At 52.2% G+C, this 234,805-nt stretch overlaps 1 protein-coding gene across 3 annotated transcripts; it reads right to left on the reverse strand.

Moving 5' to 3' along the window:
- Positions 1-52,551: 52,551 nt before the first annotated feature.
- Sipa1l2 (signal induced proliferation associated 1 like 2) lies at positions 52,552-192,442 on the reverse strand. Of its 3 annotated transcripts, none has more exons than XM_076872964.1 (21): positions 192,324-192,442; positions 129,250-130,973; positions 114,996-115,129; positions 113,905-114,093; positions 109,790-109,964; positions 106,411-106,514; positions 99,959-100,116; positions 97,454-98,030; positions 93,721-93,995; positions 82,313-82,570; positions 80,821-80,904; positions 79,574-79,674; positions 79,086-79,189; positions 77,417-77,805; positions 75,094-75,318; positions 71,805-71,955; positions 69,803-70,022; positions 65,766-65,897; positions 55,711-55,834; positions 54,919-55,000; positions 52,552-53,898 (listed from the first exon to the last, which is right to left on the reverse strand). In XM_076872964.1, the coding sequence occupies exons 2-21, from the start codon at positions 130,733-130,735 to the stop codon at positions 53,752-53,754; spliced, it is 5,115 nt and encodes a 1,704-aa protein (XP_076729079.1). In that variant the 5' UTR covers positions 130,736-130,973; positions 192,324-192,442; the 3' UTR covers positions 52,552-53,751. The 3 variants fall into 3 exon arrangements, with proteins under 3 accessions (XP_076729079.1, XP_076729081.1, XP_076729080.1); XM_076872966.1 differs by lacking the exon at positions 192,324-192,442 and adding an exon at positions 162,039-162,060; XM_076872965.1 differs by lacking the exon at positions 192,324-192,442 and adding an exon at positions 143,832-143,905.
- Between the last annotated feature and the right edge of the window lie 42,363 nt (positions 192,443-234,805).

A 234,805-nucleotide genomic window follows, 5' to 3' on the forward strand; every position in this document is an offset into this window, starting at 1 on the left:
AGCAGTGACCAAGGATGCCACTCATCCAGACAGCAGGGTCTTCAAGTTTTATAATTAACCACGAGGCTAAATGAGCCCCCCGAGTAGCTTCCTGAAAGGGGTAGTTTCCTGTCCCTTTTCTGAAATTTAAAAATAATTTTAAAAAATACCTAAACAAATACACGTAAAATAGTTTAATTCTCTGGCTTCCCCTGAAGTTTAAGGACTCCGGAGTGCTGCTGCCGCCCCCTCTGCCCAGTCCCTTAGGGAGGCTTAATTCATGATCAATGAAGCACATTGATACTTTATTTCATTTAGCTAAAAGGATAATGTGGCTGTCTCATTAATGAGGAAAAATGATAGCAGAGAAAGAGATCGGGTGACCTCACTCTTTCACAGAAGGTCTCCCCTGGGTGGCCCCGGGACAGGCCAGCCCCCCCCTGGCAGCTGGTCACAATGTCCTGAAGCCGAGCAGAGCAGCTGCTAGCAGAACTGTCCATGTGTGCACAACGAGGCTTTGGCCGAATCCTAAGACGGACAGGAAAAGAAAGACCCTGCAGACGGATGAGGAGACACCCACCCACACACCTCCCAGCCTTGTGCTTCCTGAGCAGGCAGGCAAAGCCTGGAGTTGGAAAGGACTCAAGGCAGGACCAAGCCAGGTGCCATGGCCACGCCTGTCATCCCAGCAGCTTGGGAGGCTGAGGCAGGAGGATTGCAAGTTCAAGGCCAGTCTCAGCACTTGGCGAAACCCTGTCTCTAAATAAAAAACAAAAAGGGCTGGGGATGTGACCCGGTGGTTGAGCACCCCCCGGGTTCACTCTCCCGGTATCCCATCCTCCATAAAAAAAGAAGGATCAGGTGACTTTACTGCAATCCCTAGGTCCAAGGACCGGATGGGATTCTGCCCACCACCTGGAACCGCAGGTGCTGGTTAAACTTCGTCCTGCAGACCAGGCAGCCAGGCAGCCAGGCGTGAGGAAGCGGGGCTGGAGGGTAGGGTGTCTGCAGGGGACTGTGGCCAGAGTCCTCTTATAAGCAAAATAATAAAAAATGAAAACAAGAACTTGCCTCCAGTGAGTCAGAGCAGCGCATAGGCACCAGGAGAGCAGTGACCATCCCGCCCATACTGCAGAGCCCGGGTGGCCCATCAGAGGCTCAAGCCCCCTCCCAGCTGGGGGCTGTAGTGTCTGCAGCGTCCTGGAGGAAAGGATGTCCCACTGGCCCCAGAGGGAAAGGGGAGGCTAGAAAACCACTCCCAACCCGCTCCAAGCCTTCGCTGGCCACTCGAGACCGGGCAAGTGCCCATTCCATCCTGCCACCCATCCCTGCAGGGCAGGCACTGAGGGGACCTGGCTGCAGGCTTTAGGAGCCGGCAGCAGACATTCAGCCGAGTCCACACCAAGTGGCGCCCTGAGGACAGAAGGCCCGACTTTTGCCCGTGTCTCACTTAGCTCTGCTAGGCAGGAAAAGCCTGGGTGCCAGAGAGAGGGGAAGGTGCTGGCAGCCAAGGAAATTGTGGACACCACACAGCGGCTGCGGCAGGGCGGAGCAGGAGCCTGGCATGGATGCTCCCTTTGCCCACCCCACGCCCTGCCCACCTGACCGTGCTGGGTGTGGGAAGCCATGCAGTTGGGCTTACGGAGGTGAGAATCCTGCAGCCCTCGCAGTGCCTGGGGTTCCCAGAGGCTAAAGCACAGCGGTCTCTGCCAATGGCACTGCCTGCCTGGCACAGGTCCCGTGGACGGGTGGCGTGGGCAGGGGAGGACACGTGAAGTCAGAAAGGCAACCAACCCAGCGGAAGATCATACCCTCATCATCTGGTTAGGCCGAGGGTGGACCTGTCCAAAGCCACCCTGAACGTCCACAGTTCACCCAGCAAGATGCACCGCTTCTGAAGGAAAGGGGTTTCCAGCAGGGTCCATTGTTTCCCGTGGGGCCCTGCTCTGTGAGTGGCTTCTGTCCAGGGCTCTTGTCCCACCCCCACAGGGCCTTGGCTTTGCAGGCCGTGGGCAGTCCTCCAGGGCTGGGACAGCTGGCTGCCACCCTTGTGGTCAACCTCTTCCATCTGCTTAGAGCTCAGAACGTGTTTTCACGTGACACTTTCTGACCTCTGCGATTATCTTGGAGGGGTCAGACATCATCATGTACTCTCACTACACAGTCCGTGCGCCTTTTTCACGGCGTGACTTAATATTGTTATGATGTCAATTGTACCCAAGAAGAAATCAGAGTTTGGTGAAGGGACGTGACTTTAGGTTCAGGCGTTGGGTCAATGTCATCGTTGGGGCTCCTCAGGTCTTCCAGGTCTGCATCTCTGTATCCCACGGTGATGCGAGCTTCCTTGGCCTTGGCCTCCGGGGAGGTCCAGCCTGAGACCTGCAGGCAGCCGCATGTTCGTCTTTCCTCCTGTGTGTGTGGCCTAAAGGCCAAGGCGCGGTCAGCGGTCTTCACAGATGGGCATCTGGCAGTTGGTCCACGAGGACAAGTGGGACTTGGGCCACTCGTTGCCCCCTGCTCCACTGAGAGCCTGACATCCTTACCTGCCAGCTGGGGGAGGGTGGTCTACCTGGCAGGGACCCACCAAGTGAAACAGTCAGATGCAGTCCTGCCTGGAGCTCTCTCCCGCTTTGTTCTGACATTTCTAATTTAACATCCTCCTCCTCATCATCAAAAGGTTGCTCAACACACAGGCTCTGAGGGAGACCTTCCACCTGGTGGAGGCTGTTGCTTTAAATGTTCAGCTGTCAGAGGGAGCTGGGAACCAGGGCTGAGTTCATAGTTCAGGGCATTGGGAGCCCTGGGAAAGTCACCCAGGCTCGGTTCCCTCGTGTGCAGCGGCACTCGCGATGCCTACTGCACACTGCTCTGTGAGAGTGGCGTGGAAACCCCCCGCAAGGCCCCAGCCAGGCTGAGCTCAATAAACGGTACCTGTTCTTGTGATGCTATTGGGTTCGGAGTCGAGGCCAGGTGCCCTGAGGAGCTAGCCCTGGGTGCAGGGCTGCAGAGCCCGGGGACAACCTCTGGTGGGCCAGCCTACCTGGGCGGGTGGGGGAGCAGAGCCTGCATCTGCGCAGCCCCTGGTATCCCAGTTAGGTCTGCAGGCTTGTCCCCTGGGACGTTCTCCTCAGATCTGGCCCTGGCTCCTTCTCACTGCCAGAGTTGTGCAAGCCTCTCTCAGATGGGCTCTGGGGCCTGCAGCCTGCTCTCCTTGGGCTCTTGGGGATAATTCTTGCTCTCTAAACCTGTGGGTTTAGGTGCCCACCTGTCTGTGGTCGCCCTCCCCCAGCTGTGAGTCTGTGATGGCAAAACCAGACCTGGTTGTGAAATGAAATTATAAAAACATTATGGTAAGAAACCAAGGCCTGGGGAAGGGTCAGTGGCCCTCCCCTCTCTCAGCCTTTCTCCAGGAAGCCTAATTAACCATGGGTCCCTACTTCTGGGTTGTAAATAACTGCCCAGGAGTCTGACCACTCCCTCTTGATAAGTAAACACCTGGGCCTGTGAAAAGAGCCCTTTCTTCCTCTGTTTCTGTGAGCATGCTTCATGTTGGAGACCCTGCACAGGCCTCCAGCCCAGTAGATTAGGGATTTTTTTTTTAAAAGAGGAAGAAAACCCCAATGACAGGATGGGTCTAAGATGACACCAAATACCCTATAAATGTCTTCAGCACCTGTGGATCAGGGCTCAGAATCTGGAGTCTATTCTCCTCGGGGCCTGCTGGTGTCAAATAAGGTTTGGAGTCTCCTCTCCAAGTGCTGCTTGCTGCTTCTTGACCTGTTTCCTGCGACAACACTGGGGCAGGATCCTGTACTCTTTTCTGCTCACCCCTTGGCCACCCAGCAGGGGGCCTGGTATCCCCTCCTTTCCTCCATCATCTTGAGCCAGTTGGGGGGTTGAACCTGAGGCAATGACTGAGGAGCTTGGCTGAGCATATCACACCTAGAGTAATGCAATGGGGGCATGAATTTGTTTGCATGGGGATAAAAGAAGGAGCAGAGAGGTGGTGTGGCAGGGTGTGAAGACCCTGGACTGGGAGCCTGGGCCTGGTTTGAGCCTGGCTCTGCCATTTGCCATCCATGGGATTTGGTGCAAGTCACTACACTCACCTAGGTCTCAGTTTCTTTGTGGCATGCTGGGATTGTTACTGTGATGGAGGGAATTTAAAATACCTGCCATCCGCTATTGAAATGTCTATTTAAATGCATATAGTTTCCCTGGTGGGAATCGAAAGTCCCCTCTATGGGAATGGTGTGGGCAGTATTCCCTCTAGAGCCTGCAGGACCGAGCTGGCTTTCCCACAGGCCTCTTGCTCCTAGCTGGCGCCTCCCAGCTGACTTCCTGCATGCAGGGCAGGTTGGGGGGTCAAAGCAAAGCCCAGCCTCAGCAGGAGGCACTGCCTGCTTTGCTCTCTGCCCTCCTCCTTCAGCAGCTTGTTTTGACTTCTGTTTTGAAATTCTGTCCCTTCTCTTGTCTTGAAAAGTCACTCCCAGGGGATTTTATTTTCAGCCCAGCGGGCTGCCAAGGAGAATTTTATTTATGGGTGTGTATTTTGAGAGTGCTGGGGATTCTCCTGTCTTCAGTCACTGGGGCTGCCTCTTCCCCCACCCTCCCTGGGAGGAGCGGGTTGCAGCACTTGGCTGAGGTCTCACAAACCCCAGGGCTGCCTTCTCTCCTGCAGGACTGGGAGGGCCCAGGGCCTGGCTTCCCTCTCTCCCACCAGGAGTGTGGTCCTCCCTCTGGAGTGGAGGATGTGCCCTGGGGGAGGCCCTTCCTCTCCCTTCGATGCTCCTGGGTGCTGTGTAAACTTGGTCCACTGAAAACAAAAAACACCCTGTGTTTGCTCATGCTCAGCAGCAGGTGTGGGGGGGGTTGGAGGGGGGGAGGGGTCGGTGGGAGGGGGGAGGGGCCTGTGGGCGGGAGTGGGGTCTGAGGGCACTTGGTGGGTGCCTGCTCAGAGAAGTCTCCAGGTACAGGTGAGAAAGCCAGAGGCTGCCTGGGGCCTGGCTGTGGCTGGGCTCAAGCAGGGGCATCCTTGACTGGAGGATCCACAGCTGAGATTTTTAGCAGGGGCCAGGGACAGACCCACAGGCTGGCCCAGAAGAGGGTTTCCCCTAAATAGCTCTGTGGGGCACAAAGGCCAGGGCCAGGCGGCATCTCTGTCCTTGTCCTTGTGCTGTCTCATTGTTTAGAAGCTGGGATCGGGTAAGGTGGCAGGCGTCACTGAAAGTCACGGTCGTGTATGGTTTTTGGCACGACTCAGTGGTTTGCAGTTAATGACTTTGTTCCCTTTTGTCCCTTATCCTCTTAGAGGAAGAGAGAACTTGTTTCCAATTCTCCTGTGTCCAGAGAAGGCAAGCTGCCAGACCTTTCTCCTTTTGCTGAACAAAAGAGCTTGGGAGCTGGAGTTCCCAGGAGATGGGACTGACTCCCCGAGCTGGCCAGGAGAGCTGGCTGGGGTGCTCTCTTACAGGACTGCAGGAGCCACTTCCATCCCGGAGGCTTGTCCTGCTCCTGCAGCCCCTCCTTCCGTCCTTCTGATTCCTCCCTCCTCTCCTCCAGGATCAAGTCCTAAAGACACCACAGCGCCCCAGAGATGCACGACCCACAGAGGAGTGAGCAACTCTGCCCTGTATCCACCTTCCGCCTGTCAGGAGCCAGAGCTGTTTGGTTAGTACAAGGCACAGCGGTTGCCAGAGGACGATGCCCTGGGGAAGAGCCAGTCAAGGCTCTCGTCATTGTTCTCAAATCCAGAGCCAAAGGAATAGCGGCCCTGGAAGTTTCCTGACCGAACAGAATCACAGGAAGACTGTGGCAGAGAAGCCTCTTCTGGAGGAAGTGCGGAGCCGGCTGAGTTTACAGCCAGCGCATTCTTGGGCCTGCTGCAGGAAGCCTGGGCTGGATCGCAGCTTAAGGAGAAGCCAGCCTTCCAGACCTTTCCGAGCACTCCAATTCGGGCCCAGCCTTGCATTTTTGAAAACTATCTCTACTTACACAAGTTGGAAGAAGGCTCTTTTAACCAGTTAGGTTTAGTTAGGATGGTTTCTTGGCAAGCCAAAGGGTAAGCTCTGTGTTAGTAGCTAATTGTTAACAGTAGAAGATTGTTATAAGAGCTGCCTCCTTAGGAAGCCCACAGCCCAACAGAGCCCGAGGCATAGCCCCAGCCTCCTGACTTTGCCAGGAAACCCATCTGTAGGAAGAGGGTCTATTGGCAGGAAGGTGACCTGTGCAGAGGGGCCTGGTGACGAGGGCATAGGCTCAGGGCAACCCCCATGTCACCCGAAGGGGAAACAGGGCTGCAGTTTCCAGCAGAGCCCACATAGCAGGCTGGACCTGCAGGCAGAACCCCAGGGCTGTCCCCGACAGGCGGGACCTGGGAAGATCCCACACTGCGGGCTCCTTCACAGAGGACTGGGGGGTCTCCAGAGGCTGGATCAAGGCCGCTCACCTGTTTTAGGAGGCGAAGCAGCAGCCCTGAGTGCGGCCTCTGGGAACTGAGAGCAAACCCGATCAAACATCAACAAGGAAGGGAAGGCCTCCTGCCTGGGCCCTGAACTGCACAGCTGACAGCTGGGATGGAGCTCCGTGGATCTGGGTTCAGCCCTAGGACCCCAGTAGAGGAGCAGCTGCACTGTGCTTGGCCTTCTACCCATGGACTTTGCCCTGCCCCGGCCCCTCAGTGGCTGCCCTGGGATGGAGACCGTGAGTGCCCTGCAGCCTGTGTGGCTGGAAAGGATGGAGCTAAGAGCCTGCTGCTCCCCTCCCCTCCTGCTCTATTCACGAGGACTGGTGCCCACCCACCATGTTAATCCCCACTTCTCTTTGGAGCCCAAGACCTCCTGGCCTCCTCTGTGATGCCCTCCTTGACTGCTCACACTGAGCAGAGCACTGGACGCTGCCCGGGGAGTGTGGGTCTCAGCTGCACAGTTGCCTTTATCAGGAGGCACTCACCCTTCTTCTCCCCTCCACATGACCAAAGGCTTCCTGAGGGCAGAGCTGGGTCGTTCCTGCTCGCAGTGCCCTTCCCAAGCCAACACACTGAGGAGCACGTAGCACGAGTTTCAGGAGATGCTCGAGGGACGGACGTGAGAGTTACTTATAATGTGTCAAACTAGAATGAGACACCCAAGAGTGGCCCCAAGCCCTCCGTGGTCCCTCATGTCCCAGACATGAGCGCAGAGCCAGGAGCAGGAGCTCCATGGACCTCGAGAGGAAGGCAGGAGTGAGTGTGAGGCCGTGAACATGGTCCTCCCAGCACCCTCCTGTGGACCCTGCTTCTGTCCCTTCATCTGTCTGATGGCATCTCTTTGCATCCCACAGGGACCAAGAAGCACCATGAAGACAGGAGGGGTTGCCGTCCCTGCCACCAGGCATTGTCTGTACAGTGGCCAGGCTCCAGTCACTGACACTTCTTGTGGGACTGTGCCTGCATTCACCAGTCTCTCTGTCATTGTCCTAGGGTGTGACCAAACTTTGCTGGCCTCATGACTGCAGTGGGAAGCACACCGTCCTCCTCTGATCTCTTAGGGTTTTCTTTGCCGGCCAAGTTTCCTCTTTAAGCGCTCCCACATCTCATTGATGGGAACCCCTGGGTGGAGCCTGTGGCTGGACGGGTTTCTGGTGCAAATTTGGAGTCTTCCACACACAGAGCTGCTCAGTATCTCAGCGACTCTTGCATAGATTTCCTTCTCTTATGAGAGGGGTGACTGAGCAAGCCACTGCCCTCTGGTCGGGAGTTTCCCCAGGGGTCTGAAGCCTCTTCCTTCTGAACGTCTCTCCTTGTCTCTGGTAATGGTCCTCATCCTGGAGTCCTTCCCACAGACACACACGGCTGTATGGCTGTTCTTGCCTTTGTGTGTCTGTTATTTACACCAAACATTTGTTTCTATCCCTTTACTTTCAACCTGTTCATCTCTTTTGTAAGAGAGATGATCTACTGCCTCTCATAGCAAAATATGGTCCAATATTGTTTTTAGCCCAGTGTGGCAGTCCCTGCCCATTAGCAGCTGTGGTCAATCCACTTGTACTTAGTGCAATTATATGTATGTTTGGATTAGATCTACATTTTTCTTTTGTTTTCTAATTGTTCCATTTGTATGTGTGTGTTTTCCTGTTCTTCCTTTTTGGCCTTCTTTTAAGATGATATTTTATTGTCACTCATGTGGGCTTTCTACTATACATCCTTTTTTTCTGTTACTGGGGATGACTCAGGACGCTAGCATGTTAGCCAAGCACTCTGCCATGGAGCTATGTCCCTAGTCCTCCTTTTATCATTCTCTACTGATTGTCCCAGGCATCCAAAGTGCACGTTTGACATTGTCCCGCATCACAGGAACTGTGAGACTCATGCAGGGTGCACCGTCATTTAATCCCCTTCCATGCCATCGCTGATATCTATGTCACATCTCTGAGTACCATAAACCCAGGATACAGGGTTAGGATTTTGGTTTAAAACAGGTATGTGCTTTCTAAAAAATACAAATGTAAAAAAAATTATAGTCATTTATTATACCTTTTTATTTTTCTAGAATTTGGTGAATGACCCAGTCCAATAGTTCTCTTGGAAAATAACAATTGTAATAACAATAATAATGATGCCAGATTTGGAGGGCACAGAAGGTCCAGGAAGAAAACAGACGAGAAGGTGGATCCACGTTCTCCACTCCCGCGCAGTAACAGGAGACTCGCTGTCGAGCTGAGGCCCTTGCAGATGGAAAGACGCGTGAGGTGGGAAGGAGCAATGAAAATCAAGGCAACAGGGAGGGAGAGAACGAGGCCCACAGCGGGAAAAATGGGCAGAAAGCACAGACCAGACCTCACTGCTCGGCAGGCCCGCCCCAGGTAGTCATGCCAGGCAGCAGCAATCAGATTCCTGGATTTTTACTTCTCCACAGTATGCAAATGACTCCGCTGAGCTGCTAAACATGCTGTTATGGGATTCTGAGAAATCCCCTTCATAAGATGTCATATTTTTGTGACAATATTGTCAGCAGTGCCAGATTGCTTTTCTATTTTGGTTAAGCTTTTATCTGAGTCTGGTATATGTCATCCACTCCCAGATTCCAAATGATTGCTTTTATGTAATTTTATGTAATGTCATTTCTTGTGTAAGCAAGAAACACCACTGTGCTGCGCAATGTGAGAAAAGTGTCAACCTCCCCGCTGCTTTCCAGTGGCCGGGAGGGCCGGAGGGTGAACCCCGATGGGACTCATGCCTTCTCACCTGCGTGTCTGTCTGCGTTGGCCTCCTGAGCCCAGTACCCGGCTCTGGCCCTGTGTCTTGCTCCTCCCACGTTCAGGAGCCTCTCGCAGGACTGACAGAGATGGGGAGGCTGTGAGAAAAGGTGACACACTCCGCCTGACATATTCCTCCTGGGTCCTCCACTCTCCTGTTTTCCAGAGAGGCTGGGCTCTCTCCTGCTGTTCCCATGCTATCCATCCCCATAGAACCCACGGCTCATGGTCTCCCTACGCCTCGGGGTTTGATGGCTCCGTCCAGGACGGCAGCACTCAGGAGCACCATCCACTCCTTAGGAGTGTGTGGTACGGATGTGGTCAACCCCAGGTGGTGTCACCTTCAGGGTTAATTTTAGGTGTCAACTCAGCAAGGCACAGAATCCAGATGTCTGGCTGATTGTTACCCTAGCTGTTTCTGCAAAGCCACATCTGTGGCGTGATTAACATTGACCCTGTGGACGTGAGTAATGCAAAGTGCCCCCCACAATGTCGTGGACCTCCCCTGATCAGGAGAACGAGCCCTAGTACAGAAAAGACTGCTTCTCCTCCAGGCTACCTCTGGGCTCTGGCTGCAGCATCAGCCTCCCCTGAGCGTCCTATCTACTGGCCCACGGCCCACCCCGTGCATCTGAGACTTGCAGCATCCACAATCATGCAAGCCTATTCCTTAAAACCAATCTCTCCACTCCTCCTTGGCCATGTGTGTAGGTGGACAGGAACACCCAGGTTACTGGCATGCTCTCTGGCATGCTTTCCAAAGGGCACAGGTGGGCAGGCCTGTGACATCAGGGCTGGACGCATCCCATACTGGCTGAGTCCTTGCTAGTATTGAGGTTTGGCCAGGTACTCGAGCAGTAGGTGAAAAAGTCCTTCTCAGACCATTTTCCGGAATCCCAAAGATGGTTCCTTTACCCATCACATCAACAGAGATGTGTTGTTGAGTTGAGGTCCCCAGGGAGAGAAAGCAGGCTCAGGTCCACTGACCCTGCAGGTCTCTTTAGATCTGTGTCCTTCACAGAGTGCCACACCAGGCAAAGCAGGACTTCATGTCCTGCCCTGCAGCAAACCTCCAGAGGACAAGTGGCCGTGGTAAGTCACCCTGCAGGGCCTGACCTCAGTGCTGAGGACAGGTCATCATGACCCCAGGCAAACTTGCTGGCACAGGAGGAGGGGACATGGGCAGAGACAGGTCCACCCCTATGGCCGCAGACACCAAGGGGGAGAAACTTTGCAGGTCCTTGAGTTCAGGCCTCAGAAACCCGCACCTTAGAGCCGGGTACATTCCAGAAGATGCTCTGCCCTTGACAGGGCCCCACTGCCGTGTCCCAGCAGGTGCTGAGCCAGGAGAACTGCGGGATCCTGTCTAACTGTCTCACTTCACGTGAGCACACAGGGCCCCGGTGAGTGGCTCAGGCCCAACACACCGTGGTAACAAGCCCGGCTGAGACACGCTGACCTGTGGCCCCAGAGAAGACCGAGAAGCTGCCTCTCTGTTGCCAACCTAGCACCTCCCAGGTCTTGGGAGATGGATACAGAGAAAGGGCCAAGGCCAGAGACAAGGCGGCCCTTCAAAACCTGCAGAGTGCCCAGGGCTTCCTGGTGGTGGTGAGCGTTCACCATGCTGGAACCTCAAGGTGAGTTCATCAGGACCCTGGTCTCATAGCCTCTGCGGCCTCCATGGCCTCTGCAGCCGGGGCCCCACCTCTCCCACCCCTGGTTCTGGAGGGGGCGGCCCACAACCTCATGGCTGGGCAGGGTGTGGCATGGGGAGCCAGAGCTTGGCTTCTGGGTCTTATGCTTCCAGCCTCCTCTAGGAATGGCGTCTCTCAGGAACGGCGTCTCTCGGGCTGGTCAAGGCTGGGTCAGCACTTAGATCTGGGAAATGTCAGGGGGCTGTGGGGAACCGCCAGGTTAGAGCTGGCAAGAAGAGGCTGAGAGCGTCCCCTGGGGGAAACCCAGCATGGCCAGGCTGCACTGACCCCATGAGGCCCACTGGGCTTTGTCTGCTAGGAGTGTGAGGGCTAGAGGAAGAACCCTGGAAAATGTCCCTCCTGAAGCCCGTGGGAGCTCCTGCTCAGGATGGTGAAGCTGCCCGCCTGAGCCCAACAGGAGAAACGTTCCAGATGCTCTTCCCTTAGCAGAGCACCACTGCCATGTTCCAGCATGTGCAGAGTGGCCCGAATGTGCTGGGTTCCTTGTTCTGTGGCTCTAAAGGGCAAAATCAGGGGCAGATTCCTTTCCCATGTCAATACAAACTTTCTAGCTCGAGCACCTACACAGCAAGAGCAGCTCATGGAGCCGCACGTCTCCCATGCAGGGGAGTCACCCAGGGTGCAGCGGAAGCCCCCACGCCCCCCCCCCCCAGACCCAGGCCTCCAAGCCTCATGTTGCCTTTCCTGTTGTTTCCTGGGTATACAGCAGTTTATCAGGCAGACTCTTTCCTGGGGAAGAGCAGAGGTCCAGGGCTAAGAGCGCAGCCAACGGTACCCATGCACCTGGACAGAGCAGAATCCAGAGGGTGAGCGGCTGTGCAGGGGTGCCCCGTGCCCCCTCGGGATGCGTCTGGCATGCGGCTGGGCCAGCAGGACAAGTGTTTTGGTATGATCTCAACTCCTCATCCCTCCTCTATGACCCAAGGGGGGCTGCTCCTAGGGATGTGAGAGCCCTATTGCCCTCAGGGCAAGTGACAGAGAGGGAGCAGGAGCCACCAACATGTGACACTGCAGACAGCCTTGGGGGGACTCTCCTCTGCCCACACACATTTCATTTCTACTCTCTGTTCACAAGATTTTTAGGTGTGATCTTGAAATAGCAGCACTCTTACAAGACACAGCCTCAAATAACCTCTCTGATGGCTTTGGCAAGAGTTGCTCGAAAACTGAGCTGTGCCAAGCCTGAGTCAAGGCAATCCCCACCTTCTTGAACACAGTGATCAGGGCCAGCTTTTTCACTGCTGTGCCCAAAAGGCCTGACAAGAACGATGAGGGGAGGAAACGTTGGGGCTCACAATCTGAGAGGTGTCAGTCCACAGACTTCGTTCCTTGGGGACAGAATATGTGGCAGAGAAAAGCAGCTGGGAAAGTGGCACCAGGAAGCAGGGAGAGAGTCCCCTCACACAGGCCAAGCGTCTACCCCGGAGACAGGTCACCATCCACCTGCCTCCCCAGCCATGCCCCACCTGCCAGTCACCGCCCAAAACATCCCCATGGGGATCAAGGCACTGCCTGGTCAGGGCTCTCCTACCCCGCCCCTTCGTGTCACTTCTCACGTGAGCTTTTGGGAGACACCTGATGTCTAAACCATAACACAGCCCAAGCCACGCTGGGCCCTGGAGCCAGCGTTCCGGAGGAGCTGTGAGTCCCGTGTGCCCAGAAGTCTTGCAGCCATGGCCACCCTGACAGTGGGCAGGAAAGCCGCGGAGCCCCAGCAGTGAGCCCAGCCTGCCCGTGGCTGTGGAGCCCGAGGACGACAGCAGTCTTACAAGGCTGGATGTTTCAACCTTACACTTTAAACGACGTCCTCGTCCCCTGAGAGGATACAGAGACGGCAGCTCGCAGGGGCCCCAGGTCGGCTGGCGCCATCTGGGGCTCCCTGGCTTCACGCTGCGTGAGTTTCTGTGGTTTAAAAAGCTAAAAGTCAATGAGGAAATGAGAAAGGAAGCCCCGTGAGTCTTCCCGGATCACCTCAGCGGCGGGCAGGACTGAGCTGGGTAGCTCAGTAACCTGGTAGCCTCCCCGGGGGGCTACCCTCTCGCAGGCAGCCTGTGCCCTCTGACAGCCGCTCTCCCCACACTTGACGTTCCCTCTCCGTTGCTTGTTTCCCCTGGAAGTTGGCGACAAGACTTTGGCATCGCCTAGTCTGCACAGCACTGTCCTGTAGAGCTGCTGAGACCTGGGGGCTGCTCCTCGCCAGGACTATGGGAGTGACACCCCATGGACCAGGTGGCTTCAATGACAGATGGCCACCATCTCCCAGTTCTGCAGGCTGGACAGCCAGGGTCAGCTTTGACAGGCTGGCTCCCGATGGGGAGCTCTGCCTGGCTTGAGGTGACTGTCTCCTGTTCACCATCGGGTAGATTGGGGTCACCCTCCTCCAGTGAGACCTTGTCTTAACTAACTACATCTGTAGCCAGCGGTTTCAGAGAAGATCACTTCCCGAAGGCCCTGCTGCTGTTTCAAGTATCTCAAGTGACCCCTGTCATTTTTCCCTTTAAAGCTCGCCTCCACCTCTTCAAACCTCCTCGCTCCCCATGGCACAAACGTCCCCATTGCCTGCTCTGCTGACCTCAGTGGACATCTGTATCCACTGGAGAATCTCCCTGCCTTCCGTACGTGACAGGAAGATCTCCAGCCACGAAGTCCCAACCTTTCTACACACCACCAAGAGAAAGCCAGGGGAGGCCCCAGAACAATAGCAGGGGACTGCCCAAACCCGGCCTTAGTAAGTGGGTGCAAGCCTGGGGGTCCTTTCTCCCCTTTTCTCTCCTTTATGTCCCCGTCCTGCAAGTGCACAGTTGGAGCTCATCAGTGGGTTTATTTATTTATTTATTAAATATTTATTTTTTACTTGTGGATGGACACAATATCTTTAATTCATTTTTATGTGGTGCTGAGGATCGAACCCAGTGCCTCAGGTGTGCTAGGCAAGCTCTGTACCACAGAGCCACCACCCCAGCCCCTTTATTTATTTTTTAATATTTATTTTTTAGTTGTAGTTGGACACAACACCTTTATTTCACTTGTTTATTTTTGTTTGTGGTGCTGAAGATCGAACCCAGGGACTCGCACATGTGAGGCGAGCACTCTACAGCTGAGCCACAACCCCTAGTCCTGGGATTACTTTTTAAAATCACAAGATTCCAGGTGAGAAAAAGGCTCATTTCTTGCTCATAAATGTCAGCCTAATCAGTAGAGTGCAGAAAACCTCTCCCGTCCAGACTGGATGCAGACCGGCTGCTCCAGACCATGCCCGGGCCTGGGAAAAGCTCTCTTCCCTGTGCCTGGGCCAGTAACCTTGCTTTCATCCCTGTGGCCACAAGTAGACCTTGGACTGCTGACTTGAGGAGGTCTAAGCCAGCATCTGACCTGCAAAGACCACTGCTGGCCCTTGGATCCCGGGTGCCATTCTTAAAAGGTGCGTCTGGGGCCTTATACGGGAAAGATCTAGGTCATTCCAAGTGGCAGTGGACACTAGAAGTGATTGCGCTGTCTCAGCTGAATGCATGCTGAAGTACAGCCCAAGTGATCTCTGCCTGTGCTGCCCATGGTCATTTTCCTGGGGGCTCCGGGCCAGCTGCCATTGCCGGGCAGGGGCTCTGCATGGGGGCAGAGGGGCCAGCAGCCTCGCTTGCCTTTCTCCGCCTGCCAGGTTCTGGAAAATTACTCTCCTTCAGAAAATCACTCAAGTGATGTCTTTCTCGGCCTTTCCTAGCATGGCAGCCTGCAGGTGTGGCTCTAGATGTGTAGGTGAGGTCCACGGGTGCTGGATACCTGGCGCTCAGGACTGGAGACCCTCAGGGAGCCCCAAGTGAGGTCAGGTGACGTGTCACCAGGTTTTCTAGTCATCCTGTGGACTTGATTCCTTCCAAGAGCTGCAGAGACAGCCTGCTGCTTCTGTTCACGGTCGGTGGGTTCACGCCGGTGCCCCAGCTGGGGTGGGGGGCCTGGACCTGTCAAAGACATTTGGGCTGCTCCCGTTCCCAGGTCCCATCCAGCCCCTGTAGGCTGGGGGAGGCCTGCCCAGTGCCCGGCCTGCATCCCGCCTGGCTCTGTGAAGGCACCGCTGCCCTTCAAGGTGTGTGCTCAGGTTGGCAGCTTGGCCAGGTGTGGTGTGTCCTCCTTCAGTCACTTTGACAGCTTCTCTAGCCCCTGGAGATGGTGCTGCCATCAATGGCCAACTCTCGTTGACAGCCCTGGGGACGCTCTGCAGGAAGAGTCATCCAGCTGTTCCCAAGCCAGACTTCACGCACCTGCTGACGCTCTGACGGGATATGTCAAACCGTCCCTTCAACGTCGCTTCCTCCGCAGCCAGGGTTGCTGAGGCTAGTGTTCCTCTCTCTGGACACAGAGATACGGCCACTGGGGGATGGGGAGAATCAGGTTATCTGCAGCTGAACCAAGGGGAGAGGTGGCTGGAGGGGGCAGGGGTGAGGCGACACACACACACACTCAGAGGTGCAGAAGGGGAATTGGTCCTGCCAGCGTGAGAGCACGGTGGATTACCTGCCTCCAGTTTTAGAGGTTGAATTTGTTTCCAGAACTACACTGTTTTGAAACTTGCAAAGGGAGCAATCAAGAGAAGATGGTGATTGTATTGAGAGAGGCCAGGATAGGACTTGCCCCTGGCAGCAGGTGGCCAGACAAACACAGGGTGCATTGCAAAATTGGAACTTCAGGTAAACTACCTGTAAGTTCTTTAGGTGACAGTATAAGTATGTCCCATATAATATTTGGGATGTACTTATACTAAAACCATTACTTACCTGAAGGGCAAATTCGACTGAGTGTCCTGTGCTGTTTGTCATTTAGCTGAAAGAGTGATTATAGTAGGTGACTGGGGGACTTGCCCATTTTGCATATCCTTATCCCTGGCTCTGCTTCCATTTGTTCATGCCCAAGAATGGCACAAAGAGTACAGCCAGGTGGCCTTGATCGTGTATGCGCCTGGGATCAGTTTTCAAAGCAATTCAGAGCAAACCAGCCGCCAAGTACACGGTGTAAAGCCTGAGGCCCGTTTTTAAGGAGGAAGTAGTCCAAAGGGGTCCACAGTGATCTCAGTGTCCCGATGGGCCACGTGTGACTCAAGGTGGCAGAGCCTGAGCACTGGGCTGGACAGGCCTCTGTGGCTGAGGGGGAGGAAGTCTCCTCATCCTGCATCCTTCTAGAACTTGCTGAGTCAGCAAGCAGGGGGCTGGCCGGTCCATGTGTGTTGGGGACCGAGGACCTCCAGGCAAAGGGGCTCATGTTAAGGGAATGACTCAGCAGGGAACCTCAGCTTTTGCCCAGGGAAGGTTCTGAGAACAGGGTCTGGCTTCACCCAGCACCTGGCTGAGAGCTGGGCAGGTGGCGCCTCAGGTGTGCCCAGCAGAGGAATGCTGGAGAGCTCTGTTCACACACACCACCCAGCCCTGTGGAGCCCAAGTGGCACTAGATGCACTGTGCTCACGACACAGGAGAGAGTGCCGCCCTGTCACAATGACCTGCCACACAGTGGGTGCCGTGAGGGCTCTGCTGGACCCATGGAGGTTTGTGGGCATCGGCCTGGCTGTCAGGACCTGGGCACCTGACCACGGGGGAGTGTACACCCTCCCAATTCCTGGTGGAGCTGTGGGTCCCAGGGTGCCAGCACCATGGAAGGCTGGGGGTGACAGGCAGTGTCCTCAAGAGCAGAGCAGGCACTGGGCAGGACTGGACCTGGTGCCCACATGCCAAGTGCTGCGGAAGGTTCCCAGCCTGCCTCACATACGGTAGGTGCTCGGTGGTGGGTAGAGGTCTTTGGTTACTGTGCACACACAACAGGCACGAATCCAGCTAAAAGCCGAGCATAACCACGGGCTTGTGAAGGAGGCAGATTTATTTTTCCTGTAATTTCTCAACTGTGGCTTGAGGAAATGTCAGTGTTTGGTTCAGTTCCCATCTGGCACCTTTCTCAGAGGTAAATTGATTTCAGTAGGCTTTTTAAAAAGCCTCATCACGGAGCTTCCATAGTTAGGTATAATTCATCAAGATTTAGAATTAGAACAAATTTCTGTAAATTCTTCTTTATTTTTTCACACAAGGCATCATGATTGTTGGTGTGGAACATCAAGATGCAAATGATGAGGATCGTTACACATTTCCACGTGTGGTACCAGCCGCTGGCAGAGAGCCACCCTTGCCTGGGCATGCTGAGATGGAAGGGAGGGGCCCTAGAGGGGGTGGCGGGTTTGATTTGTGCTGCACTGGCCTGGGGAGAGGAGAAGTGTCCTGCGCCTTTTGGACCTGAGCACCAGAGGACAGGCGCCCCCTGGAAGGTCCCCACCAGCCCGCAAAGTGGAGGCTAGGCAGGTCTCAGATCCGCCCAGACCTTCCCCAGATCCCCTGAGGGCCGATGGCCATCTTCCTCCGCCTTGGAGAGTGGGCGTGAACTCCTAGCAAGTCTGTGTATCTCCTTCTGAGGGAATTGAAAGTGTCCAGACCCTGTACGGAGGCCAGACTCTCCAGGGTGCTCTCCCAGGCGCCCCATCCCAGCATGCAGCCCACCTGCTCCCCCAGCCTGCTCCCCCTCCTCCATGTTTCTTCCAGCAGACCCCTTGACCCCTGCAGCCCTTGGCTACCCAGTCCTCCCACAGAGCTGCCCACACACATGCCCCTGGATCTCAGCTCTGGAGTCCCCCCTGGGAAGGATGTGCTCCTAAGCCTCAGCCCTAGAGATGAGCTGGACTGATAGAGCATTTCCCGGGGGTGGAGCCAGCGGGAACCAGGAGAAGTACCTGGCCTACTCCCTGCCTTGCCCGCAGCCCTGCCCACCAACGCAGGGCAAGCAACAGCAGGGAGGGCAGGCCTGTGTCTGCCCGCGGTCATGATAGCCGCCTGGCACAGTCCTTCCTGGCTTTCCTGTCCTCTCTCCACAGTGAACAGGTGCCCTCCCCTCCTCTGCTAGCTGTTTCTCCTTCAGGTGTCCTAGAGCCAGCCTCTGCATGTCCCCTGCCACGTTCTGGGCGCACAGTCAGGGGCAAAGCCTGGCCAAGCCACAGCCGCAGAGGGAGGGCAGAGAGTGGGGGCCAAGAGTCGGAGCCGCTCAGCCGACTGCCCGGCAGCTGCTGCGGGACGTCCTTCTCCCAGCAAGCCTGGGCGCTGCGGGATTGAGGTGTCCATCCACCAGGCAGAGGGGCTGAGCAGGGAAGGGCAGCAGCTTCCATGGGCCAGAGAAGGTCTGTGCCTCACTTCCGTGGCGACTCGATGGTATTTAAGGAGGTCGTGGGAACAAGTTGACCACTCTGGAACCAATCAGAAGCTCCCTTTACAGCATGACCTCTCGGAAAGCCAAGAAGGGGCTGCAGATCTTTCAGGGCTTCCAAGATGGGAGCGTTTTTTGGAGAGACAGTACAGTTTGCAGCTCCAGGTGTGTCCTTGGGGTGGTGAGGAGCAGAGGTGTGGGGGGAACAGAAGCGGAGTGAGGGAGACAGTGCCCACAGGAGGGCAGAGGACTAAGGAGGCCATCCCTCTTGGCACCACAGGCCGTCTACTAACCTGAGGATTTTGTGAGATGGACTTAGCTGCTGCTGGGTGGCATGGCTGACACCCAGAAGGGCTCGTCTGGAATGTCTTAGAAAAGGGACGAGGAACGGGGACCTGGGAGGAAGAAGATGACACCCCATCATGCCTCTCTTCCCACCGAGTGTTCCCTGCAGTTAGGGGACCCTGCTGTGAGGCTTAGGGTACAGGAGATGGGCTGCAGGTGTGGGGAAAGTACCAGGGAGTAAGGGCAGGAGACGGCCCAGTCCTGCCCTCCTTCCTGGCTGTGCTTCCAAAGAGCCCAGGCTGACCGTGGAAAGGCCTCTCCCCCCGCTGCAGGGCTCATGCCCACCATCACTGTGTCTGTGCCCCGAGTTGGCCCTGCCCAAGGGCCTCAGGATCTCTCCGTGGTGAGGCAGGCAGGTGGCTCTGGAGGACGCACAGAGGTGTCCAGTAGAGAGGGGTGTGCCAGGGCATCCAGCCTGTGCGTAACCACCACAGGTGTCCCTGCATGAGAATCCAGAGAGTGCGGCATCAGGCCAGGCCGTGGAAGGACGAGTTGAATCTTGCCATGATGTGCTTAAGTTACTAAGCCCTAGAAACGCTGGTCTCAGGTCCTGTTTGGAAAACGGCCAGGCACAAGTACATTTCAATAGAGCCAAGGATCCAGCGAAGGGCACAGAGAATCCTTCGAACGTCACAGCCTGTGATGATGGCCCCTGTTGTTGATTTGGGAACAGAAACGTGTCCAGTGAGCAGCCTCGGCTCACCGCAGCCCATGCGTCTCTTGTCCTTGAGCCAGGCCACACTGCACCCAGAGTCCCCACCTCCGCACAGGGAAGTGATGGAGTTGACAGGACCACTGCTGTAGAAGAGCAGCCGCTGCCTCGGTTACAGTGGGAGAGGGGAGGTAAGTGAACTGGCCCCAGAGTTCCACCTCTGCAGCCGGCCAGGGGATATCCACTGGAGACCCAGCCTGCCCAGAGACATAGTCCACACTGGGCACCAGCCTGCAGCACTGGGCCAGTCCCCTGCCCCTGGGTGCTTAGTGCCCAAGGGAGAAGAAAGTGAGAAGCTGAACAGCATCAGCTCTCAGCTCAGTGGACAGACATGGCCTCCTTCAGGAGCATTCCAGCCCAGGACACAGAGCTTATCACACTGAGGGAGTGCTGCCCCTGCTTCAGGAGCACTGTCCGTGGGTAGAAGAATCTGGTCAATTGACCATGGTTAGCAAGTGGGACTCTGCCAACACAGTCTACCAGAAGATGGTGCCCTAGAAACAGGTCTTGCTCCCAAATTTGTTCTCACCTGCCATTCTGTACCCCAAATGATGCCCAGCGTGAAGAAAGCCCCAGCCAAGGCCCAGCCTCAGGAGAATCCACAGGATGAGTGCAGATCCATGTTCTGCTCACGTGCATGTGTGTGTGGAAGGAAGGACACGGTGATGGGGCTGAGAACATCAATATGGAAACATTCGTCCGGTGTTTGCACCACACAGAGATAGGAAATATGAGCTCTCCCCAACACTCACAGATTTTCCCTCACATCTCTAAATCTAAGCTAGAAAATGTGACTCCAATGTCAGCTTGGTGCAGGTTTCTTGGATGCTGCTGTGGATCCTCCTGAGACAAAGGGAGCTTCTGTAAATTTCCCCAGAAACAAATGCACACACTTATCTGAATATTCCCAGGAAGCTGCCTACACCCTCCACAAGCCCAAAAGTGGTTGGCGTTTCCTAAGAAGCTGTCGGGGAACCCACCAACCACCCTGTGGTGACTGAGGCTCCAGAATTCCAGGCCTTGAGGAGTGTGGGTGGGACACACCTCAGCAGAGCATGTCTGGCTCCCACCCCCGGCCTTCCCTGGGGCCAGGGCCTCCCTGCTTCCTCAGTTCTTCACATTGACTTCCTGTTCCTTCCGCCCCTCCCTGCCCCCAGCCCCTGCCCAGGCCACCTGACTGCTCAGGATGCAGCGTGCTCTGGTAGGTGCTCTTTGGCATGCAGCAGGACAGAGGTAGCTCCTGGCTGGGAGGTGTCTTGGGCAACCTGTGGAGCGTTTGAGGACTGCCCATGGGGTCTGGAGCACTCTAAAGCACACAGCTATTCTCGTTAGACCAGGGCCTGCCTGACTCCAGGAGTATGCAGTGGACACGAAGCAGGAAGGCTGGATCAGGGACCAAGCCAGCAGGGTGGCAGCTGGCGTGGGTGGGTGAAGGAAGAATCTAAATTCAAAGTAACCAGGGGCCTTGAGGGAGCAGTGGCTTTGTGTTTAGAAGGTCCATGTGGGCCTTGGCCAGTCAGTGTGTTTGCTGATGGGTTTTTTCACTCTTGTTTTCTTCCAGTTGAAAACCAAGAATTTCTGAGAGGTGTCTTTAAGGGACCAGCTCTTTCTTGCCAAGCTGGAGGGAGCTGGGTTTGTCTCCGTGTCCTGGGCAGGGCAGGTCACTCCGCTACCTGCTCTTCTCTGCAGATATATTTCCAGAGGACTCTGGTCGGGTCAGCTCCTTCCGTGCCAGCCTCCCGTCCCAGCCTCCCTGGCTCACGCAGCAGGCTCCCCGCCAACCCTTCCACACTTGCTCAGTTTCAATCCTATCCCCAGAGGCTTCTCAGGATATTCCTGCTGCTTCCAGCGTGTCTGTCCTTCACCCCTGTCCAAAGCAAGCCCAGCCTTCTCCAAACTCTCCAGCTTCCCTGGCCCACCAGGCTGTCTCAACTCAGTGACCCCCCTGCTGTGGGTGCTGGCTCCAGCCCCCAGTCAGGCTGCCTTGCCGGCCTTGATTGGGTTCCTGTCCATCTACAGCCCGGAAGAGGTGCTGGGCAAGCATCCTCCGAGTTCTGTTTAAGTTAGAGGAAATGGTCTGAGGCCTTGTCCACACAAGTCAGCTGTAGGTGAAGTCAACACCAGAGTCTTACGTTCCTGCAGGTGAGCCTGTCTGCTCCTTTGACACTGCCGGGACATCCATCCTGACCCAGGGTTCAGTTACCTTTGCATGAGGCTCAGGACACGGTGTCACTGACCTCCATGCATAACTGAAACCCAGCCTTGAGACGGCCTCTTCTGTGAAGCAGATACCATCTCTGGTCCCTCTTCTAGTGCCTCCTCTGAAGTGTGGAGGGGAGAAGGGCTCTGGCTTCAGAGTTGCCCAGCAGGCTGCAGACATTCTGCTGGTAAAAGACTTCGGGCAATGCCAGACACAAAGTAGGTGTGCAACCCACTTTATCATCATCATTAGCATCATTATTATTCCTTTTGACCCCGGTCCCTTCATAGGGTGAACTGCCTGCCTCACCCCTCCATTCACTGAGGATGCCTAAGCAGCATCTAAGGGGAGAGAACAGCACGCGCCGTGAGGAATCTGGAACAGTCATTCTCTGAGGCGGAAGTTTCAAGGGCGTGTCGGATCTCTAAGACTGCCAGCTCTGGGAGCACAGAAGGCCCCGGGTCTCTGAGGACACTCAGAACACAGTGCTCTCTGTTCAGAAGGCTCAAGAGCACGGCCCTTTTGTGCTTGGACTTCCTGGAGACCATCTGGGTTGTGAATGGTCTCCTTGCTTCAGACGCTACCATGAAAGGTGGTCCTATCTTCTGGGCTTCCTGTCGTGAGGCAGCAGGGCTCGGTAGCTGGAAGCTGTATTTTGGCACCAGCTGCCTGCTCTGGGTACAGCTAGAGAATAAGGATGTTGCTCTTTGGAGGACAATTACCATTTGTCCAAATACATCCAACCACGTGACTGAGCAGAAAAATACGAGGTTGTGTTCAAAACAGGGAGGGTTGTCTTGCTGTGGGCCTGGGCACGCAGCCTGGACAGCAGACCCCATGAGCGTCTCGTCCTGAGTCATTGACAGTGGGTTCTTTACCAGGGATTGTACTTGAAGAGAGAGATGTGTCTATAAAGGGATAAAGGTCCTTGACCCAGGGACACAATTGCTACCATTGTCTTTCCTCCAAATCCTGGAGCACATTTGTGAGGCAGCTCAGACAGTCAGCACTGCCCCTCTCAAGGTCAAGGTGTTGGACAGCCAGGGAAGCCGGGAGCCCATGGAGGAGAACTCAGAAGACTGCCTACACAGAATTCTTCTTTTCTTCGTTTAACAAAATCTTTTTTTTTTTTTTTTTTTGCTTGTGGTTAGTTCTTGTTTTCTCCATGTAGGATTCAGGAAATGATGAAAAGAATATGTTTAAAGCCCTGATTTTCTCAGCCACACCAGTGCTAATTGTTGGTTACAAAGGGCCCAAAATAGCACAGCTGGCCAGCACCTGCCCAGCTCTGAGCCAGGTTCCCAGCCAGAAAGGGGAAAGTGAGAAGAGACCCAGGGACTGGCCGAGCTCCCTCAGGCCGTGGGTGGCCTTCAGGGCCAGGCTCTGCCACCTGTCCCCAGGGCTTCTCTGATCACTGCAGGGCTATGGGGACAGCACAGTGGAGCCCTGCTTTTCTGGTGCTGCTGTGGCCATGGGGGCCTGCTATGGGTAGGGGACAGGGACAGGGAGGAGCTGACGCCCAGGGCTGTGGCTTCGGCCCTCCCATGATGAGCTCCCAAGGCATCTGGTTTGGACACCAGGTTCAGGCACCTGGGCACAGGAAACCTGGGTCTTTGGAGACCTGGGGAGGATGCAGCCTGGGAAGACGGGACTGATGGACAGCGTGAGACTCACCGGCTTGGTGGGAACGCCGAGATGGTTGATAAGTGGCACAGGGAAGACACCATCTGCGGCTACGCCGATGCGTTGAAACACAAGTGGTAGTGGCAGGACTGATGCTTCTCTCTGCTTGGGGTCTCCTCTCCATCCCTGGGGACTTAATTCCCTCCACACGTCAGAGTCTGCGGTTCCCAACTTCCCTGCTCAACCACTTTGCCAGATCTCAGGGAAGATGTGCCCAACCCAACCCTGGAGGGAGCGGTCAAGGAGGTGGGCAGAACGAGGCGTGGGAAGGTCCCAGAAGGAAAGGACTCAAGGGTGTGGGCAGCCAGGGCTTGTGCCCGGCCGAGGCAAGGAGCCTCATTCAGGGCACTTGCAATGAGAAGGCTCGGCAAAGGAGGCTGGGCAAGCGCTCAGGTGTGGAGATCTGTGTGGTGGCGACCCCCCTCTTTGTGGCCTTAAGGAGGCTGTCTGTCCCCTGCACACTTGGACTCCTGTTCTGAAGCAGCTCCAGGCTTCCGAGATGGCCTCGGCCCAAGGTTAGTGGGAATGGCCTAGGAAAGAGAGGGAAGAACCCTGTGCTCTGAGGCCAACCAGTGTCCAGGGGCTACTCTAAACTGAGTAGAGGCTAGAAATTTGTCTCAAGGGGGAGCAGCATCAACGCGGTCAGAGGATGCACTGCCCAGTGGCCAGAGCAGGACACAGAGGATGCAGTCGGGGCTGTGGGGTAGCAGGACTCCCCTCCACGCTCACAGCCCGCGGCTGCCAACCACACGGGGCTTCACTTGACAGGAAATAAACAGTCGGCTTGCAAATAGAGGGCCCGATGATGGAGCCACTGCCTGCAGGGCAGGCTGGGCCAGCTCTGGACATCGGCCACGCTTGGGACCCCGGGAGCTCGGGCCACTCCTCCCATGGACACTGTGGTCTGCCTTTCTCTTCCTCCTTCCTGCACTGGCAGGAGTGAGCACCCGCTTGGGGCCCGATCCTGAGTGTGAGTCCCCTGAGCCCAGTCCTGCACATGACCAGGCTGCTTCTACCTGTTTGCCCTGCTGGGTGCCCAGCATGCCCTGGAACGAAGCCTCACAACTGAGGGATGGGCAAGGTAGGTGCCATCTGATGTCTGCCTACTAAACCTGAGGAACCGCTACCAAAGACCAGGAGCAGCAGAGTCAGGGTCTGTGGTTGTGCTAGACCAGGACTCACGTCTGTCTAGGAAAGTACAAAGCACAGCTGCGTGCCCTCTGGAGACCCTGACACAGGACGAGCAGCCCTGGGTTCTGAGCTCCATGCTGACGACTCAGCCTGCAGGGAGCTGGTAGCACTTGGCTGCCAGACACCCTTTTCACAGCCTTCTGTGTGCAGAATCACACTGCCCACTGGACTGCTGCCCCTTCAGCCTCAACAGACAACAGGAGATGGGGTTGGTGCCAGGGAGGGGCGAGGTGCTGACGCTGACCCCTGTCTAGTAGGAAGGGGACCGAGGCAGGAATGGAGGATTTCAGGTGCCTGTCATCCACTTGGGGAAAAAGCTGTCCACAGAAGGCCATCTGGACCCCCCTGATCATGTGTGACTGTTGAACATGGGGGACGGGGGCCTGTAGGTGAAGGGGCTGCTGGAGAGCAGCCAGCGAGCCTGGAGGAGGGGACAGCCAGCCTGGCCAGGTGGGTGGCAGCACAAAGGCAGGCCCCGCCCCGGGTTGTGCCCTGGCTTCCCTCACAACCCAGCCACTGTGGACTCCGCCACAGGCCTGACTCTCCTGCCCCTGTCCTGTTCAGGTAGTCACGTCTCTGCCCTGGGACTCAGTCTGCCTCTCTGAAACTCTGATGATGATTCCGCACTTCGTCTGAGGTTCTGAGGTCTCCAGGTGGCAGATGTCCCTGACCACACTGACACTAGACTTACTGCATTTCCCTGCGGTGGGTGCTGGAGAGGAACACATGGCAATCCAGGAAGACTTGTTGAGCACATCTCTCCATCGGGTCGTCCAAAATATCAAGTGTGAATGAGACCAAATATATTTTGTTTTTAAAATTAAAATAGATATTGTGAAACTTGGAAGACACGGTGGAGAGGAGAAATACAACCCAGGCTCAAGCATACGAGGGTGAGGAAATTCTGAGATGGGGGAAAGCGAAGGCAGAATGTGCTAGAACCACATCTCCAGAAAGCAGAGTGAACACTTCCCTTACCTCAGAACTTTGTGGTCAGCAAGATCCACTGTGGGCCCTGCAGGGCTGGGACAAATGGAGGGTCACATGCCACTCACCAACATAGTTATAACTTCCAAGTTGAGCTAACAAACTGAAAAGTAGATAAGTTCTCCCTGCCTTTCCCGACAATTTTTCTTTCTAAATGACCTGAGTTAGAACGCAGGTGTGACCTCATGTCTGGCTGTGGTTCCTCAGATGGGACACCAGAAGCAAAGCAACAAGAACAAAAAGACCAAGTGGACACCTCCAAGATCAGAACTGTCTGTGTGTCAAGTGAAATGACAGCCCACAGGTTGAGAAAGAATATTTGCAAATCACAGACTTGACTAGCACCTAGTATCCAGAACGTGTAAGAACGTCTACCCCCTAAGTGACAGTTAAATGACAACTCAATTTTTTAAAATAGACAAAGGATTGGAATAAGTATTTCTACAAAGACAGTATATGCATGACCTGAAAGCAGATTAAAAGGTGTTCATCACCACTGGTCACTAAGGAAATATAAAGAACACAGTGAGACACCTGTCACACTCAGCAGGTGGGTCCCAAAGAAAGTGACAGACCATGCCCAGTGCTGGCAAGGATGCAGAGAAACTGGAGCCCTCCACTGCAGCGGGGAGTATGAAGTCAGGTGGCCACGCAGGGGAAGAGCGGCAGTTCTTTAGAAGTCACCCTTATGATTATCACGTGACTCAGGACACCTACCTAGGTGTGTACCTAAGAAAAGTGCTCAGAACCCAGGTGTGTCTGCAGCAACGCTATCCGTAACTGCCAAAAGCTGGAGATAGCCCAAAGTCCAGCACCAGGTGGTGGACAGACAGCGGTAGTGCCTTGAGACGCCCTTCAGCAGCACTGGAGCATGGAAGGTGACCACAAGGTGACCCTGGACACAGTGTGCAAGGAGGCACATGGGCACGTCCATTTGTGTGGAGTATCTGGGACAGGCACAACCAGAGAGGTGACTCTGGTGGGGAGGATGAAGTGTTCTGGAACCAGGGACTGTGGTTGGGCCACCTCACGACTCTACTAAGAACCACAGAACCGTGGGCTCCAAGGGTGGATTCGTGGAATGTGAAACCAGCCTAGTTTCACCAATTTTCTCAAAGGTCAGTTCAGGGTTTAGAATCTGCACCCCGCCCTGCAAGCTGCCAACCCTCCTGGGCACCCTGCCACGCACCTGCGTGAACCCCCTGCCCACAGGCCAGACTTTCCACACCCCACCAGCAGTTGTCCCCAGGTGTCCTCAGACCTGGAGGTGAATGCACAGAGCCTGCCCAGGATGACATTGTGGATTTGAGGTCCAGCAGGCTCTGAATGTGGGCTTAGGGACATTTGGGGGTGGGTAGGTTGACCCACAGAAGAGAGTGGCAGAGGGACTGGTCACAGGGTTCAGGTAAGTGGTCCTCTTGCTCCACAGATGTTTTCCCTGTGCAGAGGCACAGCTGGCCAGGAAAAGGGGTGATGGACAATTCTCGAACACTATGGCATGTAGAAGGCAGCATTCTCCCAGTTAGCCCAGAAATGCCAGAGCCAGGGCTACAGATACCTGGGGTAGCTGAAGAAGGCAGTGCGCAGAACACCGGGAAGCAGAGCAGGTGCCCAGACGGCAGGCCCAGGACGGCAGGACACAGTGCGTCTGGTGCTCTGCGACCACGGGAGCCCAGGCTCTGGCTTGGAGTGTGGCCTTGCTGGTCCCAGGGATTGCCGTGCTCTCAGAGGCCCTACCTCCTGCAGGAGGAAAGCCCTCGGTACCCTGGGAACTGCTGGAAAGACTAAGAGGGGTCAGAAGTCACATGACTGCCCAGACAGAGCCACAGAGTAGGCAAGAGGAATAAGCTCGGGAGGGAGCACAGACCTCAGATAGGATGAGGTGAGCGCAATCTGTGTCCCAGGGATCACTTCTTGCCACCCTGCAGAGTCTGAGGGCAGGAGCAGTGAGGCTATAACAGCAGCCTGGGGAACGGCAGAAGTGTTTGCTGGGCCTGGGAGGGGAGGACTCCAGGACAGGGGGAGGATGAGCAGGACGGCCCTCCCTGTGACAGACAGCCCATGCCTCCTGGTGCTTTTCCTATCTGTCCGGCTGACTGGAGGGAGGGCCGCTAAGCCAGGGTGCAGCCGGAGGAGCAGGCTGGACTACTGCACCTTGGGTGTGTGTGCTGCCCGGCTCTTTGTCCTACAGGTGTGGCCTTCCACTGACGCTGGTGACTCAGGATGCACTTGAGCATCAGGCCAGCCTCAGCTTGGATTCCAGCCCAGCCCTGCCACCTGGGTTCGTTCAGCCTGGAAATCAGAGGGGCTGGGTTTAGCTCTGGGGCAGAGCCTTCGCCCAGCGTGTGCTAGGCCCTAGGTTCAAACAAGCAGGCACTTCCAGTGAAATTTGTATGTGAATCTCTGAGCACCATCTCCAGGGCCTGTCAAACACTGGGGGATTGATGGGGAGTTTGGCTGATTGGGAAGCAGAGCCCAGGACTCCCCAAGTCTCACCCGCTGGGGACAGGCTGATCTTCATTATATACTGACAGCAAAGTGGACTTTTCCAAGGAAAACCAGTCCTTCCTTTGATCTAGCACTAACAGCATAGATGAGCCTCCAGGGAGGGGAGGTGGATTTGCAGTGCAACATCTGCTCTGAAGAGTGGCCGCCAAGCGCTTGCTCCCAGCAAAGAGCTGAAATCCTTGGCTCTGTGAGCTCCAGTGGGGAGGGGGTGCACACTCAGTGCCCGGAAAAGCTTTCTTCCCCAGGTGTCTCTGCCCTTAAGACTTTGTTGTCCCTCTGGTCCTCCACCTCCCCGGTCAGCTTGGGAAGAGCTACAGCAGCCCCTGCCACCCTCCATCTGCCCCCAGTGCACATGGCCAGGGGTGACCTGGTGAGATGCTTCAAGCAGGACAGAAATAGAGGAACAGGACAGAGGTGAACCCATGCCCAGCTTCACCACTGACCATCGGAAGAACTCCGCCCTTCAGATCTGCTGCTGGAGACCTTTCTGCATCTGTGTGGGGCAGTGGGGGTGGCAGCAGGTGGACTCTGCCAAAATGCTGGATTTCAGAAGGTTCAGCATCTGCTGTTCTCCTAGGTGGCTCGCTCCATTCAAATTTTGGGCCAAATGCTATTTCTGTAGCAGGAAACCAGAATGATGAATTGTTTGGTGCCAGGGACATAAAATAACGAAGGACAGTATAGGTAAAAATAAGGCTGCTGTGATTTATGGGGCTTCTTTGTACTTTTTTCTCTTCCTCTGATAATCTTCCAAATTTATCCCACTTCTCTCAAAGAATCTTTCTCGTTCCCAGCACCGAGTCTTTCTCTTCACTTTGTTTTTTATGAGAAATAACTTCCTGGGTGGGGATGCCCTTAAAGAGCTGGGGTAATCCATGGAAGGAGTTTCTCAGCACCGCCCACAGGGAGCACTACGGGGATCAAAAGGGAGCCACCCATGGCCCGCCCATGCTTGGGACACTAGATCCCTGGATGGTCTTGCCCAACAGAAGCCAACAGGCACGGGGCAAGCTTGGGTGGGTGTAGGGCCAGATGGCCAGGGCCGGCTGCCCAGCCCAGAAAGTGCCTATGCTGGTGTTGGAAAAGTAGGAGGTGCTTTGGGAACCAGGCTGCAAGGGGCTAAATCCCACCTCTGCCACATGCCATGTGGTGGTGACCTGGGGCAATTTACCTAGCCTCTCTGAACTCTATGTATTGGGAGCGATCACAGCACCTATCTCACAGGACAATTGTGAAAATTATTAGAAAGGCTTAATACGAAGTGCTTGACAAAATCAGCAATGCTATAACACACTAATAACTCGAGCCCACCTAGGGTGACAGCAGGTTACAGATGGCAGTGCAGAACATCCAGTGAGTCAGATCTCAGCCTTTGGCGCAGCGGAGCAAGCACAGCCCAGGGGACCTTGGGTCAGGATTCAGGCCTTGAGTCCATTGCTGTCACTATCACAAATCCCAAGGCTACTTTGCAAGGAAAAGAGGCTTGTGGTGGCTCTGGTGGCTCTGGAGGTGCAAATTGAAGGGCCCCATCTGCCTTCTAGCCAGGGCAGGGCAGGGCATCACTGGGCAGAGGCAGGGAGCATGTGCCCTACCAGCAACTCGTTGGTGCGACTCACTGGATGACCTCCTCTCAGGCTGGTCACCTCCCGAAGGCCTACCTCTAAACACCACGTCGGATGAGCTCCCCCCTTACTGCCTGGCACTGGGGATCAAATGCCCACCCGGGAAACCTCGGGGGACACACATACCGTGTCCAAGCCATCGCACAGGCCACCTGGCTGGGCCATGGTGTGCAGATATGGGAGGGGACTGGGCCCTGGGCAGTGGAGGAAGATGAGCACTGAAGCCAGCCATCCAGGAGGGGGCCGGGCACCAATACATTTGGAAGACAAATCCCACGAACAAAGTCAGTGTCCAGTAGAGCTGCCAGGCCTTCTCCCCTCGAGTCCCCAGTGCACTGGGTCAGTGACCTGGCAGCCCCTCAGGGCAGGTGGTTCCCAGAGTGGCTGCCATCCAAGGTGGTCACAAAGGCGGGGCCTCTCACCAATCATGCGGCCTTGGGCATGATCCTTAGCCTCTGCACTTTCACCCCTTGTCTGTAAATTGGGGGGAACGGCAGCCATGTCATCTTTAAAAGGGTGAAATGTGAGGGCACAGTGCCGGGCCCACCATGTTATTGTTATTAAACCTGATTAAACTCAGGAGGCCTGCGGCACCCTGCAGTCTATCCTCAGTGGACGCTGGCTGGAGAGGACTTCCCAGGCTGTCACCCTCCAGGGCCTGATCAACTGTGCTGGACTCAAGAGGCAAAGCTGGCTTGGGGAGACCCAGGCAGCCCAGGGCAGGTGGCAGCACGTCCTCCCAGTGAAAGGACATCCAGGATGGGTGGTGAAGGTGGAGAAAAGCAGGGACCTGACAGGAAAAGCCTTGCTCTGGGGGGAGGAAGAGCAGCAGCCCCAGGTGGGGTGGGGAGCACTAAAAGAAGTGGCCCACCTGCTGGACCCTCTGGGTGCTGGGAAGCCAGGGGAAGGTTCTCAAGGGAGGTAGGTCTGTACGGGAACAGACCTCAGGGTGCAGACACAGGCCAGGGAGGCCAGCTGGCCACCAGGGCTCAGTGGAAGTAGGAGGGTTGAGGCCCAGCTGGGGCCACAGTGGAGATGGGGCAGGTTCGCTGCAGACATATTCAGAGGAGTCAAGGGAAGCTTGACTCTGTCACCAGTCACACAAACCAGGATTCTGAGCATGGAAAGGGCAAGGCTATGGCTGCCAGGGAACACGGCCATCTTCACAGGGTTCCCTGAGGAAGGAAGGGCAGGTTCTCTGGGCCCCAGGAGGTGGAGTCCAATAATCCTGCATAGGGTATGTAAAGTGTCCGACACTGAAATAGGTGTTGGAATCTCCTGAAAAGGCAGCGTCACACACTCAGAAACGTGGTCTTCAGGAGAGTCTGGAAGTGGAGGGGTGGCCCAGCACAGGACCCGGGCCCTCCCATGCCCTGAGGTTGGAAAGGGAGGGGACCAGGAACCCAGCAGCAGCCCCTGGGAAGCAGGAGGGAGCAGGAGGTGGATGCCCAGATGAGTGCCATCCAGAAAGGAGGGTGCGGGAACCTCACCAGAGGTCCTGGTCGCCTAGAGTGGAGCAGACTGAGACCCAGTCATGGGATTCATCCATGTGCAGACAGGACACCAGAGGGACCAGGACCTCATAATGAGCTCAGAGGAGGTGGGAGGACAGCACACACAGAAGATCTTTCCAAGGAGGTTCAAGGGCAGCCAGGAGAGAGTGCTTTGTAGAGGTGAGCAAGTAGCCTCCGAGGGCTGACAGGGACACGTGTGTGGGCTGGGTGCGGGGAGACTGCAGCTGCTGCGTAAGCCATGAAGAGGGGCGCGTGTGCTCAGGGTGGCCTCCCAAGGCGGGCACGGCGCACTGCCCGAAGAGCAGTGGGCAAGCAGGCCATCCACAGGTTCAGTCGCAGGGCGGGCGCCTGCCTCCCACACCACCATACTGCAGTGACATGGGAAGGAAGGGCTCTGGCTGCGAACAGGAGGGGAAAGATGGGTTTCACCTGAGGAGGGGGCGGATCCCTGGGGGCTAGGGAATGGATGGGGCTGCCTAGGGTCTACATTAACTCTGCGCCAGAGGCTCCGCGACAGATAGGCAGGAGTGTCAGGGTTAGGTGCAGGTGTGTGGGCCATATATGCACAGTCAGAGTGACAGGGTCAGAGTGACGGACCATAGGCTGGGACAAAAGCAAGGAGATGGAGGGGTACAAGGTAGAGGGGCAGCCCGGGTGGGCAGAGAGAAGTGAGCTGGAAGGTGGAGGTTGGCCGGGAAGCCCGCAGCAGGTGTTCTGAGCCGCTGTGGCTAATGGCAGTGGAGAGAGACTTCCAGACTCTCCGTTAGCTGGAGCCAGATAAAGTACAAGGTCACTGGCAGGGATGAGGGTATTGGAGAATATGTTTGTGTGACTTTGAAATCCCCAGGAACAATGAAGGCATGCTGAAGGGGATAGCCAGCTGGTGCCCAAAACCCTTGATGGACGAGGGCAAGAGTCCATAAATGATGGCCACTGGCTAAGTTGGGAGAAGGGGACCACACCTGCCTGGATATGGTGGGAGGCTGTTAGTGACAGCCATGCCAAGACACAGGGGTCTCCAGGAGAGACCAGGACGGCCTTCACAGATGGAGGGGTGTCCCACAGGAGCGGAGGTCAGGCAGGGAGGCCATGGCTACTCTGATTTCCAGAGCACAGAGTGGGTGGAGCACAGGCCTGGGAGCTTGCATCAGGGTGGAGGATGAGCCAGCTCCAGGGGAACAGTGGTCCCAAGGAGGGCAGCCAGAGAAGCTGGGGTTTCCTATGGAAATGGCGGCCGAGCTGTGAGGTGGGTGGGTACCACCATCGTGGTCCTTAGGCGAAGAAGATGCTTGGCCCGCTCCAGTGCTACCTGCTTCTTGATGCTGGTCTCCAGACCAGCAGGGAGGGGACTCCTGGGGATAGGAGAGATGCAGAAAGGACAGGGAGTGTGGTGGCCTTACCAAGAAGGAGATGCTGTGTGACCCCTGGACCACCTGGAGTTTTTAAACCCAGCGGACTTGCTGACCCAGGGCAGGAATGCAAGGGCCAGGACGGCCAAGCTGGGCGAGGCTGGGAACAGCCGGAAGGTTCTGGGGTCCCCTGGAGGAGCCCGCCCCCCGAGCCTCTCTGTAGGCGGAAGGCAGACAGGGCCGTGCCCTCCATAGCACCAGAGACGCTCTCACTCAGGCAACAGAGCTGTGCCCAAATCCCCACCTCCCCACTGCCACTCCCCGGTCTGCGGGTTAAGAACAAAGGTTGACCGGCTGCCGTCTTTATCTACTCTATTCCTTGCAGCCCACAGCGGGCAAATCTACCAAAACCCATATTTAATGGCTCCCAGTAAAACCCAATTTACTCACCTGCCAACCATGAAGAAGTGGATTGGTTGCCGGAGGAGCCCCATTTGTTGTTGACCATGGGAACTGCCCTGGACCTAGAAATACATTTCCCTTCCTCAGATAGAGATGATGCATTGAAAATGAGCCATGAAACAGCCTGGGAGCAATGTGCTGCTGTTGATAATGGTGCTACATTACTTTATTTGTCATACACTCCAGATCTGTCTTACTGGGTACTTGGTCCTTCCTGAGTGTTTAACATGAGCCCTCATAGGCAGCAAGAGGAGGATACACAGGTTCATGGAGGTCAGCTGTCTGTCAACCAAGTCTCTGACCCAGCCTCTGGGGAAGCTAGGATTAGGAGGCACCTTAGCAATGGCATCTGTTCTCATGGGCTCCAGGGCCTTCTGGCTGCTGTCTGCATTGGCAGGGGTGTGGTGGGCATATCTTAGCCCTCCTCACTGCCTCAGCTCCCTGCTGTCTGCTCAGCACCTTCTCCACCTTCGCCCTCTCCCACAGACAGCCCCTTGTCCCCAACACATTCCCGATGCTCTCCAGCTGCTTCCTGGGTGCACTGCACTTGGCACCAGAAGTCTGGACCCGAGAGCAGATCACCAGGGAGCAGGCAAAGGATGCCGCTTGCTGGCTGGTCAGCACTGCTCTCTTGCTTCTTGCCTCTTCCCCTTTGATGTAGAAGCACCGACAGTCCTGGGCAGTTCTGGTCATGTCTCTGTTTCCAACCTGACAGGCACGGTTGGCATGACTTAAAAGTTCCTGTATCTTGTTGATGACAAAGAACTAGAAACTTGGCCCAGGAAACAACCCAGGACCCAGGGCTTCCCTGAGAGGCAACGGCCTTGGGCTGGGCTTGCTCGTGCATGATTGGGGCAAGGCCTGGACTCCTTCCCCAGCTGCCCCGAGTCTCTTTAGGACTTGTTCACAGTCACGAGCAGGAGGGTGTGGGTATGCCTCACTGTTAACAGCAGGAGCCGAGGGTCACTGGATATTTTAACAGTCAGCAGTTCTTGGCAGGTAGTACGAGAGTGCAGTACTCCTCAGGCTAGGCTGAGGGGACGGTTCTCGGAGATCTGAGTGCGTGAGGATGTTATTTTTTTTTTTTTTAATTTGTATTACATTTTTGCCAATAGTATTTAAAATCACCACATGTACATTCTGAGACCATTGGCTGGTAACTACAGCAGGGTTCTGTGTCTGCCTGTGGTTCCTCATATACCAACCCTGATAGGAGTCCTTAACTATATCAGGTGCCAGACCACATATTTTTAGATGCATGTGCTCATTTATCTCCACTGCAAACCTGCAAGATGGCTTCTCCTACCATTGGCATTTTACGGGCAGAAAGTAGGCCCCAGGCATCAGCCGTGGCATGCCCTCTTGCACACAACTAGATGGAGGGGAAGGGACCTGGCTGAGTAGTCTGGCTTCAGAGTTTGTTGGCTTTTAACTTTTTCATTTTTCTTCTCAAACTTGTAATATTTCAATTCCAATAAGGTATTCCTCAAATTGGGCTCCAGTGAAACCAGATTTGTGATGTATAATCAAAAATTAAGGAATTTCATTTTTCTTAAAATAAGTCTGTGCATTCCTTAACTTTTCAAAGGCATAGGCTTTAGAGTGAGACTGTTAGGGGTTCACATCTAGACAAGGCTCTTCCCAGGCAGGGGATGCAGAGGCATTTCTTTCTGGCCTCGGCTGTGATGGGGCATTGCTTTCCCCTGTGGGGTTACTGCCAGAGCTTGGTGAGACTGCTCTGTGAACTGGGCATACCATATTCAGTGAGGCTGCTCCTTCTCCCTCCTGCCCCTCCCTCCTCCTCTTGCCAGCTGGGTACAAAGTCTGCAAGAACCCTGGAGCATCTGGAGCTGCTTGGACAGCAAAGAGGAGCAGAATCATTGGGTTCCAATGACTGCTCTCTGGAAGACAGGCCTCTTGCATAGAGGGGCAGTGCCTGGGTAGCCACTCCAAAGAGACAGTAGTGTGTAGACAGCGGCAAAGATGTGGTGGGGCAAAGATCAGGAGGGAAGTGAAACTGTATTCTTCTGGGGCAAGAGACAATATTTTCACGTTTGATTCTGCTGTGAACTTGTGGTGTCTTCTTGGACTAGTCTGAGCCTCCATTTTTATCTCTAAGGGAATTTTAGAGCGATTTTAAGTTTCTCTTTAGGCACAGAACCCAGGAAAAGTTATTCCCCCTCAAGCAGATTTTCTTCCTGAGGCATGCCAACATGGCCAATTCCCAGTGGCTGACGGGGGCCTAACATGGAGAAGGTGGTTCCACAGTGAGAGTCTGTGGCCAGTCATCGACGCTCCTCGTGCACAGGCCTCCCAGGGAGTGGGCATCCTGCCTGAGAGACAAGTGTGATAAATGTACAAAGAACCTTTCAGGCCAACGGGCAGAGATGGCTGGCCCTGGTTTAACCCTCCAGCAAGCCATCCTGCCACACACCCTGGACTTCCCCCAGCCTCTCTCCATCTCTCTGCCTCTAAATTTTGGAGGTATTACATTAAAAAAACTGTCCCATACTTGAAGATGTATGAAGTTTGAAATTGTCCCAGTCAAGCTCAGCGGGCAAAATGAGGCCAATATCCTTGGCATGGTAATGTTGGGCCCAGCCCCGCGGTGACATGTTTGCCTAAAGCCCCATTTTAATTGGTCAACAAAACATAAATGAGGCTTTCAGCCAGCAGGGTTGGTACCAGTTCACCTCAGCTGACTGGATTGTTCAGTTCTCTCCTGCAGACACCTGGTTCATGTAATTCACCCTCTTGTGGGATATTTTAATGGGCTTTTCACAGTGCTGAAGAGATTTGCCAAACTCAGCAAGCCGAGGCAGCAGAGATTCGTCATTGTGTTCACGAGGTGTTTGGTGGCCACTCGCCTGGGGAATCTCCAGCAGGTGAGGACAGAGCTGTCACCCTAGTCCTGGGAATGGCTCTGTTAGAGCGCCTGCCAGCCCCCCACCTCCCAGGGGCACTCAGAACCCTGCAGGGGCTTCCTACCCAGGGCACAAAACACCTATTTACGAGAACTAGAAAGAGACGAAGGGGAAGGGCACTTGCAGCTCTGCTTAGGTTGCCAGGACCTGCGCTGTGGAGCAGGGAACAGGCCAGTAAGGAAGGCTGCGGCCCAGGGCAGGGTTGATGTGTAGGCTAGAACCCACCTCAGAGAGCCATGCCACCTTCCGTCCATCATGTCTCCCAAAAAACTGGCTCCGCACCTGCTGGAGCACTTGCCTGAGGTCTGTGGGACCGGACGGGTGCACGGACCTCAGGAAGTTACCTGGGACCACGAGACATTAAAGTACAGGAAATAAAGATTCTGATGCAGATGGTGACCCTCCTCCTGCAAACCCCACACCCCAGAGAGCCACTTCACAAAACCAGGAGTCCAGTTCTTATCGGCCCAGCCAAAAGGAGCTATGGAAAGTAGAAATGAGTGAGCGAGCCCAGTCAGCGTTTTGAAACAGCCGGTCACGGGCATTTGCAAAGGTGAAGGGTGGAAACGACCCGCCTCTCACACAGAACTGTTCCAGGATGCGTGAAGGCCCCCACAGCTGGGGTACGGTGCGGTGGCTGAGCAGGTGGGGCTGAGAAGGTGGGGCTGTCGGGGAGGGCCAGTTTCCACGTGGCCCATCTCCAGAGGATGTGGAGGGCCTCATTCACTCACGTAGCACATGAGGAGACGCTGACGCCATTAGCCAGACCCAACTCAAAACACAAGGAAGCTCCCAGCCACAGCCTCTGGGCTGCTGGGTCATGAACAAGACGACAACCAACACGGGTAGGCTGGCGCCGGCAGGCCTGCAGACAGTACTGGTGTGACTGTACAACCTGGGGTAGAAGGCCCAACACAGACCACACAACAGCAAAAACAATTATGTCACAAATGCGTGAACGCTCACCCGCCATTATTCATCAAAGCCCCAGCCTGGAAACAACCCAGGCCTGTCCATGAAGACACAGACACACAGAAGGTCCCAGCTCGTACAAGGCATTCTTTGGCAATAAGTGTCAGCAAAAAGAAAATAAATGAACCATCGTACATGCTGCAGCGTGAATGGACCTTGATGACATTATGCTAAATGAAGGAACCATTCATGAAAGGCCTTGTGTTCTGGGGCTCCGTTTCTATGAGTCGTGCCGAACAGGCAACTCTGCAGAGACGAACGCAGAATCACGGTGTTCTGCATCACTGCCTAGCCCGGGGAGCTCGAGGTGGAGTGTTGCTCCAGGTGCGGTTCCTTCTGGGTGCTGCACACACAGGTGGCTATACTGAAAACTGCTGACCATGCACTTCTGATGGGTGAATTGCATCTCAAGAAAAGTTACATAAGAAAAAGAAATAACTTGGGAAAAAAACCACACCTTTCATAGCCCTATTAGATAAATAGAATAATAGGTCAGTGGGCCAAAGGAGAGGCAAGAACCATTCTTACTCAATATGTAAGAAACTTTGCATTCCAAATCAGTAGAAAAATAAAGAAATTATTACATTAAGTAATTCAGTGAATCAAGGCAGAAGCTGGATTATTCATCTGTGAAAGAAAAAGTTGGATGCTCACAGCACGTGAAAATGAGTTCCAAGTGGGGGGATTGGGGACAGCTGAAGGGCTACAGAGGGGCCAGTCAACCAGAGAGGCCGTGGAGCCCTCTGGATGGACACATGACCAAAGCCAAATCTCCAGGTGATGGTGGTGTTTGATGTGGCCTCGGCTGGCCGTGAGACACTTGGGGCAGCTGTGGCTGTCATAGATGGAAGAATTAAAAGTCAAAGTACCATTTGGAAGGACATCAGACTCTGCTCCGTCTCAGTTTGGTGGGTAATGGGCGTTAGAAGAACCACACACAAGCTAGCCACCATGATGAAGGGTTGCAGAAGACCCTGGGCCACCACACTGAAGAGGGAGACACGTGGCCTGGTGGGGGAAGGACTTGGGAAGTGACAGCCTGCTAGAGGTCAGACATGGACACCTCCCAGGGAAGGCACACCCCGAGAGCCAGTGCGGGTGGGCAGCACAGCTGCCTCACCTGCTGCTCACCTCGGTGGACTCTCTGGTGGGCTCTTGGTGGCCATTCTGTGGCAGTACAGCAGCGCAGGTTTGTAAGCAGGGCCCATCTGGAATCAGGGCGCATGCAAGCATGCTCCGGTAAGGAATAAGGACAACTTAAAAACTGTTGACCAGCAGCCATCTGCCCAGCGCTGCGGTGGACCAACAGCCTACAGCGAGGGGCCATCCTCGAAGGAGCCAGGACGACAGCAGGGAGACCAGAGGTGACAAGCAAACAGCAGCAGGTACTGGGGTGGCCTCCACTTGGAGATTCCCGAGCATCTCAGCTGGGCTCAGGGTCTGAGTCCTTCCTGGCCACTCTGGGAGGAGCCACTACTCAGTGACAGCTGCAGGTCTAGGTTTTCCCATTTGAAATTCAACCAAGAGCCATCTGCCAGCCCAAGAGCCCAGTTTGAGGCCGGCTTCTCACCTGCGTCCGGACACCTGTGCGTGCCTTGGTGCCTCTCTGGTGATAATGGTGGCCGGCTGGGCAGACTCAGGCACTGGACGGGTCACAGACCACTCAGGAAGGCCACATGGGGGTGGGGAGGCAGGTGGCCATGCACACTGGCCCTCTCGAAGTGGCAATGAGATTCCTGAGCTGACTCATTGACCACCACTCTCACCCTCACTCTGATCCCCATGTGACTCCAAGAACAACATGTCTAGGGACATTGACTCACTCTAACCAAACAGAACTGGTATCAGCCATGTACCGGCTCTTCATTTCAGGACGAAATATGCAACCATCAGGCAGACCAGATGGTCACGTTGGCCTGACACCTTCTCTCCCTGCGGGCGAGTTCTGTGGAAAGCAAAATGTGATGAAGTGGCTTGGTGAGGATAGGGCCAGAGCAGGACGTCTGTGTCCACTGTCTATAGCTGTCCCTCCTCCCTGTTTACATGTGACGCGCCACCCTGCGTGACTATCCGCCTATACCTCCATCTCGTGACTTACACAGCCGTATCTTTTTGTACCTACTGTTGCCGGCATTGTGTGTGTGCACACCCTCCATGTATCTCTGTCGACATGTCAACCTTCTTACCAAGTATGGTAGAAGCACAGGCAGGAAGGGACTCTCATAAAAGAAGTTAGTGCTTCTCTAGAGAGGCAGGAAGCGCTGGACTTGGTCAGAGGCAGAGGGAGAGGGGAGTCTAAGCCAGAGCCTCTGTGGACCCCGCAGAAGGTGGCAGGTGAGGAAGGTGAGAATCCCTGGGGGGTCTAGTGTGGGTGGGTTCAGGCCCTGGAGCTGAGAAGCCACTCCTGGTAGTCTAGGACCTGGCCTTAGGGGTCATGCCCACAGCCAGATCCCTTGGAGAAGGCGGGTAAGGACCCTGGATTTGTTGGTCTGGGTTTGAAAGGCGTGCATGCAGGTGAGTTGTCTGTTGTCCCTGTGAGCTGGCCAACCCTGAAGGGGGCAGTCCCCTGGCCCTGGTGCCACCATGTCAACCTGCTTTCTTTGTGTGCCAGCCATTGGTCATTAAAGTCCTTGAGATCCAGGCAGGGAAAGGGCCATCGGCAGCACCTGCCCAGATAGGGATGTGCTGCTTTGCCAGCCCATGTCAGGGCCAGAGTGAAGCGAGGCAGACAGGCCAGGGCTGGGTGGAGGTCAGAGGGAGCCTGTGGATGGCAGTGCTGCATCCAGCAGGAGTATCCACCTTGGAAAGCACTCGCCAGGCCCTGGGCACTCAGGGCCCCGAGGAAGCATTAGCAGAGGTAGCGCCCAATGGAACCCAGCGTGGCAGGCGCCATTGCTATGTTACTGTCCCCACTTTGCAGACACAAGCCTCAGACCAGACAGAGAGTCCTTCGCCCACGGCCATTTAAGGTAGACACAATGGAGCTGGATTCTCTTACCACCCCAGGGAATCCAAGAAGGGAGGTCAGGTCAGGAGTGGGAGATACCAGGAGCATAGGTAAACGCGAGCACGGTGAGTTTGAACGCTGTAGAAATAAACAGTTCCTGATTTTAAACCGCAGGCCCTTTGAGCGGGATGTTGAAATTTCCCTGTCTCATTCCATCTTGCCCAGGATGTGGGTTGCTGTGCTCCCCAGTGTGTCCAACTGTCTGCGCTGCCTAGTGCTCTTTGGTCAATACTACCTTGGCTCTCAGGTCAGCTGTCCTGCAGCTGCAGTGCCAGGCTCAAGGGACCTTATTTCATTTAAGAAGAGCCCAAAGCACAAGAACAAGAGGGAGGGAGGCCCAGGGCGTGAAACACAGGAGGCAGGTTACTGTCGCCCACGGTGGCTCTGCAGGGCCCACAGGAGACATGATCATACAGGGCTGGGGCTTACTGGGTCTCACACATCCTGGGGGAGGTCTTGGAATGAGCCTGTCCCCAAGAACAAGGAGATGATTACAGTTCCTGTGCCAAGGTCCACATGCTCCTGTTTCCCTATGTCACAGTGCTCAGCTTGCAGCAGAACCTCATGTGCATCAGCGATTGCTAGGCATGGTGGGTACATGATAAATATGATCCCTGACCTTACAGTGGTTCTGCTCAAGGATTCAAGCCAAGAACAGCCAAGTGGAAACGATGTACTTATTGGCTCAGGCATGGTGGCCTGGGGGTTCTTTTGCTGACTCTCCTGGGTCCCGAGGGAACACAAGCCAAGCACAGCCCTGACGGACAGGGAGGAGGGTCCTGGTGATCCCTAGGTGGGATCTTGCAGGCAGCAGGCCTGGCTGCCTAAGTGTGGTTTGCTGTTGGCTCCGTTGCCTTGGAGAGATGTCTGGGACACTGGCTCTGTCCTGTGGTGGCTGGGGGAGGGAAGACTGCACAAGGTCTCCCTCCTTCCCATCTCTGCAGTCTCGTCAGGCACTTAGTCAGCCTGCAGGGGAGTGGGGAGGCCCCTGTGGGAGCCCTGGCTTCAGGCAGGTGAGAATCAGCTCCTTCAGGAGCCCCCTCCCCAGAAGGCTGTCCCCTGGGCATCACTGGATGGTCACTTTCCGCAGCCAGGGCCCCTGGGGAGGGCAGGTTTGTGCAGTTGTTCTTCCCACAGGCATTCCCCATTATTCAAAACTGTGCCCAGACAACTGGCTTCCAGAACAAATAGCAACGGCTCTCACTGCACCATTGGGGCAGCAATTGGCCGTCAAGCCACTGGACAGGGCCTGAGGCTCCGGTTGCTAAGTGGCCAGCTGCGGAACTTCACCCTCTCTGAACCACCTCCCTCCAGGAGGGCCATTCTCATGACCCCTGGAGCTCTGCAGAGACCTCGATGACTACGAGTCTGCCCACCAGCCTGGAGCCCAGCGGCAGGCAGCTGACGTGTGCCCAGGGAAACAGCGAGGGGGTTGGCACCTTGGGGTGCCAACCAGGCAGCCCCCTCCCTGTGCCAGCCCAGGCTGACTGCACAGGGAGGCTCCCCCTGCAGCTGGGCTCAGGGCCAGTGGCTGGGAGGTCTGGGGTCCTCTCAGGAGTGGCCACACGTTTGCCCAGGGCCAGCAGGGGTTTGTCTTCAGGCAGATGTGAGGGGCCTAGAGCACGTTCCCAGGAGGAGAGGCTCCTTGCACGGCCAGGTCAGACTGCAGGCGAGCTCAGGCGAGGGACAGGCCAGCCGCAAGGCAGAGAAGCACTGTTCCTCCTTAAGTAGCTCATAACACAGGGGTGGCATGGGGGGCTGAGAGAGGTGGGTGCAGCGGTACTCAGAGGCGAGGCCCGGGACCCAGCAGAGCACAGAACCACGGCCCCGTGGGCACCACAAGTACCAGTGGGTCTAAGCATGCAGTTGGCAGTCACTTTTGCCTCAACCCTGGTCTTGACACGCCCACTTTGGGAGCTCTCCACACTCGGGATTCCTCCCACCTCATCTGGTTGCTGTGCTCCACCTTCCCAGGTGGGGCGACCGCCAGAGGGCACCGTTTCTGGGATCTTGACTGGTACTGGGGGCTGGGGAGGTCGAAAGCACCTCAGCTTCCCCTTCTGTGACACGCCCACTGGGTCACTGATTTCCTACCGCATTCTCCTTTTCCTGTCGTTTGCTGTTGACGCATCTCAACACCAGTCTTCTGTCAGGTGTAGAAAGTGGATGTATTTCCTCCCAGAAAACACGGTCACCCACCTGTGAGCTTAGTATCTGATGCAGTCACTGAACAGAAATCTTGGCTTCCAAATTACTGAACCAATTGCATCTTTCTTTCTGTGTATCTTTTTTGTATTTTTAAAATGAAAGATGACCCCAATCAAAGCTTTTACAAAGATATTTCTCTGTGTCTCCTTCTAGCATTGTACTTTCAATAGCATTAAATCTTTCTTCTGGATGTTTAGCTTTACCTTTTGTAGGTAGGTATTTGATGAATCAGGGGATTTTTAAACTTTAATTGGGTGAAGGGCTGGGTTGGAGTTCTATAATTTTTACACACACACACAAGCACATACCCACACAAGCACACACTCAAACCCATAGCACAACACAATTACACACACGTGCAGAGATAGCACACACCACACATGAGCTGTGTTCCCCCAGGGCTCGGTCTGCAAGGTGAGCCTCTACTCGGTGTCCTCCTGACCCTGAGCCCTGAGGGCTGCCACTGGAGGCTGCTGTGTTCTGTCCTGGTAAGGAGCTGTGGCATCTCTGATGGTTACTGACAAGAGAGCTGGCCGCTTCCTGTGGTTCCACTTGTCCCCTCAGGTAGACCGTGGAAGCTGTGAGCATGGAGAGCTGAACTAACCTGGCCCCGGTGTCCTGGTGGGGAAGTGACACGCACTCTGGGCCTGAGTGGGGGGCTGGCAGCCTGACTCCTTCCCTCCCACCCAAGACATCCACCATCCATCAAGTGCCTGCTACTTGGCAGCAGCGTGCTGAGAAAAAGGGAAACATTTAGTTAAGGATGTGGGGAAGAAGCATGTGCCAAATGGAGACTAGTCCATGAAAATACAACCAGGAGAGTGCGATGGCCAAGTGTGTCAGTCAGCTTCCATCACTGTACTGAAACACCTGAGGCAATGGCCTTACAAAGAGGAAAGGTTTATTTTGGCTCACAGATTTGGAGGTTCCAGTACAAGATGGGGAAGCACATTAAGGGCCTCTGACGAGGCAGGCACACCATGGCAGGAGCGTGTGGCAGAGCAGAACTTCACCTAATCAGCCAGGGAGCCAAGAGCCAGGACAGGGGTCCCTCAGGGCCTCTGGAAGTTCCCCCCACCCAGTGCCCTCAAGATCTCCCAAGAAGTCCTCCTAAAGGCCTCACTAGCTCCCAGCAGCCCTAGGCTGGGGACAGAACCTGAGCACACAGCTTTAGGGGATACTCATCCATATTCACCTCATGGCACCAAGACAACACGTGCTTGGATTGTGGCTGCTCAGCTCCTAGTGCATGCCTGTAGTGCTGGGGCCCAGTGTTGGGGTGCAGTGCTGGGGCACACTGCATGCCTGCAGTGTTGGGGTAGTATTGGGGCACAGTGCATGCCTGCAATGTTGGGGTACAGTGCTGGGGCATAGTGCATGCCTGCAGTGTTAAGATGCAGCACTGGGGCACATTGAATGCCTGCAGTGTAGGGGTGTAGTGCCGGGGTACAGTGCTGGGGTGCAGTGCTTGTCTGTAGTACTGGGGTGCAGTGTTGAGGCATAGTGCTGGGGCACAGTATTGGGGCACAATGCTAGGGTGCATTACATGTCTGTAGTGTTGGGGTGCAGTGCATGTCTGTAGTGTTGGGGTGCAGTGTTGGGGCACAGTGCATATCTGTAGTGTTTGGGCACAGTATTAGAGTGTAGTGCTGGGGCACAGTGTTGGGGGGCAGTGCATGTCTGCAGTGTGCACAGGAAGGGCAAGTGGCTTCCAGGCTGGTGGGGCAGTCGCACTGGCAGCCTCGACTCAGCAGCTGTGTTGGTGCCGGGCTCTTCCCTGTGCACCTCCCCTGGGTGCACTTGAGGTTCTCAGGACAGTGTTACCAAGGAGGGACCATGATCACCCTTCTTTTATAATGGGGACACTGAGCATGGCGAGGCTAAGTGGCTACACGGCTCCTGAGGGTGAGTCTCTGTGGACCCTGGTGATCTGCACCAGGTCCTGACGGGAAGACACGTGCAGAAAGGTGCCCTCCTCGCCAGGCTGCCTACACAGGGCACCGGGACCTCAGTAGGACCTCACCCCACATTCAAGGCTCTGTGACACAGTGTGAACCAGGCACGTGCATCATGCAGCCAGGGTCTGCAGGAGGTGGGCGCTGGCTCCGTCATGCCTGCTGAGGGAAGAACAGAGGGGCAACCATGGTCTCTGGCGTAGACCAGGCAGCTGAGCAGGAGCACTGTGTCCATGCAGCACAGAAAGGGCACTGGGCTGCAGGGGCGGTGGCTAACGGTCCCTGAAGGGGAGGGAGCAGCGCCCAGGGGCAGAGCCGAACCCAGCGAGGACCACAAGCAGAGGCAGGAGAGGATGTGCCATGCTGGCTGCCAGGTAGTGTGTGGTTTAGGGACCTAGTGGACCAGGAGGAGGGAGGTGGGCATAGGAGAGGGTGGCCCTGGAGGGCAGGGAGCTGGGTCAATCTGAGCATTTGTCAGGAGCTCCCAAGGGAGGAGGCCATGTCTTAGCGACTGCTGCCCACAGTGGTGCCCAGGGAAGAGGGGGGTGGGCAGAGTGGAGACCACCAGAATCCATCCCTGCATCCCAGGCAGGGGTGCTGAGGATTTGGCAGAGGAGGCCGGAGGGAGGACTGGCCTCCAGGCAGTGTAGGGACTGCCATCTTCATGACCTCATCCAAACCATTACCTCCCCAAGTGAGAGGTGCCAGGTCACCCAATTAGAGTAAAAGGGAGTCCTCCTGGCCATGGGGCAGGGTGGGACTCCCCTCTTGGCCCTCTCTCCCACTCCAGGGGTGAGAAGAAATCACCCCCCTGGAAGGCTGGAGACCCATCTTGGGACAGGAGGGTCTGGGGCTGCAACTGAGCTGGGGGGAGCAGCTCTGAGGCCTGCTGACCTGTCCGCCCCCCAACAAGCCCAGGGCCAGTCTGTTCCAACTGGGAGTGTGTTAACTGAAACTGAGAGCAAGCTGCACACAGAAGAGCTTCCTGGTCTGGAAACCCTGGGCCTGAAGTGGGACTGTGACAGAGACAGAGGCCCAGTCAAGCAGATGCGCAGTATGGGAAAGAGGCCATGCCAGCTTGTCACCAGAGGGTGATTGGATAGGTGGCTCTAAGACCACAGGAACAGGCAGAGGCAGGCGATGCCCAGAGCAACTGTCAGAGCCAGTGCTTGGCCTGGGTGTGCGAGCAGGGCCCAGCCAGGTCCCCCACCAGCCTTGGGCTTTCCAGGGGCAGCAGGAGGACTGCCTGGAGTCTGCTCTGTGCCTCCCCCAGGGTCAATCTGTCCTACGTGGACCTGAGAGACCCCAGCAAGGATGGACTGTGGTGCCCACCTGTCCAGGAGCTTCTCAATGCTCGGGCTTCTCAGCCTGACCAAGTGTGTGGCTGGCCTTCCCCAGGCTCCTGGGTTCCGCTGCTGCTGCACCATATGCCCCAGCAGATGCACACACAGGTGGAGCTGCAGCCATGCCCGGCGTACGGCTCCACCAGCACCCCGCAAACCAGCAATGGGGCTTCCAAAGGGAGGTTATGAGCCCACTGCTGGGGGGCCCACCACCTAGGTACCTACCACCGGGGTGCCCCTGGGCAGAACAAAGCACCCAAGTCCACAACTGGGTTTGTTCACGTGAGCCTGGCACTCAGGGTGCTCAGTGGTGTCCTGCCGTCCTTTTCCTACCCTGCCTGTCCACTTGGCACCACAGCAGGGATCAGGAGGAAGACCACCAGCCCAGCTCGCCTTTCAGGGCTGGACTTTGTTGTGGCCCCCACTGCCATACACTCCTGAATCCCCCAAGATGGGACAGTCATTACACATGCTGCTGTATCCCTAGAGTCCCTGTGCTGGGCTAAGGGGACACTGCAGTGGGATTTAGTCAGGGAGGGCCAGTCACGGCCAGGGCTCCCATGAGTGCCAACTGCTTGAGAACTGCCTGTCACTGAACTGCTCAAGGGGAAACAGGACCCTCCAGGCAGCCCTGAGCCCAGCCCTGAGGAAGGCCAGGTTCTCTTTGGGTTCTGTGGTACCCGGCAGTGAGTTCTAGGCCCAGCTGCCACCTGAATGGCTTGGGCAGTGCACGCGGCTCCTGACGGCTGCACTGGTGGACGGGGCAGAGGCCATGTGCGATGGTGGCCTTGCTCTTCTTCTCTCCAGGTCCTGTCCCATCTCGCCCTGACAGGTGAGGACAGCAAGAGGAAGCTAGCACAAGGTCAAGGACCTTCCCAGGGGAGCCTGCCAGGTGCCACCACCTCAGGGAGCCACAGGGAGCAGAGCCACAGGTCACCTGAACACGCCTCCTTCCTGCCAACCATCCAGTGGGCAGAAGAGCTGGCCAAGCCTCCACCTGCTCCTGACCCTGGGGCTGCAGCGGGTGGGTCCAGGCCACAGTGGGCTCACGGGACATCCATGCGCAGGCCCCTGCCTTCTTGCTGGTAACTGCATGCGGGGCAGAGCGGAGCTTCCCCTGAGGGCAAGAAGTGGGTGGGCCCAGCCCCTCTGGCTGGTGATGTGCACAGACCTGAATCCCACCTGTCCTGAGGTGTTCAGGGGAAGCCAGGCTGTGGGCAGGGCTGAGTGGGTTAGAGTTCAGGAAGAACTGAAAAATCAAGCTTTCCCCAATAATTTCTCCTTTCAAAGGTATTCAATAATACCTTTAAAACTCATTTTCTTATTTTTACTTGTAGGTCTTGGTTGTCCTAAGTCAATGAAAATTAATAATTCTTTGTTTTGTTTTTGTTTTTGCAGTACTAGGGATTAAACCTAGAGGTGCCTACCACTGAGCTACACTCCCAGCCCTTTTTCTTTTCTATTTTAAGACAGGGTCTCATTAAGCTGTCCAGGCTGGCATTGAATTTGCCATCCGCCTGTCTCAGTCTCCTAAGCCACTGGGATGACAGGTGTGGCCACTGCACTGGCCAATTGATCATTGAGTGCAAAAATGCACTAGGGCGTGTGTTCACTAGCATGCACTCCCTCCATGGCCAAAGGGTGCCTTGGTGCAGCTGTTTGGCTCTGGCCCCCGGGGCCTCTCCTCTCCCCACCGACTCCTGGAATTGGCCCCCTCCTGCTCCAAGGCTCTTCCAGTCAGCACCAGGGCTGCCCACAACAGCTTTCCTTCCCTTGCCTGTTTTAAGCGAGTGCTTCCCCCAGAGTTTCCAGGCGTCCACACCCTCTAGCTCCCGTGGCCAGCATGTTCAACCCCTTCCTGAAGCTGTTTTTCTGCTCAGCCAGCCTTGCCATCCCCCAGGGCTGTGCTTAAGGAGGAGCTACTCTTCTTGTTTGCTTCAACGACGGAGTCAACCAAGTCAGAGATCTTTCCTTGCAGATCCTCCTGCAGGCCCAGGGCAAAGCTTGAAAGCCACTCTCCTCTCTGATAGAAGTACCAGCGCTGAGAAGTCAACTCCTGGGCACAAGAGGACACTTTCGTGGTGTCTCCATTCCCCTCCACTTCTTCCAACAGATCTTTAGTCTTGTGAGGTTTCCATGTGTGTGTCTGCCCAGGTTCCCACCTCTCACCCACTTAGGCCCCATTCCTTAATGTGTATTTTTAATTGTGCAATGAACACAACCTAAGAGTCTACCACTAACCACGCAGGAGTTAGTATTGTTGGGGGATCCCCGCCCCCACAACCTGCCCAGGAGCTGTCTCTGCAGCTGATACTCTGTGACCACCCTGCCCCGCCCCACCTGCCAGTCTGACTGGTACCTGGCGGCCCGGGCAGGTGGAATCATATCATGTTGGTCTGCTGAGACTGGCTTCAGCTGATAACGTCTGGTTTATCCATGCTGGAACAAGGGTCAGGATTTCTTCATTCTTGAGGCTGAATAACATTCATCTACTGATGGCTGTTTGGACTGCATCCATCCTTTGGCTGTTGGGAATGATACTATGAACATGAATGTAGAAATACCTCGTTGAGACCCTGTTTTAGTTCCTGGCGTTTATACTTGGAGTGCAACTGCTGCATCACATGGTAGTTCTGAGTTTGACTTTTAAAGGATCTTGGACTGTTCCCACACCAGCAGCGCCATCTTACTTTCCCACTGGCTGTGCTCCAGAGTTCCCAGGTCCCCATCCTCATCAACGCGTGTCCCATTCCCACCCGTGTCACCAGATACAATTCATCACAAGCCATAACTCGGAGGTGGGGACCAGACAGTGCACAAGGGGCCACAGGTTCCATGTGAACCACGGGTTGGGTCAAACTTTCCAAGCAGAGTATTGGAATGGTCACTGGAGTTGGCAGCTACAGAGTGGATGCTCCCCGCACGAGTGTGAGGCATTCCTCGGGAGAAGTAACTGGGTGCACTGTCGACACAATTCCTTGGACAGCGAGGGCCCGATTTGTACAGCACCTGACGTAGCCGGCTGGTGGATAACACCTAAACAGCTTCTGTTTCAGGAATGGTGCTTAAATGCTACGACAGTGGACAGTCAGGGCAGCCAAGGCCAGGTCAAGTATGTATTGTAGAACGAACCACACAGAGGGCTTTGCTTTTGAAGGACAGAACCTGTTAAATGAGGGAGGAAACCTGATCTAACAACTCCCTTCAACAATAGAAGGATTGGGACCAGTGGCGAGGCCCAGGTAAACCAGTCTCACAACTGGCCGTGACCAGGCTGCCCCTCACACTGCCCTCCCCACAGCCATCAGAAACGAGGTGGTTTTCAGATGGTGGTGGTGGGATAGACTTCACAAGTGACAGAGGAATCAGGCAGGGCACAAGCCAGTAGCCTCCTGTGCCCAGCTGTAAGTGAGCCCGGTCCCTCCCAGCAGTGTTGCCCGGGTTCTCATGTCCTTCATTTCAGGGGCACAGAGTGCCCATGCCTGGGGTTCTGCATTCAGAGGAGAGGTTTGCGGACATAGCTGCTGCCTGTGAAGCCCAGATGGGGCCCCATGAAGTGCTCCAGAGGGCATGCCACTACTGTGTTTAATCATCCCAACTTAGTGGGGTCAGATCTGCTCGGTTTTCCATCAATGATGATGGGCATGGAAAGGGGGCTAGGCCAGATACCCAGGCCCAATTTATTTTATACACGGTGGTAGCAGAGATTCTGCATGAAGCCTCCATTTGCACCTGTGCGTTAGCAGCAGCACTGGCTGGTCCCCTTCTCTCCCTAACACACCTCACTCCGAGTCCCTGGCACACACAGGCCTCCTTGTGAGTTCTGCAGGTTCACAGTGGGGCTGGGAGAGTGGCACCCAAACCTCTACCACCAATGCCTCCAGCTGGATCAATGGGTATCGAGGGCCATGACAATGGAAGTCTGATCCTTAATTGTGTTTTTTAATAATTTGGTGACAGTTTAGCAGCCAAAAGGAATTCGCATGTCAAGGGCCTCATGGTTATTCATTTGCTTTTGTGAAAAACAGCCTACTGAGCACATCTCAGGTCCCGAGCATCAGGCACGGAAGCAGAGTCTGCAGATGTGACCCTGGATAAAGACCGGCAGTATGAGGTCAGTGAGGAACTTAGGGGCTGGCAAGCTAAGATGAACAAGAGGGCTTGCAGAATCCTTATTGTTTTAAAAACAACTGAAAAGTCCCCAGATCTCGTTAGTCAGAATGCACGAATGCGACCCTGAAGTGGTAATGCTCACCAGGCCTTCATAAAACACAGGGGGACTTTGTGCTTCAGTTTCTGCCCAGTTTCTGTTGCTGAGGGTCAGCGGCTCAGCCTCTGGAATAGTTTGGAGTTCTCAGGCCACACTGCCTGGGTTCTACCTTGTGGGTCCTAATCAATAGATAGCTCACCCCCCTCACCTCTACCAGATGATGATTGGAACCCACTCACCTGCACCCAGGCTCTGTTCTTGGAGCCGGGGGCACGCAAACCTGCTGAAACTAGAACTGCAACGGTGGTTTTAAATTTCTAAGCACAAAATCCAGGTGCCGAGGAACCAGGCTGGTTTCCTATGAGCCCAGGACTGTTAGAGCTTCACTGGCTCTTCCAGTCCATGCCAAGCTGGGGATCCAGGGCTTGCCTGTGTAGGCCTCTATCCCTTCTGGAGCCCTCACTCATGGCTCGGCAGCGTGGTTTCGGCCATGGCAGAGCAGCAGACTCTGCCAGACCGTGGCTCCTTTCCAGGCACAAGTTGCCCTCCATCTTCACAGCTTCCCCAACCAGGAAGCCATCTGCGCCATCTGAATTGCCAGAGCGCTCCTAGCCTTTCTTGGGCTGATGTTTCACGCCAGGAACAGAGACTTTCCCATCAAGCACTCTGCTGTGTCTGTAAACTCCCGGTTCAAGCTCTCTGGCTCTGCAGACACGAGGCTGTGGCTCACGTTTCATGGGCCTGAGTAACTCTGCTGGCTAACAACATGCAGCCGACCCTGTGTCTTCCTGATCAGGAGGACCATGACCACTGGCACTTCCAAACAGGAGGAGCAGGCGAGGCAGGGCTGCCCCGCCCTGCTCCACTGTGGCTGCAGCTTTAATATGCCCCCCTGCTGCAGAGAACAGCAGGGATAGACCCTGGACATGCCAATTAACTTCAACTGTCACACATCAGAATGGTCTTGATATACAACAGGGTTCTCCAAGCAGAGAGAAAACACCTGCTTATTCCAAAATAATTCCTAGTGGATACATTCTGACATTTAGATTGTACCAGTCAAGTTATAGCAAGTCAGTGTGGGTAGTCATGCAGGGGCTTTACACAGTGGTAGCAGAGACTCCGCCTGGATCTGCCTGTTGTGGCCAGTGGTGTGCACCTCGATGCCATGCTGCTACCCTAAGAGTGTGTGGAGGTTTTTCTCTGGCCTGATGCCAACTGGAAATGTCCCTTTGAAGAGGTTTAACAGATCAAAATCACTTTGGCCATGTGTTCAGCATGACTTGTGCAGGTCTCGGACTTGAGAGGGGACTGTTCTTTTGCTAGTGCAGAGGACTGTTTTTCCAAAAAATGTTGCTGGCTTTGTCCACAGTGAGCTGGCAGAGGGTGGGCCACCTCAGTGGGGTTCCATCACTGTGTCTGCATCCTCCTGGCTGGCTGCTCTCTGCAGCAGACGCACCCATGTCTGACCAGTGCTGCTGAAGAGCTGTTCCGCTCCTTGCTAGAAGCACACGGTCTGCTAGACTTTCACCAAAGCCAAGAAACACTCATGGTACAACCAGTTCGTTGATTTCAATGGAGTTCAGGGCTCATCCCCAGGTCAAACCTCTCCTGTCTCCAACCCACAAGCAGCTCTGCGGCTCCCTCTGCAAACCCCACTTCACTGCATCTATCTCCTCCTTGGCTGCCCTGAACCTGGGTTTGGCACACTGAGCCATGACACAGCCTTACCAAGCTGAGAGTGGACTCACCATCTTTAAAGGGGAGTGAACACAACTTCAATATGCTACAGAGACAGTATGCCTTATACAGAAAAAGCTTGAGAACTCACATGACCCTTTCTTGCTGAGAGCCATAGGCGAGTCGAAATGGCCCCTGGCATTTCGCCAGAAGTAATGGTTGAGAGGCAAGCCATTAAGATAATGCTGGATCGATTCAATTGAATATTAGAACTTTTGGAGTTTCTTTTGAGGATTGCCTGGGGAGTTCGTGTTGGTTGGGGAAGTTCTGGAAGAGGGAGTTCCAGTTGGTGTGTTGGTGTGTGGAGGAGCCGTGTGGGTGGCGTTAGGGAGAGTTCCCGGGGAGTGTGCATGGAGTGCTGTGGGAGTTCGGAAATAGTTTGTTCCTGCTTGAGTGGCTCATGATTTGTGCCCAGCCAGACTGCGGCACTTTCTCCTTCAGAAGTCAGAATAGCGCACTTAGAGTCCACAGCACGCCATGCTCCTGCATCAGTGGCTTTGACTTAGGACAAGATATAACTGCAGCAGGCCCACGGTGCCTTAGTGGCATGGCTAGGCTGACCCACCCATCCACCCGCCACCTGTCCTCACCACCTGCTCTGCAGGTAGCATGGACACTGGTGGGCCCTGAATATGCTAGGACTCAGGGCCATGGAACCCTGTGTCCCCTTTTCCTGCTCCACGGTCCTGCCTTGGGGCCCCCATCGATGTCCTGCTTCTTCCCCTCTAAGAAGGGCGAGGCCAGGGTACTGCTCCGGGGGCTGCTGTGTAGAGCAGAGGGCTGGCCAGGGCCTGGAGCCTGCAGCACATTCTAGTGTCCACCTGTATGAGCACCGCGCCCCAGGTTAGACTGGACTCCTGTGGGGACAGTGATCTAGAGCCCTGTGGGGTCTTCAGCTCCTGGCACAGTGCCCAGAACACGGTGAGAAGAAGAAAGAGAGGGAGGGAGGACAAGGAGACTGGCCTGGCCTGCGGTGTCCTGTTCCCTGGGAGCACCTGGAAGTGGTGTGAAGCTGTGCTACAGCTGTGGGGGAACTGAGGACACTGCTTAGTGTGCCCTTCACTGTGCCCCTCATAGGCAGCCTAAAAACCGCTTGGCACCTGCTCAGCTCTGCCTGTGGTCTCGTCTCTAGAAGGCCAAGGACTGTGTCCCTTGCAGTGCCCACTTCCCACCAGGTGCCTGTCCATGTCTTTGGCCCTAGCCGGACTGAAATCCAGTGAAATCCTCTTCCTGATGACTCTGGACTAGTTTTATTGTATGTGCTATAAGAACAACATGTTATGTGAATGAGATGATAATAAAGAAGACAACCCGGGTACATTACGTGAGCCCAGCCCCAGTTAACCCCGGCTGTAAAACGGGACGCCATGCCTTACCTACCAAGGACACTGTAGGGATTCAATAATGAGACAAGAAGCACAGATGAGGGTCTGGCACAGAGCAGGTACTAATAAATACTAGTTACTCTTTACTTTAAATCAGCCTGGGATTCTCTAACAAGGCAGCTAAATGGTATTCAGTATACAATAAGATCTTAAATGACCCAAAATAAACCCACAGACTGTTGACAGATCATAAAAGGTCTACATCCACCCGACAAAGCTATTGCTTACGTGGACTTCTTTTGAACATTTATTAAAAAAGCAAAATGTATATTCATCTCAAATATAACAATTAAAAATGGTAAAGCAATACCAACAACTCGCTCCTCGCAGCCTCCAGTCGTGGTCCCCCCCAGTGGCCTCTCTGCCCTGGGCGTGCCCCGTCCTCCCCGAGCTGTCTGCTGCCTCCCTCCTCCTCATAGTGCAGGTAAGACCAAATCTTATAAAATTAACAATTCAAGGTTAAATAAGCTTAAATAAGGGTGTTAAATACAGGACATATCATCAGAGCTTCTGTACAAAGATACACGGATGTGGCACTGCCCACGGGAGCCCCTGGCTCCCAGCACACAGGCAGCTCCAGTGTGAGTGGATCTCTCGTTCCAGCAAAGCAACTATACACAGTGAGCTAAGAGTCGAGTGACTACAGACCACTCGGCGAGCCATTTACAAGGCATAGTATCTTTTTAAAAAAATCAGAACACTGTTAATATTCAGGCACCATTTGTTCCTGCAAATAAATAAGTCTCTACAGTAACTGCATTCGAACTACTGTTAGACAGGCCAGTGCTTCCCCATGAAGCTTTCCAACTACTGACTAAGCCTCCCTCTTTATTGCTATGATAATGTGGCTGTGGAAATAAAGCTACTGTACATCCAAAAAAATAGAGCACCTTTACCATTAAAGTGTACATCTGACTGTTCGTCTCCGTGTCTACTTTACAACACTAACACCCAAAGAAGGCCCTGCTCGGCATTGCCTCAGCGGCTGGCACTAGAAATGGAGCCCGCCTCTGCCTGCCAGGTGAGCCCAGTCAGGCCCCACTTCAGCGCCCGAGGAGGGTCTCAGTGGACGAGGCTCACATCCCCGCCCTGTGAGTTACACTCATCTGCACTTCACTGCTTCCTCTGTGGCTGCCTGGAGGAGCCAGGCCCCATCCTGCTGGGGTGAATGGCACTGCACGGGATGGAACAGCAAACGCTATGCTTGGTGACAGCACACTCAGGACCCTGCTGCAGCTGGGGGGGGGCAGCAGCAGGCCCCGTGGCCCCGTGAGGCGCTGGCTAGGACTTCTTGTCCACAGTGCTGAAGAACCACTCGGTGAACCTGCGCAGCTGGGCAGCGGCCGTCTGGGACTCCTCCTGCAGCCGCAGGTTGTCCTCCCGCAGGTGCTGCACCTCGGCCTGCAGCACGGCCTTGTCCTGCTTCTCCTGCAGGAACACACCAATGTCAGGGGCTGGCCCTTGCTCCCTGGGGGCCCGGGAGTCCCTGCTCTCACTTTTCCTGACCTCTGGGAGGGGGCGTGCTTCCTTCAGGGAGGGGACCTGCCAATGACAAAGGGACGGGTGAGCAGTCCACTGCCTCTCCGCTTACCCCACCACGCTCCTGCTCCTTCATGACCAGGGTGCCCGCCATCTTCCACCCAGAGGGAGATCACAGCGGGCAGCTGGGAGGGAAATCTGATGTGCCTAAGCTTCCCAAGCAGCCTCCCACTACAAAGGACAGAAGCCATGTGCCCCTGGTGTGCTCAGAGACCAGAGGGCCTTTCATTCCCTTACATGCTTTCTGGCTGCATTATATTTCCACACTGATCTTTAAAAATGTGCCACTCAAAACTATGTAAGAATGATTAAAAAGTTCAGAGCAGTTCCACCAGGAGTTTGCAACACACAGTGACAAGAAGTGTAAAGCCCCAGCCCCAGCTCTCCGGGGCTGGGAGACCTTTGCCCCATTGGAGCTTGGCAGCGGCTGCCAGAGGGATCTGACTAGACCACTGGCCCACCAGTGGCCTGCGGTGCTGTGTGGGCATGGCCAAGTGGGGCGTGGCTGACCAGGGCTGTTCCTGCTCTTGGTGCCTCTGGCCCCATCCTCAGGTCCCCCTATTCCTTCCAGGCTCTCCTCTGCGCTGGAAGTTCTGGTCTCAAGAGGTAGCTGAAGTGACTTTCCCCAAGGCTGACGCAGTTTTCCTGGGATCCTGCTCTCCTCAGCTAGACCCCACCTCAGCTCAGATCGCCCCACTGGCCTCAGCAGCCACCTTCCCACTGTCCTTGGGACCCTGCAAACTTGCACTCTGTCAGTAAGGCCAGCACTCAACCTCTGTCGAGGTTCCCTTTGCCTCACTGTCCATCAACAGCTACGCGCCCCACAGTGACAGTGTCTCCTCCTCAACATGGACTCTGGTCCCTGGTTTGAGCACACCTCCTGCATGCCCAGGGTCCTTGTCTCTTTACCTTCCGAAGGTCGGTCTGCAGTTGTCGCAGAATTAATTCCAGCTGATTGACTTTCCCGGTCAAGGTGGATGGAGAGCGCTCCCTAGCAAACAGGTCTAATTAGAATGACTCAGGGGATGTGAGGGAGGACACCCCTGGTAAACCTGGCACTGGGCGTTACTCCTGCGCTGGGAGGCCGGCAAGGGGAGGAGTGATGTCATGTCCTACTGGAGGGAGTCCCCTCACTGCTCAAGACTCACTCCAGACACAGAGGTCAGGAAGAAAGCAAAGAGTGGAGTGTGTGGACAGAGGCCAGCGTGCAGTCCTGGGAACTGCAGGTGGACTCCACTGTCCAGCCTGCCTGTTATGAACGTATCATGAACCTCAAAGGAATTTGCGAGTGAAGGACGGCTCAGTTCACACAGAGGGGAGCACTTCCACTTCCTGGGCTATGTACTCATCAATGCAGGACGGCAACAGGGTCTGAGGCTGGGTCTGGGGCAGGTTCTGGAGGAATCTTGCCTTTGGTGGGAATACAGCATGCATGGCTGGCAGCCCGAAAGCTGCTTGGTGTCACTGCCTGGCACTATCATGATGACTAGACAGCAGAGGTTGACCCTAAGGCCCCTCCTGTCCCTTTCTGCCAGTGAGGCATGCCCCTGTATTAACAGCCTTGGCAGGTGGGACCTGCCTGCACAGAGGAGCAGCCACGTAGCCGAGCACCTTCATCCAGGAAGTCAGGAAGCCCTGCCAGTCCCCTCCGTCCCTCCCCTGGATTCCTGAGGAGGCCCAGTGGGATGGGGGTCCACGTACCCAGCTGAGTCCATGAACTCTTTGCCGCTGCCTGGATCTACGCACAAGGACAGCTCCTGGGCCCCTTCCAAGTCCTGCCTGTGCTGCAGATCCGTCAGGGTGCAGAAGGATGCCACTCTCTGGTCTGGGGCAGGGGAGAAGAACAACAGAAGAGTTAGTATCAGCTCCAGGGCACTTTTTTTTATAGAGATGAATTTAGTACAAAATGAAATCTGTTTCCCCCTCCAAATCAGTTATTTCCCTGTTTGAAATAAAACAAAGAAACAGAAACTCAGGCAAGCTGACAACGAAAGCATGAAGATGGCTGTCCCGCGGGGCTGCGTGGCAGGGACAAGTGACAGATCCTGGATTGCTAGAGCCAATCTGCTCTCTTCTCTCCACAACCTAAGAAATGCCAAGCTGCTGGCTCCGTGCAGAACAAGCTGGATGATAAAGGCTAGGGAGACGGGCCTGCTGGTAAGCTCCCCCAGACCCGCAGAACATTCCTGGACCACCCGGTAAGGCACCCCCAGCACCCCCAGCCCAGAGTGCGAGGAGCCATGCAGACATGCAGACACACAGACACAGAGCAGGCTACAGAGCACCAGGAGGCAGCAGCCAGCTGCAGACAGTCACCTAGAAAGGACGCGTGGTGACAGAGCAGCCCCAGTTCCTCATCTGAGTCAAGACCTGAAATAAGATCCAGAGTTCTCCCATGAGCAGGACACCCTTGTACCCGAGGCTTTCGGGCCTCCCAGGCTCAAGTGACAGGTGGTATGCAGTACAGAGCACAGTGTGGTTGCTCAAGACAGAAACCAGGAGGAGCTGAGTGCCAGACAGCTGAGACCACATGATGGCCAGAGGCAGGGCCGCAGTGGACAACAGAGACACCTGGCGCGCCACGCACGCAGACCCAAGCACAAGCACCAGTGACTCACTCCACACACTGGGAAGGGGAGAGACTGGCAAATCCACCCCCTGGAAGTCGGGCAGGAAGGTCGGGGCACGGTACCTGCAGCTCCAGAGCCCAGGGCTGAGCTGAACGGGTGCTGTTTCTCAGCACAGGCCATGCTGGCCAGAGACACTGAAAGACGCGAGGGAAAGTCCTTCTCTGCACAAGGTGGATGTGGGTCACAATCCACCCAGGACCACTTCCCTCCCCTGGCCCTCACTCCTGGTTTCTGAGAGGCACAGCTTGAGCGTCGGTGCTGTGGCAGCTCTTTTGTGTGGCTGATTAATGGGGGAGAAACTGCACTTAGGTGCACCCTGTTCTTAATTCACCCCACTGTCTCCCTGGCTGTTCAGTAAGCCTCCTAACGAGGCTACCTGCCTGTCTGGCTTATGGAGGGTCACACACTTCCAGTTAATTAAAAAGGAAGGCCACGTGGAGGCTGCCAGGAGCCCAGGAGGAAAGCCAGGGTTGCAGGCGCAGTGCTGGCGGTGGGTGGCCCCAGGCCTGGCGTCCCAGAGTTCGTTGAGCCCGCTCATGACCACCGTGGGGTTCTGTCAGGGGCCCCTTTCTAACATCTGCCATAGCCATCCAGATGTCCTTCAGTGAACCTTCTTGAAAGTCCCATAGGTCTCATCTTCCGAAAAACAAACACTGCAACTCTACAGTTCCAAGACGACAACTCTGTCACTCATTTAGCACAGCACACTGGGACTTCTGCAGAGGATGGGTTTGTGACAACCCCAACAGCTAACGTGGGTGTTGCCCAGATTCACTCAGGGCTCCAGGTGCCCGGCAGAGGTGGGGGCAGAGCCAGGGCAGCCTGGCTGGGGAGGTCCTGCCTGCTGTGGTGTGCCACACAGTCCTGTCTGAAAGGTCCCCAGGGAGAGTGCGTCCCACTCAATGACCAGAGCTGTCATGCTCTTTGGAGAATTTCACTGCTGACAAGAACAATGCCAAGAATGTCACAGAATTAATCTCCTCACTTTCTCAAAGAGCTCTGCTGGCGCCGTCCTCACTATGCGCAACCAAGGGGCGCCTGCTGACACCATCCTCACTGTGCGGTACCAAGGGGCATCTGCTGATGCCGTCCTCACTGTGCACTACCAAGGGGCCATCTTCTGGCGTCATCCTCACTGTGCGCAACCGAGGGGGCGTCTGGTCAGGCTCATATCCCACCTAACACACGTGCTCTAAGGCCCACGTCTATATACCTGGGTGAAAAGGCTTCAGCTGTGCCAACCTTAACTGATAAGACATCCCCAAGACAAGTCTGGCTCTTGGCAGCCACCCAGACGTTCCCTGGGAGAAACGATGTTCTGCTGGTCAGGAGGCAGGCCACCAGGGCCGTGTTGCCACAACCAGGCCTGCACTGAAGCTCCTGTGTAACGTGGCCCATCTTCCCGAGGGTGTCCAGGGGAAACTTCTATGGTGATAAACACTCAATCAAGTGACTGCTGACCTACAACCACACAGCCCAAAGGAAACCACGAAGGCCCGGGAGCCAGGGCTGCGTGAGCACACGGCATGTGCAGCCTCCCTCTCCCTGGCTCCTGTCTGAGCAGGTGGGGCCAGGGGGACATCAGCGTGGCTCAAATGAGACAATCCACCCCTTTATTTAATTTAAACCTTGCTCCTACATTTTAAAAACGTTTAACACATTAACACTAAGAGAGGAGGCAGAGTCAACAGCTACCTGTGTCAACTTCGGGCTGCCGTCAGACAGCTGGCCGAGCGACTCCCAGAGCCCACCTGGCTTTCTGCAGCTCTGAGGGCCTCAGGCCAAGCCTGCAAGGGCGGGCTGGGTTGTGTGGCCAGGTCCTGGCTGCAGGGATGGATCAGGACCACAGTGCACGTGGGAGTGTGGCCACCAGGACCTGGATGTCCCCAGCTGGTGCTTCCCTGGCAGCTGGTGGCCTGCTGGAGGAAGTAGGTCATGGGGGTGAGCTCTGCAGAGGAACACGGGGCACTGGCCCTGTCTCTGTTTCCAGGCTGCCAAGAGGGAAGCAGCTTTGTTCCACCACATGGGTCCAGATGACCAAGTCCCGGAGCCTCTCAAACCACAAGTCAATATAAACCTTTTCTCCTTTTAAGTTGTTTGTCTGACAGTGGTGTAACTTGCTAGAAGCCAGAGGCTAGATCAAGACAGCTCATCTCCACAAGTAGCGCCGTTCCAGCACACCTCTGCTGAAACCACAAGCCAGAGACAATTTGGGGCCTTGCAGGTCCTCTGAAGAACCAGAGGCTCTGGTTGAGGTCTGTGCTCGTCAGGCTGCAGGAAGCAGACTTAACTGACCGCCAGGAAGCAGCATGGGTCTGCACTGGGCTTTCGGCACGAAGTGCTCTGGGCCAGACTATGGCCACTGACTGGAGAACGTAAAAGATTATGGCTGGAATCTCCGCTGAGGAGCAAGTAAGGACAGCCCTGGCCTCTCTCTTGACTCGAGATGCAGCAACTGAAGCAAATTCTAACTTACGCTGGAGACTTAGACTTTGATTTCCTCTATATTGACATTCACCTTGCAGTTTTCTTCTTGTGCAGTCACTTTTCTTTTTTTCTTTCCTCTAATCACGTTACTGTGAGGAGCACCCAACCTGTCACCCACCGTTCCCTTATGCTGGTGCACACACATGTGCACATCACACATCACTAAATTGACGTCATCAGCTTGAAGCTGAAACTTTAGAATTGAAAAAGTTCTCATTACGAAAGTTTATGGTTACCATGGGATCTAAGAAACCGAGGGCCCACAGGGCATAAGCTACAGCACAGAAAGCTGTTTTGGAGAGGATGTTTATGTGGTCATCTTACTCCTGCTGAAGTGCCTGAACTGCCCCGATGGCTTTGGGGACATGGTGGCGGTTGCCAGCCATGGAAAATGTGGAGCGGCGGATCACAGGTCTCCTCGCCTGCGGGTAAGGAATCCGACTCTGACCACCTGCTTGCTATTTCTCCTTTTAAGGCTGCTCCTGGTCACATCTATGCCACAAATGCTCCAAACTACACTTGATATGTGGGAGCTGCTCTCAATCCCAGGGCTTCTAGAGACTCCACTCCCATGCCCCGCCCCCCCAATGGTTGAGTCACAGCCAGCTTTCCCAGTGGATCTGTCCCTGTCTCCAAGCCTGAGGGGGTGGAGACTACAATAGAGCACCCCGTGCTTGGGATGGGGTGACATCCTATAAGCCTGTCCCAAGTTAAGCATACTCTAAGCTGAAAATGTATGTAACACGCTAAGTCCCCCATGTGGCTCAGCAACGCAGCACACAGCCCTGATGGCCCCACTCAGGGTCCCAGGGCTGAGGGAGCTACGAATTGCTGCCCTGCCCAGTGTCAGAGGCTCCTTCTGCATCAAAATCCCAATCCCAGCTTCTGTGGAACGCGCAGTGCTTCCACATCATGGGAAAGTTAACACCTGTTAGAAGAGTGAGCCAGGGCGTCCACACACACGCTCTCGTCCACACCAGGGCCGCTGAGCGCTGTGCTGCCAGGGCTGAAGGGCCTTGCTGCAGGAGGTCAGTGCATCTTACTTGGGAGTTCTGAAGAGCAAAGGGCAGCTCGCCCCACTCAAGAAAGGAACTGCACATATGAAAACAAAGCCTGAACCGTGGCCAGCCAGGTTTTCAGCTTCCCACTGTGGCCTGGGAGGACTGTAGCTGGGCTGACAGCATGTACACTCAGCACCCAATCACCTCCTCCTCTGGACCCAGGAGATGGCTCTACTTTCTCTGACATATGGCTTTTGGGGTGGAATTATTAAGTTTTAATGATGCCACACAGTATTTCTCTACAGAACACCTTTCCACTCTTTTGAATAGTCACTTTTCAGGAATGAGGTGTCTAAGCAGTGGGGTGCAGTCTTCTGGGTGAGCTGTGCATGGTGCTGTGCTTGAGTGGGAAAGGAGCCCTGGTGCTCTGCAGAGCACCTTCTGCTTCCCAGAGCTGCCAGGTCGTTCTCTACCTGCCACAGGTGGAGCTGGTGCTCACCCGCCCTGCCGTGCCCGAGGCTGACGACCGCCTGCTGGCCCTTGTGCTCCATGTGTGGGCTGTCTGTCTGCTGCAGAGGTGCTGTTCTTTTGCCAAGCTCCCAAGTGCAATTTAGACACCCTGCTTTGCCCGTCACAGGTACAGGCAAACCCTAGCGCCCAGCACACCCGCCTCAGATCTTCTCTTGAAGGTGTGTACAAAGTCTGTGAAATACTTATATTTGATCATGCTACCTTTTATATGTTCTCTTGTTATCCAACAACTAAAGATTACCTCCAGATGGTGTTTTTTTTTTTTTTTTTAACTGTTTCTAAAATCAACTTTTCTAGTTCCTAAATCCAAAGGGCATACATAACTCCCTTTGCCATTTAATTATTGAAATATATTCAGATTTCTGTGTGTGCTCTATTTTTCTTCAAAAGGACTTATTCTATTTTTGAATCATTGTAATAGTTTTAATTATTATTTATAATAGATTTTTTTTTTTGGTTGAACATTGTTCCTCTATTTTCTGAGTAGATGCAATTACTTTAACCTACTTTTGGGGGGTTGGGGATGTGGCTCAAGTGGTAGTGCTCGCCTGGCATGCGTGTGGCCTGGGTTCAATCCTCAGCACCACATACAAATAAAGATGTTGTGTCCGCCGAAAATTAAAAATAAATATTAAAATTCTCTTTCTCTAAAAAAGAAAACAAACAACAACCTACTTTTGGATAGCTGAACTGAAATCATTCTAATCTGCAAATTAATTTGAAAAGGATAGTCATTCTTACTTCTGTTAAGAATTTTAGTTACTGAAGTACTTCTTGGAACTACCTCACTGTAATCTAATGGTGGCTTGCTTTCCAAAGAACACAGAATTCCATATTCTGATTCTGCGGCCATCTCAGAAGGAGACTCTGAGCAACCACTGTGGAGAGTCAGCCTTTTGGGAAACACAGGAGAGGTGGAGCCTGCGCCCACCCAGGGCTGCTGGCCTTGAGACTTGCTCTGACCACAGCATGTGGCAGAATGCTATCCTGGGACCTCCAGCACCAGGTCTGACAGTCACAGAGCACCTGCTTCTGCTCTGCAGATTCCTAGCGCTTCCTGTGAAGAGTGCGATCACCCTGCTGGGGGATGGGGTCCCTACCACAGCCTGGAGCTCCACACTGCAAGGGAGTGGAGTCCCTGGGACGTGCAGGTCCCAGCTAGGCTCCAGCCGCATGAGTGACTCTGGGTGACACCATGTGGAACAGAAGAGCCACCCAGCTGAGCCTTGACTAGCCTGCGGCATAGGAAATAATGGAAATCATTGGAAATCATCACAAACATTTTGGAGTGTTTTGTGATGTAAAATAGGTAACTAAAAAAATTAGCAACATTTTGAAATGGTGTATATCAAGTTACTTTGTCTATGTTTATGATCCCTAAAAATTTCTAAATGTCAATGATTCCAGTAAAAGTTAAAGGACATGGTTTCAAAGGGCAAGTTGGCTCCTTTGGATTTAGGGCTCTGCTTGGAAAGATCCCCACAGGTATCATGCAGTTATTTGGAATAAAGTAGACTTTCCAAGGCTTTTGAGATATCTTTCTTTTTTGGACTGGGAATTTAACCTAGGATCACTTTATTACTGAGTCACATCCTCATCTCTTAATTTTGAGACAGGGTCTCACTAAGTTGCTGAGGATGGCCTCAAACTTTTGATCCTCCTTTCTCGGAATCCTGAGTTGCCAAGGTTACAGGTGTGTGCTATTGTGCTCGACTGGAGGTATCTTATCAATCTTTTATTAGAAACTTCAATCTTTTATTCAAAATTTTATTAGAAATAGGTTGTAATTCTGTTATATATACTTTTTTTGGAAAGTGATATGATCAGTTTAATTACTTCAACTACTGTAACTTGTTATAATTAAAGATTTTTTTTTCAATTACACCAGCTAAGCTCTTGCCAGAAACAATGCATAATCTTTTCAATCTATTATTGAAATTTCATTTAAGTTTTTCTATATCAATATTAGACAGTTGTCTAATGGTTCTCTCTTTTTGTGTGTATTTAATCAGGAAAGAATCCTATTATGCAAGAAAGCTGCTTTTAAATTTCAAGAAAATTTTAAACAAGGGCATCATTATTCTCTGAAACTGAAAACAATTAACTGTACACTTACTAGTTTCAAGTGGCATTTGGGATGTGGGGATTTCCAGATGACCTTTACAATGACCCCCACACTCTGGCCTTCAATTATTTCTTATGCCTCCCTCCCCCGCATTAACTGGATTCATTCCTATGTAGTGCCCGACATTCCTAATTCCTCTAAAACCCCCTCCAAGGGCACCAGAGGACGCGTACTGGGAAGCACAGAGCACAGATGCGCATGCTGGGGGGGGGGGGCAGGCAGCATGCTGTTACTTGGCTCAGAGGGAACCAGCCGTGGGCCAAGAGCCACACCAGGATGGAGACAGAAAGTCTCTGTGGGGTCAGGCAGAGCCCCGTGCCCAGGTCTCTATGGTGGGCAGTGTGTGTGCTGTGAGCTGAGGGGTGCTCTAAGCTGGCAGCGCTGGACAGACTCGACACAGGTTTCTTTCAGCCTCTCCAGCTAACTCCTAGGATTGTCCATCTGCACACTGAGTTGACCAGGTGACCCACCTCTTAAGCAAGGGCAGGGTCCTGTCTTGACCATATTAGGAATCTGGGTATGTCTTCTGGAGGGGACGGCAAGGACTCCAACCATGGAGGGGCCCCTACCGTGGCCATACCAGTCACCTGGCCTAGGGTCGGAGGAGCCTGCTTGGGGAGGTGGCACGTGTCCTCTCCCAGGCTAATTTCATCTCCTTTCTAATTTTGTTCATTTATACTATTTATTTTTGGGGTCAAATCTGCTAACGGTTTATCAATATTCAAAGAAAAACTGATCACTGACTTTCCTTATAAAATATTCACTGAAATTTCATTTGCCAGGTTTAGATATATTTCATTTTCTTTCTTTTCTGTAGGGGTTTTTAGTTTTTGTGGAATCTTTCTGAAGTATCGTCTAGTTAGCCAATTTCCACATCTTTTCCACTCCAATGTTCCTTCAGGCCTGACTCTGGCTGAAGTCCAGAGGTTGAACAGGTAGCATCTCTCCCATCATCCTCACACACACATAAAATGCTTCTGTGTACTCCTTCATTCCTCCCAGCACTATCATTATTCCATACTTAAGATCTCTGAAGGTTGTTAGAGCGTCTTGCTGGTGTGCTTCTAAGCTACCTCATGGCCAGTGATGGTCGAGGGGGCTTCCTGAATGCAGTGTGCAGATACCTGGCGACCCACCCGTGGTCACACAGCCTATGTCTGCTCCTCCTACAGTTGAAACAATGCTGTGGCTTGGACACACAGCGTCGCCCAGGAGCTCACGGGGGAGATGATGTGAGGACATTCAGAGGTGAGGTGATCAGGCCATGAGAGCTGTAATCTAATCAGCAGATTGATGGACTGGTGATTAGATTAACAGGGGCGTGCCCCAAGGTTTGTGTCTGTCCCTCTGATTCCTGGCCACCATCCCTGAGCAGCTTTCCTCCACCACAACCCACCATGATGTCCTGCCTCTCCCCAGGCCCAGAGCTACAGGGTCGGCCAACTGTGGACTGAAACCAAGAGCCTGAATAAACACCTCCTCCTCTGAGTTGTTCTTATTGGGTCTTTTGATCACAGATCACAGCAACAAAAGAACTGACTGAAACAGGAAGCCATGCTTGGGCAGATGAATTTGGTGTGTGACCTATTGTTGAATAGTATGGTAAATCTGTAACCTTAAATTTGTGTGTCCAATGTCGACTTTAGCTCTTAGGCAAAAGCGAACATATCACAAGATGAGATGTGTGGCGTGAACGAGGTAGGTGTGGGGAGAAGCCCGCAAAGAGGAATGACACTTTGGGTTCTGTAAAGGTCCTGGGTCTCACTTCCATAGGCAGAAACACTCCATTTCTGAAGGCCTGCTTTCAAAAGCACTGGCTACACTTACATCAAAATATGGACCAGAGGCTGGGGTTATGGCTCAGTGGTAGAGTGCTCACCTAGCATGTGCAAGGCTGTGGGTTCAATTCTCAGCACCACATATAAATAAATAAATAAAATAAAGGTATTGTGTTCAACTACAAAAAATATTAAAAAACAAAAACAAAAACAAAAAAACCATGGGCCTGGGGGACCTGAGTCCCACGAGACCCTCAAACTGCCTTGGAGAGCTCGACAGTGAAAGAGAAAGCCCATGGGCATGTTTCAGACTACTCACGGGAGCATGGCTCTGGGGAGTGGGGACTCCAGACCTTGCTTTGTGCTGTCAGTAGAGCAGGCAGAGCAGGCTCAGGCTGCACCATTCTCCTCTAGGACAACCCCTGTCCCCTAGGACCTGAAGAATGGTCTCAGCTTCTGCCCTACACACAAGGATGCTGCTGGCCAGAGAAGGCCTCTCGAGTGGCCAAAAAGCAAGGCTGCTGGTGGCCTCCTGAGACAGATCCCCCTGTTCCCCGAGGCCTGCTAGGCCACAGGTGTGGTAGAAGGGGTGCGAGAGGCAGAAGCTGCCATCATGACAGTATAGGAGAAGTTCTGAGTCCTGATCCTGGTCCACTGACTCACTGTGCATCACACACAGGCCAGAGGTGACAGGAGCAGGCGTCTTTTCTGTGGCCACCACCATCTACAAGCTGAGTCAGGTGTCCCCCAGGCAGCACTGAGCAATAGACAGCAGGACTGGGGGAAGGCCCACAAGGTGGCTTGTCGCCAGGGTGAGCAGATCATGCCACGTCCACATCTGGGGGATCATATCCTGCCAAACCCGCACTGTGGCCCCTGAAGGGTCCTCCACCTCACCTCACCATGCTTCTAGAAAAGACATGGTATGCACCTACATGATCACTGCTGCTTCTCGGATAAGGAGACAGGGCCAAGAGAAAAAGTGGCTCATCCCATCCAGGCCACAGTGAGGTCTCCACTGGGAACCCATGACCAGCGCTCATTCCATGAGGAAGCTCTTCAGAGCCTGAGCCTTCCTCTCGAGTTCCTTCTCAAGGATGGGTGACACACCCAGCACCTGACCCAGAGGACGATGCACAGGCTCTGCCCCAAGCTGCCAAGAGCTCCCGAGACAGGTGTGAGGCCGGAAGGCTGGAGTGTTTACCTTCAAATGCCCGCGCAGCATCCACCAGGTGGGACCATGCCAACCCCGTGGCTGTGTCTGGGAGGGGCATCAGGCCAGGATCTGCACACTTGGACTTATCCGACAAGGACCCGTCGGAGAACCAGAACTCATCTAAAGAGAAACAAGACCAGGGCGTCAGTCAGCATGGGCACTGCTGTCATCTCACAACCACAGGCACCCATCCCTCCCAAGTGGCGCAGGACACTAAACATATCTTGCTCCCTGCGGAAAGGTCAGCATCAAGCTATGTTAACCAAAGGGCTAGAGAAATGGCAGTCAAAAGAAGCAGTCCAGGAGACCAAGCTGGGTGGCAGGCGCTTGGGCTCAGAGTGGAGACACAGGACCACTCTTTCCCAGCCATCTCCTGAGCACATGAGTCTGGCTGACTGAGGACAGAACCACCTCCTTCCTGACGTTTAAAGGGTTACTGAAGAACAAAACTATTGAGCTGAGCCCCAGAAAATTGAGATGCCTCACAGACCAGCTTATTAAAAAGTGTGGTGAGACCCACTTTGTTCTAATTTTATGATTTTCAGTTTCATAGGATGCAGCAGCATGGTGGGACCTCACATGCCCTGACTGCACACATGGATTTTTTCCCTTTAAACTGCCATCAGGGTCTGGATTCTGTCAGTACTGCACCGGGGGTAAGGACCTGTTATGCACCTGAGGACACTCCAGCGTGCCTTTCTGAACCCGCCGGAGTGCTGTATGCAGCTGCTCATGGACACATCTGCCTAATGAGACCACTCACAATAATCACCACCTGGCTGTCTGAGCCTGCAATTAAGTTAAGTAAGGGACATAATTAACCAAATGCACCTGTAATTCCTGTTCCCACATCCTTTGGGGGAGCTGTGAGATGCTGGCAATTGGACTAAGACAGGGTCTATGCATCTGGCCTCGAAGGATATCAACAATCTTGTCATTCTCCTGACAAGCGCAGTCCTCACAAACCTCTCCCAAAGGCAGGGAGACCCATCTAGCCACGCCCTCTCAAGCTGGGGTGCCACCAACACCACAGTTTTCTCCCAGCCTCCAATCTGAGGAGAACCTGGCAAGAGGTGCTTTGTGCACGTGCTCTGCCCCTCCCATGCCAGAAAGAAGAGTGACTCCCGCATGTTCCAGGTGGAAGCGCTCAGTCCTGGCCAAGGGGCAGGCAGGTAGCCAGGCTGGAGTGGGAGCTGGGCAGGAGGTGAAGGCTGGCTCTAGTTTAAGCAGAGAGGTGAGGGACCCAGGGATCTTTGCTCCTGGGCAGATCATCCCTTCTGCTGTCAAACACGCGTGGGCTGCGCTCCAAGCAGGGTGCTTCGCCAAGTGCAGAGAAGCCCCGGAGTGAGGTGGTAGCAGCCACCCTTGCTGCAGGCTTCTAAGTAGAGAGTCTCAGGAAGCTGAGCAGGCGCCACATCTGGAGGGGTGCAGAGGCAGGCAGGCTGGATGCTGGCCTAGTCCCTCCTTTCTTCCCCAGCAGAGGGGCATGTCCCAGGAAGAAGGGCACACAACAGGACAGAATGCCACTCAGGTGTGCGAGTAGTCCTAGGGCCAGCGCTGCATGAGCCCCATGGTGGGCATCCTCTGCCCTGGAGAGGAGGTCACCTTCCCTCCAGGCCCCAGCACTCTCAAAGGCAGGCACCGACCCAAAACCTGTCTGCAAATGCCTCCTTCCCCTCACCACACTGCTGTACCCTTCCTGGGTCTACTGTACACAGGTAGAGAGACAAAGAGCAAAGGAAGTCAAGGAACAGAGGGACAGTAGCCAGTGCCAACTCAGAAGGGTGCCGCGAGGCGCCATTCCTCACATACTCCGAGGAGCAGCTGCCTGGCGTGTCTTGGACTGAGCAACTAAAGCTATCTCTCTTCCTGGGCACCCTGAGGTTCTAGGACATGTGGCCCTTTCTCTGAGGCTCGTCTTGAGAGTCTAATGTCCAGGAGCGGGTGGGTGAACCTCACTCAGCCAGCCCCTGGCTTCTGCTTCCTGCCCTGGCACAACACTCAGGCAGGAGCCACCACTGAGCAGCACTGGTGACCATAGGGTCTGAGACAGTCTCAGTGCCCCTTCCACAGACCAAGGCAGCCTGGCAGCCCTCGCCTCCTCCACTCTTACAGAGGACCAGGAGCAAAAGGAGGGGACCCTGGGTGACTAGACCTGCAGAACGGGCCAAGGACATCAGTGGCATGGAAGCTGCCCCCCTCTGGCTTGTCAACAGCCCTCCCTATGGTCTGCAGCCCCCCCCTATGGTCTACCCGAGTGGTCCTCAGTGAGCATGCCACCTGCCAGGCAGCTCTGACTGGGTCAGGGAGACATGGCTCAGGCCACAGGGGAGGGCAAGAGGCCACAAGGAAACACACAACAGGACTCAGCCGCGCCAAGCTCCTGCGGAAGGCACGCCCACATCAGGTGCCATGTGGGTGGCACCCACGGTGAGGGGTGCAGAGCAGCGCTGGGAGGACAGCCCTGTGGAGCCTGAACCAGTGCCTCTCCTGGGCAGGAAGAGCCTGGTGCCAGCGGCAGCCCCATCACAGCTCAGAGTGGGGGCTCATCCTGAAAAGCTGGAGCAGCGGCTCCTGAGTTCACACCTGGGCTTCTCTTCTCACCCCAGACTTGAGATCATGGTGACCACAGAAATGATTTCTGAATCAGGGGACATTACTAAACCCTGCCTGCAATGCAAGCCAGCAGCGGCCTTCACACCCCGTCCATTGACGTGCTGCCTCACCACCAATGGTATCTGAACACTATGTGTCCAGTGAGCAGTGATGCAGACCTGCCCTCGAGGAGGAGCCCGGCCCACCCTGGATGCTCACTGTCGGGATCTGACAGGCCGTGGTCAGTGCAGAGTCCGAGGAGGCAGGAGCCACGGCTGGGCTTCACAGACGCCATGGCAGGGGCCAGGTTGTCTCTGGTTTCAGCTTACTGAACAGGCGGCGCCCTTGCCGTGTGTGGGTACCAAAGTCCACTTTTCCAAATCCAGCTCCCCCCAGCCTTGGGCTAGCTCGGAAGCAGACACTGATTTGGGAAATAAAGCAACTGAAAGTCCCAGGGTGGCCCCAGTGCCACTTCACATCTGGAGCGTTTCCTGGGGTTTGAGGGGGAAGCGGCACAGGCAGAGAAGTCACTGCCGGGATCCTCCTGGGAAGCAAGGGCACAGATGTTGCTGCAGAGGACAGAGGAGCGCGGTGCTGCCTCTCTGCTGGTGGCCTCCCTTGGGCCATCTGGAGAGGCTAGGAAGTGGGTCCAGGACCCTCTGCCTAGGCTTGTTCACCAAGCCTAAGATCACGGTAGCCACCAGTGGGGAGCCTGACCTCACTGATGGCTATCTGCCAGTGAGCCTTCCTGACTGCGTTTCCTGGTGGAAACCTGGGGTCTCAGCTATCCTGTCACAGGCACTCCAGGCCAGGATGGGAGGTGTGTGTGGGGGGAGGCGGCGTAAGAGGGTGCCTGCCTCTGGCAGGTCCTTCCACACTGGCTGGGAGTGCTTTGTTGCTGGCCCTTGTTCCCTGACTTAAAAATGGCAAGCACACACCTGGGTCTGTAGTGACTTGTGCTCACCAAGTTATCCCTAAAATACTAGTTCATTTATCCTAACCCCGTGTGTGTGCATGAGTGTGACTGGCAACTGAGCCCAGGGGTGCCCCTCCAGTGAGCTGATCCCAGTCTCTTTATAATAAAGTTTGGAGAGACTCCTCCTGCCAGAAGACCCACCTGCACCCCAGCCTCCCCTCTGCAGGAGCAGCCTCAGGCACGGGAGTCTCCCGTAGAGGCAGAGCAGCTGAGACTGGAACAGAAAGCAATATTTGACCTGATAAAGGAGTTTAGCACTAAGTTTTCAACTCCCTTATGAACAGGTAATTCTGTTTTTAAAAAATTTCCATTCTGGAGCTTTTACATTTGAAAATTACTTAAAAGAAAAAGCATATATGACATCAAAAGACGTGCATCTGACCACCCCCCACCTACATGGGGACACAACCTAGGGGCCCTGAGCCGGGCCTGTGGCGGGCAGCACTGCACTTACTTCTCAGGGTGCCCATGCTGGGCGCTGGGTGGGTCCTGGGGGGCAGCGTGCTGTGGTAGGGTGGGGTGGTGCTGAACAGGATGTCGTTGGGCAGTGCTTGGTCCAGTATGGAGCTGCGGGAACTGCCGAAGGAGGACCCCCTCCGATTGCTGCACACACTCTCGTCAGAGAGGGTGCGGTACAGCGACCTCCTTGGAGATAGGTTCCCATAGAACGAAAACTATGGATAAACAAGATGGGAGTGAACGTTAAGCACTGAAGGGGAGGAGTGCCTCTGACTCAGCTATGGGGCAGCTTCTCCAGGCTTCCCCATTAGTTTGGAAAAGCTGAGCCAGGCTCACAGGCCCCAAGGCAAGTTCACCAGGGCTCCTGTGTGGTCACTGGATTGTAGTGCTTTCTTCTGACATTCTGTGAAGTGTACTTCTCTATCAACTAACTATAAGTGAAGTCCCATAACAAAACTAATTTTGAATACTTATGCCACTGAGCCACACACAGTCAGGCTCAAGGAACATGTTCTTAGGGCAGGAAAGTCCTACTCTCCACTTGAACGTGCTATTTAGAGAGGTCAGCATTACAATCACTGGAAACTGAGTTACAGTAATGGATCATCACCAGGTTTAAAGGAACCACAGATTACTGTGGGTCAGCACAGATTGGGTAGGAGAGCTGATGGAAGAGGAGCTGATGGAAGAGGAGCTGGTACTCAGGGACGTCAAGGCACCTGGTGTCCAGCTCCTCCATGGCCTCCCACTCAGCAGTGAAGCCAATGGCAAGTGGCGTCCACATGTGTGAATGTGGCAGGAGGCTAATTTGCTTCTCCTGGGTGCTGTTCCCCTTCTGGCAGCCCTTTATCCCAACAAGGAGCAAGCACCCTCGTGCATTAAACCTGTACCATAAGCAGGTGGTGGTTTGTCATAGGAGGAAAAAACCCACTTCAAAAAGTTTATCCGTACAAGAAAAGCTGTCTGTACTTGCACCTGAGCACAGTTAAAAAAGATTTGCTATGATGAGTTCTTTTGGGATCCCATCACATACTACCAGCAGATTCCCCAGAGCCACAGCAGCAGGCAATATTAAAGCAGCTGTGGGGTGGCACCTGGTGTGCTGCCTAGGCGCACACAGGGCTGCTGTAGCCATCTCCCCGGCTGCAGGCAAGGTGGCTACCGCGCCTCTTGCCACCCTCAACTTGACAGGAGGGGCGCTGTGCCACATTGAGGGGTTCCATTCTGCACTCTGGCACCAAACGTTTCTGTGCATCTCATACTTCAACATCTAAGTCTCAGTTATTTGCAGAACAGGGCAAGTGGGCTCAGTTACCTCACTCTGTATTATTTTAAAAAGTGGCTTAAGAGACTGTAATCACAACGCAGCCAAAACCACCCACAACAGGAGACCCTGCTGCTGCCTGTAAGCAAAAGAAGGCCCTGCTGAGCAGGGGGCAGGGAGAGGCCCAATGAGCATGCCTTCCCCTGGGATATCTGTGCACCTCTCTGTGGCAGAGTGCCAGGTCCAGTGCTGGGATGAGCCCCGCCCACTTCTGGAACAGGATATGCATGCTGAAGGTGGAGGTGGGGGGGGGGCTCAGGCCAGGACTCGGGAGCAGTCAGGCAGTGTGAAGTTCAAGGACTAGTCGTGGCCATGTCCAGGAAAGTGCCAGGCTCTGCACATGTAAGTTCTGACTGTCACTCTACGTCTGCCTGAAGGACCCTGAAGCCATACCACTTGCAAGGAGCCACACAGGCGACGACTGCTGGGGCCAGAGGCAGCCTGCCTGGCTCCCAGCTCTGCCTGCCACAGGAAGCTGCTCTTCCTGAGCCCCAGCTAGTCCACCTTCCAGGAACCACCAATGGCAAGGCCATTCTGCTCCGAACTGCTGGCAGGGCGCTGGGAGAGGACCTATGGGGCATGGTGGAGTGGGGGTCGTTCCCTGGACCCTCGTGGTGCCACAACCCTGCTTGCAGTGTTTCCGGTAACTCCAGAACCCCATGACACTGCTCACCTTTCTCCTCCCCTCCTCCACCAAGGGGCTGTCGGGAAGCATCAGTTTCAGAAAATCTTCTTTGGACAGGACGTGCTGAGTTTCTGAGATGGCATCTCCCACTGCTTGGTGGTGAGCTGCTGTAGACATGACGTCCACCTCGCTGTACATCCTGTTGACACAACGGGACAGGGAGTCATGAGCCGCCATTCATCAGGTGCCTGGGTGGTGAGAAGGAAATCTGGTGGCCAGGTGGGCCCCTGTGCCACTCTCTGGGTCACTGTGGTCACCAGTGTGCCAAATCTCACACGGCTTCACATACTACACAAGTCAACTGGGAAGTCAGACTTCTAAATAATGCAGAAACAAACCAGATCCCCAAAGCCCAGGATGAGAAAAAGTGTGCCAACTCTTAGAAATAAGGCCATGTTTCCCTTGCCTAAGCTGTCGGGAGACAGGCTGGAGAACACATCAGGAACGAGCGTGTCTTCTGCAGCAACACTGGTCTCTGAAGCACAAAACAGAGGCCCCTCTCGAGGCTGATGGCCAATGCAGTGGCTATCAGGCTGCAGAAGGTCACCTGGGGAGCCTGCAGTTTAAGAGTAATTACCACAGGTGTGTGTAAGCATGTTTTATTATAAGTAGCTTCATAAACTTATTTGGATATATAACGAAGCACTGCTGAGCTGCATTACTGATTTCAGCTCTTCTGCAGGGAAAACTGGAGACTCACTTTGGAAAGGTTGATGGTGAAAAGGCAACCCAGGCAGCCAAAGAGTCCTGGGATGCAGGGTGGTCAGCAGTGGACTTTCCAGAGGTGGATGGTCTTTGCCATGCAGCCTGAAAGGGCAGGCCCAGGAATTCACAGCCTAAAACAGCAGTGAGCTGTAGAGCTGACTGCACACAATGAGTCAAAATGCCACTCTATCCCAAGTGAAGCTACCTTGCTGCATGTGACAGCCTCTGGAGAATTCTTAGACTGAGAAACAGACACAGGCCTGCTCAGAACCAAGCAGAACCATCTATGGCTCCTGTGTTGCTCCTGCAATTGGAAAGACCCCCTACCGCTCCCATCTTGATAGGCCACACTGGCCATATGAGCATAGGACTGACAGCAGCTCTGCAAAACTTTAAAAGCATCATGAGGAGGAATGGCATGAAAGGACAGAGAACCCAAGACCTGGCAGGCTTCTGCACACCCTCACGGGGAGAACCATGGCGCGGCTTTACAGAGAGGCTTCTGATCCTGAGCCCCAGGGCTGCGAGGTGCTCCCGCTGCAGGCCCTGTGCTCCAGGGAGGATGTGGGGGGTACCTAGGCTGCACTGGTAATGGCGTGGGTAAAGAGGACACCTAGGTCACAGTTGTAATAGGCTGTTTCAGTTTCTTCTGTTTGTATAGGAATAGAATCACTAGCCTTCTCTGCTACAGTACTAATTTTTAAAAAATGTGTACAGTGTACAGTAAACAAAGGTTTAATCTGTGTCAGTCACTAAGAGCACAGAGGTGGGCAGAGCTCGGCCCCTGAAGGGCCCTGGGCTGGGAGTGTGTTTGCACACATACACATGCAGTAGTCAGGTGGGAACAGGGCTGTGTGGTGCGGAGAAGGGCACACACAGGAACTGGGCAGGGCACGTAGACAGAGGGCAGAGTGAATAGCGACAGGAAGGCCTCAGCAGAGACGCTCCAAACCTGTCTCTGTGGCCGGCAAAACACTTGTTGGGCTCGCTTTGCACAGGCTTTTAAAGCCTACGTGGTGATGTCAGAGTCACATGGAATTTCGGTCAGGATGTGGCTGACCATTTCCCAGGACCCACTGTAGTGACAAGACCAAACTCCAGACACTGCTGTGTGGCCCTTTGCAACCCTCACCTCAGAGTCATGGCTGCTGGATTGTGCCTGTGACCCTGACAGGTGAACTGCCACACTGGCTGGGAGCCCCAGTCCCAGGTCCCAGCACTTACTTGGGTCAGGGGTGGAAATAATCTCTCTGACCTCAAATCATCTCTAGGAAATGGGGGCAGGATGAAGGCCCTTTGCAGCCCCTTCCCTCCAACATGTCTGAGAGCATAAGCGGGGCTGCCAACTGCCCCACCTCGGTCACTAGGGTGTGGAGACTCCGAGGGGCTGTGGTAGGGACAGATGCCGTTGGGTGTGCCTGCTGTTGCCCAGGGATCCACAGCCCTTCCTCTGGATGCAGGGGGTGCTGATCCAGCAGCGTGAGACACACAGACCCTGGGTTCTGGGTGGACTGTCCAGGGACACTCCTCACACCTGACCCTCGCAGGGAGCCCTTTGTAACGGGGTGCTGCCGTGATGTCACCAATACTTCTACAAGTGCTTCCTGGAAGCTAGTGAAGCCTGGAGTGCATGACCTAGAGCCCTCACATCCTGCGGTAGAGACCCCAGGCTTTACTCTCACACCCACACCTACAACATAGAGCACATGAGACTTCCTTCCTGAGGAGCGATTACTGACATGACTTTTTTTTTTAAGAGTTCAAATCCAGTTTTAGCCCTAAGAGGACTTTCCCTTGATCAACAACATGATAGTTGTCTTTAAGACACGACATCACCAACTCCTCCTCTTCCTTTCTGAAATGGGGTCTTGCTATGTTGCTCAGGCTGGTGCCACACTCCTGGGCTCCAGTGACGCTCTACTGCAAGCATGTGCCACAGTGTCTGGCTGGGGTCATCAGATCAAAAGAGTGACACTGGTTCACAGACCACACGGAGACCCTCAGTCGCCTCACAACACCCTCATATGCTCCCGGTGTTTCTGGAGTTAGGAACAGAGAGCAAACAGCCCAGTGGCTGAGCTGGCCTTGCTCAGCACTCTGTAATGCCATCTCTTCACCTGTCCCCCAGAGGCATCAGCCGTTGGCATGACCCTTACAAACAGGGTGTCTGGAACTTCTCCTCTTCCCACGTACACACAGCTTCCCTCCCTCTCTGCCCCACAAAATCTAACTCTGAAAAGGAAATGAGAAGTCCTGCTAGACTCTTGAGCTGCCACCAACTGAGATTCCAACTGCCCTTGACCTTGGCAATGACAGAATACACTCACATCACCGGACACAAGATCATGCCTTTTCTAATGAAGGCATTTTGTGGATATAAGAGCAAAGAACACAGGTTTTTTTTTTTTTTTTTAATGTAAAAGTTAAGAAAAATGGGGACTTTGAAAAAGAGTTACAAATATCAACATTTAAAGCATTTAGAAAAGATAGCTCTTGATTATTCTTAGAAAATATATTCCCTCCCCATCTCCAAAATGTCCGACATTGTCCAGAGAACAGTCAGCCACCTTACCGGGGACACTCTGTAACTTCAGGCTCCTCAGGCGGTGGGCTGTCCTCTGCCTTCTTCCAGCCAATGACATATTGGTTGACTGACCCTTGTCTGTGGTAGGGCTTGGACACGGAGCCGGGAACCTGCTGACCGCCACCATGAGACACGATATAGACTTTGGATGTGTCCAGAGACCCACTACTTTTGGAACAGTGGGCCGAAGGGCTTCCTGAATGATGGGAACCACTGAGGGGAGAACACACGAAGCAGAGGACATCAGAGCCAGCGGCTGGTGCACAGCCAGCGGGTCCCCAGCCTTTCTGGGTTCCTGGTCCATAAGCAGGCTTGGGTTCAGAGGCAGGGTGGCCTTCTCCACCACAGGCCTATTGGAAAGCCTCACCTGCAGAGGCCCAGGAGCCCAAGGGCAAGCTGAGTGCTCCTGCAGGAGGCGGTACTGAACGGATGGGAAGAGCCCAGGAACAGTGAGGCCCGAGAGGGAAGGCTCACAAGGGGCCAGCCTCCAGGAGAGGCCAGCGCAGACTTGCAGGCACCATTGCACCCTACTGACAGCAGCTGCAGGACCGCCTAGACACCCACTGACAGCTGGCCAGGACCCAGAGAGGGCGGCCGGCTGTGTGTGGGAGCAGAAGGGAGCAGGCAGAGCCTGGGCTCCAGCAGCCCCAGGCCAAGGGTGCACCCAGGAACAGGCCCGCTGCACAGAAGTGACCAGTCATGGCAGACATGATACACTGATCTGTCCAGGTTGTTCATACTTCCACACTTTTCAAAATATGCAATGTTTTTAGCATGACCTGAGCATATGTATTTTCCATTTATTCTATAAGACATACTTTTCTAATTTAGACTTAATTAAAAATGTCTTTTATTCCATAAAGTAACATATTTTAAATTTAATGCTAAGAACCAAGTCAATCTGATCAGTGAGACAGCAGAAATCTGTGCTCACTAGCAGTGACATCATTATGAAAGATTCCCTGTGGCTGGGGAACTTTCTAGAATGCTGGCACTACACCTTGCATGCATTCTTTCCCATGTTAGCACTGTTGTGCCAACTTCCAGTCGTTGGTATTGAGGGCACGGTGATATGGATAACGTGGCCCACAGGAAATCACACAGCCCTTCCTGAGCACCACTGCTCAGGTGTATGGCTTGCTGGTCAGATTGCCAGCCTGGCAGAAGCCTGCTGCCCTAGGCAATGGCATCCTGTACCACAATGTGAAAGCCAGAGACGTGCGTGGAGATCTGAACGGGTGGGGGTCTGTTTCTTCTGCAGACCCTAAGGAGAGCCATGCCTAGGGTCAGAGGGGCATGAGCACAGGAGGTCGGCAGGTGGCAGAGGCACACTCTCCCCTCGTTCCCTGTTATTGCACAGGCCCTACCTCTTCTCTGAAGGTGTGTTGCGGCGGGGGGGGGGGGGGGGGGGGGGCGCGGCACAGCACTGGGAGGGACCTAAGTGGCCTGGCTGGAGCTCTCAGTATTTCCACTGGCTTTCCCTTCCATGGGCCTGTGAAGTCCATGGGCCACCAGGATCACCCCTGGAGAAAAGCTCATAGCTGCACTAGGTGCCTGGAGGATTGTCCTGCCACGGGTTCTTCTAACTGCCCAGCAGCAGAAGAGTTCAGAGAAGTCAGAGTGTGACTTGGGTCAAGTTATGGAGGCCTCAGGAACAGGGAGGAAAATACCATTCGATTCTGTCCACAAATCAAACAGATGCAGGTCTATGCCTGGTCTTTGAGGGCAAAGACAGAAAAACCAGATGGGAGGTCAAAGCCACTCCTAACTCTATAAGCAACATCTGCCCCCAGTATGGCTGTAGATTCAGCTGGTATCTATTCTGTTTCAAGTCCCCACTGCCAACTGCTTGTTGCCCGATGTGGAGCTGTGGCCAGCATGCCCAAGGTGGCAGGTCTATCCTGCTTATTGTGAGGCCTCAGGAACAGGGCAGGCTGCACATCTGCACAGGGGACCCTGGGTCCCTGGTGCACACTCCCCTCAGTCCCTGTTATTGCACAGGCCCTATCTCTTCTCTGAAGGTATGTGTGTGTGTGGGGGGGGGGGCGGTCACAGATAGCACTGGGAGAGATCTAAGTGGCCTGGCTGGAGCACTTAGTATTTCCACTGACTTTCCCCTCAAATTTAAAGCAAGAGAAGGGGAAATAAACCACACACATAACTTAACATACTTACCTTGGCAATTAGATTTAGAAACAAGTCTGTCCTCTGAAGACAGACAGCTGGGCCAATGTGACAGTGGCCCCAGGTCCCTGGCCCTTGCCACCCCAGGGCTGGGAGGCATAGCAGGGGTAGCGCTGCAGAGGCTCACCTGGAATGAGACGATATCTCGCTGAGGTCGCCCATGCTGCCCTCAGTGGCGCTGCCGGTGGCGATGGCGGTGGCATAACCACGCATGGCGTACATCTTAGCCTGCTCGTCCTCAGGCCCTGGGACGCCGGCCTCATCAGCCCACTGCTCAGCCCGGCTGTGGATCAGAGACCTGCTGCCCGTCAGGTGGACAGGGCCGAGGAGGGTGGCTGGCATGCATGGAGCCGTGTCGATGCCACTGTCAGTGGATGCCCCCTTGATGTAGGTCAGCCCCAGCAACTCGGGGTCCATGAGGTCCTCCGACCCAAAGGGCTTGTCGTCGCTGCTGCTGGAGGTGTTGCTGGAGAGCGTGTTGCTGCTGGAGTGACTGGAGCAGCCTTTGTCTCCAATCTGGGGGTAGGGGACAGAGCACCTCAGAGGAAACCCTGGGCTAGCTGCCTCTTGCTGACCCAGAGCAGCTGCTGGGGCGTGGCCTGTGCCCATTACTCTCCTCACACACAGGCTGGGTGGGTGCAGAGCCCCTGAGTCATAATGTGTCTAGCAGTTTAAGTTAAATGAGCATCTTTTCTGTAAGTCTTTTCCTGATATTGGTGCATGAAGAGCCAAAGCAGGGCCATGATGTCACCTGTGCGGGTTCTGTGAACTGGCACGTGACAATAACAGAAGGGAGGGGGCAGCCGTTTATGCAGAAAACACTTGGGACAAGTAACGGTATGGGCAGGAGAGCCAGGTGCGGTCACGACAGGCCTCTGAGTCAGACACAGCCCCCTGTGCTTGCTGCACTGAGCTCCCAAGGCTCCTGTGCAGACCAAGAGGTGACACACGTCAGAAGCACCAGCAGCTGCGAAGTGCCCTGCAGACCTGTGCTCCGGGGGCCCAGGCCAAGCCACTCTGAGGCTGAAGAGACAGAGCTCTGAGAGGGGGTCGGGGCCTTGGGGGTCCCTAGCTTGCCCTGTGCTCAGGCAGTCACAGATGTCATGACTGTTCCTGTGACACCAGCAGAGGGCTTTGGCAGACCAGGAGGAGCAGGTCTACCTAAGGTGGCTTGGCCTTGTCTCCTCCCTGTCCCTTCAGATCCCCACACAGATCCAACCCTCTGGCTGCACCTGGATGTTCTCGCTGCGTCTCCCTCGCCAGAGCCCTGCGAGAGCCGGGTGGACACAGTGAGGCTGGCCGCAAGCAGGAGGAACATATGTGCTGCTAGGAGACCACTGGGGGCTGGCTGGAGATGCATGGAGAGGAAGGAGAGGCGCAGGGGCCTGCACCAGCAGGGGCTGCATTAGGCACCGCTGACAAAACCCTCTGTCCACCTCCACCCAGAGCCCTGCCTCCGGGCAGTCTCCAGTGTGGCCACCTCCTGGGGTCTTTGGCACAGTGGGCGAGTGTGGGACAGAAAACGTGCCAGTGGCTGTGATACCACAGGGCCCTGGTGACTGCTCTGTAAATGGCACCTGTGATGGCTTCTCTGAGGTTCGAGAGGCTGAGCTGTAACCTTGCTTGGCTCTGCCAGTGATTAGCTGCACAACCTTTCTTTGAGGTCCTTCCCAACTCAGGAAGCAAATCACCCTGCTTTCCTTGTGTGGCCCCCTGAGCACTGCTGGCCATGGTGCTGCCCTACTGTGTGCCGAGAGCTCGGTTACCCAGGTGAGGGCTGTTGGAATAGGACTTACATGCGACAGCTTACTGGGGGAGTCCCGGCAGCTTCCGTCCTTCTGCAGGGCTCGCTCCTTGTAGGGGCCCAGGACCTTGGAAGGTGGGCCGTGCCATCTGGTCTCTGCCATGTGAAGAGAGGAGTCGAGTCTCAAAGTCCAGCGTTAGCAAAGGAGGAAGGAGGCAGGAGCCAGCAAGAGGCTCTGTAAACATGAACAGGACTGTGGCTCTGGGTCTTCTGGGTCTTTCCAGTGGGTGAGCCACGAGAGGAGACAGAATAACTGCCACAGAGGACATTTGCCACTTCTACAAGCACTACCACTCCACTCCAGCCACCACAGCCACCTCCAACTCCACAGCCACCACAGCCCCCAGTCACATCCTCCTGTTAGGAGCCCCAGGTGGTCTTCTCAGCATGGTGAGGAGGTGCCCACCGGTCATGGGTGGCATGAATGCCTGATGGCAGAGAGGGAGTGGCAAGGCCAGGAGCACCAGCGGTCACTCTCACCTGGGTGCCTGCTCCCTTCCATGGCATCCTCTCGCTCTCTGGCTCCATCGTACTCCAGAGGGCCTGGGCCCTGGTGCTCAAGCAGCAGAGGGGACTGGCACCTGGGAAAAAGGCAGAGCTGAGCACTCTTCTCACCAGCCTGCTGGGGCAGGGATGGGTGGGAACAGGTGTGTGGGTTCTACAGGGGCATGGCACAGCGCCCTCAAGGAAGCTGCCCTCAGGGGACACACACACACACACACACACACACACACACAGACAGCTTGGACAGCCCAACCCCTCCAGAGACTACGGAGCACCAAGGATGGGAGTCTGTCTCTGCTGTGGGTCCAGGGCACGGGACAGAGTGCTGTGGATGCCAGGGGGGAGTGACCTCCCAGGCCAGTGCCCTGCCACCCGGGAGGATCCCTGCTCCTAGCTGTTTCCCTTGGGCCAAGAACACTGACACATCTGTTGGTTAAATCATCTTAAGGAAAAGAAAATACGATTAACTCTAGATTATATCCAAGTGGGCTTTGTTTCATGGAATCCCAAAATAGGAAAATACAATCTTGGGAAAGAAATAAAGAAAACTATTCACATTACGATGTGATCCTTACTTCCAGAATTCAGGTCACAGGCCCTGGTGCATAGAAAGTCAGAAAAAGGCTTGCAACTTATACCAAGGAAGGAAAACCTCCCGATAGTACGTAACGATCTAGAAACATCACACAACTCCTGGGAACTCTGTCTGCCCTCCACACACGGAGTCTACTTCAAAGATCAAGGGTTGAGTGCTATGAAGGAGGAAACCTGAAGCCCTCAGCCCAGGCCTCCACTGTGCTGGGTCTGCATCAGGTGCAGCCTCTGTCCTGTGGGGCGGCCAGAGCAGGCCACTCACCTTTCCAGGGCGTGGCCTCAGTGGATTCTGTCTGGGCAGCCCGAGTGGTGCCTGGGCTGCCATCTCCCAGAAATAGTGCATGCCTTGGGCGCACTCAGCCAGGTGTGCTGAGGTGACCTCTGCTGCTTCCCCACGGGGGTCAGCTATGGGGACCCTAACCCTTTCCCTTTCTCTGATTCTCAGAGCGTGGGCACTGTCTGTGTTGAAGAGGCGCGCTCTCTGATCTGTACCCGCTGCTCACTGAAAGCAGATCTGGCATTTTTACATTCCCTAAATGGCCTAGGCGTGCAGGAGGTGCATAGTAAATGCTTTAAAACAAACCACACTGGTTCCTCCCAGGGAGAGCAGAAAGGTAAGCAAGCAGTACCCATCATAGCCCACTGGTGGTCTCCAGGGTCCACTCCCACCAGGTCCGGGGTCACTGGAGGACGACTGGTTACTGGGGGAACTTCTGAAAGGCAGAGCAGAGTTATTACAGGGCACTGAGTGCCCGCCAGGCACTCAACCCTGAACGGCTGGACATTAAACTTCACTTTCACAGTGAAGAGAAGGAAGAAAACCATGCAGAGGTAAACCAGAAACAGGTGCTGTCCCAAGGCTTCTGACGTTTATGGTGACTATCTACATAAGAAAGACGTACGGGCCAGCCCTCCACTTGGAGATTTAAAGCAGAGAGAGTAACTCCCAGTGAAGGAGGGAAGACCAGGAGCACAACCTCGGGCAGTCAGGAAAACACCACTACCTCCTGCCACAGAACTCGGTGCCAGCTGTGCTTTGGCTCCCTGCCAGAAGCTACGCAGAAAGCAAGACTGAAATATGGCAAAACTATTTGTTTTCACACACATATTGAATAGAATCTTGTTTATCTTTTATTTCACAAAAATGAATGATATTTGTGAAAACACACTTCATGGGATGTATGTCTGTCTCCTTGGCTACGAGAACCTCCTGGTTCCCTGGAATCCACAAAGCTCTACTGAAGTAAGGGTGCTCTGACCTTGGAGCCAAGTGTTCCTGCATCTGTGGAAAGAACCAACTGAGAAGGCCCAGGATGACCTTGCATTTATTGGGTGGACCTGGTCAGTACTTCCACAGGCTTACTCAGGGTCATTTCCCCTGCATAGGCCATTCAGTCTCAGCATGCCCTGATCAAGGATCATCTGCCAGATGAGGGGTGCGGAGGGGAGCAGCAGGCCCCAGGGAATAGTGCATCAAATACCCCGGAGCCGAGTTCGAGCCCAGGCAGCTGCCTTCTGGCCTATGCTGGCAACAGTCAGACCAGCACCTGACAAGCCATGCCAAGAAAGTCCCCGCTTCTGAAAGCCGCAATGAAGACAGCAGGCGTGGGTGAACGATCCCATAGAGCAGGGTCACTGTGACGCTCCCTACAGGGCAGCTCCCAATGCTCCTGGACTTCACTGGAAATACATGTCTTCTTTCACTGGAAAGCTGATTTTAGAATCAACTCACTTTGCCAGGGATGAGAGAAGCAAAGCAGAGCTGCTAATGCTCCAGGTGCCTCCTGACACGGCACCCACACTCAGATGCGGGGTCTGTCTCCTGTGCACCCAGATGTGCTCATGCTTTTCCAGAACTGCATACAGACCAGTTCTGGGCATCCTCCCAAGATGGTCTGGAGGGCCAGTGGACACGGAGGGTGGGTGCCCAATGAAGGAGAGGGCTGCGGCCCTGAGGGCATGACAGCCTTTCTTCAGTTCCCAGGCAGGGCCAGGAAAGGGCTGGACTGCAATGCTCAGAATAAGTGATGGAATAGAGGGTAAGCTGAGAGAAAGGACCCCACACTGCCACGCTCCCACCCAGGTCCACCAGAGCCTTTCCAAGGGTGGGGACAGCGTTACCTTGTACCGTCAGGCAGTTTCCGGTCAAAGGAGGTGCTGCGGGGGATGGCGGCCTGGGCCTGCTGGAGCAGCTGCTGGCACTGCAGGCGGTCAGGCGTGCTGGGCACAGGGGAGGCTCTGGAGAGGGGCTGCAGGGCAGGGGTGGGCACCCGATGCCATGTGGTGTTCCTCCTGAAGGGGGTCTTGTACTCGCAGGGTGTGCCTTCACTGTCCAGTTTGTACTCCACCATGGGGATTCGGCATAGCTCTGAACACCCCCTGTCGGGGCAATAGGAGACAGTGAGGGGGTGGCCTCATGGAGCTGCAGTGGGCTCACCCCCCCAACCCCCGGAGATTGACGCATAGCTTGGGGGATGACAGAGCTGCTTAGGTCACACCGACAGCAAGGACACAGCACATCCTGGGGAGCTCTTAATTCTTTCCTCCCTGGCTGCTGTGCAGCCGCAGGCATCACCCATGCTGGGGAGGAGTGGGTAGAGGCATGGCTGCGGAGACTCACAACTCCTGAGTGGGTAAGGAACTGCTGCCCAAACCTCGGTACCCAGGGGAAGGACCCAGCCTGGCACTGTGGCCTCTCCAACACTATGGGTCACTCAGAGTTAAATACCTTGGGGAAAGCAGTGCTGTCTACTCAAGGAACTCAAAGCCAGACACACTGCACCCCTGTTCAGAGTCACACACCAGGGATGTGGCCAGCCCTGGGTCCAGGATCCTCTTATATGGAGCCCACTTTCTGTTTGTGCAACCGCGTCACCTGTGCCCAGCCCTCCAAGCAGCTCTGCATGAACACAATGTACTAAGCCCAGCTCGCCTCCAAGCTCTAGAGCCCCACAAGTAGGAGAAACACTCCCTCTGCCCAGGTGCCCCATGGGGGGTGCAGAGTGGCCATGGTCAGCTCACTTGGGGACCAGGCCTGGCTCCTCTGTCCTTTCCTATTCCTCATCCTATGACACCCACAGGGGACTCATCTGCAATCTTCAGTGCCTACTCATGGCCCTGGGGTCTCACTTGATGGCCTTTACCCAGCGCCAGCTTTCCCAAGCACCTCCAGGATCACACTGCCTAACAGTCCATGAGGCACCCTATGCCACAGGACAAGGAGCAGGGCACAGGAAAGGGTTTCTTTCTCAACAGTTTTTATCTTAAAATTGATGCTTGGATTCGTTTTATCAAGTATGTTTGGAATAACCTGGGAATATGAATACACTTTTCAACTGTAAGTATTATGTAATCTAGCAATAAGTATTTAAGTTGAAAATTTAACTTCTGACTGGAGATACTCTGTAAATGTTAAAAAAATAAAAGTAAAAAATCTTACTACTATTTAATGTTTACAGGATGTTGAAATGGCTACCAGAAAATCCAAAATTATATATTCCTGCTATAGAAGAACCTGCCAATCAATAGCCTGGCCTACCCATAGTCCCTTGCTCATATTTTGTCTTCTCCCAACTGTCTGGTCCCGCTCAAGGCTCCTGCCCAGCAACTGCTAATCCCAACTTTGCCCAAATCTCACCCATGAGATTTTCCAACTCTGCCAAACCCCAGCAACCCATGATGTAAACGTAAAAAGAGGTGTGTGCCCACACAGGTACCCTGGGTGGCATAGGCTCAGACAGCAGACAATAGCTGAACTTCAGGGCTCACTTGCCCCTGGGGAAGGTACCTTTTGGACACAAACCATGTGACTGCATGCAGAGGCCCTGTCTCTGGCTCGTGGTGGCCCTACTGACAGTCCAGGATGGACTGTCGGTGTGGTTCAGCAATGTGCCTTTGGCTCTGGCTAGCTGATAGGTGCTCCCGCCAGGCACTGTACACATGCAGCCTGCCTTTCTAGGGAGTCTGCAGATTTCCAGGGTCAGCTTGAGTCGATTTTAACTAATATGTACACGTGAAATCAAGAATATTGACCATGGTGAGAAACTATAATGGATTGTAAATACTTCATGTGTGGAATCGGAACAGATATTTGAAACTATAACTATGTTTCCAGAAACCAGTCACATATTGCCTTTCTACAGAGTCTTAAGAAACATGAAAAACAATCTGCAAAGCCATCACAGTCCAGGAAAGCCTGAGTGGCCCTTCTGCCAATGCTGGTATGGGTCTTAATTACCACATCACTCTCTGAAACTAACATTGTAGCTCCCCAGGTCACCTCCTAGAGAGCCACCCATGTGATCAAATGACTCACCAGTCATTCAAGACCCTTCAGCCTGGAAAGCAGGATCAAGTCAGACATCCCCAAGCTTTCCAATAACTGCCCAGTGCCAACAGATCATCAAGCTGCTCCCAGCCAGTCTGCAGAGCTAACTGGGCAGGGAGCAGGGCACAAGAAGACAGGGCGGTCTTAGATCTGAGCACTGGGTAAATACTCCATCTGCCATGCTGGCCAAGCTGTTGGCATCTAAGGTCAGCGCCTCTCCCTAGATACTCTGCGAGAGCAGGGAACCACTCCCTTAAAGAGCATGCCTCCAATATCAATGCAATAAAAGCATTTCAGACTTCATCACGAAAAACAAGAACGAGACAAACCACCTCAACTGTGAACAGGAAGTGAACAGGAAGATACCAGAGACTAAAACATAGTGTCAGTTTGGAAGGGGAGTGGAAGCACAGAAAGGTCTAGCAGAGCCCAAGGCCACAGGCATGCAGGTGGAAAACCCAGATGCAAGGCTATTTCCCTGCAGGACCTGAGACACACAGAAGGTGAGTACCAGGCGTAGCCAAGGCCATGAAAAGAGGGAGCTAAAGACCTGTGGCTGCTTAGAAAGAAGACCACAAAGGGAAGTTTGGCTCCAGGCCTGAGGTCCCAAGGGCACCTGGGCAGCCAGCCCAACCCGACCTCTGAGGCAAGAGCCAACAGCCAGGACTCCCGAAGGATGCAGCCTCCAGGCCTGGAGCACCACAGGCAGCAGGGAGGAAAGTAAGGCTGAGCCAGGCTGTCCCAGAAAGAAGGGCCCAGCCTCAGGGCTCCTTCCTCCAGCCCTGCGCAGGATGTTTCCTCCCAAGATGAGCAAGGGGATGTGCAGTCGCCATCACCCACACCCTATGGTCTCGGAGAATAAGGAGAACTCTTGCTATTTAAAACCATGATGCTGAATCTAAAACTATAATTCTATTACGACAATTGGAAGGTAAACCTAGAACTGTCCCAAAAAGAACAGGAGGGAAAACATTAGAAAACCAGAGGCCAGTCTAGCATCTAGCAAGCAGAGAAGAAACAGGAAAGGTTGAGGCGGGGGGGGGGGGGACTTGGTTGGAGGTACTGCAGAAAACCCCAGCGCAGGGATGTGCAGACCAGGGTGCCAGGCTCCCAGGCTCCCAGGGGCTCATGATGGAGGAAGAGCCACTGGGAAACATGTCACAGGATTCTGCCTCCGTGTCCAAGAGGAGCGCTCAAGATGACAGGAGCCCTGCAGGAAAGGCAGGCACAGGAAGTCCTCCCCACAGCTGAGCGATGGCACAGGTATCGTGGAAGTCACGTGCTTAAGATTGGATGAAGACACCTGCTGGACTGTCACATCAATGGTAATTGGTGCTTGGGACAGAGAAAAACCAGACTCTGTCCTGACTCACGGGTGGGGAATGGAACAGTACTACTGTCCTCAGAGAGCCATGGAGGAGGAGGAGGAAGATGACTCCGGAATCCCACCAAGCGGCTGGAGCCCCTGACTTCATTGCCACCATTCTCTGCCCATCAGCAGACTCCGCCATAGCACTCCTGCTCCACTTCCTTCCCCAGAGCAAAATTCACTCCAGTTGACAATCTCTGAACTAAGCTCAACAGTTACTTACAGGTCAAACTCATTGAGGCCGAATTTACACTAGACGGCTTTATTTTTTAACAAAATGCTGGCAAGGCTGTGGCTTTTCCTCATGGACTCACACTGGACACCACAGCACCTGCATGGTCAGTGACTGACCTGGAAATCACAAACATGAGATATTATAGCAAGGGGACACGGAGCACCCAGATAGTCTCCTCCTGCCTCCACCCTCAGGGACGCTGGGTGGCTGGAGGCTCAGGTGACCTGGGCCTGTTTTCTGAAGGAGAGAAACGTGAGCCCTTGGCTCAGGACCAGAAGGCACCGTGTGCCTCCAGCGCTTGTTCGGGCTTCATGTTCCTTTGGTTTGCTTCATAGGAGGGAGCAGCAAGGGAGACAGGCTGCTAAGTAACGCTGTCTGCTCACCGCATGCCCAGACCACGGGCTTCTGTGAGGCACTCTGACGCGAGCACTGGAGAAGGCCATCACATACCCAAGCCATCAGGACCAGGCTGACGAGCAAGCTGGCAGAAACCTGTGCCATACACCAGAAGGAACCAGGCAAAGTCTTTTTTTCCAGCCCTCTCACAGAAGGCTGTGCACGTGAGGGCTTCTGAATACTGAAAACTTGCACTTGCACCCTAATGAAAATCTGCTGTTTGTAAAGGGTTTTATCTTAGGATCAAAATCAATATTATTGTCCAGCCCTGTCACAACATGACTTTAGAACTGGACCTTACTTTCAGGACTAAGATGCCAGACGCCACACCAGCTCAGGTTACTAGATCTCCTTAAGCTGAGTTTTGCTCCTGTGTATGCAGAATTCTTTAGTGATAAGTTGAAAAGCTCAACTGACATGTAGGGAACTAGGTAGGGGTACAGAGGAAGAATTAGAAAGGGTTCTGCAGAGGGCTGTGGCGCCCACAGAGGTGTCCCTGCACCTGCCCTCATGCCCACCCTGTCCCTGGTTCTGCTCAGGACCCGGGGCAGGTCAGCCTTGCTCCTCTGGGGCTTCTGCGGAAGGACATGCGGCGAGTACCTCAGACTAAGTAGAAAAGGCTCCGCTGGGACCCAGACAGACCAAAGGTCATAAGACAAAAAGATACTTCTGAAAAAATGAGCTGCTAATTTTGTGCACCTGGGACATCAAGATGACACTCCAGCCTTAAACTCAGAGCTCACTGAAGCACACGCTGTGCTCCCCCTTGACAGAGCAACCAGGCTGGGGATGGATGGAGCTGCACAGCTCCTCAGGCGTGCTTCCCACACTCAGAACCCCGGGCAGGGCGCAGGGTGACTCCCGCACGAGCACACCATTCCCTCTTTGTTCCAAAACAAGTGTGCACATGGAGTCAGGGACCTGGTTGCCATGCCAGGTAGGTGCCAACAGACTCTGCTTCAGGATTAGAGTGTTATTTTAACATTTCTTGCCTAGCCGGTGACATTTCTGAGTCAGAACTTTCTCACCAGCATACCCTTCTAGACAGCATGCTCTCCAAATGTGGTAGCCCAACCCCGCAGGAGTGATAAGAAGCTCCCTGGCTGGGACCCTCGGGGGACCTTCCCTTTCACAGCTGTGTTCTGAAAATGGCACCATGTGTCTCTCTGAACTCAGCACTGCAGGCGTCCTCAGATGGCTTTGTGTTGCACCGGGCACACACCCGCAAGAACTCCTTCACTCTCCCAGGTCTCTCCTCTGCTTGGTCCCCAGAAGCCCCATTTCCTAGCTTCTGGGAAGACCAGTGGAGAGATGGTGTCCATTCTTGCACAGTGCACAGCACCCCTGTGTCTGCAGGCTGTAACTTCAGGAACACCAGGAGGGTCCCTGTGATGGCAGCTACGTGGGCCCATTCCTTTCAACTAGCATCCCTAGTGTCCCAGAGGAACCTCCGTTGCCATCAGCATTCAGACACCTGAGAGAGGAGTGGGCCTGGTGGCCCTGGAGGGCTCTGAAGCCTGGCTTCAGCCTTGGAGCCTCTGTGAGGACCATGGTGCTGCAGCCAGCTGGGCTGCACCTTGCTCCCTGTGCTCCCTGAGGAGCCTCAAAGGCCAGGCTGTCCTGTTGAGAGCCACTGCGCAGTCAGAAAGGCTGCCTGGCATTTGCCAGAGGGAATGTTTGAAAGGTGACCCCAGCGAACCATTGAGATGATGATTTGAGTTAAGCTATATATAATTGCTGTGATGCTGGATTGATCATATTGTATATTTGACCTTTACTGTCGGCAATAGGTGGAGTTCTCTGCTACTTTGGAGTTCTTGCGGGGATTCCTGGAGAGTTCACATTGGTTGGGGAAGTGCCAGAGGAGGGATTTCCGGTTGGTGGTGTTCCCGCGAGTTCAGATAATAAAGAAGTTCCTGTTTTGAACCTACAAGTGCCTCCTGGTGGCTCCTGAGGCACTGTCCTCCACTGGAGAGAGGCGGCTTGTGCTGGAAACCAGCGAGGAAGTTCCTTACAAACAGACAACACCGCTTTCACTTTTACAAAAACAGGGCACCAATAGGAAACCGCAAATTTTCAGGGATGTCCCACTTTCTGCTGTGTTCCCACTAGGTGTAGCAGGTACAGCGACCATGTTCTGCTGCGCTCCCACTAGGTGCAGCGGGTAGTATGCCCACACTGTGCTTTATGTCCACTAGGTTCTAAAGGAATCTCTGTAAACAAAGCAGATCCCTGTCAACTAAAGGACCTGTTTCCTTTAACACCATATACTTTGTTAGCCCAGGAATTAAAGTCCTCAGGGATGTTTGATCATTTTAGTGTCTATTGTGCTAACAGCCTAACAGCTCAACACTCTTTCCAATCACCCAACAAGACCACAGAGGGAACTGATGCTCCTTCACTAGAGCCACAAACGCGCTCTGGTACATAGTAACATCACTGTGAAGGGGAAGGTGGCGTTAGACCTGAACTAGGTACTAAGGAAACATGAACACCTGTTTCCACACCTTCCTCCAAGTTCAGACACGGACACTATGTGGAGGAGGCACAGACGACAAACCCACTGGAGCCAGTCCTCAGGAGGAGGCCTTCAGCTGACAGGGAGTGTCCCCACGACACAGGCAGTGAGGCCTCTGGTGCTGAGTCAACAGCCTCTGTCTCCCCTCGCTTGGATGCACAGGGGTAACCTTGGTGCCCCAGGACCTATCACAGCCCAGGGTCAGGCTCAGAAAGCTCATTGAAACAGCAGCTTCCTCTCCTTGTTCTCTGAAAGCTTGAGCAGGAATAATGTTGCATCATATTCTAATACCTAGAGGTTATACGGAGACGGTGCCCAATAGCTACCTGTACCCGACATTGTCCACCATCAAAGCTGGGTGCAGCCTGGCCAGCCCAGGGCAGCTGTCTACCTAATAGAGCACTCAGGTCTTGTGCCGCCCGCCCCGCTCAGTCCTTCAGCAAAGTCCAAGTGCAAAGTGCCAGTGGGTGAGGGCACCAAAGAGTAGGGACTAGATAAGCAGGTGAAGGCGTCCGCTGTGTTGACTTGAGAACTTTGCAAAGTAACGAGTTCTCACTCGAGTACAAGCAAGTCATTTCTAAGTAGCTAAAACATGAACAGGAAGCACTGTACTCCAGACTGTGAGAGTCCACGACACGGGGAAACACTGTCCTGCTCATGGCCTAGTGACCGGCACAGTTCCTGGCACCCACCTGCTGAGGGTCAGTGAGCGAGCAAGGGCAGTCCAGCTTGGTTCTGTGTCCCATGCTCCTACCTGGAGGAGAAAACAAGCAGAACCTCACAATGTGGAGCTTGAGTGGAGGATCAGATGGTGAGTGGACTCAGCTGCTTTTACAGCTTCCAAGTTGTCTTTTTTCCACAATAAGCTAATCACTAGAGGATCTGTGAGACGGTACCAGACCCAGCACAATTTCTATATAAATAAGCGTTCTGATCCAAACCTCCATGTGACGGAACCCACGCACTCACAGTGGGGCCTAGCCCATGGGACTGGGTTGTCCTCCCTTTTCCTCACCCCATCCTCTGGGCACTTTAGGGGCTGAACGGTAGCAAAGCAGAAGATGAGGACCTAACTGCCAACTTTACAGAATGATGAGAACAGCGACTCAGACTCATGATGACCCAAGGAGACTTCCACGCTCTGCACTATACAAAAAATACGTCTGGGTGACACATCAATGAAGCATGAAAAATCCTGTGAAACAGCACACAGCAAGGGTTCTACTTGCTTTACCGGATGTACTTGCTGGATCTACTGGCAGTGTGTAGGGACTCATGCATAAATCTGAGGAGCTGCTACTTCAGTTAGTCAGAGCCTTTTAATGGAAAGAATCCATTCAGCTCTGAGGGACACAGGCTGAGCCACACCAACGACTGTGGACCATCCCTCCAAAAAATAAGACAGGTCCTAAGGGAGTGTCTAGGGAAGTGCAACCGCCCATCTGTGCAGAGGCCCTCTGCCTGCAGAGCCTCGTTTCCATGGGAAGGGTGCTGTCCCCAAGTGCTGCCAATCCTTCAATCCCCATGTCAGTGGGTTTACTCACCAATCCCCAGCAGGCAACCCTTTAAGAAGCATTCCCAGAGCGGTCCTCGCTGCCCCTACTCCCTGGAATTCCCAAGGAAAGCTAAAGATGTCTCTGCCTTTCTTTCAAGTCAATTGTCCTCATCCTGAGCTGGAAAGGGGACTTCAAAATGTAAGTGGCTTCTGATCCAACAAAAGGTTCTCTAAGAAAGACTCCATTTAATTCATCTGCTTCCAAGCCATAACCAGGCATCTCTGACCTGGGGACAGCCTAAAGCCAGAGGCTAAATGACAGGGTTCTCTTGCTGCCCACATAGCAGATGGGCTCTTTTACTGATTCCTGTAAGAGACATCAGGAACTGAAGCATACTTCATGATGTTTATTAATATACCCTGCAATTAACTGGCCATTTCTGTAGTTCTCTAGGCAGTTACAGTAAGAACAGCTTAATAGAAAAAATTATTTTTGTGTACACGCACATATCCCCATCAATTTAAATGATTTTTTGTTTCCTCCCTGACAAACACCAAGAACCAATCTGAGAAATAGAGGAGAAGGAAGTAATTTCCATGCCACGCACCAAATGTGTCTGAAAGCCTGGCCCCTGAGTTTACCATAAGATGACAGAGCCAAGGGAAGGTGCTTCTAAAAGGGCCGTGTTGTGATTTTCCAGGTGAACTGGGTGAGGCTGCTCTCTTCTCCACCCTCCAGCACAGGATGGACAGCGCAGCAGTGGCACTGGGCAGGGGACCCAGGGAATGGTGGCTCTCACTCTGCAACCGCCTAACCCACAGTGGACGTTGCTCGGAGCACAACGCTCACAGCACAGCAGTGTTGTCAGGCACCAGACGACGACAGATGGAGAACGAGCCCCAAAGGAGCGAAAGTCCACACTTGAAGATTCTCAGATTCAGATGCACAGGGACTTGCGACCCTGACTGAAGGTAGTGAAAGCCACTGGCTGGGCCAACAGCTGCCCCTCTCGCAGGACCATATGCAGCAGGTGGGCAACGCTGAATGCTAGGCAACAGGCTAGCCTGACTACAGATGGTATCCAGAGCACAGTCACTCAAGACTAAGGAGAGACCTGCACTCAGGCAACGACTTTTATGAGACTTTTAGGAAACAGAGGAAAAATCACTAAAGAAAAACCTTGGCTATTTTCCATAAAAGAATTTGCATTAAAACAAGAATTATAGTGTGCAGACCAAGTGGGTAAATGGTCCTTTCAGAGGAAAGACATGCTCTTGGGAAAACACATGATAGCCAGAACTTTGAATGATACTTTGTGTTTATTTGTTTTAGCTGAAAAACAATTCAGTATTTCTTAAGAAATTCTTTTCTTCTAAAATTATATGTTGCAAATGCCAAATAAAATGACCATTTTTATTAACTAGATCTCTTAAAAGCTTGAAAATTTTCTTACTGAGCAACAACAGACCAAAATCTTAGAAATTGGCAAGAACTGTTATTTTTTAACCCAAAGACAAATCATGAAAGTGGTTTTGTTCCATTCTACAGCAACAGGCCTCCAGCACCGAAGATCTCACCAGGTCGTAACTTATACTTCCACAAGAGAAGATACATCTCACCATATGGAAAATTTTCTAATAACTGATGTAAAATTTACTCGAAAATAAGTCCTAAAAGATTTTCCCTTTGCTACTTCCAAGTCTCATTCTGAATGAATTAGCTTCTTCTCTTCACTTTCTGAGCACTTACACCCCAAGTGTGGTCAGGCACCCTTGGAGGGCAGGACCAGGTGAGGTAGCAAGCAGCAGCCTGTCTCCCTGGTGTGGCACTGGGGTTCCTGGGAGCCTCAGCTGGCCCGACCTGCAGTTCACCAACATGCTGGGCCAACCGGAGGCACTGCCAGTCAGTGGGAGTCAGTGGTAGGGTGGACAGAAGCAGACCGCGCAGACCCTACATAGTAAGCACAGGTGAGGTAGACAGACCGGCCTGATTGCTGCAGACCACCACGGCATGGCATCGGGTACGTGGGGCCAACTGAATGGAAAAAGTGCAGGTGCACTCCAAGCTCGGCAGGGCACCTGCAGCCTTGCAGAGCACATGCCCTAGGCAGCACGGCTGAAGCTCAGGAAGAGGTGGGGAGGAGACCGCTGACCTCTGCCAATCAGTCCAGGGAGCACGGGGTCCTGCTATTTGGGGGAATGTATGATGGGTATCCTAAAACTTTTTTTTTTTTTTCTTGACTAAAACGCCCTAACTACCCCAGGATGTCACTTCACAAGGGCTCATGCAACCAAGCAGGTGGGGGTCACACAGCCCCATCCCACAGATAGCAAGCTCAACTCATGAGCACCACCCAAGACCCCTGGGCGAGGACCTGGGTCCTGAGCCCCTCCATCTCCAAGGTCAGAGCTCCCAGGCAGCCCAGAGGCCTCTATCTGGGCCAGGATGAAGACTGTGCTGGAGCTGCCACACCCACCACCAGCCACCACCACCTGCCCAGGATGGGTGCCATGTTCTCACTCCTCTCCTCCTCCCCTGACTTCTCAGTCCCCTCCCCTCCCCCCTCTACTCCTCCATCACCTCCCCTGCCCCCCTCCTCAGCACCCTCCCCTCCCCTGCTCCTCAGTCCCCCTGCTTCTCCTCCGTCCCCTCCTCTCCTCCCCCTCTATCCACTGTGTACCTCTGGACCCCCAGCCCACCACTTCCCTCCAGTGTTCCTTGTGGCTATGAGAACCCCTGGACCACGAATACCTGGGATGCCGTCTGCATGATTGGTAGTGGCCACAGGGCAGGAGTGGAGATATAGTCCCCCAGACACACAGTAGTGGTCACGGGAGTCTTTGTTATTACTGAGGATGTCATGCCACAGAAAACGGCTCACTGTGTAGAACTGAGTGGCCTGCTGGTGGCAGTGCCAGTTGGAAGGGTCTCCTCACAAAGCAGACCTTGTGGGCCAGGCCTTCTGGCCAGGGCCCTTCCCTGAGTCTGCATGCTGCCAGGGTCCCGTCAGGCTGCTTAGAAAGTCACAACTTCTCCTTCAGAACCCAGCAAGGACCTTTCCACTGCTCATCCTGTGCTGCTCTAGTGGCAGACATGCCAACTCCATCCACAGAGAAACCCAACTACAATTTAGAGGACCCGTGAAGAGCTCAACAGACGTGGGCACTGCCTGGCCTGCTGGGCCTTACCTGCGGGGTGAGCCATCGTCATGTGGCTGGATGATGACCACCTTCACGGTCACGGAAGTCCGGAGCAGGTCGATCATCTGCTCATGGGTCAGAGTGGCCACGGCCACTTTACAGATTTCCACCAGGCGGCTCCCTTGGCGCAGGCCAGCCTTCCAGGCGAAGCCGAATGGCTCCACATCAGCCACGATTCCTTCAAAGTTCACGTGGAAGCCAAGCTGGCCCAGCCCGTTCCTCCTCAGGGTCATCTCCACAGTCTCGCAGCCTCGTGTCACTATCTGTAGGGAAGAGCTCTGTTAGGTGGACCTTGCCCGACACAGCCCCAAGCCGAACAGTGGGCTGCCACCTCAGCAGGCAGGGACTAGGGGCTGGAGAGCACCCCCCTCCTGTCCTGCCCTCAAGGTCAGCACAACTAGCCCTGAGAACAGCCTCAAAGGAAGCAACACCAGAACAGCCCCTGTTCTTCAAGGGCCAAGACTATAGATGCCACTGACTACAGCAGACAAGCTCAGCCAGGCCCGGCAACGTCCTCGGTGCCTCTGTGCCAACTGACTGGGCTCTGAAGCACAGATTTCCACTGTTCTAGATAGATTATGGCAACAGTGAGACCATGAGCCTCAACCATCAAGCCCTAAAACCAATTTGTCAACTTCATTCAACTACAAAAATGTGGCCCAAAGCACTCATGAGCCCAGGCTTCGTGACTGCCCTGGACCAGGAGGGCCATGGATGGCCTGCGGTCCCAGGCCCCTTCCTGGGAGCGTCTGCTGGTGCTGGGCTGAATGGTGAGGGCCCTCAGATTAACCATGGGGTACGCCAGCCAGACTCCTGGCAATCTGTTGACACGGGCACTGTGCAGGATGGCACAGCAGTGGGACCATCTGTGCCTGCAGCCAGGCCCGGGGGCGAAGGGTAGCACCAAGAGGGGCTCCAGTGCACATCCTTCCTGAGGAGTGGCAGCCTACACAGTCCCACAAAAAAGAACCAGGGAGTGAAGTGGCATTGTCCCACTGGGCAGTAAGTACCCGCAATGAGTCACTGTGGCCCTCAGCAGCACTGAAGAAAGCATGGCAAGCCACGGAAGGGAGACCCAGGCTTATTGAATGCCCTGTGATGACTGGGACATCACTTTGTTGTGGGCCTTTTCAAGTTGGGAGGTGTCACGACCCAGCTCTGGCCAGGGCTGTGGAAGCCCCAGTGTGACGAATGCTCTATTTCCAGGACAGGCTCTGAGCAACACCTGCTCAACGAGACTTAGGACTGCGCTCCAGCTGTGGGACTAGGCTGCCTCTGCTACCAGCCCTGTGCCTGTTTCCATGGTTACCAAACATTGCCCATCAGCTTCTCCCGGAAAGTGTGGCATTTGGGACGTAGAAGAATTGGAAATGGGGACTGGGGATATAGCTCAGTTGGCAGAGTGCTTGCCTCACACGCACAAGGCCCTGGGTTCAATCTCCAGCACCACAAAAAAAAAAAAAAAAAGAATTGGGAATGGGATTGTTAGCTAGTGTTGGGGCAAGTTTTGAAAGACTGAAGGTCTCAAGGTTGTGAACTAAACTAATTCAAAACTGTTGACAAAGCACTTCTGCTGCACATGCAACCTCAATAAAGTTTTCCTTCATTTCTTTTCCACTGTGTTCTGGGCAACCCAACCAAGAGATGCCACCTGCAAAGTGCCCTGGTTTCTCTGGGATGCTGATGCAGCTGTCAGCTGAAAAGTGCTTGGCCCAGCTTGCCCAAGTCCCGGAGCTCCGGTCTCTCCCCATCGCCAGCCCCCTGCCACCTCCCTGACTTTCATAGCCCTTGAGACTTTGGGATGCTCAGAAGCTTCTGTTCCTTGCTTCGGAACATCCCAAAGTCTCAAGGACTGTGTTCTCCATGCATTTGGAGTTCCTCATACACTTACATGGACTCAGTGACCACATGAAGACAGTGGCCGCCTCGTCATATACCCAGGATGGCTACATAATCTGTGGGCCCAAAATAAAAACACGAGCTGCCTACTCAAAAATTATCAAGAATCCCAAGAAAGCCACAGTAGAGCTCTGCACACCAACCAGGGGTCTCCTGAGAGCCAACCCTGTGGGACTCACGGGTGGCACATCTACAGGCCAGCCTGCCTGTCCCTCGGGCGTCAGCTCCCCTTCCTGTCCTGTGTCTTGGCTGCCTAACAGGCACCTGTGAGCACGCCTGCTGCTGAGTGATGGCTGCTGGGTTTACCACCTGACACACGGACTGTCATTCCCAGCCCCTCCCCCACTACTGTCATTGACACTCCGTCCCCACCCTCATGCTTGGGGCCCTTCAGTGGGTCTAATGTTCCAGGTCATCCTCAAATACATCTCTGACCTTAGGTATCTTAGTGACTCTAGGAGTCTGGTAACGTCCAGGAAATGGCAAGGCAGGTCCAGGGAACAGGGGGACACGGAGCTATGGAAGGGCTTCTGGTGACTGGGGACGTGGCATTGGTGCTGTACTTCTAGGACCACAGATTATGCCTACATAGAAGATGATGGTAAAAGAAACACTGCTACAGTGGCCATGCCTGTAATCCCAGCAGCTCAGGAGGCTGAGTCAGGAAGGCCATGGGTTCAAAGCCAGCCTCAGCCATAGTGAGGTGCTAAGCAACTCAGTGAGACCCCGTCTCTAAATACAAAAATGGGCTGGGGCTGGGGCTCAGTGGCCAAGTGCCCTTGGGTTCAATCCCTGGCACAGCCCCCTACACACACACACACACACAAAATATTTGTAATTACCAAGAGCCTAGCTGAGACCCCCAGTGTTGAAGGGCCAATCCTGTAGGCATACAGGGTGACCAGTCAAGCGTCCCCATGCTCCATCTGGGTCCACATACACCTGACCAGGCACTGAGGCCCTCCCTGAGAAGTGTCTGCACAGGGACACACCATCTCTCTAAAGCACCAGACACCAAAATGACCTTACTCTTGCTTATACAGAGCTTCACAACAAAAGGGAGACGTGTATTTGGTGGTGAGAAGAAATGGAAAATTTTTCTTTTCTCATGATTCATAGCTAACTAACTTTTCTAATTAAAACATAACACAAATCTACATGAGACAGTCTATGGTTAAAGCAGCATGGTTGGGTTTATTCACTTTACTCTATTGTGTATATGCAAGCTAAAATCTGGATCTCACTTTGTTAAAATTGGGACAGAAACACACAACTGTTCAAACACCAAGAACATGACTTAGGGGCTTTGTATTGAAAACCATATCTACAAAACATCTCAAGACATTTCTTGTTCACGGGGTTCTTTTAATTTAATGGCTAATTTTATAAAACCTCCTCAACAAACTGTGGCTGAATAGTAAGTAATATATTTAATCTATATAAGATATTTAAACAAAAATACCTGCTGTGCAAACATATGCAGGGTTGAAACTGCAGAGACTCACTTGCCTGTGAACAGCAATTTCGTGCCCATTACTCACTGACTGGGAAGGTGTACAACGTCACTCCCTACAGTCATACCATCCATGGGAGTCTCCCTTAAACATCAGAAGAACAGGACCCTATGTTCTCCTTTGAACACTGGCTTAACGTTCCTGATCATTTTGGACGGGTGCTCCTCCATGTTTGGAGTTCCGGAACCAACATTTAAAACTAAGCTGTGTCCGTTAGGAGGAGTCGCTCCCTAAGGGCTGAAGCCCTGGTGTGATTTCCCTGGTGCAGCCTGTTAGGACTCGGTGGGAAACACAACATGTGTACTCACCACTAGCCGCTGCACGATTTCCCGGATATCTTCAGCACAGCTGTCCACTGCGGACAAGAGGATGCATTCTCCTCTCTCGTAAAATACTTTGATACTCATCAGTCCAGATGTCCACCCAATAACATCCCTGCAGGAACAGTTAAACACCACATTCTTGGAGTCCTTTTCAATCAGCATTATGAACTCATTGGAAATCCCAAGGAGACACTCGATGTCCGCGGACTGGCCAAAGTCCCTGGCCACCACATGCCACATGATGGCTCCAATGCTGTACAAGTGGGCGTCCTTCCTGGGCTTCACTTTCTCCTTCTTCTTTGCACCCAGGGTAATGAAGCTGAACTTGGCAGAGGTGTCCACTGTGGCCGTGGTGACGAAGTTCTCTGCCAGATCTTTCAAGTACTCTTGCCTTGTTCGAGTGGCCATTGCTCGAAATTTTTCTGATTTATGGGCTGCGTTTTCTGCATTGATTACTTTGGCTAAAAGGAAGTCCCGGAATACTGCCGACTTTGGAAAAGTTACACCCTTAGGAATTGGGGGACCAAATGGTGGCACGTCCTTGGATCTGGAAACACCAACGCTGAAGAAGAAAGGAAAACAAAACTGATGAGCTGCAGCTCCACATCTAGGTTCGGAACGTGCCAAAGCCTACCTTGCAAGCACACCCACTGGCTATAGGTTCTGGTCCGCCAACCAATAAAGCTGAGGAGGCGATTCAGAAACTGGAGGCACTCTGTTGACTGTATGTCTAACCTCATCAGCAAATGTCACCTTCGTGGTCATAGTGTGCTGTTTAAATCAGTGATTGTGTCCCACAGATTGTGCACAAGTATCTTCTGCCACAGAAAGATGACTCACTGTGCTGGGTTTCAAATAACTGAAATTATTCTAGTAATTTAATTAAAACCAGAAAGTTTATAAGAAAAAATGGCTTTTTCTTATCTTTAAGAACTTTTGTGCAAATGAACCATCTTTTGAGATAAGCAAAAAGGTAAAATATTGATTTGACCCCAAAACAGCAGCCAATAAAACAGCTCCAGGCCTAAGATTCCAGACCATTCTGAAAAATTCCGGATTACACTGAACGGTTCCCTGGGTGCGATCCCAGGCAAAAGGCCAGGCAAAAGGCCAATGTGCCATGTTTGCACCAATATTTTCTTTTAAGCATATCACTTGTGCAAGAAAGATACTGTTTTGGGAAGAGGGGTATCAGGGATTGAACTCAGGGGCCCTCAACCACAGAGCCACATCCCCAGACCTATTTTGTATTTCATTTAGAGACAGGGCCTCACTGAGTTGCTAAGTACCTCACTTTTGGTGAGGCTTCGTTTGAACTTGGATCCTCCTGCCTCAGCCTCCCAAGTTGCTGGATTACAGGTGTATGCCACTGCTCCTGGCAATACATTATATTTTTAATGACATCCTTTTCTTAAAGCACTCCTGAGCACTTAGGCCAACAGTCCTAAGCCCAGGGTGTGAGACTGCTATGGGAACAGAAGACAGAACCCTCCTGCTATGGGAGAAAGCGACTTCCGTCACTATGGAACCTGTGCCTTAGAGCCAGATTGGGCTAAGAACTATGGTTTTCAGACTGCTCCTTTCAGATGTGCTGGCTGGGCAGGTGGGCCGACAGACTGGTCTTCTCTGCCTTCCAGGCGTGGTCTGCTGTCCCCGCAGGCCCCGTCCACATGGCTCACATCTGTGGCCAGCGGGGTTGGCAATGACCGCTTGAAGACTGTTCAGGAGAGCGAGCCTGGGTGAATGCCAGGAACCCCATGGGTGTTTTGCTCAGTTTAAGATACCCATTCTTATAGCCATGTTCTGGAGCCAGCACCACAGCTTTCTACTTTCAGACAAGGCCAGACAAGGCCAGTGAGACCACGGTGAGCAGTGGTGGAGGCCAGCCTGGAAGGAAGGCCCCTCACCACCCATGCGACTGGCCATCCAGCTGCAGCGGAACAGCCCCAGACTGAGGGTAGACTAAAAGCAGGCCTTATTAGCATGGTCTTAGGGTACCAGGGGACACACAGGTCACCACAGCTTGCTGAAGGCCTGGTCTCAGCAGCCTTGTCTGAGAAGTGTCCCCAGGACCTCTGACAAACAGTGGTGTAAGGCCACTGGCCTTACCTCCCTAACAGGAGGAAGACTTCCCTGGCTATATGGCCCAACTTAGAGGCTGGCGCCATTTTAGGGTGGGTCCAACGGGGCAAACAAAGTGCGCAGTCCACCCCTCTGACCTGCTCGGTGGTTTGCTTGTGTGTACATGTGCACGCATGTGCGTGTTGGGACGGGGACTAGCACCCTGCATGTGGTGGGCGAGCGCTCACCACTGGGCTACACCCCAACCCTGCTTTTGCTTCTGACATGGGGGCAGATGGGAAGGAGGCAATTACTTCTCACAGAAAGAAGCTGAGTGATTAACTGAGAAGCAGGACTAGAAAACCGTGGGGCAGGAGAGAGTGAGTAGAAGGCCGAGGCCCCGTGTGGCGAGCACTGGCTCGGGCTCACCTGTAGCACACGCCCTCGGTGCATGGGTTGTGCACCCTCACTATGACGAAGACGTGCTGGAAGTGGGAACGGATGCTTCTGGGGGTGAAGGGAAGCGCCCCCGGCTCCTGGAAGACGATGGTGACGATGTCGTTCCCGATGTGTCTCTTCCTCAGAAGCTGTGGCCAAAGAAGCACACACAATATGAGGGGCAGGACATGAAGCAACGTGCACACACTTCTCTCCACACAGGAGGTGCAGAAGGAGACCCGCCCCAGAAGCTTAGGGCTCTTTGACCTTGCTCAGAGAGAGCAGGACGGTCTACGTCAGAGGGCCCAGGAAGGAGGACCTGGAAGGCCACGCTCACCTCCGACTTTAAAATCCAGATTGGGTGGGCTCTACTCTTCATCTTCACATAGCTCCCTTTTAAAATCCTAAGAACTGCATATTATAGATCAAGACACTGAAGAAATTTTACAGTTTAAACTCTTCAACTCCAAGGGGGAGCCAGAGTACCAGGAGGGACAGGTCTGCCGAGGCCCCACTGCCCCAGGCTCAGCACCAGTGCAGGCACCTGCGACACGGTACAGGGCTGTCTTTTTGGTGGTAGTATCGCTGAACTAACTGGCCAGACTCTGGCCTTTAAATGTATCCCACAATACAGAACTCCACCAGACCGACTGCCGAAGACCCAAGAGTTTGTAATCTGAGAAATCACGAGTTTGGCAGAAGAGAAGGAATCCCAGAGCAGTAACATTCTAAGAACCTGCCCTTTTATTAACACGTACTAAGTGGACACATCAAGGGAGGTCGGTGTGGTACTTTCCAGTACAGCGTGCACTGACCAAACCCACCCCCCACCCCCTGCACCTCCCCAGCCTTTAGCAGTCACTGGTCTATCTACAGGTTGACGACATCTACCTTCCACTTATGGGGAGAAGGTGGCACTTGTCCTCCTGTGTCTGGCTTATTTCACATAACATCATGTCCCCCAGCCCCACCCATTTGCCAAAAACAATAGGATCTTGTTCTTTAGGGACGAATACCACTCCATTGTACATCGCCACACTTTCTTGCCCACTCATCTGCTGATATACACCTGGCCAATGCCACATCTTAGCTATCGTGAACCTGGGCGCACTCACTTCAGAGGTTCCTTCTGCCAAACCCACACCTCACTTCAAACATCTGCCACAGCTCAGCAGTCACCAAGGGTCTCACTTCCCCTGCAGAAGCCCTTCCTCAGGGCTTTGCCACTGATGGATGGACCAGGGCAGAACCCATGCTTACTGACACACACCAGTGAGCCTCGGGCTATAGCTGCCTCTCCTGTGAACTCCTGAAGCACACCCACATGCCAGGCCCTCTGGGGAGGCCAGCATCCAGCTGGCGACACAGAGGCAAGACAGGACCACCCCAGGCAATCACTCTCTTCCACGAGGATGGTGCCCTGGAGTTTATCTGGCACCTACAGAGCACATTCCACTGCGAAGAGCATCAGGTTCAACTTCTAAATCTCTAAGCCCAGATGCATACAGATTTCCCTGCCAGGTCCCTCCCTGGTAACGTAGCATGACAAATGGCCTGGAGGAGTGAGGAGGAAGCATCACTCCATCAGAGTTTTCTATGGCCAGTGAAATTGCTGACCCAAACACTGGAGAATTCCAGTCCAAACCCCTCAGGTAAAGCCGCACACACACTGCTCACTGTGCCGTCTAAGTGGACCTGATGAGACTCAGTGGGTGACTCGCTTAAATCTAGTTTTAAAAATGTTTGTTAGATCTTTAAGTAAAACGTGGCATTTCAAATGTGTATAAAAAAGTCAGTGGAAACTGTAGGAGGCAAAGAAATTCTTCCCTCTTCCCCCAGAGCGGAAATGCAGATTCTCTTCACCTGTGTAACAGGACAGGCGAAGCAAGGCCGTGTTCAGTGTGTTTGTGGAGAGAAGGGCAGAGGCCCAGGCTGCCTGCCTGTCAGTGCCTGACACACAGTACCCCTTGGGTGGTGGGGAGATGGGGGCCGGCAGGCTCCCCACCTCTGCCCGAGTCAGCACCAGGCTGCTACACTGACAGGCACTCACCTGCTGCCCAGAGCTTTGTGAGCACATGCTGCAATGCCAGGCTGCTCCGTGTCCCTGCTGGACACGGCCTGTCCTGTGTTCAGGTCCCATGCTGGGCCTTACCATAAACACTCGCACACGAGCTGAGGGAGCTTTAAATCCAGCTGCCACACTGGCTACCCTGCCTTAGTGCCCTGCTGAGCATATTCTTTTACTTTATAAAATAGGCCAAACAACGTCTTTAAAAGTCTAGTTAATTCCATCATGGCCACATAACGCACTGCACTGCAGGAACAGAAATTGGGGGTCACAAGGGCAGTAAGAAAGAGTGAAACCCAGAGCTCTCTGGAGAGGACTCAGCTAGGAGAAACAGGCCCTACCGAAACAATCCTCAAGAAATAAAACATCCTGAACATTAATAACATTGTTTTAAGGTTTTGTAAAACGTGAAACAAGGCATTTCATGAGCTTCAGTAAGAGCAAACATTTTATTTAGTAGTTAGTTCCTGAGTTTCCTCGATGGGCAGTGAGGTTCTGTAGACTCAGTCCTAACGAGGGGACAGGTTAGCATGCCGTGAACAGCCGTGGCCTGGCGAGACAGGGGCACCGTTTGTTTGGGGAACCAGGGAACCAGGGAGAGGCGGTTCCTGGGTGGGCTCTTCCTGGACACACACAGCTGACAACGCTTCTCAGTGTGGGCAGCAGAGCCAGTGGGCATCTCTGAATGTGGCAGTGAGTTCACAGAGGCCGTGCTTCAGGCTCACAGCAGGTCCCACCAAATCCCTAAGCCCCGGAGAGGGAGGTTGACTCCCCCCACTGCATGGCCACCAGAGCACCTGGGGGTCAGCTTCAGTGCTGCACACAGCCATGACCAGGTCCCAGAGCCACTACGGCTCTGATCCAGTGGCTGCGCTGCAGAAGGTGGGGTCCGCAGTCTCTGCGAAGGCTTCAGGGCCTGAACTATTTTACTCTTTTATCTTAACAGAAGGAAGAAACAAGAGGCCTGCACCTCATTTCAGGGGCTGCACGATATGAGTAGGAGCAGTGGGGTGTCAGAAGCTGGGGAACCTCAGGAAGAACACATCTATAGCCCACAAAGAGCAGCCCGGGTTCTCGATCCTGGCCCTGGGGTTCTAATCCAAGCCCTGTCAACCAAGCAGGGCCAACCTGTTTGACCCAGTCCCTTCTGGCCTGCGAGACCCCGTAACCACCCTGACCCCGCAGACAGCCACGGTGCCTGGTTCCCCCATAACAAGGACAAGAGGGCAGCCCATACACCTCCACCTCAGTACAAAAGGCCCGAAGTTAGGGAAGGGATGTCTGGGAGCCCCAGGCAAAAGAAAAGCAAAGCTAGTTGATGGTTCTTCCCTCAGAGCATGAGGATCACAGGAAGCCCTCTGCATTTCCAGGGTGCGTCATTTGAAAAATTTACCCCCTTGTATCGACCACAGACTTTACCAATGGGAGAGCACACCTACAAACCAGGTAAGCAAATCTGAAGGACTCACACCTGGAGAAGCAAAGGCAAGCCAGGAATTCAGGCTTCAGTGACCTCACAACACAGGAGAATGAGCTGCTCGCGCCCCTCTTCTGATTCCAGGACCCTGAAGGTCTGGTGACTACTCGCTCCTCTTCCACTGAAGGCTGGGACAAAGCTCTCCTCCTGGTGGACGCTCCCATGGAGGGTTCACAGGAGAAGCCGAGTACAGGTAGGCCCACCCAGCTGGCACAGGAAGCAGGCCTCCACAGCGTCCACCAGGGTTGTGTGCAAGCCCTCCACTGCAGGGGCCACCACAGGTCCAGTCAACATGGATGAAGGGTCTGTCTGGCTGGCCCAAGCCTGATGAGCTCTGCGCTCTTACCGCTGTGGCGTCAAGGCTGTGAGAGGGAGATCTCTGAACCCTAGGGGTCGGCCTCACTGCAGAGGTACCTCAGGGGCTCCTAACTCCTCCAAGCACAGCAGCTTGCACTAAAAAGCAAAGGTCACTGGGTGCCAGCACCAGAGCACCTCCCTCTGTCACATGCCTCGTCCAAAGAAAGGACGTTTCTGCCATAGAAGTCTAGGGCTGCCTGTGAAGCTCCTCCCTCTGATGACAACCCATGACAGCTGACTCACCAGGTGTCTGTAGAGCAAGCAGAAACGTGCACACGGGGCGCACACGGGGCGCACACGGCCCTGGAAAGGTGAACGGACTGCCCCACAGGCCTGGCCTCGCTCGTGAGGAGGGGAGCACTCCCTGAGCAGCTTCTCACTGTCCTGGGTTAGTGGAGCCTCCCAGAAGAGTCAGAGGCATTCCAGACTCAAGACTTCCAGTGGACCAGAATCAGCTCCTGGCTATAGGAACAAACGCAGGACCTCCCAGGGCCACATCCAAGATCATAACTGTCCCACAGACACTAAGTGCAATGGAACCACAGGTTCCCCTGTTTCCACCTCAGCCCATCAGCAGATTCAGACCATGTCATGGCCTGTACTCAAGCTTGACACAGAGTCGCCATCTGAGCAGGTCTTTAGGCTACAGTCACTTACAAATAGCAATCGCAGAGACTCCCTTTGATTCCCATTTTGGAAAGTGCAGAACATACCAATCACTTCTATCCAGAGTTCCACTCTCTTCTTGGTTCTACGGAGTTTGATTTTTGTATACAGAATTTTTTCAGGAAAATTCAATGAAATAAAGTCAGGAACAGAGAACCCCAAAGTCCCCCATTACTAAACAATGAAATAGGGTGGGTCAGTTTTGAGTTCTGGTGACAGCAGTGGTGAAAGCCCAGAGACTGCCCTCTGTGGAAGGCTGGGCCTGCCTGTGTGGAGTCCAGGGGCTCAGGGGCTCAGCGAGCCGGCAGCTTGGAGGTCTGAGTGCCAGTGCTGGATCCACCTCTACCAACACCGACAGCATCTCTTGGCCTGAACAAGCCCTATCAGCGTCTGGGCACCAAATCCCAGGGTTTAATTACTCAATGAGTTGCAGCTGGACAACCAGGCTAGCCTATCTCAAGCCCGTGATGCCCAGCATATCTGTTCAGCGTCATTCCAAATAAATAACTTGGAGTTCAAAGCTCTTCAAGGCAGAACAGACACATGCAGAGGGTGTAGAGATGCACTCCATCTCAGAGGAATGTGCAGACACAGAACCCAGAGACAGAGCCGCCCAGGTGGTGGGGGAACGGAGGCTTGCTAGAAGACACCATGGAAGATTCGGACAAGACAAGAGATTGAGCAAAGATTCACCAAAAATTCACCAAGAAATCCTGGTCACAATGACCACAAGGAGAGGGACGAAGAGGAAACTAACTAGAAGAGCCTGAGAACTGGGCCAAGCGCCCATGCTGCTGGAGGAAGGAGAGGAGGTGGCTGGTTTCTTCTCCAGAAAAACAACAACCCCCCGACCCCACCCCACACACAGATTCTGACTAAATTTGTAGATTTCATGTGTGTTTATAAAAAACATGAGAAAAATTATCTCAAACAATTAGGTCTCACTCACAGGACAAATGCCCCAGAGAACACCTGTGTGTCTTGGCACCTAAAAATAGTATGGCCCTTCAAGGAGGAGCAGGTGACATCAGGAGGTCTGCTTCCAAGCAGAAGACCCAGCAGTCAGCATCCTGGCTTTAGCCCAACAGTCCCATCTTTGTGTTAAGCCCAGCTAGGGAGCCTGGGGCCGACCTTCAGAGACCAGCACAGTCCTCCTGCCTCAGCCTCGGCTCTGACTCAGGACAGCCCAAGACTCACACAAGATGGGGCAGAAACACTCCTCCCAGAGAGCAGTTCTCAAATGCAGCTCCTTACTACCCCAAGGGCCCTCGTATCAGGCAGGCTCAGCACTGTGAGGGTTTCAGCTCAGGAACAAGAGCTACGATTTCTAGTAATTTCTGCAAAAGAACTTGCTCAGCCCATTTTATAGCTATTCTAAAGCGTTATGTAAATTATTTTAGGATGTTTTAGGCATCATTCAAGTTTTCAAAGGTTCTTAATTTTTAGTGGCTACATTCAAAGCATAAGGCACAGTGATTTTTTTCTCTTTTAAAATGTCAATAAACTCACTTAAAACAATGAATCTAAATGAGGAAGAACAGCCAAAATAAACCAGCAACAACTGTGAACAGTGCTTTTTCCAAGAAGTCATTTACCCGTGTACAGAAACCTCGGTCGTGCCGGGGAGCTGGCCTTTCTGTAACTCACACAGTTGATGCAGGTCTCTTTTGAGATTCTGCCAACACCCAATAAAGGTGTAGGAGACTGAGCTTTATGACGAATAACTGCAATGATGCTCCTTTTAAAACCCAAACCCTTCCAGGAGAGTCAAAGATTGCTAATGCTATGCAAGAAGAACCTCCCTTACTGGTCTGCAAACCCAGGGCACCACCCACACCTGCGGCCAGCCCGGAGGAAGTGAGGGGGAGGACTTACCTGCTGCCTGTTGCTGGGCATGTAGGGAAGCAGGGTGGACACGTGGAACATGAGCTCGTAGTCTTTGTACGTAGTGTAGAGAGAGTGGGTTCCCGTGGAGTCGGCTGGAAACCAAGGTTAATCACAAAAGAAGTTAGGCCACGGCAGATTGTGGGCATCGATACTGAGAAGGTCATTCCCACAAGAGGTGACTCAACTACAAAACAGATGCCACTGAACCGGTAGCACAGGCTGCCGCTCACCCACCTTCCCGCCTGCAGCTTGGAAGCTCCTGGAGGAGTGCCTACAACCTCCCACTGAGGCTGGCACCCAAGGGCTTCTGCTTTCCCCACCCTCTCGATACTGTGTGTGGCTTCCACCTGCTCCTCTTCATTCTGAACCTCAGGACCCACCCAGGGCCAGGTGCTTTGGCCTTGGTCTGTAATGAGGGGGAAGGTGCCAGGCCCACCCAGACCCCGGCGGAGCACCTGAAAGTGACAGTTGGGCAGCCAGAAGCTGGCCACACCCTTGTGTGTGCATTTACTGTTATTTCTATTTCTACATCATCTGGGGACACATGACCTTCCAGAACACAGAAGAATGAAGTAGGGCTGACAACACAGAAATGGGAACAAAGTGTTACTCTAAAACTTTCTTTCCCTAAAGGATGCAACCTTTTCTTCTTTCACCTGAAAACGGCAGCAGTGACACATCATTTAAATGGAGAATGAGGAGAGTGGTGTCTTGCTGTATCTTTTGCCCAACACCTTAACCTTGCTGATCATGCAGGGTTTGTCAAGCACAATGATTCTTTGCAAATTAAAAACCATCTGTGTGATCCGTGAGATTGCCACAGATTGAGTCTCAGACTTTCCAATCAACTCAGCAACTCTAAAATATTTCAATGATAAAATAATTCTGGAGAGAAATTCTGGACCATTCTGCACAGGGCCAATGAAGACAGACACTTGCTCAGGAGCAAGACCACCCCTCAGTGTCTCGTTGGCTACTGTGACTCTTCCATTTCCTAAACAGCAGGAGATGACGCTGCTCACCTGTGTGTTCCCTGCTGCACCTTCTGAGGAAACCTTTGAGCAGTCATTTTGGGTAAATCTTTTTTAGTTTAAAATTTTTACTTTGAAATAGAAATATATTCAACCTTCATGGGCCTCCACTGCTTTCCTTCTGAGCCCTGTAGCATGACTCTCTGGTATTTACATCAGACTTGGAGACAGTCCAGACATTATCTAGAAGAAGACCTGTGTGGTTCTCGGCTATCCTGGAAGGCACCTGCTGACACGACCATCAGTAGCCAAGATGAGGGAACCGTCTGTGGACCCTCAGGATACACACACTGCCCTTCTTCACAGGACTTCAGGAAGCAATGATCCCCTTGAACGCTCTTGGCTCAGAGCTTGACAGTGGACCCAGCTGGGATGCGGGAGCTCAGCCACAGTGAGAAAGGGCAGACTCACTGACCCCCAATCCCAGGTGGGTGGTGGGAGATAGAGCAGCCAATGCAGCCAGCACAGCAGTCGCTCCTGGACCTGAGGCCCCATCTCACATCAGAGAAGCACAGCCAACAGTGAGAGCCCGGGGGAGTAGTGCTCCTGGGGGCTATGATATAACCAGCCTGGCCCAGCAGCATCCAGAGGCCATGCCAAGGGAGTGCTGTGAAGGTTTACTCCAGACACCAGCACACAACGGAAAGAGGAAACCAACAACAGAGAGTGAGGGGGTGTCGCCCTGACTTGGTCACTCCTGCCCGGTGACGAGGGTGTCTCAGGGGTCAGCCCCATTCCTACTCCATTCTTCTTGGGTCCAGACTTGAATCAAGTCCTACAGAGTGTTAATGTGGCACCCGATTTCCTGAATTGCAGAAAGAAAATCTCTCCTCGTTCATCCCATGAGACAACATTTTTATTTGACTTTAAGATATCTAATTCTTAGGTCTTTCCTCTCAACTAAGGAACATCACACTTCGTCGCATCTCAGGAGAGTCTTGCTCCTAAAAGTAAAGACCTGTTGATCATCAGAGTTGACCTATCGCAATCTGCTTTTTATGTTCTCATCTCCTTGAGCTGATGCACTGGGAATTTTGCTGAGGTCACAAGGCTGCTGTCAACTCTACACAAGGGAAAACACTGTGCCACACACTTCACGGACTACACATACTGAAAGGGATTTCTCAGTGCCTCCCACTGAAGAGAGAGGATCCCCCCAGCAACAGGAGCCACATCCACGGTGGCTGTCCACAAGGAAGTCCCCAGGGCAGCACAGTGGCCTCTAGCAGCTGGGCTGTGGTTTTTTGCAAAGGGGAGTTAGACAATAAAATCAGGAAAGGTCACATGGATCCTTCTGAATGCATGTGGACATGTGCGGTGTCGTGGGTCACTTCCCTGCCTTTACATACCTGGGCATGAGAGTAGACATGCACTGGGGAAAAGCTCCAACCTGGCACACATGGAGGACATGGGGCCCACATGAGGCAACACCATTCAAATTTAGAAACACATCAAAACTCAGGATTGACTCAGGCACCACCCTCATCTGGACAGAGCATCAGGCCGATCAGGCACTGGGCAGGGCTGGACACAGAAAAGAAGGGCAGGCAGGCTCACTATGGCCAGCTCTGCTCCAGGGCTAGCCATACCATGGCACCCATGGGGACAGCTCCTGCTTCACCCTCCCACTAGCTCTCAGATCCCAGACTTATCATCTACTTATCTCCTTTCAGTGAAAGAGCAGGAACTAATTAATAAGAATTTCCCCAAATATGTAAAATTATATTGCCCAGTATTTCAAGTGCCGGTAGCAACCAAAAGATGAAACACACAGAACACCTGGAAGATGCTGGACAACTCACATATCCCCAGGGGCAGAAAGCCCATATTTGAATCAGGTGGTCAATCTGGCCCCTGAGAGTTGATGTGTGTTCCACTCCAGGCAACCTGACTCAGGAAAGAACACCTGGTTTCCTCCTCACTGCTTCAACTCCACTGCTCAGCTCATGAATCTGTAAATGAATGAGTCCAGTAACACGCACCAACGAATGTGCCAATGCTCTGTCTCAGCAATGAACACAGTGCTGGTCCGTGATGTGACAACATAAGGGTGTCACAGAGGTGGGTGTGCAAAAGGGGAGGACCACACTGAGATTCTTTGGGAAACATGGGCAATCTCTGCTAGTGTCACTAAGCACTAGCTTTCGGGCATGCAACGTTTGACATACGCCCACTGAGAAATGAGCCCCTGCTTTCCTGAGGACCAGTGAGCTCCCTGCTCACCTGAGGACATCCACACTGACCCAAGAAGCTCGGTGGGCTGCTCCTGGGGCCAAGAGCAGGCATGCCCGGGACCCCACTCAGCAGACCTGAGCTCACACAGGCATGGAGCTTACTTTTATTGTCCAGCTGGGCACGGTATTTAGTGAATCCTTTCAGTCGCACTCTCTGGCCCAGAAGGTCCAGGAATTCCTCAAAAGCTGGTCCCGCCGTCTCATTGTTGTACATTTCTTCCTCTGTGCTCTGTCCTGCTTTGCAATAGAGGATCCCAATCTTGTGCTGAAAACTCAGCTGAAACGGGGAGGAAATGTCATTACTTGCAAAGAGTACCAGATGAGCTAACTCCAGTGAAAACGAGAACAACAGAAGTCTGGAGCTCTGTTCTCAGGAAACACAGGATGGTTTCCACAAGCAAAGGAACAAAAAAGAAGGCACAATCTCTGTACGAGGTGCTACAAATAAGTAACAATCCAGGAAACCCCAAACACAGCTGAAAAAGCGTCAGAAGCCCTCAGGAGATCCAACAAACGGCCAATCGTATGGGATTTGCTGGGGTTCCAGAAGGACAGTCAGATTTGTGCTTTCCGTAAACAGGCCAGGGGGCAAATACTTGATCTCAGGCCTGCAGAGGCAGGAGAAAGGCCATGAACTTTAGTAAGATTCCCCCTGTGGTTCTAATGCCATTTCCTTCTTTAGTGTATTTGAACGTTCATGAAAACACATAAGGCAGGAAAGAATAAAAAAGAAGGTCTGCTAAGGAAAGATCCCAGTGGGACCTGTGATAGATGTGCATTAACAGAGAGCTGTTTGTTTCCACAGGAGTAACTCTGGTTGAATAACCACGGCCACTTCTCACATCCTTCCCTGTCTGCTAGAGACGCACTGTGCCAGGAAGAGCTCCAGCTGCGCTGGGTGGGCTTTTGCCCAACCGCTCCCTATCCCCACGAGGGTGCCAGAAGCGGGGCCCACCCTCCATGGCAGGGCACAACTGCGTCCGCTCTCACAGCCTCCATTTTTCTCCAAGGAAAGCTTCCCAGTTGGGCCATCAGAGCCCCTCTCACCAGCACTGGAGCCTCAGAAAGGGACAGACAGTCAGGGTCCGTCACTATGCACATTTACCAAGATGTGAAGCAGAACCTCGGATCCAAACCCACAGCTGACTGTTGCAGTAAAACACGGCACGAGGACCTCGCTTCCAGGGCAGCACAGGTACAGAACCTCGTCTGCACTCCTGGCCAATGACCACACACACTGCCTGCGGTGACCTCCCTGGGTGGCAGGAATGTCCTCTGCTCATGGCCAGGCACAGTCAGTGCAGTGATGGATGCCGTGGCAGTGAAAGCACCAGGCCCTGGGCACCACTCAGCTATCAATAAAGAACTGGTTCTTTAGCAGGGTCAAGAAAAGAAATTTCTCCAAAAACGGAACAAATAAATACATAATAGAAATATAATAGAAATGCCTATGGCATTTCATGATAAATGTCAGGACATCTTTCAAGACCTTATCTTAGGGTCACTCTTGTGATTCACAACTGTCATATAAGCACTGATGAGTGAGTGACTGTGGAATCAGGATACCTAGTGGTAGAGTTTGGATAAGAAGTGTCCCCCTAAAAGCTTATAGACTGAAAGCAGGTCCCCAATGCAGCAAGCAAGGTTCTGAATGGGGCTTTTTGGGTTGTAACCTCATCAGGATTAATCCATTTAGTGATTAATAACTTGAATGAACTCCTGGTGGTGACTGTAAGCAGGTAGGTGTGGTTGGAGGAAGTGGGTTACTGCAGGCATGGCTGTGGGAGATGTATCTGTCCTCCGGACCCTCTTATCTTGCTTTCCATTTGCTGGCTGCCCTGGAGGGAGCAAGCTTCCAGTTCTGCCTGCCTGCCCTATTTCTACCATGCAGTTCTGCATGATCTGAGGCCTCTGAAACTGGGAGCAAAATAAGTCTCACCTCCCCTCAGGTGCTCTGGTCACAGCACACGCGGCATCAGGGCCCCAAGCAGCAGCTGCAGGACCTAATGTTGCCAGCTGGGCTTCTCACACACTGCTCTGAGGGTCTCACCTCTGCTGCTTGACCTTTGCTTTATTGAGCGTACACCACTCCACAGATTCTACCACTCTCCCTGCATATACCAGCCCTAGGTGAGAGGAGGCTGGCCCCTGGGCCTGGGCACTGCTGAGGACAAAAACACTCACTGTCACAACCACCGTGGTGTCAGGGTCCTAAATGAACGGACACATGGATGGCAGAAGAACCAGCATGTTTCCCTGTCCTTTCTGCACAGGATCATGTTAGAGTCTGTAAACAAGTCTGGATGGCGCCTGGCAAAACACCAGCGAGCCATTAAGTGTGGAGATTCCTTATTGGTTGACTGCTGTATCTATTTTATGTTAATTAGATAAGCTGCGTGGAATACATATACCCCTCGGGTCCTACAATAAATGGCTCCTACTCCTGCTGTATCAATCTACACAAGTTGTCCGTGCCCCCCCGCCCCACCTTATTTTGCTGCAGCCGGACTGCAGCAGGATCACAATTGGCTGCTGTAACCCAAGGCCAGAAGCGTTGTGATCACTGACAAAAACATTTACATTAAAACCAAGGTGATAAAAACAAAGTCTCAGAATTGTCTTGAAACTAGTCTGAGTATCTAGTGGCTCAGTCCTCATCTAGAGCACGCAGCCTCAGAGTGGCCCAGCTCCCCTCCAAGCATAGCCCTCACTGTGGCCCAGCTCCCCTCTGAGCACAGCCCTCACTGTGGCCCTGTACCCCCTTGAGCACAGGCCTCACTAAGGCAGAATGAAGTCTGTTCCTGAGCAATCTGCCATGAAGGTAAACAGGTGGACAAGGGCTGAGTGGCCATGAAGGGGAAGAGGGGTTGACCATAAGGAGAAACAGTCTTGCCCAGATGGCCTAGCTGGAGCACTACTCTTGTGGAGCCTGTGCTGATTGAGGAAAGGACAGCCCTGAGACACCCTCTCTACCCCTCCACAACCCATTTCCAAGACTGCTTTTAGGACATTACCTATTCCCCACGCTCTACCATCCATGATCAGGGTCACCGTACTCTGCGCATCCTGCCACTTAAAAGGCTGACCACTCAAGTTCAGAGTGTGGCCTGATGTTCTGACATGCCAGGTTTTGCTCTTGAGACAGTAAGATCTCAGGACTATTTGATATGGGTGTTACCATACAGCTTCTCACTGCCAGTGTGGTGTTACTTTACCTAGAAAGACTTCATATCATAGTCCTCTAAAACATGCAAAATATTTTCCTTGGGAAATTCTGGAAGTATATGTGACTACTACCTTTTAAAAATTTTAATCCTGGATTTAAAAACAAATTCACTCACTAAAACACCTGCCTCTCAGTTTCCCCTACAAGTAATTTTGCATATGAAACATGAAAGACTCCTTTCCACCCACCAGACCACTATCTCAGCCTGTGCAGCACTGGTGGGCTCCTGGGCAGTGTCCATGAACACATGATGGGCTCCAAGTCACCACTGCTCCTTCTTCCTCAGTCTGTGACCCCTTCTTCAGCACAACCCGCTCTGCACACAGCTCCTATTACCCCAAGCTGTCCCAGAGGAAGACCTTCACCCAAGCCCCTGGCCAGCATTCCAGGGCTCCATGCTCTGCTTCGCCTTAGCATCCCTGCCCCTACCTCGCAAGCTTCCTTCTTTTTAAAGAAACTGGAATGGTCAGGGTTCTTGAGCAGCGGCTGCCCGTGTAGCACCCATGAACTCTACCCAAGGAGGGCTCAGCAAAAGGTCACCTCCTCTAGATTTGCACAGGTGCTCACTGCACTTCCATGTCTCCAAGCTCTCTTCCTTCCTCTGCCTGGGGAAGCTCTGGTGGTCTTGGCCTCACTGCCCCTATGGGCGAGGGACAAAGTCCCAGTCAGCCTTGGTCTTCCTCATGCAGTCTGGGATACCCATCTGTCAGCACTGTCCCAGAGCAGACAAGGATAAGCATAAGGGCCACCAGGCTTGCACATCGTCTACTCTCAGGCGAGGAATGCACTCCTGCTCGCTGGCACACACCAACACTGTAGCCGAGATGGCCGCCGCACAGCAGCAGGTTTCTGAACTAGAGGAAGGTGTGCTGGGGAAACTGCAGAGCAGAGCTCCAAGTGTTTACAGGAAGTGGTTTTCAAAGCCGATGATGAGGACACTCAAGGTCTCAGAAACACCACACAGGCTCAAACACCCCTGTGCCACACTCACCCCTTGCTCGTCCAGTTTGAGCAGCTGCTCTGGGACCTTGGGGGAGCTGGAGGCCTGCCGCAGGCACTGTGTGTTCAGCTCTGGGACCACGTACTCCAGCACCTCCTTGAGTGGCAGTCCCCGTGCGGTGCCATGCCGGGCAGTAGAGGGCACAGCGTCTTCCAAGATGGCGCCCCTCAGGGTCGTGAGCTGTAGGAACAGCCACAGAGTGCAGTTAGTACTTACTCCTGGTTATCTATTTAGGACAACACTCCACCATGTCATTTAGAGTGACTTCATCTCATGTGTATATATCTAGCATGGAGCCTTGGTCACCAGAACAGCTGCATACCCCAGGCGAGACACAGGGCCACACGTGCCCACATAAGCTGCAGGACTGGACAGGGCTCTCTCCTCCCAGATGTGTAAGTGGTCCATCAAAACACACATTCAGGACAGTTAACAAGCAGACACCCCTCTGGATCCAACAGGCTAGGGACCAAAACCATAGTGCAGATGAGCTCTGACGCTGTACCACCAGTGAAGCTGCCCACTGAGCCACCATCCTGCACCAGGGGGCTATGGCAGTCGTGTTAGTGTACATTCACCACACAGTGGCCTCCGGTGTCACATTCACATGGTCATACATGTATGTTTAGAAATGACCAATATGAATTTTCATTAAGAAGAGTCAGGCCGGAAATTAACCTGGGTCTGCAGTGCACTGAGTGTGGGTACACAGCGCCTCCAGACTGGTTCGAGCACCAGAGAACACTCACCCATCTCAGGCCACCCACTTTTATGTTGGATTTTAAACTAATTTTCGGTTCTGACGTGCATTACAGCCTTTGTCCTCTGTATCTCAGCCCCCAGGCCTCGATCTTTATCCTGTTACCTGTTCTACCTTGTAAGGTGGCAGCAAGATCATTGCCATTGAATATATGGGACAGGTTTCCAAACTTTTCACTTAGAATAACACCCTGCAACCCTTCTTCAATTACCTTAAATGTGTGGTCATACACTAAATCAACGCCCTCCAGGCTCCGTTTGGCTAGAGCAGTGGTGCCCCAGAGACTCAGCCCGGACAGCTGCAGGGCAGGGCAGCCTGTTACCTCGCTTGTCCTGAAAGCCACCCTGTAGTTGAACTGGGATCCTTCTTTCTCTTTGAGGTCTTCCACCTTCTCCCTCCGGATGCTGACAGCCACAGGGCCGAGGTTTTCGTCTATTCCAAAGTAGTTCTGGTGCTCTACAATGCAAGAGAGAGGCGGCATCAGGAGAGAGGACACGGGCAGCGAGGGCCCTCAGAGGCCCCTCCCATCCATGTGACAGAGGACTCCATCTCATGTTACTTCTTTTTTATCTTCCTCATCTCATTATGCTTTTGCCAGATCAGAGCAGAAGACTACTTGGCCCAAAGCTGAGGAGGGCAAGGCTGCCAGAGTGCATGCCCCTCCTGGCTGCTGCCCAAAGCAGGTCCCTGCTCCTCGCAGAAGCCAGACCGCACAGCATAGCCCATTCCACCTGGGACTAACCTTCTTGGACTGAATGAGGGCTCCGGGGGCCACCTAACAAACCATCCAGACTGACCAGAGTGACTCATCAGTGGAGGGGCGAGGTCACCTTTCATTACACTGCTACTAAAACCCATCATGTCCAGGTCAAAATCTAGCAACAGGAAATACATAAGAGGTCATGAGGTTGCTACGGTCACACCACATCTACGAATCCAATCCCTTACTATACTCGCTTGTCAGTCATTTCTTTCCCATAAACTGCTGGTCCTTGAAGGGAACCTAGAATCATACAATCCATGGCAGAAAGGACCCTGGTGCTGTCCTGCCCATCTGGCACAGGACCTTCAGGCACCATCCATGGAGGATGACCGTGGCAATGACCACGTGCCAGACACTGGTCAGCAGGGTAGCAAAGAACATTCTGGGAAGCAATTCTGACTCCTGAAATGGACCAGAGATGTCCGTGATGGGAGCTCACCGCTCTGTGGACAGCTCTCCTGAACTCCTGGACAAGGGCTCCCATCAGCGAGCTCTGCTGAAGGCGTCACTGTGCTTCATGCACCTGCCACACTTTACGAGGACTTCCACGGAAACAGCCAATTCTCAACACCACACAGAGGTACAGCGCAACTGCGCCAACAGGGAGCAATTACCCACGTTTATTAATGCTGCTCAAACACGTGCCTATTTTTAGCAGCCGCTCCACTCGTTCACGTGGAGCAGGTGGCAGACACAGATCCTCAGGTGCTTTTTGTTCACGTCTTAATGAACTGTGGAGGGCTGGTTCTCCAGGGCGCATGCTCACACAACTGATTTTTCTGCCCTCTTTGCGAACACCACAGTTAACCCTTCTGAATGTCACCTTACTGGCTTTGGCTAATCTTGCCTAACTTACGTTTTTAGCTACAAAAAACCTAACAGTGAACACCAGGCACTTAGAGGAAACCCATGGTTCCCTGAAGGCTTCAGCTATGCTAACAGTGCCTGCCACAAGAATTCTGGGGAGAGCGTGCTAGAAAGCAGGAGCAGGACGCCTCCCAGTCTCACACAGAGCAATGGCCACCAGGGCACAATGTGAACAGTCCTGGGAGGCAAGTTCCACCTCGGCTGCCTAGAAACCAGCCCCAGTACTGCGAACACTGTCTCCTGCAGAGCGGGTTGGCTGGAGCAGCGGACACCATGTGAGGGGCTGGAAGATTAGATCTTTTTAAGGGGAATATTTCCCTCAGGTGTAGTATCCTCTTAAGGGCCTATTCTAACAAAATCCAGTGAAAGCAACATTCATTAAAAAAAAAAAAAAAAAAAAAAAAGCCTGGTAGGAAGCAAGCTGAGCCAAGAGTAGTCATCTGCAACTTCAGCAGAAACAGTTACAGGAACAGACCACCAACATGTGCCATCTCCTGAATCGAGGTGAATGGGGGAACCCACACCATCACCGCTGTCCGTGAGAGTGCACACTGAGGCAGCCCAGGGCCTGCTCAGCTGCAGTCAACTACCCTGATGACTTCTGTGTCCCTTCGGTGACATGTTGAGAAGAATATTCCAAAAGTAAATGACACATAGCCAGGCACCAGGGCGCCACTGCCCTCAGGACACCACCGAGGGAGGTGCTTGCAGAATGTGCCCATCAGCACCAGGCTCCAGGTTTGGTAACGCCCCAAACACAAACCTAGATTTTCAAAATATTTTAGGGAGAAAGAGTGAATACATAAAACCCCTTTTCATGGCAAAATTGAGAGCCCAGATCATCTGGGCAGGTCACTGCTCCTGATGCCCAACAAGTAAGAGTGGCATGCTCAGTGGAAGCCAGGGGGACGACCGACAGACCAGCACTGCCTTCAGGGTGAGAAGCACACCTCCCTTTTACAACTGGGGTCAGGAGGTCCAGGGGAAACGGCCTCTACTCAGAGATAAGGCTCCCCACTGGGGATCCCCACTGCCTGTCAGCGAGGATAGCGCCTATTCTCCATGTCTCCACTCACCCTCCTTTCCCCAGCCTCCAACCACATCTCAACCCCAAAACGCCTGCTCCACACCAGCGCTCTGCCCGAGGTCTCTGTGGCACCCCGTGCCAGTCTAAGTCCCACCTTCCAGGCCAGGCCTCCCCAGGCCTGTCGCTGCACACTCTGGACTCTCTTGCCAAGGCACCCATCTCCTTCAGAGCATCTCCCTGATCAGTTAGAGTCCCTCCTCGGGCCTCTCCTAACTTGAGCACTCCATTCAAAGCCTCGCCAGCCCTTTCTGATTCTAATTTACACCTCTCTGAATGAACGTCTATCATCCCACCTAAGGATTTTTTAATTTCTACATGTTGAATAACCTAAACCAGGACAATGATGCATGCCCTCCCTTTATTTAGGATTTCAGTTGCTCCTGACAGTGTCTTACAGCTTTTTCTTCATATCTCTGTTTAGATGCAGAGCAGAGATTTAACTCACTGTGTCTCACTTTAATGAGTTAAACTCTGCATCACTGAGCAGGTAGGGCCCAGTGGCTGGCACAGGTGAGTGCTTCCTAGAGCCAATGTTCTGGGGAAGGGTCATCCATTTAGTTTGGGGGTATTTATCCCAAATAAGAGAGCGTGATAGGCTTACTGTGTGCTGAGCTCCACTGTGGCTTCACTGTGGGAGGAGCCAGAGCCCTGTCCTTGGGCCTGCTGTTAGGTGTCCTCCTGAGGGGAAACTCCAGTGCACCTGGCTACCAGTTTCTGCCTCGGGGCTCAGCTTCCTTCCACCCACCTACTCTTGGCTTAGCTCCGTGGCCTTCTTTAACCTCAGTACCACCTCCTAAAATGCACATATAACACACAACAGGATTATCCCTGCTGCCCTGCTAGCTGAAAGCAGAGGTGCTCCTGACAGAAAAGCCAAACCAGAACAAAAAGCTGTGCACAGACATGCCCTGTTCGCTGTGATTCTGCCACCAGCAGTCCTTCAGAGGTCCGGAGCCAACACGAAGGAGACTCACCGTCAATCCCAAATGCTGCCTGTCCAGCAGCTACCTCCGCCTGCTCCTGCCACAGGTCCTGGGTGTACGTTAGTGGTTCTGAAGTTACTATTAAACCAAACCAGTAATCATTTCACTAAGACTATCAGAAATTATATGTAAAAAATAATTGGGAAGCCCCAAATTTGTGTATTACTTCTAATTATTTTTCCCCCTATATGTAATCTGATTCCTTTCTCTTGTGACTTTTAAAATTATATCCTTATTCTGTATGTTAAGCATTTTCTTATAAAGTGCCTTGGTGTGTGGATCTATTGTGATTTGGTGTCCTGGTTTGGTGTCCTATAGGCCTCATTTTCCAACTTATTCTTAATGTTTGGAAATTTTTCTGATATTATTTCATTGAATACATTGTTCATTCTTTTGGTTTGGAACGCTATGCCTTCCTCTATTCCAATAACTCTTAAATTTGGTCTTTTCATGCTATCCCACATTTCAAAATGAAAATAAAATGGATACCAACCAAAAATCTTACATCCAGCAAAATTAAGCTTTAGATTTGATGACAAAATAAAAACCTTCCATGATAAACAAAAAAGAATTTACAACTAGAAAGCCTGCACTACAGACATCCTCAGCAAAATAGCCCATGAGGAGGAAATGAAAAACAATGATGAAAATCAGCAGAGGGAGAGATTACACTAAAGGAAAAATTGATCAAAGGAGAAACCAAATCAAGTTAGATACCAAAAATAAATTTAAAAAAAAATGGCTGAAAATAAAAAATTATGTCTCAATAATAACCCTGAATGTTAATGGCCTAAACTCACCAATCAAGACACAGACTGGCAGACTGGATTTTTAAAAAAGACCCAACAATATGCTGCCTCCAAGAGACTCATCTCATAGGAAAAGAAATCCACAGACTGAAGGTGAAAGGTTAGGAAAACACATACCATTTACATGGACCACGATCCTCATATCAGATAAAGTAGACTTCAAGCCTAAGTTAATCAAAATGGATAAAGAGGACATTTCATATTGCTTAAGGGAACCATATACCAACAAGACTTAACAATTTTAATAATACAACCAATAACTTAAATTTAACTGATATATATAGAATATTTTATCCATCAACCAGAGAATACAGTTTTGTTCTGAGGAGCACATAGATCCTTCTCTAAAAATCATACACTATGCCACAAAGCAACTCTTAGCAAATACAAAAAAGTAGAGATAACTATCCAGCATTCTATCAGCTCAGAATAAAATGAAATTAGAAATCAATGATAAAATACATAATAAAAGCTACTCCAACACCTGGAGACTAAATAATATGCTACTGAATTAATAATGAGTTATAAAAGACATCAAAGAAGAGATTAAATTCTTAAAGGTAAATGAGAACACTGATACACATATCAAAATCTCTGGGACACAATGAAGGAAGTACTAAGAGGAAAGTTCACTGCATGGAGTTCATTCCTTAAAAGAAGAAAAAGTCAACATATAAATGACCTAACACTACATCTCAAAGTCCTAGAAAAAGAACACATCAACACCAAAAGCAGTAGAAGACAGGAAATAATTAAAATCAGAGCTGAAATCAATAAAATTGAAACAAAAGAAACAATTGAAAAAACTGACAAAACAAAAAGTTCTTTGAAAAAATAAGTAAAATTGATAAACCCTTAGCCATGCAACAAAGAGGAGAGAGAAAACTCAAATTACTAACATCCATGCTGAAAAAGGAAATATCACAACAGACACCACAGAAATATAGAAGATAATTAGAAATTATTTTGAAAACTTGTACTCCAAAAAAATAGAAAATATCAAAGGCACCAACAAATTTCTAGAGTCATATGATTTACCCAAACTGAACCAGGATGATACACACAATTCAAACAGATCAATTTCAAGCAATGAAATAGAAGGTGCCATCAGAAGCCTACCAACCAAGAAAAGTCCAGGACCTGATGGATACAAGTTCTTCAAAGAAGAACTAATACCAATACTCCTCAAATTATTTCATGAAATAGAAAAAGAGGAAACACTTCCAAACACATTCTATGAGGCCATTATCACCTTGATTCCAAAACCAGGCAAAGGCTCATCAAAAAAAGAAAACTTCAGACCAATATCTCTAATGAACATAAATTCAAAAATTCTCAATAAAAATCTGGCAAATGGGAATACAAAACACATCAAAAAGATCGTACACCCCAATCAAGTGGGATTCATCCCAGGGATGCAAGGTTGGTTCAACATATGGAAATCAATAAATGTAATTCATCACATCAACAGACTTAAAGATAAGAATCATATGATCATCTCAATAGATGCAGAAAAAGCATGACAAAATACAACACCCCTTCATGTTCAAAACACTAGAAAAACTAGGGATGACAGGAATATCTCAACATTGTAAAAGCTATCTGCGCTAAGCCCCAGGCCAACACCATTCTAAATGGAGAAAAATCAAAAGCATTCCCTCTAAAAAGTGGAACAAGACAGGGATGCCCTCTTTCACCACTTCTATTTAACAAAGTCCTTGAAACTCTATACAGAGCAATTAGACATATGAAAGAAATTAAAGGGATATGGATAGGAAAAGAAGAACTCAAAACTATCACTATTTGCAGATGATATGATTCTATACCTAGAAAATTTAAAAAATTCCATCATAAAGCTTCTAGAACTAATAGATGAATTCAGTAAAGTAGCTGGATATAAAATCAACACCTATAAGTCAAAGGCATTTCTGTATATCAGTGACAAATGCTCTCAAAGAGAAACTAGGAAAACTACCCCCATTTACAATAGCCTCAAAAAGTAAAGAAAAATACTTGGAAATCAGTGAAAGACCTCTACAATCAAAACAACAAAATACTAAAGAAAGAAATTAAAGAAGACCTTAGAAGATGGAAAGATCTCCCTTGTTCTTGGATAGGCAGAATTAATATTGTCAAAATGACCATACTACCAAAAGCACGATACAGATTTAAGCAATTCTAACCAAAATCCCAGTGATATTCCTCATAGAAATAGAAAAAGCAGTCATGAAATTCATTGGAAAAATAAGAGACCCCAAATAGCTAAAGCAATCCTTAGTAAGAAGAGTGAAGCAGGAGGCATCACTATACCAGACCTTAAACTGTATTACAGAGAAATAGTAACAAAAATGGCATGGTATTGGCACCAAAATAGACATGTAAACCAATGGTACAGAATAGAGGATACAGACACTAATCCACATAAATACAGTTATCTCATATTAGTCAAAGGCACCAAAAACATATAGGAGAAAAGATAGCCTCTTCAACAAATGGGGCTGGGAAAACTGGAAATCCATAGGCAGCAGAATGAAATTAAGCCCCTATCTCACACCAAGCACAAAATTCAAATCAAAGTGGATCAAGGACCTAGGAGTTAAACCAGAGACCCTGTGCCTAACAGGAGAAAAAGTAGGCCCAAATCTTCCTCATGTCAGATTAGGTCCCAACTTTCTTAATAAGACTCCTATAGTGCAAGAAATAAAATCAAGAATCAATAAATGGGATGGATTCTAACTAAAAAGCTTCTTCTCAGCAAAAGAAACCATCAGTGAGGTAAACAGAGAGTCTACAGAATGGGAGCAAATTTTTGCCACACTAACATCAGATAAAGCACTAATCTCTAGAATATATAAAGAACTCAAAAATCTTAATTCTAAAAAAAAAAAAAAAAAAAAAAAAAAACACCAACTCAATTAATAAATGGGCCAAGGAATGGAACAGACACTTCTCAGAAGAGGATATACAATATATCAACAAATATATGAAAAAATGTTCAACATGTCTGGCAATTAAAGAAACGCAAATCAAAACTACTCTAAGATTTCATCTCACTCCACTCAGAATGGAAGCAATTAAGAATACAAATAATAAGAACAGTTGATGAGGATGTAGGGAGAAAGGACACTCATACATTGCTGGTGGGACTGCAAATTAGTGTAGCCAATAGGAAAGCAGTACAGAGATTCCTTGGAAAACTTGGAATGGAACCAACATTTAACCCAGCTATCCAACTCTTCAGTTTATACCCAAAGGACTTAAAAACAGCATACTACAGGCACAGAGCCACATCAATGTTTATAGCAGCACAATTCATAATAGTTAAGTTGTGGAACCAACCTAGATGCCCTGCTGGGAGCCATCAGCCAAGTAGGTATGACAATTTCCTTGCCAGCGTACCCCCATGTTTCTTTAGTGGAAGGACTCGTGGAAATAGGACATTTTGCAGCGACATTGCATGTAAGGTGACCTTGCTCAAGGACCAGGGCGGAACCGAGTTTAGGGCTTTGCCGGTTTAGGAAGATTATTCCTGCCAGGAATAGGGCATATCCTGCTGCCTGAGTTCCCCTTGAGTTCTCAGGGGATTCAGAATATATTTGGGAGACAGAAGCCCAGTGGAGTGGATTTGGGCAGAGAACGTGGATTTCCCCAGAAAGTGTTTGTAGAAGGCCGGTGTGAGATTGGGAATAAAGAATTGCTGTTTGAATCTACAAGCTGTGTGGTGGCTCGTGATTTGTGCCCAGCCAGACTGCGGCAATGCCCTTCATCAAATGAATGGATAAAGAAAATGTGATGTGTATACACACACACACACACACACAAAAAAAACGGAATTAAAAAGAGAATAGAATCATGGCATTTGCAGGTAAATGGATGGAGTTGGAGAATATAATGCTAAGTGAAGTTAGCCAATCCCCAAAAAACCAAAGGCCAATTTGTTTTCTCTGATATGTGGACACTGATACATAATGAGGGTGGGTGGGGAGCATGGGAGGATTAGATGAACTCTAGATAGGGCAGAGGTGAGGGAGAAAAAGGGAGCAGGCAGTGGTGTAGGAAAGGTGGTGGAATGAGATGGACATCATTACCCTAAGTGCATGTAGGAGACATGAATGGCAGGACTCTATTTTGTGTACAACCAGGAACATGAAAAATTGTGCTCTATATGTGTACTGTGAATTGAAATGCATTCTGCTGTCATGTATAACAAATTAGAATAAATAAGTAAATAAAAGAAAATCTGAGGCATTACAGAAAAATGTTAAAATATTAAGCATTTTTTACATAAGGCAACTCACTTCCTTCCGACCAACGAGGTGGCACAGCTAAGTCCCCGTGTTACGAACAGAACAGGGCTAAGAGGTGAAGCAACTTGGTCAAGGTCCCCATCTGGGGTGACTGCTGCCCACGGTCAGCCTGGTTCTAGCTGCTCTCATGAAGCAGCCGAGGGGAGAGGCTCTGTAGGGCTCAGCTGCATTCATGAATGCAGGTGAGGGGGCACTGCTAGGATGAGCTACCTGGAAGCTGGGGATGGTATCCTGCAAGAAGACACTTTAAGGAAATCAAGAACAGTGGAGGCTGGAGAGGGAGGTGGCCTTCACCGGGTTTCCTCAGGGGCCCATGGCTATGTAGCCTCTGCTCAGGAGGAAGAAGGAAAACTGGGAGGATGTGGGAAAGGGAATAATAATAATAATAATAATAATAATAATAATAATCCCAGTCACAAAACAGAAGCTGGTGCCACAGAGGCAAGAGGGCCACTCCCAAGTTCCAGGGGAGCCTTCTGTTCTCAGTGGCTCCTGGAGCAGATTGGTGGGTGCTATCCTGCAGTGAGGGGCTAACACGGCGAAGGCTAGCGCTTAAGAAGAGGGATCAAGAGAAGCCATGTGAGGGCGCAGGGCTGGGAACAGCAGAGCTGAAGGGTGCCCAGAAAGGTGGGCCCTGGAAGCCCACCCATGGCTTCCTGTACCCCAGGGACTGGGGCCGAGTAAGTGTCTGTGCACACAGGGTGAGTTTACTAGGCTTATGGTGCTGAGATCTGCACTCAGAAGGACCCCAGCCAGTGCTCCAGCACCAGTTCCCCCTGCTCCGGGACTGGCTGAGGACTTTCAGGCCAGGTCAACAGGCCTGGTAGTGCTTGGCCCTTCATGGGATCCTACATGCCACAGTGGATGGCACAGCCAGGCCCCAACTGCACCCTGCAGGAGAAGGTGCAGCGTTCTTATGTTACCTACACGGCCCACAGGGCTGAGTCCCACATGCAGCTGGGCAGTCACCTGGCTAGGAGCCCCCAGGACTCAATGGGACCTCTGTTTGTGACGGCAATACTGGCCGGGAGACAGGCTGAATGCGGAGGCGATTATGTCCTCTGAGGGAAGATTTTATTTCTCAGAATAGTCCCATTGTTAGATGGCACTCCGTTCAACCGTGTGAATTTAATAGTGTCCAATTGCCTATTAATTTTTGTCAGTGACTGTATAAAACAGAAAGAAAAAGCCACCAGGCATGAAACTCAAAGCATGCGCCAGTCAGCAGTAAGGCCCATCTGTACATAAAGGTGTGTTCCGTCCTGCAGCTGCCTTGGAAAGGGTGGCAGTACCATTGGACCTGTTCCTGGACCACCCCACGTACTGCTCTGCTTCTCCCCATCTCTAAACCATTCAAACAAATGACCACCCTTTGTAGCCTGCACCAGTGGGTGGGCAGTGGTCTCTTCCTGGGGAGAACCGTTACCTGTTAGAGAAACCCTGGGGCAAGCTGTGTGGCAGGCAGGCAGCAGCCGGAGTTCAAGGACTGTCCCAAAAGCTTCTGGGATGTGAATCCTGGTGCACACAACACCCTGAGTGGTGCCTGAGTACCAAGCACCCCCCGCCCCTGCCCGGCCACAGGCCTCCGATTCCCAGGAGTAGACCTCCAATTAAAAGTTATAGCGAACAATTGTGTCTAATGGCAAAAGATAATCCCAGCCACAAAAGAGAAGCTGGTGCCACAGAGGCAAGAGGGCCACTCCTATGTTCCAGGGGAGCCTTCTGTTCTCAGTGGCTCCTGGAGCAGATTGGTGGGCACTGTCCTGCAGTGAGGGGCTAACACGGTGAAGGTAGCACTGAAGAAGAGGGGTCAAGAGAAGCCATGTGAAGGCGCAGGGCTGGGAAAAGCAGAGCTGAAGCGTGCCCAGAAAGGAAGTCTGGCAAGACCCAGCACCCTCACAGACCCCCAAAGGGATCTGCTCACAGTGGGGTGGGGCCTCCAGAGCACCAGGGCTCACACCCTGGGGCAGAAAGGGACCAGAGAGGGCCAGGTGCATCCTGTGGGAATGACAGGGCTGCAGCTCCCGAGGGGCCTCACTGCACTGGGCAGCAGCTAGAAACATTTTTCTGGAAGGTTCCTGCAAAAAGAATCCTGAGCTGCCCTGGGCCCAGAAGACCAGTGAAGCCACTAAGGCACAAGTAGATGAAGGAGGTCCTCTGGGGCACGCTGTTTTGTAGCCAACACAGAAAGACAATCTCAGCTTGAAAGCTGGGCACACAGGAGCCCTGCCAAGCTCCCGTAAGGGACCCTGTAAGGGCTGCAGACCAGGCCTGCTTCTTCTTGTGGACTTGTTAGGGGAAATCCTCAAAATGAATCTGGCAGAGAGGTTAACTTAGGGTCATTCAGGGAGCTGGGAACGTGCTCACACAGGACACCCTAAACCACATCCCCAGTTGTGCCACCTCCTCATGCAGGTCTTGTGGAGGTTCAGGAGGAATGGCGGCAGAGCATGCTCAGTAAAGCTGGCATGAAAAGTAAACGCTGCTCTCACCTCCAGCACCCCACAGTGAGCCTGCGATGCAGCGCAGGAAGGAGCTGCCACTGCCATCCTGCGGCCTCCCCCGTCTGAAGCCACAGTGGAGGGGAGCAGTGGGAACCCTAAGGCGGTTCAACAAAGCCATCACTAAAGGCCCAATTGCAGGGAGTGAGGTGGGAAAAAGCCAGGGCAGCGGGTACGATGGGCTTTCCCCTGGAGCTTGTCCCATGTGGCAGCGCTAGAGCTCCAAGACTCAGGAGGCAGCATGAGGGCCTTAACACCTCACACCAACACACACACGATGTCCAGCTGTCCTGCCCAACATTCCCAGCACATCGCCCTGCCGCCCAATTCTGGGCACGTGGATACTCAAGGTCTGATCTACTTGCCACCCTCTATTCTACCAAGGCACAGCTCAGAGCAGAGTGGACCACATCTTTACCAGGGGCTCCCTCAGAACAGCAGGGCAGCAAATGGCCACTGCCAGCAGAGGAAGGGACGGGACCTATCACAGCTCTGCTCCCCAAGCCCTTTCACTGAAGGGTACAGGGGGACCCGCCTGGACAAGCCACACCACATACAGCTCACAACGGCAAGCCACGGCCCCCACAAATCCCTAGGGATCCCCGAGGATGCCCTGCCATAAATAGCAGCCCTTCCACACCAGAGGCCTCTAATGAGCAGCTGCCTTACTTAAGTTCACACCTTAAACATCTCCCAGAGACAGAGAGCCATATCATGCTTTTGAAATGAAGTTACCCAGAGAACACAAGACAATAAAACATGTTCAGAAGAAATCGAAAGACCTCTGGGAGCCAGTTTCTGAAGAGAGGCACTCGATGTTGGGAAGGGACAAAGCACAGCAGGAGGCATCTGCCACACAGCAGCAGGGCCAGTCTGGGCCAGGCGTCCCATGATTCCAGAGCCTGCAGACAGAAGGGCCCCACCAGCTGTTTGACATGGCTGGGAATGGGGCGAGGCTACCATGGGCTGCTGCTCTGGAGGCTGGAGGCAGACTTGGCCTAAGCACCTGACCAATTGGGGACTGGGAACCACATAGAGACCAGAAGCAGCAGGAAACCTTCAATCACACCAGGCATACAGCTGCACTGGAGCATGGTGCGTGGGCCCCTCCTGGCCCAGTGCAGAGCCACAGAACCCTGCAGACAAGCAGAGACTGCTGCCCACTCCCCGTTCATGCAGGCCTCACAGAGGAGGCCTGGGTTGGGGCCTCAGCCAAGCCCTGGCCCAGAGAGGATCACCTCGGCCCTGGACGTCTGCGTCCACCTGTCCTGAGTCACAGGCATCGCCACAGATTCTTCTTTGAAGCTTATTAATTTTTTTATTTCACATTCAAATCTAACAAGTCTGATGTCATTTCCAATGCCCTCAAAAATTCTAAGCAAATCAGAAAAAGCAAAAGAAATGTCACTTACAGAGGAAAGGTCATCAGGAAGTCATAGATCACCCTCAACTAAAACGTACAAATAAAATGCACCAACTAATAAATGTGGAAAAAGTATGTTGGCTTTAAAAAAATTTAAAAAGGATGACAGATCAGAATTTAAAAGAATAACGACAAAGAGCAATCACAGGAGCAGGGAGAGACCCCTGGAGCATTCCTGAGAACACTATGAACCCAAGGGAGGCGATCCAGTCAACATCAGCTCCTCCTTCCATGCACTGGCACCAAGCATGTGCAGAATATCGACACACACAGAACGGGCATGTTCTGACATCAGCTACCTGGGGATCTTGAGCATTAGAAGCCTGGGAGGCAGTTCATCAACAAAAGCAGTCTTCACAAGAAGCCCACTGCTCCAGGGCCTCCCTTTCAGAAGCAACCAACTTCCCCCCACAGACCAGCCCTGAGTCACACCTGGACTGCCCTGTGTCATGGCTCATTACTGCACAGGCCGAGGACAGGCCAAAGATTCCTGGGTTCCGCCACTGGAACACAGCACAACAGTGAGCACCGTCGCAGAAGGGCCACAGTGGGACCAAGACTGTGGCAGCACCGCTCAGCCACCGCTTCTGGGCACAGTAACCACTGTGTCACAGGGCGAATGTCAGCTTGCTCAGCTTTGCTGCTCACCCAGATCTGTGACCGTTTCTGACCTACATGACTTAGCGACAGCGTGGTGATGGGTGATAGGCAACATCGGTACGCAGAAGGGGGAAACAATGTTATAACTGCAACTTATCTGGCAAATGACTTCTCCTACTCCGGTCATCCCTGGGGAAAGGGTCCATGTGACTGCAGGGCTGTAAGGGGCCCGAGGCCCTGCTGGGGTCTGAGTGACACCAACCCCTAGCAAGGGAAGCCCCCAGAGTCCAAAACTACAAATGCTCAGAACAGAGCCAGTGCATTCGCTAGGGACGAGGGCTCTGCCAGGCAGCACCTGTGGGCAGAGGGGTGGCAGGCAGAGACCACAGACAAGTAGAACCCCAAGAAAGAAGGAAGGGCCGAGGGACCCGCTGCACCAAGCAGGAGGACATGGGAGACACTGCATGCTGCTGCCAGGTGCTTGGCCACCTGTGGAACCCAATAACCAAGGACGCTAGTGGAAGGCCAAGGACTCTACATGCCCTCTGAAGGAGGTACCCTTCCAGCCTAAAGATGCAAACCAAAGCAAAATAATTCACCTTACCAGGGACTGGTGAGTTTTAAAAACAATACAACCAGGGAATTGTTTCTTAATATATGAAGCCAATCTCAGAACTACAAAGAAACTCCACTTGTCTATCATGCTAACCCACATGTCCTTTCAACAGGGTCTGGCATGTCCAGTACACGAAGCAACATGGTGGAAGCAAAATACAGGGAAGACCGGAGCGGAAAAGCCACAGAACTGTCCACGCACAGAGCCTGTCAGGGAAGGCTTATTAAAAGGGTGAAGAGTAAGTTCAGTCTGACAGATGTGATACGCACAGACAGGAAGGGACAGGCATGGTGAGACTGAGATGGAGTGAGACAGAGAGACCGAAATTAGACAAAGCAAGACACAGAGCAACAGCCACACAGAATGACAGACACAGAGTTATAGAGAGAGAGAGACAGAGATAGATAAGGGACAGAGAAAGAAGGCTCTTCCACACTGGGGATCATCAATCAGCAAAGGCAGAGCTGGATTTCAAAAGCAGCAACAATGACGGAGACAAGGATATACCCAGGTCCATTGGGCCGGGGCTTCCAAACCCGGAGGGACCTGCTCCGGTGCAAAGCAGGCCACGCTGGCCTGAGGACTCACCCCAGGCACACCGCAGCCAGCCGTGCTCCTACCTTTCCCGTAGAAGAACTTGCGGTAATAGTAGGCCCCAAGGTCGACGTGCTCTATGATGTAGCGCTTGACCTTCTCCCTGTGGACAGGCTGGTTTTCCCGTGGCACCTCCAAGACAGAGACGCCTGCGTTGGTGCAGTGGGAACTCAGGGAGGACTCAAAGGAGCAGCTCTCACTGGAGCCCAGCGAAGCTGAGCTGGCTCGAGATAGCGCAATGCGCCGGTCGCCCTCCCCGCCTGTCTCGTTTCTGAAGTAAGGGCAGCTGAGAACCAGGTCATTGCTCTTCCCGTCCCCCTCGTCAGCGTCCAGGTTCTCCTTCGAGTTGAGGTCCTCCTTGCTTCCCAGAGGGGACTCGCAGCCGCCTGCCTGGCCTGCAGGCGCCTGGGTCTGCGAGGCAGCCGAGGCCCCCGTGGTGGTGTTCTTCCGTCTCCCCACGTTGGCCCTAGTGGCCATGGCTTCATTGATGTTGAACAGGACGCTCTGCACATCATAATGTGCAAAGCACCGCTGGCAGTTCCAAGGGCGGACAACCCTGTCCAGGCGGCCATCCTCCAGGTCAGACACGAACTTGAAGGTCTCGTGCTCACTCTTGACAGTCCGCAGCTTCCGAAAAAGGGAGGTTTCCACCGACTCTGATTTCAACCTGCGCTTGAAAGGCTTGTCCCTGTCCCTCCCCACCAGGAGCGCACTGTCCACGTAGTCCAATCCTGAGATGCGGACAAACTCTCCCCGAGAAATCTGGGCTGCTGCCTGCAGGCTGGGGGAGATTGCAGAGTCACAGGGGAAAAACTCAGGGAACCCAAGCGGGACCATTGCTTTGGGGTCATAACTGTCCATGCGATAGCCTCGTAGCATAGCAAAGAAGCTTTCTCCAGAGAGGCCCTGCCTGTCGATGGACGATGTGCTTCCATACTCCCTATGCAGGGCCGCCCCAGTGTTGGGGTTGACCGCACGCTGGTCCAAGACGTCCTCGGCATCAATATCACTGATGGTGACATCACTGTTGCTTCTCTGCCTTATGGGGTGCAGCCCTCTTTGGGGAGAATGAACAAAGATGTCTCCGATGGTGTACTTGGCTTCCACCAAGCCCAGGTCAAGCTGCTCCCCCTGCTGCCCCTCGCCCTGGTCATTCTGCCCATTCTGCAGAATGGATGTCACACTCTCGTGGCTGCTCTGAGACCGGCTGTCCCACAGTGTCTTGCAGGGTGGTTCCTTGGGGCAGTCCTTTTTAGGTGGCCACTCAGACACTCTGGCTCTCACGCCCATTTTGGGCATGGCTGGGGTACTGCTGGCAGGTCCACCACCACTCTCGCTAGAACTCGAGGCATTCAAGGAAGCAGCAGGTCCCATGTTGCCATTGATGGCTTTAAATTTCCGAGCAAAATAATCATCTGACTGCATGATTCTAGGAGGGCCCATGAACTGGGAAGGGGCTCTGCCAAGTTTGGGCTTCTCTGCTGGTTGCTGTCTTGGGTCACTCATGTCCATCCTGGTGAGAAGCTGAGCATCACCAGGAAGACTGCTGTAAACTCACTTTCACTCATTTGCAACTCTAGAATACAGGCACATAAAGGCCGGGGCTATTTTCTCTTCATCACTAAAAACAATCAAAGTCCTTTGAGTTCAGTTTCTCCAAGCCAACCCACTTCTCGTCTGTTGACAACTCGGTTGCCTCTACTTTTCAACCGCATTCCTCCAGACAGCTGACCAGGGGTATTCTCTTCACCTACGTTAAGATAGGAAACAGATATTAGCATTGATGAAGCTCAGGGTCAACAGGTTCTGTGGTCTGGCTTCTTGCCTTCTGCTCTTGCTTCTGCCCACATCAATTCCCCTGAACTGTCAAAGCCTCGGGTCTCCACAGTGCTGCTGCCACCTCTCCTCTCTGGAGCATTGTCCCCTGAGAGACTGGCCAGAACCTACACACAGAGCCTTCCATACACTCAAGGGCCTTCCTAGGACACCTGCAGTCACATGCTCTGGGGCAGAGGGCCTCCTCCACGATCCTGCAGCACCTGTCAATCCAACAGTGTTCCCCTTTCCCACCACGGCTGACCCACACTCCAGGCCAGCAGCCTTGCCCCTCAGCCCCAGCCACAGTGATGTCACACAGCCCAGCCTAACAGCAGCCACCCTGACAGGCTGCGTCGGCTACAAGAGCCGCAGCAATCATGGGTGCAGCATTCCATGTGGGCCAACACGGGGCATTGGCAAGGCCTTTTCCAACCCACCACTCACGATCAAATCAACCTTAGAGACCCCCAAGAGTGGGAAGGGTCCTTAGGGATTTGGCATTTCAGAGTAAGTTTCGTACGTCACTGTGCCACAAGAGTTTCGTCAAACATGCTGGATAAAACAAAAGATACCTGCAAAACATTAACTTTGCGGCTGACCTGGCAGAAACAAGGTGTTCAACTCTTATTTAAAAACGTTTTTCTTCTCATTCATTCTGTCTCTGATGAGACAAAACATTGACGGTATTTTATATTTTCCCAGCATACATCTGATGCTCTAATTCAGAAAAGCAACTCTACGTCTCCTGAAAACAGCGACGCTAAGAAAGGCGTGATCAAACCTGTTTCCCTCGCTTCTCAGGTAGTTCAACTGGAAGCTGAGACCCCGACGCCCAGCGGTGGGTGGACCAGGACAGCAGCCCTCCCCTCGGTAGGAAGGTGTCGTGTCGGTATGGGCGTGGGCGTGGGCGTGACCCACGAGGTTTCACAGCAGGGGCCTGGAACCAGCAGAGGAGCGCTCCGCAACACAGATCATGTAGACGCACAGCCCACACTCCCGTGCAGAGCATCCAGGCGAATGCTGGGTGATGGAATTTCCTACACAGTACAGCCATTATGGGATGCATCCCTGGAATCAGCGACAGTGACAACAGAGGAACAAGAGAACAGCCCTCCGTCTTCTGGAGCATGTCTGATTCACTGGGCTAGGATTCCACGAAGCCTACCAACTCTGCTGCCCAAATCGAGTGGACCACAGACCTAGCATGAACGCAAGAACCAAGAACTCCAAGAGAAGGCTCCGGGACCCTGGATTTGGCTATGGCGCCACAAGCACAGGCAACAGAAAGAAGCAACTGTAACTGGACTTCATAAAAATCAAAACCTTGACGGTTAGCAGAGCTGAGCGAGAAGGAAAGAGGGGGTGGCACTGGTGAGTCGTGTGGAGCTGAGGCCTCAGCAGGAGCCATACCGCATGCTCCCACACTCACACAAGGCCCTGCTAGCACCTGCAGAGCAGCCCCGTGGTACTGGACGCCAGGAAGGCTGCCCAGGCGCTTACATCGGCTATGTAGCCAACACGCCCATCAACACGTCTCGAACACAGCTCCCCTTGACCTCAAGACTCTCACCACCTCTGAACCGTGGCATGGAGCATGCAGGCTTTGACTCATGGAATTAATCTGTCCTAACTGGGAGTGCCAGTTAGGACACACGGTCTATAACTGTGATTTACACCCATGAACACACAAGGCGAGATGGGTGGCCCCCCACACGCGTTCCCGCAGCAGTGTGTGCCCAGACCCACACCCCGCAGCCAGACCCATGCAGTACACCTTGGGCCCACTGGTCCCAAGCAGAAGAAAGAGCTCCCCAAAGACTTGAAAGAATCCCAAGCCAGGCTCCAACGGAAAGCACACCAGCACCTGGGAACATGGGGACAGGAGCCCCCAAAGCTGCCATATAGTGTCTGTGAGCCTCTCAACTTAACCTAGCCTCCCTCCTGAGTGTCTGGCTTCAGCTCAAACTGCATCGACATTTCCATTATAAATCTGTTTTCACATTTTCCTGGTTTGATTGAAAAACGTGTTAGTATGAAACACTAACAGAAGTTTGAATTTTAATGCTCTTTATCGGCAAAACGGTTTTTCTACAAAACCGAAACGTCAGGAAGCAAGTCTGAGAAAAACGAAAGTTCTATAGAAAATTCTCCAGATATACATTTTATATCCTCAGTTCTCAAGTACAACTTGTTCTCTATTCAGGTCAGTTGCTGTATACCTAAAGGACTGGCATTCACCTTGCACCTGGGGCTCTGTCCCATGTCACTGCAAGGCCTTCTCCAGGTTCCTGTCTCCGCAGTACGCTTCACGGCGAGGAACTCTGCACGTATGGTGAGCCTTCCTCCAGCAAGTTCCTCGTGATGCGTGCATTATAAATGTTGAAAAGCAGGAAATAATTGCTACCAGTAACCAGGGCTGCTGATTTTATATACATTGAACAGAAGCTTGAGATGCTCCACAGAAAGGAGATTCAATGTCCCATCAAAATTACAAACGTTGACATTTCAAGGGACTTTCTCCTAAGGGGGAGGTTCTGCAGCGAGGCAGGACAGAATTCACAGAAGCAAAGGTACACACTGGGGACTAACCTGGTGGGACCACCTCCAGCCCTCAGTTGGTCAGAGCCAAGGAGACCAGGGAAGCCCACAGACCAAGCTCTAAGAGAGTGAGGGCCAAGATACGCCAGTGTTACCTACAAAGCCGCGCCCCGGTGACCTAAGATTGCCCAGCACTTCCCCAAATCTCTGTCACCACACAGCTCTGTCTCTGTGGCCATGAGGCAAAACCTTCTTCCCAACATCTCATGTGCTGATGTTGCTCAGATATAAAACATGGTGAGGAAAGCTGGAGAGAATCTAACTTAACCCAGGAGCTCAGGGACAACCCCGGCCACACTCTCGCTGCAAGGGCGAAATGACAGTTACCAGGCTCTTGAACCACTGCCATGGGCACTGCTTTCCACTCATCTCTTTAGTCATCAATCACAGAGCCTAGGGACTGAAAGCAGGCATGGGGCAAACAGGCCCAGAGACAGCTCAGAGTGCCATTCTACGTCTCCAAGAGGACCAGTCAGAGGGTGGCTGTGCCAAGTCAGCAGGCTCTATTCCTGAGCTCAGAACTGCACCTCCAGGAGCGATCCCACTCCAGAGGCAGGGAGCAGAAGCCCCCTGCCTGGAAACTCATCACAAATACCACTGTTATCAAAAGCCTATTCAAGTCCAAATACTTAAGAATACTGATGGCTCAAGTTCAAGGCCAGCCTCAGTAACTCAGTGACAACTTTGCATCAAAATAAAAAAAGTTAGAGCTATAGCTTCATGGTAAAAGCACCTCTGGATTCAATCCCCAGTAACCCCCCCCCAAAAAAAAAAGTCTTAAAAAATATGCTTTAAACCGGGCGCTGTGGCTCATAGCTGTAATCCCAGTGGCTCAGGAGGCTGAGGCAGGAGGATCCTGAGTTCAAAGCCAGCCTCAACAACTTAGTGAGGTCCTAAGAAACTGTCTCTAAATAAAATACACAAAAGGGCTGGGGATGTGGCTTAGTGGTTAAGTGACCCTGGGTTCAATTCCAAGTATCCAAAAAAAAAAAAAAAAAAAAAAAAGGCTTTAATTTGGACAGTTCCACTATGTTGTTCTATCCCGCACCAGTACCGTCTCATAACTCCATCGCGTGTGCGGTTAGCCGTGCCAAGCACTCAGTAATGAACTCCGGCTCATTTCTCAGAACAGAGCCCATTTTGAACAAGAGAATTAAGAAATATTCACATTCACACACGTATGTAGCCCACCAACGGCACAAGAAAAGAACGTCAGAGCAGCCCAAGGACTGCTGTGGACGGTCAGTCTTCCATCTGCATGTTAAACACACACTGGAACTTAGAAACCACAACGTGACTAAGCACTTCATGAAGCAAGCACACCTTGATTTTCTTAGTGAAAAGCCACTGAAAGCCTGATCTCGTGCCCATCATTCAGCAGGAATGAAAGAGTCACAATGGCCAATGGCCCAGGTAGGCAGTACAGTTAGGCACAAGGTTGGATCACAGCTGTACCAACTGACCCTGTGACTTAGGCCTGACCTGGGTCTCTGTCCTCTCTGCAACTAGAGACCATCATGGGACCCACCTGTCAGGCCACAGGGCCCAGTGAGATGACATCTGGGAGCACCCCTCTGGGCACTGTGCCTGCCTCCAGCTGAGACATTGGAGCCCATCTGTTGTTTACTCACTATCTGGAGATGTCCTCAATGTCAAGAGCAGGTAGGCATGGCCCTGCTGGCAAAATATCACTGTTCTGTGACTGTCTCCCAGAAAAGTTCTCGACCCTAGGGTGACCTCTTGAGCCAAGTGACCTCAGGCAGCAGCAGTCGCAATCACGCCCACCAGAACACTGGCCAGACTGCAGGGCACAGACAGGGTCTCCACGGAAACCTGCCACAGGATACTGGTCTCGAGGTAGTGGAAAAGGAGGACTCAGGCATGCGGGTGGGGGGGAAGGCCAGGACCAAGTGCAGAAGCCTCTTTACCCTGCCAACACACACTTCCTTCTCAACATGGCGGGGCAGTAACGAACTTGGAAAGGACAATGTGGCGATGTCTGCTCCTGTGAAAGTGTCTTTCTGCCTGGGCCCTGAGCATACCACCCTGCAGGGCACCCACTCCCTTCCCAGGGGCCCATGTCACCATCATGTTCTCCTGCCTGCCCCAGTTCCCAAAAGCAGAGAGTGGAAGCGAGGACCCCATCTTCTGGTTTCAAATCCCCCAAGAGAAGCCACATGGGACCCTCGCCACCCAGGAGCTGTGACTGTGGGGACTCCTGCTGTGCACAGCCTGAAGCCCTTGGGCTTCCCACCCCAGTACAGACACACATAACCCAGAGGACAGGCGGCTTTTAGTGACTCTGGAGCCTCAAGAGAATGTGTTTTGAGTCGAGTGCTCCAAATCTCCTAACTTAGAGAACAGGCTGGGAACTGTTTCTCTGAGATGCTTGGGACAGACTCATTTATGTGCTCTACAAACGCGCTGCAGTCTGGACCCTGACTGCCCTGAGGCCCACACGCTCATGGCGCGATCCCTTGTGAGACACGACTGGGAGGCGGGCCTGCTGGACAGTTGCCGATCCACTGGGGCATGCCCCGGCCTCCTGGTGGGCTTCCTGGCAGTGACCCAGGTGGTTCTGCTCTACCACATGCTCCCCCAAAGCAGCAGAGCCATCCAACCACAGATGAAACCTCTAAACACAGGGCCCCAGATAAGCATCTTTTCTTTACAAGTTGATTACTGCAGGCATGTGTAATAGGAACTGTAAGCTGACAAACCGACCTCCGATACTGAAATCACCCAATGGAACCTTTCACCTATGAGCAGAGTTGTATCTATGCCAAGCTTAAAGAGGTATGAGTTCCACCTCTCAAGAACTACTCAAGGAGATCCAATCATATGATATGCTGAATAGAAAACACTTATTTGCACAAGGTCTCAAATATCTGGTGCATAAACATCACAGAATGGTCTTCACACATGCACATCTGATCCTACTGGGTCCTTTCAACCCTGCCACATCTTCCATTTCTCTCTGCCACAGAAGAGAATACAAACTCCTCAGCCCAGCAAGCAGGGCCCTGCAATGCCTGACCCCAGCCTTTCCACTGTCCAGAAAGCCAGGTCCTGAGCTAAAGGAAGTGATGCCAAACCCCCGGGAGTTAGGCAAACAGAAAGCGTCTGCCCCATGTGTGCTGCAGCAATGACCTTGGTCCTAGCAGTCCCTGTCTTCATCCTTGGGCTCAGCTGAGCCCATCAGGACCTTGCGTCCCCTCCACTCTGGGTGTTCCTCCCTAAGCGTCTGCTGAGGCTATGAATGGATGGCGCCTGGTTTGTACACACTGGTAGTTGCACATGACAAAAATCAGGCTTTGCTGCCTACTAATTCCCTGACTCAGAAAACCAGCTAAGTATTCCAAGAATCTGCAAGAAGCTATTTCAGGTAAACTTTGTCAGCATGTGCTCCTCCACAACCCCAGGCTGCACTAACAGAGGTCTCTGTCCATCTCCGTCTGCTCCAAACATCCCTGCCCATGCTGACCAGTGAAAGCCTCAGAGCTTACACTTCACCTGGCTCAGCCCCGCTGGCAACAGGACCATGAGTCTGCCCAGGCACACAGGATTTCAGTGACTCTCCAGAAAGCTCACTGCGTGACGCGGCAGGATCAGTACTGCAGAGGACTGCATCCCAATGTGCATAGCCCGGTACCACAGGCAAAAGGAAAGCAAGCCCAGAATGCCTGGGGCCTCCTCACTCTGCACCACCTCAATCACAGCACTCTGAAGCGGGTGGTACAGGCCACCTGCCCACAGATCCTCACCAAGACGCTCCAGACAGCTGTGAACAGGAAGCCTGCAACACACTGCAGGTTCATCTCCACACCTCTCCTGGAGAGAGGCCGTGGAGCAGGCGCCAGGCAAAGCAGCCGCCCAGGCTGGAGCAGATCCCAGAGTGCATCCCCTTCTCCAGAGGCCTCAGGCCCACTGGCCTTTACCAGACGGCTCAGCGCCTACGCAGGCAGAGTCCCAGGGGTGCCCTGCAGGACACGCAGGATGCAGCATCCACAGAGACGGTGGCTGCTAGCTAACTCCCGCTTCTTTCTGCACACACTTTGTATTCGCTCTCACCGTCTGAGGCCAGACTCTGGACTGAAGTACATGACAGGAATGTCACGGGGCTCCGTAAGCCTACATCCCTCAAAGCTGCAGCAACTTAGTTTGCGGTCTACTCCAGTGGTCCACGCACGCAGCACAGCGGTGAGCAGGATGGACAGTATGCAACCAGACGGCACTCCAGCCCCAGGAGCCGGAGTCCGTCCTTCCTCCCAGGACAGATCAGGGAACAGAGAAGCTCTCCTTAACTGTCATCTGCAGCTGGATACAGACAGCTTCCAATTTCCCAGCCCAAACGTAATCACCTTGCTGTCTGGAGCTGGGCAGCAGTGGAGTTACACAATACTGCTCTGTAGCTGTGATTTTCAGTCACTGTATTGGTGGCTTCCTTCCTTGCCAATAAGTAAAGATCTTACCATTCAAATAAGTCACAGCTTTCTCTGGGCGCTGCAGAGCTGCTGGACACACTTCAGAACGTGAGTTACACTCGGACTGAGGAATGGTCCTGTCCCTTCCTCCTCTGGGTGTCACTGAGGTATGCATCATCAACAACTGTGCTGCCATAACTCTGAGGCTAGGGATGCATCCATCACAAAACAGAAAGCCATTTCCTGCTCTCAGAAGCAACCACAGAGCACAACCAGGCATCGGGGCACTCACAGCTGGGCAGCAGGGGTACCCGCCAGTCCAGGGGACTCCTGCTTCCCACCTGCTTACCCCAACCCTGCAAGCAGAACTTGACAATGCAGTTGTTTTCAAAGTCCACTTAGTTAAAGACATTAGTGGACTTTAGAGCACACAAATCAGACAAAGAGTGACAAGACGTTGCCCACATGGTCACAGACTGTCTCTGAAAGGACCCGAAACACCAGCCACACCACAGGGCCCGGGGTGAGACAGCTGTTCCCTGAGCAGCTCTGGACCACAGGAACGCATTTCTCTAAGTGAAAAGAACTCTTTTCTTCTCCCTACCAAATCACACCAGAATTTTATATGCGGAACACACAGCTGAATTACACAACAGTCGGAGAGAGATGTGTCCCCCGGTCACTTCTGGGAGAGCTCACTCGTCACTCTGATTTCTGTTACTATAATGCAATACCTGAAGCTGGGTCATCCTCAGGAAGCAGGTTCACTTGGCCCACAGCTCTGGAGTTGAGGCGTGGAGTTGGTGCGAGCTCTGGCTCTGGTGAGGAACCATAGTGGTGGAAGCCCAGATGAGCAGGAAGCTGGAGGGCGCCTCTGATAACAACTGGCTCCTGCGAGAGCCCACCCCAAGCCCCAAGGGACACTTCACTCCCTTCCCAGGTCAGTACCCAGTGATGTCCCACTGGGCCCCACCATCTCAAAGGGCCCACCGCCTCCACACGGAGGACCAAGGCACATGAGTCACGGGGGACAGCCCCATGCACACCACAGCAGCCAGGATAGGGGACAGAGTCCTCACAAGACAAATGCCCTCTCGTGAGGAGGTGACAGTGTGCTGGCAGGGAATCCCTGGAAATGGAACGTGAGTTGCCTAGTCACATGTCCAGAAGCACAGCTTTCCTGTTTTCCTGTGTGTCCTGGGGAACATGCTGGAGCAGCAAGCAGGAGTGATTAAGAAAGATGACCACCGGCAGCCTCAGAAAGCACACAGCCTACAGGCCACACGTCCCTTGGATGCAGCCTGGTCCTCCATGAGCCTGGGAAAAGGGTGCCAGGCCAAGAAACGCCTCCAACACACACGAGACGCAGCTGGGTGATGAAGGCAGGCACACTGTGGTGATGGTGGAAGCTCCCTTTTCTAGGGCATGAACAGAGGCAGGTGCTGCCTGAAACCCCGGGGGCTGAGGCACAAACCAGAGGAGAACCTGGGTCTTCTAAGTCACACAGGAACAACAAGCAGCGCTAGGCTTCTTCTCTCTCACCTGTATCTGGTCCATGCATGTCCCTGCCTCTGTGGGTGACAGTCCTGTGCAGGGAGGAAGACCGGGTTCTCAGGTAGAGTGTCCCAACGGAGGCAGCTATGCCAGGAATGTCCTCTTCCTCCCTGTGCAGAAGTGGAGACCCATGTTGGGACACTGAAAGGGGCCAGGCACGAGTTACCTACAAGATGGAGCACAGAATCTTCCTCAACTCCAGCTACTAACGCCCACCTGGGTATTTTTGTTGTTGCTGCATGAAATATGTATTAATAATGCCACTTCATCAGTTTACCAAATGGTATCTTGCTATATTCAAAGGAGAGTGTTCATTACTCGAAGAACCATCTGTCTAGGAGCTCGACAGACGATTGAAGGAGCCGCCATCTATTGGAGGGTGCGTGGCTGCATTCTATCACATCGAAATTTACACCTCTCAGTGTTTTAAATATGCACTTTCTTATCCAGCCACCCACTATAAGTTAGACTTGATTACTGTGCCTTTTTTGATATTTTTATCTTCTTTTTCATCAAATCAGTATAGAAATTTCAATATGAGGGTGGCTTAACCCATGCACACAGGACTGCCAACCTCAAGGGCTCGTGGCCACTGCCCCTCACACAGGAAACAAGCCTGGCAGCAGCAGTGTCATCAACCAGGAAAGTAGCCAAACGAATCACACAGAGCAGGAAGCGTTTGAAAAGCAGTACATCTGTCTTTCTGAGCACCAGTCACCGCTGTGGCTGCCATTGTCAGCACAGCAGCAGCACCTCATTGCGTGTCACCCGACCACTGTACTGGGCAGAGCACAAACCAGTGGCCACCTCTGCCAGGGAAGAGACAACCCAAGAAGACTCAGCAGATGCACAGCTTGAGCAGAAACACTAAGACCTCTTCCCAAGCGATCATTTAAAAGATTCAAGAAACTTTTAAGATGGAAAAGGGTGGACAATGCTGTCAGGGTGCCGCTGGGCAACTCGCCAGGTGTGGCGTGTAGAACAAGCTCAGGGGAGGGTCATCTAGAGGCAGCAGCTGAGTGAGGAGCCTGCAGGACTGGCAGGAAGGTGAAGATGACAAGATTCGGGTGCCAGGACTAACAGGCACTCCAGAGACACTCCAGCCACAGCATGCAGGCCCGTCCGTGCTCTCACATACCCCAGGGGGAGCAGGTCCAGGGCAGGGGCACCATGTGCATCTGAGCAGAAGGAGCTGAGGAGCAAACAGCACCCACACAAACCTGTGGGAACCGCAGGGTCAGGAGAAGGCCAGGGGAGAGGAAGAAGAGTATGGCTGAGCCCCCTGCTCCGGTGGCCAGGAAGAGCCTCGCTGCGAAGGCAACTGTCCATCAAGGAGCTCGGCCTTAAGAGCCAAGCACAGAGACTTTGCCTTCACCTTGAGAGCGCCTGTCACAGCCCAGAACCTGGCGGGGTGAGCCCCGCCTAGATGTGGCTTTCGCTGACAGTGGCAGACAGGCCCACCCACTGCCCTATCAGGCAGCCCATGCTTTCTCAACTCTGACTGTGGAAAGCTGAAACCCAGACAGGGGCCCTGGCCGAGGTGCTCAGAGTGAGCATTCTGAATCTGCCGAACCACAGGTGCCAGAGACAGGGAGGGATCAGAGCAGACAGCACGGGACAGGACCAGGGCACGGGATGGAACCAGGGCACCGTAGCTGGCTGCACCCTGCCTCTGGCTACCTGTGTGACTGCCCAAACTGCCCGAGGGGACAGGCAGCCAGGGCTAGGGCGCAGCCTCCGTGCTCACTCTCCCTGCACGATGTCCCAGCAGACCTGCCAGGTCCCCGTCTACTGTGAAGCCCACGCAGGAAGTGCCTTCAAGTCTGTGGGCCTGCCTCCCTTCCAGTCAGACAATGCATTCAAGTCACCATGCACTAGGGAGACCACTGGGTGACTGGTCAGTTTCCTAATTAAGAGGACAGAACCCAGGCTCTGACAGCCCTGCTCAGGCCTTCCTAAAGCTCACAAGTGACCAGCAACGAGGGGAGGAAGAGGCTCCACACGCTGCTTCCCATTCCATCTACGGAAGTTTCTTCCTCCAAAATTAAGAACAAAAATGGATAAATTCAATTTTAAACTTCTACCTTGACTTCCGGTCTGTCCCTGCAAAAGACATGTGTCAGGCACTGGAACCACTCAAGTGCAGCCACCAGTGGAGGCCAGGAAAGGACTGAGAGGGAGGAGCATGCAGTCAGTGCCCCACCCAGGGAAGTGAGGCCCAAACCCCAGGCCCTGGACAAATGCCCCAGCGCCATGGTGAGTGTCCACACAGCCACTGCGCCAGAGGGGCACTGGGGAACAAAACACTTGGAGGCCTATTTTTAACACACACTTTATCCAGCCTATCAAATACCAGAGCCTTCAAAAAGAGAACTCTTTCCACAACACGTCCCTCAAAACAGCACCCTTTGTTCCTGCTCAGGACGCTACAGATTTCCATCCAGTAGCTTCCGCAAGAGCCTCCACAGGCTCTAGACTAGGGAGGGAGACACAGGCCATCCTCCCAGAGGTGGCCTTCTGCATTGCACACACCCCGTGCCACCAGACATGGATGGCGCTTTCTCTAGGAGCTGGTCTGTAGCAGCCCCTGGGCAAGCACCCATCCTCGCAGCTGCTGGCGCTGGCCACTCGGGTGAGTGATGGTTAATTTTATCACATGAGCTCAAAAAGGGTCAATTATTTTTATTAAAATAACAACAAGGAAATGCTTTCCAGGAGTGAGTTTCCAAGTGAAGGAGTCTGCACACTAAGCACCTGTGTCTGTAGTTAGCAGAATTCAACCTGCTTCTCTCTGTGAAGCATTTGGCTTGCTTCCTGATAATAACTGTCCATGGAATAGAAGTAAGTAAAACCAGAAGCCAAGTCAGCTAAATATGGACATTACTCGTTCAGTTCCAGAAGAGGCTTACACTTAAAAATAGTTACAACCCAAACACCTGAAAGGCTCATCTCAGGAGGGGACACCTTGAGGACAAGGGACACCTCCACCAAAACAAGCCCCCAGCACATCTGTCTCTCACAGTGTCACTCCCACGCCCAGGAGAAAAGAAAAAACTGTTCCAGACTCACCACCCCCTCCCTGGTAAGCTAAGGCCAGGGAGGAAAAGCAGGTCCTCGGGGTTAAGTCTGCCCTCTTTGCCATGCTCGTCCTCCCTGAGCCAGCCTGGAGCGGGTGACAGCATCGGCTCCCACTGCAGCCCACGGCCTAGTTCTTATCAGCAGTGCCCAAGACAGACCTTGAACAGACAGGAGCAGACCCCAAACCACTCTGCCACACGCAGACGCTCACCAAAACGCCAGGAGTAGCCAGAGAAGCAGACAGCGAGTTAGAATCCACCTTTCCAGTCCCTGACAAAGCCTGACAGCCTGACAGCCTGATGTCACCTGGCAGTCAGCATGCATCACAGCAAAGACCTGGCCTCCAGAGCCACTCCACAGAAACACCAGCTGAGTTCAAAGACAGCCCACTCAGGGCAGCTGAGGACAGGGGCAGGAATACAGGGTCCTGGGAAGTGCATAGAACCGCTCCTGCACAAAGCCAGCCTGCACCCTGTCCATCGTAGGAAGCCACACTGAGGGCAAGAAGGATCTGTCACAGGCCTTCACCATCACACTGGCCCCAGGTCGTCAGATGGCATCCCGAAATAAGGACAAGCCACTTTCACAGAAGACAACCCACAGCTAAGGACCACGGCAGCTGGTCAGGAGTGCCCTAGGAAGATCCCAGCAGGCCCTCAACGGGTGTGGCCAGAGGCACCCCACGGCCAACCCAGGAAAACCAGGAAGCACTCAGGACACCTCTCCTTTTGGCATGCCAGGTTTCCCGTGGCCACTGCTGCTAAAGGTAAAGGGGACCAAATCATCACCACATGCACATTTTGAAAGAAAGGCTTCAAAAACCCTTCTTCTTACGCCACTTCAGGGACAAGATGGCCAAGTGCATTTCAGCAGCCCAGGTACCACATGTGCAGATGTGCTCCTTCCTGTGCTACGAACATGAGGGACAGCACCCCACAGCTCAGAGCCACAGGCAGGTCGGCCTGTTGGCCTGTCGTCCGGGAGGAGCCGAGCTGCTTCCAACAGCAGGCAGGAGAGTCTTTCAACCTGTGCCTTGAAAAAGTAGGCATCTCTTCTTACCACAGATGAAAACCTAAAACAGGTCAGCGAGCCCTGGGGCAGACTTCACCTCAGGACAATAAGGCAGGACAACTCACCAAAGTTACAGAAGAGGACTCTTGAAAACTCACTTCATTTCCCTCCAACTTTTAGATCTGGATACTATGTCTCACTGAGCACAGGACCGAGGAAACTGGTGGGCCAAGAGACCGAAGACCACTGAAGAACCCCTGGATGGCAGCTGGAGTGAAGAGAAGGGAGGCAGCAGAGATCCCGTGACCAGCATGGGCAATGAACCTGCGCCCCACCCGCAGAGGACTCATAAGCACTCACGAGGGCAGAGCAGCCACACTGCAGCTGCCACCGCAGGCGCCAGCAAGTCCCCTCTGGGGAAGGTGGAGGCATCTGTGAGGCAGGCCTCATGTCCACCACCAGACATGGGAGGTAAGGTGTTCAGGGCAGCGGCAGAACAGAGAGAGCACCACGTGCCTGTTCCGGGTGAGCACCCCTGAGGCTCGTTCTACCAGCACATGGCTGTAGCATCCTGACTGGTCAGAGGCCAAGGCTCCAAGCACCTGAAGTCATGTCACATCCAGCTGGGGCAGGTGCTCGGCATGTCTCAGTGTCTCCCATGCATTTCCTTCCATCCTATCATATCACTCTCTCTCCTATCCAGCACACCAGGCCCTACCACTCCATTCCCACCCCAATGAACCACAGCCAGGCACTAACTCCCCATTCTCCAAGAGCACTTGCCATCCAGTGGTATCCTCCACAATCTCGCAGCTTCAGGAAGCTGCAGGTCTTGACTTCCATGCTCTGGCAGACGCCACCCAACATTACACTTACAACATGACGTCTGTCCTGACTGTCCTGCAGGGCTGAGGGTCTAGGAATCAGGTACACCTCCTCCATGCTCTGCCCTCTCACCCTAACAGGGCACCTGGCCCATGAAGACACAACACCCTGCCAGCAAGCCAGACACCCCATGCCAGTCCAAGGCACAGTCAGATCAGCAGGAGACAGAAACATCGTAAATCTAAATGACACAGAACTTTTAAATGAATCATTATTCCACATCAGCAAAGCAATGCTGGTACAGAGAGCAGCCAAAACAAAGAAGCCGCCTTCCTGGAAACAGTGGCAAGCCCCTGCCCGCTCAACAGAACCCCACCCAGGACGCCAGCTGCCACGGGCCTTCATCTGAGCAAAGCTCCCCACGGGGCTGGGAAATAGAGAAACAGATCCTCTGGTCCCTGGACTTCAACTCTAAAGAGCAAGAATTCCCAGGCCTGAGAGCTACTACCACAGCAGGATTAGGGAAGGAGCGTGGGACAGGCAATGGGCACCCTGGCCACATAGAAAAAGAACCCATGAGGATTGGATTCTGTCCTCCAGAGGGGAGAGATCCTTGGCCACTGCATGGGCAGTGCAGGCCTGAGTCCAACTGCTCCATTTCTCTCTTCCTTGCTCTGATGGCAAATGTACCAAGCAACCAGCAGACCTCGCCCGACCTTCAGGGAGACAATGTGGGGCTGAGAAGAGGTCAGATCTCAGAACCATGGTGCCCACATCCCTTGTTGTAAATTACTAACCTGTTAGTAGTTGGGTAAGTGAGTATGGTTAACTTGAGAGGGCTGAGATGGACCCATTCTCAGAGCACTGAGAAGAAAACCATCTTTTCCCAAACACCAAATGAGGACTCTCACCGGGGGTCTTAGGAAGAGGCGGTGTCTGCTGGCTGACCACCACTTGGATGGTCATCCCTGGGTGCACTTCTTCACACCCATGGGGGTCAGGTCTTATGATGGCAGTTACCTTTGGTCAATGGTGGTTTCCACCAAACAGAAGAACAGTCGATTCAACAAGACTCTTCATCCCAGTCAAATCACCTCTCACCTTTCAGGGTGGAACTGCAGCGGAAACAGCTTGGTTTCCAGCACTAAACTAATGCTACTTTTGTAAGGCTGAGGCTAATTCCTGCAAAATTTAATTTGCAAAAACCAGCCCAAGGCTACCATGATATAAAATTCACTTGATGTGTTAATTTCACACTCTAGAGTCCTCATCCACTGGTGGGTGGGTGATCACAATTATGTGAAGCAGAAGAGTATCTGAATTTACCCAAGCAGCCCAGATTCAGCCCCAGCAGCCTGAGCCAACAGTCTCACTCTGCAGAGCTCAGCCACAGGGCAATAGCATCACACTTAGTCAATCTTTCCTTCCACATCTTCATACAGAAGGGAAGCTTCAATGTGGGTAAATACTAGCGAAAATGTCCATATTCTCAGCTAGACCTAGTCCACCCGGAGTGCTCAGGGCTCCAGAGCAGACACCAAACCTGGGAGCATCAAGGGAAACCCTCTTGCACCCAGGTCTGTTCTTGACAAGAACACTGTCGGCTTCTGCAAAACGAAAAAGCCGCATGTCCTAACACAGAGAATGCTGTTGATGAAGAACATGGACTACTGAGCTGTACCAGGCTGGAGTTCCTCAGGAGCACACACCTACACACAAAGCCCACAGTGGTGACTTCACAATCCATGCACGTGGACAGGAGAGTGAGGAAGACGTTCCCAGTGCTGTCCTCCTCCTGAGTGCTGGCGGTGGCAGTGATTGCTTCCTTTCCACTCAAATGCTACACACGCAAGGCGCACTCATTCTCGCGGGCTCACACAGCAGCAGCCGGCCACACCGGCCACACACTAGGCGAGGCTCTGCGTCTACACTGACCATTTGCCTGCTCCACTGCTGACTGGGCTGCAAGGTCCCCTCCACAGGCCAGTCAGTGTGAACACATGGGACCAGGGTTGCCTGTCAGGGGAACCAGAGCCACAGCTCAGGAGAGCAATACTCAAGCCTCAGTGGGAAACTTCTGGAAAACTGCCCCTGCTGCCGAGCTGTCCGTTCCTGATTTCCAGTCCCTAATTTGCCAGCTCTACTACACAAAATTGTAGGACTTTAGGGGCCCAAAAAAGTCCACAAGTGTGTGGACCCGGAGCATATGCAGCCATTGGCCACATCTTCCTCGACAGCAAAGAAATTGAGTTCATGTTCAAAACAAAAACAAGTTCTGTCCAAGACACTGGTGGCAGCCCGGTGGCCAGCACACCCATCTTTCTCTCCTCAGAATATCACACTCATCCAAACTCCCAGCTACCAGCCCCAAAGCAGGGTTTAGTCAGAGATCCTCAACCTGGCTATTAGAAGCATCTTTAATCAAATAATACCTTGCAAAGAAGTGGCTCCACGCTGGGGATAGCATACCCCATAGCTCTTAATAAAGCCCCTGGGACACACAGTTTAACCCAGTCCTCATCTCTATACCATGGTTCTCCAAGTTATTAATCATCACTGATCTCCTTAAAAGGGCTGAACTCCATAGACATGGGAGGGTCCCCAAGGACCGTTCAGTCTTCTGGGGAAGGAAGGAGCGGCCCACTGGCCATTTTGAAAGACAGGAGAATGTCCACTGTTGCCTGTTTCTACCAGCCCTGGGATGGAGCCAGAGGCCTCGTCTTCAGGAGACTCTATCGAGATAAGCAACACAGTGACCCAGCCCTGAGCCATGTCAGCAACACCTGTGTGGATGAACTGCTCACAGGGGACCAGGACCACAGCAGGTACCACTGATGCATAAGCACCAAGAAGTAAAACCTGCAGAACAAAGAAACAAAGCTACCCCATTAGAGATAATAGATTCGGCAGTCTAGATTTTTATAAAGAAAAAAGTAAACAAAAAAACTATAAGGCCTTGAGCTAGAATACAGACAAGACATAAAAGAGCCTTTCTGAAAGCAGAACACATTAATCAAGTACCTTCCATGTCCCCAACAGACTGTGACTCTCACATCTGCTGACCTGTGCGAAAGTCATCTAGTTAGAGATTCCCTCCATTCACTGGTTCACTAGAAGGAATGCCACCACCCCTGAAGTGACAGGGAGGGTTCCAGGACCACCACGTCCCTCCTGATTCTCTTCCCAACCCCATCTGCATCTATCCTGGCAGAACATAGATAAATCCAGGAAGCCAGCCTTCAATTATCTAAACAATCTACCCACACCTATGGTCACTATGCTATCAGCAGAGGCACTTAGACGGACCAGCTGTTCTGATGTGGGCCTGTGCCTCTGAGGAGACACACTCACACCCCAAGAGCTCACAGGGCTAACCACAACACCCACGCCACACAGACAGCAGCAAGCGACCAACACACAGAAGCCCAACCAGGAGGCCAAACCGCCTTTTAACTGGGAGTGGGATGGGCGAACATAGACCACAGTTTCCTCCTGTTACTGTCACAGGGAGACACACAGCTCCCTCGGGATGATCATGATGGACATTCCATGGTTCAGCCCACACCAGACCCCTGCCAAATCAACATCCAGGGCCAGGAGAAGAGGGGACCCAGGGAAAGTATGGGGAGGGCCCAGGACTGGACCTGTCAGCACAGGCCTCGGACAATTGACTTCTGACACATGGGTTGGAAGCCACTAACTCTCTCCATGGCAGGCCAGGAAGCCCACCACCCACAGCACCCACTGCGCTAGCTTCTCTGAGGGCCCCTGAGGGGCACAACAGATCAGCTGGTGTCCAGGCAGAGCAGAGCTCACCACGGAGCCAGAAGGTGAGGGGCAGTGGAGACATCATGAGGAGAAATGGGAAGCTTTCCTCACCCAAACTCAGGAAAAGCTCAAGACTGCCAGGCTGTCCTCACTGAGGGGCACCAGGACATGCTCAGGAAAGATTAGCAGGAGGAGGAGTTGCGGACCTTAGGGGTCCATCCCACAGCAGCAGCCTGGACCCACCAGCACTGCTACAGAGAAGCTTTGCCTGGCTATTGGCCCAGAGAGAAATCAGTAAGGGAGTTATTTGCATGAGGACACATACTTTCGAGGTCAAGTCCCCACAGCACTGACCCTAATACACTGCTTACTATAGCACCTTAACAAGGGAGGTGCCTGAATGGGAGAGAGGGTCATGGACAATAGCCACTTGCTCCATGGACACAGAAGAGGAGTTTCCCAGGGCAACCATGGGAACACCACACGCCTTCACCCTGAAGGACTGGCACAAGCTTCTGAGAAGGGATTAGACCAGCAAGATCTGCCTACCTTCTGAAACAAACAAGCTAACAGTGCTGCCGCTCTCTGTCCATCATCAGACCCAAGTGAGGAAATCCCATGTGCAGAGACCTGCCAAGCTGGAGGCAGAGGGGATCCGGGTGCAGAGACCCTGCCAGGCGAGAGGCAGAGGGGATCCGGGTGCAGAGACCCTGCCAGGCGGGAGGTAGAATGGGACAGGACAGCACTTCACACACTCACTTTCTGGGCAGCACCACCAACTATGCATATTTTAGCACATTTTAAAAGGAAAAGGAGAAGAAACAAAAATTTGCAACTTAATAAACACCTGCAAAGGGTGCTGGAGAAGGGGCAGAGGAGAGCTGTGCAGACACCTGGCATTGCCTGCCAGGCTCCCAAATCTCTGCATGTTAATGCCATTCAGGTGCTTTTTAAAGAAGAACAATTCCTGTACGCCTGAACTGTGAGGAGAGTGCCTGCCTCTGAATCAGCCCTTGTCAGACAGGACAGTGGCTTCAGAGGGCCCAGCAGCCTCTCCACAAGCCTACCTAAGGCAGCGCCTACTAACAGCGCCTAGGGCAGGGGTCACAGGGAGGAGTGCACCTGCATGGAGGAGGAAGAGGGAAGGGGCCAGGCCTGCTCTCAGATGGAGCGCCACTCCTGGGCCTCCCCTCGGCCCTCTAGATGCATCCTTCCCCTGGACACACAGCGAGCCATGCTGGCCCTTACAGGAAAATGAGGGAGCCAATGCACACTCCACATGCCCAGGGCCACTGATAAGAGACCCTCCTCCCCGAACACAGTGATAACTGAACCACAAGTGCCCAGCATGGCCTCTGGTTCTCCTGTGCCAAGCAGAGCTCTGGACCATCACTGATGCCAAAGTCACTGGAGGCACAGGAAATGCAGGTATCAGAAGCTCCACTTTTAGTTCAGTTTGTAAATCTCAGGCATTGGTATTTTCAAAAGCTTCCTGGGTGAGCAGCAGGGACTGAGAACTGCCTAAAAGATCAAAGGCCTTGGAGCAGCTCAGGTGGACTGTCCAGGCCAGGGAAGCAGAAGAACAAAGCCAGCAGGAAGTGGGTCAGCATGGGCGTGGCCTGCCTGCTGGGCCACCAGGAGATCCCCCTGGCCACTGAGCCCTCTGAGTGGCCCAACTTCGTCTCACAAGGCTGAGCTGATCGGCTCCTCACTTCAGAAACCAAGCTGCACAGAACCACCAAGTCACGACAGGCAGCCCCAGACACAGGCCGCCCAAGGAACTAGAGAATGAAAGCTGAACTGTAAACTCCTACACCTCTAATTCTAACTTAGCATTCACCTTTTCTCTTCTCAATATGTTTATTTTAAAAACAGAGGGAGAGAGAATCTTGAGGGGACAGGTCCAGGTCAAAAAGCCAAGATGGGAGAATAAATACTCATAAGATCTCAGACGCAGTTCAATGGGTTTTTCAGGTAAAACAAGGAGGACAGAGGACTGCAAAAGCATCGCCTTGGGAAGCCTGTGGCAGGTCTTCACTGCCATCCACGTGGCACGGGCATGTGCAGGTCAGGCGACTGCCCACAGCACCAAGGCTGGCAACGGGAAGACCTGGATGGCAAACCCACTGCCACCCAACTTTGCGCTCTTCCGGTAAAATCACACACCGTCCCCAAGCCCACCTGAGTTGCAGGGACACAGGAGCTGGCACAGGCAGGGCAAAGTGCCGGGTGCTCGGATCTACTTCCTTGGCCAGAGATGCAGCCCAGCAGATCTCTGCAACCTGGACAGGCCCCTCCAGGTCTGGTGGCTCAGTGCCCTGCATCCCCTAGCAGGGAGACAGCAGAGGATCCCCTTCAGATAAAAGGAAGGGCGCCTGAGATGTGGGCCAGGAAGCTGGTGAGCTAGTGTCATAGCGGTTTAGCATAAAGACCCAAAGACTCTCACCAGAGGACAGCCAAGACAGGACCCTGCCACGCTGCACATGCAGACTCTCTACTCCTCTCCAAATAAATGGTCCTTCAAATGGGCAAAGGTCAGGCCTTTGTTTTACTGTGCCTCCAGGTATGCAGGGGACCAAATCACCCATGATCCCACAACCCAGGGGCAGGAGGGTCCTTCCTCTCAGCCTGCACTAGACACGCCCCTAACTACCTTGGGCAAGAGCTCTGATGGAGCCAAAGCCGCTGTCTAACTAGTGAATCAAAGTCTCAATGCTACAGAGCCACTGCCCACCAACACCTCCTCTGAGAAACCTCTTGCTGACACTTCCTCCAATCAGAGATGTTTAACACAGACAATTGACTCAAAGAAAGCAACTTGCAGAAGCACCGTCTGTCTGTGCACCAGCCTGCTGCTCAGACTGGGGCGCTCAGGGCAGTGCGGCTGGGACTGTACAACCTCTAACACCAGCACCATGAAGACCTGCGTGAAGCTCGAGGGGTTTCAGGGTTAGTAACAAGAAGCCAGATGCTGCAAGTGTCATGTCAGCCCTACACTCCTCTCAGCAATCATGCAGAGCTACCAAAGCAGGAGGGAACCGAGCTGGGAAGTCGCAGCACCCAACACTCAGGACAAGGACGCTGAGAACACGGGTGTTCCAAGCAGTCCTAGGATGACAAATGCGTAAATAGCTGCCTGTGAGAACAGAGTAGGCACTCACGGCAGTGCTCGAGCACATGGCAGGTCTACACACCCGGGCACACTTCTCCCCAAGGACAATGTGTGGGTGCTGGGCAGCATGAGTCAAACTGTACAGAGCCTCCTCTTTGGTCCTCCCCAGAGCTGCCTGCAGGAAGCCTGCCCAGCCCTAAGAAACCTGTAGAACAATCCTAAGTGCGTGACTTGGCACGGGGTGGAGCCCCTGCCCCTGCCGCCATCTCACTTCTAAGTCTCTCTTAAGAGGACTCAGTCCTGACCTTACCAGTGGGAACCAGAACCAAATGGCAGCAACCCCATCTAGGGCAATGCCACCAGCCAGCAAGCCATATCACCTCCTTGGCACAGACCTCCACAGAGCTTACAGATTCCAGGCAGTGCACTGTCCACGCATGAGTTCACGGGATGGAGGGTCTGCGGAGGAGAAAACAGAACCCTGGCAGCCAAACTCCACCTGCTATTGCATGTTTCAACAATAGCCATCCCTGGGGGTGGGAACGACTGTCAAACAGCTTTACAGAAGGTTTTGGCTCAGAGAAAAGGGGCTCTGTTCAGAGCAGCTGGGTGCACATGGCATGGGTCCCCACCTTTGCTGGGAAGGCTTCCTGCACTTCACATCACCTGCTATGAGAATCAAGTTGGATTTAAAAACAACGGAGAGCCTAGGCTTGACTGGCTGACTGGAAAGGGTGCAGACTGGACCTCACCACCTGCAGAAACAAGAGGCGAAGGCGAGATGATCCACACACATTAACGTCAAAACAGGGACAGGAGTGTCTACGATCACAAGTGGGGAGGTTCTCCAAGCCCAGAAATCAGTCTGGAAGCTGTACAATGGCTGAACCCAAGGAAAACTGACATATTTGCTAAGACCAAAACTACTGCAGAACCTTAAAGCTAAAAGGCAAACAGAGGTTGCAAAAAATATTTGTTTATGACAGGTGACAAAGGACTAATATCCAAACTCGAGACAAAAAAAATCAGTAGTGATCCGAAAGGCAAATGAGCAAAAGAAACAGGTGAACATACCTAACCACAGGAATTTTTTAGAAGATAAAAATTAAAATAACAATATATTTTTAACATTAAAATCAGAAAGTTAAAATGTTGAGGTTACTTTCTTGATGGAGACCATGGGCTCACTGTAAGCTGCCGAGAGACACACAATGGACAACACACTTGAACGGGACCTGGCCATGGCAGGCAGAATTCTAACTGTGCACATTCCCCTGTGGGAAGTCTCTTCCTGGGGACCCAGCTCAAGGAGGTGGTTGTATTTCATTAATATAGCCAAATGCTGACAAGCACTTCCTGTCCTTCAACAGGAGAAAGCTCAGTGAATCAAAGCATATCTCTCTATGAAAACCAGGCCAACATTAAAAGCAGGCAGAAACTACCTAAAAGCGGACACTGAGGTGATGTCTACAGTATGTTGACAGCAATAAGAGCCATGGTTAGATCTACTGGTCAAAATAGTAAATACTGAGCAATCCACTCTGCAAGCGCATGCAGACATAAAGGGAATCTGCCGACAGCGGCTGCCTGTGGGGACTCAGACACGTGGGGTTAAGCTCCGCTTAGCTTCACACATTTCTGTGTTGTCTAAACTTAATGAATCTTAATACTACAGATGACGACCTTTGACAAGGTCAAGTCTGGCTGAAGTCACAAGTGCTAACCCCAAGTGTTCACACTGCAGCACATCTTCCTCCCACCCAAAGAAGTCCATCTGGAACCACGTCCCTAGGGCCCAGGCACTTGCTGACTGGAGAAGTCCAGACAGCAACAGGTCCAGGCAGACAGTGTAGTGGGATCCTTGGATTGGGGGTTCAAAAACAATGCTACTGTGAGATCCAGCTGCCTCAGGCTCCCAGAATCGGTCATAGGAAAAGAAAGTGCACCAGTGCTGCCAGGACTGGGGAGGGGCTGGGAAGCCATCTGCCACCACGGAGTGTCCATTCTACAAGATGAGCACTAGGATGGTGTGGCACACTCACCACCATGTCAACAGAAACAGCATGGTAGTGTTCATCTGGAAGTCCCCAATACTGCCACCTACTGCAATTCAGGAAGAAGTTAGCACTGGATATCCACATCCTGGCCCCAACCTCCGCTCCCATCGCCACTCAGGCAGCACCTGCCTCTGGTGGCCATCCATCTAGTGAGGGCTTACTGTCTGTCTCCTGGACTTCAGCTTCCGGGCCAGAGGCACCATGTGCACATGACAGTCCCTGCCCAAGGATAGGCCATGGCACCAGGCACTGCAAGACAGGAGCTGCCTGGGCAGCCTGGGGAGAGAGTCAACTAAGCTGGGCCTGCCAGTAGTTAAAAGAGAACCACAACAGTCCTCAAAGGACGAGGACTCAGCTTTCAGTCCCTGTTTCTCCCGGAGGGAGGCTTCTGTCTTCCATACTTCACACCCTGGCACACCCCAAAACCCTCCCGAGTCGGTCCTGAGCACCCTCCCTCCTGCGCAGTGGGTCTGCTGACTGCCATCTGACGTGGTGCTCCCGGGAGGGACCTACTGCAAGGTCCCTGTATGATGGGCAAGGTCTGTGAAGCCACTGTTCCTGCCTGCCATACGGCAATCGTCCTGCAAACAGCCCGCGCAAAAAGCCCAAGCCCACCCATCAGCCAGCTGTTCTTGTCTGCTGGCAGGAGAGGAAGGCTTGGTTCTCCAGCAGCAGCAGGCCCTGGAGCTTGGTTTCACTTCCTCCTGGGCAGGTGATGCCCTGAGGCACTGGCTATTGCACCTCACTGTGCTTGCCTTAAGAGTGGGAAAGCGAGTTTTAGCAAAGTCTTCTCAAACAACCTCCCTGGCACACCTGGGGGCAGGAGGTCCCCATCCTGGATCTGCACTGCGGCAGCTCCTCACACCCCAAGGAAGCTCCTTGAAGCCAGGTGTGCACACAGGTCTGGCCCACCTCCATTCCAGCAAGTTCTCAGCTGCTTTCCCAGTGACGGCAGCTCTGAGAAAATGTAGGGGTCACCGTCTTCCCTCTGAGAGGAACAAAAACATCCCCACTAGCTGCTCCTTCCTTAATTGGTGAGCTGGGCTTGCTGGTATTCAGGGCAAGCAGCACCAATGGAAGGCTCTATCTGTTTGGGGGTTTTTGTTTGTTGGTTGGTTGGTTGGTACCAGGGATTGAACTCAGGGGCACTTGACCATTGAGCCACATCCCCAGACCTATTTTGTATTTTATCTATTAGAGACAGGGTCTCACTGAGCTGCTAAGCATCTTGCTGTTGCTGACGCTGGCTTTGAACTTGCGATTCTCCTATCTCAGCCTCCCAAGCCGCTGGGATTATAGGTGTGCGCCACTGAACCCGGCTGTTTATATGTTTTATTTTATAAATTTCAAAACAGTGAGATTCCCAAGAGTGAAGTCAAAAGTACTGATTCGTTCCTTGTCCCTGTTTGTGGCCCTGTGAATTGTGTCCCACCCCATCCTGACAGACGTCCAAGGCCAGACGTAGCAGCAGAGCCCAGGCATCTTCTCCAGGCCCACAGTTGAATGCCACCACAGGCCCAGGGCCCCCGGAGACACTCCAGAATGTGAAGGAACCCTCCTTGCTGGAATTGAGGTTCGTACCCGGGAGGGTCTTTTGCATCCTGGGGAGTTAGGAGACCAAGTCAGATTATGCCATTTACTCCCAGAAATGCATTCTGGATGCCAGGACATTGTCGAGGGCACAACATTCAACGCACTGACCACCCACCCCACAGTCACCACCAGCTGCAGATACCCAGCACAAACCAGGGTCTCTGATGCTATGGGCTACTTCAAGGGCCTCTTTCCCATAGCACAGGCAGTCACCAACCGAGGCCCAGGCCTCTGCAAGTCTCTCCTCCGTGGCACTCCCTTCTGGGCACCCCAGCCCTCTCTGCCCGAGTGGCCTTGGGACCTGGCCCAGGTCTGAGGACCAACCAGGCGTCCCATGCTCAGTTCTCAGTAAGAACTGACACAGGTTTCCAAAGGAGTGAGGTGGGGAGAAGGGGCATGAGGGCTGGTTCCTGAGCAGGACAGGGCAGGGCACAAGGGCTGGTCGGGGAAGGAGGACAGGGCGAGGGCTGGTTCCTGGGGACAGAACTCAAGAAGGACAAGGTGCCCAGTCAGCCTCCTCTGCTGCCAGAACCAGGAATTGCCTCCAGGAGGGACCCCAGATGGCTGAACCACATGGAACTGCCAACCCTCTGCCCTGTGCATCCAGAGGCCAGGCACAGTGCACTCCACAGAGCCCAAGTCCCTCCAGCCTCCACTTACTTCACTGCCCCCTCTGGCCCCACAGCTTACCAAGTAAAGTCACAGGGCACCCCATGCCAGCAGAGAAAGGAACACACCTGCAGGGGGCTCCTGCTTGCCTGTCCCCACCTCCTGCTCCTTGTACCCGGGAGGGACTTCTGGGTCCTGGGAGTTGGGAGACCAAGATTGCACCAGGAGCTCCCAGAACCCCAAATGCCGGCATCCTTCCCAGCCTCGCCGGCCCTCACCACCTGCCAAGCCTCCTCCGACACCTAGGGAGAGCTGGTGAAGAGACTCTGGGATTCAATGGCCCACTCCCTACTGCCTCCAGAACACTGCTGGCCCCTCCCTCCCCACCCCCTGCAGCACTGTTCCAATGTGTCTCTGTAGATGTGACTGAGGTCATAGTGGACCGGGCCCTCGCTGGCAGTGGATGGCATGCAGGTGAGCACCTGCATGCACCTTCACCTTCCTCCAGAAACTGACTGCAGCAGCTCTCCTCTGAATTTTTAGGAGTAAATAGCTAAATCGCCATACTCCTGGGGTGGCCTAGATGCTCCCTGAACTTGTGAGAGCATCTGGCTCTTTCAACGTTTCCCACAAACAGGACAGAGAGAGAAGCCTGTGGGAGAACTGATGTGTTCTTGCTCAACTCCAGCTGACGAGCTCTGCCCCTCGGTGTCTGCAGAGCCCATACTTCCAGGCACAGCAACCAAGGTGCGCGCACTCTCCAGCCCTCTGCAACTCTGCCTGGCTCTGTCCCGCTCTCTTGTTCTCACGCTGGCTGAGGCAGGGGTGGAGCAGCCAGGGTCTGGACATGTGTGGTGAACACTCCTCCTTCCACTCGATTGTGAAACATTACAAACACTGGCACCGTCTAGCAATGGGAACCAGGAACAATCTCCCTAGTTAAAGATGTCCATCATGAAGTAAGATGTCCATCATGAAGTTCTGGTGAGAACCTCAACCAGAAAAAAAGAGGAACGTTGACATTGCGCACATAGCTGACGCCCCATGACTCTCCATCATAGTCTGCTAGTGCCCTCATCCCCTGCTTCCAGACAAGCAAAACACTAAAGAGAAGCAAGGATCACTTATTAACAGAGTGCTGACCATTGTAACCCTCGGGCTGCCCCTATCAAATGGAGCGCAAGGAGAACCTGGTGTCCTGCAGGCTCCACAGGGGTGCAGCCAAGTTTCAACTTAGAACGTTTCTCCTGGAGATCCTGCAGTGTGAACCCAAGCATGCTCAGTATGTCACTGAGGGAAGACAACACTGGTGAAATGTCAGTCCCTTCTCCATTTCCAGGACAGGTATTAACAGAATCCACAGTAAACCAAGAAAGGCCAATTCAAGTGACTGCAGGAGCCCGTCAAAGGTACAGATGCCTCCACCTGGAACTTTCCTAGAGTGCTGCTTTCTGACACCCAATGGGAGGGAGTTTCTTACTCGTGCTTCACTGCCTGTTTATACAGACCCATGAGCAGCCATGAGAACCAGGCAGTCCATAAGAAAGGAAAAACGAATCAGTGTAGACCAGTCTCTTGCAGGCTGGCTACTGGTAGAAGAGAACAAGGAATGGTGAGTACCCTCTGATGCACATGGAGTGCCCCCTAGAGGAAGGGCAGGTCAGACGAGCATCTAGGCCATTCCAGGAGGATGGCGATTTAGCTATTTACTCTGGGGTCAAGATGCAGGCTTCACATCCATCAAAGTGGAAAATGAGGCTGACTTCTGAAACCAATGTGCAATTTGAGGGAAAAAACACAGAACCTACTGACCCACTGAAGTTTCATGAAAGCACAATTGCCCCCCACCCACATGAGTGTCCACTGCAATTAGGAGGCACAGCTCTGCCACATCCTCACCAACACCAGACCCATGGAGAACTGTCCACCAACACTATCCACTGAGTTCACTCTGCTACTGCAGAAAGGGAAGGGAACCAACTGAAGAAAAATTTCCTTCTATTGTCCTCCTCCTCCTCCCTCCAAAACTTCGTCCCACTCCAAAAAGAATCCAAGGGCCCAACACCCAAAGCACTGTGATTGCAGAGTGAGAGACAGGTGACCACCACAGGGCACAAGGAGGGAGGCTGGTGGCAGACTCACTTGGCAGCAGGCCTCAGTCCTGAGGGGCAGGAGGTAGCATGCCAGCTGGGGCACCATGCATAGCACAGGCCAGCCCTCTACAAAAGCAGGGGACCATAGTACACCTTCACAACCCAGAGGATGGGCCCCAGGACAGGCAAGACTGTGAAGGGCTGTCTCCAATCTGTAGAAATAATGTCTACTTGCAGAACTCCAGGCAAGACACCGGCACTGGAGCACTTCAAAACCACAGGAGGAACCGGGCACAGTGCTGCACCCCTGTAATCCCAGGGACTCAGGAGGCTGAGGCGGAGGATCACAAGCTCAAAGCCAGTCTCAGCAAAAGTGAGGCTGCTAAGCAACTCAGTGAGACCCTGCATCTAAATAAAATACAAAAAAAGGCTGGGGATGTGGCTCAGTGGTCGAGTGCCCCTGGGTTTAATACTCGATACCAAAAAAAAAAAAAAAAAAACCCACAGGAGGCATCAAGGACTTGATGGCTTCACCAGTCAGCCCAGGAACACCTCAGGGGAACAAGTCTTCAGGCTGAGAACCTGCTGGGGACCTACAGTCAGCCTGCATCTTTGCACAGTATGCTGCAGGCACAGCTCCCACTGCCTTCCTGCCACAGAGCTCCGACATCCTTGCCCTGGACAGGCGGGCCACAGTGGCACATCAGCAACCAAGGGAGCTTAATCAGAAAGACACAAAAACACCCCAGTCCCTCCTGTCCTGTCCATGACAGCAGATGCAGCCCAGCAGGGACAGCTCACTTCCCTACCCAGACAAGCCCATCCCTGCCACCACGCCCAGCACAGGAATTCCTATGAAAGGGCAGCACAGGGCTCATATCTACCTCCTCCACCTGATCTCCCCTCCTGCAGTTACTCAGGAAATGCAACTGGAAATACAGCAGGGGACGTCAACTCTCTGCAAATAGCCATCCTGAAAGCCTTAAGATAGAACTGGACACAAAGATAAAGTCACAGCCCTCACTTCCACCAAAGGCTTCTCTTGAAGAAGAGCAGAGAGGAATCCCTCTAGGCAGCCCTTCTCCAACCACCCCAGACAGGACACACAGGAGGCCAGGAGCAGCCACAGCACTCTGTACCAGCCAAGGTCCTGGACTCTGGGTGCTGCAGCCATGCAGGCACCGCCAGCTGCCCTGGCCTGCACAGCTCCAGTGGCAGCCATGTTCCTGGAGTACGACCATACAGCTGGCACCAACCTCACGGGTACAAGGACACAGACATAGGACTGGGAACCTGGAGAGAACAGTGGGTCCCAGGAGTGGCACGGGAGGGCGGGCCCCACATTTCCCAGTGTATCATGTTTATAATACCAGGAGAGTTGACCCTGAGTCTGCATATTCATAACACGAAGCCAGCTCTTAAAAACACTGCCTTTCTGCCTGCTGCCCACTAACCACCTAGGTGGCTCAAGACTTACTGCTTCAGGTGTGCAGGGCACAGGCAGGCATTCCAGCAGGCTCCACGCTGCAGTGACGCTCACACCCAACTCACACTCACTCTATGCTGTGTGCTATGATAGAATGCCACAGACCCTGTAATCTAAAAACAGAGGGTTGTCTGGCTCTTGGTTCTGGAGGCTGGGAACCCAAGATTGAAGAAGGCATCTGGCCAGGGCCTGTGTGCTCTGTGCATCGTGGCCGGACTTGCTGACCATGAAGCCACCCCCATGTCCACGGCCTTCCTTCCTCAGCCACAGGGGCCCTGAGCACCCAAGCCTTAGCAGTGAAGTGCCAATGCAGGGCTCTGGAGGTCATGGAGACCTATAGCACACACCCAGGCCCTGGACCCACTCTGGGATACTGGACTAGCCCCAGGACCATCTAGTTCATTGGGCATCTTTCCTATGCACTGCACAGCAGTGGCCCTTGAAAGGCATGAACCATGGATCCTCGGATCCTCAAGACTCGTGGACTGGATCTATGGTCAAACTCATTTCACAATAACTCAAACAGGCTAAAGCAACAGCAGGTAAAAACGCCAGCACCCCAGCATAAAGCAGGCAGTGACAGGGGACAAGGAGCCCTTCCAAGCAGGACAGTGTGCCTGCCAACCTGCCAGGTCTCATTCCACACTGCTACAACTGAAGACAGCAAAGGCCATCTCACTGCCTGGCCTGGGTAGACAGCCTTGGCCTTGGAACATCACAAGGGCCACCCAGTGAGCCCTGGTGTGGCACACCGATGTCGTCCCAAGGGGCTGCTCCTCACAGAACACCACCTTCCACCTGAAGAATGATACCCACCTGTCTTTATTCAGGGGAATCAGTGAGCCTGTTTTCACGGAAAACAAGATCCATGCTTTCATGCAAAAGTCAGACTTCCCAAACACCTGTATTAACCACTGAGACCTTCAAGATGTCCCTGAACTTAAGGATTTTCTGATTGGCAATATATTGCCAGTAAATATATTGATATATGGTAGATTTTCCACATAGCCAATGCATGATTTTCAAAATTTTTCACATGGCCAATTCATGATTTTCAATCTCATGAATTTCAAAAATAACACATAGCACACAGTTAAATAGCTTTAAAGGCTCTCAGAGGGACTGGGGATGGAGCTCAGGGGTAGATGCCTCCCACAGATGAGGCCCTAAGTAAGTTCTATCCCCAGCACTGCCAAAAACAAGGAGTGATAGAAGCATTTCAGAATCTGCACCTGACCCCCTCTCAGGGAGCTGCCCCCTATCGGGGGCTTTCAAGAAGACCCAAGTATCTGAAAAGAAGTTAAAACCTCCCTCCTTCCCCACTACAGATCAGGCAAGGCAGGGTTCTCTTAGACAGGATGGCAAACAAGACCACACACCACAGTCAGACACAGAGGCACAGCCCAGCACCCAGCTGCTTCTAAGAGCCAGGCACAAGGGATCTGCACCTGATACAGCAAGCCTCTCAAGTGCTTCTGCTTGGGCACATGCAAGTATTCATGTTAATACCTAATGAGCATATTACTTTCACTTTAAAATTAAGTTGAGTAATGATTTCTAAAATCACTAGCTTTTCAATTCTAACATGATCTGACAAAATTCACATAAAACAACTCTTTGGTGTTCCCAGTAGTTTTTAAGGGTTTAAAACAGGCTTGGGACTGAAACATCTCAGACACCACTGAAGGGAACACTTTGATGGCAACTCCCAGGAGCAATGAGGAGGAGGAGTATGGAGAGGCACTTGCAGGATCAAGGACGCAGGTGAGCAGATGTGTTGTGACGCCAGGCAGCAAGCGAGCCAAGTCCCCTCTCCCCACTGGGCAAAACATACTCACGGAAGTCTCAGGGGAAATGGTGAGCCTGTTGGGACACCTAGGTCTCCATCAGTCTCCTACAGATGGCCAACTGACTGCGTAACCCTGCAATCATACAGTGTCACCTCCCCAGCCAACTCACTACACTGCTCCCCTGCTGCTTCTGGGACATGTCCACGACTCGCTACGCAGGCTGAGACTTCTCGATGAATCACCAACTTTTGCCAGTCACTCACCCAGGGAGACCTGCTGGCCTCCACCTCGCAGGAGCCGACCTTCTGCAATCTCGGCGCTCATGCCTGTGGAGTTGGCCAGGGAATCAAAATAGCTGGAGAGCTGAGGGTGGGACACTGAGTTCTACAATGTGCTCAGCACAGTGAGGAGCAGAGACTGGCATGCCACTAGATCCCTGGCTCGGTGCTTTCCACTGAGGTCTCTCTCTCTCCCTCGGAGCCATCGAGGACTTTATTTACCATGTGCAACTTGGGATCCACGTTTTGGGGGCTGGCCACATAGCTCCGTGGCGAGCACTTGCCTGGCCAAGGCCCTGGGCTCCAGCACTTTCCAGCACTGAAAAGAAATTCTGAGCAGCGATATGCAATTCGGTGCGAGCTCCTGTTCATGAAGTGACATGCTTACACCACTGGGACCGAGAGAAGCAAATCCCCACACCTGTGGCCACGCACCTCTCTTCTCCAGCCACGCCTTCTGCCCGGCCTGTGAGTCCACTCTCCTGTCCTCCACTCCACTCAGGCAGCAAGATCCCTGGACACCTGAGGGGCACACAGCAGACACGCCCAGCCCCCCTCGCCCTGAGGCCTCCCAGGCAGCCACCATGCAGTCTATCTCAAGAACTCCTTTAACAATTGCTGCATGCCTCCAAAAGGCGTGTGTCACCAAGGGACAGTGATGGTAATAAAACTCAACTTAGCTCATAAACCACTTGAGTTTGAAGAAAACAACAAACCAAACCTTGAAGGTAGAGGAGAAAGGGGGAAACGAAACTCAGCAAGACACACCACTGAAGCCTGCGGGGACAAAGGCAGTCGGACTCTGCGCACACTGTCTTCTGGAAAAGGAGGGGACAGAGCAAAGACATGGTGGTGTAGATATCAGATGCAAATTCAGCCCCACTGTCCCACTTCAGAGGAGGACCCTGGCCTGCACACACACCACCTGAGCCTAGCCCATAGCAGGGCCACACACTGACAGCGCCTCCCAGCATTCCTCCTGAGTCTGCCCCACCACAAAGAAAGTGCAGTCTGCAGTTAGTGGGGACATCTCCAGCCCACAGCCCCCAGGGTCGCCACAACCAATTGTGACTTCACCAACATGCACTGGACAAAGGAAGCCAGCTGGACAGGGTGCCCTAGAAGAGAGCTGAAACCCACCTACAGAGAGCACAGAAAACCGCGAGCAGAAGGGCTGTGCCTGGCCAGTCCTTGCACTGTCCACAAAAGATGTTCAGCCTTGGCCAGTGGAGCTCTGGCAGGGGGAGGCCAGAGAGTCATACTCCATTCTTCATCTCTAGTGGGTGCTTCTGGAAGGCCATCCACCCAGGAGGACTGCAGGGTGCTCAATCCACCTGAGGACATCGGCCCAGACGGCGTGGGGAGACAAGAAAAACGTGTGAATGGAAAGACTTAAAATCAGCAACAGCCGGGTATAAACATCTCAGTGTGATTCTTCACCTGCCCACCAAACTGAACACCACGCACCTGTCTGTACTTCTGAGCAGAGGTTTACACACACACACACACACACATACACACACACACACACACACACACACACACACACACACACCCAGGTTGGCTGGGGCTGTAGTCTACCCCATGGGGTTGGCTGCTGACCAAGGTTATGCTCTCTTCCCACAATGGCTCTCTACCACGTGGCCAACGCTACCCTGGTCTACCCCGGTGGGCAGTAGGGCTCCCGGGCCAGTTGCCCCATTCAGCAGCCTCCGCCTGACCTCTGGCCCTGAATGGCATGGCCACGGAGCCCCTTGGCCTATATTGTGTGGACCTGGAACTCCCTCCTTGGGCCTCCAGATAGACACGGCTCTCTTAGGTCTCTGGGTCCCCTGCTAGGGCCAGAGCAGAACAATCTAAGAGAACCAGAGAGACGTGGCAGCTAGTCACAGGAGGGAAATGCACCTCAGCCCTTGTGCCAACCAACCCCCCCCCCAACACCCGCCGGCCAGCCCACCAGAGAAGGGCATCAGCCACTTCACCACTCACCCACCTGGCCCACAAAGAACTAAAGGCACTTCTAATCTTTAATTCATTAAGATACTATATGACTCTTGCTTAAGGAAACAAAACCACAGTTAAGACTGCAGCAGCTCCAGCCCCCAAGGGCCATGCTGAGTGGGCCACTCCCAGACTGCTTCTCCCAGGCCTCTGCCCCATCACTGCTGAAAGACCAGCTCCCACTGACTTCCTGCTGAACATGAACCACTGTGGAGGGGAGGGGAGGGGAGGGGAGGGGCAAAAATCACCAGCTCTGACAGCCACGCATACTTGAGGCCCTCTGCAAGCCGGAGGAATATTTAGCAGACATTGGCAGACGCTTACTGTCAGAATTAAAACGGGAAGCTGCACAGATAGCAGTCACCAAGTCACGAGCAGCACTCTCTCCAACACAGTGGCTCTTGCATCTCCAGAGGTGAACAAGTCTGAGCTGGTGCAGCCGGTGGGCCACCTGCCACTCGCGTTCCAAGGGTTCTTAACTCGGGGCCACAACTGTGAATGCCTAAAATGCTCACTTCTTTAAAAAGAATGTTCCTTTGTACACTGTCTACTGGCTTTAAATAAAAATAGCTGGTTGATAGGTGAAAACAAGAGCTGACTGACCGGCAGCCTGAACCCTTACCCTAGGGCTAGAGAACTAAGGAAAACCTAAAGTCAAAGAAAGGGATGTGGACAGTGCACAGTTACCCAGAACTCAATGGATTGGTAAGTTTTCTAGAACTAAAAAAAAAAAAAAAAAAAAAAATTGTTGTCAGAACCTTTCCAACCTCCCTTAAGGAGCCCTGGGAAACTAAACACAAGACCAGGCCTAAACAAGGACCAGCACCATCTCTTCAAGGCTTTGGGGCATTTTGTCCCCATGTTCATGGGAGGAAAACAATGGAAACACTTTGCTCTGCTGTGTGACTCAACAACGGGGAGTGAGAAAGCCACTCTTGGCCTGGCCCAGCATGGTGAGAGCCACCTCACCAGCCTTCACCAGACTCCACAACACTGAGGGCAGCAAGGAGGTGCCCTTTCAAGTCCAAAGTCAAACACTAGCCCAAATAGGAGAGCGCCTTGAGAGCACCTGCCTGCCTGCCAGGATCCAGGCTGAACACCACTGGGGAGATGCCACAGGGATCCCTAAAGGTGAGCTCCCTTTGAGGCTGCACCTGGAGACCACACCTCACCAAGAAGCGAGCCTTCTACAGCAGAAGGGACTCGGGGTCCATCCTAGAGTCACTGTCTCCAGGGCATTCTATGGTCTATTACGGCTTCATTCAAATGATGGGACAAACATTGGACAGACCATAGTATACTGCTAGGCACCTCGGAAGTCAGCAGAGAGGCAAGGACTTCCCAACATGCCACTGGACCAGATGGGAAGATAAAAATTCTCTGCAATGAGTAAGACAAAATAAAGACACCCACTTAAAACATTGTGTCAAGCAAGCAAAATCCTCAGAGCAGATCCTGGGGGCTACCCTCTGGCCTCACACCCCTCACACAGGGCCTTCTGGTCTGGAGCGCCCCATGGGCAGACTCCTCTGGATGGAACCAGCACCAACCAAGCTTCACACCCACAGGGCAGGTAGGGCCTCAGCCCACTCCCACAGGGCAGCCAAAGCAGCCTCCAGAACAGCCTCTCCAGCCTCTCCAGCTACCCCCTTCCCCCACCCTGGCCTTCCCATGACCTCACTCCTTCAGCCCCACCCCCTAAAGGGGACCTGCCTAACAGGACCCTGCCACTTAGCTGATAACACAGAAAGAGGGAAAAGGAGAAGGCAGGGCTAAGAACTGGGTGCTGGCTGTGCTGGGAGGCCGCTGAGGAGCAGGGGGGCTGGGGGACTTGGGGAGCCTTTACCAGGGTGTTCCTGCCTTTACCAGGGTGGTGAGCACAGGCTTGACACACACCCTAGGCTATGCACCTGTCCTCATCCTCAGTTCAGTGCTCCTACAGGCTGATCCCCCTACCTCCCTGGCTCTCCAGCAAGCCAGCAGAGCCCACTCTTCCTACCACCATCACCCAGGGGACCCTCGCCTCCTGAAGTGAACACACTCCTCCTTGGGCCCAGTCTGGCCTCTGAGTCATCTGGAGCCACCTAACCACCTTTAAATTCTGTTCCCTGAATTCACCGCACTAGGGAGAAACCAAGCAGAGCCACAGTGAGGAAAAGCCTCAAGGTCCACACAAGCCAGTCCTGGAGGTGCTTCCTGCCACCCCAGGACCTCTGCCACTCTCACACCACCCAGGAGGCAGACTCTGCAACTGTTCCCTGCAGCCAGCATGCGCCCTAGTGGGGACCAGGAGAGGCTTGAAGCTCTGTCTCCCTGCCACCCCCTCCTGCATTATCATGTACCCTGACTCCTCCGAGTTCCAGTCAGGGAGCATACAGGGCCTGACTAAATGACAAGAAACTAAGCCAGAGGTCAGAGAAAGCGTAAAGCTCCCAGTCCCTGGTGGCCACTGAAGACCCGGCAAGAAGAGATGGCCTTCCTGGGTGCCTCCATAAGGTGGAACCCGGAAGCCCATGGTTCTCTGTGCCAGGGGCCTGCTGCTAAGGCTCGGGCTCCAACTTCCTTCAGTCTGCAGTGTCCCCAGACTCACTCTGCATGACTCCCTGCTCCAGGAGGGGCATCGAGGCCAGCCAAGGACACCACCATCTGCACAGGACTGCACGCCAACTTCAGTCAAGGCGCCACCTTACGGCCACAGCCTGGGCACCGTGCAGAGAATGACAGTTGTCTTCCATGTTCAATATAAAGGGAAAGTCTGATTCTGGACAGTACATGAAGATTGAGCTTTTATTCCCTTAAAATTTCAAAAGAAAAAAAAAAACTAGTTTCATTAAGAACAGATGGAAATCATCACTGAAATGCTAGCACAGAGGATCAGACGGGACCAGTACACCAAACATCAGCCCATTCTTTCCCACTGTCCAGATGTGAAACATGTGCACAAATTAAATATAGGCTATAGAACATAATTGTATGATATGTACCACAATTATGTAACAATGTGAATACAATTTCAGCACTAATACCAATCAATACCAACATCACCTCTTGACTATGATTTCCAACCCATTCTAATGCACCTGTGTCGAGTTCATTGAAAAAGAGTCACAGAATTGAAAACCTGGGGCTGAATGGGCTAACCAGACCAGAATCAATCAGAACAAGCAGGGCACAATGGCTGCATCCCTGAGGGTTCCACTGTTGAGAAAGCCTGTGGCTCCCCTGGCCACTCCCAAGCTGTTCCCATTCACTAGGGTGCAGTCCTGGCTGCCCTTGCAGAGGTCAAGGCAGGTTTAAGCCAAGGGTGAAGGTTGCAGACACAAAGGAAGGCGCAGAAAGGCAGGAAAGCTAGGTCTGGAACTCACAAGACAGGAGCAAGGGGCCAGCCAGGAGTAGTTCTGCACTTCCCAGAACACCCTGTGTATTCTGAGCTCACCACCACTTCAGAAAACGGCGCCAGACACCAAGTACACGGCCCAGGAGGAGTCTTCCAACGCCACGAGAACAGCCCTGCTGTTTCCCACAGGTGACAAGACACTGAAGGAACGCCCAGTGTTAGAAAGGACCCTAACACAATGCTCTGGCAAGCCACACACCGTCACCATATTCTCAAGCATCAATGTCTGCGTGGAGGAGGGGGCTGGTGAGCTGGCAGCAGCAGCCCTGCTGCTGGCACAGACCCAAACTCCAGCCTAAGGAAGCAGCAACACTCGATCTGGAGGTCGCAGGGGGTGAGGGTACCCAGGCCACTGCTGCCATGACCCAGGCCAGGGAGGGCAACGCTGGAGCAAAGTCAGATGCAGCACTGGAACCCCAAACAAATCCCTGCACCCAGGCTGAGCCCAGGCACTAGAAAGAACACCTTCACAAGACAGGCGCCTTGGCCGCCTCCACATCCCTGCCTTCTTAAAGCAAGGCACCACCTGTGAACTGCAGCCTGCACCTGACCCTCACATAGCCTGCCAGCAACTATGCCCTCAACCTGGCCTGCTCTCAAGCCACCAGGGCCTGGCTCCCAAGGACAAGCATGCTCTGCACCATCAGCGATCCTTTAAAAAAGAGCTTGCAGACACTTCTCAGAAGAAGATATATAAGTAATCAACAAATATATAAAAAAAATGTTCAACATCTTTAGTAATTAGAGAAATGAAAATCAAACCTACTCTTAGATTTCATCTCACCCTAGTCAGAATGGCAATCATCAAGAATACAAGCCATAAATGCTGGCGAGGATGTGGGGGAAAGGTACACTCAGACATTGCTGGTAGAACTGCAAATTGGTGCAACCACTTTGGAAAGCAGTATGGAGATTCCTTAGAAAACTTGGAATGGAACCACTATTTGACCCAGCTACCCCATTCCTCAATCTACACCCATAGGACTTAAAATTAGCATACTATAGTGATGCAGTCACAGTAGTGTTTATAGTAGCTCAACTCACAATAACTAAACTGTGGAACCAACCTAGGTGCCCATCAATAGATAAATGGATAAAGAAACTGTGGTATATATACACAGTGGAATATTATTCAGCATTAAAAAGAATAAGATTATGGCATTTGCAGGTAAGTGGATGGAGGTAGAGAATATCATGCTAAGCGAAGTAAGCCAATCCCCCAAAACTAAAGGCCGAATGTTTTCTCTGATTAGTGGATGCTGATCTATGATGGGGGGGGGGGGGCATGAGAAGAACGGAGGAAGTTTGGATTGGGCAAAGGGGAAGGTGGGAGGGGCTAAGGGGTAAGAAAGGTGATGGAATAAGATGGACTTCATTACCTTAGGTACATGTATGATTGCACGAATGGTGCAATGCTACATTATATACGACCGGAGAATTGAAATGTGTGCTCCATTTATGTACAACTAAGTACAACAAATTTTTAAAAAATAAAAATTTTTAAATAAAATAAAGGTTGATCAACAACTAAAAAAAAAAAAAAAAAAAAAATTAAAATAAAGAGCTTGCACCAGCATGGTGGCACATGCCTGTATTCCCAGCAACTCCAGAGGCTGAGGCAGAGGGTTGCAAGTTCAAAGCCAGCCTCAGAAACTTAGTGAGGCCCTAAGCAACTTAGTGAGAACCTGTCTCTAAATAAAAAATAAAATGCGGTGGGGATGTAGCTCAGTGCTTAAGCACCACTGGGTTCATTCCCCAATACGAGAAAAAAAAAAAAAAAGTTTGGCAGCAAACTCAACAATACCTATTGTCCTTTGATTAACCCATAAGGTGTGGGAAATACACAGCTATAACAGACAGTGTCTCAGTCCTCCAGTGCCTTAGCAAAGTAACAAACTGGGCTCCCTAAAAACAAGAAGTTTCTCTCTCACAGTTCTGGAGACTGAAGTCAAAGATCAAGGTGCTAGCAGATCCCATGCCTGGCTCACAGAAGATATGGTCTCATCAATCCTTCACATGCTGGTAGGGTCTCTTGGGGCACTGATCACCCCCATGACCCAGTCCCCTCCCAAGGGCCCCACAAGCACCATGGGGGAGTGCCGCAGTCTGGCTGGGCACAAATCAGGAGCTATTCAAGCAGGAACAAAATTTACAAACTCCTGCAAACGCCACACCATACACCAACAGGAAATCCCTCCTCCGGCACTTCCCCAACCAACACGAACTCCCCAGGAATCCCTGCGAGAACTCCAAAGTAGCAGGCACCAGAGGTGGACAGCAGGGGTCTAATATACAATTGAATACACAGCTTAACATAACCATCATCATCTCAATGGCTTGCTGGTTTCACCTCTCAACCACTCTGTTCTGGCAAAAATGCCATGTGTCATTCCAACTCGGCTATGGCTCTCAGCAGGGGAAAGGAGCCAACACAGAAATCTGAGGACACATACAGACTGGTGAGCCAGATAGACATACCAAAATAGGCCACATGTGCAGGTGGACTCCACAACCTGGCCTGGCCTTGGTGAGTGGGCAGTCGAGGAGGGCCTCCCACAAAACCACCCTATTACTTGACTAGAAGCCAGTCCCCCAAATAAGACTTCCAAACTCTAGGGATCTTATCCTGTCCATTTCAACATAATTCCAGGCCCTTTAGTGTACAATTTCCTTGAAGACCCAAAGTCCATCAGTCCCAATGACTCTATTTTCCTTGGCAAGAGTGAGTATCTGCTGGGTAGCAGCACCTGGCACATGCTTTACTCCCTGGAACGCAACTAGACAGGTTCCAGATTCATTATACATTTTAAAATTAGCAGGGGCTGCTGGTCACGTGCAGTACAGCAGCTTCTGGGACTACTGTCCACCTTGCCTGGGCTATCAACAGTTAATACTGAGTTTAGCCATGAGGCCTAATCCAACAGCTTCTTCCCACCACTGTCTTCCCCAAGACCATCAAGGGCAGGGGCCAGGGCAGCAAAATGCTGATAGCTGACCAGCCCCAGCAGCAGACACAGTGACCAGGGGCAAATTCCTACCTGTTGCTGGAAACTGCATCATGTTCTGCACCCTTAAGTCAAAATGTGGGCAACTGCGGGGGAAGCCATAGGCTCATGCGGCTGCATGCTGGGGCAGAACTCCCCTTGAAAGCAGAGGCCAGTTTCCCCTGGGTCCATGCTGCATCCCTGGGCAGGGCTGTGAAAATCCATTTGTGCCAGCAGCCCTGAGGAAGGAGGCCACTCAGCACCAGCAGGAGGATCACTACTACCAATCTTGGTCAGCTCTGCAGGAGCACTTGCCCAAGAGCATCCAACAAACCAGTCACTTGTCTGCCTCGCATCTCTCCATCCCAGACAAAAAACACCTTTCTCAAAGTGCTACTCAGACTAATGCACCCACCATCAGAAAGCAAACCTTGGGGTCTGTGTGCACGCACACAGGGTCCAGCTGGCCATGGGCACTAGACCATGCCAGAGTGATTGCCCTCCTCGAAAGGTCCCTGGGCCCTCTGAGAAATGGAAAGTCCAGTTCTCAATTTTCAGCCTATAGCTTGCAGAGTAAATTTACTGGGGATGTAAAAAAAAAAATGCCAAAGGGGAATGGAACAAATGGTCACCATTAACACCTGCGTGTGGCAGTCACAGACTCTTGACAAACAGGAGCAAGGGAAGCCCAAGCAGGCCGGCTGACCTGACCAACCAGTGAACTCACCCCAACAAGGCCTCCTGTCAAAGGGAGGCAGGGACAGCTAAAGGCACATTTCTTTAAATAACCAAGCAGAGGACAGCAAAACCAGGAGATGTCTAGGAGGACTGTGCCCCCACAGTGCTCGGACAGTGAGGAAAGGAGAGGGCCCTGTGCACCGGGGAAGAAACGCTGGTTGTAACTGCTGTGGGTGCGCCTGTCCCCAGAAAACCCATCTTGCAAGACCTCAGTGAAAGCCTGGCTCCATGCTGCCTCCTGCCTCAGGCCATTCTCTGGGTCTTGATGGATGAGCTTGTCTCTCACAGGCCTGGACCACCTGCGGGCTTTGCCTCCTGGGAACATCTGAGAACCGGGTGCTCAGCATAGAAGGGGCTTTATGCACAGTGGCCACTGAGGGTTTTCCAAGAAGGGGCAGTGTTTAGAGTGATGAACGTACACTTCTGTGCTGTATTAAGCAGCATCTGAAAATAAGAAATCAGCTTTCTTCCAGTTACCTTTCCTAGTAAACTATAGCCCAGATCAACACTGTCCAATCAGCCTTTCTAACTTCCACCATGGTCTGGATCCAGAAGGGCCCAGAGGGCTCACATGTGGGAGGCAGTGTCCGGAGGGGGGCCCTGGAAGACAATGATGATGAAGGCTCTGCCCAGCTGGTGGCTTGCTGACTTATAGCACTACTGGGAGGCAGGGGAACTGGAGACTCAGGGCCTTGGGGTTGTGCCCCTGGAGGCTGTCTTGTCCCTACCCCTTCCTCTCTGCTCAGTGGCTGTCATGCAGTGAGCAGCTTCCCTCTGCCACCTCCTTCCCCCAGGTTCCTGCCCTAGGGCCAGTCCACGGTGGACTGAAACCTGAAACATGAGCCAGGATAATTCTTTCCTCCAAGTTGTTTGTTATTTTCCAGGTTTTTGTCACAACAACAAAATCTGACTCACTCATCCTATTTTGAGTTTCCATATGAAAGAGCAGGCCTCATCTCAGCAAGCCTCGCGGCCTGCGAAGTGTGTTCAAGCAAGCAGAGATGAGGAACCACGTCGCAGGGTGACCAAGAACCTATCTGCTGTTTTGGCGTTTGCCTAGGAGTGCCTGTGTATAATTTCCTAACACAGGTGGCGATCCACACAGAGGAGCCTGCATGTGGAGACAGCATGGTCTCCCAGACAGGAAGCGAGTGACTCACCATGGCTCTGCTCTTCAGGGGGCAGGAGGCTAGCAGAGGTGGCAGCCACTTCAGGAGGACACAGATGTGACACCAGATGGCCACCAGGACATACAGCCTTCATCGCATTCTACACAACGGCCAACACCACACAGGCCTCCGTAAACACAGCCACTGGTCATTGTGACACAAGTACTTCCACTGCTCCCAAAGGCACAGCTTAAGACCCTGACGAAACTTACAGGGAGGACAGCTCCAGAGCGATTCCCTGGGCACTGTAAAGGGACAGCAGGCGCCACTGAGGGACCTGTGCGACAGAGACCACCCTGTCCTTCAGGCTGCATGTAAGGGACGGAAGCCCCAGGGTCTATGCACACAGCTCAAGGAATCAGTGTCCAGACCCTCACCCTCCACTTGCCACTCTTCAAAAACTGGCCCAGTAGCCTCATCTTGTCCCCAGCTCTTACCTCCCTGCAGTGTTCTAGTCCTAACCCTCCAGGCACCGGCCCAGGACAGCTGAGAACTGTCAAGAACTGAGCCAACTGAGAACTGAGCCAAGCATCAAGGAGTCCATCAGGACCCACCTGGTCTCTCGAGTCCAGCTCTAAGTGTCAAAGTCAATCCCTGGGAACCCGGCCTATATGGGGATTCTGGATTCAGGACACAAAAAGCCATCAGGCTGACGATGGGGTGCTCCTAAACACACCTGGCAGTCTTGCCACAGTGCTGGGGCCACCCAGCCACAACCTCACCTGTATCCTCCACAAGCACATTTCCAACCAGCCATTACAATCAGTTCTCTGGACTCACGGAAAGATAGACTCCAACCAGGCCAAGCCTTATATCTGCTACTGTCTACCTCTAGTAACAAAAACAGCTTAAATGTGAGATGTGTGACATGTCCCCAGAAATGTGCGGAGTATGTGACATTTAAGATGTTATTTCAGAGTGCAAAGGACAAACATCTGAGACCACGCCCGCAGAGAAGGCATCCTCTGGGGAGGTCAGCCAGGACACAGATGTCGGGTCTGAGGACGTGTCACCAGAGGACCAAGCGCAGGTGCACCTGAAGAAGTGGTGGCCCGCAGACACACTGAGCAGGGGAAGGGCGCAGGGGTGGTGGTCTTGAGGCCCGTTTGCGCAGCAGTGGGGTCAGCTCTGAGCAGGGAGAGCAGAGCTGGACTTGCCCAGGAAACATGTGTGCAGCAACATGCTAGATGAAGTTGTCAAAGAGAGAACCCAAGCGTGGACGTCAGCTGGTCGGGGTATCCACACAGAGTCCTGTACCACCAGGAAAACCTCCCCATTTGCTGTCTACGTGGCAGCCACCAGCATCACAGGACTGAGCACACAGGACGTAGCCGTTGAGACCAAGGAATTGCATAGCCTGAATGCGAGCGGTCACAGGTGCCACCCTCAAACACACCAGGCTAGAAAGCTACTTCCATTCCAAGAAGGACAGCAAGACAGTCCCAGTGCCCCAACAGGGGGAGGCCAGGAGGTGAGCAGGCAGAGCTGCGGTGGAGGAGAAACAGCACAGGAGGACAAGGGCTCCAACTGGGCATGCCAGGCTGGCCATGAGAGCACAACTCTAAGAGCAGGGTGCAGAGGTCTGCGGAGGTAGGCAGCAGACCCAGAGTGAACTCAGCTCCTGAAACCAACATCACCTGAGAGGCAACGAGAAGGTCACCCAAGTAAAGATTTGGAAGTCACCACCTCAGAGACAGCAAAAGAAGCCCCTTAGGAAGACATGTTCACACAGAGGGAAAGATGACCACAGAACCCAGCAGAGCCAGAAATGAGCAGGTGCAGGATGAGACCCAGCGAGAGAGGTGCCACCAAAGCCAAGACGGGGGGTGTTAAAACAGAGGCTACGTGAGGGTCAGAGGAGCAGATGGCCAGGAGGGCGGGTGTACAGGCAAGCCACAGCCTTATAGAGTCGGGAGGGGCCACAGAGGGGTCTGTGTCCAAGAAGTGAGCTGGCAACACAGGGGCAGGAGGGGTGCTGGGAGCACAGTGGCAAGGTTAAGGGCCAGCCTTCTCTTGGCAGGTGCCAACCACCCCAGGGGACAGCAGACCCACAGTGGGCCCTTAGGCTCCAGCAGCAGCTGCATGGTTGCACCACATCTTCATCAAGAGTTTCTTCTTTGGGGCTCCAGTTGCAACCCCCAGAAGAGTCCAGATGACCCCTTTCTGACCACCTGCTAAGTAAAGGTATTCAGCAGAAAGAGGCATTCAACATACAGACTGGAAGTGAGCAGGGAGCTAGACAGGAGCAGACTAATCACAGAGGCCTCAGCCAGCCCTCTAGCCACCTGTCAGCTACAGCCGCTCCCTCCCAGGCTCTAATCAAGCTGAAAACCCAACTCCAGTGCGGGGATCAAGTGCAGTCGGAGGAAAGGCATGTGGCATCTGCAGACCTTGCTCCTCACCCTCCACAGGCCGCACAGCAAGAGGGAATGGCCCAGCCAGAGTCCCAGCCACGCCTCTCTAACCTGCACTCTGGCTCGCATCACCGAGAGGAATAGCACTCCTTGAACACAATTCTTCTGACTTTAAAATGTTCACCAAAATTTGCTCGGCTTTTCTAGGTGGTCACAGTCGTGCCCTCCAGGCCACCTGCTCCCAGGCCCAGCCTGAGCCTACGCGCTCTTGGGAACACACCAGGCACTCAGTGGCACACACAAGGAGCCCCTCGGCACAGCTGCTCTGCCGAGCACCAGAAAAGCACCTTCATGAGCATGGCCAGAATCTCCCAGCCACTTTTCCCAGCACACATTCTAGCTCCAGGCAGCAGTGTAGAAACTGGGGTTAGCGGCCCAAGAGAGTGCACAGCTCAATAATTCCTGGGTCATCATTGTATCTAAACCATGGCTGGTGTCCAAAGAGCTGACAGAACATGGTATTACAAACCCTGCACCCATTCCACTGAGGTTACACTGACTCCAGAGATGCAACTATTTAAATCATAAAGATAAGATCAGGACTTCTGAATCTCCAATGGCACAGTGCTACTTCTCATACATGTCACCAGCATCTGCCCGTGTATGCCCCTACTGCTTGCTTCCTGAGACAGTGCTGGGCCAGACACAGTCATCTCAGCCACCTGACAGCACCGAGCCACATGGTACCCAGGTTCACACCACTGCGAGTTCGTCAACACTGTGTGTATGCTACAGGTGTCCTTGGCAATGGCAAGAGAATGGACTTCAACATCCACTAATGCTTTCTGTCCTAAACCACTGTACTCTGATGCTAAGAACCGACTTCTTAAACTCGGTTCTTAAATCATGCTTCCATATGTCACACAAGCTAATTCACAGAGAGACAATTAGCCTTTGACACTGCATTTAATTTAATAAGCCATTTCGGAATTTTAACAGAAGCATTAACAGGCGTGAAAGAGTAATGAACTACTTTTTGAGACCTTATAACTTACAAATTAGCTAATTTTTATTTTTAATGTAAATGTCAAAAAGCATAGTATCAAAGGGCTGGCAATTATTCTGCTAAAAAGACATGAAAATGATCTGAGTCAAGGTATGTCTGCTTCCAATGATAAGCAGAGAGATTCTATAGTATTTTTAAAGCAAATGCCAAGAATCTCTTGCTGCTTGGTGGCAACACGGAACTACTTCCCATTGCCCATGATCTTCACAGGCCCCATCAGAAGAATGGAACTGTGAGGGTTAAATGACGTTGCTGTGGTAATTCCTTCAGTGCCTCACCAATAAACTATGACATTACTCATTAGTACTAAAAAATATCCTGGAATTAATGCTTTTAAATTATACATGTGGGCTGGGGTTGTGACTCAGTGGTAGAGCGCTCACCTAGCATGTGCTAGGCACTGGGTTCAATCCTTAGCACCACATAAAAAAATAGAAAAAATAAAATAAAGGTATTATGCCCAACTATAACTTATAAAAATATTTTTTAAAAATTATTCATGTGTATATGTTCTTTCTCATGTAGCAAGTTTAAAGAAAGAAGTCAGAAGGTGGAAAAGCACGATGCTTAAGGTCCAACATACAAGACCAGCAAATGACTTTCAAAGGAGATCTACATGTGTGAGACTCAACAGACTACAGATGCTCTCGTGGTGAAGAACAGGTACCGAGAACATTCAGGAGTAGAAGGCTAGTCAACATTTACTAAGTATGTTCCTTAAAAACTTCTGTTAAATACACTCAAAAGAATAGCACAAGGGAGACTGCATAATACAAGAAAATCAACCCAAATTATATTGAACCAGGAAATTATAATGAGACAGATTAATCATTTTTAAAGAAATATAATAGACATTCAAATAATTTAATAGCATGTTTCTTCTTTTGCAAAATTAGTATGTTCATTTTAGGAAAACAAGTGCAAAAGGACAAAGATAATTATACACATGTAACACAACATAAAATGTAAGTAATACAACAAATTTTTAAAGTATCTTGGAACAATACATATGCATTGTTAATTTTCCTGGGAAACTGGGATATATACTACTCCATAAGAAAATTTTTTCATTTACTATTCTACAAACATTTTTCCACGTTATTAAGTAGTCTTGTAAGATGTGCAATGGATTTAAATTACTTGATTACATTCAACATCAGAAGTCCATTTTACTGGCAATATTTTTCACTAGAACCTGCACTACGCTCAGTATCCTCACGTGGTTTCATTGGGGTAAACAGACTCACACACAATTAGAGCTCTACCTAGAAGACGCAGAAGCCTTGCCTGAAGTAGGGAGCATTGGGAAACAGTACTGACCCTTCTCCTCTGACCTCTTGGCCTGTCCTGGAAGGGCCTCCAGGCACAGGGGCAGGGACCTGGCAATCTCGTACATCTTGCCGGGAACAGAGAATATTTAGACAGAACTTCTTGCAAGGTGGCCAATGTCCAGTGGGACTTGCTGCAGAGGACAGGCCACTTGCATGTGGCAAAGACTCCAAAACAACAGAAGACAAATTAACAGGCTGGAACACAGAGCTCATGCCCCCTTTCAACACGCTCCCTCCCTCCACCCTCCTGGCATGGGTTCAGCCAAGCATGTGGTCCTCTCCCTCAAAGACAGCTTACTTAGCATTTTGGTGTCAGCAGGTAACTCAAGTTAATAAAGGCTTTCCTCTGTGTACTGTGTGCCCATCCTGCTATTCCACAATCTTAAGGCGCTCCACGTGCACCCAGAAACAGACCAGCACGCCCAGAAAGAAAGAGGTGTGGGTTAGATATCCATGCCAATGAAGAGCAGACAGCAGTCACCCTGGCAAGAGTGAAGAGGGGTCACTGGGCAGAGGGGATCCAAAATACCATGACTACATTCTAAATCACAGCCCCAAAATAAATCCTCCCAGGAACTCCCAGCCCACTAGCTGTCTGCAATAGGCCAGACTTCACAAGGTCAACACGTGATCTGACAGCAACCCACACCCCTCCCTTTTAAAAAGGGGCAGCTGGTTTTTAAAAGTAACCTCTTTTAGTAGTTTGTGCCCCACAATTTTATCCTGATCCTCTGAAAGGCAATTATCATCCACAAACTACCCACAGACCAGACCAGATGTGGCAGAACTTGAGTGATGAGCACCTGATTGAGACCATGAGGATGGCATTATGATGGTGACGTTTTATAGCTAGCTGTCAACTATAACGCAGAAGAGTGCAACACCCAGACTCCACCATGTTCAAAGGACAAAGGAACTTGTCCCATCCAAGAGTGGGGCCCCCTATCCAATGATAGAACTGGGTAAATTAAAGAATGCAACATTGTTTGTTTTCCGGATAAAAGTTTAAAATGAAGAATGAACTTGCTGGAACTGTTTCAGAATCTCTTTCTGTTCCCATGGACACTTCTAGCAGAGGATCTATCACAGGTGTCTGCTGTGATCCGTATTCCCCGACAAAGCTGTGTGTCCACCCAAGCCTGACTGGCTACCAAGCAAGAAGCCACTTCCCACACTGACACCTTCCAATGCCGACCTGCTTAATAGCTGCCTGGTGAGAGCACTTGGCACTTCACATGGGGACTGAGCTCCTACCAGCATGAATCTAGTTACAACTACACAGCAATTGAGAGTCACAGGAGCAGCTAAGACCAAGTTCATTTCTCACAAGCAAACTTTCAGGAACAAAGCTGTAAATGTGTCTTATTCCCATCTTGTGATGACATGTGTCCAATCACTTGTATCTATTTAATAATTAGCCCTCACTATGTTCTCAGAAGGGCCCACCTGCACAGGATTGCAACTGGAAAAAGAGGAGCTTCCTAGGTTCTTTCCACAGAGAAGTTTTGCAGCCTGCATTGACCTAGAGGAGCTTCCCGTGCAGGCAGGAGGGCAGCAGGGGCTGTACAAAGCAGGCTTCCAGGGTTCAAGCAGCAGCAAGACTGGGGACAGGGCCTCAGAGGACAAGAGCAGGAAGATCCACCTCACTGATTTCCATCGTTTTTTTCAAATGGAAGATGTAAGGAATTCAGAGAGAACTCTATAAACAGATAAACACCTGTATGCTAGCCAGTGTCTGCCTCCAAGTTCTAAAAACAAGAGAATAAGCAAGCACACCTACAACCCCTGGCCCCACACACATGCAGGGCAGCAACGTGTCACCCCACACCAGCCACAGGAGGCACCACACCCACATCCACCCCCAGCAGTCGGGTTGAATCAGGGCCCAGGGAAGGGGCTTGAACACAGGCACAGGATGGGCACAACACCCAGGCAGGCAGCCCAGCAGCTTCAACCCTCACTTCTAAATGATGCTGTGACCTCAGCTGAGGCCTCAATCAAGTGAGGAGCATTGACATTATAGGGCCCTTAGACGACACTGAAGCAACCCTGAGGGGAACAGTGGCAAAGCTGCAGAAGCCCACACAAGGAGCAGGAACATCATGGCAGGCACCCCACAAAGCACCATGTTCCCCATGGTGTCCAGGGGACCTTCCCCATGCTAAGAGTGTTCCATGCAGCCTGTCAAATGCAGAACTGTGTCCAGACAATTCCACAAGTCACCAGGAATTTAAAATTGAAGGACAGAGCAAGGATTTAAAAATGTGAACAAAACAGAAATACTACTATAAAGCAAGATTAGAAGGATCAGGCTGTTGGAAACTTCCAATTAAGTTATAATTCAATGACAAAAAATGCCAAAAATGTTTTGATGAGCAAGTTAGCTCATCTCAGCTTAGGAAGCACAAAATACGATCTTTCAGATGCTATGTGCTTTTTAAACTCACAAAACTCACCCCACCTCTGAGCTGCAGGCAGCCAGGCAGGCACTGAATGCAAAAACCTACAGATCCCCCCAGGACCAGAGGCACGGCCAGCAGGCCTCTGTTCTGAGTCAAACAGTGACAGCACTGAGCAGGAAGGCGCTGGGCAGAGCACCTCCCTTAGGATCACCAGTGCAGCGGCAGCTTCCCCGCACCTCCCACTCCCACAGACAGACTGAGAAACCTGGCCTGGTGCAAGACTCCCATCCGCCCCATCCAGCCACACACCAACCAACACCACCAACTCTGTGCCCACAATGTCTGTGTAAGCAGAAAAAGATAAAAGCTCCAACAGAGGGAGCACTGCTGCCAGGGCAGAAGTGGGTGTGAGCAGAACCCTTATGGGAGAATCCAGCGCCTGGCTCCATCAGGCAAGTGGTCTCATCACTCCCTAAGGTCCCAGTCACCCACGAGTTTCACATTCCAGCAGAGATAGTCACGCCCTCAGAGTCCACACACAGGGTCAAGGGCCACAGCTCCTGTAGCCCACAAGTCATGTGAGAAACTTCCAACTGCCTCTGCAGCTGCCTACCCACAGCCACTGCCCCAAATCAAAGGAGGCTCAAGACCGCGCCTCTGCTCAGCTATCCAGAGCAGCTGTGCTCCCCTTAAGGGGGAGGTTCCTCGGAACCACCCATGCTTAAGTCACTGGCAAAAATTAGCAAGATCAGCGTTCCCCACCCGCCAGCAGCGCACCCCAGCAGACAGCAGCAACAGAAGGGGGATGGACACCTTATGCAGGCTCTCCAAACATAAGCACTCCCATGACAGAGCCCGTTCACCTTTCCACCTCAGAAAAATTTAAGTGTCATGTTTCAAACAAGAGTTCAAAATAAATTTTTAGTGGGAAGTGACAAATGCAGCCCTATCACCAAGTTTTCTTTTGTGCACCATCATTCCAGAACATGAACACTCCAACCATCAGAATAAAAGTTTTAGGGCAAAGCTGGACACAACTCCTCAGCCTGGAGCACAGGAGCAAAGCCTGTTCTCTCCAGCACCCAGGAAAAAGACCTGACCCTCTAGAAGGGATGCTTTGGTCTGGCAGCTCCACACATCCTTGTGAAGCCACAGAGTAACCTAGGACTCAATGCAGGACCAGCACAGTGGCCCCACCCCACTGCCACATCCTGACACCTAGGGACACAGGCCACATGTTGCTATCTTGGAGCCCAGCACAGGATGTGCTATACATGGCCCCCAAAGTGACCACATCAATGGGTTAGAACTGGCTTCAAGGGTCCCTCAAGGTGCTAGCCAGTGAGCTTCTTTTCAGGTGTAAGCAGTGTGGTGTGAGCTCATCACAGGCCAAGTGCTTCCCAGACCCCAGCTCCTCACGGTGCCTGGCCCCAGGTACCCAAGCAGCATGCAAGCCAGAGGGTTCTGCTCCCCAGGCCCCTGTGAGACCTATAAGCAAGCACTGTGACTCCACTCAGCAAGCGACTGACCAGGAACGAGGTGCTTGATGATGTCCACCATGTCCCACTGACACTGCTCCCAAGTCCTGATACCTGTCTGCAACCTCTGTCTCCCTAACCAGAACTAAACCACACCACAGTCTAGAGCAGAGGGTGGCAGCAACTGCCTCCAACAGCAAAAATAAAAAACAACAACAACAACAACAACAAAAAACTACTAAAACCAATTTGGAGAAATATCACCCAAACTGCCCCATCCAGAATCACAAGACAGCAACACCTCATCTAGCCCCATAGCCCAAGGCCCCAGAATCACACCTGCTCTGAGAACCTGCATACCTGAGTAAGTAAGTGCACACACCTGAGTGCCCAGCAGACAGGTGCCCCACCCAGCTGATCCTCTTCAGGATACCACAGGGTCAGTTCCCAGGTGTAGAAACTGAGGCTCCTGAAGAAGAAGCAGGAGGCCTCCGGACACCACAGCCATGGAGCATCCCTGCGATCCACTCAGAATGCATCCTATGCCTTGGCATCAGAGGAAGGCAGCCAGGGTCCCCACGTCACAAGGAATTTCATCCTGCCACAGAAGCGGGTGCCAGCAAAGCCCCAAATACCAGCACCAGCATTAAATGAGGCATCGCAAGACATCAGGCGGGGCAGAACGGAAGGACACTATGCTAGTTCATAGACCCAGGCCCAGGGCTGGCAGTTGCAAGGCATTCCCCAGCAACCGGAGGTGACATGTCATTCCCAGGAGAAAGAGCAGAAGTGAAGTACACCCAGGGAACCAAACCTTCAACTGACCCATCTCCTGGACCGACCACTGCAGACTGCTCAGTGTGCTGGAATGAAGCTCTGGGACAGATAAAGATGGTGGATGGAAGGACCTGGGTCGAGAGCATCAAATCAGGGAGAACTGCCCCCATGCCAGACCTCATGTTGTCACTCAGGACAGACAGCTTCTTGGCCAGGAGCAGTGGCACACACCTATAATCCCAGCAACTTGGCAGTTTGAGATAGGAAGATCACCAAGTTCAAGGGTAGCCTGGGCAATTTAGTGAGACTCCATTTCAAAATTTAAATAAATAAGTAAATGGGCTGGGGGCATGACCCAGGGATAAAGTACCCCTGGGTTCAATCCCCACAATCCCCAGTATCACCAAAAAACAAAAAAAGAAAGCCTGCCTCTGTCCTGTCTGACACTGCATTCAGAAGTGTCCCTGGAGCAGGGAGGATGACCACCCTATCAATCCAGCCCCTCAAGAATCTCTCCACGCTGACAGCATGAGGCACACACAGAACCACCATCAGCCAGGACAGCTGATGAAAACCAGTTTGCTTAAGGGCTCCAGAGGCTCAGCAGCACAGGGCTCAAGGGGCAGCTATGAGGCCTGGAAAGCTACAAGCCAACCAGATTCTACATTGCCAGGCAACACCCCTTCAGTGCAGACTTTAAAATCTGGTTCTTCAGGTCTAGTTGGTTAATCTCCTCATATTATAAAACTGAACTCAGGAAACTTTAGTTTTAATAACTGCTACATTTAAGCTACAAAGGATCCCTCAGCTTTGCAGAAACACAGGTATATTTTTTTCACCTTGTCTCTCAAGCAGCCCTCACAATTAAGCGGCTCCAGTGGCAGGGCTCATCTCTAAAAGCAAAGTCTGCCCACGACAGTGAGCCTGCAGCACATACCAGCAATCCCACAGTGGGCACTCCCAACCCCAAGCTCAGTGGGAAGGACCCCATGGGCAAATGGCTAGACCAGATGGGACACCACATTCCTGCAGGAAAAGGGAAGCAGAAATGCACCAAGACATATGAAAATCATCTGACAGCCAACACAGCCTTCGAAAAGGGCAAGCAATCTAGTGGAGGGCAAAGCAAACCTGGTGGGTAAAAGGGCATGAACTGCGGGATCCCACTTAGGTTGATCTTCATTCACCGGGTCAACTCTTAGCTATGGCAGAAAAAGAAACAGTCGTTTCCTGGCCTGGGATGGTAAAGTGACTGAGAAGAAGCAGGAGAGAACTTTTTGCAGTGGTATCAACATTTCATATCCTGGCAGAAGTATGGATTTATCAATATTCCCAAACTGATACTAAATATATGTGAATTTCGTTCCATAAATTTCATCACAAATAATGCAAGTATTGAATCCATTGCCCACCTGTGTGCCGAAGTGCTTTGTAGTGAGCTGATCTGATGTGGTGTGTGCAACTTAGGAGATGCAGCTAAAGGAGGAGAGGGCCCTGGGTGAATGGGAGATGGAGATGGGCAGAGGCAAGAGTCCAGTGTCAGCCACAGAGAGGCTGGGTGGTGGGTGTGGGTCCCCCACACCACAAGGTACTTTCCACTCTCTTACAGAGAGATTAGAAATCTCTGTGCAAGATGTCAAGGGAAAGCATGTGTGGCTACGCCCCATTCTGGATTTTAAATGAGAATGCAAATCTCTCCAGCACTTCCTTCCTGGGACACAGGAGTAGACATGAACCAAGGGACAGCATGGGCAATTGGAGGACAGCCCACAGAGCCCACCAACAGGCAGGATGCAGTTGACACCTCCACTTTCTACAGCTGTCTTTTCTAATGTGCCAGTTTAAAACTGATTGGTGGCATAATTCTAAAATATATGGCTTCTGGGAATCAACTATATGTTGCAAATGCCTCACTATAAAATCTCAAAACACGACCCTGAATTGCAAATATTACACTGTGTGTAGATTCTCTAGACAAACAAGTGAAATAGATTCAGTTATTTCATACAAAAGTAGTGCTTATCTCTCAGGTGCATTCAGAGTAACTTTTCTTGTAGGTTTATGATACACTCTATAACGTCTTTCAAATTGTAAGAAAAAAATCAGCCTGCCTATCTTCCATGAAAGAGTAGACAGCCAGCTCTTGGGAGACACTGCCCCTTGCTTCTCCTGGCTGCTGCTTTTGTCAATAAAGTCCTTTTCTGGAGCCATGAGACTAACCAGACAAAAGAAGAGTCTGGTTTTGAGCAGGGCAAGATCAAGTGAGAGTCCCAGGATCAAATGGGCAACTGAGACCCCTGCATGTACTTGCTGGTCCCCACAGAACCAGGAGAGGACAGGAAGACACCAGGAAGCACTCAAGTCCTAACTATTTCCCAAGCTCACCCCAAGTCCCACTGCGTCCCTCAAATGACCCCTGACCACACCCACCCACCATTCTTAGCTCCCAGAATGTCCCCCAGAAGAGGTGTGGTACCATATGTCCTCAGGTCTCATTTATACAGGAACCTGTTCCTGATACACAAGACACTCACAGCTGAGTGGGCACTAGCTACTTACCTATTAAGGAGCCCTTCCACGGGCAACAGACCTCACAGTTACACATTCTCTTCTCCAAGTGCACAACATGGGGAGTTTCATTATAGGAGAACCCACAGGTCCCTTTGAGGCCTGAAGTCCTAGGTATTGGTTGATTTGCTGACTATGTCCCACTCTGCCTAGGGCTGGGGACAGGGATGAAGCAATGTCTCTGCCCTCAGGGCAGCACACCCTAGGGTGCAATGACAATCTACACATAGTATAATATTTGCAATTCAGGGTCCTGTTTTGAGATTTTTATAGTAAGGCATTTGCAACACATAGTTGATTCCCAGAAGCCATGGCAGAATACCAGAGGGTAAAAAGACCTAGAGACTATGGGGACCCCACCCTCATTTTAAAAGTAGACCACCCTTGCTGCCCAGGAAACTCAGCAAGTTAGACAAGGCCACCAAGCAACCCTCACCCACTTCCATCCTTTGTAACAGCAAGAAATTCTAGTTCACTTCTCTATGATGCTCCACATAGCTTGGGGGGAAGAGGCCTGCTTGTTTAATTATCATCCTTCTCCTTCATTTTGCCTTTTCCAGAAAAGCAGGTTAAGGTTCAGTTTTAACAAACTAATGTTGGCAGGGATAGAAGGAAAACCAAAGATATCCCTGCTCCAAGAAAGCAGGAGCCGTGGTTTACACCTCCGCTGCCCGGCGCTGAAGCCCAGAAAAGCAGGTTCCACAGTGAGACTGAGGACCGGCCTGGCACCTCCCAGCACTCGCACACAGCCCAGCTGGTCCACATCCCCTGGCTCCACAGCTCACTTCCCCGAGAACCCAGGCTGTGGTGCCAAGCAGAGGGATGAATTTAGAAAGCCTAACAGAACCACACACACTGCGACAGCACCAACAGACATCCCGGATCTGTGGGAGCGCAGCAGTGATTGCGTCAGAACCATGCCGCCTGGCGAAACGCCAGTTTTAAACAAACTGTCCTGTTCCCTACCAGGGGAACAATGTTTTGGCACAGTGCCAACTAAGCATTTCAGTCAGTGTTCAAATCCAGCTTCACTATTAATGTTTTATAATTCAATGACAAGGTGAACAAAGTCTATATGGGCTGCATCTGCAAGGGTGTTATTTTCTTTGTTGAAAGCGTTTATTCTTTGGGTGAGTAAAGTACTGTGGATGAATCCTTTTAAACATTTAAATGCCTGAAATTTATTTAGGGATTCACATTCAACTGGCTTAAACAAAGATTATGCAAATCTAGTCAAGTATAAATGCAAAATAAAAATTGTTTTCCTCTTATACTTCCTTTAATCTTGGCAGAGACTGGGAGGCTAAAGAAATGTTCTCTGCATGACCACAGAAGAGCCCACCAGCTTCCCAATAAAGGCACTGCCTGGCTCGGTCCACCAAGCACAGCATTCCCAGCTGATAACAGCGCACTGGCTTACAGACCAGGCATTCTGTACACAGAACCTGCAGTTCACAGGCAGCCCCGCCATCCCCAGGGATGGTGAGAGGGCCCCTACTCTGCACATGCGCACTCCTGCTCTATTCCTTGCCCTCTAGTTCCCCCTCCCACAGAGATTAACTGAGGCCCCCCTCCTTGCAGGCAGCTGCAGGGCAGAGTGGGGAGCTCTGGATGTGCTATCAAGAGGCCTGGGTTTGAAAGAACTAATAAGGTTCAGAAAGCCACTTTCCCCTTTAAAGCGGAGCCTCTGCACCCATAAAGAGGAAGCCAAGCCAGGCAGAAGGGAGAGCAGGCGCCACCCAGCCGGTGGTCCTCAGGCTGCAGAGCCAGAACAACAGTCTCCTCACACTTAGCCTTCAGAACTGTTGAATGGGTGGACAGACCCAATATTCCAAGCAAATGACTTAAAATGACCTCCCAATAACAAAACTTCCTGTTGAAGTAGATGCTCCTCTCATTCATGAGGGCACGACTGCAGCGCTCTACAGCTCTGGTCATGGCAATGAGGTAGCAGGGTGTCCCCAGTTTCATGCAATGCAGTGATGCGTGTTGTCAGCATAGTAAAGACACTTCTACCGGCAAGATCCAAACCAGTTAGTGGGTAACTACCATACTCGGGGCATCAATAACAATTTGCAACCCTCAAATTAAAAGCACTAAATCAACAAAAGGTATACTCTTTGCATGTTATAAATAAAGTTTTCAAAAGTTATTCCGGTATTAATTACCACTGCTAATGCGTTGGGACATGAAAGACTACAAATAGTGCTGGCAACTCCAAGTCATTTCTGTTCAATCATCTTTATTAATAAGCCCAACCTGGAAAGTGAACTGCTGCCTCATCTGATTCCAACAGGGTTGGGGGTCATCAACAGGGGCCAGATGACACTTGGGAAGGGGCAGGGGCAGACCACACCAAGAATCACATCCCACTGATCCAGGCTTGGAAGGGCCCCTACACCCAATGGCACTGCTATACCCTCCTCAAGAATCCTGCACCAGTTCCAGCTCAAAGTTCAACCACAGCCCATTTCAAATGACCTAGAAAAGATACAGAAAGAGATGCAAATGGTTGTTTACAGAGCTCATTTCCAATAAAACAGAATCAGAACTTGAAGCAGCACTGCTTAGTTTAACAAAAGCAAGACACAGAAAGTTCCTCCACATTCAAACCCACAACTTCCAATCATTCTTAAACAGATGTGCACTGCTGGGAGCCAGTACTGTGGCAAAGCTCGGGGAGCACAGGTGCAACATCTCTGGGTGCTTGTGTTCCACAGAGGAAAGACATGGTGTAATGGCAGGCAACGGCAAGTGCTAGGGACCAACACTCCAAAGGATGGTGGGTGGGCGAGGAGTGGCAGGGGTACAAGCAGGGCTGGCCCCTCTCCACCTAGTCCCAGCCCTCCTGCTCCTGGAAGGGCCCAGCCAATCACATATGGACAAAACAACACCATACAATTGTACCCTGAACATTGTTCATACTCTCTGGAAGTTTCTAGGTAGCCAAACAATTAGTCTAGTTCTATCCTTATACCAGAGCTGGCTGTGACAGTATGCTTGCTCCAGGGCTGAGTCCAACAAGAAACTCTCCAAGGAGAACAGTACCGACCAAGACATCATTCCCCTCCAAATCAAAGCCCAAACCATGTAACGCACAATAGTTCTGGGGAAATACAGGCCAATGTCAGAAAGGACCTTAGGAAAAATAATGAATGGGAATCACAGGGCCATGAGGAGTGGAGCATCCCCATGAGAGGCTGCAGGCACCTAGAAACTCCTCAAACACCTGCTCCACAGGCAGAGTGGTGGAGCAGCGGCTCCAAGTGAGGGCCACAAATTTCGAGGGATAACAAATGAACACTGAGGTACAAAGAAGGCACCTCCGCTGCTACTCATTCTTCATGAGATATACACTGTCTTGCACATGATGTCTCCACATGGCAAAAGGTGCATATATGCACACGTGTGTATCACACATGTGCACAGTTAAGGTTGTACATGTATATGCATACGTGTTCAGACATCTGGGAGCTGGCTGTGCAGCTAGGATGCACAGAGGAAGAAACTTCAGGAACCTACTTCCAAGCAACCATTGTTCCTTGGATTGAGGCATTAAACAGTTGAAACAGTAGCATTTCCTCTGCAGGAAGGATCAAACTGTAATTCCTAACATCACTATTAGAACCTTCAGTACAAACAGGAACCACATCCCAGAGCTATTCCTGGGCCACCGGAATCCCACTGTTGCTTGCACAAGGAACCAGAGCCATCAAGACACTTGGGGACACAGTGAGAATAGTGCTGTGCTGGGGACATGGGTTACCAGAGCTAACAGTCAAAAGATTCTCAGCCCACACAGCAGTTTGGCCTGCCCAACATTCCCATTTCTCAAAGAAACAATTTTTAACTGCTCAGATGGTTTATTCAGATTTTTTTGTCTTTAGAGTAACTGAAGACACATACAGCAGCCTTTGGACTGCTGGTCTCCTGCCACCTTCTCAGGAGAGACAGCAACAACAAGGGTGAAAATAGAGCACCCACCTGGCAGAGCTTCAGGTGCCCCACAGCTGAAGCAGATTTACCTGGGAAAAGGGAAGAAATGTATAAACTAAAGCACCAAGAAAACAGGACAAAACTGTGGCTCCCATCCCCACTGTCGGGAAGCAACTCAAAATACTACCATAACCACACTGAGAAGCAAACTTTCCCATTAAGTCCCAAGGATTCCATTCTGTAATATTGCAACAAAACTAACTGAGGTGCATTAAAATAGGTTGGAGATCACTACCAAGGACTTATCTATGTGACTGTTTTAATTTATGTTATGTTATAATTTTCGCTATTAATCATATGTATTTTTACTACATTTAAGTTTTTATATATGTTACGTGATTAGGATGATGGGACAAATGGGCTGAGAAAGTTCAAGACTTCCTCATTTTTCCTATGTCCTTTCTGGTACCCAAGGTCTTCAAAAGTCACAGGGTCCCCTAGTTTCTAGTCACTCAGTCATGAAACATGTATTATTTCCTAATCACCAACTATATGCAAAACAGGGCTTGACTTCTCAGGGACACACTAAGAATGACTCGCTTCTTCCTCACAGCAACCTGGTAGGCAGAACCAGCAAAGCAGCTGGGAATGCGCTTTCACAACCCTGTTTGGGAAGGCGGAAGGTGGCCATCACCAGCAATGGAGCAGCACTTCCTCCAGCCCAGGCGTGACCCTGGTAAGCCTGGAAGGAGCCCTGTGGCTAATGGGACACAGCTGCTGGTGCTCAGCCAGCTCACCAGGCTCATCAGGACACAGCCCAAGGGACAATACTGAACTAAGTAAGACATGCACCGTGTTTCTCTGGGAGGACAGGCAAAGGTGTTAAGTGACAGGATCAAATTCCCAAAGCACCCTGGGAGGAACCAGCCAAAATAAAGCCCAATAAAGGTCAGGCACACCATGGCACGAGTATGGAACAAAGAGCATAAGGCTGGTGACCAGAAAGCCACCAAGTCAGAGAAGTCCAGAGGTAAATGCAAACTCAAGAGCACAGCAGCCCAACAGCAGGTGGCCAGAAAAGATGTTCCTGCTCTACTCTTCTCTACTCTTCGAGGTCAGGGGCAGGCAGGGGCAGCGGATCCTAGGCCCAGCTCCTATTGGGACTGTTCCATAACTGAACTACCTCTATAGAAGAATGTGTTCTGAAGGCCACCAAGGCAGTAAAATGTGGATAAACAGGTAGAATTAGGTCAATCCCATAAAGTCAAAAATCTTTCTAGTTCTAAAGGCCATCTAAAAGGTAGCACTCTCACCCCTTACTGGCCATGCCTGGGTACTGCCAGAAGACCACCTGAGAGATCACACAGGAATTCGAGCATTGAGGAAGGCTGAGCAGGGCTGTCCATGACTTCCACATCCTGGTCCTCTGGGGACATTCTCGGTGCTCCATGCAACAGGAGAACGAGTGGGCACATGGGCAGCTGGGTACAGATGTTCTCTCCAGATGGAAAGAGCCCCCTGCAGACTGACAGCATATACAACCTTTCGGTTATATCAATTCATCTTGATGCTTAGATGATGGAGAGTGACTGCTATTATTAATTTCAGTATACTTCTGTAGCAATGTTAAATGCAGGCAAATATGCCCATCCCTAAAATTTGTGGGTTTTTTTTTTTTAATTTTACAAGGGATGGAAATAAAAAGTGTAAAATCAGGAAAAGATAACCTTTATGGTCCTTTCTGACCCAGAGATGCTAAGACAATGACACTCACTGCATACCCTCTCCTTCCCATCACTCAGGTCACCATGCAAGGTCAAACAGGGATAAATACAGCAAGAAGCCAATCATACTAAACAAGACATCTTATAAGAAAGAGGGCCCATACAGCTGGTCAGACCTGGCCCCGTCCCAGGACTTCTGCTCTTCAGAACAAAGCTTATGAATCAAGTTCAGAAAGGATCAAAATAAATTATCCCTGAAGTTGTAAGGCATTTAAATTCTTACCACACAGTTACCTCTCCTTTAAAAAGGATCATAGGTAAATGCAACTGAAATAGAAAAGTTATGAATCATTGACTTCAAGGTAAACCAAGCAGCTATTGCCAAAACAGGTTTCAAACACAAACGTACAAGACCAAGAAAGACACAGTCAGGAAAACATAAACTATCCCAGCCTGACATTTGCATTATTCTGATAATTTTAAACAATAAAGAAACCTAAACTTCTGGTACTGAAGGAGACTGTGGAAATACCTAACCCCAACTCGCCTGTGACGAGCAGTAGAGAGGAAGCTTGCTCCCCCTGCACCCCACCACCACCCTGCCTGGTGCCTTCTGCCCACCCTGAAAGGGAGGCAGCTGCATTGACAGAAGCAGTAGAGCCACAGTTCTGGGTTCTTTAGAGCTCTGCTTCATACTTTATTCAGGCTTAAAACAGAGAAGAAGAGCTAAGTTTTTCAGTTAACAGTAACAGCCTAACTTTTCTTCCAATCTAGTATATCTTTGGAAGCTGTATAACACTAAAGCATCATTGCAAGAAGATCAGCTCTTCAAACACTGGATGACTCCTCAGTTCCAAAAGGTAACCAGGGCATTGACTCCTTGGGACTGGGGAGCAGGGGCTGCACACAGGTAAACCTGCAGTTCTTCCCCATGTCTGTAGTTAAGGGTTCTGATGCCCAAAGTTTTAATTATCAAACCATCACCCCTTCAAGACACCTGTTACTATTTCCTCACTTTCAGAAATGGACAGATTTTCAAAATTAATAACCCACTTCTCCCCTTGCCTTAGATAAACAGACTCCAAGGTGGACAGCTGTTGACTGAGCTCAGGTATCAGGGAACCCCAGCCTCAAGGGAAAAAAATAAGAAAACTCCAAACCCCATGTTATACAGCTTTAACTACTATACTGTCACAGATGCCAAGTCATGACAATCTGATCATTTCACTATTAGCTAAAAGTTACAAACCATAAAATTTAAGCTCTTTGAGAAAGCCTAATACTTAAAAACATAGAAAGCATTTTATGAAAAAAGCCATCTGGGGGAAATCCAAGGCCCTGCTCCAAAGCCAGAAGCTATACCCCACATGTGTATTCCTCCCTTTATTTTCTGGACCAAATGCTTGCACTGCGTCTTGCCCAAACTCCCCTCACCCCATCTATAGGCAGCAGGTGGGTAGTGATAAAAGCTATTCCTCATTTCACTTCACTCCCTACTTCCCAGATGTTTGCTCAGTAGCTTTTATTTTTTCCTTCAGCTACTTATGAATACACTCTAATTTAGAACAAACAAATTCAATGTGTCATAGTTTACGCTGAGCAAGGCACACAATAAATGACAGCTATAAAGATAACTTCAAGATATTTCTCCAGCTTATAAATAAGTCTGCCTACCAAGGCAGGATTTAGACAGGCTGCTGCATTCTTGCTTTAGAATCAAGTATTTAACAGCATAACTGGGAGAAGGCTGCCGCCAAACGGGTCAACAACAGGCAATTGTACCTGTCACAAAAGGTTTGTGCTCAGAAATGAAGATGCAAACATCATCTGGGGAGAGGAAATGAAGCCGACCGACACAATCCCTGGTATGAATCATACAGACACACTCCAACTGCACCTCTTCCCAAATGCATCAGCTGGTCTCCAGGAACAATCCCTGCAGTGTAGGCTCACAGCTCAAGAAAGACTGCCCTTTCCCGCGAATTATCAGAGAGACATATCAAACAGCAAGATCATATAAGTGGAAATATTATCTAAATAGAATTACAAAGCCCACTCAAGAACTCTGAATTCCCCCATAAATAAATCAAAACACAAAGATATTTCTAAATATGTAATCACGGTAATCAAGTTCTCCTTTGAAATTCACCTTTGGGAATGCCAGAAATGAAAGGACAGTTTTTCACGCCTGCAAAATATTGGTTTGTATACCTCTTATAGGGAAAAGAATATTAAAATAAAGAAAAGTCAACGATCCTGGACATTTTCTTCTTTTCATTACTATTTGTAAGACTATAAAAATCACAATCTAGATTGCAGAGAGGCAACTCAAATGCGCAGTTTACCAAAGGCTTGTCATAAGAAAGCCATCTAGTGTTAAAGTTTAGAAATGAAAACTGCAGACAAAAGAGGCAAAGAAAAGAAAAATTTGTGAGACTATTTTGAACTTACTGAGCAAACCCATGAAAATCGCCAAGGTTTTTGTTTGTTCGTTTTCCTTTCTAAGCCAGCCCTGTCCACAACAAGGCGAACTCTCAAACTCAAAGCAAAGCCCCCGAGGTCTACAGCGCCGTTTTGTCCTGGGAGCACAGTTCTGCGCCAGGCGCGCCCGCCGTTTCCCACACTCGGGCTGGAGTCACCCCGGGCTGAATTATCTCGGCGAAGCAGGTTAATGATGACAAATACCTCCCGGGGGGCGACGCCAACTAGTTCCCGGCTCTCGCTCCGGAGGATGAGCCGCAATTGATTCTCGGGTTGCGGCGCGGCTGAGATTGATCTGAGGGCGCGCACGGGGACATCCCGCACGCTGCGGGGCGCGGGCCGGCCGGCGCAGGAGGGCGCGGGCCCGCGCTCACAAAGGGCCCGCGGGCCCCGGGACCCACCCCGCAAGGTGGCCGGCCCGCACGCCCAGCCTCGCCGCCGCATCCGCCCCGGCCCGCGCGCGGCGATGGGCACGACGCTTCGCCGGTCGCCCGGCGCCCTGGAGACCCGCGGACCCCGGCTCCCAGCGCAGCGCCTGTCCGCGCGCGCCCGCCGCCCAGTCGGCGGCTCCCCGGGACGGTCCCCGCGCCCGCCACGCACCTCAGAGCCGCCGTCCCCGGACCCGCTACGGCCCGCGTGCGCAGGACGCGCCGCCACCTCGCCGCCCGCCGCCGACCCGCGCGGCCCATCGGCCCGGACTCCGCGCCGCGCTCGGGCGGAGGCGGCGCACCGCGGCGGCAGGAGCTCTGGCTGCGCGGGCGGCGGCGCTGCGTCCTCCTGCCCGGCTCCGGCTCCGTCTCCGTCTCCTCGCCGGCTCCCGCCGCCGCCCGCCGCCCGGCGCCGCCCCCGCACCGCCCGCCGCCTCCCATTGGCCGCCGTCTGGGACTGCCGCCTCCTATTGGTCGCCGCTGGGACCTCGCCCCGCCTCCGCGGGTGCGCGCGCCGCCCTTCCGTCCGCGGCTCGCGCAGCGGTGCGCGGTTCCCAGGCGGGCGGCGGGAGGGGCCGCTCGAGGCCGCGGTCCGCTCCACCCTCGCAGGGACAGGGCGGGCCCGGACCCGGCCGCGCGCACCCTCCTGCCGGAGTTGCGACGAACGCCCGGCCGGCGTTCGAGTCGTGCGCCCCGGGGCCTGAACGTCGCCGGCCGGGACGAAAGCAGTCAGGAGCCCTGCGCGGCACCCGCCAGGGACGGCTGGGGGTCGCGGCGACCCGCGGTGCAGAAGCCTGCGCCGACCCCCTTCCCGAGGCGGCGGCGCCGCTGCCCGGGGCTGGGAGGAGCGAGGCGGAAGCACTGCGTCGCAGGCGCCAGCGGCGAGTCGCGGCGCGGGGACCTGTCGGCTGGGAAGGCGCGGCCCCGGGAGAGCAGGAGAGGCGCGGGTCTTTGCCTAGCCTCAGGGAGATAACTTTCCGTTTTCTACTTTCCCAGGAGTCGCGCATCACCTGCGAGGAAGCCTCGCCGGAACCATAAGTGTGCATCGCCGGATCCCGACCTGGGCGCTGGAAGATCGGCGGCCTCAGGGGAGTTTTTCGAGCGAGGCTGGAGATGACGCCGCCCGCACGGTGCCGTGGCAGTCATTGCCCCCAGGAAGCCAAGGCGGCAGGTGCGGGTCGCCGCTGACCTGCCCCCAACCACCGAGGGCTGTCCGAGCGGGCTTCGCCGCGACCGAGCCAGGGGCTGTGCCAGGCTGGGTCGGGCGTCCAATTCCTGCCCTCGAGGAAGCAGAATTCTTCCCGAGAGGTGTTCTCTCTGCTCGCCGCCCAGGCACGTCCAGGACACAGCTCTGGTAAAGTTAAACAGGGCCTCCCGTGCCGTATTTCTCTGTGAACACACTGTACAGTCCTTTATATCTTATTAGAAAATGGGCATGATGTATGGCAACGGGTGTAATAAAACACGTCGGGCAGCGATCCTGTGTCAACATAAAATTCCTGAGTTCTCCAAGTTTGGGGGGGGGGTTCCTGTCACCTCATAATCAGCATTTGAAAGACCGTCCTGTATTCATTCTACTAACATTTAAGGAGACGCTAAAAGACCTGCTGCTCGCGTCCTCGCTGGAAGGTCTTCTTCCCAGCAGCCTGTAGCTGGCTTTCCGGGAAGGGAACGCAGCCTTGACCCTAGGGCGGAGACCGCAGGAGCTCAGCACCTGTGCAGATACCTGCGCAGCACTTCGCTGCCTCGGGTCTTCCTGAAAGAGTGCCTTTTCTAGGAAAGCTGTAGGTTTTGCGTAAGTTTTAAAGGAAAATATCAGATACGAAGTATGAAATTGGGGTTTCCTAAAAGCTCGCGTGAGCTTATCTTCAGTCTTTCACCTTCCCTAAAACCGAAAGTGGCTCCCTTCGCTGCTTAAGTCCCACTTCCCGCCCCTCAAAGGCCTCCTTCCTCTTGGAAATTTCACCGTGGTCCTGGGCAGCCTAAAGAAACACTCTAGGGATGACTTGTCTAGAATTACGCCTCGGAACGTGGACTCCTTCTGAAGTAATTTCGGTCACGGTCTTACCTCTTTTCCTTTAGGAAAAATAAAAGGGGTAGAGTTCAAAGGCAAACCAGCAATCTACCCCGTCTTAAGGACTTGGGCTTGTGCGCTGACCTTGCATGCTGCTTGTACTTATTCACCTTTGAATTGAGGAAAACTAGTTTTATTTCCGTAATAAACCACGGCGAGATTTAAGCTACAATAAAGTGCACACTATAATAAACCTGAATGGCTAATATGGGTTTATATTCCCACCCTTATTTCCTCCTTCTAGGTTCTACTACAAATCATTTTTAAAGTGTTTATTTAATATGAAATGGATATTCATAATTTGCAACAACTAGGTACTGATTACTTAGACAGTTCAGGGCATTGTGTTAGATGCTTGGGACCCAAGGGCTACAGACACCCTGTAAGAATTTCAGAACAAGCAGAGCTTGAGCAGGTTCTCAGGACCGCCTGTGGGTGGCGCCCACGGAAAGCAGAGAGCCTGTCCTGCAGGTAAATCAAGGGTCCAGTGGACCAAGGCCTCCTGACCAAGGCTATCAGAGGGCCAGGCAAAAAGGAGGGAAGGAGGCATTCTGCTGGCCAGGGAAGCACGGGCAGTACACCTAGGAACCAACTGCACAGGCCTGTCTGGGAAACAGCAGTGCCTCTAGCCAAGCACACCTTACCACTTATGTAACCACAGTTGCCTGGCATTTCGTCTGCCAAGTCCAGTTTGCTTCTCAGAAGGCATGTCCTCCCTTGCAGTAGAGCATGTCAGGAGCATGTGAGCCTCTCATACAGCACAGATGTGTTTGGATATGGTCCAGTAAGTAAAATAAAGTGGCAGTCCTACTGAAATTTAAAAAAACGCTTTAGTTACAGCTCAGAAAGCCCTGGTGTTGTAATATACCAGTAGTCCGGATAGCAGGAAAGCATCTGTTTCAGAAGAAGGGAAATCAAAAGCGTAATGTAAGAGTTATTGAATAATGCATCAATACTGTCTCATGGTATAAGTCCACTCTAGGAGCCCAACAAGCCCCCTAATAAAAATTCACCTCTGCAAATACATTGGAGGCCCACTCTGTGCTCCTTTGTGCTCTGGGGGCCACAGAAGAGTCCTATACCAAGGCCATTCCCAGGGAAGAACAGGAGTTCTCAGCTGGGATTTTTGCATGGGAAACAATTCTAAGAGTAGTGCAAAGGCAATGCATTTAAAATGCTGCATGCATGGAATTTAATGTTGCATAGAACATGCCATAGAGATCTGGAAAGGTGACACGAGATGGAGTAAGCAGGCTCAGGGACAAATATCCTCCCTCAGGGAAATGTTTCTGCACTCTTCATTGTATACTTCACAAGCAAGAAGTCCTGTATACTGGTTTTTGCTGTAATGTGCCCAATCCCAAGTATCTCCAAGGCCCTTGCAGGACGGGTGCATTACTTTCTGATGATTCAAACTCTTGGCCATTGCAATTCACGTTTTCCTACTCCTAGTGTCTCATCTTCACCAATCCAAGCTTACTGCTGAACAGCTTGTATATATCTTATTGCCCTCAAATGTGTCTTCTGCCCTCTTGCCTCACCAATGAAAGAAAAGGGGAGAGGCAGGCAAGGAGGAAGGGGGGAAAGGTGAGAGAGAGAGGAGAGAAGATGGATGAGAAGGAAGGAGAGAGAGGGAGAGGAGTGGAGGAAAAATAGAAACTGAATGGGACCAGAAGCATCCTCCAGCATATCCTTACTTGGGTAGCCCAAAGAGCAGGGTTCTTTAGAAGCCCACAGACATGGGGATCGAACCACCCTGGCTCTAAACTTTCTGGGAAGGGAAAGCAGTTTGAAAGCTTATTAGATATGTAACCATAAACAAGTTACATCTCAATTTTTCATTTATCTCATCTTAAAAAAAAAAAGATAATAAAACCTCTGAGGCCAAGATGCTGTTATTCTGCAGCTCCACAGCTGGCATGCTGTGATCTCCAGTGTGGACCATGACTACCGCCTGTCCCTATGCAGACCTGTCAGCAGGAGGGCTTGACAGGAAGCTGGCCAGTGTGTCAGGGATGGAGGCACTGAGATGAAGCACTGCTGCTGCTTTCCTGTGTCCTGCCAAAGCCGATTTAAAGTTGATGACTTAACCCTCCACGCGGCATGTTGCCAGTTGGGACACACTTCTCTAGAGCCAGTGTTCTCTGGGTTCCCCTGTTCATGAACACTAAGTCATAGTATGTTCATTGAATGGATCTAGAGCAGCTGCTCCCTGTCCACTAGGTGGCGTCTGTCAACAGGAAGTTTCCAAAGCACCACAGGTATGCTTCCAGGTGACCATTCTAAGGAAATAAATAACAGAAAAGGTGTGTGTTCATCTAATACATATTCACTTTCTACATGTTATTTATTTTTAATGGTGTCTATGAACCTAGAGCTGTGTTTAATTTGGCAAATCATTTTTCTAATTTTAACAGTCTTCTGTAACATTTTAAAAGTTGCTAAGTAAACTCTAAGCAACCTCAATGTGCAAGACATTTCACAGTACCGGTTGATGCATGTCATTGACTGACTTATTTGAAAGCACGCCTTCATGTCCCCATCTCTGCATAATAGGAGATGGCTCTTATTCAACATTACTGAATAAAATTCAGTGTGGCAGCAGGGCACCAGCCAGTGCCTCTGATTTTATTATAGCATGACCCAACAGAGAGCTCATACCTAGATGCAGCAAGTCCTGCTAACGGCACAGGCACATTGGTCCCATTGCCCTGTGGGTGGTAGCAGAGGCCACCATAGAGCCCATAAGCAGACCAAGGTGGTAAGGCAGAGGCTCTGGGAGGCAGTGGTGTCCTACAGGGACAACTGGACTGATGTTGCACAGTGTGCCCAGGGCACACTGCAGAGATATCAGCAGATTCAATCCTGTGTGTAAAACTCATCCCCTGAGGACATCAGGAAAAGCAAGGTGATGTTTTTGTGGAGAATTGGAATTCTGTATTATCAGATAGGGGACAAGCCTGGGAAGACAAATGGTGGCTCTGGACATGGCCCTTCTGCAGTTGAAGCTGGTCTCAGGGGTCTCCAGTGGCACAGACATGTACTGCCTGTGTCCCCAGGTTGTACAGAGACCTTCTTGAGCTCTTGGTTATTGTCTAATTGACCAAGGCTGACAACAATGGAGCTGATCCCCTGGGCACCTCTGCCACTATGCAGAAAGCATGAGGACAGCCAGCTGGTGGGATTGTTGAGACTGTGGCTCAGATGGAGGCCTCATTCCTCAGCTTTGGCCTCCTGAGAGTGGAAAACCTATAAAATGCAAACGGAGCTTTTACCTCGACCATGCAGAGCCAGAACCCCAGCTTCGTGGTGATCTCACTGTGCTGGCCTAGTCATCTCTCCTTCCCTTCCTGTCTCCTTCATCAGCCCAGAGGAAATGGGGAAGCTGGGTGTGGGTGAGCGTTGCAGGTACTTATGGGTGAGTAATCATGACAGAGTGGCCTCTTCAGCTACTCTCACAGTGCAAAGCAATTGCAGGAGGGTCACCCATCACATTCACTAGCCAGCCACAGCTTCTCTCCACACAGTAGCCGGAGTCATCGATAATGAAGTATGATCGCTCCCTCCCAGAAGGAGAAATACAACACAAAGCCATGTCATCTCAGATGGGATTTCTTATGTTAGTGTGTTGTTCAAGACTGTTTTTGACAGCCCAGAAATTGCTCACCAAGGACAGGCTCTGCTGGCTGTGTCCCCAGGGCAGGAGTGGTACCTGAAGTTCTGTAGCATCAGGTCCTTCCACAGAACCAGACACAGCAGTCAGCCAAGGACCCAAACCATGGAGCAGGTCACCAGCCCCGATTGGCTCATTGACTATGCTCACTATACTCCCTGAGTCAAACTGCCCAAGAAAAAATATGGACCCGTATATCCATGTCACCATCTCCATACAGACCAGTGGGGTCCTGCACATGGCAGTGCCTGGGAGTGCCAAGCACACACCACACTGCACTCCACTGGCTGCTGTTCTGATTCTTTTGTGTCAGTGGTTTACCATCAGGAAACCACTAGAGAGGATGCATCCAGACAAGACAACGTTCAATTATCATCTTCAGGGTTCCCACTTGGAAAATTGGCTAGCATTCATGTGGAGCAGTAAAATCAAATTTGCTGGCACTTGACTCCCACTTCATGGATACAAAGAGAGGAACTTGGGGGGAGGGGTTTGCCTGAAAGGGCTGGGGGAAGGGGGAGGGCCTGAAGGGAAGCAGATACCAAAGAGGAATGTGCATCTGTAGGTGCTGTCCACCACAGGCGCTGAGCTGGTTCCTCCCAAGCACTCTGCTGTTGGTGATCTCAGCTTGTTAAGTGCTCTCCGGAGATCAGAGCACCTCTCCAAGATTATCACTTACTGCACATGTGTGTATTGAATTCCTCCTACATGCCGGGCACCCTCAGAGGAAAGCAATGCCGTAAGTCTGCCCATCTCATAGGTAAAGCGGGTTCATATCTACTTTGAGGCTGAAAAGTCCCCAACGAGTATAGAACAGGTGACAAGAATATAAAACAACCGAAGGATAAGTGCCCACTCACTCTTTCTAGTCATCTGTCCATATATACATACACCCACTCATCCATCTGCTCATCCATCCATTTATCAAATATTCTTTGTGTGCTGTTGTCTGCCAAGACATGTGCTAGGCAGGCGCCATGATTGCAAAGGTGAATTTTGTTTCACATATATTTTTTATTGGTGCATTAGAGTTGTACATATTGATAAGATTTGTTGTTACATATTTGTACATGCACACATAGTAACTATATGATTTGGCCAGTATCACTCCCCAGCCCTTCCCACTCCTTCCTCCTCTCCTTCCCCTTGGTCTCTTTCCTCTATTGATCTCCCTTTGATTTCTACGAGATCCACTCCAATTTTCCTTCTTCCTCTCTAGCTTTCTCATATGAGAGAAAACATTAAACCCTTAACCTTCTGAGTTGGACTTATTTCTCTTAACATAATGGTTTCTATTTCCATTCATTTTCTTGCAAATGCCAACATTTCATTTTTCTCTGTGGCTGAGTAAAACTCCATTGTGTCTAGATACCACATTTTCTTTATCATTTATCCATAAATTGATAAATGAGTTGGTTCCAGTTTGGCTATTGTGAATTGTACTGCTGTAAACACAGGTATGCGTGTGTCACTGGAGTAAGAGGGCTTTACTTCTTCAGGATGAATACCCAGGAGTGGCACAGCTGGGTCACATGGTGGTCCCATGCCTGGCCCATCCGTGCTGATTTCCATAGTGGTTGTACTAATTTGCAGTCCCAACAACGGTGTAAAAGTTTTCCACAAAGATGAATTTGAGCTGTATCTCTAGTGGAAGAGACAAACAAATGAATGAATAATTCTAGAAAGAAAAACCAGACCAAATACTGCTGGTCACTGGGACTTGGACCCACTGCAGCCACCAGGAGGGGGATGGTGGTGAGGTCAGCCTAGAGCTGCCCCGTCCCCTCTGAGCTGCTTTCCATTTTCCGCTTTTCTGGACCTCTCCACACACTGCAGCAGTGTTTCCTTGAATCTTGACTTTAACTTTGGTCTTTGCTCAAAGTTAAAGTGCGTCTAGTTTACTTTGAACCAAATCTGGTGAAATGTTTTCCAGTTTAGAGATAATGTGATTAAAATGTGAAAAAGGATTCTTTTGCTCTTAAGATGGAATCTCCAGAACCTAAGCAGCTACTTACTAACCTGAAATTGTTGCTTTGCTAATGTGGCTTTTTTTTTTTTTTAAATCAGTTAATCCACGTTTACCTTCTGACTGCAAAGGTAAGCAAGAAACATCAAGTGTAACCGAAGGATAGGAAATGTGAAAGCACGAGTTTCTGAGCCCTGAGTCAGCCCCTCTTCCCAGCAAGGGCACAATTGCCATCTTTCCTTAAATTCAGATGCCATGAGACCATCAGTGATTTCAACCAGGGTGATGCATGTGTGTAGACTCAGACCTTAGCCTAACCTTCTGTTCTTGAAATCTGCAGTCAGCTTTTGTCTGAAAGTTATTGAACCTTAGAGGGAAATTCCTTCTAACTGGAGAGAATATAGATTTTATTTCTATTTCTGTATGCAGGTTCTGCTATCGAATCGTTCTACAGAGGCTTAACAGGCTTTTCCAGCTAGCTCAGCCCTTTGGCTCTTTCCAAAGGAAAGAGAACCCAAGCAAGGTGCTGTATTCCTATTGTAGCTGCTGTGAGGAAAGTTAATCCTCTTGATGTGGGTAATAGATATGCTAATTAAAAGGATAACAAAGGGCACAAGGACAGGGCTGGATAGACTTCCTCTTGGGACTAGTCTGAACTGCACAGACAGTGGGATGGTGTGATCCCTCTTTGCTGTGACTCATCATGGCAGTGTCGTCACTCCTGTCATCCCTGCTCCCCTGACAGAACACTGACAGTTCAGGTAAGACAGGCCCTGCCACCACGGTTGACAATTGAGACCCTCCTACAGGGAGCCTAACACGCCCTTCAGTCTGACTTAGGAGTGATTATTTTCTGGGTAAAGTCATGCTTCTCCCTTTGAATGGGAGCCAGGGTGTTCGAGAGCTAGCCTTGGTCTGCCGTGAACCAGCGGGGGGAGGCAGGACTGCTCTCCATCCCTGAGCGTCTCCATCTGTTAACCTACCAACCATGAAAAGGAGATGAGAACCCTCTAAGACCCCGGGGCTCCTGGATGGGAAATGATGCAAACCTCCAAGGTCAGCAGAGGCCATTGCTCTGTTACAGAAAAGGAAATCTTTGACCCTTCCCATGAGGCCACTTTCTAAGTGGGTTTGTTGTACATTTGTTCTGGGAATAGCATATTTTTGGCAGAATATTTCTTCTAAACTTCTAAACCCAAAAGAGCTGTCTGCCTCTTTGCTGTTACAGCTAGAACATGTTACGATCTTTATTTCATTTAAAGGTTGGTTGTGTGGAGTAGAATCTGTCACTGAGCCATGGAGTCACAGAGCACAGATTACGAAAGCTGGGCTTCCTGGTCTCCAGGCTTCATCTAAGACCGACTGGAACCTTTGCTGTTCTTGTCCTTGTTTTAAAAGACTTTAAATTTTTATTTTCCTTCAAGACTTTCACTGTGGTGGCAACGTGTCTTGTCACTACTTCTTTTTGGTGTTTGTCAGCTCTGTCTCTGACTGGCTGGTGCCTGAGCAGGACCCTTCTCTCTGAAGTCACTGCTCTTAGCAATCTCAGATCTTCTCACCTCGCCTGTGAGAACCATGGCCATCACGCAAGGGTTTTTCCTGGAGACTTCTGTTTTTCTCTAGAGGCAGAACTGACTTTCTTAGTTACCAACCTTTCCCTGAAGGGAAGTGACTCCTAGGACTAAGCCCTGGTTAATGACCAGCTGGAAATGTATTGGCCAGCTTCTCTGAGCAAAGGCCAGGCAGCTCAGCCATCTGAGGAAGATGACTGGCCTGTGAGTTTGCCCACTACCATGAAGCGGAGCCCTGGTGGTCTTTGATCTTTATGTGCTTCCTTGTAAGACTGACCCAATGAAAATAGAAATTGAAAGTCTTAGGGACAAGAGGAATTAAAAAGTTATAGGCCTTTGGCACATGGCAATAGAACACTTACTGTAGCTGTTTGGTCTAAGTAAAAGGCTGTCTTCACTGAATTAAAGGTATGGTTTTGGACCTTCAGAGGTTTCAGTCTATAAAATGTCTGAATTAGAGACAGACCCAGGTTTGTGGAAATGAGGTCTAAAAAGTTCGGGCACTGCCTTTAAGAAGCGGGTTTTTAATGGTAAATACACTTGGGATAGGCAGTGTCCCTTGTAGTGGCACCATGCCTTACCCGTGTCTGGTGCTGGACACGGTAGGGCACTCATGACATTTGGGTCCCAACTCTGGCCTTTACCTTCCAGCCTATGACTCTCACAGGGTGAGTGACGGCCTCAAGGACACAGAGAGCCTGGTGGACTTGGCAGCCGTGAGCTGTCGCTGTCAGTCAGGCATCGTGCAGACATGGGCACCACTGAAGTGGGAAGGACCAGGGGGTGGGTAAGTGGATGATGGAGTGTGGAGACCCCACAGAGTCAACAAGGCCACACAGAACTTACCACAGCAGGCAGCCCCCAAGGCTGAGTGACCACAGCGACCCAGCCCAGCAGACCCTACCTGCTACTTAAGAGGGAGGAGATGCTGGAGGGACAGCTGCCCAGGCGCATCCCATGGCTGGGCTTTTCCCAGCACTGTGCACCTCCTCAGCGTCTGTGGTGTGGGTTCCAGGTATGGCTCACCAGGGGTCTGCTCCATGGCCAGGAAGCTGGCCAGGGCTGTGGTCACCTGAAGGCCCCAGTGGAGGTGGACCTATTCACTCAGGCCATTGTCGGAAGGCCTCGGCTCCTCTCAGGCAGCTGGCCAGAGGCCTCGTGCTTCAGGCCACTCCATGGCACCTGGCTGCATGGAAGCAAGTAGTGGGAATAGGAGGGAGGGTGTGAGCAAGACAAAAGCCGTGATCCTTCCCCAGTCCTGGAATGGCCACCCATCATGCTTGCCACACTCTCCTCATCAGCCTATATCTGGTTCCCACCACAGGGAAAGGGGCCCCAGGGGTGTGGACAGCAGGGAAGTAGGGCCCTCAGAGCCACACTGGAGCTGCCTGTCACACAGCGAGACTCGGACTCCACCAAGGACAGTAGAGAAAGCAGAGAGAGTAGAGAGGGAGCCTGATTCCTCGTTCTCTCGCACCCATGGCCTTCCCCAGGCCCCCAGAGGCAGGGTGCTGGGGATGCAGAGCAGGGACGGGACCCAGAGCAGCCTGGCTGCAACCCAGGCATCCTGTCCCTTTAGATGTTCTGACATAACCGGACAAACACACCGAGACTCTATCCAAAGAGAAGTATTTCCTGGCAATTGAGACCCTAGGATTGACGGGTAAATATTCTGATCTCCTGTGAGGTGGCACTGTGCCATGTGCCAACCTTCCTTTCCACCAAAGAGCCTCAACACCCAACACCCAACACACACACACACCCTTGACCATGCTACACAGAAGAGCTTTCTTGCTTGCTCAGGGACAGGAGAAACATACTGGCTCCCTGCAGCCGTGCCCAGGAGGAGGACTTTACCGGACCAATGGTCAGAACAAGGGTTGGGATCCCCCTTCATACCACATGGGAGGCAGGAGTTCTCAGTGTCCACCGTGACTCCCCTATCTGAAAACCGTGGCAGGGTTTCTGCTATAAGCCGGGCTCTGGTGTTGGTTTGTTCCCCTTTTTGCAAACGACCACACCCATCTCCGCAGCTTGGCAGCAGAGGCCCCAGGAGCTGTGAAGCCTCCAGGCGGTCTGCATCTTCCAGGAGAGCTAATGCCCCTCCTCCACACGCTGTGGACTCCTACATCTGCTCCCCTGGAACCTGGGTGAGTGTTGTGCCCCTCTCCTTTGACAGCCATGGGGACAGCCAGCTACGAAAGTGCTAAGGCTGGATCAGAATGATGCCACAAATATGCCCCTGTTCCCTTTCTGCTCTTGCTCTTGGAAGGCAACCTGCATGTTTCGAGGCAGCCCAGGCAGCTGAGAGTGAACCACACAGGCAGGAACAGAGGCCTCTGCCCCAAGCCCTGATTTTGCTAGTGGTCACCCTGAAAGTGTTTGCAAGTGCCCTGCCCTGCTTTTTAGCTGGTACCACTTGGAGCAGAGGAACCCACCCCCACTGAGCCTTGTAGCGATCGTGGATTTGTGAGCAAAACAAGTGGTTGTTGTGCTTTGGGCCACCGTGTGGTTTATCACAGCAGGAGGAAACTAGAACCTACCCCTGGGAACCCCCAGAGAGGCAGAGCACCTGAGTTAGGACTCTGTCTGGCTGGCCACAGGAGATCTGCCTTGCAGGGGTCTGCATCCATAGCAAAGTGGAAGGCCTCTGGCATAGGCGCAGAGGCTGTGTCTGCCGATGCCACAGCCTCTGACATTCTCTGGGCCCTTCTCACATGCTTGTGGCCTAAGTGTGGCACAGATTGTGCCCTGGTTCTGGGCACAATGCCGTGTGCCAGGAAGGATGAAGGGAAAAGGGGAGAGGCCAGGCTGGGCCCCGGTGCTCCTGGAAACCTCTCCCAGTTCCCTTGGCCTCGGCTGACAGGTGTTCTCCAGCTGAAGTGGAAGCAGGAATGGTGAGCATGTGCCTTCATGCCAAGGAGAAGGCTGGGCACCGTCCAGAACCCTGCACCGCAGGGGAGGCCTGAATGAGCAGCAGGGGGCCGAGGAAGCCTGGGTCAGGAGCAGAAGAAGCCGGTCAGTCGTGCCTGCGAGAAAATGATAGGAGCTTTCCTTTTGTGGCAGCACATTAAATATTTCCAGAAATTGTCAGAACTCCATGTCTATCTGACTAACCAGTGTTTCCTCCAATTCCCCAAATACCTTTTTGCAGATATCCCCCCAGAGGCCCCTTCTAAAATTCCAGTCCCAAATTGCTGATCAGAGGTCACACACTCCCTGATCTCCAAGCCAGGTCCTGAGCCTGCCCTGCTGTGCGGACCTTGAGCCGGCTTCTTGCGCTCTGGCTTATGCCACTTTCTCCTTGTGCCCCCTGGGTGAGGCATCTGGTTTCTGCTGCCTTCCACTCTCTCTGCTGCCAACCAGCTTGGGCTTGGATGGCTCTTCTCTGAAGCTACTGTGGACCTAGCTCCTTCCTGGCTTTCCCTCCATGCTCCTCTCCTTCCCATCACCCTGAGTGCAGGGAGGAAGGGCTCTTCATGGCTTGGTGTCATCATGTAACTTCTTATGTGCCTCCAGGAGAGGTCTCCCCAGAAACATTGCCTGCCCTTTTGTGAATATGCATGTCATTTACTCATGGGAGGGTCTTGGGCCTTTAAGACCTCAAGACACAGGACGCAGAGAGGCAACCTCAGTGTTGCCAGAGAAACACCTTCCACCTTCCCAGGCTGGCACAGTAGGATGGCCTCATGTAAAGTTAGGATTCCTGTGCTCGAACGTGACCCCAGCTGTCTCCGTCAGGTTAGTGGGAGCCTAGCTCAGAGGCACAGGTCCCACAAGCCTCACGCCGTCTTGAGTCTGAGCACCTGAAACCCTTGCTCTCCTCATTCCTGCAGACTTGTCTGTCTGAGTGACCACAGCAACTCGGCCCTGGGCACAACTTTGCCAGAGTAAGCTCCACTGTGGGTCCAATCTTGCAACTTCTCTGCTCAAAAATCTCTAATGGCTCCTCCTTCCATCCAGCTTCCTTTTCCACTCTCCTCCATAATGGGCCAAAGGTCCAGCCTTGCACGCCCATCTCTCCCTGGGGTCCATGTCCTCTGGACCCCAGTCCAGCAACCTGTGCTTTTGTGACCTACCATTGGCTCCGTCTGCTGTGTGTGTACCCCTCTGTGCTTCCCCTTGCGATCCAGCCAGAGGCCTTGAGGCACAGGAGGTAGGTGCATTTGCCTAGGCCCAGGGCTGCATCTTCCTAGCCTGAGCGCTACCTCAGCATTGTGTGTGAATTTGGAACTTGGTGATTGTCTGTTGAAAAGTGAACTGAGGGCCCGTCACCTCTAACCCAGCAGGCCGAACACACAAGATGCTTGAATGATCACCCCATGAACTGTCCTCAGCAGTCTGATGCGGCCACCTGCCCCTTTGCATCCTGCACCTGTCCTGCAAGAACATCACAAAAATGGCACTGCCCACAAGATTGCTGGCCACCTCTGGTCCCTGTGCCGCTCTTTCTCTGCTGCTGCCACTGCACCCTGCATTGAGGAGTCCAGATCAGCACCCCCCGCAGTGCTGTCCTGACCCCCATGGAGAGTGAGAGGCTGCGTGCCAGGGCTGGAGGAGGAGAAAGTGAGTGTTGGAAGCCTCCGTCCTGCCAGCGGCACACTGGCCTCCTTTGAGGCCCAGCTGGTATGGACAGGTTCAGTGCTGAGGCAGTTATGAAAAGTGGGTGAGCAAAAGGTGACATCTGTGTATTCACTTCACTTTCACCCAGGGAGGGCAGAGGCCTCGACTTGGGGCCCGTTTGTGGTTCTGAGATACAGCAGATGCCCTTGTCTACCCCGTCTGCAGTTCCTCTGCCTTCATCTGCAACTGGCCGCAAGCTCCCGTCTCTCCCTGTTTCAAAGTACAAGTTTCCATCTGCGAAGCTTTCAAAATCTCCAAGGAATCCTCTATTTCTAAATCCACTTGCAAATCCGCAAGGCCCCGGGCTTCACCCCTCCTCAGCCCGTGTCCCTATACTGCTGTCCCTACCCATCTCTGTCCATTCCTGCTCCACCCCTGTCAGGCACCTGTACTGCCCTGGTCCTCAAAAACAGCTCAGCGGCATGAACTGGAAGAATGTCTGCTGCTGCTGGAATCCTGACCACCTTGCTTTGCCTCTGCTCCTTTCCATGATGGGAGGTGTGGCAGCTGCTGTCCTGCTGGGCCTGTTGCAGATCTCCATGTCGACTTCAGTTGCATCTTTGAGTCTTTCTCCTCAGTGTGTACTACAAGCTATCAGCACTGATCAGCACATAATTCAGTCTCTGTGAGACTTCCAGTTAATTCTTGGGATGTATTTCCTATTTTCCCTTGGGGTTTGATTAATATTTTTTCTACTGTCTTCTTATATTGTAGGTTGGGAGAATTACTAAAACTCAGAAATTAAGTGACATGAGTCAGGAATACTGTTGTTAACTTTAAAGATTTTTGCAATTGATTTTACAAAGACTTTTTTTTTTTTTTTTTTTTTTTTTTTTGCTTTTTCCTGCTATTCTGGGGATGGAACCTCACACATGTTAGAAGAGCATTCTGCTACTGAGTTATATACCCAGCCCCCACCACCATGCTTTTTAAATTTTATTTGAAAACAGGGTCTCCCTGAATTGCTGAGGGTAGTCTCAAACTGCAGTCCTGCCTCAGCCTCCTGACTAGCTGGGATTACAGATGTGCACCACTGTAACAGACATCTTTTATATTCAGACATCATACAAATAACTTATATTTGGTTTTTATGCCTATTTTGTTAATACCACCTCATTCCTAAATCTGTATTATTTGGGGAGGGGAGTGGCACCAGGTTTTGAACCCAGGAATGCTTTACCCTGCGATAAGGGGTCCAGCCACATCCCCAGCCCTTTTTATTTATTTATTTTTTTGAGACAGGGTCTCACTGAGTTGCTTAGGGTCTCACTAAGTTACTAAGGCTTGTCTTGAACTTGGAATACTCCTGCTTCAGCCTCCAGAGTTGCTGGGATTACAGACATGTGCCACTGTGCCTGGCTCCAAGCCTATATTTATTTAATCTGATACCCAGGCTCTTTAGCTACTACTTTTCTCAGTAGTACTCCACTTGGCTGCATGAAAGTCTGATGCCTCAAAGGAACCCAGTCATGACTTGTCAAATGGGGAAAAAAGCGAGGGAAAGAATGAATACAAAATCCAGGGTCTGCGTGTCTGTGTATAATTTCTGTCATAGGGATCCTAACATCAGGGCACATGAAGCATGTTGTCCAGTCTGTTGATAACTGGGCAGTGATGACCAGCTGCCAAAGCCCATTCAGAGGATGCAGGAGTGAAGTCCAGCACACAGATATGCCTGGACCTCAAAGGCAGAGAATTGAGCATGCTCTCGCAACCAGAGTGTGCCTGAGTTACAGACACTGAGATCCTGGGACATGATACCATTTCTCAAAGGCACTCGGTTTGCAAGGTCACTGGACATGGGCTCTGGCCTCCCCTAGTCATCCCCAGCCTGAACAGTCTATCTCCACAGCCAGCTGATCTGCTGAGGCTGGGCATCGCAGAGGTATGGGATCCAGCTTCTCAGAGCAGTTGCCCAGAAGTCAACTGCATGGAAGCACAAGAGAAAGAGAACTCTTGTTTTCCAGGCAGCTGGAAACTTTCACTTGGAACTCATTTTTAACATCTTGTGTGTGCTCAGGAGCAGCCATAGCAACACAGGCTTCACCTCCACGGGGAAGCAATGACAAGCTGGACACATCCTGTCACCTGGACAGCCATGGCCAGAGCGTAACCTGGGCTCAGCAATAAGTCACTGGTGAGGTCATCACTATAAACCTCCTTTCCCTGCCCTCTTCCCAGCACCAAGGCAGCTCGTAAATAAGGCTGAACAAGCTGTCCCCCCACTTTGAGGTCTGATTGCATGCTGTTTTATTTACCATAGTCTCTGTGAAACTGCAAAACCACAGAGCCACAGGGAGGGCCTGGGACTCAGGCCGCCCTTTGGAGATGGCTTCAAAGGCCTTTGGTGTTCTTTCCCATCTGAGCAGACGCACAATCCAAAACTCCCCAGCTTTTCCTCAAAAAACAGGTGAGCGGGGGGGCTGGGGACATGAGTCTGCTCTGGAGAGAGCACCAGCCAGGCCACGCTAGCTACAAGAGACCCTGCACCTGGTGGCCAAAGTGAGCTCAGGCTCACCTGCCACCCATGTGATCTATAGATGGTCTCCTCCCAGGGGAAGGGACCCCAGCTGGGGTGAAGGACCCAGAGCCCCTCAGGAAGCTCTCCAGTTCCTGGGTTTCTCCGTCCTGCTCTCTGGCACTGGCAGAACCACCCAGCTGGACACTTCTGCAAGGTCACGTGGGATCTTAGCTTTCTGACCTTCACATGTAGGACCCAACACTTCACCCTTCCTTTTGCCACATTCTGAAAACTCATCCCTCTACCTTATGCTGCTTGGCAAAAAAACCTACGTGAAATGCGACCAGCATGACAGCCTGGGAGAGGGCTCTGCCTTGGTCAGGCAGTGTTTCTGCCCGGGCACTTCCTCATCATGACCTTAGAAAATGGGGAATGTTTCTAATTAAATTTGGTGAATTTCCAAAGGATAGGAAGACATGTATTGCCCTGAGTTTGTGGTTCAGGCTATCTTGAAACATGATAGTGATTGATAAAATGTTTCCCACGGACGAATCTTCTATAATTGTAAACACATTTCAATAAACCCCAAAGATTCAAGTGATATCATTACACAGATTGTGACCCATATGAATTCCTCTCATTTGATCACATTTAAGCTCTGGGACAGTATTTCTCACAAGCAGGTATTTAATAAATAATAAATAGAGCAGGGGAAGAGAGCCATCCTTGTGGTCATGTGGCTAGAAAGACCCTATTGATCTTCACTTCTCCACAAAACCACATAAATGTATAATGTGGTATTGAGCCAGCTTCCACCCCACAAAGGAACGATGGCTTCTATAAGAGGTATGCATGTTGTTATGGAGCAAAATCCTCAAGATAAAATACAAGACAGTCTCTATCCTACCCAGACTGAGGAAGACTGGGGGGAGGAGATATCTACATGACATTTTTCCTCCTTTCTGTCCCTAAAACAATCTATGAGGCATCATCACAGGTTCTCAGTGTTGGAAGAAATCCTCAAAGGAATAATTTATTGCTTCCCCTCCCCAATAAGCTTCCATCCCTAGTGCACAGACCTGCCCACATCACTTTGAGAGATGTCAGTCTGCCATTTAATTACTAGGTTCTGGGAACTTCTCAAAGGCCACACCCAGATGCAGAACAAAGAATGGTCCTGGGACAAAACACAGTGCAGAGGAGCCTGCTTCTATGGTCACTCCCAGGCCAGCTGTACTCCCTCAGCCTCCCAGGTGCGGAGAGGGACAGCAGGCAGCAGGGCAGGCAGAGAGGCACCAGCACCAGGAGGCTCTACGTCCCTCAGAGGGAGCAGGACAGGCTCCAGGAAGGCAGCCGGGTGTGTGCCGCAGATGCCAGGACAGCATCGTGTTCTGGAGCAAGCTGCAGGTGGACTCAGGCCCCTTGTACCTGATGGCGGGGAATGTCCACCACATAGTCCCTCCAGGAACGTGATGAGCCTGCATTTCAAGTTTTCTCGCTCTCTCTGCCAAAAATGAGATCCTTTTAACTTTTGATTTTTTTTTTCTCAGAATAGATAATAGACAACCTAAGTGCTACATAAAGTAATTCTGGAGACAACTGGAGAAAAACTTTTGCAGTATCCTCAGGTCACTTCCCAAGTGAGTAAGCAGAAATGCTGGGGTTCACACAGCCATGTGACAGGTGCACACAGCCGGACCCAGACCCAGTTCTGTAGGCTACATGCCAAGGTGGAACTGGTCTCCCTACATTTTAGTTGTGCAGAGCGATAAAGAAAAACCATCCAAATTGAGAGGGTGAAGATAACATTCCATGTGTCTCTCCAGATGTCCTCCATGGACAGAGAATGTGACTGGTTCAGGAAGACATAGACAGGCAGGAACTGGGAGAGTCTCCAGAGGCCAGGTCCCCTCCACCTGGGGGCTCCCCACTCGCTCACGCCATCGCAGCCCTGCCTGGGGAGGAGGAGCCTGTGGGGACAATTTCTCTCATGGATCACACCACTCTTCCTTCTTGTTTGCAAGGACTTATACAAAGAGGGAGAGACATGTTTATTTTCTCGTACCCACAGCCAGCAGGACACCACTGAAAATGTGTGAGCAGTGCAGCCAGTAAGCCTGGCTTGGGCAGCTGCCTCCCAGGGCCAGCTGGGGATCCATCCCAGCAGCTAGCCGTGCAGAAGAACTACCAGTGACACCAGACCCCCACTCAGGGCTGAGGCTTGACCTCCCACTCTGAAACACAGAGGGCAGTTGGATCTCATGCTGCAGTTTACAGTCACTTCCAAGGTAGACCCAGAAGGATGCGGACCTAAGAAGGGGGGCCTGCAAAAACAGGGTCTCCCCCAACTTTGGCAGCTTTGATGGCACTCACACACCACCCCCTGGGAAGCCCTCTTATAGCTGACGCTGAAGTCCCCACGTGGCTAGAGAGGCACGGTCCCCACGGTCACAGCCCCTTTCATCTAGGCAGGTGGGTTCCTTCTAAACACGAACCCCACGTCACACGTTTCCCTTGGCCCCCGGAGCCCTCTGCAGTACCCAGCTTAGCGCTGCCCATGGAACATGCCAGGAGCGCAGCGTTCACCCGAGGCACTGCCTGCAGGAGGCAGCCATCAGTCGAGAGGCGGTTTCTGTGAAGGGACTTCTCGCTGGGTTCCCCTCGCAGGTCCCACAAGATGAATAGTATTTGGGGGTGCTGGCAGGGAGCTTTCTCTTTTGTGAGTGAAGGAATTGAGGTGAAAAGGGAAGCCACTCTTCTTAAATCAGCCCATTTGGTCAACGGTGAATACTTAATGTGTCTTATGGGATCGGGGTGGTAGGCCCTCTTGCTCCCTCAGGAGCAGGGTCATGTTGGAAGGTGGCGGGACCAGCACAAATATGCCACAAGAAACAGCACCACGTGGCAGGCCTCCCCGTGCCAGGGAGCAAGGACTGGCACTCCCCACGGCCACACTGCTGCAAGGCCACGGCTACCACTAGTACTGCACCAAGCCAGGCAATACGCCAGGACCTCGAGCTATAGACTTGACCTCGCTGAAGGAGGCGCACGTCTGGCCATGTCACCTCAGTGATGACCCAAGAGTGGCTCCTGAGCTTTGGCATATCTGTGTTGCCCGGAGGAAGGGCCACTTGTCGCTGTCTGGGGACTTTGCCCAACACAGCTGCTTCAGTTCCTTGTGATGAGCAGTCCTTCACATCTCTGGATGCCGTCACATGAGTGCTTGGTGAGAGAAGCAAGAACAATACCAAGATGCTGAGCTGTGCCCCCTGTGCACAGATGGCCACCCTCCCAACACGTGTCCGGAGCAAAAGGCAGGTGCTGGTGGCCACAGAGCCGTGCCTCAGACAGGCGCTGGAAGTCCAGGTGGGTGAAGCCTCGGACCCACTGCCCCGTGCTCTCCCCTGCTCAGACTCCCAGGCTCCCGGGAAGTGCAGCTGGCATCTGATTTATGCTGAGGGCAGAGAGGTTGAGGGACAGGTCCATTAAAGAAAGGAATGACAGAGCCTAAGTACTATAAGTTTGGGGGAGATGTCAATTACGGCGTTTCGCCCCTCTCTTCTGGAAGGGCCTGTAATGACCGTGTGATTTATGGGCCTGGAGAGAGCCATAAAACCACAGAGCAGAGAAAGCAGATGAATCCAGCTATTAAAAGACACGAGGTAGAGCATATAGATCTTTTAGCCATTATTTTTGAAGCAGCTCTCAGAAACTTAAATATAGGGTAGATAAACAATGTTGATGAATTTTAAAGATTCTTCTGTTGTTTCATGTGAATTCTACAAAGAAAAACGGCTCCGTCTCCCAAGTCCGCCGTATGGACTTTTCATGGTCAGTGCTTTCTCAACTGCGTGCCCTGAGAGTTTAACTAATAAGCTGACACTTTTCTGGTAGCAGGGCCTGGGAAAGCCACTCACTCCACAGGCAGGAAAAGAAAAGCAGGAAGGGAAACCATCTTCCTATATCCCAGCGAGAGTGTGGAAGGCCTTCTGCACCCCACACCCCGGTTCCCAGCATCCCATCTCCCTGCGGCAGAGTGCAGAAGCCCAGGAGCGGGCCTGGTCATGCCCGGGGAGAGGACAGGCTATCAGCTCTGGAGCAGCCCACCAGGATGCATGGGCTGGGCAGGGAGAGACTGGCACTGGTCAAAGTGTTGGAGATGCCCCGAGGACTCAGGCAAGGATCCGACTCATGCAGTAAGCACGAATACGCCACATAAGGGCCTGCCTTATGTGGTGGTGAGTGGCTGGCTAGTGCTGTGGCATCAGGCCATCCACCTGGTGGCATCGCCTCGGGGAGCTGGGCGGGTGCTCCCCCTGCAGTGCTCTGCCCAGGCCTCGTGTGGCCCCCCTGAGCTCGGCTGGGGAGCCTGCTCTGGTTCGGCTCTCCCTAGATCTGCATTCCTCTGACCCTCCCTTTGGCCCAGATGCTCACCTCCGTGATCTCAGCATGAAGGTGTCCAGCAGGCAGCACCTACACTTCTGTCCGACTCAAAACTGATCTGCGCTCGTGTCTGACTCGTGCTCCTGAAGACAGGCGTTCCCAGCATGAGCACCCGGGCTTTCCCTCCACGCGGTCCTGCCTTCAGCCAGAGGTGGAGATTTATAAAACTACTGCTCTAAGTAAAAGCCCAGCGAGAACTAGAAGCATGTATGCTCTTCACTCCTTGAAGCTTTCCATGTTTTGGCTCACCCTTCAGTGTTCCTCTAAGCACCAATCTGTATCATGTACACCAAGGACTGAGTGCCTTCCTTTTCTCCTTCACAGTTCAGGGAATATTCACTCAGCTTTGGTCTGTAGGTTTCCTGTGGGTCCAGCAGATCTTTCTTCAGGAGTCACTGAAGTGTGGCAGGCCCTTAAAAAGCATTCAAAGTAGCATCAAATGGCCTTTCAAATAAGCAATACATATTCGTAGGGCTTAGAGGATCAGCTCTTCAATGACAATAAAAAGGATGTGTTTATGCAATCATACATGTACAGAGGGTAATAATGACCTTCATTACACTACCTTTCCCACCCCCACACCCCATGACCTCTCCTCACTCCCTGGGCCCAATCCAAAGTTCCTCCATTCTTCCCTAGTTCCCCCCACTTCCATTATGAATCAACATCTGCTTATCAGAGAAAACATTTGGCCTTTGGTTTTGGGGAGATTGACTTAGTTTGCTTAGCATGATATTCTCCAACTCCGTCCATTTACCTGCAACTGCCATAATTTCATTCTTCTTTAAGGCTGAGTAATATTCCATTGTATATATGTACCACATTTTCTTTATCCATTTGTCTGTTGAAGAGCATCTAGGTTGGTTCCGTAGTTTAGCTATTGTGATTGGAGCTGCTGTAAACATCAACGTGGCTACGTCACTCTAGTATGCTGATTGTAAGTCAGTCATTTAGTCAAGAAAATTATTGCATTTCTAAAATGCTGAAAAAATTAAGGGGAAATATAGTCTCAGATAAAAATCGAGGGAATTCATGACCGGCGGATCCTTGAAAGAACGGAATAAACAATAAGGAAAACGATTCTGGGTGGAGCAAATGATCTTCTTTGGGAACATCCAGCGCGGGATGGGAAATGGCCAGTGTGTGTGTGAATCCAAATGGGAATAGTAATGACAGCATCTTGTGTGGCTTTATCTAAGGCCCCCAAGTGGCCCCATGCAGACCTCAATAGCTGCGTGGCCCTCACTTCCAGGTAGTGCTGAGGAGCCGCGTGCAGCGCGGTGGGGGTGATGCTGTGAGACGCTGGACGGCCAAAGGCAGGCTGGAAAAAGAAAGTAAAAACAGACGGAAACGGTGGCTCCCGAACACGCAGCAGCCACCAAGGCCAAATGGACTGTGCTAAAACCTGGGACATGCAGATTAGCTCTGGACCGAGAGGCTGAAGGTAGAGAGTGGAGAATGACTGTACAGACTCCCAGCAAAGGCAGGCAGGACAAACATGCTATCATGAGACTTGAAAGGCAAAAAGTTCACTAACAAGCAACACGGGTGTGGGAGATTCACATTCATGCCACCTAGTAATAGGCTCTGAGTACGCAAAGCAAAAATCAGCAGCGCCAAGAGAAAATAGAGCAATGCAAAATCACAGTGATTTTAAGATTTTCACAGGTCTCTTGGTAACTGACAGAACACACATGCAAGAATTCCTAGGGACCTAGACAACCTGAACAAGGTAGGAATAGATCTGACCTCAAGACACATTGACAAACTGGCTGAAGTATATGCTTGCTCCTCCGTATTCAGGAAGCACTCAGCCACGCTGACTGTGCTGATACAAGGCACTCATGTCTGATGACCATCTTGGGACATTGATCACAACTTAGAAGGTCTGTGTACTGGAAAAATGGACCAATAAATCCTGAACAGCATGCTGATAAAATGAGGAATACCAGTGGAAATTAGAAAATATTTTGAACTTAATGATATAAAAATTGCTACATAACAAAACAGGTTGAGGGGACTACTACAGTCATGGGTAAAGGGAAACTTATAATTTTATATCAGTAAAGAAGATAGGTGGAAAACAAATAATTTTTTATTTATCTCAAAAATTTAGGTGGATTCAGAGAAATACAAGGAAGGAAATAGCAAAGATAAGGTCAAGACTTTAAAAAAGAAAATAGACAAAGAGAATCCACAAGCAAAATTTAGTTTTTTGGAAAGAATAACAAAATTCACTAAATCTCAGGCAAAGGACAGAAAAAAGAATAAAAAAGACAAATGAATACAAAAAATTACATATTCTGCAGATGATAAAAGAAGTTTAAGAGCTGTGCACAGTGGCACATGCCTGTAATCCCAGCAACTTGAGAGGCTGAGGCAGGAGGATCACAAGTTGGAGAGCAGCCTCAGCAATTTAGCAAGACCTTGACTCAAAATAAAAAGTAGAAAAGATAGGGGACATAGCTCATTGGGGAAGCAACCCTGGGTCCAATCCCCAGTAACCTCCTCCCCAAAGCATCATCACAAGTGAATGCATTTGATAGATGAGTTGAATTGCATACATCCTTAGAAAAGTGTCTCAAAATTACACACACAAAGATAAACTCATAGTTAGCCTTTCAAAACAAAATCGTAGGCCCAGACAGCTGCATTAGTGAGCTCTTCCAAACACTAGTAGGAAAAAAACCACTCTGTTGCACTTAGATCCTCCCCAAGAGCAAAAGAGGGAACATTGCAGATCTGTCAGTGACACAGCCCAGCCACAGCACCACACAGCACATTAGTCCAAGGCCCAGAGGAGATGCTGCAACAAAGGTCAGGAGGCCAAGGAGGTCAGGAGGCCAAGGAGGCCAAGGGGCTGGCACCCACCACCAACTCCAGCCGAGTTTCCTGAAGGCCCAGCCAGCGAGGCAAGACACAGAGAAGACAACCCAGGAAAGGCTGAGCCAGGACTCAGGGTGACAGCCACCAGGCCTGGCAGAGAATGCAAAAGGCCACAGAATGCTGGAACCTACAGGTGGCTTCTCAAGCTCTTTAATTCAGCATGGAATTGTTCTTATTCCAACAATAAACAGACAATGAAATTTATAGGACCCCTTGACATTCACATCAAAAACTATCAAATGGGAATAAATCTACAGAGATGTACAAGATCTTTATAAAGCAATCATAAAACATGATTGAAAGAAATTAAATGAGGACAGAATGGCTGAAGGCATAAGTTAGTGCCCAGAGTGGGAGTCTCCTCAGGGGTGGGGGGCCTTCCTCTGCCTGGGCTTGGTTATCCAGGAGCATGAAGTCATTCAAGCCACAATGTGGGACTTTTGCATTGTCTGCTTGCATGTGATGTTAAGAAGTAAGCAGCATAGGCCGTGCTGTCGTGACGTATCAGTTAATAAATGTTGTGCTGAGTCATGTGAAATTGTTTTGTTAGTTCAAAAAATGGTCCGATACAAGCAATGTTTAAATAGATCAAATAAGGTTCTTTATTTTTTATTATTAATAAATAGTTGTAAAATCATGGTTTTGTAGTTGAGACTTTTCATGATCAGGTTTGGTGTTTTTGTCTGTTAAAGATGAAGCCATAATAATTACATGGCGCCTACAGGAAAGGAGTTTTGACTGGTGACCCACTACCCAGGAGTCAGTAATTTGGACTTGACAGGAATGGTCCCAGTGGTTCTGTCTAGCTAACGCACACAGGGCGTGATGTCCCCACTCCACGCTGCCTGCCTGGGCCAGGGCTGCAGGGCAGACCACTGCGATCACCATGGACACAGACCTCTCAACATGGCCTGAAGCCTGGACCGGTGCTTAGATTCACAGGTGGGAGGGTGGAGAGTCCTCCGTGAGTGAGCGGCTCCACCGGCCAGCACCCCTCCGAGGTGATGAACTGAGTTTACCACCATGGGCTCGCTGAGATGCAGCCGGAGAGACAGCATGGGTGGCGGAGCTAGTGCGGGTGGTTCTGACAACCTGGGGGGTCTGAATTCTTATTCTATCCTGGCCCCTGGTACAGTGTGTGAGTCTACTCCCATCATTTCCTCCTGAGGTCCTGTTTCCACCTCTGGCCCTGTCCAGCTTCTCTCAGGCTGTGATACCAATCAGGAGAGACGCCAAGTGATTTTTACTTCTCTAGGAACTTCTTCAGTGGTGACACGTTATTTTTGATTGGTTGATGGCTGGAGGGCTCCATCTCCCCACGGCCGCAGGGTTCCCTCACTTTTGCTTAAGCTACATCCACCTATAAAGCCAATGCAGTCAGTTAAAACAGTGACATAAACTAGACCAAACATCTGCATGGGAAGCAAACTGGCCAGATGTTTTGATGATTTATGAATGAACACCAAAAAGAAAAAGGATAAAGAACAAAAAAAAGCTGGGTAGGAGAATGGGAGGGATGAACACACTGCGACTGCCCACACATGCCCTCTGCCTCCTTGTCTGAGAGCCCCGCTGTGTGAGTCACCTCCGAAGAGGTGGAGTCAAAGGGGTGATAGGTTTGGAACTTATCCCTGAACAAAGTGAAGTGACCTTCCCTGTATTGAGAGGAAATGGAAGATTGCCTTGGACATTTTTTTTCAATCTAGAAATTATTTCTCAATTGCTCATAACTTTTTAATTATATCTACATGATTTCTCAGAGCCAAGCCAATGTATCGATTTTCTAAGAGAACTAGAAGAGTTTCCAGATTGGAAATAGATTTGTTTCCCGTGTTGGAATCACTAATGGAATCTGCAGGCGTGTGTTTTCCTCCCTCCTTCTCTGGTTTTGTTCTATTTAGTTCTTTTCTCGGTACACTGCACTTCAGAGAGCAATTCCCAGTGTGGGGAAGAGTTTGGGAACAAGATTCTTTGCTTAGTTTCACTTATGAGCTTCTAACTGTGAGCAACTGAACCTCTGAGAGCTTCATTTTCTACCTGTGTAAGAAGAAAATAATAATTACATCAAAATGCTATTTGAGAAGTAGCTGCCTTGTCCAGTGTGAGACACCTGGCCTGGCTCACTCCAGCTTGAGCCATCTGGAGTTGCCCGTGGGTCTTCTGGACCTGCGTGGGTGCATCTCCTCCCACCTCCTCTGGTGGTTGGAGGTGGGACATCTCAGTTGGATGAAGCTCTCTCTTAGCCCAGCCTAAACTTTTTTTTTTTTTTTTTAAGAGACTGCCTCTCATTGCTTTAAGGGAAGAGAAATGAGATCAGAATGGAAAACCAAGCTGTGTATCTGTATGTGAGTTGATGGGGTAGACCAAGATGGAAAACATTCAACATGTTCACATATTCTTTCGACAAGTATTCACTGAGTGTTTATGGTGGCTGGAAACGGCTCCAGGTGTTGGGGATACACAACATAACCCGGCTCTCAAACAGCTTACAGTCTAGTGGGGGGAAGCAGACTATAAGCCCAAGAAAACTGGTAAGCCCCACAGGAGAGAAGTCAGAAGCCAATAAATCTTTCCTGTAAAAAGCAATGAAATTAACTGTACTACTGATGTAAAATTGACAGAGTAATTCCCACGGGAGTGCTCTTTCCGTGGATACTCTCTCCTGGGGAGGCTGGCTTTGTTAGTCTTACATTTTTAGACATCGTATTCTGATTTTGAGTTCTGTGGGTTTGGATGTGATCACTCAATAGAGATAATCTATTTCTGAAACTGGTTAAATCTTTGTGGAAATGTTTCAAATTTCTAATTTGTGTGTGTGTGTGTGTGTGTGTGTGTGTGTGTGTGTGTAAAGAAATAATTAGTGGAAAAGAAACCAATCAATCCCACAACAAAGGGTCCACCAAGATGCTGAAGGCTCTGGAGGCCTGCGGGAAGGGCTGGGCAAGTCTAGGCGGGTCTTGACAACGAGGCAGCACAGTCTCCCACTAGTCTGTGAGGTAGGGAAGATCAAAGGCAGAGACTATTTCAGTTACCGACCCGTCTCTTCCCAGAAATGTGAGCATGCTCCTGAGGACGGACCTTCACTCCCCACTCACCCATTCTTACTGTCTTTTCCACACCGTTGAATGTAAATGCTCCCTTTCTCTCAGAAATGGACATGTTGGTCCCTGTGAGCTCAGGCACCATGGAGACTCCACTTATACACAAAGGGCAAATTCCCCTAAGAGCTTGGCGCTCCAGGACTGTGTGTCCAGTCCTTGTTTTTCTTGTTACCATTTTTGGGACTGATGTAACATCTTTCCTAAAGCTCGGCTCACCAGTTATAGACCTGCATGGCACCTGCCCATCAGCTCTCCCAGCCTCAGCTGTGCCCCGCTACAGACCCACCACCTGGATCCTGCGCCTTTCCATCACTCCGCAAGTGTCGCTTCCAACTTATTTTTTCCTGTCTCCTCTCTTCTTTCCTTTCTCCTTTCTTCATTCAACTTCCCTGTGAAAACATGCTCAGTCCTGTCCACCTTAAAGCCAACAGAAGGCACTGCCCCACCCCACTCTCTCAGCTCAGCATCTTCTCGCAGGTGCACCTGGTGTGCCCCACCCGGGGCGCCGCCCTCTCTCCATCCTTTCTCCTTAAGCCCATCGCCGTAGCTGCCGCCACCATCTCAGTCCCTTCTGCTTTCGCAGCGCGCAGCAGGACACCTGGCTCTTCCTTTTTTCATTACTAAGACTTTTTTTCATCAGATCAATAACAACCTCTGAGTATGAAACACAAGGACACGTTGGAGCATGACATCATGTGGTTCTGGCAACAGGAGGAGGGTGTCTGCCTTCTGCATCAAGGCGTGTGCATCCTCCGCCCAGGCCCTGGACCTGCCAGGAGGTGGAGGAAGGCCCACTTGGTTCCTCTGTGTGTTCTCCTTGGCTCCTGTGGGTCCTCTCACCCCAATCTCCTTCTACTTCTCGGTCCTTCCCACTCAGTGTCTTCTCTGGCTTTTCTTTTACCTTTCCTAAAGGTTGATCTTCCCTAGAATTCCTCAATAATCCTTGTTTTCTATCTCCTCCCTCAGGCATCTGCTTCCTCCACCTGAACTAAGATTCCACTGCCGCCATTTTGAAATTCCTAAATTTTGAACAAAGCCCTCTAGGCTTTTTTTGTTCTGCACCAGATCCTGCAAATTACATGGCCAGCCCTGCCCAAGTCATCTCATGCATAACAGAGCATCCCCTTGTCACCGCAGCCAAGGCCCTGTGTGCTGCACTAGTGCCAAGCCTCAGCTTCTTCCCTTGAGGGAAAACTCAGAGACTCCCTGCTGACCTCGACCCTGGTGTGCTAGTTCACTCTGGGCCGTGGCTTTGCGCAGACCCCTCTGTCCTCTCTTCCTGCAGGCCAAACCCCAGTGCTGCTCAGGAAGCAGCCTCCAGTCTCCTGCAGCAAATGGACAAGCACTTTATGATGCCCTGTGGTGCTGGCCTGCAGAGTGGGTGCAGATGGCTCCGCCTGGAAAACCTTCAAGATAGGATTTGCTAATCTTTCCCCACCGGAGCCACAGGCAAATCTGTAAAGTGCTTCTGTGAAATGTTGGTGGAGCACGTGGCTTCCTGTGACTCCACCAGATGCCTTAGCTGCAGAAAAATGCCGCAGGTAGCGGCACCAGTGACAGCTGCAAGAAGCCCTCTGATTAAAATGAACCGTTTCGACCGCTCACGAGCAGGGTTTACAGATTGGTGAGTGTCGAGTCGCTTTTACGGCCACGTTAGCCACTGGAATCTGTCTTTTGAAATTGTTCCCTGTCGCCCCGAGGAGAGAAGATGCTGCTGCATTTCTCCACGGCAGGGCATGTGCCTAGCTCCTCCAGGCACTTTCCTGTCATTAAGAAGGACAGGAGACAGAAGCGGCAGGAGTTCCCTGGCCTGATGCCCCAATCATCAGACGTCTGTTTTAGCCAATCCTGATTTTTGAAAAGGTGTCAGAATTCAAGATCCGAGTTCCCATGAAAAAAAATTACACTGCTTTCCTGGAATCAGAGATAAAGGGCATGAAGAGCCGAACAATTGTGTTGCCTTGTACTGTTCTTTGCACACGTCCATAAGAAAATAATAGAAAATGTAACAATGACCCATGGAAGAGCCGTTATTCTATAAAACTTGTTGTTCCTCAGTTAAATATTGGACGGACAAACTTGACCATCTTTTGAGTGAGTGACTCTCTTTCACACTGCCAGGTCTCCACACTCCGGGCACCCTCTACCTGGAACATCCTCCATCTGGCCAAAGCCCACACCCACCAAGGACTCAGGGCCTTAGGAAGTCTCTCGGTCCCAGCAGAGACTGCCTTCCCTGTCTTCTATCCCAGCGTGCTCCGTAAGCAGTCTGCTGGCTCTTACCAGCCAGGTTGTTGTCCCTGTGCCCTGACTCACAGTGGGAAGGAGGGAGACGGCATGCAGGAGGGAAAAAGGCAGACACAAAGGAAGGCAGGTGGGCAAGAGGAGCCGTGCCATGCGTCAGACACGTCTCTCCACGTTGGTGGAAGTCTGTGGTCCAGTGCTGCTGATGGCCGTACTGTCCCCCCAGTGTCTTCAATACTGACAGCAGCTGGCAAACAGCAGTGGGAACTGTCCATTGGTGCACAGGCTAGCAGGTCTGTCTTCCTCTACGGTTCCCTGAGATAAGAAGTAATTGTCCACAATTCAACCCTTATTAATTTCTCTATAGAAGACAACCCTTCGTTAAGGCCACGACATAACTTTAACAAAACACTAATTGCTATCTTTGTTTAGCTAACAACCCTTAAACAAAAACACAGCTTAGGGCCAGATCCTCCCAAGGTAAGCATTGTGTTGATTTTCAGGCCACCCCACTGAGAGGACGAGGCACTTGAAACCTGGCATGAACAGCCGCGGCTGCTGCCTTTCCAGCCTGGCTTGGCTGTAGTCACAGAACTCACAACCCTGGGCTCAAGCACACTCACCGTAGCTCCTCCACTCTGACCAGGACAGGAAGAGATGAGTTAAGACCCTGAACCTGGGACTTGGTACAGGAAAGAGAGGCAGAAGCCAAGTGCAGCTTGACCAAAACTTCTTGGCCCTGCTGACCCATTTCTGCCCTGGGACTTGGGACAAGTGTCCCCAGTTCCCTGCTGCACCTGGAGTCCCATTCTGACCTGTAGATTGAGACCTGCCTCCTGCCAGCCTCCTGCCAGCCTCCTGCCAGTCTCCCCTCACGGGTAGCTTGCTTCGTTCCTAGCAGGCACAGCCACTGGGGAGGTGAGCCACCAGTACCCCTGGTTTGCATCCCTCTAGGCAGAGCAGGCTCACGTGGAAGCTCTCTTTTTAATTTTTTAAGGACGCTCCGTATTGTCTTCTATAATGGCATCCCGATGTACATGCCCGCCAACAGTTTACCAGGATTCCCTTCTCTCCACAGCCTCCCCAATGCAGTTCCATTCAGGTCCTCATCCCTTATTAATCCACCCCCACTTCTGGGCAGTGCACATGAAGGAAGCTAGTCTGTGTTTTGAAGGATATCTACCCCTCGCATACTGTACCATCGCCCACCGTAGCCAGGACTCAGAAACAGTCTGTGTGCCTGCTGACGCCCAAGGGGGAGAAGACGAAGCCGGGGCGTATATACCATGGGGAGTTGTGAGCCACAGAACAGGAGAAAGGCCTGCCACCTGCAGCGGCATGGATGAGCCCCGAGGACAGGAGGTGAGATAGCAGGGACAGTATACCCCGTGACTCTGCCTCTATGCAGATCATAAAATAGGGGAACTCCTAGAGACAGAGAGGCCAGAGGTCAGAGTGTCCTAACCCCCCTAGAGACAGTGCTCAGGAGGGCAGCCATGGGAAATGTCTGCAAAGGGCACCAGCTCAGTCCCCGCAGGAGATGTGGATAGAAGGGACCAACTCCTGGCGCAGTGTGGAGATCACAGGTGATCACACGGTGTGCCGGGTTGACATTGGTTAAGACAGGAGATTTGAAGTGTTCTCATCCCAGGACAGAAAACAAAAACCAAGGGAGGGGATGGGTACTACAGTCAGCTGGTTTGTGGCAACTAGCCCACTACCCACAAAAGCATCAGAACCTCACATTGTGCGTAGCAGGGACATCCAACTGTGTCACTTGAAAAACAAAAACAAAAGGCTTTTAAAAAGGGCAGTGTAGAGGGCCTGCCTGGAGCCATCACCTAGACCAGCTGGGCCTGGTGGTGACGGAGGTCAGCCTCTTTAGCCACCCTGTCCTTGTCCGTGCCCTACCAACACTGCGGCTTCATATTCTGTTAACCCAGAGGATGCGTCCTTTCCTGAAACCTGTAAAGCACATTCTAACAAGCAGAGCCCTCTTGAAACAGGGAGAGTCCTGCTCACGCCCTGGGAAAGTGGCCTGTCCTGGGAGGCCCGTGCCACCCACTGAGGCGGGGGCACCATCCTGAGCACACCTGCCCGGGAAGCCTGCTGGCCAGGGCCACTCCTGCAGCAGCACATGTGCCCCTTGTCTCCAGAGCAGATCTGCAGTGAGTCACCCTGTGCGTGCCCTGATATAATTACCCACCAACCCCAGCTTCCTAGCTGGGCAATTAACTAATTAATTGAGAGCCAGGGTAAACAGTCAAGTCAACATCTAAGCTGCATTAATTACTATTTATGAACTCTGTGTGCAGCCCACAGGGAAAAGTGCCACCTAAACTGAGGATGTCCTCTTTTCTGCATGGTGGTGGTGGTCAGGGGAGGTGGTCCTGCAGGGAAAGCTCCCAGCTGAGCCAGGCCCTGCGCTCTCCACTTTGCCAATAACTTGTGTTGGCTTTTAAAGAAAGTCACTTCTTGTCTCTGTAAATCAAATCCAAGGACAGAGTCATTGAAACCCTTAAGGCCCTTTGAAATCGGCCTGGGGTAGCCAGAGGCCACAGTGCATCTCCACATCATTGAGGAGTGTGGTGCACCCGGTCCCGAGGGAGGTTTTCGACAAGTGTCTAACAGCTCAACGTCCAGTTCAGGGCTGTCTTCTCACAACGCCTCTCTGGAAGCCTTCGCCTTTCCTCAATTCAGTGTGATGCGTGTTTATTGAACACCACTGTGCCAGGCACACACAGGAGCAACAAGATAAAAACATCCTGACTTGCAGGGCTTACAATCTATCCGTGGAGGTGAGACATGAGCACCGCCAAGACCCCAGAGTAAGTGCTAGCATTGAGACCTGCAGCTGCTGCGGGAGGCCTATCCCCAGCCTGGCAGAGCCCTGAGGGCAGGTTTGTGGAGGAGCTGTCCCTTGATAGCAGTACTGCAGCCTGGCCTTGTTGTTTTTTTGAGTTTTTGCTCTTTTTTGCTGGATGCAAGTAATGGGGGAGATAAAAATTCATTCCAGGTGGAGAAAAGTGAGGGCCAAGGAGGACGAAGGAGCAGACGAAGAGCCAGGCACCGGGGGCCTCTGGGAGGGGTACCTGGCTCTTCATCTGTTCCTTTTCCACTGCACCCAAAGGGTCCCACCTGGGGCTCCACTACTTCCTTTTGGCTGGGGACCTTGTGTTCATTCAGGGCATGGATGGCCGTGAGGCCAGGCCAGGCAGCAAACGGGAGAAGCTCTAATGGCAGGGGCTGTGGGAGGCACATGTGCAGGCCGGCAAGGTCAGGCTGCAGAGTTAGTGCTTCCGCTGCTGTCCCACCCTACAGACGCGTGTTCAGTGCCCACTGCATCCCTGGCCATGTGCCAGCTCCTGGGGTTGACAAGGAGAGTCATGGTGGGCTCGGTGGTGGAGCCCGTGCCCAGGTGCCTGAGGTCCTGGGTTCTGTTACCCACTCCAGGTTTCAGTAGAGGTCAAAGTCAGCACCAGAGTGGAGATGGAGAGCCAGCAGAATGCGGTGGTGCTGAGGGGTGGGGATGCACGCTGCAGGGGAGGTGGGGCCCCCATGCCGGCCCGGACAGGTCCCAGGCTCTGAGTGGGAGCAGGGCAGAGCTGTGTTCCACCAACTCATAGGAGGCCGAGCTCTCTGCTTCTCTGCGGGCACCACCCTGGCCCCCAGCTGCAGAGGGTGAAGGTGGCTTTGGAGCCTGAGGTTCTCAGAATGTAGACTCAGCATCATCGACAGGACGAAAGTGACCGTTTAGTAAACATTTCATACAGAAACGCATTAGTTGGCTACTCAACACACCTTGACTGACCCAAACAGAGCCACAATCCCAAAATGGTGGGCAAGATTTCTCTCCCTTGACTGGTGCTCTTCTCAGGCTCCTGGGAGCCTGCTGAGCACCTGGAGGGAAAAGCAGCCGGCTCCCAGCAGCAGGTACCATTCCCTCCAGGCCTCCAGGACTTCAGTGGCCTGCTGATGCATTGCCCCAGGCTCATCCCAGAATCCCTCCATCTAAACCCTTTCTTTCAGAAGGCTCTGTCAAACCTCGGTGAGCAGAGGCGGTACCGAGCTGGCTGTGTTAGAAACTGGCCTGGCAGCCCACGATGTTCAACAGCACACAATCTAGATCCTTCCCACTGATGTTCTGGGGCCTGTTTGGACCTGCCCATAGGAAGCTTCCCAGCTGACTGCCCTTAATCTTCCCAAAGGTAATTCCTACATTCGAAGAAAGGCAAACGGAGATGCTGGACCTCTGCCAGGAAAGTGGAGTCTGGACTCCCCTGAGCCCCTGGAACCTGGGGCCAGGACTGGTCCTTCCTTTGAGTGGGGCTGACGGAAAGCGTGAGTGTCCATGGTCCTTCAGGGCATGAGGGGGCAGGACAGAGGTCTTGAGCCATCCACACTACACATGCTGGAACAGAAAAGTCCCTGCCCTTTCAGTTGGTTGCCACCCAGAGATAAGAAGGACCTTAGTTACAAAACGCTCTCTTCAGCCAAGTCACTGAAACACGCTGTGCAGCGGGGTAAGTGCGGCCTCTGAGTTGCCTCAAGGAGCTCCCTGGTTAGTTCCCAGGGCTGGCCTTTTAGAAAGCGTACCTGAAGCTCCTCCTCTGGAATGGCCATCCTGAATAAAGTTAGGCTCTGACCATGTTAATGAGTTGTCACAGAACATTAGGTGGCAAACATGGGCCATGCTTGTGTAACCCAGGACACCTGGGCTACAGCAAGAGGAGATAAGGCACTGTGGGCATTGCCAACTGCGTCTAAGCCAACACAAAACCAAAACAAAACCAAGACAGCCAACATGAATGCTGATTTTCAGATTTAACATTCTAAAATGCTCTCTCCATAGACGAATGTGTTGGTGGGTGTCTATGCTATTTGCATGGAAGGCATGCAGACAGAAGAGAAGAGAGGCCCAGTGGTTTTTCACTGGTATTTATTGTAGAATGGAAAGCTGGGCAGGATTGGTGGAGAGGAGGGACAGTGAAGGGCTGTGGCAACTGGCAGCAGTCTGGGGACTTGCAGGCCAGTACCTGGCTTCACGTGCATACTCCTAATTGGCCTTGCTTCAAAGGTAATAAACCTTTGCTTAGGAATCTTCAATCCATTAGGAAAGGAGGTCCAGAGGGACCAGAGGCACCCTCCCTCCCTCAGCCATGCACTGGGTCATGGATGTGGTCAGCGTTGGCTGCAGGAATGGTGCTGAACCTTGTACGTCTCTCTTTGAGAAAATGGGCTTACACAACACAGCGTGCAGAAAAGACCCACAGATGTCTTTAGAAAAGCTGGTGGAGGTCACTTCTGGGGATCTCTGTGGACTCCGGGACTCACAGCACAATCCGTGGCTTCGCCGGATGGTCTGCCTGACCTCTAGTTGGCCACATCAGATGTGGCCAGAGAGACAATGTCCACATCTCTGAGAGGCTGCTCCTCCTTGCTGTCGAGGGATGGTGACATAAGGATGTATTGGCTCAGGTATTCACTACAGAACACTTAGGAATGTCTGTGAGGAGACACCTCTGGAGACAAGGGTGACTGTGTCGCAGTCCCTGCCCTCCGGGGGCTCCCTGCCTGGGTGGGAATGTCAGGAGAACAGACCTGCTTCCACAAGGAAATTCAGGGGCAGAGATGACACCCAGGGTTGTCTCAGGACCAAGCAGAGCAAACGTCCGCATCTGCTGGTGCAGAGACCTGCCTCACCATGTACGCAAAGCTCCACTTGGCCATTTCTCTTTTGGTGGTCAGCAAGTTGAGGGTCATTTTTCTGCGGCCAGTGGTCTCTTAGTTCTGGGCCTCTGGGATCCCATTCTCCCTGCCCACTGCTCTGAGCTCAGCCTACCGCTCATTTCAGTCGTTTTGAACCTGTGCATCCAACACTTCTGGAAGCAGGCAGAGTGTGGTGGACAGTGGGTGAGGCCTCCTAGAGATAAAGTCAGGACGAGGCACTAGAGCCCAGGGTGCAGCCTGTCCAGCGTGTGGCTGTGCGCAATGCTGTTGCCCTGAGTGCTTCTGGAAATCTCTAGTGGTGTTTTCTTCATGAGCTTGAGGTGGGTGGAGGTGGGCAGGCAAACAGCACTAGGACCGTGTTTCCAAGCATCTTGATTGCACCACTGGGCTGGAGAGAGAGTGGGAAGAGAGGAGCCAGGGAGAAGCTCCCACTGGACACTGTGGAACCAGAGTGGTGGCCCTAGGGACCCAGCTTCAGCCATGTGTGCAACCCAGTGCTGGTGGCTGGTCACATGTCAGGCCTCTGACTGCACCAGGTGGACAGTGTCCGTCACTCACCCAGAGCTCATCTGTTCACTCACCCATGGCGTTAGAGACGACCCTGGCTCAAGGCCTCCCCGCGACTCCTGGCCCTGTTGTCTTCTGGGTGATGTTGTGCAAGTTACTCAGCCTCTCTGTGTCTTGGTCTTTGGAGAAGAAGGAAGTGATTCCTTCAAAGAGCATTTTAGTGTGAATGAGTTAAGGGTCTTGATAAGCCAACAAGCTAGTGGGTGCGGGGTCTGCTGCACAAAAGGTGCTCCGCAGAGATGGCTCTTCTTGCACTTCCAAGGAGCCCCCTTCCTGGTCGCAAGCCTGCTGGGACCTTCGTCTTCCTCCTCCGTCCTGCAGGGCGGGAGGACAGGGGCTGAGGCGACAGGAAGTGCAGTCCCACAGCCAACACTCCTCTGGGGATTGGCATCTCCACCTGAGTCCCTGGGGACAAAGGCTCACCTTGGCAGTCACATCCCACGGAGCAGTGCACAGGAGGCTTGAAGGCCCCAAGAAGATCCCCTTCCCCCCTCCTCTGGAAAAAGACTGCTGTGGCCCTGGACAGGTGGCTTATTCCAGGTGCAGAGTAAACAAATTCCTTCTTCCCTGTGCTCCAAAGCTAGCCCTTGCTGGGTGCCTTTCTCGACATGGAGGGCTGGCTCCTTCTAAGGCACCTCATCACTCAGGGGGCTTTCAGCTCTGGGACCCCACAGCCACCTAAGCATCAGATTTTCAAGTCCTTTATGTGAAGGGGCATGGGATTTGCAAAGAGCTGGTAGAATTTAAATCACCTCTAGATATGATATACACACCAGGCCAGTCATTGACTTCTAGATACCATGCACACACCAGGCAGTCGTTTTTACACCCTAATGCTGGGAATGACGAGTAGAACAACTCTGCTCATATTCAGTGCAAACTCGGATTTCCCCTGACACTTCGGGTCTGTAGTTGGTTGCATCTGAGCATGTGGAGCCCAGAGGTGGGGAGGGCCAACGTGAGCTAGTTGTTTCTGGGTTCCTACCACCCAGAGCAGTGCCTCACACATGATGGCTGCAGACATACTTCATGCACATCTGGGCAGGGCACTGGCCCTCGGTGGGTTTCCAGGCTTCCCCCTGGGAATCTCCCACTGTGCTGGTGACAGAGGTCAGTGACACCAACTGGAGTCCACAGCTGACCACGAGGGCAGCAGCTTCTCCTTAGACCTCCAGGGGGTCCATCATGGTCTGCTGAAGCACGCTGGGAACACAAGAGCGGATTCCCCCAGTGAGACCCTGCTCTGCCGCGTGCCTGGTGGTCCCCCAGGAGAGCTCAGTCCACTGGGAAAACAACTCTGGACACGATGCTTTCAAGGGAAAGCGAGAGCCGGGACGTGGCCCATAGGCAGACGCTGCCTCCGCAGGGTCCAGGCCCATGTCCATTCTCAGCACCGAGCACACAGGCAGGAAGGGAAGCTGGTACTCAGCTACCAACTGTGGGGGCTCCACTGGCTACCTTCCAGGACCCCATGGTGCAGCCAGATGTCACAGCAAGTGCTAGTGTTTTTTTGGTCTTCTTTCGTTAACAAACCCTGAAGAAATGAAGTGTCCAGATGCCCTAGTTTCCTGTCTGTCGGGATGTGGCTGAAGCCTATTTCTTAATAGGATGCGAGCCCTTGGGAGAAGCTGACCCCGGAGCTCAGGAGCACTTCTCTTGGCTGGCAAGCCCAGCACTGGCTCTTGGGGCCCATGTTCCCTTCTAACTCTGACTTCCTTCCTCAGGAAGCCTGACGTGGCTGTCAGCAACCTTCCCGGGTGAGCAACCTTCCCGGGTGAGCGTCCTCGGAGCCCAGGCTTGCTGGGGATATTCCATTGTCCCCAAACACCCTCAGGAAGAGTCACCGGAACTCATTCAGAACAAAAGTGGTGGTACTGATGTCCTGGGCTCCCTGGAGGCCTGTCCCTGGGCCAGTGCTGACAACAATCCTCAGCCCATGCTCCCTCCAGGGCTGTGTCTGAGAGGCACACAGGGCATCAGCTCAATGCTGACCCCCAGCAGCCCCCGAGCTGGTGCACACAGTGCCAGTGCCCTGGAGCTCAGGGAGCAGCCCTACCCTGCAGTGCTGGAGCACAGGTGTGGCACCGGGAGGGAAATGGGAAGGTCATCCCTGCAAGACATGTGCTGTCAGGGTCCTGTGCCCATGCTCCTATCTCACAGCTCACCCCTGGGACTCTTCCCTGCCCTCCAGACAGCCTCGAGGCCACCTTGTCGAGGGCTGCCCATTTCAGGCTGAATTCACAGCACCCTTTCCACTCAGTCAGAAAAGGTCTAAAGCAGTCTGGGCAGTTTCAAGGCTCTCACATGGAGCAGGTTGGGGTGAGGGTTTTTTTCCCTCAGAACCAGCCCTTCTTGCCTTAAAAATTGTGCTTGCTTTTCAGCCTTCCTGGCTACAAGGTCCTTCCTGCCCAGGGAGGGCAGCTCCTCCCACCGCTGCTCCCTCAGGGTCAGGAGCAGAGGTGGGATCCGGTCTGCAGACTCCCCCCTCCCTCTTAGATGCCTGTCCAGTTCCTCCTAGAGTGGAGGAGGCAGAGCCCCGTGTGTGACTCACTGGTCCCTGAGCACCGTGCTGCTTCCGGCCTCGGTGCTCGCGACGCCCCCACCCTGCCACAGTCCCAGTGGTGCCTTCAAGGTTCCTTACAGAGAGAGGGAGAAATTCAGCCAGCTCCTCCAGTCAAGACCAAACCAGGAGTCGACCCACAGAATGGTGCCGGCTGCCTTCTGCACATCCCTCCATGTGCCCCCATGCCAGGGTCTCCATGCCGTGCCCGCCTGGCCACTCCTAGGCTCCCCTCCTCCTGCAGTTGCTTCCACTTAGCTGTCGGGCATCAGCAGTGACGCCTCCTTCCTCTCAGTCACCAACCAGTGATGGCCTGTCACCTGACACTGAACCTCCATCTTCTGAGTTTCTGTGTCCTTTTAGGCAACGGGTAAACCGACATTCTCTCATATGATAAAAGTCCACCCATCTTTCAAAGACAAATTCAGGCTCCATGAGTAATTCTGTCTCCCTCTCCACACCAGCCATTTGTTCATGTCTCTGATTGTCCCCACCTGCCTACGCAGCCTAGAGTCTCCTGATAGCCCTACTCTAGACGCATGTGTCTTGAAGGGCAGACTTCATATGAACTTTCCTCTCTGACAGGCTTTGCCATCCGTGGGGTGTAGAGGCTGTGGGTAAACTGGGCAGAGCTGCAGCAGAGCCTTCTCTGAGCAGGAGACTGAGCATTGCCCTTGGATTCTCTCATCCCAACAAGTTCCTGCCCTCCCCTGGCTGCCTGTGAGTGAAAAAGCTTCACTTTCAGTGTGGTGAGAAAAGGCTGAGCTTGAAATCCCAGGTGCAATGGCCAGCACAGTTAGGTCTGGTTTGCTCCCCTGTAACCTAGCCTGGAGTGAGGTGTGTGAGCTGCAGGCACTCACTGTTCCCCGAGAATCTAAATTTCTGGACAACATCACCCTAATGAATACCATCTTGGGTCACACGACTCCACTCCCCTCTCTTCCACTGGGAATCAGAATCCCACTACACTTTTCCCTTTGGTTGGAAATGGATGGTCATCAGTGTAAAGGAAATCTGTATCTTCTTTGATTTCAAGTTGTTTGCCATATGTCTCTACAGTCTGAAATCTACAAAGAACAAGCCCGACTCTGTTGATAACGGCCATGTCTTAAACAGAACAACAACAAAAAACCCACCCCAACAATTGTGTTCATGTATATTTTATGTATTTTCCTTGCAGGAATTCTGCTGGCTTCCTGTTGAACTAGCTCCTATTTTGGTTAATTTTACTGGAGTGATGAGTTTTTGTTTCCCCTGGGTGTTGAAGGTTAAAGAACCTAGAAATCTAGCAAATTTAGAACTGTCTGGAGGAGCAGGCTGTGCATATGCCTTCAGTCAGCTAATGAACGACCGGTTCAGCCTCCGTACGTGTGGACTGCAGGATGTGGGTTCCTCAATGTTGTTTTCAGAGGAAAAGACATTTGCTGAATTAGCCTGGGAAACGCTAAATATTGACTGCTCATTCTTGAAAAAGCACAGAGAATTAATACATTGAGAGACTCGACACTCCTGAAGAAGAGGACTGAGTGTGGGTTCAGAGTCTGGCATTCTCCCGACTCGCTCAGCCCAGGTGACAGGCGGTCAGCTGGGGAACTAGCTCTGCATGGAGTAGATGTGGCCACTGTTGCCTCCATGAATGCCTCGCCCGTGGGCAGGCATGTTCATGCCTACGCGTCACATAACAGCCTTTGACACCAGCCTCCACAGCCCAGACTGAGGGGTGCACATTTGGTTTTTTTTTCCAACTTCAAAAGACCCAAGCCACAAGCAGCAGCCCCTACTCAATCTGCTTCCAATTTTCACATTCTAAACACAATCTGGCTTTCAGGTAAGGGGATTGTTAAAAAAAAAAAAAAAAAAAAAATTTCCCCCACAGAAATCTGCCTTTTAAAATGTCTTCAATTTTCTGGCTCCAGATAAATCAGAAATCTCTCAAGAATAACTCTCTTTTGAGTATTTTGGTTTTTTTCACCACAGTCTTCAAGAAAATATCATGAGATTTGACTCCGAAATTGGCAGAGTCAAGTTGGTTTAATCTCACCCACTCAGTCCTAATTCTGACATGGAAAGGAGAATCGGCGGGGAACTGGAGTATTCTCAACACAGCTGGGCGCGGGACATGGAAGCGCAGCGTGTGATGGGGCAGCAGGCTCCTGGTGGTGACTGTGCAGCGGCCACATCCACTCACAGAACCACGGGGTGCTGGGGAAGGACACTGATGGAGGGAGAGAGAGACCCTCTGGCCAGGTGGGAGTGCTGGGGAGCCACCGGGTGCCCTGTACCCAGTGAGGAGGGCTTATGCCCAGAGGGCTTTCCTGCCACCTCCCCTTTCATCTAGGAGCCTGAAATTCCTCCCGCTGTCCCCCTCGCTGGTCCTCTCCCTGCCTTAATCAAAACCAGCTCCAGGAAAGTCCTCTCACATCAAGGAAATGTTCCTGGAATTCTTGTCTAGCCGGGCCCCGCCCTGCCCCAGGGCTCACAGGAGAATCCAGCTGTCCTCAGGGGAGCTGCTCGCCCTGCAAGGAGGACATCCAGAGAGAGCCATGAACGTGACCTTCTTCTACCAGGCAGGCCCCATCTGGAGGATTTCTGCTCTATTTCCCTCCACGACCTTCGAGGTCAGGTCACAGCTCCATTTCAGAAATGAGGAAAAGCTCGGAGCAGAGCTGAGAATTCCCCCAGCGATGGGTGACTGAGCCAGGATGAGGACGAGGCTCCTCAGACTCCAAAGCAGGCTCCCTGCAGGCCACACACTCCCGCGCGGGCCAGCTGGAGGGGTCAAGGCCTCTTTGGCCACCAGAGCAGCAGGTGGACAGACGCCTGACCCCTCAGCTGCCACAGGGTGTCTCCTCAAATCCCTCTTTTCCCAGCTTTGTCACTGCCTTGTCATGCCATCAGTCCTTGTCCCCAATTCCCCAGAAGCTAGGCCAGGGACCCCCACTTGGCAGTCCACCTGGGTCCCTTCACCTGGCCCCATTTCCTGACATATGTCATCAGCCTTTCTTCTCCTCCTAAGATCTCCTTCTCCCATATTAATCTTTTGGTTTAGGAAAATAGTAGAAAAATTTTAAATGTTTTTATTAGTTCATTAGAGTGAGGCATAATAGTGGGGTTCGTTTTGACATAATCATACATGTGTCGAATCCAATTTGTTTTATTAACTCCCCAAGACTTCCTCTGTCCCTCCTCTTGAAAATTTTTATTAGAGGTTGTCCTGGTATTTCCTCAAATCCCATTATATGTACACACACACACACACACACACACACACACACAATCCCTGAGTCATGACGCTGGTTCAGCATTTCTCAGTTTGTAATGGTACAAAGACACCGTGGACACAGTAGAACCTGGATTTGAATTGTGGGTTCTGACCTCTCCCAGGCACAGCGGGTCAGCTATGTGGTCTTCGTCCTGAGGGGGAGCAGCCAGGAGCAGAAACTCCCCGGTGCAGCCTGAGGCCAGCAAGGCGGTGGACGCCTGAGCTATGCCGTGTGCATTCCTATCCAGGGTATTCAAGCTGACAGTGGGTTCATTGGGTGTTACCTCAAAGTCCAGGAGCACCTGCGTGGACACAGCCCTGTGTGTAAGGACACAGGCACTCTGCACACGTTGCCCTGGTGGCTGAACAGAACCCCCCTTACCACGCTGTGCCTGAACATGGCATGTGACAGTAACGCTGACAGGCTCCTGTGACCATTTCCTACCAAGTGTGCACAGGAACTGCCAGCTCTTGGCCCATAGCATCTATCAAGGGTTCACAGACTACCCACCTTGTGGCAGTCAGGCACTGGGTGGCACTGAGGACCACCTGGAGTGGGGACCACATGGAGTGGGCCCGCCTGGCAACCTGGTCTTTCAGGAACAGCAGAGTGGAGCTCCTGGCGCACTGAGTCTTTCTTTATGACATGTCTTTCTTTATGACATGTAGATGTTTGGCGTTTCCCCTCTGGACATGAAGCCCTTGAGGCAAAAGCTCTCCTCTGTCCTTGGGCCCTCATAGGTGTGCTGAGTCCGCTGCCTGCAGCCTCACGGGCTCCTGAGGCAGGTTTCTTGTGTGCTGCAGAAGGAGGAATAGTGCGCTCTGAGGACAGCTGTAGAAACAGGCAAGAGTGCTTTGTCCAGACAGCCCGAGGGCTGCAGAGACCCAGGGATCCCAGGAGAGCAAGTCTTTCCCATCAGCCTGCAGGTCAGGTACAGAGACCCACGTGAGACCCTGGCCACATCAACATGACCAGAGAGCCATGGCAGGACCCAGGAAGAGGACACAGAGAATCCACTTGTGCCCAGTGCAAGGTAGTGAGGAGAGCTCTCTGCCCGGCAGATTACCTGGTTCTCTAAAGGGCAATCGAGTATGCAAGGACGTGACATTTCAGGTTCCACTTGGGTCCCTCCATGCCCAAGCTTGCAGCCCAAGAACGCCGTGGGGTGGGATTCTTAACAGCGTTGAAGGAAGGGGCTGTTTGCCAGGGTAAGACATACAAAGCCATCTGGCATCGGTTTCCTGAAGATGGCGTCTTAGAACTTGTCTCCATGACTGTCTCCATAAATGCATGAACAGTCACCCATGACAGGTGGGTCCCCGAGATCCACATTCATAGAGGGGTGCTCAGGCTGCCTCTGGGTCCCCCAAGCCTCCTGTGGATTCTCTGGCAAATTCACTTCCTAGGACTTGAGATCGCCCCCTGTTCTGGCTCTGCATTGCCTCTCAGGCTCTGTACCAGGAGTTTCTATTCCTCTGTGCATGTCTTCATG

This window comes from Callospermophilus lateralis, chromosome 13, assembly GCF_048772815.1.
Source record: "Callospermophilus lateralis isolate mCalLat2 chromosome 13, mCalLat2.hap1, whole genome shotgun sequence".
NCBI lineage: Eukaryota > Metazoa > Chordata > Mammalia > Rodentia > Sciuridae > Callospermophilus > Callospermophilus lateralis.

Coding starts and splice junctions, on each gene's coding strand:
- Sipa1l2 (XM_076872964.1), bottom strand. CDS start 130,735: ATGGACATGAGTGACCCAAGACAGCAACCAGCAGAGAAGCCCAAACTT. Junction 65,898..69,802: donor CAGCATGGGCACCCTGAGAA/GTAAGTGCAGTG, acceptor GTTTCTCTTTAG/ATGAGTTCTGGTTCTCCGAC. Junction 53,899..54,918: donor TGCAGACCGACCTTCGGAAG/GTAAAGAGACAA, acceptor GTGTTCCTGCAG/GAGAAGCAGGACAAGGCCGT.